We start from the raw sequence: 279,311 nt of genomic DNA, 5'->3' as shown, positions 1-279,311 counted from the left end.
CAGGCTCCTGAGGTGAGAGGAAGATGGGAAACCTAAGACTGACCTGTCCAGGTGAAGAGTGCATAACCCTTACATACGTTTTGGCAAAGTATATTCATTTAAATATGTTTGTGTTATTATTAAAAAGTGGGACTTTATCAAATAGGGAAGACCAGGGCTAGTTGTAACAATAACTCAGAATTGGTTAAATTTCTATTCATACACATACCTTAAACTCTTTTCTATACAAAAAAAAAAAAAAAAAATGCTATTGAACATTTCCACTGTTATTAGAAAGAAAGATGCGGGTTATTAAAACACGTTGGTCTTTTGTGACAACATGCCCCAGTAGCGGGACATGTTGTTAGGCTACATTACATGGGGCAAATTTGTACTTGCCATTATGAAGCCTATTACAGGCTTTTCAGCTAAATTTACACAGTAAAACGATCATGAAGCATAAAGCAATTCAACAAACAGTAAAATTATCAAACCACTGTTTTAGCAGACAAATTAATAAAATTGTGTAGCATTTAAAACTGCCCAGAAGTTCTAATTTAAGACCATTTACAAAAATATTTGAAACTAACATACAAAATCACTGCTGTTGAAAACACATCTAATCAAAATCTTATAGTTACAAATATACATTCTATGTGACAATTAGTCCTGGTTTGCACTGCAAGCTATTTATAGCTATTTTTTGAACAGACACATCATTGGATTTATTTATTAGATTCTTATGTTTATTGAAAGATTCCTATAATGATTTAACCATGTCTGATACACATGCCTTTTCCTTTAAAAACAAATAAAAAATGTGCTTTGAAGCCAACAGGGATCTGGGAGACTGTGCCACAGGCTCTGCTGTGAATCGTGGAAAATTACTTTACGAAAAATCGCATTTCTGTTCCCTTTGAGCATTTTGACTTTGCATATATTTGCACCCCATTACACAATTAAAGCCAATGTTTTCCGCTAGTTTGTAACACGACTATAACCACCATAGACAATGAGGAGCTTGAATATTTGGTTACACAAGAAAAATATTGCACAGACTCCTAAAGGTGTGTTCATTGTTTATGTGCATTTTAACATTTCTTTTCTTTTCTTATGCAAAGATGAAGGCTCGAAGAAGGATAGAATTCGACTGGCCAAAGAAAGAAGAGAGGAGAAAGATAAGAGCCAAGGTGAGCTGCAACGAAATGATATGTTCCTTTCAAAACTGTCTAAAACATTGGCCTGCTTTAGAACCATGTTTAATTCCTAAATGGATTTCATGACAATCTTGTTGATAAGTTAAAGCTGGGGGTTATTCCAGGGCAATAGACTACTTCTCCATTCATCACTGAATCCGATGGTGGAAGACTTCTGATAATGCCACTAAGTGCTTAGCACAAATGAATCAGTATTGTCAGCAGGTAGGGAGAGGCTTGGCCTTTCCTGTATCAGGGCAATCTATAGACTTACCCGTGTCCACCCCCACCGTGTGTCTAGCTGTGCGGGAGCGAGCTCTCTTGGAGAAGGAACAGCGTGCACAGCAGCAGTATAAGCGCTCACTGGTGGAGCGAGGGAGGCGTCTGGAGGAGCAGCGGCAAAAGGAGATGCTCCGTCGTTCTGCCGTGGAGGAGAAAAGGAAGCAGCGCATGGAGGAGGAAAAGGTAAGGGGTTACAGCCAAACTTTATTCTCTTTGGGGTATGCACTCATAAGACAGATATGACGTATTTTTTCTCATACACCTTCTTATCTGTGAATTCTTTTATTTTTGGATTTGTTTTGTGTGTAATATTATGATAAAATTCTATTTTTTTATTATGCATAGTTTATTGCTGTTGATTTTTCCCAGCTTGCTTAGTCCTTGATGTGGTGTGTAATTTTTAGCTATTAAAATACTTAAACATACATTTTTTGGAGTCAAAACAAATGCAGCAGATGGGGAAAAATATAAGTAATATGCAGTACTGTTGAAAGTTTGATGTCATTAAGATTTTTATTTTCTTTTTTTTTTAAAGAAATTAAAACACATGTATAGATATATTAATATAATTAATACAATTAATATATTTTTTTAGCAAGGTTGCATGAAACAGACAGTTGTCTTTACAAATTTAGCAATTTCTCTTCATCATAACCTTCTATTCACCTAAGATGCCTGATTGGCAGTTTACAAAAAAGTGAAGCTGTTTTCAACATTGCCAATAATAAGAAATGTTTCTTGAGCTGCAGATCAGCATATTAGAATTAATTCTCAAGCATCATGTGACACTAAAGACTGAAGTAATGATGCTGAAAAAATCAGCTTTGCCATAACAGGAATAAATGACATTTAAGGGTTAATTGAAAATATAATAATGTTACACAATATTCAAAACATTTTACTGTATTTAATATTGAATAAAAGCCACCTTGTTGACGTATTTAAAAAAATAAAAACATGTAATAATCTTACTGGCCCAAACTTTTGAACGGTATTGAATGTATATTGCTAGTATTTCATTATATTATAATCTATATCTATGCTAAACATTGACCCCTTTGATCTCAAGACAACAACAAACGCTCAACCAATTCATAGCTTTCAGTCACTTGACCGTCTCGAAGACCTGGAGGGCAAAACATCCATAGAACTGCAGGACAAGCCTGTCAATTTTCCATCTGTTTCACAGCCACAAATATTTAGATCACCTATCAAAAGAATAAAACAAAGGTATGTGAAAAAAATGCAAGTTTTGGTCATTTGCAATCCATATTAGACATCCGAAGCAATATTTCAATCATTAAACACTGCGACAATATGTTGTAAAAACACTTAAACATGCCTTAACATACAACACAAATTCCAGAAATGTTGGAACGTTTTCCCAACATTATTCACAATAGAACATGGATAACGTAACAAATGTTTAAATTAAAAAAAATAATAATTATTATTTTCAATTTATGTATATCAGAAATTTAATTAAATTAAAAAAAAATTTTTTTTTTTACAATTTTATGCACAAAATTAGCTAATTTCAAATTTGATGCCAAGTCGTCTGGGCATCGAGGTTATGAGTTTCTGGAGTTTTGGTGTCAGAACTTGGTCCCATTCTTGCTTGATGTAGGTTTCCAGCAGCTGAAGAGTTCGTGGTCTTCTTTGACGTATTTTTCGTTTAATGATGCGTCAAATGTTCTCTATAGGTGAAAGATCTGGACTGCAGGCAGGTCAATTCAGCACACGGACTATTCTACTACGAAGCCATGCTGTTGTAATAGCTGCAGTATGTGGTTTTGCATTTTCCTGCTGAAATACACGTCGTCTGGAGGGCAGCATGTGTTGCTCTAAATCCTTTATATACTTTTCAGCATTCATAGTGCCTTCCAAAACATGCAAGCTGCCCATACTGTATGTACATATGCATCCCCATATCATCAGAGATGCTGGCTTTTGACTGAACACTGATGACATGCTGGAAGGTCTCCCTCCTCTTTAGCCCAGAGGACACAGTGTCCGTGATTTCCAACAAGAATGTCAAATCTGGACTAGTCTGACCATAGAAGACTTTTCCACTTTGAAACAGTCCATTTTAAATGAGCCTTGGCCCACAGCACTTCTAGACCATGTTCACATATGGCTTCCTTTTTGCACGATAGAGCTTTAGTTGGCATCTGCAGATGGCACGGCAGATTGTGTTTACCGGCAGTGGTTTCTGGAAGTATTCCTGGGCCCATTTAGTAATGTCAATGAAAAAATCATGCCAAAGAGTGATACAGTGTCGTCTGAGGGCCCAAAGACCACAGGCATCCAACAAAGGTCTTCTCCAGTTTCTCAGAATCTTTTGATAATGTTATGCACTGTAGTTGATGAGATTCGCAAAGCCTTTGTAAATTGATGTTGAGGAATGTTGTTTTTAAAGTATTCCACAATCTTTTTACGCAGTCTTTCACAGATTGGAGAGCCTCTGCCCGTCTTTACTTCTGAGAGACTCTGCCTCTCTAAGACTTTATAGCTAATCATGTTACAGACCTGATGTCAATTAACTTAATTAGTTGCTAGATGTTCTCCCAGCTGAATCTTTTAAAAATTCTTGCTTTTTAAGCCAACTTTTTTTGAGACCTCTAGCAGGCATCAAATTTGAAATTAGCTCATTTAGTGGATAAAAATTGTAAAGTGTAAAATTTCTCCGTTTAGACATTTGTTATGTTCTCTATGTTCTATTGTGAATAAAATATCGGCTCATGTGATTTGAAAGTCATTTAGTTTTCATTTGATTAAAATGTAAAAAAAAGTCCCAACATTTCTGGAATTCAGGTTTGTATTTAAAACAGTAATATTAAAATGTCAAATTCAGTAATCTCTATAGTTAATGATGCATAGTTTACATAGGCAAGCAGATGAGACCGGAATTTGAACGCAATCCGCTTAATGGTTCAGTGTTTTCCTTCTAATGCTTTTCTATGGGAAAACATTTAACTTGAAACTTTGCACATTCTATTTATATTCTGGCTTCATCTGCTTCTCTAATATCTGCGTTTTACTACATTACTATTTAATGCAAACTGCGTACAAATAAATGGCAGTCAGCGGAGCAAAGCTTCGTTTTGCCCTCCAGGTGGGCGTTCCTATAATGGTGTGACGTCACGTGAAAACTATCAATAGTGTGAGTTTGGGGCAGGACTACCTTTTTGTCAATGGAAGATCTAGGGAACATTTGAGAAATCGGTTTGGAAACAGTTATTATCTTTGCAGTTTTGCTGATAGCACAAACATTACACACATCATCTTTAAGCCAGAGCAAAAATGTTATTTTTTGTATGAAGTGTGTGTATGATGTCATTCCACTATTTTTCATATTGTAATATGAAAGCCAATACATTGTAGTCAAACAGCTTGCAATGGTGGAAAGAAACAGATTTGAGTTGAAAATATGAAAATTGAGTTGACTTTTTTACTGGGCAACGGTTAGATTTTATAAAAAGAATAGTTTTTGTAACCTGTGTGTAATTAAGTCTTTATTCCTGTTGAATTTAACCTCCTAGAGTTCCCACCTTTTGTGACATTGAGCTTAGTCTTAGCAGGAGAGCGAAGTCTTTGTTTATATTGATTGAAAACTAGCCCCCCCAGTCAGATGCTGCAACGATTGGTGACGCTCTCTGGAGTGATCAAATGACCTCACTGTTCCCAATATTCATCTTAACTGACATGTACAAATCAAATTTCTCAAGAAAAACGTGGTGTGTCATAGTAAGGGTGTGTTTGAAGAAGATAAAAGGAAAATACTGTATGGTGTGATTAAGATGCCTACTAAAAGAGACTGCAGTTAGGCAGTGGATCATTGTGTGCAGGGTGTGGTGCTGTTTCTGTGTTCTGGTATGGTAGTGCTGTATAGTCTCAGACTACTCTGATCTTGGCCAGCGTTTGGATTTAAATTAATTCTTGCTCCTCTGTATCTGCAGTGGTATCAAATATTTTTGCAGTAGCCTGGCCTCCTTACGTCCACCTGCAGACAATATGCAGCATGAGCCACCTAGTTTGATGTTTGCTCAAAGCCATTCATCGCCTTTTTTCTTCATTACTATTCTTCATTAGATTAATCAAATGAAAAAATAATGAGATGTGAGAGGAGAATGCAAGATGCAAGAGGGGTTTTGTATCACACTAATGGGTTTATTTTGTGATAATGACTCGTTGTTGCTGATTACATGGCTAAATTATGTTGGGTCTGTCATTGTTTACTCACCTTCATGTTCACTTGTGTGACGTGGCTGACTTCTGAGGAAAACAAAAGGTGAATTTTTAAAAAATAGTTTGCCTTGTGCTTTTCCTTATAATTAAAGTGAATAGGGACTGGATCTGTTAAGCTACAACATGACAAAGAAGCACTATAACAGTATCATTAGTGTGATCCATACAAAATATGCACTAACAATGTATATTTGTGAGGAACAATGTTGTTTGAATTTCAATCGATTCATCACACAAAGCTACCGTACACCTTCAGAATACTTGGAATATCTCACAAGTCATGTGAACTGCTTTAATGATACTTTTATGGTGGTTGTTTGTGATTTTAAATCTTGACAGTTCTAGTCCATCTCATTTTGTTATATGGAAAAGAGCGACCAGGATGTTCTCTGAAAATTAACTTTTTTAAATCCACGGATGAAATAGCTTCATGGAGTCTGAGACGGCATGAATGTTAGTAAATGATGACAGAATGTTGATTTTGGTTGAACTGTCTCTTGTGAAAAAGAAGTAGGCCTACACTTTTAAACAGAGCACTTATTACAGAAGTAATATACTTTAAAATATATATATATATATATATATATAATTAAGTACAAATTGAATGTAATGTTTTCAGGCAATTAACTGCATATTTGCAATTAAATAAAATGTATTGTTTGTTTAATTTGATGCAGTTAGTTAAATTAGCACTTTTTTGACTCACTTACGTAGGACTTAAGTACATCTTTATATGTAATTTAATAATTGCTTTTACTATCTCTGAAATATGGTTAAACTGAATTGCTGAATATATGAACACGCATTTATGGTAATCCAAATTACACTTTAATGTCATTTCTATTGAAACTTTTATTGAATAAAGCATTACAGTTTAAAATAATCAAGTACTTTACATGTGCTTTGTTATATGCATTTAAGAACATGACAAAAGACTATTAAAACTGATTCAGTATGTATGTTGAAGTAAAACTTTTAATTTGACAAAAAGGTGTGCTTCATTTTGTTGGGAAGCAGACATTTTTTATGTAATTTCTTTAATATCATATTATTTGCAAGTACAGTTTTTTAAATATATACTAATATTTATTTTATATATTTGCAAGGAATCCATTTGTAAATACAAGTTTTTTTTATCATAAACAAAGAGGCTACAGAGTGATGAGATAAACTAGAACTATATATAGTATAGTGGTCAGTATACAAATATATTTGAATCCAATGTTGATCAGTCAGAATGAAGTTCTTAAGAGAGTCATGTTATTTCACTCTGACGATTTTATTGCTCATCTGACTAGGCTGTGTGTTGTTTCCTTGAATCTGGGGAGTTGTTTAAATGTGTAGTTTATATATGTAAACATCAGTGTTTTGGGAATGGTTTTGAGTATACAAAATCAATCAAAATGTTAAAATCAGAGGGAGAAACAAGGTTATACTGCTTAGAGAAAATGCAGATAGTGGAGTGGAACAGAGAGAGAGAAATCAGGAAAATACATATAGGCTTCCTTATTTTCACTGATGCAACCTGTGTCATTATAATACTCACTCTGTGTGCGTGTGCTCACCATTTATGTCAGCCGTTGAGGGGGGAGGGTGTGGGTGGAGTTATGGCCGTTCTCTCCTCCGTCTGGCTGTACGCTCTCTTAGACATACAGTCACCTGGAGGAGAGAGATACAAAGAGAGAGTCACTGAGTGCAAGAGAGAGAGAGAGAGAGAGGCAGAAACAGAAGGCAAGGCCCTCGTCATTTTGCACGCACGCACACGAGGAGGAAGAGAAGGAGAGTCAGAGACGGATCGGAGAGGTGGTCGCCATGGAGCAGCCAGCCTCATCCCCGTCCACTCGCCGCCGCAGCGAGAGCTCTGTCAGAGAGTCTCTTTTCTTTCCTGTTTTGGAACGCAACGAACAGGAGCGACTGGAGGCCCTGATGCGACGTTCTATCGAGCGGAACCTGCTGACGGACCAGAGGCTCAAACGCTGGACCTGGGGCGGACCTCCAGGAGTCTGCGAGGGTAAGTGTGTGTGTGCTTGCGAGGGTGCGGAGGGTCCCTTGTGTGAACTCCTCAGGGCCGTGGGGAGCGGGAATGGATGGAGAGATAGGAAAACAGGGTGTGGGAACTGCACTGCAGCCCTTTTGTTTCAAAACTGACTGGGATATTGACTAATACAGCAGCTGTGGGATGAAAATGCAGCTGTTTTATGAGGGAGCTGCAGTGTCACACTGAGACATCGAGCTGTTGCTGATCTCAAGGAGTCGCCCCAGTCGCATTAAAACACTCTGTCTCAAGGTTAGCACTGTCAGCGACTGATCACAGATTCATAGGCATTATAAATCATCCGTGCAATAGCTGCCTGGGGGCAAGGGCCAATTTGGGCTGTTTTAGCTAGAGAACAAACACTGTAAACTGTGCTGTCACTGTGACTACACAGGGTGTATTAGAATGCGCAGCCAAAGGCTTTTTGCTCTGTCACTGCCTCGTTCTGACTTTAAATAATGCCTTTTTTCCCTGAACATTTCAATTACACAAGCCTACACTAAAACTGTTTATTGGAGTATGTTTTACAAATGCTATTTCAGTCTTCAGTCTACTTTCAAAGTCTTATGCTCAGTTCAATTTTTCACTTACGTTTCTTTGATATGGTGAAATTTACTACTGATTTCTGAGTTTTAAATTGTTTTTACACCAACTCCTCAGTAGACCTGAGGCTCTGGTAAATCATATCAACACTGGAAAATAATGCTTTCAAGACAGATGTGAAAGCACCACCCTGAATCTGTGGTGCATTCATAACTACATCAATTATTTACACTGTCCAAGAGCAGAGCCTTAAGCCTGATCCTGAGTCAGTCTGATAATATATCTAGACAACGTGCATGTAACATCTGTTTTGCTTTGTGGATAAGGGCGAACGATTGAGAATGAGTTTATGGTCGCCCTTGGAAAACATTAGGCTCACTGATAACCTGATATCATCGCATCAGCTGCATGCTGTGCTCTGGGTTATTTTATATAGCTGTGGTTCATATTACCATCCTGCTTTTATTAGCGAAATTACTTTTTTTTTTAACAAAGAAAAATGCCCTGCTGGAAATTATGCAGCTTCCCATCAGAGGAAAAAACTGCTGACGGGGTATATCAGTATTTCACAGGGACACACTGTTATGACTTCTCATAATATTCACTGTGATCTTGTGAAATACTCTGTGCTCACGCACCTGTACTTTCTCTGCTTTGCATCACCTGCCGCACAGGTGATCCTAAGATTGCCCCGCCCTCACCTGCTGCTTCAGCCTCCTTAACCAATGACCCCGCTGCTCACACTCCTGCCAGCAAATCCAGGAACGGTACTGACTTCCTGCTGCTTTACATGTCATCCCCGTTCACTTCCCTAAAGATTCAGTCACAGTGATTCTGATGTTGTTGTTGTGATGGTTTGCATGTGCATGAGATTTTACATAGGTGTATGTTATATGTGTGCTAAGATTTATACTACCGTTCAAAAGTTTCGGGTTGGTCATATTTTTTTATGTTATTTTTAAGTTTAATGTGAAAGAAGTCTCTTTTACTCAACAAGGCAGCATTTCTTTTAATAAACAGTCATTTAATGGAATATTATTACAATTTAAGATGTTTTAATAGGCTATATTTTATTGACTAGAGTAATGGCTGCAAAAAAAAATCAGCTTTGCAATTACAGGAAGAAATGTTCAAAACAGTTATGCTGTGTAATATGTTTGTGGAAACATTTATTTCATTTAATGTGATACATTTCAGTAAATGTGATACAGTACATTTATTTCAGGGTTCTTTGATTAATAGAAAGTTGAATAGAAAGAACATAAAACATAAATATTTTACTGTCACTTTAGATCAATTTAATGTGTCCTTGCTGAATAAAAGTATTAATTTATTTAAAAATAAATCTTACTGACCCCAAACTTTTGAACGTTAGTATATATTGGTTTTATCCATAGGTGTTTTTGATGCTCTGTTGTCTGTTTTCTTGTTTATTTCAGTGGTGAGGTTTGTTAATAATGGTGCTTTCTAAGGCAAACATCACTATTTCTACTGTTAATCTATTACATTTTCCACTTAAATCATAATTTCTAAGTGAATGACTTAAAATATGTGCCTGACAGATGATAACCAGGAAAAAACATTTTGACTCGTTTTGAATTAGGGACGTTAGTGTATCTAGGGACCAGAATAACATAGTGGGTCAGCATTTTAGACTCTGGCCAGTAAGAAACCACTCAAAACAGTCTGCTGAAATCTACTTGAAACCCCTTAACATCCACATAGCAATATGCAAAAAAAATCACACAGAACACCTTAGCAAACTAATAGCAATATGCTAAAATATTTACATATAAATAACTGGCTTTCATATGGTTTTATATGATATACTGTGTGTGTGTGTGTGTGTGCATGCGTGTGTGTGTAGTACAAAAGCCAAGTCAAATAATTTAAATATTATCTGAAAAATACTACTTTAATATAAAAAGACATGTATATAGTTTTGTCCATAGACAAAAAAAAGGGAATCCATCATACATCAACAAAATGGAGGTGACCACTCACATTTTCTTCACAAAATGTACAAGTCTAGTTGTAATCATCATTATATTGTTTGAAGTGTATGTTTATATGCAATCGTAGGCTATATTTATGCTGCAGCGCCCTGGTAACACCCTATTATCAGGTTTGGCATGGACAAGCACCTCCTATCATTTTTGTCTTTGGAGTAGTTTTTATACTGTCAGTTTCTTTCTTTCCAAGGTGGATGTAAATATTGTAACAATGAGGAAATGAAACTGTCTGGAGAACCAATCAAGCTCCCATAACAGGACATAGAGATTACATCCATCAGATTTGGAGTCTGTCATATTGTTCCTCACCTAGTAAGGGATCCGGATGCACAAGAAAAAAAGTGTAATCTGGATCCGCCTACAGCTGCATTGCACACCCTAAAGAATGCACAGGGGGTCTCATCTGTCAGCTCATTTTAAATGCAGGCCAGCTTAGCAAACTCTCCTGCAACATCACACATGAGCTACATAAACACAGAAATCTACCTCATATGAAAATGAGCCTGCTGTTCATGAAAGTCTTTGATCAGTGTAAATATTCATACCCAAATGGCCACTAATTATTAATCAGAAAGAAAGCCCCTGGCATTTATCTTCAGAATTAACTTGTATCTGTTAAATCTCTGGGTGAATGCATATCATTATGATTTTGTCTGATCGGCTGTGCCTGTGTTTTCTTTCTCCCTGGAACCTTTCGTTATACATTTCACTGCAGTCCAAGATTTTATGATTCTGCCCGAGTCCCCAGACTCTGTCCTGAGCAGGCATCTCTCCTCCTCCTCCACTACTTTGCCCAATGTAACAGAGAAAGGCAAGTGTTTTTGTTTTTTGCATTAACCTTCACTATTTAATTGATTGCAATTTCTGCCCCACCCCTATTTGCTCCTTTGTCTTCCCGTGACCTCTGGCCCCTCAGTGTCTTGTCTTTGTTCCCGAATAGCCTCCTCCAGCCCTCACAGGTCTCCTTACAGGGCTTCACCTAGTAGAGCCGAGCGAAAGAAGGTTAGCACATCGTTCTACGGGCAGCTGGACGACTCCGGGGCGGCCACAACCCCGAAAAGCCCGCAGGTCTGATCTGCATGAATGTGATCAACATTTTGTCAGATATTTATATTTGGTGCAAAGCACAATGGGACACAACCCACAGAGGAGCTGGTCTCCTAGCAACTGCATTGCACAGATCTGTGCATGTCCAGTTTCAGTCGTGGATTTATAGCTGTAGATTTTTGAACAGGGGGTTGTGAATGTCCTGCAGGGGGTCTTTTGACAGATACAGTATGAGACATAATTTTTTTTGGTATACTTCAGAATGTATTTCTAAAATGAGTACATTATGTATCTTGAACATTCTAGAAGGTAAAAATGTTGATATTGGTGAAAATTCAAACCTAACATTATTGAAGGGATAATTCATCCTTCATCTTATTCCAAACCTGTGTGACTTTCTGTCCTCTGTGAAACAAAGAATTGGTAGATATTTGAGAAACATTTCCCAAAATATTATTTATGGTCCACAGAAGAACGAATGTCAAAAGGCCTGAGCAAATCAGTGTCATTATAGTTAAATAAAATTATATTTAAAACAATTAAAAAAAAATGTTCTTACTTGAAATAAACTTATAGTTAACTGAAATAAACTTACAGTTTTCTTTTGGCTAGTTCCCACGGCAGCATTTCTTATTTTCATTTAGTTTAACTTAATTTACTAAAATAGTTAAATTCAATTAATAAAAACTACAATACAGATGTCACGGTGCACACAGCAGGGAGGGTCAAGGACACGCAGACGAGGAAGTAACTCAAATAATAACCTTTACTGGAGACAGGGCAGGACGAGGCAAACTCACAGACATCAAACACCGGGGGTAACGAGTAGACCAGACCAAATAACACTGCACAGACAGGACTATAAATACACAGGTAAATTAACGTAAATTAACAAGGATACACTACTAATGACATGAAACGAGGACAGGAACACATGACACACACGACAGAGGTCTGACAACAGACATATTTGAAACAACAAAAACGTATAAAAAAATTACAAATACACGCAACAAAAAATTACTAAAACTTTAACTAAAATTAACTTGAAAGCAGAAAATATGAAAATCAAATCAAATTCAATATAACAAATAATAGTACCATAATAGTATCTCAATAATACTAATACACTGGAGCAAATTAATAAACGAGGACAGAATTTAATTCTTGGATATAACTTAATGCATTAGTCTTCAGGAATAACCAATACTGTCACGAATCTGCTTCGTGGTCTTCCGTCCATTCACCATCAGAGGTCGCTCTTCCATCATATTGACTCTCACACCACACAGACTGTTGCACCTCACACTGGACTGCATTTCCCATCATCCATTGCATTGATCACACAGCTGAATCCCATTAGACACGCTTTATAAGCCTTGGACTTCCTCTCTCATATTGCCGAGTACTGTAAGCACATATCGCTACCCTATCTGAAAGCTGCCTTACGGAGCCTTTCGTAGTTTTCATAGTCATAGTTTTGCCTTGCTGTTTCAGATTGTGTTTGCCCCGCCTGGATTATTGTTTGTGTACCTGGATTATCTCTCTTTGCCTTACCTTGTTGGATACTGTTTGCCGATCAAAGACTCACGCTTGTCCTAGGAATACTCTTTGTCTTGCCTCGTCTATGTCTCGACCAATGCTTGTTTCATGACCACGCCTTTTAATAAAGCTCTGCAGATGGATCCGCACACCTCACACTTCTGTCACTCCGTTACAAATACTTCTGATGCATTTATTAAAGTTAGTTTACATATACATATACTAATGCAAAGTATAAATTAATGTATTATGAACACAAATGATTCAACCATGAACGATAAATATACTGGCAAGTTAACATTAACATAATAATAAATGCTGAAGATTGTTGTTAAGAGTCAGAACAGGTTAACAAATTTTATGAAATTGATTTTTATTGGCAAGTGTTGCCAAGATAATTTTTTGTATAAATATATCTATATATGTTAAAGTTGTTTGGTTTTGCTGAGAGACTATTGTTCAGGTTTTTGTAGTTTTGTGGCTTTGTTAGAACTGTGAATTGGACAAATGTATAATTCTGGTGTCTGTTTTGGGTGTTTAGATTGAGAGACCCGAAAAGACTATTGCTCAAACCTTAGCTGACTCATCTACAAAAAAACTTGAGTCTCCAACAACACCCACCCAAAGTTCTTCTACCCGCAAGAACCCCAGCACACCGAAAAGGTTTTGTATTTTATCATATTATCATGTATTATTACTTTTTGTCATTTATTTATTTAAAGACTTTAGACTGAGTGTATATTTATTTTTTCATTTGACATTAGATCCAAGTCCTGACTTTAGACTGAGTGTATATTTGGGTTTTTCATTTGTAATTAGATCCAAGTCCTGTAAAAGCCGCATCCAGTCTCCAGCCTCCCCGGGTCAATACCCCCCTTCGCCGATGAGGCACAGAGCCACAACTCCAAGTTTAGAAAACAAGAGGTGGGAAGGAGAGGAGAAAGGGTCCGTGGAGAGTAAAGGCTGTAGCACTCTAGAGAGAAAGACCTCCAGAACAGAGAAAGTCACAAAATCTGCAAGCAAGGAATTTGGACATAATGCAGGTATTGTTTTTTTAAATGAAAAGTTCAATATACTGTCTAGTTTTATTTAGTATTATTTATATACTATTATAGTATTTATTATTATTTTGAATTTGCTTTTATTTTTAGATTTTCAGGTTTAATTTTAGATCAAGTTATAGTAATTTTGTCCTTTTTTATAAATTTATTTGTCAAGGCAACATTTCTAATTTTCATTTTCATCTAATTTTCAAGAGTAAGTCTTCTTATTTTTATATTTTATATTATTTTAGCTTTATTTCAGTTATGCAATTTTAATAGTTTTAGTCTTAATTCCAGTTAACATTAACAATACTCATTCTTTCATCATTTACTATGACTGACTTTCTTCTGATTTAAAAGCTGTGCCAATGGGATCTCAATCACGTGACGTGGACTAAGAACCTCCTGTCTTGTGTTTCAGAGTCTCCAGTAACTCCCACTGGGAAAGCAGGTACCACTGATGCCGAGGAGGCCTCCAGGCTGCTGGCGGAGAGACGACGCCTGGCAAGAGTACAGAAGGAGCAGGAAGAAAAGCAACGCCTCGAAGAGGAAAGGTAGAGATATTGTGGCTCTAAGGTCTGTGTGTCACATTTATGTGTTTGCTTCCGTATTATATATCATCTTCTTCATGAATCTCAGGCTCAGGGCTGAGGAGCTCCAGAGGCAGCAGGAAGAGGAGAGACAGCGGCAGGAACAGGCAGCTCGAGAGGCAGTGGAGAAAAGACAGAGGCAGGAGGAGGAACACTGTCAAAGAGAGCTGGAAGACAGGCACCAAAAGGAACAACGCTGGAAGGAGCTCCAGGATGATCTGGAGAGACAGGTCAGAGGGATAATACACTGAATTACATTAAAATACAATTAATTCAATTCACTTTTTTAAAATAGTCGAAACTCAAATCTGAGACTGATGAAAATGTTTTGATTTAATACATTTTTAAAATAAATTGCATTAATAATATAATGCAACATTATTTTAGATTTATTATATTATAATTATATTATTAAACAAATAACTAAAAATATAAAAGATCTATTGCATTTTCAGCAGTGGTCTCAGATGTTTGTACATCACTGTTTAAACAAACAAAATAAAAAAAATCTACATAATCATTACATAAATACAAATGAACAATGAAAATGCACAAAAATAAAACTGACTCATCAAACACATTCAGCATACTCATCTGTTAGGTCACAGAGTCAGACACGTGCAGCACCAATCTGTCCTAATTAATTATAATAATTGTTTAAACACTGGAGCTCATAAATCTGAGACCACTGCTGAAGTGATTTTTTTTACATTTATTATATTATAATATATTTTACATTTATTAGATGTTTTATTCTTTATTATAAATTATATTTATAATTAGAAATATATTATATTATATCTGCAGTGGTCTCAAGTTTTTTTGAACCCGCTATTTGAGCAAACACAAATTAATAATAATAAAAAATCAAAGTAGCATTACATAAAAACAGAAATAACAACTGACTCATCATGACACAATCAGCATACTCATCCATCCAGTCACATGCAGCACCAATCTGTCTTCTGTAGCTGTGAATATCTGTAGGGATGAATGTAATATAGTAGGAAATGTGATGTGTCATGGTGTTTGGCAGAGGGAGGAAGCAGTGCAGCGCGTTCATAGAGAGGCTGAACGGAAGAGACAGGAGCGAGAGCTACTGAAAATTCAAGAGGAGCAAGAAAGACTTCAAAGGAAGAAGGTTCTTATCTTTTCTGTGTATTTACGTTTAGAACCAAGCAATACATGGAAAATGGATTCACATTGACACAATTAAAATGATTATGCAATGTAAAGTGCATTATAATGAGAAAAGTTTAGTGCTAAGTAATTATGAAGTGGTAATCTCTAAGGGCTACTTATCTATGCATAGATTTATTTCTTAATTAAAACTTGATTCAAACTTTATTGGGTGTGCAACAGAGCAGGTGAATCTGGCTGCATGTAAAGTCAACAAGAAATGGTGTTTGCAACCCATTTTTGTAATTGAAATCTTTTCATGGCAAACAGGATATTCGAGATGTTTTTAAATAAAAACAAAGCATGACATGATATTATACATTAGGTGTATTTTACATTGTCTGGTTTGTGTTGAAAAATTTATCAAAACATAACATCAGAAACTACTTACTTTGTTGCTTTGATGTTGTTTTAATTAAAGCTTATGATGTATGATGTTTGCATCTTTGATTTTGGCAGCGTATTGAGGAGATTATGAAAAGGACAAGAAGACCAGATGGGGAAAAGGTAAATAAATTCTCTGCAGGCCAATTAAATTATCAGATGACAAAGACTGTAGCAAATAATATTGCATGTCACGTGTTTGGATAGAAAGAAGAGGTGCAGATGGAAGTCCCATCTTCCATTTCCCAGTCCATCTCACCGTCTGCCTTGGAAACTGAAGGTATTGATATAACCCGTATCACTATACAGTTCTATAGTGAGCATGTGTTTAACCCTCCCTTTCACTATGTAAATTCACTCAAACACACACACACTCATTATTATTAGTCTTTTTCTTGTTGCCGAGTGACTCAGCATGTGGAAATCTATTTTGTCTGTAGAAAAAAATGAAAGGGCACCATCAAGTGGTGTAATTATGAACTGAAATTAGTTTGTAATTTCTAAATAGAATGTTGATAATCTGGTAAAATAGCTCTGATTTTTTTTTATTTCGGATTAAACTACATTAATCTTGCACAACAGGTAACACAGCGATTATTAGTCCACCAAAGGCAAAATCTGAGTCTCCAATCATATGCCTTGAGCCACTGGAGGCAAAGAGCTGCGGGGCAGATGATCTCTCGGATGGAGTTCAGTCCATGGATGTCAGGTTAGCTCCAACATGCCACGTCATTTCAGAAAAAATAGGTCTGCAAACCACATTGATAAAATATTGCTAGTCCCTGTAATAAACCAAAATACTTGTCATTGCAGTCCAGTGTCCAGAGACGAGCTTGTTCCAGAATATTCCCTCGTCAGCGAGATCTCACAGAACAGCATGACTTCTGTGGCTTTGGGCGATATCCACATTCTGACGGGGCAGGTCTCGCATCCCAAAGTGTCTGCTGCTCCAGATTTTGGTGACTGCAACAAGAACCTGATCCAGGATTGCAGTAGCGCTGCTATTGACTCATCACTTTTCCAGAGTCTTAGACCCACCTCAGACAAGCTCAACATCTAATGCAAAGGTGATTTTGGATTTCTTTTCACTCCATGAATCAGAAATTTTGTCAACGGCCAGATGTTTTTGCTAGATTTTTGGGAATAGAATGTTTTATAAAATTACGCAATTTATATATGAACAAACCCCTCATAAAAACCTACAGAATAAAACTGTACAGTCTGGGGTGTGAGTGCTGCTGAAGTGGAGATTTCTGACTCGTTGCATGAGGGAAAAAAATCATTTTTAGAAAACAGCCGTTAAAATATATATTGTAATTGAAATCTTGAGACACAAATAAAGAGCATTAAAATTAATACTTGAAATGTTTTGGATGTTTTCTTTTCACTAATCTGAAACAACATGTTATGAAAAGCCAAATACCCCAAAATCTGACCAAATGTTTTTGCCTGTATTGTGATTGACAGTTGACCTAAAAATGGAAGTTCTGTCATCATTCACTCACCCTCATGTAATTTCAAACCTGTATGACTTTTTTATTATTCTGTGGAACACAAAATGACATGTTCATGAGATCAGTAGCGAAGTCTGATTCGTGAATGAATCATTCAGCCTGGTTTTGTGAACCTGAGCAACTGATTCATTCATTACTCAAAAGAACAACTCGTTCACTATTTGGCCATTTTCATTGTTTAAAGAAACTCAGGTTTGAACCAAAATGATAGTGAGCAAATGAGGACAGAATATTAATTTGTTGTCTTTTCTGTTTTAGACACTATTGAAGCATGGGGCTGGAGTGAATTTATGAATTGGAGTTGAGCTGAAAGATGAGACCAGCCCTTTGTGCCTCAGCAGCTTCCTGAATATCCTCTGAACAGAAGAACAAGGACTGAATGTCAAATCATGTGTTAATAGCAAAGAAGGGACAACCTGACAGTTGATTCCCCCACACATAAAATAAAGTTTGCCTGATCCTCATAGATATTATATTTCACACCATTTCTGCTTAGTATCACCAGACAAAGCAACTGTATTAGCGCAGTCCTAGTGGTCTTATTCTTGTTATACACCTGTAGCATTGATGAGTGATACACCGTGACAATTGTAGCAGCTCCATTGTGTATTTTGTTTTATTTTGGGTTGCATAAATGACCAGCAAACCGAGCAGTTATGTGCTGAGTCTGCTAATTGTGCTGTATTGTATGGCTGGGGTTTGCGAACAGTATATTGTGTAAATCCATAACTTCTCCGCGTCGTCTCTGCAATCCAAGCTTTGTAGTCTGAAAGTGGATATGAATAGATGTAAAGTGTGATATTATTCCACCATAACACTGTTATACTGGCATTAATGTATTATTAGTCAACAGCAGTTAGACGTTATGGGGACAGAAAAAAGGTGTACTTCTAATGTAATTTATTGTGTAAAAGTTTAAAAAGGGAATTAAAAGTGCACAATTTCATTGTGTTAAATAGCATAGTGCTTTTAATTAACTAATTCTTCATGGACTTTTTCTGTATTGTTTTGTTATATGTCATCATTGCATACAGCTCTATGCAGATCAAGAAAACCAAGCAACCATAAGAGTTACACAGATCAAGGTAATTCAGCATCCCTACAAATGTACAGCACTGACTCAAAAGATCTGTACTTCCTGAGTATGTTGCTTAAAATTCTCTGTTTACCATCTTGTATACTCAGGGTGCTAGTGAGTTTGCATGTGAGCTCAGTTCTTTTGACGTTTGGTGGTAATATCATGATGCTGTAGTGTAAAACTTCAGATGCGCTGGATTGCTGCAGGACCAATAAGAAACAGATTTCTTGAAAGATGGAAGGTTCTATCTATCACAGAACTTGGAATGTTGATTACATTTTTGATTAAACAGAGAGTGATGAGTTAATACTGTAATTCAGCACTTCAAAATGACATTTGAGAAAAGGTGCATGAATCAGCTGCTTTGAAGTTGCCGAACCTTGAGATAATGACATTACAATAAAACATGTATCACACAGTGATCTTTCCTTATTTACAATTTATATAGTTGTACTTGTTTACAGTATGTATTTGCTTACATTATTATATCGAGCACATGCAGCGACAATATATATGGGATACAGGGATATACTGTATGGATACAGTTTATTAAAAGCTTGATTACAAAAAGTGGGACGTGTTGTAACAGTGTATAATATAATATATAGCCAAATCAATGGTTTGATATTTTTTTGAATTACCTTTTACATTTTCTCTGTTTCATAAATCGTTTTGTTTCATGATAGATAGATAGATAGATACAGGTGCATCTAAAAAAATTAAATATGGTGAAAAAGTTCTTGTAACAAAAACAGAAAAGTTCAAGTTCTTTAAAGTATGTTCATTTATGCATTCAATACTTGGTCGGAGCTCCTTTAGCACAAATTCCAGCATCAGTGAGGAATGGCATGGAAGCGATCAGCCTGTGGCTCTGCTGAGGCAGTATTGAGCCTTCAGCTCGTCTGGATTATTGGATCGAATGTTTCTCATCTTTTGAAAATATCCCACAGATCCCATATAGGGTTCAGGTCAGGCATGTTGGCCGGCCAATCAAGCACAGTAATATCATGGTCAGGAAACTACTTGGAAGTGGTTTTGGCACTGTGGGCAGGTGCTAAAGTCCTGCTGGAAAAGGAAATCACCATCTCCATAAAGCTTGTCAGCAGATGGAAGCATAAAGTGCTCTAAAATCTCCTGGTAGTTGGCTGCATTGACTTTGGACTTGATAAAACACTATAGACCAACACCAGCAGATGTCACAGTACCCCAAATCATGACTGACTGTGGAAACTTCACACTGCTTACTTCAAGCAGCTTGGATTCTGTGCCTCTCTAGTCTTCCTCCAGACTCCAGACCTTGATTTCCAAATGAAAAGCAAAATTTACTTTTATCTGAAAAGAGGACTTTGGACCACTGAGCAACAGTCTAGTTATTTTTCTCCTTAAATGCTTCTGACGATGTTTCTGTTTCAGAAGTGGGTTGGTAGCCCTTTTCCTGAAGATGTCTGAGCGTGGTGACTCTTGATGCACTGACTCCAGCTTCAGTCTTCTCCTTGTGAAGCTCTCCCAAGTGTTTGAATCGGCTTTGCTTGACAGTATTCGCAAGCTTGCAGTCATCCCTGTTGCTTGTGCACCTTTTCCTACCCAATTTCTTCCTTCCAGTCAACTTTGCATTTAATATGCTTTGATACAGCACCCCTTGAACAGCCACCCCTTTCAGTAATGACCCTCTGTGACTTACCCTCTTCGTGGAGGGCGTCAGTGTTCGTCTTCTGGACCATTGCCAAGTCAGCAGTCTTCCCCATTATTGTGGTTTCAGAGAACAAGAGATACAGAATTTATACTGTAGGGATGGTCATTAATTGAAACTCAAATGTAAATATTCTAATATTTTGAGATACTGATTTTTGACTTACATTTAGCTGTAAGCTCTAATCATCAAAATTAAAACAAAAAAAAACTTTACATGTAATGAATCTAAAATATATGAAAGTTTTACTTTTTGAAATAACTTTTTCACCACATTCTAATTTTCTGAGATGCACATGTAGATAGATAGATGTGTTTACATTTTTATATACACATTTAATTAAATTACATATATATATATATATATATATATATATATATATATGCATATTTTAAATATATATATTTTTTAAATATATATATTTTAAAAATCATAAATTAAACATCTTAACATTTAAAAACACGTGCCAACTTAAAATGCGTTTTATTTTATTTTTATTTTACATGTGGGTGACGATCTACAGAGGTGTCTGTAGAGGTCAGTGTCGTGAGCTGCTGCTGAAAACGAGTCAGTCACTGATTCTCTTCCGGGTCAATCTTGTGTATGGATCGCTGGGTCAAGTTGGTCGTGTGAAAAAATACATATATCAACAATCCACCAATATTTGAGTCATCGTTCCGATTCTCATAGCTCTTTAATCTGTGATGTAATTCACTGTGCGACAGTTTGTTCCTTTCTTCTGCGAGAAACTGGTATTTTGGTGGACGCATCGTCTAGCTGTGTGTGGAAGCCGTTTCGCGGGGTATGTGAGGCTAATACTAACGTACTGTAACGTTATCTACTGTTATTTTATTCTACAAATTATTTTGTAGTAAAATGTGTTTGCCTAAAAATGTGCTTTAATTCATTTTTTATAGAGTTTCTATAGCTTAACCCTCAAGAAATTTAATTTATTTAATTTGAGATGTTTTTACTGTAGTAACGCCTGCTTCAGTCGATGGTGTTTTTATAAATGTATTTTATGCATTGAATTGTCCAGTAACGAAACGATGCGAAGTGTAAAGAAAAAATATTCGCATAAATCTTTGGGGAAAAAATGGGTGGGGGTTGGGGTTCCTGTCATGGAAACCTGGTAATATTTAAACTTGATTTCCAGGCTTTTGTTATACTGAAAGCATTATTTAAGTACTAATAAGTGAAATAATTTAAATAAACAAATTTACAGAAAAATTAAAAATGGCCTCATAAATATCTATAATAATAAAACAAAGTCTTAAAAGCAATCATGAGTGACCAGATAAATAATAGAAAATCAAGCAGATTCACTGGTCAAAATGTGTGGAAACCTCAAAATACTTTACAGATATGTTTGTTTAAATATATGATGACCGTATTGAGTGCCTATTTCAGGTTTATAATTAATATAATCTTGTGTTTTCTATTTAACATGCAAAAGAGGGATTTTAAAAGGGGGTATTATATATAATATGGCATTTTGTGCTGTTGTATTTTGATCAAAAACTACTATGTTAAAACGTTGGTAAATTTTCAGAATGGAGACCTCGGTTGCATAAATTTGGTCTCATGGCTAACAGTTTCTTGTTTTTCAAGGAAACAATGTCACGTCCGCGTTCGAGGTCTCCCTTGTATTCAAGGTATTTAATCTAAAGTCGGTGTTACAAAAAACATTTTGTTGTTGCATTGCTGGTTATTAACAGCTTCTTGAACATTAACAGAATCCCAACTCTTCATGGGAGGAGAGCGGAAGGATTATATGATAACCAGATACATTCATCGGTACAGTCTGATGCGTGGAGAAACCCTGAATATGTCAACAAAGTAGAAAGTAGCACACATTGGAACAAAGATTCCTATCAAGGAGAGCAACATGTTGACCACTGGGCCAATTTTATTGATGCGATAGAGCATGCTCAAAAAAGAGGGGCTTCACCTATGACCAGATACCACATGCAGGGTGATGAAGAAAGGCCACCCCATTCTCCAAGGAGACTGCCTAGGGAAAGGTTACCTTCCCCTGATCACACACATTTTGGTGTTGAAGAGCGCTACAGGATGCCATCACCAGGCTGGAACAAGAATGAAGGCGTTGATAAGGAGCTCAGTTCACAACATAACCACAGAGAATCGAGGGACAGGCCTTATCCAAGACATCCCGAAGGAAGAAGACAGGACAGGATGGATTATGGATATCATAATGAAGAATATGGCAGTCAATATCAAGAAAGGGGCTCCTTTTCAGAGAGGTACAAGAATGCATTTCTTTCCCCGCTTCATACGTCTGACGTGGATGGAGAGGAACGAAGAAAAGAAGAAAGGATTCAATCACTTTCTTTGGATAAATGTTTTTTTAATTACATCTGTTACATTCAATCTCTTTAATTTTACATTTTAATCAATAATGTATTTAATAAATTAAATCTTTATTGTTACCCCTTTTGTTTTTTGGAGATTAGTTTAACTGTCATTATCATCAATTGGAATATACAGATCCAGTTAATTGTACTGTTTGTTAAAACCTTGCTAGTAACTGTGTATTATTGTAATTTCATTCTAATCTTGGACAAATGTTACTTGCTTTCTTAATACAGGTCATCAAAGTCAAATTATAGGGAACATCACCCTACTTCTGAAGGACTTAGAGATTTCGGTCTTCAGGATGAGTTCGTTGAGCATCACAGGGGCTTTAGCCCACGTCACGCACCTGTCATTGTGGAACACGATCATGGAATTGCAAAACAAGATTCAAGGAACCGCGATCCCCCCAAAATGAGTGGCAATCTGAGGAACAGAGACCCACCTAGGACAAGTGAAACCCAGAGGAATCGAGATAGAAGAGACCAAGCCTATCATACGCGTACCTTACAAGATAGACATGGCGGACGACCAAATAATAACCCCCAAGAGGGATCAAGAAAGAACTTCTCTTCTTATGGAAGAGAAACTCAAGGAAGAGAGCGCTCAAGACACATGGATCAACCTAGAATGGAGTCACATTCAAGAGACTCAGAAGTAAGGAGGGAAATGGATTTAAGGGATGTGAGGGATGTTGATTTGAGGAACAGAGAAAGAGAACCTGTCCCCGATTGGGAGGAAGACAGATCGCAAATGAATCGTGGAAGGATGATGGGGCAAGGAGTAGTTCGCCAAAGAGCTCCGTATCAACGGAAGCCAAACACTAATGTTGGTCCTGCACCTAGAATGGATTTCGGTGAACAGGAGACCCTCAAGATCAAGGTGGACATGAGTCGTCCCGTTGGGCAAAACAGGTATAGTATCATTGTCGTACCACTTTTGGTTAGGGTCAAAAGTTCATGCCTCTTTTCTGTGTCCACTGTCGCCGCACCATGAAGACATGAAGAGCAACAGTCTACAGATTGTGAATGTCAGGAAAATTCAATGGGAAGTGTGGAGTCGCATCCCAAAAACCCATTAACCCATTTGTGTTCTATCATCGTGTATATGGGTATTGAAGATCATACCAAAATATGATCACTGCAAGAATAATCTTCATTCAAGGTTTCCAGGATATCCCGGACGGCTCTCTGAAGAGCTTTAAAAGGGCCAGGATTTTTAAGAATGTTTGGATGTATCCCCTGAAGTTCAGTCATATCTCTTGTGATTAAACCATCTTATTCAAACCAGGGAGTAATGAAATTAAGGATTGATCTAACATTTCTGAAGTATTCATCTTGTGCTGTTGCCGTTCAAGCAGATGTTTGGATGTGAAAGCTACCAATCGTTCAGTAATCAGGAACATGGACTACTTCAAGGCCCTGACGTGGCTGATGCATCCTAAAATTGGACCAGCAGGAGAAGGACACTACTGGTGATTCACAAGAAAAGTTTTACAGAAGGCATGTGGAGAAATTCCAAACTCTACAAATCTCAATTTGCATAAAAAGATGCAAGATGCTATATCCAAGATGCAGTGTGCTATTTCTTGACATAAATACCAAAATGCTTAAGTGTCTTAACATGTGAATGTTTGTCCTATGGAGAAGATGTGATTTGGATTGCCTTTCATCTTCACTCATTTAAATTGAAGTCAAAGGACCAAATTACCAGGTTGGGAGTAAATCCTGTTGAAAACGCACCTTTCTGCTGCTAATTCCTTCATATTAATGGTTCATCAGATGTCTGAAATACTAGACTGGAATTACATGGATCTCAGCTTCATTTGGTTAAGGACCATTGGTTAAGGATGATGTTCTACACCAGTTAACCCAGGCAAAAGAAAATCAGTCCCTCTTTTTTCATCCACATTTCGGCTATTCAAGATGATGTCTCCACCAAAATACCAGTGTCCCACAGGGTTTGAGCTCTTCTACTTTTAAAGCTGTATTGACTGCAGGTAAGTCAGCGACCATACAATCGAATTGAAGTTGAGTAGGTATGCGCAAGTTTTCCAGATGTCCACAGCATTCAGACTGTCACCCGCTTCAGATTGTTTTCCTTGTGGGTGAAGAAGTATGGCCTTGTTTGAGAGGAAGAAGATGAGGCTGAAAGGACTATTTAATCAATCGCTGAATCTGGCGCTGAAGCAAAAACCGTCACAACTTTCTGTCTTCAAGAAACGTCTCGAATGCGTTTGACTTTCGCCAAGCTGTTATTTGCTTGTACTATCCTAATATGTATTTGTTGATGTTTTTACCATGGGAAGAAACTGCATATGCAGAAAAATCTGAGGCAGATGCCGATAGACACAGATTTTGTGATCACTAACCTGCATTTAATGATGACAATCTCATTCTGCAATCACCCATTCTGCATTGAGTGAGTACTGGAACATGTGGATGGAGCAAAGATGCTTGGGTTGAAGAAGACACACCATTGTGATGTTACCATTGTGTAGAACCAACAGCTATCAATTCACAATGAAAGAAACCAAAGAAGCATAATTGAAATATTCTATTTAAATGGACATTGCAACAGCAACATTTTGAAGCATTTTTGTATTTACTCATTTGGAAGACACCTTTATCCAGAGATTTATGTATACAGTGCCTTCAAAATCGACAATTTGTGTTGCCTGCCAAACAAACCCATGACCTTGGTGTTGCTAGCTCCATACATTACCAGATGATCTACTGGGCCTCCTTCTGCATTTTGCTTCCATATTTGGACTTCGCATTAGAAAGTCATCCTGTTGTATCAGTAAGTGATGAGAACTCGGTAGACATGGCTATTTGCAAGATTCTTCAAGAAAGTTCTTCCAAGTTTCCTAAATATGCATCTGTTATGTTGAGGTATTTTTAACAAGGATTTGGCAATGAAGAAAATGGAAGACCCAAAGTGGCAAATGCAAATTCGACAATATTGCCTGTTTACAGAAACGTTTTTGAAGCAACAGCCAATAGACATTTGATTTCATCACCAAGACTGTCAAGCAGCAAGATTTGCTAAGAAATGATTTGCCATATGCCAAGGAAAAGTCTGAGATCAGTGCTGAAATTGGAGGGTATGTCATTTTATTCAGCAAGAAGAGGGATCTGTGAAGATACCAACCTAACCGGAGATCTTCAAAACTTCCAGCAATTATCTAAAGTTGATGCCATCGCTCCCATAATTGAGCTTATTATGAAGTTCAATGCATCTAATATTCGTCTAAGATTACTCAAACTCATCAATCAAGATCTTTCACTGCAAGAAAAACACATTGAGATGTTTTGACTGATTCTATTGGTCGCCATGTCTTGGCACTCTGGAACAAATGAATTTATAGAAGGATCCTCCCAATGGAAACACGCAATGACAGTGAGAGGAGAGGCATGAACTTGCCTTATTTATTATGACCTGACATTTTTATTGCATCATTAAATAATTATTTTTAGTGATATAGTATTTAAACGAAGGTTGAGCCAACCCAGATTTTAGGTTTGTCCCAAATCACGCACTTAATGCATTATTCCATGGCTTTTTGTAGTATAAATAGTGTGAGTTGCGTGTTCACACTGAAAATTCCAAAAAGAAAAATAGTCTGATGATGCACTTAAAAAAAAAAACACGAATCGTGGAATGTTGGACACTTCATGCACTCACTGTCTCAGCTTTAATTGCTTAGCAAAGGGGTTGGACTATCAGTCACCGATTATGAATGAAATACGAATTGTTAAAACAGCAATCTGAATAGTGTGCACCTATTCTTTATTTACTGGGTCACAGTGAATCAACTCACAGTGAATCGTTTCAGTTTTCCGAAGAAAGGAGACCACTTTTAATTTCATTGGACGAGATGTCTTAGATTAATAGAAGCTGTGCTGGTAAATTTGTAGATAAAAGGGATTAAATGACAGGTAAAGTGCCAATTGTTTAGCATTAAAATAAACATTGCAGTGTTTATGGTTAATCTTAAACTACTGAACATTTGTACCTGAACTTTGTACTTTGGTTATTCCAATTTATATTAATTCATAAGTGTTGTCATCTGGTTAATGTGTTGAAAGGAGCATATTAAAGCTGGAGGACCACAGCCCTGCAGAGTTTAGCTCCAACCCTAATTAAACACCTGATCCAACTAATAAAGTCCTTCAGGCTCAATTGAAAACTACATGGTTTGTGTGTTGGAGCAGGGTTGGAACAAAACTCTGCAGGGCTGCAGCCCTCCAGGAATTGAGTTTGACACCCCTGCTGTAATGGGACCTTATATCTCTGTATATCATGTGACCTCTTGTTCAGTCATTTAGGATATTCTTCAGATAGGCAGTTATCACTTGACTTAGTCAATGTGGGTCGACAACGCCTTGATTTCCTTCCCATGCTGGAGCATTCTGGAACTTACAGGGAATCAGCAGTGCATTCTGGGACATTTGCCCAAGAGATCATCACCCTTGTGCACCAAGTTAAAGGTCAGGAACCAATGGATTAGTTTGGCAGCATATTGTGTATCTTAAAAAGAGCTTATCTTGTGTAGCAAAGAGTTGATTTTGGTTAACTCTTTGCTTATTTGTTTTGCAGAAAATTATTTTAGGGGCCAAGGCATAACACTTAATGAACGTTTTGCAAATGAACAGTATTATTCACTCCAAGATGAGTTTAAGGAGGAAGAAGAAGAAGAAGAGGTGGAGGAGATGGGAAACATGAGACCAGTCATGAATAGGTACACTTGTCAGTTACTTTGTTTTTATTCATTAGTGAAGCTTGCAAAGTTAAGCATCACTATTGTTTTTATTTAGGGTTTAATTTATGAATAAAGATTTGATCACCCCAATCCTAAATTAGAAATTTTCTCCACACCATTTGTGATACAAGCATGAAAAGTCTGGTCTTTTATTATAGGCAACACCGAGTGCCTTCATCAGAAACTCAGATCTTCTGCAAGATAGGGCCGGATCCAGTAAGTTGATCTTTTTTAGGTCCATCAATATCAAGTAGAATATTTAATCTATGTTGGTTCAGATTTTAAATGTTTTGCTAGCTTCAGAGACGACAGCTTGTCCCCGACCCTGGTGACCTCAGGTATGACCTGGAGCGAAGAAGACAACAGCGAATGGAGGGTGTGAAGATCACCATTGCTGGAGGAAACTTTGCTCCAGCGGCTCCTGAAGGGTATGGACTGAAAAGTGTTCTTGTTAGCTGTCTTCAGAGCAACTTTTAATATTATTGCTATGCACTCAGGTGCTATGCCAATATTTGATATTTACAAAATTATGGCCTGGTTTCACATACAGGGCTTAGACTAAGCCAGGATTAGGCCATAGTTAAATTATCTATTGTCTTTCCAAAGTCAAGAGAGTGAGCCTCCCTATGTGAATGACGATCCCGAAGAAGCGGATGAGAACTTTAGGTGGTCGGAACAAGAACATGAGCGTCAAAGGCAGTGGGTGAGTTGTTGTTGTTGATATGAAACATGTCTGTTTTTAAGAGTATAATTGTTCATACCATGACTGATTTTGTCCTTCAGGATGGTCCCCGTCAAAGAATGCCAGTACCTAACAGACAGAACTTCAATCCGCGGGGGAATTTCAATCGGAATAGCAGACCACGGGGACGGAGGACTTGAAATAGTGGTGAGGAAAATGTGTGTGTATTTAATTATATTATGATTATGTTTGTTTAGATAAATATGTATTTATCTTTTTTTGACTAATCGGTATATATTTATACATTATTTCTCTGAATTTCAAACATAAGTATTTGGTGTAGTGTATATTGCTTCTTTATTTTTCTGTTCTCTCTATTTTATTTTGTTTTGTTTGTTACTTACAGGTGGCAGTGCGTGAGAAGAAAGTCAACCATTCAAATCTGAGGTCACTTGTGCGCAACTGTTTTTGTTGTTTCTGTTTTGATATTAGAATCACTAAGACCTTGGTTCAAGGTCCACTGCTTCTCCACATTTGGTGGATCTTTTTTTTTTTTTTTTTTTATTCACCCATTACCATTTGATTGATTCAAGGAAACAGCTTGTAAAGATTATTTGATTTGAAGATGGAAACACACAATAGGACACCTCACTGGGCAAGTTAAATTGATAAAGATTAAGTATCACCTTGCCCTGCTCTCGTCCTGAAATAATGCTAGTCTTCATTATCAGTGGAGTAACTACAGTTTAGTTTTTTGATAAGGCACAAATTAGGTTATACAATATATACATTTAATTGCTAATTAAATTTAGAAATTCAATTGTCATTTCATAGCAGTACACAACACATGGATAGTTTTGCTTTTATACTTAAATACAGACTTTTTGTCGTACCTACATATGACAAAATAATTTCATATTTGATGTATCCTGCTGTGTTAACTCAAAGTAAAAAATTTTGTAAATAAAATCTATTTGTGCCAAAATGTTCTCACAATGTGCTTCAATTGTTTTCAGTCCACTTTATTTCCATTTATTTTACAAAAGAATGCAAAAGCTGTACATGTAAAACATCTTTGCAGTAGAATATTTGGTTCATACATAACTACACAGAAATGATATAGATTGTTCTAACAGGAGTCAGAATTTAATATTGTAAAACTGCACTTTAATTCTGCCATCAACACTGGAATTTTATGCTAGTACAATCATTGTAGTAATCTCACAGAAAAGGCACTAAAAGTTTTTAACTGTTTAGACCCCTTGGAATGTCTGTTATAGTTCAGATAGGCGTTTCAATGTGATTTCCTACAGATGAGATTAATCACAGGCCAATGGTTTGAAAGACACCTCAGCATTCTCCTCCAAAATAATGTCATATCGACACATTAGTGGCCTGTTGGGGAAAGAAGCAGACACCATAATTAACAGCCTGTTTTTGTTGAGCATGCATTACAAATTTGTAATAATATTTCACTATATTTTACAGAATTTATGATCATATAAATGCAGCCTTGTTGAATGTAAAAGACTTCTTTCGAAATCATTTGATCCTAAACAGTAGTGTATTAATTCATTACTTTAGGAGAGTTTGGATGGGCAGTAACTCTTCACCTGTTTGGATTTTCCAGTGGGGTTATCCGAATACGAAGCAGCCTTATCTTGTATCGAGGTCCAATCACATTCCCAGTGACAATCCGTAAAGAGATTTTCTGAATTGGATATAGATCTTCATCAAACTGCGCCAATAGTCGAGTGGATGTATACTGCTCAAACCTGAACAGCTTACTAACAAAAACATACAAAACATCCATTACAATGATGACAAGTTAAATATACATGGATCTATATAAACTCATTGCAGTTTACTTACATATCTATCTGGGACTCTATTACATTTTTTCCATTATACAGTCGGAGTATGACCACCCCCCAGCGCAGAAACTGGTTCCAGGTAACTAGGTCCACTCTGTAACTTGTCTCTGTTCAAATGAGAAATCAGAGTATTGCACAAACCCCTTTTGAAAAAACTTTTGCAATGAGTTGTTATAGAGCTGCTAACTCACTGTTGTAGGGGAGCTCTGCCGTAGTTGAGAAATACGCTCGTGTTTGCCCCAACCTCAAGAGTGTATCCCTCCACTGGCTCATGTCATAACCTGAGGATGAAGATCATAGAAGTGAATCTTACATTATAAACAGCTAGTGCCAGTCCTAAACTTTTGATAGTCTAACAGCACTGTGACTTTTTTGTTTGTATCACTCCGCTAGCTTTGTCTGTGTTCGTTTGTGAGTGCTGGGTCAAAAAAATCACATCAGTTTTGTCACATGATCCTTAAAAAATGCTGATGCTGTTCTTATAGCCTACCGTAAAAATTATTTCTGTTTTAAAAGAAAATACTGTTTCAGTCCTTCTACTTCACATTTTCACATTTAATTCTGTTAATTGTGAAATTCACAAGCAATTTCTGAATCAAAAATGTTTCTACACCAAATTGTTTCAGTGTAGTTTGTTAGGAAATGTATGTTTTAATCGGCTGAGCAAAAGCAGGCTGGCGGTACCTGGCAATATTGTGTGTAAAATGTAAGTTACCTTGTATATTAATTTCTTTATTGAACTGTTGTTCATATCACACTTGCAGTGTGTACTCAGTATTCATATTTGCATTTATTGTGGTTAATTACTAGATGCATTGCTTTTACCCAGAACAGGACAGGAAGCAGGCTTGAAGGTCTCACACTGCAAACACTGACCACTGAGGAAGTCGCTGTATGAGGAGCACGGATATGCCGTAAGTTGACATGTGCGATTCAGAGCGCACAGGTACAGGAAAACAGACCTCTGATGATCACACACAAAATAAGATTTCCCTGTGAAGAAGAGAAGGAATGAGATTACATTTTAGCCCTCTTAACACAACTTGTAATTAACTCAATCCCATTGTGAGGATTGCGTTTTAACAGAATCTTAATTACACAGCCAGCTTTTTGCATATTTGGGAGTTTATCTGGAGAGCATTCTGTATGAGATATATCATTACATCAGATCTCAACCCTGACCTTTCCTAAAATGTTTTATCTTAACTTACTGACCTGAGAAGATGGTCTTGGGACATCCAGGCTGATCTAATCCTCCATTGGCATAGAAATCAATGTGGCCATGGGTTCCTCTAAGGCCAAAAGCTGCCACAGGAAACAGTGTTTGAGCGTGGGATTTTTAGGCTATGTTTGGCACACTATTTAATACTATTTTAGTAGAACATACTGTGCACAGTGTGCAAATTTTCAGTATGCATGGAATACTTGGATGACCTTCCACACTTGCCAAAAAAGTGAAATATACAACAAATATTCATCTTTTTTTAATTCTGTGATTTCAGTAGCATGTCCTTAAATTTATTATACTTACAATTCATATCTGTGTGCAGCACATCTACAAACTGGGCATCAGTTGGATCAAGGCGTTCCTCGGGGGGAGCATTGGCAAACATTGGCCCTGCTGGGTCCAGACCTAGAGTCGACCAGGTTAAACATTTAGTAAACAACATTTATTGGATAAGTTTAACTAACTGAAGATGTTACAACTGGTTTTGTTTCATTGGCTTTCCTGAATTTCACCTGTGATTCTGCCCACCCGTCCTCCCAGCATTGCGCCAATGAATCCGGCCACGTGTGCACCCAAGCTGACCCCAATCAGATGGATGGATTCTAGAGATGCTCCCTCTTTCTGAAAATAGCACCATATTGATTAAATTGGCACACATTACTGACTAAAGCTATTTCAGAGCTGAAAGGCTACTGACCCTACCTCCATACTCTCAATGAAGCCGGTGATGTTCACAGCCGTACCCCGTGTGTTGGCCACAGCCGTGAAATAATTGAGATTGGCAGCCCCTCTGTTCCAATCCACTACCAGGATGTTCATGTCCTTCTGTGCTGCTAACAAGTGCACAATGTGGTTGATCCAGATAGGCGGTGCCCCCGTGGGTCGGTACCCATGTATGACAAAGGTAGTGGTTCTGCTTACATTAAACAGGGGTTCCTGAGTGAAGTTGTGGTGCAGGAGCTCCTGACCGCACTCGAGGTTTGCACGGGTGTAGAGCAGCAGGCGTACGTACAGATAGGTCCCCATGAAAGACTCATGGAAATCCAGATCGGTGAAGTTGTCACAATCACTGTCTTCACCTATAACGACAGAAGACACTGGTTTACTGGTCTGTATTTTGTGTGTGAAAGATGAAGCTGTAAACTATTGAACTGAATAATTGTTATAGCTTGTTATACCTTTGTTTCTAGCTAGTTAGTTAGTTTTGTTTCAGATAAAAATGTACACTTAACTTAAATGAAAATTAGAAATGTTGCTGTGGCAAGTTTAAGTACAAAAATGGCTAAAAATGGAATTAAATCTATATAGGAATATTTGAAGAAAATAATGAAATTACAAAAGCACATAGAAAATTTACTGAAAATTAAACTACAATGAAAATTTTAAATCTAAAAATAAAAGATAATAGAAATATTAGGGAATATTATCATAGTATAAATAATGCTAAAATAACACTGCAGCATGGACAGATCTATACCAAGTGGCATTTATTTAAAATAGATATATATATATTGTAAAAACACTACTTATTAAGCAAAAATTTTGCACAAAAAGAAGCTGATGTTTCACGTTATTCAATATTAAGTTAATTTTATTCAAAATAAAGCCAAATAAAATTGTTTGGACACTTTAAGACAACACTGAAACATAATTAAATGGGTATTCAGTGCATGATTAGATATGTTTTTTTAGAACTTCCTTTTAGAAATATCGTATTATTATTTATTTAAAAAATTTAATCATGAAAATGTTAATGTTTGCATATCACAAAATATTACCAGAGCCAAAATGTTCAAATTAAACATTTTCCTATCTTTTGTGTTCCTCATTTAGCCTTCGGTTAGCAAGCTTAGCCACAGCTTAGCCATCTAGTTTAGCATAGTGCTAGTTGGCTCTTTTGATAAGTTAAAATAATATCAACATAACACTATTTTTTTTAACAGACATCAATGATATTTTTAAGATGTGAAGAAGTAAAGGTCAAAAATGGCTCAGAAAAGTGTATGTAGTTCTGAGAATAGCTCTGGCATCTCCATAGTGCAGTGAAATTCATACATGTGCTCTGTTTTGCGCTTCCTATAGTTTTAACGTAATGCCTTAGTTGATCATATAAAAATATTCCCAATTCTGATTTTCTGGAAACTGGTGATGATCATTTATTTTGTTCTGTACATTTTGGAAAAAACTCACAAAGGTTAATAATGTTTTCCCAAAATTGGCCCAGATTGATCCACAAGTAAGGCTGGATTTTAGCGACCCAGTTCCGTTCGTCATGCTGTGCGTCATCTCCACTACGCACATCAACATTTCATGCTTCCATTTCTCTGTGCCATCAACCTGCACAATATCCTTTTGATCATCCTGCAGATCCTTACACCATATGATGTGTCCACCTCATATTTAAGCCATGCAACCTCTCAGGTTTTACATGTAGATTTCCGAACCTAGAGGTCATCTGTGCTCTGTAATTAGCCTTCACGTAAGTCACAATTGGATCATGCTTCTATAAAAAAAGCAGATCATCCCACCTCTCCTTCCACATGTTTCCCTGCCCCCTCCTCTTCCCCCGGTAGAAAGATCTGAGATTATTACAGGTGTCAGTCACATGAGCTGCATGGGGGTTTGTTGTATTTAACCCTCTTTCACGCTGATCTCTTATGTCTGCCATGTGCAAGCATTACTCATTACACACGTCACTGAAATACCGTTGGTAAGTACAGGCTACAAATGAATCCTCAAGTGTTACTGTCCCAGAGATAAAAAAAAAAATCAAAGTTAACCTCTTATTTTCCTCAAATTATTCTTCTGACCTAATCAATATCCAGTTATACGTTTGTGTGTCTGTTTCACAACAAAATGAACATACACTTTTTGGAAACCATTCTAGTAATGTTTGGGTTCAAGCTGCAGTTAAATTCTATGCATATATTCACGTTTTGAGTCTTGGGACCTTGAGACCTCAAACATAAATACTGTAAAAAAATCTTGGGAGACACTTAAAGTGTCTTAAAATAGTTGCAATTTTGGATAAGACATCAACCTAAATGTTCTTTGAGATATTCAATAGGTCATTCGGTCTTTCAGACCCCAAACACAACATGAAAGTTAATGTTGTTGAAGCTCATCACATAGTTGAATATAATAAATACAAAATGTATAATAGAATAAAAACAAAATGTTGAATCAAAATTAAAAACATCCCAAGTTAAAAATGTCCATATAGTCATAACTAAATATTTCAAAATGAGAAGGATTCAGCCAAGTCCCTAGATAATAAGAGTCAAATGAGATCAAATGGTTAACCAAATTAAATCAGCAGTGTAATCTGCTGGATAGAGTCCTATCTCTTACCTTTACAAAGCATAAAGATGCTGAGCAAAATCAGGAAACGCCACAGTGACATCCTCACCACAAGATGTGACAGAGGTAGACACAAGCAATATCAAGAAAACTAAGAAACAACATTGGAGTATCTGTAGTAAAGGAAAGAGCCCATGGATGGGGGGGTTGTGGGCGGAGTGAAGGAGATTGAACAAGATCACACATGCTCACCAGGTGGTTAGTGGACAGTGTGATAAGTCAACAGGCCAGCTTAGGACTTCCAGAAGAGTACAGATCATGAAGAGAAGTATTTGATGACTAAAGGACTTTACAGTTACAGTTCATCCAAAAATGAAAATTCTGAATGAAAAAACATTCTTTCTTTGTTAGAATATAGAAGATATTTTTGAAAACTTTGAGTTTTGTTTTTTTGTCCATATATTGAAAGTCAATGGGGTCTAAAGTTCTTTAAAACTTAATGTTCTTCAAAATGCCTGTTATGTTCTGCAGAAGAAAGTCATCTAGATATTTGAAATGGCACAAGAGCAAATAAATGTGAACAAATGACAAAACTTTCATTTTTGAGTGATCAATTCCAACATTTTTTAGGCTGCTTCCAGTTGCTGCTTCTTCCAATGTCAAGGGTATTCTGACCTCCGATTGTTTTGTTCTGCATTAAAGGGCACAATGTCACAATGGAATGGTTCGCCTTCCAAACTCTAGTAAAAGAGCCACATCAGCACAGATATTCATAGTACATACCCTGTCAGCAAATACACACATGTGATTTTCATATTGCACCCATATAGAGCATTATTATTGTAATAGTATTGTATTACTGTAATAGTGCTTTCCTGTAGCTCAAATAGTAGAGCATGGCGCTAGCAACGCCAATGTCATGTGTTTGATTCCCAGGGAAAGCAAGAGTTGATAAAAAATGTAAAAACTGTAACTTGAATGCAATGTAAGTCGTCTGCTAAATGCGTAAATGTAAATGTAGTCTCCAGAGAGAAGCAGTGACCAAGAATACAATTGCATTGCTTCCCTGCTGAGTGCCTTAAAATCTTTCCTCTAAAACAAAGTTATGCGTGAAATTAGCACTACCCTATATCTTGTAGCCTCACCAGCTTACTTTACTGCATCTTTGCATTCCCTGCAGGTCCTGTTTATGTGAGTGTAGCAACAGCAACAGAAATGACTGCCGTACAGAGGTACGTTTCTTTTAAATTCTTCATCAGTATGTATATACATCAGCATAGATACTGGAGACAGCAGAAATGAGAGCATTATGACAGTGTGTCTTTGGGGTTCAGGGTCAGAACAGAAGCTGTTTTTGTTTGTGTGAGGTTGAAACAGATTAGATGGCAGATTACAGTAACTACTAAACTGTCCATCCATTCCTGCATCTGATGTAGTCAATCCTATTATGGGACTCACCGATCAGGGCTCATTGTACCCATTTTTTCTGCATCAGGCTGACAGATTAATCGTTAGTCTTTTCTTATGACTGCGTCAAGGGTTAAACAGTCATTCTGTCATATGATCATGTTATCTGTGTATATGTGTTGTTAACATAGGCTATAGGCATACACAATGAGATTTAAATCCATTTTATTCTTATGCTTAAAAGATTAGTTAAATGCATACAAAATAATTCAAGCAGATCAGATCAGAGTAGAATATAGCTTAGCCACATTATTCGATCATTTAATCGTGTAATACAAAAGAACATTTTGAACAATTCATTTTTAAATATGTAAGAAACAATGCAAAGTGCAAAATATCTGTAATATAACCAGAATATGTTTGCTTATATTGAAGTCAAAGAGAAACAATGTACTGTACAGTGATCTTTGAACATTGGATAATTCCTATATAAGGTCACCTTTTCATGAAATTAGAGATGAAGTCAATAGGAAGAGGAAAGACAATAGTTGAGTTCCTTTCTGAGGCAATCTCAGTCAGCGTCTGCATATAGCGCAGCTGAAGCGCAGACGGAGACTCTGACATCACGTTTGCTGCCTCCTTCAGCGCATGAGAGGCTTTCAGTTCTCCCTCTGCTGCGATCACCTGTTCATGATAGATTAGAACACACTTAAATATGTTCATTTTACAAAGGCAACACTTCAGTGGTCAAGCACTTTACCATGAATTCATTCTTCATATAAACACAATAGAAATAATGGCCTCTGGCATACACCTTTAATTACTCGGAAATTTCCATTGAACAAATCCAGTTTGTTTTTCTGCTGTACTGTGCCATAGTGTGAGGACATAAAGACTCAGGTTTCCAGTCAACAATATGACTCACATTATTGTAGTGTTTATTGAGAGAGATCCTGCTGTATTTTAAGGGGAGGTCAGGTTAGCATCACTGAACTATTGTGTATGGATGGATGTTTAAATTCATTTAAAAAAAAAAAAAAAACAGATGAATGGTGGATGAATAAACAATGTATGACACTTTTCTTTCATGTAGATTGATATATATAATTAAGTTCATATGTTTACATAACTAAAGATATAATGATAAATTAGAGATGATGATAACAAAAAAAGAGAATATAAGTATATTAGTGTCATGAAGAAGCTGCATAATAGATATTTTAATATATTTCCCAAAAATGAAAAATACTAATTATTTACAGTATATGTATACATATATGTATATGTACATGTATGTATATGTATATGTGTGTGTGTGTGTGTGTATGTATATTGATATATATATATATATATATATATATATATATATATATATATATATAATTATAGATATTAACATATATTTCTCAAGAAAGAAAAAAATTATTTACACGCACACACATATACATACACACACACACACATATATTAGTGCTGTCAATCGATTAAAAAAATTAACTAATTAATCACAATTTTTTCCTGAAATTAATCGCGATTAATCCCACCTAACATTAAACTTTTTAAATCTACTTTTATATTGCAATAACTTCACATTTAATCTTCAAATTAATGTAGAAACAACATAAAGACGGTATATTTTTAATATTTGATTAATGGCATCTTTTTAATGAATGAAGGCCAGTATCACTGACACCAATATTGATGTCTCTATAAAATAATTATTTTTTCCCTGATATTTAACCATTGACTATTGCCATTCAACATTACAGTATAATTGAGAGCCATCAATTTTAATATTTATTAGACTTTAATAAAAATAACTTCTAATTTAAGTGAACTTTAAACAATTTTCTCATAAACACAGTATAACCAATGTCATATTTAGCTACCTTTGCCCTTCAGCAAGTAGGAAATATACAGAAATTGAATAAAGTTATCAAACACTAAATTCTAAATTAAATACAGATGAGTCCTTAAAGCTATAAAGTTATTGATTTCCTTATTTTTTTTATTTTTTGTTCTTTGATGAACAGACATCACAGCAGCTGGGTTAATAGGTTATTTTGGCTGCTTTTTCTTTAAGAGCTGCCGAGGCGGATCTGACACGCATCGTGTTTTCTCTCTTTACACTCACTTTACATTTTCTGACCCACTTCAGGTCTTAAAGTCTCTATTAATGATCTGACGAGTGTGTTAGATGAGTGAGAAAGTGCAAGACAGTTTTGAAAACCATTTCAGAGGCATGTTCTTAAATGTGACTCATATATTTCACGCAAGCACAGTTTTAAGGCAGTTTTAATCACCTTCATGACTTAACTGACCACGACATTGCATGCACATCGTTTCTTTCGCGATATGAAATGATAAAGGCTACAGCGTGCGGCAGCGCCTTTGTTCAGTACCACTGCTCGAATTGAAGGGGGGCTGGGGGGATCCGGGACCCCCCATAAGGCATTAGGGACCCCCCATAAGAAGTAAAAAATAGACTTAGGGGGGTCCCTCAGACATTTTTACTTGGAGTAAGCCATTTAAAAGAAGAATAGTAGCTTATCTCTCTTTGTTATGCAACATTAAATAGTATATAGTTATGCATATTATGATCAAATATATTGTTTATTTTGTATAAATTGTATATTGCGAGACTAACCCCCACCAAAAAAAAAAAAAAGTCTGATGGTGGGGACCCCCCATAAGACTTGATTCAATTCGAGCACTGTTCAGTACAGTACAGTTTCCGCGCTCCTTTGACTCACGCCTGACGCTAAAGTGAAGTTGAAGCACGCGTCTGAAACATCTCCTATTTGAAATGCTCATAAAGACGTTCTGTGACTAAATTAGCAAGAAAAAAGAGACAGAGGCAGCAGTTGTGAGTGGGGTGGCCAACACTAGCCCCGCCCCTGTGTTAACGCCGTTAAATATTTTTAACGCGTTAAACTGAAAAAATTAATCACCTGCGTTAACGCGCTAATTTTGACAGCACTAATATATATATATATATATATATATATATATATATATATATATATATATATATATATATATATATATATGTTTTAATGAATTTAATGTAATTTACATTATATATAATTTAAATTACACAAATTAAATTAATGTAACTACTATATTACATTTAATTAATTTATGAATTCTAATTATATTTATATTACAATCATATAGAAATATAAATCAATTAATTATATGTAACCACACACACACACACACACACACAGAGATATATCCACAAGATAAAATGACTACATTTACAGTCACAAAATATATACATATATTGCTGATTCTGTAAGAGGTATCTAAATATATTGTAAGTGGTCAGTCATCACAAATAGCAATAAAATGAGGCTAATGTCTTGACCTACAAATGCTTTACTGGTCTGTAGGTCTTGTTTTGGAGATTGATTGGCTTAAGGGGGTTACAGTTCATTTACACTTCTGTCCGTATGTGAGGGGCTGCAGGTGTTCATCCACCAGTCAGAGCACAGAACACAAAGCTGCAAAGCTGATAAGACTAAACTTGGCAGGCTCGTATAGCACAGACAGTACAGCATGTGTTTGTGAAGCATGTAACAATCTTTCAGTGCTCAGACACCCACCTTGGCTCTGGCTTCTCTGGTGGCCTCGGCCTCAGCTGCCATGGCTCTCTGCAAAGTGGTGGGCAGTTTGACGTCTTTAAGCTCGACGCGTTCCACTTTGATACCCCAGTTCTTGGATGCAGCATACAGCACAGCCTGTCAGGCAAAAGATGAAACAATGAACAATTTGTATTTGAGGCATTTATGCTCCTATCCAGACGGAAATGTTGAAATACTCTTAAAAATAAAGATTCTAAAAATAAGGTTTTCACAGTGATGCTATAGATTAGAAGAACCATTTTGAGTTCTCCTAAGAACCTTCTGTGGAATGGAAATATGCCATGGATGTTAAAGGTTCTTCATTGAACAATACATGCCAATAAGGAGGGTTTTGTTTTTAGGAGCAAAACAACTTGAGATTTAGAGTTGTTTTCAGGAAGGGTTATCTTACCTCCATCTGTTCTGACATCTCCTCACGGTCTTTTAAGATGTCTGCCAGACTCTTAGTTCCCAGCATGTTTCGTAATGTAGTCTGTGCAAGCATCTGTGTGGCATGATTAGCATTCTCCACTTTGGTAATAGAGACAGTGGGGTTAAAGACACGATAATAGACCACTGCATCCACCATGATAGTCACGGAGTCTTTGGTCAGCACCTGAGGAGAAAATGCCATACATGTTACATTATAACACAATTTGATATTAAACTCATAATATGTATCAACTGAAAAAATACTACATTTCAAATTAATCACTCACCTCTTGTGGAGGGATGTCAAAAGACACTGTTCTTAAATCAACCTTCATAAATGTGTCCACACATGGAATAATCCAGAACAAACCTTTAAAAACAATCAATAAAAAGAACTGCTAGTTACAACTGAGCTAAGCAAACAATTTTTAACAAATTATTCATGATTTTAAGAATAGTAATTAATAACCTGGTCCTTTAGCACCACCTAGGAGTCGTCCCAATCGGAAAATAACTGCTCTTTCATATTCCTTGACAATCTTTTGACAAAAAGAAACATTCATTAATTTGATGATCTTAATGTTTGTCAAATTTTATTGTTCGATAATAATATTAATAAACTATTTTTTAAGTAGGTTTTACATTAGGTATTTTTTTTTTTACCTTCATGCAAAACCAGACTGAGACAGGAAAAGTAAGAAAGATGAGGAGGAAGGAGAAGAAGGTAAGGAGGTATCCACAGAACCCAGAGCTTCTGGATTGATCACCATCTGATTTAACCCAAAAGCAAGAGGTTAGTCGCAATGGCATCGAAATGATCTGAACAAATATATTATTAAAAAAAAGAAAGAAAGAAAGAAAGAAAGAAATAGAAGCCCGGCAAACCTGACTGGAGTGTGACTTTTGTGTCACTCTCTTCATTTGCTGCAGGTTCAATTTTGTTTCGGGACATCTCTCTCTGAGAAGACAGAGCTATAGACATGGTTAGCAGTTTTTGTTTTCTGCTGGACTGATGAAATATAGTTTCAGTGAGATATTTAAGGTGATTTAAATACATTCTCTTTTTCCATTACCGCCCATTTTCACACACAACACAACATGGAGCTTTGCATGGCATGTCTCTAAGCAACAAAACTGAGCTCATGTTAAACCTGAAAGTCAATTACTCGTTTACTCATTCTTTGAATGAGGCCTTATCATATATCATCATATTTTTGTTTACACATTCCATGAACAACTGTTTTTTTCTTCATGTTCAGATGCATAATATATATATAAATAAACATAATATGAGGCCTAAATTAAATCTTTTTCCTCTTATATCGTATTAATTAATAAAATAATTAGTCCAGTTAATATTCATTCTATGTTAGAACTAGAAAATTTACTTTAAACCTGAAAAAAATAGATTAAGATAAGAATAAGATAAGTATTTTAGTGCCCTGAAATAGCTGCATAATAGATATTTAAATAGATTTCCCAAAAATGAAAAATACAAGTTATATACAGTAATATATAATAAATTATACACACACACACATATATATATAAACCAAGTATATTAAATTAGAAAAAATGCACAACTGACTGGAAAAAGACTGAAAAGGTTTACTCAACAGAATGATTGACAGCTGGGAGACACGCCCACAGCTGACAGCGCTGCTCTCATTGGACATGTGCGCACGCTGCACGCTTCTCTGTTTATGTTCCAGACGCGGTTTAATTCCAGAAAGCGTCCTCTAACTATCCCAAAACATGCCAGAGGATTTTTAAACCTAAATATCATCGACAAGTGTAAATGACGAGAAATTTTGGGTGCTTTATGTGTTTTTCTGTAAGGTGCCTTTGTTCCAGCAGTAACGTTAGATGCAGTCATTTACACGCGGCAAGACATTATATTGTTTTCAGACGCTGCCACCGTTACTGAAATGAGGTAAGCACAACTTTTATTGATCTTTTATTTCACACTGCATGAACTGAATTTCTGTTATTTTTAGACTGTCAAGAGAGCGCCAGCAGTTGAGACTTTCACATAATTGTTTAGTAAAGAATTGATATTTCGCAGTTAAATAAGATTTTAGATACTGTTTTCCTTCAGAAATACACATTTGTTTTTTCTTTTGTATTTCCAAAACAATATTGTTCTGTTTAATCGTTTTTAAATGTATAAATCTATTGATTCACTGTGATATTTAATAAATTTGTGCTCACAGTCAAAAGGGAGTCTTATCCATATGAACCTCTTTTGGATGAACGGGTAAGCCTAAGCCTATAACTGGGGAGGTATTTCATAATGTTATCAACCACAGCAAGCTTTAACAGTTTTTTTTCTTTCTTCTGTTTTCAGGGTGGTTGTAATGGGCCCCAGGGGACCGCTGCAGTTGTCTGACCTTTGCAAGCTGTATAATGAGGAGTCTGTCCACACCTTATTCTCTGTGTTTGAGCACGAATGGGAAAAACAACAGAATTATAATGAGGTAACTGTGAAGGTACAGGGACAAACTCTACTATTGTACTTGTTTTCATTGTGAAAAGCATGCTTTGAATGAGATGTATTGTTAATATTTTATTCATACAGAGGTTGGACTTAGAAGAGGATTCTGGAAGAGAGTCACTGCTGGTCTCCAGAAAAACCAATACTAGTTACTCTCTCCTTTATACAATATGGGTGACATTCTGTCCAGCCTTAGTCAAAGTTGCGCTTCTGAGACTGTCAACTGATATTTTTAGCATTTTAGTTCCTTTGACACTCAGGTATGACTGTGATTCTTAGTTGTGATTTAGTTGTTCAAAAATACAGTTATATTGTCAAATATTATTACAATTTAAAAGAACCGTTTTCTATTTTAATATCACGTTCCAGAAAAATAATTTAAGCACCAATAATTGATAAAATCACCAAATCAGCATATTAGAATTATTTCTGAATGATCATGTGACATTGAAGACTGGAGTATTGGCTGCTGAAATTCTCTGATCTGTTTTTGTACATGTTTTTTAACCTCAGGTGGGTTATCCTGTTCTGTGAGAGGCAGGCTGTGTTTGACTGGGCAGGATACACACATTCTCTGGTGGTGTTGGGAGCAGTTTGCTGCTGTGCTGTTTCTCAGCATCACTTTGAGAAACATAATAGGATCAATGCACAAGCGATTCTAGCTGGCGTCCTCTACAGGAAGGTAAAGGTCTCATTATCTCAGTCAGTATGCTTTCAGTCCAAACAAAAAAAACAGTTTGCAATATTTTTTTTTTCACAAGCGTTTTGTCATGTCACACTGAAAGTATATCCATTTCTTTATATACTGAAAGGATTATTTTCTTTATTCCATGGTTCATGTTCCCTCCATTTCATCCCCCTCCTATACATTTAAGACATTGCCTTTTTCCCATAGTTCTCGACAGCTGTCCAACACCACTCAAGGGACAGATGTATTAAGGGAGTTTGAAAATGTGACACAGCTGGTGGTCACATTAGCTTGAGCATTAGCTGAGAGTCGCTCTCTGTCTGGGTTTACTGTGGATAGAATTGGGCCCAGGTGTTCTAGTGGGGGTGGCATTGCTACTAGTCCTCATCCCTATCAACTCTGCAGTAGAGCGCAAAGCCAAACAGCTTCAGGTTAGTAAGGCCAGGCTACTCAAGAATTCCTTGGGAGTTTGCATGTGTAAAATAAGGGATGAAGCATGTTCAGTGTATATGTTTTGTAAATGCTCTGATGCTGATATGTTTTACAGTCTTTGTTTGTTGTTCCTCAGAGAACTCGGCTGATCATCAGGGAAAGGAGTGAACAACTCATCAATGAAATGTTGCATAAATACCAGGGCCCGTATTCATGAAGAATTTTAATGCAAAAAGTAGCTCCTAGTGACAAAATTCTAAGAAAATTCTTAGAAATGTGAGCGTTTACTCTTAAAATTAAAGAAAAAATCCTAGTAAAGAAAAAAGTAATTCAGAAAGCATCTTAACCCTTAAAAGAGGTCTTAAGGTCAAACTTGTTAGGAGTACGGACGAGGACTTTTAAGGGGCTTAAGAGTTTCTTTAACAGCGGAGAAAATGGACGAAAATGAAGAGGGAGAAGAAATGTGTTGCACACAATGTATGACAGTGAGTTAATAAGACTACACATTAGTTCGTGCAGGGATCATGTTTGTGACTGATCTTATTAAAGACATGCTAACATCTCAGACACCGCGCCGCAGAATTGCCATAGCGCCAGAATTCACTACATTAACATATTTGGCAACTGGAAAAATGCAACTATGCAGCAGTGATGATTTGGGTCTGTTACAGCACTTATTAGGCTTATATGTCTCTGTTCATTTCCTATAAAACACAGTAAATATGCAGGGCCGGCGCCAAGGCGCCTAAACGAGTTACTGTGCCCCCCCACTTTCCATCCTCTCCCCTCCTTGCTGAACGCGATCGATTTTGAAAGCGAAAGTACCGATAAAACAGGGCACATAATGCGATTGCACGCTTTAGCGAGCGTCAGCAACTGCACGAGATCACAGATTGCAGCCCCCCCCCCTCCCCCGACACACACACACACACACACAACGTGATTTGTGCCCCCCCCTAGAAATTTAAATGCCCCCCGATGGAGGTGCCCTGGCGCTGGCTCTGTAAGTATGACAGCATGGTAAATAAAAAATAAAGAATATATATACATATATAATATGTGTGTGTGTGTGTGAGAAAGAGCGAGAGGAAAAATTCCGCCTGTAATTTCAAAGTTAAGGCTTATAATATACCCTACTCTTAAAATTACTCTTTTATTTCCTTCTTGACAACCAACCAATCACAGTCTTCAAAAGATTGTGTCATATATAGCAACGGGGTCAACCCCGCCTCCTCACTAAAATGAAAGTTTTTGTCTTTTCCTTACTCAGAGTTGCTCTCAGATCGGTCACAAATCGCTCTTAAACTAAGACTCCTACGTAAAAGTTTTTAAGCTAAATTAAGAGTTTTCTGAGAGGATTCTTAGAATCTTTATGAATACGGGCCCAGGTCTTTTCTGTTCCTAATCCTCACACGTGATCCTGACATTTATAGTCGTAACTCTCTTGAATTTGTTTCAATCCCAATCAGGGCTGATTCTAGGATTTTCATGAAATATTGCAAGGTTTATTTATGTATGGATATCATTGTTTATTTATTTATTTTTTTAATTCATGTGTCCTCGTAATCTTTAACCAAAAAAATTAACTTCTCCTTGCAACAACATCTGTCTGATGACATGCATCTGCATGAGGACAAAACAATAATTCCTGCCCTTCAGCAACCTGTCACTCACATGAGATAACAGCAATTATTAAACAACAGCAATCCAATCAATTCCCGATGGCCTTTTTTTTCTTGTTTGAGAAGCCATTGTGCTTGGATGTCAGTATAGGGTAGAAAAGGCCGTTTCTACTTGGGTTTTGTAGTGATTTAAAAAAAAAACACACACACACACACAATAGCATCTCTTTGACAGTAATGGTTTTTATTTGAGTAATTTCACATATTGGCTGTCCACATAGAAGGCATTGTTATGAATACTTTATTAAGTGCCTAATTAGAAATCTTAGAAAATTGCTTTATTTTGTATTTGTTCAATTATGAAAATGTTCATGTCTTTTAAATTCCATCATGTTATATTACAGCAAAAACAGAAGTGTCTCATTAAACCATTTGAAACAAATGAAACATTGTCGAAAAATGAAAAATGTAGGGTGTGGACTTGGTTCAGGCCATCAGTTTTTTATGTTTACAGTAAGATCAATAGCATGCATTTAGGTGAATTTCAAGGTGAACCATCCCGACTTTAATCTGTCTTTGTGTAGGCGCTGAAGTTTCTCACTTGGGAGTCTTGGTTCCATCAAAGAGTTACAGAGTCACGGGCCAGGGAGCTGGAGATGCTTAGAGTTCTGAGATATCTGACAGCATTCGCTATGCTCAACTCTATCTGTATGCCTTTCCTGGTGAGTGCTTGATATTCAGGACAAATACCTTTATGAAAAAATTGACACCACGTCACCAGGTTCATCAGCGAGATGGACTGATCACCAGGTTTTTTTTCTAGTGCTACTAGTTATTTTAATATATAATATATTGGTTAGTGTTTAGATATTCCACATCCTTACTAAAATTCAGTTTTTTACTTACTACTGCTAAACTACCCTCTGTGACTTTGACTTCAAATTACCTTGCCTCTTTTCTCCAGATGCACAGGGGCTTACTAAGTAAACAAATCCACAGAGATTAAAACCCAAATCAAAGTCTCGTAGATTGCAACCTGAGGTCAGAACATTTTGGTCCCCATCATTCCACGCTTTCATCAGAATGGACATGACCTGTCACTGGACAGATGAACTTAATATCTTCTTTGACCCATATTTCCCATGCTCTTTAACTTTCTGTGCAGGTTGGTTTCTCTAATATTGGTGTGTTTGTGCTGGTGGATGATGGGAATGTTCTCACTCCGTCTCAGATCTTTACATCCCTCTGTTTCTTCAGATTGCTCCGGCCACCTCTGCTGGAGCTCCCTGGGCTCTGGTGTGTCCTCAAGCAGGTAGCATGCATGTGACATAACATCAAAACAAACTTTATTGAAGATCTTAAATCTACAGTTTCTTAGTATTTTATTAGCATGTTTGTTCAAATGTTTCAGCATAATTTATGCAGGCACAGCAGTCTCTTTGCCATCTGGAGAAGATCTGTCTTACAAAGGACTTGGGCACCACTCAGTTTGTTACTACAAAAGGTAACATCACCATATATAACAGCTCACTGATGCATAGAGAAACAAGGTTTTTTTTTTGGCTGTAAAGTGTTACCTGGTCATGTGTTACAGAAGAGCTTCCATCTGATGGCTTCCAACAGCCATGTGACAGGTAAGTTTGTACTTGTTTATTTGTATTTTAGAACATATTTATTGTTTTATAATGTATTGTAATTAATCTATTGAACACCCTCATGTAAACACTTGGAGTCTGCTAAGACATTTTCATGTTTTAAAGAAGTCTCTTATGCTCAAAACAGTAAACCAATCATATTATGAAATAATATTATAATTTAAAATAACTGTTTTCAATTTCAGTATATTTTCAAAATATAATTTATTTCTGTGATGAAATGTGAAATTTCAGCCAATATAATAGAAATACAAATGTTTGTGTGCATGTTACGTTATCCTCTGACATTTGATTAGGCAGAGTCCAGAATATTGGGTAAAGCACAGTGCATGACCTGACCCGTCGGTCTTTTAAGAGGTGCATTTAAGAGCATTAGCGGTGCTTCTGATTTTAATATCTTTCTGATCCCCCTGAGAGAATGTATCATGCTTTTCTTACACTGTGTTCTATGTACTAGAGGGGCCTTTGTGGTTTAGTCATGAAGGTTAGTGCAGGTTAAGAAAGGATGATGCACAGAATCACAGGGATTGCTGGTCACAGGAAGTTGGGAACCTGTATAATCTCATGGGAAAGACCCAACAGGGCTGCCGACATTTTCTTTTTATCCCACATTAATGGGCTGTTGTTTCTCCAACCTGCTTGTTCTTCTGATGCTTACGCTGCAGTTTTACCTCAAGTACACTGTATCTTTATAGTCTAAATATTTTTGATGTATTGATTTTTACAGGTATAAAGATAAGCACTGTCATTCTGATGAGAAAAGTGATCACTACCCCAAAAAGTATGTACCAAAAATTATTTTAACTGATTTTAAATTATTATAACTTTAAAAATATATAAAAAATTTATTCATCTCCTTAAGTGTGTGTGTGTGTGTGTGTGTGTGTGTGTGTGTGTGTGTGTGAATGTATATGTGTATATATATATGCATACACACACACACACACATATATATTCAAAATTACAATTGTCATCATTTAATCACCCTTTTCTTTCAAAATCTTTAAGAATAATAAATGTCTGAGCTGCTCTTTCCTAAGAATAAATAACCTTTTGAAACAGTTTATTTTTAAGTGAACTACCCCTTTACCTAAAGAGGTTCTTTTTGCTGTGAATTGTGTAATGATGTGGTTTTGTAATTTTAGGGCAGTGGAAAGGCCTTCAGGCTGTATTTGAGGGCTTTCGGCTGACACTGGGTGTCAGTTTCCTAGCTTGTCTACCTGTGTGTGTGTGTGCTGTTAGTTTGGCAAAAGATGGCATCCTGAGTGTGTGGACGGTTGAAGCCAAGGAAGTTCATGGCCTGGAAGGGTGGGGAGAGCTCAGAAACTCTCGACTGTCTGCGTACGCACTGCTCGGACTCCTGCAAGGTTGTCAACCTGTGACTTCTTATTTGAGAATGTGTTTTTGTTTTTGTTAACTCGTATGCTTTTGTATTGCAGCCTTCCTTGTGTGCCGTGTCGCCTATTGTCTGACCTGCGCTGGGCTTCTCATACACTGCACTCAAATCTTCTTTCAGATGTTCTTCACATGCCTGTTCATTCCCAGAAAACTGACATGAGATGGCTACTGCAAGCATTCACTCAGGTGAGTTTTGTCCTCCAGGAGGCGGTGTGGAGCAGAGTTCAAAACAAGTGAACTGAAAAACGGCCTGTTTGACTCCCACACATCACTGTTGTGCCCTTGAGGAAGTATATATTATATAACCGATACAAGAAAATATGATAGGAAAACCAAGATAGATCTTCCTTAATCCCCTTTTAACAAAACCAAATATTGTAATCTCATGTTGGATTAGGATATGCAGGTGATTGATGAAGAACTGCCCAAACATTTGCAAAGCTGGTTAAAGAGTCTTTTGGACATATTGAGCACCATCACTCTGATCAGCTTCATCACGCCGCTTTTCAGCCTAGCTGTCTGCCCGCTGATAATACTCTTCCTCCGTATTCAGTTACGTCAGTTTTCCCAGAATATATTGACCTGAAGGTTTACACATATGCACATCACCATTTAACATCAAGAAGTATTTACAAATGGTTATTATGCAGGTATTAACATTTCTTTTTCTTCTTTCAGTCACACTTTTCATCAGCCCACAGTCATATCAGACACATGGAGGAAAACCCAGCTGCTTCTTTGGAGTGTGTGACACAGTGTGTTGAAGCTCCACTTTCTGGGCCAAAACATAGGGAGGTGTGTCTGACACACTGCCTCCAAGCCTAAAATCAAAACCTGCTGGTCAAGTACAACAAAATCCACACAGAAAGGTTAAAAAAGGTTTTTATATACATTTTGTTTATGCTTGTAGTCTATGAAAGATTCAGAGAGGTCCACTTGTTGTGAATTAGCTGATTAAAAAAAACATTAACTTTTTCAGTTGTTTCACTTCAGTATCGTAACTCCCAAAGTATTTGTGTGTGTGCGCGTGTGCTATATATATATATATATATATATATATATATATACACACACTGTATAGCTTTTGGAACGGTTCTGCAATCTGTCTTTAATGCAAAGTATCTTTATAAAAGGCTGATTTTCTGATTTCTGTTGGTTTGTACACAAATTTTTGGTAGCAAAAATTTGGTTGCTGAGAACAGGATAAGACATTTGGCTTTATAGGTGCCCTGCAAGTTTATTTTTGGCCTGCCACCTGAAAAAGCTTGAGAACTACAGTACCCTAGGGGGCGCCATTAGAGTGTAATACACATCTGTGACTTATTATAATATTGCTTTTGCAACTGTTTTTTATTGAGTTGTCTTGTATTTTCAAGCCAATAAAAATAATTTTAATTTTTTTTTTATAAAAAATATATTATATTATACTATAAACATACACCGTATAAGATATTATTTGATATTATATATTATAGGATATATTATATTATAAATATACACTGTAAACATCTACTAAACATGTCACATTTATTGCAACATATACAGCAGCTTTGATTAATGTCATTTATGACCTGTGTGCAGTCGGGCTGCGTTGTGGTTAGATGGCATTGTTGGGATTGTGCTGTTTCTGGTCAGTCTGATTCTGCTGGAGACCGAACCTGACTCTGGGCTTGTGGTTCTGGCATTGATCTGTGCCTTCAGTGTAAGTCCATCTGTTCTGATACCTAACCTAAGTTTTGTTTAATTAATTCATAATGATTATGAAAACATTTTGTTACAGATTAAAGAAGCTCTTCACAGTTACCCTCAGGCTGTCTCTGATATCAACATGGACATGCTGAGCATGCAAAACCTGTGTGAATTTGCCAAAGTGGAGAAGGAGGTACAGGGTAACATAATACTTACTTAACAAGTAAATACTTCTCTTTGTGCTTGCCGGCTCACATCACTCCACACCTAACCCTACATAGTCAAATTCATTGTGTACTAAATTCCAAAGAGGATGCCTTGTCACCTCTGAGTGTCACTGGATGTCATTTCCTCTCCATGGAAGTGGACTGAGCCAACTGCCCCATTTTACCTTAGGCAACATGGAGAAACTCCACCCAATGCCTGGCCCCAGCATGGAGAGGTGAAGTTCAGGAACTATGAGTCCGAAGCCTCCTCTAATGGCACACCAGCTCTTAGAGGAATTCATCTCACCATTCTAAAAGGGGAAAAGGTACTTTGAATATTAATTTGTTTGTTTGTTTTCTTGCCAAAGATTTACATACTGAAAATAATTAATGAATTAGTCATTTTATTTATTTATTTATTTATTTATTTATAAGCCTAAAACTTCCATACTGATAATAAATAAGTTAATGAATCTATTTATATTAATATTAAATTTCTTTGTTTATTTATTAATTTATAAGCCTAAGTAAATTAATTACTAATTAATATCAATATTAATTGTATTTATAAGCCTAAGATTTTTATACTGATAATAATCAGTATCAATATGTAATTTATTTATTTTTATTATTAATTATTAATGTTCATCTCAAATGTAAAAATAAATAAATCATACTATATTAATTATTCGTTTATAATTAACTTATTTAAAATACACTGATTATACTTAACGTATTTATTTTATTTTCCCACTGAATATATCAGTATTTAAATCTCAGGGTGGTTTTTGTTTGTTTGCCTGTGTATAGATTGGGGTCGTAAGCAGGGGGAAGACAGGCACCGATGGTTTGGTTAGCAGTCTGTTCCGGTCAGTGGAGGCCAGGAGCGGCGCTGTGCTGATTGACGATGTAAACATCGTCTGCATGGGTCTACATGACCTTCGTAGCCGTCTGTAAATAATTTCTCAGGTTAGTCAAACAATTTTATATATGCATACAAGAGAATGATGTTGATCTAGCTCGATCCAGCCACAGCAAAACCGACCAAAGACTGGAGGCGAAGGAGGGTTGACAGGTAACAGAACTATTTCACTGGGTGTGGTAGAAGGAACGCTCTCCAATATTGTGTGTAATGTAAAACTAGCTTTACCCAGGCTCCGCCAGTAACGAGCATTATCCAGTTATTGTAGTCACTAATGAGTTATGGTGTCCCGTGTGTTACAGGTTCCCGTGCTGTTCTATGGTCCCCTGAGGGCTAACCTGAACCCGTTCACTCAGCATACTGACGCACAGGTGTGGTTAGCTCTGGAGCTCTGCCATCTGAAGGAGCGTGTTCGACTATTGCCTGCTCAGCTGCTACACCCTGTACAGAGGACGTCCCTCACTTTCAGGTGTGTGGGAATCAAATCTTTGGATGCCTCGGGCCAGTTTTGCATGTTTATATTCAAAGTATTACATCGTACTAGAATATAGTTGATCTTCGTACAGTTATATAAATGGCTGATGTAGAAATTATAGTAGCGTATTGCAGAGATATTCAACTCCGGGTCTAGGCGGTCTTTTTTTTATATTTTTTTATTTACTTAATCATAACATAAATTTTATATAAAATTTCATGCAAACGTGCATTATAAATCGTATATAATGCAAACGTGCATTATAAATCGTATATAATGCAAACGTGCATTATAAATCGTCAAGTTGGGTACCATAATATTTTGTAAAAGTAAGAAATAATACAGCCCCAATAGCCAAAAAAATTATGCAAGACAGGAGCTTTGTCTAATATAAAGTCAATATAATAGAATACACAATATAAAATATAAAGTTGGGTCCCGCCTGTGTCATGCCCTCGTCGATTAGTATATAAAATACATAAAAATAAATATATTTATTTTTTAGAAAAAATTATACATTAAATAAAACATTTAATTAATACTTTCAAAAGACAGGATCACAAATAACTGAAAAAAAATTACAAGAAGTTTCTTATTTGATTATAAAATAAATCAAGTTCAATTAAGTGAAATTTGCAGACTGGACAAACAGATGTTCAGAGTTTCTTTATTTCATACCCGTAGGTAAAATAGGTTTCAATGAATAAGTTCAGGCACTTTCTCACAGATATAATAAATAATACAATACAGAAAACCACACTATAAGACATCGTTACACAATAAAACATAAATACCACCCCCTAGATCATCTTATTACTGTTTATGTGATTAATCACTGCTGGAACAAAGCTATTCTTGTATCGTTTTGTTGTGCAATGCGGTGCTCAGATGTACTTGAGCTGATTCATTGTTTCCCACTATTTGATTTTAAGGCTGCTTATTTTGTGTCAAGTCCTGGTCAATTAATAAACAAGTAAATAAAAATGTATTCAATTGGGAAAAAAAAGTGAAATATTAAATAATCTGTTAAATATACAATATTTTATTTACCACTTTTATACAAATAAAAATTAATAAAATATTTAATAAATTCAAAAAACTTGATTTGTTTCTCATTTGATTATTACAAATTGTATTTAAAAGTTCTAAGTAAATTTTGCAGACTGGACAAACATAAATAATTTAGCAAATTCATTGTTTCCCACAATTGGTTATGAAGGCTGCTTATTTTGCATGTAGGAAGAACTGCAGCGTGAAATGATTCACGTGCCGGCTGGAATCAATCATGAGTCCAGTTCTGGACCGTGGCTCTGTTTTATTACCTCATGAAACAATATGGCTTTCTCTATGGCAACCTTTATGTACTGACGCAACAAACAAGTGGTTGTTATGGGTTAAATATTTCTGTTTTTGTGTTGTGAAAGCTTTGGCCAGAGGAGGCTGCTCTGTTTGGCCAGAGCCCTGCTTGCAAGGGTCAGAATCCTGCTTGTGGAAGAGGCCCTTCCTTGTGTGGACCTAGAAACGGAGGACCTGGTCCGACAGTTGATCCACACAGAGTTTAAAGACAGCACTGTACTGTGGCTCACTCAGAACCCCCTCACTGTCATGCACACTAACAGGTCAGGAGCAACAATCCTTTATATAACAAGTGACTCATCCTGTCATTATATGTCAAGTATTCCAGTAAGGTATTTTATGACCTGTTGTTACTCCTTCAGGGTGCTGGTTTTGAATAAGGGACAAGCTGTGAACTTTGACGCCCCTTCCACTCTCCTCCAGCAGGGGTCTCTGTTCAGTCAATGAGACGGGACCTGCTCTTACATCTAATTATTATTCTATTATCATTTACTAATTTCTTGTTGAACAAATGTTTAAGATATTTATTTCACATCATACATTAGGTTCTCTAAAGCACAGTTTATTCACACATTAATTAATGAAGGTTTTGGACAGATTATACTGAATAAATGGTTAAATAAAAAAGTGAGAAGTGGAACACAAACAGATTTTGAAATATTCTAGCAAATTGTGGGGGTTATTTTAAATGTATTTTCCTTTTTATATTTTATAATTTATTAATAATTTAATTTGATGATATGATTTTAGTAAAATTTCTATTAATTTAATAATATTTTTGTCACTTAGTTAAAATAAGTAGTAATAAAAAATAGTTTGTCATGCATAAGCACACAAACATGCCAGTTTACAACCTTTACAAACTTGAGTTACAAGATACCTTATATATCTGTGCTGTTTAATTAGGGCTGTCTGTTTTGACTGAATCGCTTTTCTTTCAGATCAGAGTTTGATATGTTTGACACTTTTGATACTCTTTTGCTAGTGTTTTACAAGTAGAATATGCATATGGAAAGTACACCTGCAATATAATAAATAATAAGAAGCAAGCAGCAGGTCTTCCCTTCTAAGGGCTGTTGGTGGTTATGCACAGCGGCCGTTTGAGCTGTTTGTTGACACATTCTCATCTTCTCCAATTCCTTTGCTGTTATTGTCAGTTAATTACATGTTACATTGCAATAAGGAGCCGTTTTTTTCACAACAGTTTTCCACATTGTAACTGTCTCCACATCTTTCCTCAAGTCATTTCAGGATGTTTGGATGACAGATAAAAAAACACTTGTAAAATCTATCACCTTGACCATAGTTTTAGTTTTGTTGTTATATTTGTTTAAGGCATATTACAACTTGTATGGAAATTTCTGAATAAAAAAATATAAAAGGAATATATATTTGTTTTTTTAAAATATATTACATATGCTGCTCTCATTATAGCTACATTATAACTGGGTTTCCCTAGTATTACATTGTCTTTTGTTCACTTTTGTTTGATCTAAGTCTTTTCCAGTTTCTCTGCACATATAAAATATGTTTTTGGTTCTAGAAGTAAAAATAGAACAGCCCAAAGTCAGTTATTGCCTCAGCAGCCATATCTGAAGCAACTGCAAACTACATGCACTTGTGAAAAATTGGTTGCGACACAAACCTTTCATTTGACCTATATATAATCCCACTCCACAGCTTCCACCCTCCATCTGAACTCCTCTTCAGATAGCAGATATTGACTGATTTTCTGAGCAGCAGTGCAGATATGAAGGTGGCGATTGCAGTCTTGTGTCTGATGTGGCTGTGCTCGTGTGAGAGTGTAACACTGGGTCGCTGTGATGTTGTCCGTATCTTCAAGCAAGCGGGACTAGATGGCTTTGAGGGATTCTCGCTTGGCAACTGTGGGTACTTTATTTGTAATTTCAATACTGACTTGCAATGTTTAGCATATCTGAACTGGTCATAATATATTTTATTCCCTTTGGTTTTGAACTTAATTTCAACAGATGTGTGCACGGCCTACTGGGAAAGCAGGTATAAGACCCAAAGAGTGCGTTCAGCTGATACCGGGAAAGACTATGGGATCTTCCAGATAAACAGTTTCAAATGGTGCAATGACGGCACTCCAGGTGGAAAGAACAAGTGCAACATTCCCTGTTCAGGTACTTTATTACCTTTAAATGGATTTCATGTGACCAAAAAACATACTGAACTCTATTTGTATTAAAGTGGACTAGGCCTAGTAGTTAAAAATGGACAAAAATGATTTGGATGTTGCTGCCTATAATTTTTTAAAACATACAGTGGGGGTCTGAAAAATCTGATTCAAAATTGTATTTATAAATGTACATTTAAGTTTTAGAATAAAAAAAAAGTGAAAATAAATTGTATTGTATAAATATTTGTTTCAGATGTTATTCTCACCAAAAAATTGGTGTAGAAACTTCACTCAGAAATTGCTAGCAAATTTCACTAATAATTAAAAGGAACATAAAATATTTAAGCAGAAAGATTAAAATAGTTTTTTCTTGTAAAATAATTGTTGGTAATCCTTGAGAAATCTTTTTCTTTTTTTTCTACTAAATATTATTTACATATAGTAACTTTCACAAGTGTTATGCTGAGTATATAGTTTATAATGTGAAAAAATGTGCACAAAAAAATCAGGAACAAAGTAAATTGGACTTTTTGATTCCACTATCTGTGCTTTTAAAGTTTGATATTATATTTTTGTTTATACATGTTTCCCATCGATTCCCATAGATTTGCTTCAGGATGACCTGAAAGCTTCAGTTGAATGTGCAAAGCTCATTGTGAAAACCGAAGGACTGAAATCATGGCAAGTATTCATTGCATATATCCTTGGGCACAAATGACAAAGCTTATTTGTCACATTAACAAAGGTTGTTTGTCCCTTTAGAAATTTGGCCTCAAGCTATGTCTATCACTGCATTATATCTAGTGTTTTGATCTGTTGTGCATGTGCATTTTTGATGGTAATGTTGATTTTTGTGTCTGCAGGGACACCTGGGAAAGTTACTGTAATGGGCGTAAGATGGAACGCTGGGTGAAAGGTTGTGAGGGGCGCTAAATAGGCCTTGATTAACTGCAGGAGATTTAGTTATCTATAATGCCCTCAGATTATGTGCTAATGCATTTAAACTCTTGCTTGTTGTGACTTTAAAACTAAAAGACATTGTCATTATTAACGTTTGTAACTTGATCTTGAGATGTATATTAAAACATCTTCCCAAATTGTTAACCATTTGTGCTTTGCAGTGCTTTTCAATCTCACATTTGGCTAAAGCTTATGCAGCAGCAAATTGTGACAAACAGTTTGTTTGATACTACTAGATAGTAGCAGTGGGGTTTTATTTAAATTGCTTTTATCAAAAATTGAATAATCTGTCATTGAAAAGCCAAATTGATTGAACAGTACTCTGAATATGGACACGTCTCCCTCAATGTCTATGCTCATTATGTGTCTTGTATACAATTTCAGGTGAATTAAATAAAACTGTATGATCACTGTAAGAAAATAAATGTATGTGTGTGTGTGTATATATATATATATATATATATATATATATATATAAATATTAATCTGTGAAATTCATTATAAAAAAAATGCAGCAGTATTTCCCAGAACCTTACCATAAAAAAAATCGGTAGAATTGAGTTTTACAGATTGAACTGAGGCTAAATTTATGGTTAGAAAAACATATATAACCCATTTAATTAACTGATATAATATTTATATATTTTATATATATATATATATATATATATATATATACAGTATATATATATACACCTTTATAAAACTACCAAAAAAAAACACCCAAAAAACAGGTGGTAATTGAGAGACCTGAGTGCAGTTACAAACACTGATGATCATTGCCATAACCCAATTGATTAGTGTTTAATGTCTTTGACATTTAGAAGACAGCTGATGAGGGTGAACCTCCCCATTTCCATCATAATCGAACCGTATTCCAGTTCTAACAGAGCGATGAAGAGCTGTTTGTGGTATCTTGGTCGGGTGGAGAATGAGATGCTTGTGTTGTATCTCTAATAGACTAAAATCACCCCCCTCTCCAGATGGGAAAGGGTTTGTTTCTTTAATTCTACCCTGTGCCTCCAGAGTAGTGATTACAGTCATATCTATAATTACCAGATCCTGAGTGTGTGACGCGAGTTCTCCTGTCGAAGCAGAGGACTGATTAGTTTAATTGGCTCCGTAATTAGCAGTGTGCTTTAAAGTCTATGCTGTCACTAATTGCAGACCAGGGTAAATCGCATACAAAGTACCACATCTTTTTGGTGTTAATGCGGTCCAGTTCATTTGTCTTATGTCTGGCTCTAACTCTGCCTGCCAGCTGGACCTCCTGAAAGCTTTCTGATCTCTGCGTCTATTTAAATTCGTGGCCACAACCGTGTTACTTGTAAACAAATACAAATGGTATAATTGCCAGGAGGAAATCTGTAGAATTGAGCTTTGATCTGTGTAAAGTATTTTTTCTTGCGAAAGCAACTTGCAAAAGTGTTTGAGGAGCAGAGATAAGGATGTTAATTCTTTGTATGTGAATACAAGATAATGCTACTAATATTCAATATCTGCTAATCACATTAAGAGTTGTTTATCAATAAGAACCTATATACCGATTTTTTTTTTGTTCCGTGTTGAATCACAAAACAGATTTCAAAATAAATCCAGTAACTCAAAAGAGTTTTTTGTTTGTGATTAAGCATTGATGTGGCATGATTTTAGAGCCATAAAAACATACTGAAACATCTTCGCAATTAAATATTTTAATCCATTTGTGCACGTCCAATTCCTGTCTCAAAAATATAAAAAAGTATTAACAGCACATTTTAAATTCGAACACACAATATTACCCACGCTCACAGAAACACATATTCCTGTACAACCAGACATCTAACTGATTAATTTTGGTATCTGATACAATATCACTATGATGCAAACCAGTTTAATACTTTTAGCATTGATATTTTCTATATGCAGTATTGTAAAAGGGGATGATAAAATATTCACATGCAAAAAACTGCATATATAACCGTGGCAGCTTTGCAGTCACATCATACAAAAATATGTACATTTTTATGAATTCATCTTTTTTCTTTATGACAACATCCTCATAAGGTGCAGAGCAAAACAGTCAATATATAAGCCAATGATTCTGGTCATTTAAAGAATGATTGCATATGTTTCAAAATAAATCTTTACCAAATTAGTAATTGTATGCACATACATTGGCAATGCATGAGCAATTTTTGTGATTAAATAGGCCTCTCATTTCTTGAATGAGACACATTACTCTAATTCTCCAAAAACCTACGAGGCCGTCTTTTTATGCTCTTTTAGTGATTAATTTCTTTACTGTGTGACTATATTCGCTATCACAAGGAACTCTTAATTTCTCTTTTTATGTGGTTCCCACTTGTACTTGCTTTAATTACAGTAATTTAATTGCTCACTGTGTGCCAATTAGTATTCGCCCTCACTAAGCAGCCCTCAGTACCTTCAGGTCAGACTATCTGACAAGAAAAATGAAATGGAGAAGAAGGTCATGGGAGTGAGCAGGAAACTTGTAGACTTTTGAAGAAATTTGTGAGAGCACAACATTTGTACAGAAATGCGATATGAATGTAACTTGCAGCTAGTATTATTAAATCATACACTAAACCACCAGACGAGAATATTGCTGATCAAGCAACATAGATGACAGAGAAATGGAGCTGCTTGAATCTTTAAACCTCCATGCCACTGTCTATCTTTGGCGTCTTGGAGATCCAGAGAGTTGATTGGTTAACGCTCGTTTTAGTCCGTGGTTTACTGTTAAGAAAATAAAAATGTATTAAATAAAATTAATGTTGATGATGACAATTTTAATTTTTTTATGAAATATGCACCCTAACACGCACCCTCTATGGGTAGATGTGCTAATATATACTGTTATATTGTAATCTGTTAATATCTGACATAAGTATTGTTTGTCTGGGCATTGTGAATCAGGCCGATTTCCCCATGTGAATCTCCATGTCTCTAAAGTTTAATAGCACAATGCATGGAAGACCGGACATTTAAACCTTGTGCGACCTTTTGAACATTTTTGTCCTTTTCAGTTTAGTTTTTTTGATCATTTTGCCTGTGTTATTGGCCGCTGCATACATTTTGGCACAGGTGTGTATTTGTATTGGAATTTTACTATTTCACCCCCATTTCCTTTAATAAATCTGTTTTTTACTAGGTACAAAAAATATTTTCTCTCAGGAACTTTTGGACAAAAATGTCCCCATTGAAACCCATTAAAACGGCAATTTTTAATCGCAATGCCATTTAACTGTAAAATTATGCATTTTTTGTTAATAGGCTTTCATTCAGTTGGCAAGGCTATTCAATTTAATATATAATTTTTTTTTTTTGCCATTTTTTCAGGTTTGGTCTATAAAGGGTCTGTAAAGCAAATACTCGCTTTATTCCTGTTTTCTGTTTCTGCATATTATAGAGCCAGTTGAATAAATAATGCAGCTATAATTGTGTGGGTGTGTTGGTATGGATATTGGAGTGTGGTTTGTATGTGTCATAAAAAAAATTGTGTGTGTGCTTGTAATATTTGTGTGCACCAGCGGAGTTTTGCTGGCATCTAATAGGGAAAATTTAGTACTGTGCCCAAACAAAATTTGACTGAAAGGTAATTTTTTGCAATATCAACCTCAAATTTGGAACACAACTTGTTTAGATTTATTCAAGATTAAAATTTTCATGACCGTTTTTTGACACTATGGACCTATGTGTAGCTTTTTTTTTTTTATGATGCACAAGGGTTAAAGGTATACACAATAAGCAAACCGAAGCAAAGCAGCTGTTATGTGACTCCTCCTGGTCTTATGATGGTATTTAATCACAAGAACAAGTGGCAAACATCGTAAAACAAAGAGGCATCATCTGTTAAGGAGTTGAGACGTTCATCCAAAAGCTTTGAACTCACTCCAGAAAGCCTTTTACCGTATAGAGAGCACTCAGTCATTGCCAGTGATTAAATGCATTGTCTGAGGATCCCCTCGTCTGCCACAGTGATCGGAAATATGTTAAAAAGACATCACTCTGTGGGAGCGTCAGCCGTATAAACATAATAAATTACACAAATAAGCCACTATATAATGTCCTGTCAAGCACAGGCCGAGAGTTAAAGGGAGATGAACTGTGTTTCATGCTCTATGTTGAGGGTCGGGAGCAGAGGACGGGAACGGCTTGCTTCAGCAGTTCCCTACCGATCGGGATATTGATGGGAATAGAAGTCGAGTTGGACTCGGTCTCCTATGCAGTGTGACGTAATGTGTCAGGCAAACCCCTCCCCCCTTTAAATATGCCAAATGTGCACTATAATAACAGTGTTGATGGTGATTAGTTTGGGCTGAGCTGTTTTGCCAGGCACAGTTATAAAGAGCTGAATCTAATTAATCACGGTAAAACCTCTGGGTTCGAGAGAAAAACGGAGGATGGTGTCAGATCTCTGCTAGTAAGCTGAAAACCTGATTAATCAAGACGCAAAGCCTGTTAGTGAGACACTGACTTCCTGATGTGTCGCAGTATTTGGATGATACTGTGCATAATAGGACAGCGCATTAGCATTAGTCTGACAGCGTTTACAGTGATTTGATCTTAATGGCTCACCTCTTGCTCAACATCTGGAAACAGCACGTTCCTGAAGCCACCAGGATCAGCAAGAGGAGAGGGATGGTAGGTATAATCACGTAGATAAGCAGCATACCTGGGAAAGAAAAAAAACAAACACTTTGACTTCCATTCTCATACAGGCATTTATTTTGAGTTGAATTCTGGGTTCAATATAAGTGAAACTCAATAGAAAGCATTTGTGGTTTAATGTTGACTACTGCAAAAATATTTTCACTCACCTTTTTTTCTGAAAAATACAAAAAAATCAAGGGTTACAGTGAGGTAACAGAACTGAATGGGGACATTTTTTTTTAGAAGATTTAAAAGTAGAAATGTAAAGCTTATACTTATAAATGCACTTGCAAAAATTCAAACACACAATAGTTTGGAATCTGTAATTTTTTAGAATTTGAAAGAAGTCTCTTATGCTAACCATGGTAGTCTTTATTGATCAAATACAGTAAAAATAGTAATATTGTGAAATATTATTACAATTTAACATAACTTTTTTGCATTTTATTAGTTTAAAATGTAATTCATTCCTGTGATAGAATAAGTGAATTTTCAGCAGCCATTGCTCCAGTCTTCAGTCACATTATATATATTAAAATTGGAGAACAAAATAATATTTCTTCTTATGAATGTTTTTCATTATCAATATTTTGTGGAAACCGTGATGTATTTTTATGATTCTTTGATTATTAGAAAGTCCAAAAACAGCAATTATTTTAAATAGAAATCTTTTGTCACATTGTAACTTTTGATCAATTTAATGTGTCCTTGCTGAATAAAAAAGGTATTTATTTATATATTTTTAAAAGTCATTCTAAAAGTCATTTTTAAAAGTCAGTCCCAAACTTATGAATGGAACTATAAATAAATATTCTGTTAAAACTTGTTATAATAATTTGTTTAATGAAACGTTTTTATAGTTGATTTGATGATTAAGTGTGGCATTCTGCTCCCATGGCAATGAAGTAACTTTACACAGAAAAGCATTTTTGTCACACTAAAATCTAACCTCTAACATACATATAGTTTAAGTATTCTATTGTTAAAAGTATTTTAAAATTGAAACACTGGCTCATTCACCTATTTTATGCTATCCTGAGGCAATTTTTTTTTTTTTAATAAAGGAGAGAAAGAACAAATTGAACATTTTTGTGGTAATCAACATTATACCACAAATGCTGAGCTTAACTGAACTTTATTGAACTTTGCTGAATATTCATTTAAATAATTTAAAATCTAATGTTACTTGAGGGCCCTGGCATTATAAGTAGAGGGTTCTCATCCTGATCGACTGGAGATGTTCTCTTCTCCTCTTGTTCTTCTGAGGAAAGATCTGGAGGGCACATTAACAGATTAGTGTCGACACATCTGTAACTCAAGTCAAATAATGACAGATTTGACACCTGGCTGCTTACCAACATCAGAACCTCCAGGCGTGTCGCTCTGCACTTTTACCAGGTAACTTTCTGCTCAGAACAACAAAACAAACATTGTAAGCTAAATCATTTAGTAGGGTGAATTCAAGTTAATCAGGTCACTTTTGACAGTCATATAAAAAAGTTCACAATGCAAATCACCTACCTGGTTCATACTTGCAGATGAAATTGTGCTTCATATTGCACCTATCATCATTCCACTGGTAAAGATACAGCCCGCCAGGCCCAGCGAGAGCTGTAGGCTGGTGATACATCACCACGCAAGCTTCTCCTCCACAGGATGGTTCATCAGCATACCAGTTTCTGTAGAACAGAAGTGCTAGTTTTAATGACTGTTTACCTGAGGTAAATCTCTGCTTTGAAAAAACCCCAGAACAGTCACATCTCACCTAAACTGTGAGACACTTCCATCTGTCCACCTGTACAGGTTAGGACACGAGGCGAAGCTGCCAGGCTCCTGTGCGGTCTCATCCTCCACGCGTGTCAGCCCGATCCAGAAGTCTCCGTCTGTGATGCCCGACCCGCTGGAAGCACCGGTTGTGGAGACGCTGAGTTCCTGCAGAAGATGTTCAATGTGCTTCTGCTCTGCAGTGTTCTCAATGCTCAGCAACGAACCGCCATCCATGTCACACGCATGCTGAGCCTCCCAGAATGCAACACGACTCGACACGTCCCTGAAGTAAGCGATCTTATAGCACGGCTGCTCGGGACTGCCCTGACACACTGTCTGACCTGAAGACACAAAATTAATACAGTATATTTAGTGATTTCTTGTTCTGCATAACATTTGCTCCAGATAGATAGATAGATAGATAGATAGACAGACAAACAGACAGACAGACAGACAGACAGACAGACAGACAGACAGACAGACAGACAGACAGACAGACAGACAGACAGACAGATAGATAGATAGATAGATAGATAGATAGATAGATAGATAGATAGATAGATAGATAGATAGATAGATAGATAGATAGATAGATAGATAGATAGAGATTTGGATGTTTAAAGGATGCTCATTTAAAGGCTTGCAAGCTAAGAGGGGAAAGTGCATGGAATTATTATTAAATCATAAACAAAGCACTTCTATTATAGAAAACACTTAAGATACACTGATAGCCCCAGCGAAAAGAACTGTGATTAATACACAGACTGTTAAAAGTCTAATAATAACATTAGCTCTCTGCCCGGGAGGTACTTTAAATAATTGCCTGGTCCAGATCTGCTATATCATCAATCTGAGCCCAGTAATGGGCCGGGTTTAACTGGGGGAAAACTGGACTCAGCATTTTCTCTACCAATTTCCTTTGCTTTCTTCCTCAGTTCCTGTCTGTGTAGCACAGTTTTATTCCTTCCAGCATGGAACGTTCAAGCAGTTCCGTTCTTCAAAGCTGCCACTTTCTTTTCACCTTTGTTAAACCCTGATCTCATCTCATCTCAAAGATCTGCTCAACCGATTTCAATTCCCCTTGGTGCATCCTTTTAGTTCACACATGTACGACAAACCTATTTTTATGCTTAACAGTCTCTCTCATTTTTTCTTATTTTTGTTTTTTTCATCCCATCGCTTTATTAAGACAGGTTGGAGACAAGCTTCAAGAATGATCTTCAAGACAAATCATCTCTGGGGAAGAGGAAGCTATGAGCTGATCTGTAAGATTTTAAACTATGTTAATTATAAAATAAAGTAGTAGAAGTGAATAAGAATGAACATTTAAAAGCATTATGAAAAATTATGGAATTTTGAAGTTGCTGCACAGAAAATCAACTTCTTATACAGATGAAAAAATGCATAGATTTGATCAAAATTCCTGACAGTAAATATAACTTTTTTTTTTTTTTAAACACACTAATAATTCTAACACAGACTACTGGTGTGACAGTGGGTTTAAAATAATACTTAAAGGCACAGTTCATCCAAAATGAAAATATCATCATTTACTCATCCTGATCCTTGTTCCAAACATGTATGACTGTGAAGTTATGTTATGGAGAATGGCAGTTTTGGTCACCATCTTTACATAAATGTTCTATAGTGAAAGTGATGGTGACTGTGGATGTCATTATGCTTAACTTCAGCCTAACAAAGTCATTCAGGTTTGAGACAATCTGAGGATTATTAAATTATATTTTTGGATGAACTATCCCTTTAAACTTGACTAATAGCTGTCCTTCGAGCACAATTTTACCACAAGTAACTGAATTTTGATACATTTATCCTGTATCAATTTATCATTTACATTTATCCTGGTTTAAATTCAGAAATAAATTATATGAATGAAAATAGCATCATACTAAATAAACTGAAACTTACCACTCACAACTCTCGTGCCATGGCTGCACGAGACCAGTAAAGTCAAAGCACAAAGGATTATGACTGCCGCGCGCATCCTCGCGTGTTTCTCTTGAGTAGATGATGAAGGGAACTTCAAACAGACTTGTTCCAATCAGGCGCCTATTTTAACGTTTATTGGAAGAGTCTCTTCTTCATAGTGTTCAAAGACATGATTTCCAACGAGCTGGTCTGACACTTTGAAAAGCGCCTCTGAATTCTGGAGAGAGAGAGAGTGACACGCGCCTCCACTCGCGAGCGCGTGGCTGGCTGGGCTGTACTGCAGGTAATCGAACAGGGCGCAGATGTTCATCACCTCCTTTTTAAGTGAAACACGTCTCAGGGTCGACACGCGTTCTGTAGTTAGATGATGGGGCAGGTTACAAACACATAGTTAGTGTATAAAATGATTTAAGCGTGATTGGGTCAATGGTTGAGGTGAAAACACCCTTGAATAATATGCATCCAGTTTAGAGAACCAGAAAGACGCAGCCGAATTATTATGTCAATTGATGATATACAGATTTGGAGATTGTATGTCAAATTTGTCAGTATAGGCTATAATACAAACATGCTGCAGTATAAACAGATGGATTTGTATCAGTTTCATTTATGACCCATGGTATTTAGACATTTTAGACGGGAGACATTTTTATTTTTAAATCATTTTAATTGAATTTCTTCTGTTTGTAGTTTCAACAAATTCAACTAAAATTATTCTAGGTACCCAGGTGTCTCAACTGATCCTGATGTAATTTTAATGTAGGTCTGGATGGTCAACAACTTTCATAAAAATATCACATTTAAAGTGAAGGTAATTACATTTCATGTAAAGGATAATGCATGTTCAGCAGGTCACTAGATGTTCTTTGCATTGAGCCTTAATGACCCCTTTGGGGGTTTAGTTTGCGATAATAACCATCTTATTGTATCCTGCTTATTGCACTGCTATAAATAAAGACATAAATACTGATTTGATTTTTTTATTATGTGAAAACAGAAAGTCTGCAAGAGACGACTATTACAAAACAGTTTTGAAGTAATTATACAAAAATATTTGACCACAGAATGCTTCAACTGACCAATCAGACTTGAGGATTCTAGTTTATTTAAATCTAAAGTACCATAAAATAATACAATTACCGTTTTAGAAACGAAACAAAGTGATTTGGGATTGACAGCAAAATTATGTGAATACATGTATCCTGTTTCCTTTCTGACCTCCAATTAACAAAATCATCTCTTCTCAGCTGACATCCTTCATCTCAGTTATTCATTTCTCTTTATTTTAAAAAGTTGTTTTCCTCAGAGGATCACATGGTTTCCCTGACCGCCTCTTCATGGTTCTGATCCATGAGCTGAATATCCAAGGGAGGTTTTCATATTGTCCTCAAACACGTTTCTCTGTATGATAACTAATTATGTTGTCAAAGCGAGACGTCAGCTCTGTGTGCGGATTGATCCGTTCATCCAGCAGTGCGGAGCCTTGCTGATCCGAAGGCTGTTAACTGAGCTGTAATATGCATCGACGCAAAAATGCTATTACTTAATTTGCTGTTCCCTATCGATTACTTATTTCCCACTGAAAATGCCATTCTGCTCCTTGAGTATTCGATAACGACACCAAGATATTCTGTGACACATTATCAATAAAAAGGCAGCTGCGTTATTACTAGGACCCTTGTCAGCGGAGGTATTGAGGAGATCTGGCAGGAAGCACCGGCAGCAGAGAAGAGAAAAGAAATGTCAGGCAATCACGAAAAACGAGGAAGCTGAGTGCACTACCGGCCAGCTTTCTTGCAGAAAGAAAGTCTTAACTGGGCCAGAGGAATGGGGTAGTGCTGATTTTGCAAGCCCGGACAATGGGCCCAGTCTGCAAGCTCAGCCAGAACATCACATAACTCTCCGCTCTCATCATCTGCTGCTCACGGTTTCTCCCCCTCTCAGTCTTGTCTTCTTTTCAGATCAAGTATCCAAGTCACACTGAGTTCATTCTATCAGTGTGCTTAATTGCCCAGAAGTAATCATCAGCATCAGGTTTAGGGCATGCATGGTTCACATTAAAGGATTGAACTGTGCTTTCCTGTGAAAAGAGGTGGATCCAAAGGGATCTAATGTTATTGCTTTGTGTCAACAGATGCTGCGACCCTTTTTAAGAGATTGGCTTTAAATGTATTCACATTTTTTGTGACACTTTTACCACTCTGAGACGCCAGCCTGAGATGCTGATACAATTTTAAGATGATGCTGAGTTGGAACTCTATTGGAAATCTGACTAGCAGCCGAATGTTTCAATAGAACACTTGTACTGTTCATTTGTGCCACTTTAGGATGACCTGACCTATGAACTTTGACCCAATTAACATTTTCTTATTAGCATGTACTCTTATTGTCAAGAGCACAAGCTAGTTGAAAACGACGTGTCAATGGGCTATTAAATCTCAGAGCGCATTTGGTTCCACTGAGCATTACTGCACCTAAAAATAAGCTTGATTTTAATTGAATTAATCCTATGAGTGGATTATTTCTGCACAACCATAAAATGTAGATTGCTTTAGTGTCTTAAAACAGAAAAATCCATTGATAGCTGGTATTGACTTATTTCATCATCTTTCCTTCGAATGGAGGTCTCTAAAGAGGGCAAGAGGGAAAACTCAAGCTGTGAAAAATGACATGTATAGGGTGAAAGACACCATCCCGTCATGGCTCACCCTACCACAGATGTATGTTGAGCCCCTCAAGCCTTCTGGGTAAATGAGAACAAGCTCTTTGCTGATTGGATTAAAGCCTACGGTTTGGCAATGTGAGATTAAGGGAACATTAAAGAGAGGGAGTGACTGGGATCCATTTAAGAGTCTCTGTGTTCAAATCTATACGCATATACTTCCATCTCCAATAACTCATATATCCAACCCAACTTATAATTGACCCGTATCATCTTTTGCTATAATTCACTTCTGAGATATTGTAAGTGTGAGTTTGGCTAGGCTTGCATAAGTATTAGTGCTCTATTATGAACATTTCACATGGGTTGATTGGGATTGATCAGTGGTCCATACCGCTGCACAAGCCAATTAATGGCTGTCTCCTAGGGAGAGTCTGGTTGGTCGAGTCGCAATAGATGTAATTGCAATTAATTGTAAGAGTTAGTCTAAGTGATTTGGCCTTGTAAATCGGGCAAGCCGAGTGTCGGCTACATTTGAGAGGAGTCTTTCCCATCCGTCACAAGAAATTGTTTCTGTTCCTCCATCTTATAGGGTGTTTGTGTGCAAATTGAGGAAAGAACCAGAGTAGGAAGGGCTTGAGGAAAGTGTAAGTGCGGTAAAATCAGCCAGGGAAAAGTACTTCTTTAACAAGCAAATCTATTTACGACCCCTCTGAGACCCAAATGGACCGAGTTGCAATCTCATTCTGCTCCCTCTCATCACTTAGAGAGGTCATTGACTTCCCCAACAGGCATTGGCTCTTTGGGCTGACATCAGCTGGTGACTGGATGCTTGTACCAGAATTAATGTAATCAGTAATTACTGGATGAGCCGGAAGGGCAGTATGTCTGTAGGCTAACACATAAAAAAAAAAATAGCAGTGCAATAGCAGTTAAAATGTTCATACACTAGCGTTCAAAACTTTTTGTAAAAGATTTTTTGTTTTTGAAATAAAATTTTTTTATGCTAACCAAGGCTGCATTTTTGTGCATATTTGCTGCATATTGTGATATATTATTAGCATTTTATATAACTGTATTCTATTATATTTTAAAATGTAATTTATTTCTGTGATGGCAAAGCTGCATTTTCAACAGCCATTACTCCAGTCTTTAGTGTCACATTATTCTTCAGAAATTATTCTAATATGCAGATTTGGTGCTCAAGAAACAGCTGTTCATAACATTTTTGTGGAAACTTTGATACATTGATTCGTCAATGAATAGAAAGTTCAAAAGAACAGCAAATATTTTAGAAATCTTTTGTAACATTATAAATGTTTTTGCTGTCACTTTTGGTCAACTTTATGATTTTAAAAAATTACTGACCCAAACATTTTGAATGGTAGTCTATGTCCTGTTAAAATCATTTCTCGTCCTCATTTTTAATATGTTGTTTTCAGACACAGGAAAACAAATCTTCTTTTTAGTCGCAAAGGTAAAACTGCTTTTTAGAGAGGCTGTTGATGTCTACTGTTTTCTCTATTTATCCCTCTGTTTTATTTCCTAATTTAACTATGATTTTGGGGAAAAAAATTAAAGACCTACAGTATGGCAGCAGGGGCAAATGACTTCTGTTAGGACCAAGAACAGGGGGTGCATTTTCCCCTAAATTGCCCTATTTCCACAAATGGACTCTTATTGATTCTAAGAATGCATCCCCTCAAAACAGATAATCTGTTACTGCCATTTGCCTCCTCTAGTCACCACTTAAGTATAATTACCTAGAAGTCAATACAGCTGCCAGGCTGCTGCCACAGTTAACCTCTGAGTCACCACTCACCAGTCACAAGCATCCTGCTCAAATGTCCTCTCAGCCGGGCAGAATGACAGGGCTGTTGGTTTTTAATTAAACGATTGTCTTGTCAATTAGTAAAGATGTTCTTGGTGCTTAATGAGCTCAAGGCATCTTAAAGACAAGCTTTGGTCATCTGTAGATATGAGGCCGCAGAGGAACTGCATTAACTACAGCTAGATGCAGTTTAGCTATACATAAGGCAACTTTATTTACTGTAGCGTCTAATTTATGCCCTTTATGGACCATATTTTAATTAGTCATGGCAATATCTGGCTAAATAAATGTTATTCTGAACCATAGTGGTGGCCAAAATTGTTAGAACACCTGACAGATCTGAAAATATTGACCTTTTTTGCCTCCAAAACATTATTTCATTTCATAATGTTCATGAAACATGCAGATGGTTACTCTGCACAACAAATATCAGATGAAGTAAGTTGAATGTCAGAGAAATCAAGCAGTCATCAGCCACCACTTACACCAGATCGCACTCACCTGACTTTTGATCACCTGCACCTGCCGTTCCCAATCAAGTCGGATCCATTGGTGAGAAAGTGATGTAATGCTAAATTTCTCCAATGAACAAACAAACTCTTCAACGTTTGGGTGAACTATTTCTTTAATACCGTTTAAGAATATTTTTCTGGTGCCACGATGAAGGTTATTTCTGCTGTGATTTTACAAACTATGCCACAACCATTATAACTATCTGGTTAGTGATATACCTCCTCATCCACCGCCTCTAATAATAATATTGTATTAAAATATATAATTAATATACGCCTTTAGTGATATTGTGTGAGGCCATTTTGTTAAGCACTGACTCATTACCTGGAACAAAATGTGTTCTATTCAATATACTGAGGCCTTTCTGATTTGCTGATTATATTTTGTGATTACTATTTTAGGAACCTAAACCCTCGATTATGCTAACCACCACAATACATGCTCTGAATACACTGCCATATTGCAGCCAGCATTTAAGAAAATCAATTCACAGTTATGAATTGGCCTTGTCATAATCTCTCCAGGAGATAATGCATTTTCCAGCGCTGTCGGCTGATTTATACAGCAGATGACAAGCCATCCATGAAATATGTAACTCCCTGCATCTGACGGACTACTACAACCAGCACCATGATCAAACTGAGCTTGTGCCAAAAACCTGAGACATTAAGCTAAAGATGAATTTATCATACATGTTTTGCACTATATTGGTTTCTGTTTTAATCACCAGAGTTAATTAAAACTGTTTAGATTTTATTACAGATTTAAATTACATTGCTATAACGGATCGAGATAAGCATCACTCCATGACAAGATTTATAATTGCGGTGGCTGGATGTTTTGCCTGAAACAAACATCGCATCTTTATAGAACACAGTCCCCCCTGCCTACACAATAGAGTGGTTCATCACTTATATTTTATAAGTCAATATTATGTATGTGCATCTGCATAGCAAGGCCTTAAGCCAGTGGGGCTAATGAGTCTAATTGATGACCTCTAGTATTTCTACATAAAATAATTAGGAATCCGGCTCTGGGCCTATTAATCCTCGCAGAATAAACAGAATGCTTGACCAACAATCCCTCTTGATTATGGACAAGAAAAATTTTTTGATTAGAATTGATTTTCCCTTCCATTTTATTCAGCACTTATTCAATATTTTGCTTCTCAGTAAACCTCAGTTGCACTTTGACAGAGCGATTAAGGGAAATGTACAATTATTTTGTTGTTTTACTGCAATTTCCAGTCTTATTAATGCTAAGAATATTCAGGAGCATTTTTATTATTATTTTACCCTCAAAATGTTTAATAAGAGGTTTGATTGGATCCCAGATGCAGACACATTTGTTTACATGACTGTTATTTATGTGCTCCGTCCAATTCATGGGTGAATGGTTCTTTTAAGTCAGATCTTTTTTCCATTACTCATTTAAACTGGTTCTCATTTGCAAGTCAGCTCACGAATCAGACTGAATTGGTCCGAGCAGTTCGCTAGTCAACTCATTCACTGATCATTATTACCATTCGCAATAATAAGCCAAGCAGATTACACTTTTCCCCAGTTTCAAAAACAAAGCTTAATGCCAAGTCCCAGACTAAAATGTAAATCTGAGCTGTTTCGACTGAAAGAAACGGGCACTGATCTTAAAATATATCAATGCCTTTGTTTTGTCTCAAGGTGGACACCAACAATGTGTTTTTGCTAAGGCACGTTTATAAAAAATACTTAAATGTCCTAATTTAACTATGGCCTAGTCCTTATTCTAAGCCCTGTCTGTGAAACCAGGCCTTTAGGTTATTTGGACGGAACCTGATCGCTGATAGGGCCAAAAGTTAAATATCCTACAAGTTTAAGACCTGAGAAAGTTTTATTAACACACAAGATAGTCTGATTAAAATGAATAAAGTCCAGTGGTGTAAATGCATATAAGGTTAATGTTTAAATGCAAATTATGCCATTTAGGTTCTGACTTGGATGAATCATAAATGCAACAAACTGAATGAAGTAGAAACCAATCAACCATTATTAATAAAAAAGTAATAGCTATATGTGTGCACACATGGCTTTATTATAATGTTTGAGAGCATATAGCTGCAAGCAGCGATCTCGGGCCCAAGCCCCGGAGCCAACACCATCCCGGTGGCTTTAGGGAAACTGCACGGTGGGCTATATGCAGTTAAAGCAGGTAAATATCAGGACTAAGGTCTAAGTCAGAGTCATTTAAATAAGCCACATGCAGCCAGCTGATGCCAGTATGACGGATAACCACAACAGTCACATTCATGAAATGATGTAAATTCAGATGAATGTCATGTCACAGGATGCCATAGGTCAGTATAAGTGTCAAATTATTATTTGCAGCACAAAAAATATTTGCCACGCCGAAATGCCAGCAGTGACCACATGCTGACGCTGTTCTGTTATGACGTAAAGGAATCACTGAATCATTTTAACCGGTTCTTTAAAACGAATTGTTCTAAAGAATCGATTCGCGGAAATGACATGCACTATTGTTTATGACCCCACCTGTCGGATATTCATGGAAAAACACACGTAGCTTACTATTGTTCAGTTATCGCTTGTTTATCCTTTGGTTATCTGCCATCATAGATAAGTTTTTTAAATAGATATATGCATATATCTAACGAAACTCCTTTGGTCTCTTGAGTGGAAGTACAAAATCCGAAATATAACACGTGACACGATGCAGGAAATTAATCCATTTCCAATTATGTCAAGGTGTCTTATCGCTGTCTAGGTCCCATAAACTTGACAATTCAAAGTACGGTTTGTTGCTAAAACACAAGCCCACTCCGCACTTCCGTGGCTCTGCCCCCGATAACACGCCTCGGTGGGAAAGAAACATATGAAGGGTGGCGTCGGGTCTTACGGTTGTTGGTGTGGGTCTGCCTCACCGCGAGCGATTTTTGGGAATGTAACGTTACAGTCGTGACGCCTGTGAGGGTACTTAAGGGTACAGCTGATGCCCGGAGGGTATAAAGGGAGGTAAACTAGATGAGCCACACACATTCAGCCTATAATGTCAACACATGAAATGAAGTTGCAGCAGTCGAGTTGTCAAAGCGGAGTGAAAGCCAGCGTGACTTGCGTCGTCTCAGATCAGGAGGGATTGTACACACAAACTGATAAATCACGGTAGGCTACAAAGTTTCTGAAGTTTTCTTACTCATCTTCTCTCACACAATTACTGCTTTTCCTACTTTTCTCTGGCTCTTAAACTGACCCTCATCAACCTCCGCAGACAACATTATGGAAGTCTGTAGCTTTAAGCGGACAGGTTGAAGTTCTTACGTAATTAGAAGAGCTTGCGTAAAATTAGTTTGCTTAAAGATGTATCCAGTGTAGTTTTTCAACAGTTACAAATTATTTTACAGTCAAAGGATTCTAACAAGATGCCAATGGATTGAACATTGATTCAAGCATTGATCTCTTGTCTGGCACCACCCCAGTTATATAATACCTGTTGTTGCCTTGCACACACACAGAAATGCCTAGCTAAATAATCAATTTAAGACTTCAATTTAACTACATCTCAGTTTAATTGTTTCTGATGATTTTAAACACACCTCCACAATATCTAATGAGGTGTCTCTGGTGTTAATCTTTTGCTGAATGTTATCTCAACATGTCTCACCATGTTTATGGTAATACTTTAGCGCTTATGCAATTTGTTACACCCACATTGTCTCATTTTTTATATAATAATTTTAACAAATGGTAAATATTGCTATTAATTCAAATTAATGTTCAGCATTATTAGGAGAAATACAAGAAAGTCTTTTCTGTCTACTTGGCAACTACTGTAATCAAGTGAAATTTCACTCTCACTGCCATGTGTCGATATATTAAGAAAACATTAATGGGTGTTCCTATGAAGAATTTTTCTGAAGGGAGTGAACCTTTTGTGAACCTTAGTTTTTACTAAGTAACTGCAGACATGTGGTGTCTGTTGACACTCCAGCTCTCTGTAGACTGTATTGTAGCAGTATTGTAATGCTGAATCTTGATTAGTTTTCAGAATGCAAGTGAACATGAGAAGAAACATCATGGACCATTGGCTCAACACATCCACAACAAGAAAGATTTAGAAACTAGAACTACTGCTTCTTCACCATTGTTGCAGTTAACAGGTCAGCAGAAAAGCAGCAGAGGTGAGTTTGTATGACTGGATTATCAGATACATTTGTTTTCAGACACAAACTTTGGGTCATAACAGCTTATCATAAATTCATTTTTATGACATGCATTTAATGTAATATAAAGCGTGTGTGTGTGTGTGTGTGTGTGTGTGTGTGTGACACTCAACTGATCAGATTTGCAGATCAGGCAAATAATACTTCTCAGATCTAAGGAAGACCTCAATAGGACATCTGAGGAGCAAAGGAAATCTGCCAGATTCACTTCCACCATCTCTATCAGTCTTCCCAACAGAAGAAACAAAAAAGACACATCAGAGGAAAAAATACTGCAAGCTACAACTTACCTGTGAGTTTGATTTTTCTTTTTTTTTTCTTTTTTTACCTTGTCACACTGCTGTTGGGGGGGTCATGCTTCAGTGCTTCAAAAAGTTTAGTCTTCTCTTTTGTTTTTAACAAAATTGTATAGAATCAGCCATTTACCAGTTATCGGTTATAACATGAAAAAAAATTATCAGTTTATAGCATTGATCAAAATTCTAGTATTGCTTCTCTAGTTTAAAGTCCAATTTTATAATAACACCGGATCAACTGCTATAATAAACAAATTCAGTTAATGATAAAATTTGTAGCATTCACTTCAAAACTGTTATTCTTCCTATTAGTAAATATTTATGAAAATGTAATTCAACTTAATACAGACTGCACATAATAATATATTTTGTCTTGTAAATTATGCCATAGCACTTCGTGTTTTGTCATTTGCACAGTCCTAGCCAGAACAGCAAACGCCCTTTTGACCCATGACAGGCAGTAATAGTCCTTATATAGCAATAAGTCATGATTTAATGATGGTGAATGACAGTGTGAAAGTGTATAGGCAAAGATTTGCTGTTTGGCTGTACCGTATCTAGGTGTGTTCATGCTTTCAAATAGTGCTTACACCTTTATAAATTCTTTACACCTTGATCTTAAAAACAGTAAATAGACATTTATTGTGTAGTATTACAGAATCATGTTTAAAAGGTATGACATTATTGCTCTCTCATTTTTCAAAGTAGATATTAAACAGGGTTTTTTGTAAGTGGTATGTGTATCTGACATTATTGTGTGTGACACACTTTATACTCATTTTAAAACAGTTAAACCATGGACCCCTCCCTTCATGTCAGGCCAATGAATCGTTTACTCCTAAAATGCTTAAACTGAGAGAAAGGATGGAATGTCGTTGATCTTGTTTTCCAGCGTTGCCTTGCTGAATGTATAAAAGACATTGAACTAGAAGTATTTAGGGAGTAAGAGTAGTATGTGAAACATTGAATTAGACAAGAGATTTGTTTTCGTCATAGTTTTCACTGTTTGTTTGTTGCCTGAGGGAACTTATCTTTTGCTGGAATTTTGAAAAAATAAAAAAACAGTAATTTCTTTTTTTTTATCTACGTACTTTTATAATGTTTGCTCATTTAAAAAATCATATGCTAATTAAAAAGTATTTTCTCAAATTGACTGTTACAGCACACATGAAGCCGTCAAGAACACAGCTAATCAACACCACACAGAGGTAAGCATTCAAGCTAAGATGCAGACATAAGAGTTGGATTGTTTATCTTTTTAGTAAGAGAATGACTGATGTAAAGAGAAAATCTATGTCTTGCTAATCAATCATATCTTAAATATAATGAAATATCTTTATTGTACTGCCCTTTGAATACATTCCACTCCATGTTTGCATTTTTGACATGCAGAGTATTTTTCAGTGGAATGTAAAGCTCAAACAGGAAGTTAAAATGTCTGTTTAAACAGTTATGGAATGGGAGTGGCGATTTGTTCAAATACACGTGAGAAATATTTCTTGCAATTTTCCCAAGCAACTCTGAAATGCAATTTAGTAGTCTAAAATGTACAAATGCTACTGTGCTTGAATTAGTGCCTGTGTTTTGTACTATTTTTGGCACTAATCAAAAGCTTTGTTTCTTGTTCTGACAGCTAAGGGATGTGCTTTCACAAACTGACCAATGTAGCGAATCAACTGGTGAATTATTTAAGAATGGGGATGGCCCAAAAGCAAGCTTTGATGAAGACCGTTTTACCACTCTGCATCAACGTGGGACAAAGCAGGGACGAAATACAGGAATACAATACAACATAGGCCTTCATGAACAAACACAAATTGTCCACAACAACTCACAAAGACATTCTACTCATCCTGTTTGTGAGGTTCAAACAGAATTCAACAAGGAATCTGGAGCCAGCGACTGTGGAGAGAATGCTGCAACAACTCCACAATACCACAGTTATCTGACCTCCCTTGAAGTGGACAATGGTCTAAAAGCAAGCACTGATTCCCAGTTTTTTGCACACCATTCAGAAGTTGCAAACCAGGTCTTGTCATTAAACTCTTTACCTGTTCCTCATTCTGAAAATACCCCTGAGCCAGAACCTGGTTTTATTAATCCTACATCAGCTATGTTGTCATCAGCCCTGGCCTCAGTTCTTGCTCCACCTTGGAGTGGCCGCCTTCGAAGACCCAAGCAAGGCGGCAACGAAGTACAGCATGAACCCCAAGATTGTGGACAGAATGAGAACCCATATACCTTATTTCGCCAGAATCTGCAGCAACAACCGTTTCTTCCTTCCCAGAGGCGACCATCTGAACACATGTTGGCCAATGACAATGACATGCAGTTGACTGCAGGAACCAGCTATAACTCTCCTGACTGGCAAAAAGAGAACAATTCCCCGAACATTACAACTACAATACAGCCAAATAGACCTTTTACCAAGTCCTACTCTGTGGGCTTGATGTACAATAATACAGATTTGCACCCTTTTCCCACATCGCTGGACACTCGGCAGGTACCACATTTGGCCCATTCAGGGTACAGAATATCAAACACTGGAGATGAGCATGAGTCTTACAAATCATTGAGCTCTAAGCCAACAACAAGCAGCCTACTTCTTTCCTTGAGGAGGTCAAATTTGAAAAACTCCAGTGCTGAGCCCACACAATCAGAGACTCGGATGACTAGGTCTGATAGGTCCCTTACGTTGCCTAGCAGAGTTGTTCTGAAAACTCCATCATTTGCCCATCCTGTCTCTGCTGATGCCCAAATCCCTGAATACCCAGACACTCCTGCAAGAACAGAGGAAATAACAGTCAGTCAGTTCCCTTTCTCACCTAGAATTAGGAGTAGAGTGCCATTAAGGGCATCACTGTTTCTAAACAAACCAGAGACAGAAATTTCAAAGAGACTAGAAGCTTCTGTTGCCAAAGCAGAGGAGGAACATTTCCCACACTCCACAACCAAAACCAGCCAACTTGGGGTTCTCAGAGCCCAACAACGTTCTTATTCAGTTCTTTTGAGGGAATATTCCAGTACAGAGGACTTCGATGCAGTGCAACAAAATACTGCCAGCAACACCAACCTGCAAAACTCCAATATGACCAAACAACAAGTAACTCCAGAAAGCACAATTTCTCCCAAAGATTCAACAAATTGTAATGTTCAACAATCTGGCTTTAATGCCCAAAAATTAAAATCACAAAGCACACACAATATAATAACCAGCAGTTCTTCAGGCACAAGCACCTTCACAGACAGGCTTAACTACTCACCAAGGAAAGACTCTTCTGTAGATGGAACAAGTCCCACAAATGTATATCTGGACTCTAAGAAACATTCTCAGTCAAGTCAAAGCACGATGGATCTTTCAAGCCCTCTTTCTCCAAGCAGACCTCTTAGAAGTGTAAGAGGACAGAGCATTTATTCATACCTACGGGAGTACAGCCCGGCAGTGTCCACCCCTTCCCCTTCCACCCCTTCTTCCCACATACAGAGAGGTGAAACATCACCTCCTAAACAAGAGAGAGGCGTAACACTGCAGTGTGACCGTAAAACACTTCCCTCAAAATTTTCATTTGACTTCAACCCTTTTGTGCCACAGGTACAACCATTACAAAGAAGCTCTTATGAGTCTCATATAGCACCAGCTCAATCTCTGCCTCCTGATTTTGGACGAAGATCAGCACCTCGTCTCAGTACATCTCCATATTCTAGCCTCATCTCCTCACGACCTACACTCAACAACACTTTACAAGAACTACCCTCTCCGCCTGTGCCCAAAACTAATTCCCGATCTACATCTTATGATATTGTAACCACTCCTGTAGACTTCATAAAAAGTCATCCAAGCTCTTCACTGTCCACATACACAAGCATAATAAGAAGACCAAAGGAACAGTTAGCTTCTACTAACAGGGAACAGAGGACAGCAGTTCAAGCTTACACAAGCGCCCTAGATAATCACAAACCTGCCCAGCCATGCCTCTTACAAGTTGCACCAGATGCAAGTTTTGTCATGGAAAGCCAAAGCGCTAATATAAGCCCACACCCAAGGCAGCCCAACACAGGCTCTAACAACTTCTTTCATCAGGAGCATGGTGGCCTGATGGAACTTCAGCTTGATGAGTGTAATGCATTCCCCAAGCACAGGCTGAGTGAGAAAGGGAAGTATTTATTAACTGATGAGCTCAAAGTAGAAAGTGAGACTCCACTGACAGCTGAGAAAGAGATTCCTGCTGTGCATATGCATGAGAAATTGCAGGAAATGCAAAGTTCCAATTCAAAAAAAGGTCTCTTTAGTTCAAGAGTTAAGAAAGACAAAGAAACTGTCTTTTCTTCAGCTTCTTTGACAGACAAAGAGGATGTTAGTCCCCAGTATTTAAAAACCAAAAGGCATTTGCCAGTGTTTAGAACGAACAGCAGGATTGACCAGGTGTTAAATCGTTTGAAACTGACATTTGGTGTCAAACGTTCAGACAGCTCACTTGACACACTACCAAAAAAGAACAAGAGTCCCACTCAACAGCCCTCAGATACTGAGACTTTTGAAAGTCCCAAGACAGAGGAGAAAACATGTTCTGAGAGCCACCTGGTACCCTCTAACTCCTCTTTAACAACTGATAAAACCTCTTTAGGTTCATTGTCACTACAAACATTAAAGAAATCTGAGAATGCATTAAGTATGGGTGGGCAAAATAAGTCTAAGGCTGAAATAAATTATTATGGGTGCACACGGGAGGCCCCCAACTCGTCCTTGACCACCGATAAAGCATCTTTTGCCTCTTTTGGGTCCTTGTCGCCACTTACATTAAAGAAATCTGAGAATACTTTACATATGGATTGGCAAAATAGATCTACAACTGAACAAAAGGGTTCTGAGTGCACATGGGAGGACCCCAACTCATCTTTGACCACGGATAAAACCTCTTTTGCTGCTTATGGGTCTTTGTCACCACTTACATTAAGGGAATCTGAGAATACTTTAAATATGGACTGGCACAACAGATCTACAACTGAACAAAAGGGTTCTGGGTGCACATGGGAGGACCCCAACTCATCTTTGACCACCAATAAAGCCTCTTTTGAGTCCTTGTCACCCTTAACGTTAAATAAATCATCTGAGAATAAATTAAATGTTGATCAGCAAAAGAGGCATAGCGATGAAACTGGAATATCTTATGGTAGAAGCTTTAGTCCACAGAGGCAAAAGGCCCAAAGTATGAATCGTTCTGCCACCTTGCCACATTACAGAAAATCTTCTGTCGGTCCCCCATCGCCCTTTTATTTGTTTGATGTTGATTCAGAAGACATTCAGAATAACCATGTGTTTTATAGTCCATTGAGCAAAAAAACAAATTCACTTTGTGAGTCTGATGACCTCTCTCCTCAGAGCGCCACCAAGAGTCCTGTGCAGCAAAACCTTGTGAGGTCTCGCTTGTCCTCATCATGTGCTGATTTAAAGTATGGTCTACACAGTGGACGATCTTTCTCAGTAAGCAGTGTGGTTTCAAGCCGCCCATCAGGTCCTGGAAGAATCTCAACAAGCAGCATCGGCGACCTCTCAAGTTTGGATGACTTTGTGCCGAAGAGGAATTATACAGTAGTTGACTCTGAAATGAGTAGTAGCCATTCCCCAATCTATGATGCCAAATCTATCACTGGTAAACAGTCTCAATCTGGATATACAGATGATCTTGATCTTGATCATGATGATGCAGACCCAACCCCACCTCCATCACCAACTATGTCCTCTTCACCTCGTCGGATATCCCAGGCTCCTTCTGTGTCTTCCCCCATATGGACAACTCCAGAAAATCTGTCTCCTCCTCGTGGAATCCTGTCATCAAGGAGCTACACCACCAACATGACTGTTTTTGAGGAGTCTGATTCTGATACCACAACTGATGATGAATACTATCTTGATAATGCTGATGCTGTAGAAACAGAACTTTAGAGGAGAGAATGATGTGTTGTTTAATTCCATCATGTTACATATACTGGGGGGGTTCTATGCATAGGCTCTTCTATGACAAAGCTGCAGCAAAGTTAGGCCTCTGTCAAACCAATCTAAATTGTAAAAACAACTAGAAATCCAGATTGTATATGAATAGAGGGAATTATAATTATATCAGAACTATAAGACCATGTTGATTTCATATGTCTTGTTAAATGAAATATAATGGGTTTTTGAATACTTTAGTGCTTGAGGATAACAATGTTTGATTTCATTATGAATGTATTTACAATACAGTACAATGCACTGTTTTATATATATATATATATATATATATTCTGGCTCTTGAGGCTTTGAAATGCTGAATTCTCACGTCGTTCTTTTTATTGAGGCTTGCCTCCTGTAAGTTATTGGCTGTTTCATTCACTGTGGCATTTGAAAGCACAGCATATCAGTCACAATACAGGATTTTCCTGACAGACATTCTATATAATCAGAAGCTGCCAACCAAGAAACTGAACCCCAACTATGTTTAACAAATGTATTTGATTTTTTTTTCAATGCTGCTCCTTTAACAGAAAAAATATAGAATAGAAAAGAGAAAAATGTTATATTGGTGCCCGCAACACTGATGATTCTACATTAATTATGGCTAAGTCTGTAAAGAAGATGATAGATGTCTGCTATCCGTTTGATATTATTGTTAAAAGTATGAAAGTGTTATTGAAAACTGGCTGATCCTCATCCACGACTTGTTAATTTGAGGTTAAAACACAGGACCTCTCAAAATCTATGCAAAAGACGTACCACAGATGAACTAAGCATTCTTAAATAAGACCTCACGGTTGATTTTATTTGCTGTATAATTTAATTTTGCTGTTTGTGTGTGGCTTTCAGTGTAATTTTAATTGATCATTTATTGTGCAGGGCAGGGGGTTGGGGCATCATTTCTCCCCTAAAGCCTTAGGAACCTTCATAATGAGATGTCAATTGCAGCACTGACCTACATATGTAAGGTCCTTTTTGTATGGTCATTTCTTGAATGTCTTCATTAAAACAGTTATATTTATGAACATTTAATATATTAACTAAATTGTATTTTTCCTAACACAGAAGTAGAAGAATATTGATCACTTGTAATTAGACGGTAAATGACTAACTTTGCACAAGATGGTTAACTGCTATGCAAACATTTGATTAGCAAGTACACTCTAGTCTTAGGTAACTTGTTCTCTAATAACACAGAAACTCTTTAATTACAGCTCATTAGGGAAACTACTTGTCATGTCACAACCTGCCATAATTGTACAATAAACAGTTATGACTATGAGTGATGCAAAATTGACAAATTTTATCAAAGTTTCAGTAATGGCTGGCAGGTTTGCGCAACAAGCAAGAGGCCCGTTTTGTTAAAAGAAAAAAAAAAACAGTATTATTTTTTGACGAATTAGTGAACGATTCAATGATGCAATTCAATAAAACTGAACTTTTCGCCACCTAGTCGTAACGAGTCGTAATCTTCAAGTTTTCCATTAAAAAAAATGTTTTTGGATAGAATCTTGTATTTCTAGATTTGTAGCATTGAGTTAATGAGTCTGTTTTCACGTTGCTTTGGTAACGGCTGTTGTAGGAGTGCAGTCACCCGTCCCAATAAACGAAGCAAGTCATACTGTATGTCTGTACTTTATTTTTTAACTCCCTCAATGTTAAGTTTAGTCTTTGGTTGCAGTTTTAGCTGCCTTTACGGTTTTTACTTCAGCTTGTCGATGTCGTTGTGAAAATCCAGTTCACGCTTTTGTTTACTTTTCGATAATAACCGGATGGGTTTGATTTGAATATTATATACCATACGCATAAAACGCTTTATTTTCAATACATTGCCTATTTTAAGCACCTTCTACCTATTAAAATATTTTAATTCAGGTATTTTAAGCATATTGGCTAATCTGTTTCTTGAGAATGTAGAGGACTCCAGAGATCAAGTAAGTAACTTTTTGTGGGCAGAGTGGTTTATTAAAAGCAACTGTCTTAATTTTGAATTGAGTATATGGATGGAGTTAAATGTAGCCTAATAATCCAATAAAATAATCATAATCCTAGCTGAATAAACCCATTTCCTTTTCCTTGACATGGCAAAGGTTTATAATCAGGGTGCAGAGCTTTAGCCTCAGTTAAACAGTATCCTTTTTCTCTCTCTCTCAGAATTGTGCCTTTTCGGCTAATTGAAATGTAAATCTATGTTAATGTTTCACAGGAGAAACTTTTTTCTCTCTCTCTTTTTATCCTTCAGCAGCATGTGCTAGCATGAACAAGAAAATGACTGAACACACATACTCTTTTGACAGGTATGAAATACAGCAAAACATACAGACTCATTTCTAAATGAGTGAAGCAAGCAATAGAAAAAAACTGTCAATCATTTTTTTCCCCTTTAGGCATCACTCAACAACTCCAGCTGGGGAAACTACATCAGACACTAATGTCATACTTGTCCCACAGCTGGAAACAGTTTTCAGCAGAGCAGCCAGGATCATCCAGCGAGCATGGAGGAAACATGTTGTTAGTGATCACACTCAACTTTAATGTTACATTTTCTCCAACATGATTGAATGCATGAATAAAAAGTAGTGCATACTATGCTTGTAGGATACTGCTGTTTTCAAGCACCTCAAGAAACTAGTCAGCTTTCATAATCAAGGGGATCCACGCCTCCTTCTTAAATTTATTAACCCTGCAGAGGTAAGTTTGTTACAATGCATGTGTGAAGCTTAATTGAGATGTTTTACCAATTTTTTTTTTAAAAAGCATATGCTTCAATGTTTTGTTGTAGGCTAATATTCTGGATGCTGCTTCAGGGGCGCTTATCCGATTCAGACTGGGTGGGGTGAGTTCTGATGTTATTCATCTTTCCATGATTAGATGGTTATTTGTACTCAAGAACATGCTGTCATGTGTTATTGTGTTCTGCTCTAGAAAGTTACGTTATTGAAAATCTAATTATAAGCAAACAGACACGTTACAACAAATTGCAAATTACTTACTAATGTTTATAAAATTCCAGCCAACCTATCCTCCAAATATCTACTTTAAAATATACACTCGTGCACCCATTGTGGACATGTGTGCCTCCAGTCCTAAAGATTACACACAGCTAAAGAAACCTGCTCCATGCCAGATTCATAATGGCCGACTGATGATCAATGGCAGGGATGATCACTCTGGGTGGTACCAGCGGGTAGAGAACAATGGCTGGAGGATTTTGTCTTGCAAGGTGACATTTCCAGTTTTAATACTTTCATTTTCATTTAACCTTTTGTATATCAATGCAACTCAGTAAATAAAACATATCCAACCAAACATTCAGCAGCCATTACTGCACTCCATAATTACATTTTAAAATATATTACAACTGAAAAGTTATTTTAAATTGTAATAAATAATATGACTGTTTTTACTGTATTTTTGATTAAATAAATGCAGCCTTGATCAGCATAAGAGACTAATTTCTACTGTTTCATGTACAATTTCATGTACAACAGTCAGAAAAAATATACAAATGTTGCCTAAGCATTATATGTCTTATCATTGCCTTTTTGATTAAAGATTTCAGTGTTTGAAGACCCAATAACTCAAGATACCAATGTTAAGAAGATGCAATTCCATCACTGCAAAATCCATCGGCGCCAAGATGTTGCAAGAAAAAGGAAGATTCGGAAAATTGAATGGATGAGAAAAATGTAATGTATTTTTAAAATGTTAAAGTAGCTGTTTGATTGTTTGTGGTAGGTGATAAGATGTGTTCTGCAGAGCTAATCATACAGAAAATTTGAAATATGTTATGGATGACGGCATAATAGTAAACACAGATCTTGTGCACAGGTATTCTGAGGGTCTCCTGCATGCTGATACAGAACACAGCGAAACAGCTCTGCTGGGGCAAAACTCCACAGAGCTGATGGATTCCTTTGAACAGATTGGACCAGATTCAGTTTCTGAGCAGGAAGTGGATGAGCTGCTCACATGGACCAAAGCTCTCAATTTTGATGAGTAATTGAGCTAATATCACATTAGATGTGATATACTGTACTTGGCATCATCAAGTTTTCATCATCATGGTAGTCATAAAATATCCCATTTAGAATATTTGCTTGTCTCTCAGGTATATCAATGAATGGAGGAATATGGGTACCAGTAAATGCTGCATATTTATCAAAGGTAAGACTTTTGGGGTTTCCCTCATTCAGCTTTATGTATGAAATAAACACTTTTGTTGCATTGTAGCTCTCTCTACTGGTCAAAATGGGTATCCACACTTCTACTTTTCTCGCCATAGATAGGCTGTCGGATAGTGACCAGAAGGACCTTGCTTGTGTATCTGTGCGTGATATTTGTGAGATTCCTCAGATCAGTCAGGATCCAGTGGTGAGCCAACATCTGGATCACATCTGAGGCTGGAATGTATCGTGCAGCTCTAGTACTATTTTGCAGAATATGATTTATTAATTTGAATAAATAAAGCAGGTCTTGTGTTTCGACTGGTTTTGTGTGGTCACTGTTCAAATATATTTTAAATATATGATTAATCCTCTCCTCAAAAGTATTTTACAGCGGTATACAGGGTTGTTAACTAAAAACACAAATTTCCATTACTTATATAAATAATCAATTAACTGAAATGTATATATTATTACAATCAACATTTCAGCAAGTTGACAAGTTTTTCGTTTGAATTTGAAGTACTACAATAACTAAAATAAAGGCCTGTAGCCAATTTAAACCAATTAAATTATTTAAATATGAACAAAAAAAATATATAAAAATAAAATATAATTCAAAATATTAACAAAAACTATAATGGTATATTAATGTCTAAACTAAAACACCGATTTACTCGAAATTAGATGCGGTATCATAGAAATAGGATGACCCAGGGCCAGCAAACCTCTGGCGAGACATTCTGAATTACCGCGAGACTCGCGAAGGTGGCGCGCAGCCAATCGGATTTCTCTTTTTCGTCGGGGGCGTGTTTTGCGCTGTTCGCAGTAATGGCGACCTACAAAGAGGCTCCTTTGGCCACTCGGCCAAAAACATTAGATCCAGCCGAATATTTCAATCTTTCACCTGAATACCGGCGGGCTGAGGAGAAGAGAGCGGCTCTGCGAGCACAACTGAAGAGGCAGTATCTGCAGCAGCTCAACAATCCTCACAGGAAAGAGCTGATTGTAAGACGAACCAAATATCACAATCTGCAAACAGGTGCAATTAAGCTATAGACAGCTTTTATTTCATATTGTACTAGTTTATAATTTTATGATGTTTTAGCAACTAATTATTTAGTGTAGTACATTCATGTTTCAGAAATCTAGGATGTTTTATATTGAATCCGCAGTGAGTGACCTTCACTGATCGCTGGCTAGCAGCTACTGCCTGGCCGGTTGTTTTGATCCCCATGTCTTTATTTGAAAATATTTGATTTAAGTTTCTAATAGACCACACTCTTATTCAGAATGCATCCTCCTGGGTGTGATGTTTGCTACATTATTGTTTACAATCCTGACAAATGCATTATTGAAACTTCCAGAAGGTAACCTGACACATGTAACAGTTTGATCAAGTCATCAACCTCCATGTGTTTGTATTCGTAGGAGGATCCTGCTCTTACACGGTGGACGTATGCACGCACCAATAACAACTACTTCAGACCAACTGCTAAAACTTCATTGATTGGTGGCTTGTTTGGAGTTCTACCCCTTTTCGTCTTGTATGTGGTGTTTAAAACAGACCGGGTGAGTTGAAGCTGTATGAATTCACTTCCTATTCGGTATTTATGTCAAAGTTGCAGTGGTTATATCATTTTAACCCTGTTTTTCCCCATTTTTCCAGGACAAAAGGGAGGCCAAGATTAAGGCAGGGACCTATGAGCGCCCCTATAAACTGTCAACCTAAATTTTTTTATTTAATTGTTTATTGTAACACGGAGTGCTTGTTATTATATGCTAAATAAAATACTTTATTGTTGAAAGTTTCTTTATCACTGTTATTGAAGAAAAATAAGAAATCACACAGTATTTCTTTTTTAATTCATAACAGGGTTTCTGCAGGGCTTAAAGTCTTAATTAGCCCTTCCACAAATTAAGGCTTTAAAAAGGTCATTGCAGAACGCCCTAAAAATCTGTAAAGGTACCATGATGTATAAATCATGGCATTAAATGTTGCATGCATTGCAAAAAAATAAACATCTTCCTCTGTATTGTCTAAATGTATATCTAATATCTATATATTAACATCCTTCAATGCAAGATGCAACTTAAGATGCGAAATGTATATAAGAAAACTTGTTTTCTGAAAGAATTAAAGTTATGTGAGCTTAAGTTTCTTAGACCATTGGCAGATATTTATTTTTGGTTTAATCATAAACATTTTGATCCGTTACAGAATACAAAACTTATTGTCTTAGGTCATTTTTAAGAATCATTAGACATTTGCACTGAAAAAGAAAAGACAAACATACTAAGGAAGAGCATTACTTTTTTTTGCACAGGTATAGTAAAAGTTATTTCCATATTTTACTGGTTCGGGCAGAGCTAGCAATCTTGCTTTTTTTTTTTGTAAATTAAAAATTAATGGAGACCTATTGAATGTTGTGGGGTTTTTTTTTTTTTCCAACTTTAAAGTGTGGTTAATACAACTCATGGTGTGCCTTATACTTTGTCTTAAAAAAGGTCTTTAAATGTCTTAAATGCATCTTTATAAAACCTGCAGAAACCCTCCGTTTTGTTTTATTGGTTATATTCTAACAGCAGCCAACATCTCTGGTTAACTCTCAATTCTAGAGTTAAAACCATTGTGAATCATTGATCCACATATCAGACAAATATTATGACTGCTGAGGTGTAACCATGCACTTCATGTTCTACTTGCTGCTGGGCTTCCAGTTTGGATTGAAGTGACTTTTTAAAGCCTCCCAGCATTTATAGTAGCTCTTATCGAGACGGTGACAGGTGTCCAATCCCCACTTGGTCACAGCCATGCTGAAGGATGACTCAAACATGAATGCCTGTTGGATACAGCATTATTTAGAACGTCATCTAGCCTTTTACATGATGTATTTCAAAATGAAACATTAAAACATTACCATAGTGCCTTCAGCAACTCTCTCTGGTTTCAGAAGAGCTGTGCTGTTCTTCTCAAAACAGTCGAAGTCAGGGCCATGTGGTGTCATGATGCTGTGGAGACTGGCTCCTCCAGACTGGAAACCTTCTTCCTTTGCTTCATAGTGGCCTTTGATTAATCCCATAAACTCGCTCATGCAGTTCCCTGTTAGAATAGACAGAGGGCGCTCTTTAACCGCATGAAATTTCATTTGGTTTTGGTACAAGTAAGCTATGTAGTCAACAACTCAGACTTACTGTGGTAGTAAGGAGGCCGAAAGGTGTGATCAGCTACACCCCAACGAGGAGGAAAGATGACAAAATCTGCAATGGCCACACCTGGACGTGTGGATTTGGCTGTCAAAACGGTGAAAATCGACGGATCCTGGAAATAAAGATTCAGGTAATTTGATTGACAGCTCAAATGTAGTGATTTTGAGACGTCAGATGAAGCAAATTACTCACCGCGTGATCAAACGCCACACAGTTGATGACCATGAAGCGTTCCAGGTTGTATTTGTAGGGTGTGTAGTTTCCGTGCCACGCCACCACATTAAATGGCGAAAAGTCCTATTTGAACACATTTAAAACGACAAAAACATACTGTAATAATACACCACGTAATGAAGTTTTGTAGGCCTTGAGTAAATAATCAATAGTAATGTCAAACGCGAAACACTAAGACGTCCGATCAATGCTCTAAACGGCATCGTTTTGTTTTGACGCTCTAAGTTACTCCTGCACTTGAAATATATTACAGGGCGAAGAAATGTCTTCGTTAAAAACCGCAATTTTATACACCATTCGCTTGATAATGTTGCAGCAGACAGATTTTGAATGCTGCCTGCAAAATCAATATAAATAATTACAGCAGAGACTGCCTGCTGTCCTGACCCTCATGCGCCCTCCTGTTGTTTCAACCCACCCACATGTACACACACACACACACACACACACACACACCTGGTAAAACACCAGTCACAACTGTACACACAAACACAAATCCAACGACTCAAACAAGAACATGACTGTTTTTACAGTTACATTCATTCAGTCACACAAAGACGCTCTCCGTGCACCCTGGGGTTTCTGGGACCCCGAGGTTTGTAATCTCACAGGCATAACAGACTCTATTAAAATGAAGAAAAAGAACTCATACACACAAAACACAAAAATCTTTTCCCAGTCAAGCAAATAATAAGCTAATTTAAGCAATTTTAGCACTCAGTTGGAGGACAAAACAACAGGATAAGGCTGTACCTTCTCCTTCAAGACAGACTGTAAACCATTTAAGAGAGTACCGGTGAGACCTGTGTCCTCAACTATAGATGTGCTCTCTCTGCAGTTTTTTTCTCATTACAATAAGTGATGCTGCCTTGTAATGCTACTTTTGCTGTCTCTAATTTGCTCTTGACAGCCATAACAAGTCAATTATTCACTCGACAAGACAGGGAAATAAATTCAGTGCAGAATGATGCTTGAAATCTTGGTCTTATTGAAGATGTATCCTGCATGGACCAATTGTACATTTTGTGTGTAATCTAACATTCAGTGCCTCATTGATGTCAGCAGTGTTAGGAATGGGAATTACTAATGACGCAATCATTTCACGGCACCTGTTGACATGAGAAGAGCTTTCCCTGGTACTTGTTGACAACGGTGTAACCTGTGGCTACAGTACGGTCCTCGTACCAAGCCACAGGTGTTTGGAAGTCCCTAGGGTTAGCCAGTCCATTAGCCCCTGCAATGCACAACCAAATTAATAGACTTTTCCCAGCAGCTTATAGAAAGCTTATGTTATTCAAAGGCATTAAAAATAAATTATGTTGTACATACCTATAGGACCCAGGTCAGGCAGCTCAAAGTGGGCCCCAAACACCTCTAGAATGTACCCCCTGGTTTCTCCAAACACATCAACTTTAAAACGCATCCCTTGCTGGGAAACATAAAAGAGTACGTAAAATATAAAAAGAAAATATTTTTAAAATGATGTTCCTGTCTTGTTTATTGGAATATTGAACGCTAGCTTGAATGTAGAATACCATTCAAAAGTTTGGGATCAGTAAGATATATATTTTTTCCGAGGTAAATTAATACTTTTATTCAGCAAGGATGCATTAAATTGATCAAAAGTGACAATAAAGCCATTTATAGTGTTACAAGAGATTTCTGTTTCAAATAAATGTTCTTTTGAGCTTTCTATTCATCAGAGAATTCTGGGGGGGAAAAAATGTATAACGGTTTCCACAAAAAAAATATTAAGCAGCTCAGCTGTTGTCAACATTGAAAATAATTTAATTGGATTACGTGACACTGAGGACTCAAGTATTTGCTGCTGAAAATTCAGCTTTGCCATCACATTAATAAATTACATTTAAAAAAATATTAAAATAACAGTTATTTTATTATTTATTATAGTAATATTTTGCAGTATTTGCAGTATATTTTATTGTATTTTTGATCAAATAAATGCAGCCTTGGTGAGCACAAGAAACTTCTTTCTTTCAAAAAAAAAAAAAATGTACCAACAACTTTTTCTTATAGATATTAGAGTGACACCTGAATGACACAAATCTCATTGGGCTCCACCATCATCTTTCCAAATTCTGTGGTAATCAGGATTTCACCTTGTTGGGGCACTGAAACACAAATTGCAATCCTAATCAAAAGTACTACTACTACAAAAATCCAAATCACATATTAATCCTGAAAAATAAAAAATTGAAAAATCTTAAAAAATATATATGGCATGAACAACAAGACCACAAAGCTTACCAATAAGGAAATCACCATCTGCATTTTGGAAACATCTATGAAAAGAAAAAATACCATCTTAAAAAAAAAAAACTGTACAGAGAAGGGAAATAAAATTATTGGTGAGCTGAATCCAATTCAAACGGACTTGTCAATCATTGAAGTGTTACAGGTATACATGTGGATGGCGATTCCATTTCGAGATTTTGAATCTCCAGCTCCACAGACTGTATGTAGACCCTGAAAATATCAAACCGTATATTGGCATCACTGAGAATTATTTAAATATGAAGGCCATATGAGCAGTGTGGACAAGGATGAAATCTTTTACCGATATGAAATCCACTTTTTTCTCAGAAGATTTGGGGATGTTAAACGGCTTCCATCGTAGCTGGTTGGGGTCAGGCTCCACTTCATTCCAGTTCTCTGTGAGATCTCCACAGGTCATCGGAGTGAAGGGCTTGTGGCGCACAGAGGGTAAAATGCGGTACAGCCAGCTATAAACATAAACGTTTGCTGTGCTCATTTCTTACAAATCGTAAGGCTTTAGGTTTGACTGGTATGTTACATACTGTTTTTTTGCAAATCTATATATACCTTCTCTTATTGGCCGAGCGTGGGCAAGTGAAGGCAGAGCCAGAGAGTTGCTCAGCATATAGGCCATATGGACACACTTGTGGGTTGTTCTAAAAAACAATAAACTAAACTGAGTGTTTAATGTGTACTGTTAATTGGTCAGGTAGGTGATAAAATTCTGGTATTACCTGTCCCTCAGGTAGAGATCCTGGACAGCGAGGGTCCTCAGATGCAAACTCATTTCCAAAACCGCTCATGTACTACAACAGTTATTTCAACAGTATTGATTACTAAGTGGCAAAATGTGATAAATGAGAGTAGAAAACACAAAAGAAGCTTTGTAGGGCCATCTGAGTATTTCCCCCTTTACGAGTGAGCGGCAACAAATGTGCTTAGTCATGGTGCATCTGCAGAGCAGCTCTTATACATCTCAAATATGTATAGCTGAAAACATATGGAGGAGTTAAATATGACAATAAACTCATAGGAATTAAGATTTCACTTTCAAATTTAACCTAAAAACACTGACAAAACATTCTACTTCTCTAAAGGTAGACAGTTGAGATCAGCAAGGAGTCTGTTTTAGTAGACTGCCAGATTTCCTTTTGGTTTTGTTTTATAAAACAAGAGCATTCTGTTGAAAACGCATTTTGTGGAGCCTACAGTTTATGTAGCCTAGAGCCGAGATTAACCTCATCTGGGCAGCTGCAGATTCCAGTGATCTGATTGGCCAAGTTGGAACGCCCCCCCAAATCCTCCTCATGTAACCATGACATGTAAAACTCATTTTCAGGAATCGGTTCTTTCAATCAGTTCGCTTTAAAGAATCGATTCAGACAATCAATTGATCGATGTCCCTGGCATTGTTCTGAAACAATCCAATAAAGTCATACTTACTGTTTAGGTTTTTGGTGATTGCTGTAATGTCATGTATCCCAGTTAAATGTGTTGTTCAGTTATAAATATAACTATAAAGTCTCATTTTACATTCGTGAACTGCTCTTAAAGATAGATCGTCTCGTGAGTCCTGAATAAATCTTTCAGCGCTGCTTTTCCCAAAAGCATCTTCAAGCGTTTGTTTAGGTTTAGTTGTTTAGCTGAAGATGGTTTTTCGAAACGCAGCCCAGACCGGTTTTATGCATCGCCTCTAACTATTCAATAAAAAGATCCGACTCAAAAGAGAGATTCGGACCTCACACTTTGGATGTACCGGTGAGTTTACAGCGCTGTTGCAAACATAATAAACAAGCATCGTTTTTGCAGCTGGTTTATGTCTAAATAAAAATGAAGAAAAAAATATTTTACGAAAACGAGATATAACCTGGAAAAGATTGTGAATAAAACTTTATTACGATTTAATTACGATAATTTTGAACTTATTATATTTTATTTTAAACAAGCATTCGTCCATGCAGTCCAAAGTGCACTTACCTTCAAACCAGCCATTGTTGCGTTTTTACTAATGCAGTCTAGTAGCCTAATATATAAACTTTTCAAAATGAGCTGCAACTTTCCTCAGAAGAACTTCGGGCAGCACTGGTCCCTTGAAACCGCTCGTACCGAGTCTCTCTTGCAGCAGAAGACCGAGGGAGGAACTTGGGTCGTATTTACGTTTTTGTCAATGTGGTTTTAATTAGACTCAGACACGGCTCGTGACGCAACCGGAGATTTGGGCAACGTTTAGGAGGGGAGGAGAGCTTTGATGTTCACAGATCGTGCAAAGAATGACCCCTGGCACAGGTACAGCAAATGTCAGTTAAGGCAAGATGGTAAAGTCCAGTTCTCAGGCCTTTAACAAATGCACGTAGGCTTATTTCTTGTTCAATATAGAGGAAACCAAGGAATGTTTAAGCTTTTTATTCGTAACCATCTGTGTTTGGGTTCTTAATCCCCAAGTTTAACTATGCATCTCAGGTTTTATTATATTGTTACCATAGATGTGGAAAATTATAACAAAAGTTAAAATGCATTAAAAATGTAAAACAAAATAAAATGGGAAGGAAATATGGATACAAAGGTTATGTTAATTGCATTGTGGTAAATATAGGCCTATACACTGTCTTTTTGCAATTTGTGTGTGTGTGTGTGTGTGTCCAGAAGTAGAGCCTACATCAAACAGTAGTGTCACAGCTAGTTGTAAGTTTAATGCTTCACTATAATTATTGTAATTTAATTACTTTTACCTTGAAAAACTCTTGTTTGTCTGTAATTTAATTACAGTTAATTCTGATGCAATGGTATTAAATAGGCTATTGTACAACAATTCTATATAAAACAATAGTGGATTGACCATCAAATCATTTTACATCTGTTAAAAGGTATATTTTTTTTATGTAACCTTCTCCCTGTTAACATAGATGTTGTGTGGATGTAATATTCTGATATGCTGATTCATGATTCCAATTCTGTCCTTTAACGTCCATTTAGATGATCACAAATCAGAATGCAAGTGATCAAATAACATTAATTGATGTTACAAGTCTTAAAGGAAATCTGTAGCTTGTACATGCTTCATCCTGCACTGCACTTAGAGAAGGCCAGAGCTGTTCAAATGCTGTAGTTGTTTCCATAATTTAAACATAGCCAACAGGGGCCATTATGTAGGTTTGTGTCTAAGGTTCCACAGTATGACACTGAACTCGGGCACCGGTCCAATTGTGCATTTCTTTCTGAGAAAATGAATAGGCGTAATAAAAACAGAAAACAATATCACGTCGAATCAATTTGCCTCTTTCATTCCACACACTATTCCCTTTCTCTCATCTTTTGGGAAGGTGATGTGTTGGTGGGGTAAATTATGGCAATTCTCACGGTGAGGCGCAAATAAACTTACAGCGGCAGAAGTAACTGTTCTCTACTGAAGCGTGCAGCTGTGCCGAGACTCCCGCTGGCAGGCCGTTTAGGTGCTGTGCTCAAGTCGAGAAAGACTAATGCCGGAAAATATCTCAAGCCAGTCTCCGGAAATTGATCTGCTCCTCAGGGAAAAAATGACTGATTTTAATTTTGTCACGCCTCTCTCTCTCCCTCGCCTTTCTTAAAGTAAGCCGCTTTCTTCCACAGGCAATAGAGTGACAAAAATGGCTCATGATAGGTGCACAGATGAGCAAGAGTATTTTCTACAATATAGCCTTGATGTTCTCCCCCCCTGGATAAACTACATGTTGATGGACTTGAAATCAGTCCCCCACACATTCCGTTCAGTGCAATTCACAATCACAGGATGCAAGGCGATCCGTAAATCCTGGAAATTCAGGATAGATGGTAGAGCTACGGTGTATGGATTTTTGGAGGCACCCCAAACCCAGCCTGATGCATGAGCAAGTGTATGATAAATGTGCTTCCAAATGCTGCGTCCTGATCCCTCTCACCTCGCGCTGCATTTGCACCGGCAGTAGTTCCACTTACCGCTGAATAGATCTGCTGAGACACCCACTGTCCTCTTTTAAAATGAAGAGCAACTGGCCTTGTTAAGGGAGTCTCTCCAGTGGCTGTAATGTTATGCAAATGGTTTAATATGAAGATAAAGACTGTAGCGGCATGCCACGCTCTACCAGTTCAAGCCCCGGTGGATCCTCAGAGCCTTCACTAATGAGAGAGGGATTATTCTGGAGTCATTAAATGGTGCCCTCCCTGACATCTCTCCCCTCTTCCCCTGGTTATGCCCATTAATGCACTGTACACAGACTTTAGAGATACCTTTTACCATCGGCTTCTGGTTTTTTACACATCAGAATGTCACTGAATAGCAAATTACATTCTCTTCCCACGGAGAAAATTGCTTTTGAATTGCTTAGTTATAAGGATTTTTTTTTAGGAAGGAGGGGGGAAACATGCAAAAACATAATTACTTGTGTTGAAAATCTCATTGGCAGTTGTTGCTGCTGGTTGCTCTGGAAATTTATTTGAGGAATTATGCGGAAATGCATCTGTGTGTGTTTTTGTTTTAATATTCACAAGAACGTACAAAAACTGCACTCTTATTGACCAATACTGAATTAAGTATAAAGTAACTGACATAACATCGCACAAGCTAGACAATCTAGCTAATAGATTGAGATTTGGTGAGATAGCTTAAGCACTAATATCGAAGAACAGCAGGTAATATCTGATTGGTTCTCAATTGCGGATACTGAACAACACCAGTCACACTCTTAGAAATAAAGTTTCTTTATTAGCATTTTCATGAAGAACCTCTTCTATAAAACCTTCACATTGAGCAAAAAGGTTCTTCAGATTAATTTGTTCTTCACAGAAAAAAATGTTTCTTTAAAGATCGGTTCACTGAAAGGTTCTTTGGGGAACCAAAAATTGCACTGTTGTGAAAAGGTTCTTGAAAGTGGAAATAGGTTTTTCAGATTATTAAAATGTTCTTCGCTGGAAAAAAATTTTTTTTGTTCTCTGAAAGGTTCTTTGAGGAACCAAAAATGGTTCTTCTACCCTCTTGAAGGCTCTAAAAGAGGATTTCCGCATAGATATGTATAGATGCCACATTTGACCGCTCCAGATACATGTCTGCCATCTTGGAAGGTCTATGTCGTCACTCGCAATAACAATGAGTTTCAAAATGCAGCAACATTGTGCTGTATCTGATTGTAAAAACTGCCTATATTTAAATTCCCGAAGAAACTGGATAACCTTCCACAGGTAAGAATGTGTTTTTTTTCTGTTTTTACTATGTATTAACTGAGTATTACAGGTTTTTAACTAAAGTACCTTTTAAATGCCTTGTTAGCAAATGGCTTTGTCTTGTGTTAGTTTAGCAAAAGCAACGTCAGAAGTCTACTGAAGATATAGATTTTCATGCACCAGCAACTTGTTCTCGAGTGTTTACGGACATTCCAATATGGCAAATGGCTTATGTATAGCAGCCTATAGAAACAGCCACTAATAGGGCATCTGCCTGAGTTTTCGTAGCGTTGCCACAGAAGGACCATTTTGGTTCCCCAAAGAACCTTTCGTTTTTTTATAGAACCATTTTTTTCTTATTGTGAGGATCACATAGTCTGAAGAACCTTTTTCCACTTTAATCAGATAGATTCTATGGATGTTAAATGCTCTTCATGGAATCAAAATGCCTTCAAAAGGCTTCTTGTAACCTTTATTTTTAAGAGTGACATGTTGCATCAAACTCATTCAAAGCTCAAGGAGGAGTGAAAAAAAAAAACTGAATTGAGAAGAGAATGACAGACAAAATATTGGATGACCCTTAAGTGTCTACTGTAGCTTTCTGACCCTGTTAAATTCCTGTTGTTGAAAACAGAGGTGAGACCACCATGACCCTGAGGGACAGACCAAATTTACTGTTACTACTTCCTAACCACAGGGACTCCAAGCACCAAGAAATGGAGAAGTAAGAAATCCAATATAGATTGCATGGCTTCACTTGGCTCCCCATTGTGCAGTTCAGACCAGCTACCCAGGAAAAAACGTTTTTGTCTCTCCCACTAAATTGGTCTGGAGGACTTTGAGAGCAGTCAGCTTCTACTAATGATGCCCTCTGATACATTCACATAAAATTCTTGGCCTTTTCACACACACATATCTCAAACACACAAACAAAGCTAAATATCCCCTTTTATCACTGTCAGCCACCCCTGACCACTTCCAATCTGCCAGCGACAGGGAAGCAAAACAAATATAACTATGGGAGCAAGAGTCCTGAAGGAGAAAAAGAAAGAGGGGAATAGAATAACTGGCCTCGTGTGGAGGCAGAGACTGGAGACAGGGACGGAGCTGGATTGAGCCCGAGGAGAGCTGTCACAGCAGCCATTACCATCGCAGCTGAACTCCAGAGAAGCCATCTCAGCACCACGCGGGAAGCTAATTTCATTTGAGATGAAGTCTCTGATGAACTGCTGGGGATTATCCCCTATAAGTATCCACAGACCTCATTAACAATACCCCAAGACATCATGTTTGGTGCTTTATCAACATCTCCTGGGCCTCGCTGAAGTACTCATATAAGCAAGCAAATTTTTGTGCTAAGTTTTGGCCAATTTGGAGTTTTTCCAGTTTTCTTCTGATGCCTTACAGCTCCACTAGATGTCAGTAGAACCAATATAACATATTTCGGAATGGTCACTGGCCATTTATCAAAATAGTTTGATGGCTTACCACAATATTAGGTCTACTCTACATAAAATGTGGATTGAATAACCCTAAAAATGTCATGTGGTGTAACCTATCAAAAAAGAACAAAACTACTTTTTAAGCTTCCTTAATTACAAGCCTTATTCTTTTAATACACATGAGTGTACACAATTTAATATTTTCCACTAAACAAAAATCAAAGATATGATTAAAAAATATAGGCCTTTTTACATTAGCCTATTTCGGAATTCATGTTCATGAATAGGCCTATCAATAACATGCATTTTTTATTTTAAAAATAAAAACGAGACTTTGTGACAACAAACGGGCTTCTTGCATATTACTGCACTAACTGGCAGACGAAAGGTTTTCAAAATTACATATCTAAATAAATAATAAATCCACCTACTACATCTGCCAACATTTCCTTTATCAAGAATTTCTACGTTTTAACGAGACAGAACCTCATACATTTTTTATACTTCAATACTTAATATTTCTTATTCAGACACTGAAAAGATGTTCAGTGTAATTTCTGCATGACATAGCCTAAAAAATAGCGTCTCATCATTGACCCATAGCCTCCTATGCTCAAGATGGTAAAATATTATTCCATAATACACGACCTCCTGTGATGCTCTCCGACTCTTGATAAAGCCCAGCGAAATACACCAAATTATTTTCCTGTCGTTGAAAACCTCTTGATTACTTCTTTTATACGAACGTCTAAATGCCATTCATTTCCTTGTGTCGTTTTTACTAAATTTACATAAAACTCAGACAAGGTCAGATAGCAGCTAAGTCCCTAATTTACTCTAATCAACTTTCATTTGCATGGCGATATTTGCACGCGTTATTGACGCTAACTGAATAAATGGACTTCTTCAAACTCAAGGGGAGAGGTTTTGATAAGCTCATGGGAGAAGAAGAATAATTTGCATGTATTACTTTGATTAACTTAATAAAGGATTGTCATTCTTGAATTTAGACATTCATATTCTTTCCAAGAAGCAATCAATAAAGGGCAAGAGCACCTCTTTAGATCATCAGCGCACATGAACCCTCTTTACAGGCAAGAAGAAAAGAAATAAAATGAATATATGCTAAATCCAGAAGCCCCTGTAAACTTCTTCATGCCTAAACGATAATAAGATCGGAGACGCAAAATCGTTCCAACTCATATTTGTGACCTTTCACCCAAATGCATTATTAAAGAAGCCATTCCACGCTTCGCGTCCCCTCTAATCTACCAAAAATGACATTCAGACTTATATGAAATGATGCGCAAAAAAATATAGAAACTTGAAAAACTTCCAAATGATTTCTAGGCTACTGCACCGTAATATAAATGGGGGTTGGTGTGTCTAACAAATCCAAATAAGACCAGAAAGCAAGCTATGCATTGTTTTAACATAAGTAGCATATATGCCCAAACCACTGTTCCAAAAACTGTTTCGTTACCACAAAAACTAGCTACACGAGCGCGCGAAATAACTGCTACAAAAGTAGCATTTGCTTGAGGAAGTTACCATAGCAACAGTTCGCCGCTGTGCCGCTTACAGGTAGAATCTTGCAGACAAAACACAGTTGGCCTACCGTCTTTATTTATAGACTAGTTTAATTTAAATATTACAAATATATTTAGAACGTCTTTAATATTTACGTCATTCATTTCCTACATAAATTTGCAATTTAAGAGCAAGTGCACGCCGTTCTTATTCGAGACTAGGCTATATCATAAAAAATATTTGCATAACAATTACTTTGTTAGAAGACAGGTTTCTGTTTAATGGTCTTAAGAATATAGGAAGCACTGAGGTAAAGTTGAAGTGATATTAAAAATTTTTTTTGACAATGATCCCTCTCGACCGGAAGAGCAAATTGGCACCTCATTTATTTAGCCTCACTATTGACTTACCCATGTGAACAATGCAATGCCCAACAATTAAAGAAGTAGTTTACTTAAAAATTTAAATTATTTCATTTATTCGCTCATATGTCAGCATTTCTTCTGAGAAACAAATCAAAATTTGGGCCTGCTGTGATTGTTAGTAAACTCAATATTTCACAAAATACAATTTTGCTAATTAACTCATTAAAACATTAAATGATTGCTGGTCATGTGGTTGTGAACTTGGATGGCCAATGCAAGTCATGCATCTGTAGACAACACGTGAGCTGCAGACTTTTGATTTCTTATGGGTGCCAGAAAGCATTTAGGGATGAAAATGGAGAAAAATTAAGTGTTATCACTCAGTCTGCACAGAAGAATCTTGCTCAAAGCTTACTAATAAACAATAATTTGGCATGTAACCAATAAAACAATTGTAATCCCATTTACTTGTGTCTCCAACGACAGGATAATCTTTGGTTAAAATGTTTGAGTTGTCTTTCCTCTTCCTTCTTCTCTCCCTCTTTTTAAATAAATTCAAATTATCGAGTCAGTTGAACAAAATTAGAGTCCTTTTGTTTTTATTAGTGCGTATTACTGTTGAAAATTACAGATGATCACTGCGTTCTAGATTGCTATTGTTGTTCCGATCATCGACTGTCATTCTAAACTTAAGCTAACAAAGTCATTAAATTGACTCCCTCGCGCTTTCATTATGCGTGGTGTTAATAACCACTAATTAACTTTGCTTACGCGCGCGTCTGAGAGCACGTCTTTTTGTTCGCCCTTTCAAGCAGAGCAGCATCCAATTAAGTCACAGCAACAGGAATGAAGACACACCACCTCTGGAGCACAACTGTCATCAGCGTGGCTCCTAAATTCAGCAGTGAGCCACTAACCACACAGTAACCTCTACCACCAACTAATTAATAATCTGAACTTCCAGCTCATAGATAGATAGATAGATAGATAGATAGATAGATAGATAGATAGATAGATAGATAGATAGAATAAAAACACAAAATGTTTTAAATTAATATGCAATTATCCGTGATTATCCATCATCAAAACGAAATGTGGCGGAAACTTTCCACATGAATTACAACTGATTATTTAAAATTGCGTCAATCATGGTGCAGTTTTCGTTTAGTTTTTTTGCTCAATCGACTGGATTTATCCCTGAGCGCTTTTGTTAACACCAGGAGATGGCGCTGCTTGAAAACGTGGGAGTGATGGAGTCTATATTAGGGATTTAGACACAGATGTTGAGCTGTTGGTATAACATCATCGAAACGATGTAAAGTGTCACCTACTGTTATTTACAGTTTGAGGAAAGCTTCTTGTTATCGGAACAGGGGGTGGTTTGTATAAACTTAGCCAAAACCCAACGGATTATGGGCCATGTAAACCCTGCAAAACAGAAGACGATTGTAGAAATTATCAAGTTAGGCTGTTGTGAAAATATGACACACTGTGGTATCGGGTAATAGAGGAGCGTGAAACTGACTGGCACCCACTAACAGCTTGCCTGCCCGCACGTAGAGCGCTAAATAGACTCAGGACTGAATATGGGAAAATTGCGCATTTTTTCCCCCAAATGCGTGCGTGTAATTAGTGCATTTAAACAAAGCGCGGATGTCCTGCTGGCGGTAATAGTCCCTGACATTTCTTTTCTTGGGTTAATAACAGAGCGCGTATAAATGAATCAAATTGTGCCACTAAATTACATAGCGACTCTAAATACCCGTCTGCATTACGCGCCTGTTTGGGAACGAGAAAAATGTCTTATATTGTTATTATTGTCATTACTCTCTTCTGTTGATCTGCTTGGTGCTTAAGTTTCTTTAAGGTGGAATTCGTCGTAGTGTACGTTCAGTGTTGTTTATGAAGCTGATATCTCAAAGTCCAATATTAAGGCCAAACATCAAAACTTTCACAAATGTTTTTAAGATCGAGCATTCTTCACATACAGTATTTTCACGACCCTAATCTCAGTCAGCACCAGAGCAGAATCATATAACCTATGAAGAGGAGAGAGAAAATTGCAGCTTCGTTGCAACTTTGGGATTGAATTGTGAAAATGATCCTTTTAACATTGATAGGTCTGAGCGGCGGATAGGGTCATGCCATCCGCAGCAGGTTAAATAGACTTTCATTTAAAATTACATTCTCAATCTGTCTCTCCAGTCTTCTGGAGTCTAGTTGCCTGCAGTACGCTCTCACCGGCCTATTATCACCACCCTCACTTTTTAAGTCAATCATCTATGGCTATCTGATCGCTTCACTCTGAGAGGACAGGCAATTAGGCTAGGTGTGTATACGCACACGAGGACCAAGTGAACGATTCACCCGGTCAGGCCTTGCCTCTACTAAATGGGCTTGGGTCTCCTTTTGAAGTGGCTATGGCACAGAGTGTGTAAAATAACATCAAAGTATCACAACTATACAGACAGATATCCAGAACAACTGAAATTAGAAAAAATAGCTAAAATAAGTGCATGGCACGAACAGTAGCCTATCAAATAATATTAACAAAATCAATAATAATAGTAAAAAAGCAAGATGCTTTTTCAGCATTCTTCTCAATAAAATAAATAGATGTGTATTTTGTGTAATGCTAGTGTATTTGAATACCTTCTTATTTTTATTAATTTGAATTTATTTATGTATGCATTTGGAATTTTAAAAAGCCACGATACAGTAATAATAATAATAATAATAATAATAATAATAATAATACATTTTAGTTATGACTAAAAATAAAGCATCCAACATCTTGGTAAATAAAGCATGTTTCTGAATGTGTTTTCCCACTTGTTTAGATAAATCATTTGATTTCAATTCAGAGTTTTTACTACACACTGACTAAAAGTGAAAAAGCATAATAGGACCCCTTTAAACTAAAACAGCTTGCCATGCCATATTGAATCTAATATGAAAACGAGGACTGTGAGGGATAGATTTAGTCTTTAGAATGGCACGCACTGATAGAGCCGTGCATTTCGACTTTTTTAGGCCTCTAGGGCCGGGCTTCAGGCCAATTTTCACGTCATAGTTCAGATGCTGGCCGGGCCTCGGGCCTGTTTTGGGTTTTTCCTTATTTTTATATTATAGACATCCATCGATTAGTGATGGATCGATTAGAGAACAGCTCGATGGTGTTTAGTGTCCTGCAGCAGCTGCAGCGGAAGAGTTCTGCGTTAGACTAAAGCTTGCTGCAAACCCCAGCAAACATAACCATGAATGTGTCTGCAGGAAACAGTAAAGAGATATTTGAATTATTTAATAAACTAATGTTTATGTCGGTGTCGCAAGGATGAAGTTGCTGATCACGCGCCTTTAGAGAGAAATGCATCTTTATTGATTATGATTAAGATTATAATAAGAGTTTTTGTTTTCGGTGTTTTTATTTCGTTAAGTGATCATTTAAAGCTTTCTATAGATATATTTATCATGTCTGTGAGGCATGTATTCGCTCAGCTTCGGTTCTATCTGCAAAGTCTTTCTTCATTAATCTAATTTCAGTCTAAATGTGGAGGTGCTTATCAGTAAATTCAGTAATCCATCACAACATTCGCTGAGTTCATACCGTTTAACTTTAATAGAAAAATATATAAAGATCCCCCTTGTTCCCTTGGGAGCCAATCAGATTTGCGTTACACGTCAATGCAACAGAATGGAGAGCGGAGCTACTGCGGATCAGTGCATATGGCATTAGCGGCCAGGGTGGGATAGGCAAGAGACACGTTTCAGATACAGTGTGAGAGAGAGTAACAGTCACCCCCTCGAGCACAACCTCGGACGATACAAATATGACTAGTCAGTACGACGACGATAGCCGCGACCGAAGAGAATGTAAAAGCAAGTCGCCCACCGTGCTTTCGTCCTACTGCATAGACAGTATACTGGGCAGAAGAAGCCCGTGTAAAGTCAGACAACTGGGAGCGCAAAGTTTGCCAGCACCCGTCAGACCGGACCACGACCAGTCAGCTGAAGGTAAGCGCCTGAACGCTTTGACGTTATTTATTTTATGCTGTTTTACGTTGTCACAAACATGGCATACAGTTAATTGATTTCACTAGCATTTAACATCATAGTTGAAGAAATATGTACAAAAATAGTGTCCTGGTCAAAAGCAACACCTCTGGGTGTGAAAACAAAGTCCTGAAAGTTTTGAGAACCTCTCAAATTAAAATAAAAAGTTTAAAAAATTAAATGAGCAGCATTGAAATGTTTCACTTGTTAAATGCTTTACAACTTTATGGATATTTGTTTTAAGTTCCTCCGAAAACTGTGAAAGAACCCATATGGGTTCTTATGGACCAATACTTTGATCAGGCTGAGAAAAATGAATTAAATCATAAATCCATGTTTTCGAGCATGGTTCAGTACCATGGTATAGGCTATATCAAATTACCATCTGATAGCCATGACTATACAGTATTGAAGAACCTGTAAAAATTACTTTTTATTTTTAACTGACAGTATAAAAAAAAAAAAAAAAACTATATGCAACAAAAATGGTTCTTGATATGTTCTTGGCTAAACCATCAAAAACATTTTTAAGAGTGCGTAATATTTACAATATCCCTCAAGCTGAATAAGTGAAAATGCGTATATAATGCTGTCTTAATTCACAGTGCTTGGTGCATTTAAAAATATTATATTCTTTAATTTTTCTAGTCACCTCGAAAGAGAACTCGTTTGACTCGGACATGCACCTGCCGCCCAAACTGCGCCGGCTCTACGGCCCTGGGGGGAAGTACCTGGACTCCGGGAGGGGGTTTCACGAGCATCTAGAGAAGGGTGAGAGGGAGAGACTGCTGGACCAAGCCTGTGAGAGTCTCAAAATCAGCCAGGCGCCACAAGTCAGCATCAGCCGTAGCAAGTCGTACAGGGAGAACGCGCCGTTCAGCCAGAGTGATGAAGGCCAGAGCCCCGAGCCCACGGCCCAGGAGCTGGTGGAGCTCAGCACGCTGAAGTTTGAAGAGGACGTTGTCAAAGAGGAGGCGTGCGGAGATGCCAGTCTGTCTCCCAAGGATGAAGAGAGCATGCACAACGATGGGGATGTAAAAGATGGAGAGGACAGTGTGTGTCTGTCGGCCGGCAGCGATTCGGAGGAGGGGATGCTTAAACGGAAGCAGAGAAGATACAGGACTACCTTCACCAGCTATCAGCTGGAGGAACTGGAGAGGGCCTTCCAGAAAACACACTACCCTGATGTGTTCACCAGGTACATATTATGTTTTATAGATTATGACAACAACGATGACAGAAAAAAATAAAATAAAAGTCATAGTATGAACAGAACGCATACCTTAAAATGAACGAAAAATAGAATTCCTAAATATACAAAAAAAATAAATAATGTATATTGTTAAATACAGATCTGTATATATTTTAACTATCATCGAAATAACAGCACTAATCCATAACTTACTTTAAATTACAACATTCGAAGAAATAAACAATTTAAGATTTATTTAAATTATATATATATTTTAAAAATATTTCAAATATTTGTAAAAAAAATACAAAGCCCCAGATTAATATTTTTAAGAAAACATATCATGTAAACATCAATCAATTAAAAAAAGTGTAGATTCATGATATAAAACCTTCATGGCCAACACTTCTGTTGTGGATATTCCGTTTAGAAGTTAAATGTTATTCTATTTTGCTTTCCTTGAAAAAAATAAATACACCGGTTGATCGTTCTGTATATTAAATAGATAGATAGATAGATAGATAGATAGATAGATAGATAGATAGATAGATAATCTGCGTGACATTCTGTATTAGATATCAGAGAAATAATCACTGAAATGTGTGCACACTCGTTTATGTCCTGTCATGTACAATTTATTCTTATACGACTGATACTCACATTATTCTGTACTATACTGCTAGTATCACTGTGAACATTCGTGACCGTCAAAATAAATATATGTGGGCCTTAAAACATCTCAAGGCCAGCAGCAGCCTACTTCAAACTCTAATGTATAAATTAATAGTTTTATTTAAGAGGTTTATTTAAGTTTGACTGTTCTCAAGGGGTTTTAGGCACATTTTTGTAGTGTCAGTGAAAAAATGCTAATTTTAGGGTTCATGTTATTTTGGAACAGCACTAGAAAAGTAAGCCATAAAAATGCCGACACGACAAACTGAAATATAGGCTACGTTAAGCATTATAAACAAATAAAAATGTTATGCGTTAAATAAAATGGCATAATAAAATTAGCCCTATTTTTTTAGACGGATGTGATGTATTTTGTCCTTTGAGTTATACTATTTTGTTTATTAAAATGTTGCTATACAATTTATGTTCTTTATTTTATAAGGGAAATCACAGTTTCAATTTGAACATTCATAAGAATTTTGTTTATTTTGAAAATATTGCCCCACATTTATTCGTTATTCGTATAGTCACGTTGCATAAAATAAAAATAATCAATATGCCACAAACATAAGCCTATCAAATAAAAACCATCAGTCTGTCTAATGGCAAATTTTTCTTTAACCAAAATGTTCGTTGTTGATCATGAAATATCGATGTTTATATTGACGTGCTAGATAATTGTCATAAATTTAGCCAGGTATATTTTCAGTAAATGCTCAATTGTCATATAATAGTCTAGATGCCATTATTTCCATCATTATGCTGTTACAGTCAGTGCACTAAAGCCTCGCCCAACGAAACGACCCATTATAAGTTATCCGTTCGATTCTCATCAGCCCCAAATTGCTTTCATAGGTTTCTGACAATTTAGGCAAAATCTGTTTTCTTGCGGTGTTTGTGGATTTAAAAAAAAAATCCCTGCACATTTTGATGATCTATATTTTCTATTCCAGAGAGGAGCTCGCGATGAGGCTGGATCTAACAGAAGCGCGCGTGCAAGTGAGTGCTACTTTTCTTCCTTTCGAGCACAAAAATAAAACATAAAATAATTGAAATGCATAATAATATTAACGAGTACTGTATAAAACACAATCGAGAACCTTGACTCCATTCAGATGTTAAAAGCATTTAAATTGCAGCGAATTGAGAGAAATTGCCTATAATATGACAACTTGTCGACATTTTGAAGGTAAAGATTAACTAAATGATGTGAGCCTGCGAATTCTTGCAATTTGCTTACTTATAGACGTTAAGACAATACACCTATTGGTCTATATTTAATTTCATTTTAAAGTGACAATCGTAAACTTGGTTAAATGACCCTGTACGTCATGGCAAGGTCTTTCCTGTTATCGAAAGTTATTATACACAATAGAGCGAACATTTTAGCGGCAATTACACAGACGCCCCTGATTCATAAAAGCGCACTTAGCGAGAGAGCAAACACTGCTATTCCAGGGAGAAAATGGTGTTTGAATTCTCATCGCCGGCGCGGGGGAGAGGGAGGGGTAGGGGGATAATGCTATTTGATTTCCCATTTTGTGATTGCAATAGACCGGCATTGATCCGATGCTTTGCACTTGGAACGAGTGAGAGACTATTAAGGGTGTTTGCCACCCCTCCTTTCTCTATTCAAAGCGTGGCTGGCATGTTCAAGCCCAACTCTCATAACCAAAGAGACAGTGCAAACATGAGGAAGCTACCAGGGTTATTGGCCATGTAAAACAACAGATGTCAATTTGGAGATGTGGGAGGACAAATCACTTAACAGGCTCGATCAGGAGGTGATAAAGCTAATAAATGCCCGAGGGGCCACGTAATGCAAAACGGTTTGGAGCATGTGTGAGGGGGGCCGAGGTTCCTGTTGGTTTGTCTGTTGACACTTTCCTTCATTATGAAGTCCCTGTCTGCAGGTCGTGTTCTTGCTGCACAACCTGGTGGGGTTTAGTAAGACAGGAGGGGGATCGTGGGAAAGTTAAATAGCCTTTTCAAGCAACTTACATTTGGAGGAATTTAATTTAAAGTGCATTAATTGTTATTGGATGCAGTTCAGCTGTTACTCCGACATCTTTTGTTAACATGGCTCTTAATTACCACGCTCCACCCCGTTTTTTGCTCTGCCCGAACCAGATTTTAATTAGCAAAGTTAGGGTAACAGACCGTAAGTTTGGGGCCATGTAATTACCCTTGACTTCCAGCCTATTTGTCACCTCATTAAAGCGAACCAAATATTGCACATGAACAAGAGCGACAAGCTCATGCTTAAACGACCATGCAGGCTGTCAGGTGGAATAGTAATGGCTCTGGATCAGAAACGGGAAGGGACAACTTCTCAAGGCCAGCTATTTAAGCGTGTTCCTCACTCCAAACTTAATCGCATAGATGCATTCATCTGAACGCTAGCAGTTATTAGTAAAGTTTGGGCTTTAATGAGGCTTCTCTCCCCACTCTTAGGTTTGGTTTCAAAACCGAAGAGCGAAGTGGAGGAAACGTGAAAAGGCAGGTGTCCAGGCTCACCCCACGGGCTTGCCCTTTCCCGGGCCGCTGGCAGCCGCTCACCCCCTGAGTCACTACCTGGAAGGAGGACCCTTCCCACCTCACCCCCACCCAGCTCTGGAGTCAGCGTGGACCGCCGCAGCGGCAGCTGCTGCTGCATTCCCAGGCCTGGCACCACCTCCAAACAGCTCCGCCCTCCCTCCTGCCACACCCCTCGGCCTAGGAACCTTCCTGGGCACAGCGATGTTCAGGCATCCGGCCTTCATTGGACCTACTTTTGGCAGGTAAAGACCATTTGCGATAACATGGTTCCAAAAGATTTTGCAGTGACGCCATAGAAGAACCATTTAGGGTTCTCCAAAGAACCTAACAGTAAACAGTTCTTAAAAGAACCATTTTTCTTAGTGTGAAGAACATTTTAAAGATCTACAGAACCTTTTTCCAATCTAAAGATCCTTTTGGAACCATAAATGTGAATAAAGAACCTTTATTTCTAAGAGTAATTATCACATCTAATAAATGCCCATGGCTCTTCTGTTGTACCCTGGACTCATCAGACTGCTGCTAAACCTACAAATTAGCTGGTGTGATCATGAGTGCAGTACATTGTATCACAGGAACGGTCTCTTCTGTTTAGACTCTTCTCAAGTATGGGTCCTCTGACCAGTGCTTCCACGGCCGCCGCTCTCTTGCGCCAAACTGCACCGCCAGTGGAGGGTCCAGTGCAGCCGCCGACAACCCTACCAGAACCTCCTTCTTCCTCATCCTCTACAGCCGCCGACCGCAGGGCATCCAGCATCGCAGCTCTACGTCTCAAAGCAAAGGAACATTCGGCCCAGTTGACTCAACTGAACATCCTGCCGTCCGGCACAGCGGGGAAGGAAGTGTGCTGATCCTTCTCATTAAAAACAAAACAAAATATTAAAGAAACCATCTCAACAAAAAGCACGACCAAATCCATATAGCACTAGCACACCGGAGACCCGTTTGACACTGGAGTCGTCACCAAGTCACTGCGCCTCCCACTGGACATCATCACTATAATTTACACCATGCACCAAACATGTTTCAAAACCCTGAACATAAAGATTCTGAGTGTAATATAGGCATCTCAGAGGGTAAGTTAGGGAGGCTGTGCTTGGTAAAGTCATTGAATCAGTCGGGTCTTTGGGTCAGGAGCAAATGTGGTAAAAGACACATTTACCCCCACACAGAGAAGAATCACTGGAACCACACTGCAATACACACAGAACTCAACATTTCTTCCTAGTCTTCTCTCAGTGCTGAAGCAGAGATGGGTCAATATGCCAAAGGGAACTGCCACAACCTGCTACCCATCCTGAAACATATCCATTCATGTTTGGCCTCAGTATTGGCAAAACAAATCAAATTTCTGAAAACGAATACTCAGCTTTACTTTCTGTTCGTTTCCAACTCTTGTTAAATATGATATTTAGGAGAGAGAAAAAAAATGAACAATGTGAAAATCTAAACTTTAGCCTGTTTACTGATCTGTTAAGGGTATCCTGTATATATAGCTCTGTTTAAAAAAGGAATGAAAATGGGGGCAAAATGACAAGAAAAAAAAAAGTTTATTTCAAAAGATGTTTTGAGAATATGCTCTCGGTGTAGTACTGTAGGAATGGTTTCACGTAGATTCATCCTTTGTTCGTTTGATTCAAATTTGAGATTTTTAGATGATTATTTATGTCTGCCCGGTATAGAGAGCTTGACATCCAGACCGGGAAGTTTTGCTATTCAGTGGGAATTTTCCCTGTCGCGCGCAGGGACCAAGTCGGAATAAAAGAAACTGGTGAAACAGAGACCCTTCTGTATTATTTACAACTGATAATGCGAATTGAATTTACTGAAATAATAAGTTTACACTTTTTAAAGGTTATCAATCATTTTGTTTTTATATTTTAATAAATAGGAACAAGTTAAACAAAACCATTACTTCTACTTGGAAATATTTCTGCAGTTCTAAAATAAAGCAAATAAAACTTAACTACATCATTATATAGCCTATATTTAATAATATATAGTCTATTTGGTGAAATTAAATGTGTTGATCACAAAAAAATCTGTTAGCCTACTAAATGTAACTAGGCCTATATATATATATATATATATATATATATATATATATATATATATATATAAATATAACAATAAATGCTTGAATAGCAGCGACATTTTTTATTCTTTTACTATCTAATGATCATACACATATATATATGCTTTTATAGTGCCGATTTTATAGCCATAAGAGTTTATTTCTAGAAGTAAATGGATAATTATTCGGTGGGGAGCCTTGAGTCGCTAATAAGAGAAAACAATTTAAGTGGTCACTTAAAACATGAATCAATTAACTTACCACAGCAGTTCAGTGGCTAACTGCAATCATAAACATTCATTCTTTTCGGTTTACTTCAGTTTGCTATAAATGATTGAGAATCATTTCTGTCGAGCATAACCAAATGAACGTATTAATTTGTATTTAATCAGATGATGATATTCATGACGGCTCTATTCTTCAAGCCTTGACAAAAAGCGGCTTGTCTCATCGGCTGTAGGCCTTACAACTTGTAGAGGCGCTAAATTGGACCCAACATCTGTAAATGCCCAACTCCGTTAAATCCTTTTCTCATTAATGAAGTAACAAGCAGTTTATCAAAAAGTCTTTCTTTCGAATTCCTTATTTAATTCCCCAAATCCCTCTCCGTTGGATCTCACGCGCGAAGCGATGCCATTACTGCAATCAATGCGCTCTATTCAAACGAAGTCATTTTCGCTCATTTGACCCGTCTATGGTGTTGAACCAAATTGCGTGAAATTACCTCAAGGATTAATTTTCTTCTTTATCGCGCGCGCCGCTGAAAAGACTTCTCCTTTCCTTGTTTTACCCGCGCTAATCCGTTTCATTATGACGCCACAAACAAGCAGGATCAGTGAAGATGGAAACGAACGAAATGAAGACGGGTTGGGAGGCGTGGGGATCTGTGCTCTTATAACGCCCAACAAATTCTTCTCCTAAATATCGCGCGTTAAGGACCCCCCCTTTCTCCTCTCTCTCTCAGAAAGTCCGTATTAAACATGTTGGCATGCGAGAATATGTTCAAAGGAGCATTAAGAAAAGGAAACCAATTTTCTCTCCAAGCGAGGTGCATAGACTTTTCCCCCCCTCTATTTGTGGAAGGGACCACTGGAGCGTACAGCCCACTTCTGTTGGGATTTTTATGAGATTTTCCAGAATGCCTTAATCTTATTGTGAACATTATTAATGAATCGCAAACCAATTTGCTCGTAATATCTGGGGAATGCTTGGCACAATTGTAGAGGCATTGACCTGAAGTGCTTAGGGCGACTTTCTCTTTAACGCTTTTCTCACAATGCATGAATGAATGAAGAAACAGGCTTTGTGGAGACTAAATTTGCTTCTCTATTTGTGGAGAGTGTGTAGATGATTCATTGCCAACGTAATTCTGACCACAAAGTACCCTCAAGAGTGCCAAAACACCTGTTTGGGAACCACCAATAAAAATCAAAGGCACCAAGTCATTCCTGCAAAATGTTTCAAACTCAAAAAGCAATTCAAAACCAAATGTAAACATTATATCAGACAAAAATGGCTTTAAGTGTTAATAAATTATACATACATATATATATATATCCGTCTTCAAAAAAGTTAATTGTATAGCTATTTTAGTCTTGTGCTCAAGGTCCTGACAATGCCTTTATTATAAAAAAAAAAGGTTTCTATAAATATCAAGTTTTTAATCTGTAAATATAGTTTACTGTACAAACTCTTGGTAGCAGCATTCCATTTTTTAAAATCATCTTATACTGACAAACACTTGTCCTTTAGAGTTCATTATGAAATTTTTTTATTTATGGAATTGTGCATCATTTTAGTAATCCTTATGATGGTAGCAGGGTGGAAACCTTACGTCTCTATAGTCAAAGTAAAACAAAAGAAACGGAGAGAGAATTATTTTCCCCCTCAAAGTCAAAATGGCATCTTTGCAGAAAAAAAATACTGGATTTAATTTTTGTTCTTGCGTCAATGGTAACTTTTAAAAGTCATTGTTTATATGTTCCCAAGAAACACTAAAACATGAAATATCAAAATACGTGTACATTGACAGTTCATAAATGCATGGTAAAATTTCACATGCATTCCCTTGATTTTAGCTCACTGGGCTGTGCTTCAACAACCAGCGAATAATCATGCTTTTCCATCCCGACACAGCTCGAGACACCGGGGGTAGGTGAAAGCACTAAAGGCGCTTTGATGAGCCTTTCGTCTCCTATTGGAGCAGTAGAGTAAGAAATCACGGTGAAAAGGGCTGAATGGCGGGCCACTGGAACCCTGTCCCCTTTTGGTGTGCCTTAATTCCTTCGTCTCTTTTACCCTCATCCAATTAGTCCAGTGTATTAAGCGGTTTATCATCTCATAGCCTGCTATTCAGAGAAACAAGAGGAGCACTTTGCAATAGGGCCGGCTTTCCTTTTGACACCCACGGGTACTTACATATTCTGCGATGCCATGAATAATAGAGAAAGAATAGGGCACTAATTCCCTCATCAAAGAGAACCTTGTCCACCGCTTTGCTCAACACCACCATTCTGGTCAAAAAGACAGGCAATAAAGCTTAGCATAACAAAAATGAATCATTCTTATTAGCTTAGTGGGGTAAATTAATGCAAAGCCTCGTCTGCATTGAGTGGCCCAGTTTGAAAACAGCCTCCGCGGGCACGACAAAAGCGCGTTCGCGTTTAAAGGAATGTCCTGTTGAAAGCCCCACATCATGCGATGACTTAATCTCGTAAAAGTGCGACATAACAGATGCAGGTAGTTCCCGAATGTTAAGTTTCGTTCCGGAGTGCACATTAAGATAAATGTATATATAGGCCAATATGTGTTTAATACATCAGCAGCAAAGGCCTACAACGCGCAAAATGCCTTCTGTCAAGCTGCGGACAGAAAGTAGCTCTTAAGTGTTGCTGCACTCTCCAAGGTCAGTGCCATTAGATGCAGCCGTTTAAGGCGATATTTTTTTTCAAGCATGGCATTTATGGAAATTGACATCTGATGAAATGGTTTAAGACATTGTTTAACTGTCATTATAAACACATGGAATGAGCGAGTGAAGCACCACATTCTTAAAACAGACTCTATTTAAGTGGACTAATCTCGCTTTCACACACTCTTGGCTTGCCATTCTCCAGGTCTTGAAAATGGAGCCTTCCATTTGGAGAAGTTAACTCGCCCTCTTCAAATGTGTAAATGTCATCACTCCCTGCAGCATGGTAAAATAAAATAATCAAACAGGGTGGGGAAGGGAAATGTGAACATTTTATGAAATACTTTTATTGATGTTTCAGTATCAAAAACTATTAAGAATCTTGAGACACTTTTATAAGCAATAAACATTCAAAATATGCAACACAAGCTGCCACAACGATGCAATCTGTCTAATATATTTGCAACATACCAGCTGAGAGCATTTGAAACACGAGTTCAATCGTTCAAAACTCCACAAATCACTGGCTACCTCTGTATCATTGGCTAATTGCTATGCTGTTAAAGATGAAGGGAGTAGTAGAGAAGTCATTACTGAACTAAGACCCCTTCAAACCGCTACAAGCCCCCCCATGAACTTGCCTGTCATTACCCCTGATTGTTATCTCTAAAAACCCAGTGTGTGTGTGGTGCTACCGGGGGAGTGGGGGGCTGGGTTTATGTTGAGAGCGTCTTTAGCCCCTTATCATGGCCATTTTACCACAGATTCATCATCGATTAGACCTGGACAAAGGCTAAATGGGATGGGACACAAGAACACAGATTAGAGCGAGAGACAGGTGCTCAAACATGGAAAGGTTTGGCGATTACATGCAGATTGACTGTGAGATCGTCACCTTTGACCTTAATTCACGTCCAAGCCGTCAGGCACAAAAACGCTGTCAGGGATTACAAATGCAAAGCGAGTGAGCTAGAAAATAGCATAGTTTACAGAATCACAAGGTGTATTTACAGCAGACAGGAATTAAAAGATGAAAACACAACATTGTACAGTTTCTCTTGGTGGGAGGATAGGCATAAATATTATACCATATCTGATTACCCAGGTTCACTTCAGGACAGTTGGTCAATACTTGAGAGCTGTAAAGGCCTGGAAAAGTTTGGCGAGGTTGACCTCAGAGTATCCGCTTGTGGAGAGGACATTGTCTGTTACATCCTTCAGCATTTTGTACACATCCTTTTCTTCTTTCCCGGCATTCTTGAATTTCTCTGAGAAGAGAATGAGACAAAATTTAAAAATCACCTCTAAACTTCTAAAACCTTTTGATGCCATTATGATCCCCTTGTTCTTTCCTAAAACAAAAAAAGAGGCTATATATTTATTTTCAATATATAAACAGCCATTTATACTGTATCAAAAATAAATCAAAAGCATTATATTATAAAAGACAATATTACATTACTAACACAGTTCTGTGATTTTGCTAAGACCAAACTATTGAAATAAAATTATGGAAAAAACATTAATATCAAATTCACTAGTAAGGCTCTACTGAAAAGTACAAGTAGTGTATACCAAAAAGTTTTGATTATACTAAACTTAATATATTAAAACAGTATTTTATGAAAGTACATCACCATATGACATTTGTCCAGCCATACATTTGGTTACAAATATATTTTAATCATATTGATTTACTTCCACATACATTCAATTCCAAAACACACAAGCCCGGTAGCAGGCAGGGCTGGAGTGGATCCATAACGAGTCAAAACTGATACGAAAAGAAAAATATCAGTCATAATATCGAACTATGCTCACGGACTTGAGGAGGTCTATCAAGTATCATTTCAAATGAAAGTCTTTGAGAATCGATAAGGAACCAGCAATCCAGGCAGTTTGAGGCTAGAGCGCTGGCGAGATGGGCTAGGTGTCTGCAAAAGCTAAATAGACTCTTCTTCCAGTGGGCCACGGGGTCATGCAATCGGGTCAATATCCAAGGTCATTTATCCCATCAGGAGGGCCTTCAATACCATAGAGACGATAGAGGAGTCACCGGCAGGCTAGCAGGACTGAATGAGAATTACAGACTGAATCAAAAGCCTTTAACCAAAGACTTTTGTTAAAAGCAAGTCTTTGCTTTGAGAAGAAAGAGCCAAGAGGAGTATTTACATGAATGTACCTTGAGAATATGTAAATGCCCAGGCTGAAAAATGACCCTGCACCTTTTATTAACACAAAACGTTTTTTATACTTGAAAGATGACTGAATCTGTGCCTCCTAAATGTTGCTGAGCACCCAACTGGTGGTCTAGGACTCAATCACAGTCCATCTCCATTAGCAGGTGTAGTAGAAACAGAGTTGCAGAGTTGCCCCATGGGGGAAGAAAGGTCAATCGTAGAAAGTGGTCAAACACGAACATCAAAAAAGGGGGATAGCATTCCAAACGCACCATCTGCAGAGCCGCTTACCATTATCGTGCACACATTTTTACCTCTAGAAGAAGAAAGAGACGTGAAAGAAAACAGAATGCTGGCACATGGAATAGGGAGAGGGGGACCATTTACCTGAGGAAAGAAAGAAAAGGGGGGCTGAAGAAAGAAGATGATGCATAATCAAGGGAAAGCAATCATGTCATCATTTTTGAAAGGTGGGAGAAAATAATTTTTTTCTCTTTCCCTCTTTCACCTCTTCTCTTCTTCATTCTTTTCCCTCAATCACTGTGTGCAGAATGTATAAAAGAAACCTAAAAGCCACAGAGGTTGTCAGAGACCTTGCGTTCCCTCTCAGCCCGGCAGGGGTCGCGTTTAAAATAAATAGCATTTTTAAGAGGGAGAAAAGCTGTGAAGAGATAGTGAGGGATGACGTGAGAAAAAGAGTGGAGCAGACAGCATAAGAAAGAGGAATACGGAGCGAAAGAACGGACGAAAAAAAGAGAAGGCAGCGGGTGCGACAGGACAGCGAAGACAGTCCGGAGAGAGAGAGTGTATCAGCTTCCATGTGCTCTAACAAGGTGTAAATACAATAACAAGCATGTAATTAAGTGAGCATGATGAAGTTAATGGGGATCATACATTCCATTTGGGCTGCTTATGAATATTCTATTAGATGTTATCAGGCAGCTGGAATAGCTTTTAATTTAATCATCATTCCGAGCAGAGAAAAGTTCTTTGTGCGAGTGTAATTGCACAGAATGAATAATTGATTTGACAATCGCACCCGCGGATTTCCAGCAGCTCAAGGCAGGCAGAGCGTGGGGGAGGAGGGCTGGGGGAGGGCACGCGCGTCGTGCCCTGAAGAGGTTGCCGAGGAGCTCGCCTGCAAATTGAGCACTATCAGTACACAGATAAAGGACAATTTCTATTTTATCAATGCAGTGAAATTACATTACTGCCTGAACATAATCACACTGCCCACACTTAAGAGGAGACCAGGCAGAGAGGGAGAGCGAATTAGAAAGAGCAAGAGATACAGAGAGCGACAGATGCAGTGAGCAGGAGAGAGAGGAGGAAATGGAACGGAGGGAGCAAAAGGGCTTGCCTAAAAGACGTTATGAATTGCTCTTCATGAAAAGAATGAAATCAGAGTTCAACATGATTTGAAAGTCATTGATATGGGATATCTAATTTTTTCGAAACTGCAGAAAAAAACTGTTTTATTATGGAAGGACTCCCGCCGTGCATAAAATTGCCTCCACATTTAACTCAGTAGCTGCAATCAGGCGGAGGACTGTGGTTTACATGTAGATCAGACTCGGAGTCTGCATCTAAATGTCTCTCATTTCTCACACGCGTATGCGCCGATATACACAAAGAAAAAGCACCCCACGCACGCTGCGTGCAGACACAATGCGTGTGTGCGATATAATCCGATCACGGAGCCGCTGAGAACGTTGGCGAAGGAGGTTGGACAGGAGGATCATGGGAGTCAAACGGGACATTTTGATTAATTTTTACTGTCAGAAGGCCAGAGACTGCAGTGGGTCTGTAGATGTATGTTACAGTACAATTTGCCCAAAAAGTGAGGTATAGAGGTGCCTTCAAATTTAATGCATTTAATGTCATAATTGAATAAAAATCAGTTGAATGTAATATGTTAAATTTACTTAACTGGTTGGCATGTCAAATTTGATATTGCATTTTGTTTGGTCGGATCTCTAAATGGCTATTCTGAATATGAACAGTAGCACAAATGACTGTTCAATACACACAAAAATATTATTTTGGAAAAAGAAATTAGACAAAGTTCATAGGTATAAAATATATCTATAAGCAAACATACCATCACAATTTATTTAATATTATATATTATAAAAAAAATAAAAACTAAGTGTTAGAAATATACAAATCAATTCAAAGACAATATGTACTATAAAAATATAAAAGTGATGGAAATTACACTATAAAATATTCTTATATAATACATAAAATACATAAATATTATTTTATGCAGATATATGTAATAGTATATTATAGGGATGCAATGGTATCAAAATCTCACGGTACTATAATAGCTCGTTATGAAGTCCACGGTACAATATTTATTGCGATATAAAAAAAATAAAAAAAAGACAAATGAAGACTTAAAAAAATAATAATAATAAATTTGTACATTTTAAAGTTAAATCATTATTTAAGAGCTCCAACCCATGTTCTTAACTAAGAAAACTGAAGTCAGAAAAAAGTCACTAAATTGACTTGTACCTGAACTTTAAAGGGGACTCAACCCTCTTTTCAGTTGTTGTATAGGCTTCTGTCTCAGTCTAAAAAACATTCACACTGGTGTTTTAGGAAACCATTAGAATATAACAACAATTTTAAATTAGTTTTAATATAAAACAATTTTATATTAACAACAATATTATATTTATATTCCGATGACAGCCATATGTTGTAAATCAATTACACTGTAAAATAAATGAAAATTAATATTTCATAGCTATATTATTTTTGCTTTACATCAGAGTAGGGAAATTACAATACTTCTTTCCTAATTTCTGCACTTGAAAGATGTTAAAACCGTTAACTGTCAGCAATTCATACTGCACTTTTAAGGGGGTTTTTTTGGAAGGAAAACTCCAGCTTCAGTGAGAACAAGCTTACGTGTCTCAATACAAATCTAGTGAAATGCTGTAATCTTCTGCTGCGAGAAAGCATAACTGGTGGCCGCTGCTTTCCCAAACGCGTGCTAAACTCACAGCACATGCAATAACGGGTTCACTGCATTCATTGTGAACTGAGCCATTCTGAGGCGCAGAAAACACCAGATCACGATCGCCTGAACGAAGTGTGCTCTCCGCTTTGAAATGCACAGCGAAAACTTGAAGAAGGGTTTAAGCCATATTGTGATCGATTTTACTTCGTTAGAACAAGTAGTTTAAATATACTTACAGGGGTCATCGGATGGAAAATTCACTATACAAGTTGTTTGAACATAAATGTGTGTTGGAAGTGTGTGTATACATCCATCCTATCATGATAAAAAAAAACACCCAGTGTTTTTTTTTTTAAATCCCTATTTTTTAAATCCCTATTCAGGCTGTTTTGAGAGCCCTGTCAGAATGACGTAGTTCTGTACAGGCTGCTGCCACGATAGTTGATTGACAAGCCGTCTTACCTTAGACCCGCCCTGAGCGAGCTGTAAACAGTCTGACTGACTCCGGTGCAGGGGAAGACAAGATGTCTCCGATTAAGCGATTGAAGTGTTTAGATGTTGCTGTAATAATGAATAAAGCAGTCGTCATTTACTCCAACATCTGAGCCGCTGAAGAGGCAGAGGATTAACGTTACTTTCGCTTTGAAGTGAATGCGCCGATCCCCGATCTACATAAATGGATCTATGTTTGCCCGAATCATTCGTGATCCAGCTTTATCTACAGAAGAAGTGAGTATAAGGGTTTTTATGAAACTCTGAAAATTCGCCTTTCCTAATAATGTGCTAATTAGCCAGTTTCACGGCTGACGTTTAGTATGCTCCATAGATGTATAAACCTAGATTCCTCATTATCGACTGTTTCTATGGGCCAAGATATGTAAGCCATCCGCCATTTTTGAAACCGTCTGCGAATCTTTGAGCGCATTGACTGTGTGCGTCTACAACAGCAAGTTATACGCTTGTATATCTTTGAATATTCATTGATTATTATGGTGAATGCGAGATGGCTGACGCGTCAACGTAGCTGGAGCGGTCGAATAGGGAATGACATATCTATGTTCTGCTCGTCACTCCACTGAAGAGAGGGCGGAGTCAGCAGAGCTCACTAGTATTTAAAGCAACATGGACTAGATCAGCATGCTGAAAACAGAGCTGATTTTGACAGGGTAAAGAATGTGTTTTTTACGCTACCATTGAGAAATTTTAACCCAAGTATGTTATAGACTTTTCATTAAGACCCTAATGAATCATATCAACTTGTGTAAAATGGGCATCCGATGACCCCTTTAAGAAACTTCACTTTTTGCCCGGAAGACCTATTGTTTAATACAGCCATGTGACCACGATGATATAGAGACAGTTTTGCTATCGTGATATCCTAGTATATTACATTTATAACAGGGGTGTTTCCTCCGAGGAGGCAAGGGAGGCAGTGTCTCCTCAAAAAATTAGATGAGAAAATAATCAATATTATTAAACATAAATTGCAAATATTACTAAATATGGCATTAAAAGTATAAAAGTCACTCGTTTTTTATAAAGTAACGCTGTCAAACAGCGACACCCACAGGTAAAGTTACAGCGGAGGCTTGCCTCCCTTCGGTCCATAGACTTAAAGTAGAGACGCTAAAGCATGCGGTGACTTTTCTGGAGGCTCAGTGAAATGAATGGGGGAAAGTTATGCGAGAGGAGGCAATGCCTCCATCGCGCTATAACTGGATATGACCGGTTATGATTGGATGTGATTGGTTCCTGCGATAAATCTCGCCTCTTGTATTCGTGCAAGCTCTTGGCATGAATGAAGGAAATGATGGCGTTATTGACTAATTATAAAGTAAACAAACAACTCTCCTGCTTAGATATCACTGCTTTGTCACATCAAAATAAAACCGGAAATGGTCTGAAAACATGATGACTGCATCAGTTTTGAGTGAGCATTCAGTGTGATGAAATGAAAGATATATCTTCGTGTCTGTGGCAGTGTTTACATTGCTTTTATGACGATGATGACCCGAAAATAAGTTGACTATTAAAAAGAACAGCTGAACATCAGTTCACAAATAAAAGATATTGGTAACATTTTACAATAAGGTGTCATTTAATATAACATGAACAAACAATGAACATTTATTACAGTATTTTGCCTATTAATCTTTGTTTACATTAGTTAATACAAATACAGTTCATTGTTAGTTCACAGTGCATAAACTAATGTTAACAAACACAACTTTTGATTTTAATAATGCATTACTGGGGTCGACAATATAATTGGCCCGGTGGCCCGGACGTACTTTTAAAACCTTTTAAAACCGTCAGGGCCACCAGATCGCTCCAACCACTAGCCCGGTGGGGCCAGTAAAAATAATGCCTCGATTAAAAAAAAAGTCTAATTTCACATTAATTACCTGTGGTTCTGTGTTTTGATTTCTGTTAAATCGTCTCGGTAACCACCGCTAGCAGGTTACGTGATCCCGACAGCCTTACAGATGCAGCGGGTTTATGCTCGCTCCCGCGGTTACGCGCGCAAACTGCACACTGCTGCTCAGCACCTACCTATAGCTACTATTAAGCTAGGCTACATGTTTCTGAAACCCCCATCACCCGGCCAAACGCCGGGTAAAAAAGAGAAGGCAAGGAAGAGAAAATCACCAGAGGAATTGAGGGAAAGCGAAAGGGAATACGAAAAGAAAAGGCAGAGAAAGTTTCAGCCCCAGTGGCAAGACCGCTGGAATTGGCTGGGCTTAGGGGTGGACGATAAAAATGTCTCCACGATCTGCTTTTGAAGAAATATGGTAGTATCGTGCTACAGCACACATTATGTCAAATACAGTTCTGGCGCCGCGGTCTCTATATACTGTACAACACGACATACAGCAGTAGAGTTACTCTGACAGGACACTGCACTTATTCGCGATCGCAAAAGTACATTATTTGCACACAAGCCTTGCTGGTTAAATGTTTAATTCACGCGCTGGTCTGACGTGCGCTCATACACCTGAAGCACGCGCGCTAAAAAGCCTGTCTAACAGCGCCTGATTACTCAACTAACTTATCTTCTGCGCTAATACTGTCAAAACACACAAGGTTTACATACAGACTCAGTTGGTTATGTCTAAAATGAAAGTAAATAGTTAAGAGAGAAATGGATGCGTGCCTGTATATTAGATGCGTGCAGCTCTTAAAGGGACAGGACACTAAACATGCTGCCGCTTGTCATTAAAGGGATAGTTCACCCTAAAATTTAATTTCTGTCATCATTTACTCACTCACATGTTGTCCCAAACCTCTATTAATTTCTTGTGCTGAACCCAAAAGAAGATATTTTGAAGAATGAGGGTAACCAAACAGTTGCTGGTCCACATTGACTTTGATATGAAAGAACAATCCTATGGAAGTCACTGAGGACCAGCAACTGTTTGGTTTTCCACCTTCTTCAAAATAGCATTTATGTTCAGCAGAAGAAAGAAACTCATTCAGGTTTAAAACAACTTTTGAGTAAATGATGGTATAAAAATAAAACATTATGACAGAATTGACAGACAGATGACAGAATATTTATTTTTGGGGGAACTAGTCATGTAACGTTAACAAAACAACAAAACACAAAGAGAAAAATCACTCTATTCTTGACTGAAAAACTTTAATACAGTTGCTTTAGGAATCAGTCTATGTAGAGTTTTATTTTTATATTTGTTCATTCAATTTCATTGAATGCTCTGCTAAATACACCTATTGTACCTGAAAATGAAGAAGTTTGTTTTATTTGTATATTATGTGTATTTGTAATGTGTATCTTTGTTCTTATTTTTTAATAAGAAAGATAGAATGATGACAAAGATTTTTATCTTCGCCCACTTTGACCTAAATATCTGCCATGTCTTTTTTTTTGTTTTTTGTTACCTTGAAAGGCTTTGTCTTTCTAGTTTGGCTGTAATGCTCAGACAGCTTGTAAAACCAACATGACAAAGAATCGTGATAAAATCGTGAATCGTGATATTTCTAAAAAAAAATCGTGATATGATATTTTTCCCATATCGCCCACCCCTAGCTGGGCTACGATCAAGAAAAAAAGAGGTTTACTGTGAGCTCTGCAGATCAATGCCCACATATGCAGACAAGTAAGTTAGAGAAAAGTTAACGTGTATGAAACCTATGGTATGAACATAATATAATGAATTGCTGTGTGACTACGGAGAATGAATCCTATGCAATAGGTTTATTTGCACTTGTTTCATGTTTTTGCACAGTTTTGCTGCACTTTGCACTAAACCTACCTTAAAAAAAATTAATGTTATTCATGTTGTTCAAGCAAACTGTTCTTTTTCGTGATTATTGGGATCAATACCCGACGCGTTGACCTGGGCCAGTGAACTTCAAAAGACACTGGCCCGGAGGGCCAGTGGCAAATTTCCCTTATTGTCTACCCCTGCATTAGTAAATGTTGAAATTCATATTAACTAAGATTAATAAATCCTGTAGAAGTTGGCTATTGTTTATTCTTAGTTCATGCTAACTAAAGTAGTTAACTAATGAAACCTTATTGTTTCCAGAATATTGTTCAAATTGTTACTGCCTTTAGTTATTATTCTGGAATAAATATAAAAATGCATAAAAACACTATGAAATGTATAATTCGTATTAAAAAGATGAAATAAAATACAAAATAATATTAATAAAATACAAAATAATTATATTTGTTCTCTTTTTCATGTAATATTTATTTACCCAGGAAAATGTGACATCAAGTGTAACACACACAAACATATATATAAAACTTCCTCATTTTAAAACACCACCGCACGCCACTTATATAATATATACTACATATGTATATATTCATTCAAAATTTATTAAAACACAAAAAAATAAAACTGCATTTTGAAAGAGAAAAAAGTATAAAATACCGAACTTGAGATTAATTGCATTAACTATAAAGTAAAGCAAAAATAACTGAGATTAACGACAACCCAACTTTAAACATTACCGAGATGAAAATCAACTGGATCAGGCATTAGAGCATGTTAAGTGGTTTGAATCTGGCATTGTGAGTCGAGGTGAGAGGTGAGAGGACAGGTTACAGACAGTGATTTCCTTGGAAATAGATACTTGAGAAGGCATTTTCTTTCTTTTAACTTACTCTCTGTGTGCATGTGTTTGTGTGTGAGTGAGTGAGAGTGTGTGAGTGTGCATTTGTGTGAAGGGGGGTTGGGAGGCCAATTTCCATCAGTCTTTTCTCTTTGAAGGAATCAGGTAATCTAGTGAGGAAAAGACTGCAAATGGATAAAGCACTGACCAGCAATTTCACCATCAAGCAACAGAGGGATGAATTCACCATGGCCCTCCTTCCATCACAGCCCTGCAATGCATCCCAGCAGAACCAAACCACAGCACCACCCCTGGCCAAGACGACACACTGCAGCCCATCCAAACAAACTCCTTCAAGGAAGCGTGTAACTTTAACTCCTCTTTGGGCTTAACTTCCCAGACTGACCAAAAGGTTCATTCACCCCTTCTCATTGTTCAGACGCCTTCCAGCGACCACTGCCAAAGACAGCTGGAGACTTCTAACCTCCAGCCTCGGAGTCCAGCAGAAACGGCTCTCTCTTGCTCAATCTACCAGCAACATACATCTCCAGTTATCTAAAGCTCCACAATAACAGCGGAGCAGACAGAATAGGGGGAAGATTGGTTTTTCTATTGTGCTGCTGGTCTGGCATAATGCCCACTTTAAAAGCAATTCCTTCGTCATCAGAGACAGACAGAAAATCTGGCAGATACGACACTAAATGTCTCATGGTGTGAGGGGGAGGTGGTTGGTAAATTACGAGAAGGCGTGCGTGTATGTGTGTGTGAGGGAAGAGGACAGCTAAAAGTTTTCTGAACTGTACTTTATTCCACTATCGCTCCCGAGCGTTTCCATCGCCGTCAACAGCGGCGGACCACAGCTCAACCCTCTACCTTTGTTCGATGCGCTCTTGTAATCGGTGCAAATGCATTGAAGAAAACACACTTTGGTGGAGCAGCGTAACACGCTTCTAGAAAGATCTACAAACACAACCTTCTAAGCCCTTGTGTGGTTTATTGTCAAGTTATGATTATTTTAATTTGACCATCCAATGACACAAATGATTTGACTGGCATTACTAACTTGCTTTTAGTCTCACGCATGTATGAGCAAATAGATGAGACCACCAAAAGATTATAAATAAGAACAGACTGTAAACATTACTAACCTGTGACCACTGTAACTAATCAGCATTTACACTAGCTCTTCACTGACTGGTTTATGTGAAAGTCTCAATGGTGAAACCATTAAAAGTGTTTAAAGTCACAGCTGGCAGAGCCCCTATAACGGCAGAGTTACATCCCAGGGTCAAAATAAGAAACTGGACCAGGTAAAAGGAAGTACAAGCCATGCAGCCCTATAATTTCACCCCTAGACCCCTGTAAACCCTGCGGTCTATAATACAGTAATGTGTAGTATTATAGTGAGAGGGGAGATAACCGTTCCAAGGCTATACTTCAAAGCCTTGTGTGATGTCCTCTACTAATCCTACAATATACATGTGTACGTGCTGGAGCTACATGTACATACGGCACAGCGATAACAAAAGATGCGCGTGACACTAAATGCAAGTAGAAAGTGAAAAAGTCCAAATAATAAATGGAACAAACAAGTGGTTTCTGAGAACAATTGCGAAGAAAAAAAAAAGAAGAGGAGGAGGACAGGCGGAGTAGCGTCACCTCTCATTCCGCCTGGTGAAAATCAGGGCTAGAGGGTTAAAATCACTCCTTCAGGAATTAGAGCCCCGGCTGCAGTGATGGGCAGTGTGGCTGACAGAATGCCGCAGATTGGCCACAATTACTCGCAGAAACAACAGTCGGGAAAAAGTAAAGAAATAAAATTCCCTGGAGAAGCCAAGTCTATAATCATGTTAGGCCCCCGCCCCCCGATACACTCGGCCTGCTCCACATTCTGAGTGGTCATCTATTGATTACACATTATATTTATCTACGGCTCTCGCGCCCAGCTCGGAACCTCATCGGCACATGTAAAAATAAATAAATAAATGTATAAGTCTATTCCAAGAGGTCCTTTTTAATCAAGTGACATCAATCAAAAAGGATTGTGGGTAAGTAGCCACGGCTTGGCTAGCGGCGGCCGTGAGCGGTCTGGATCCTCCAACGACCCGCTGAAAACATATGCTCCATGTCCCATTATTTATGAAGGGCTATCCTTTAGCCTTCTCTCCAATTACTCGCCCTATCATTTTCCAAAATCTAAAAACTGTTTTCAATCAACATAGCCAGCGCTATTACCGAGGGCCTACGGGATGAGAGGAGGCTCTCTCTCACTCACTCCCCTCTTCCTTCCAACTGATTGGACCGCTTTGCATTCCGCACCGCGCCGTTCCGTGATTGAATCCGTCGCCTGAATTACGGCTGTCGACTCGAGGAGCTGAGGATTCTTAACCCAACCTAGTGGCCGCCTCCAGCCGCTGTGAGGTGTGTGTGTTCGTAAGTGTGCGCAGAGTCGGAAAAAAGTGCTGGACGAGCATTTACGGGTGATGTTTGCGAGCAAATTTCCAAGATAATTAGTGATAAAAGTCTTACGTCTATCCTCTGTCGACAGGATCTTTTTGAAGGCGTATTCCCAGTCGAAGATGAATCTGTAGAAGCACAGTTGGTTGTAGAGGGCTTTCTCTGAATACTACAATAAAAAACAAAAAAAGAAAACATTAGACAAAATATTACAACTTATAGGGTGATGAGACATACACAAAACTCCAAAGTAATGCTTCTGGGGAACAAAACAAGGTAAAAAAGACAGGTTAACATGATTTGCCTGAAGTTGGTCCAAGAACCAGGCTAAATAAAGGCCAAAATTAATAGCTTTCACCTATTGGTTCCAGACAAAATTCTCAGTAAAACTGTGCATCACCATTACAGGTATAACATACAGAACATTTAACTGCATTCAGCCATTTACTCCGGCTCTTGACTGATTTCTTGTGGACTTCCACTTCTGGTGGACTTTCACCTCAGTGCAAATTCCATTGCACTGAGGTTGAAAAGAATCACAAACCAAACCAATGCTTCAACAAAATAAGTGTAAGAATACTGGGTGACCAGACTAAATTCAGTACGTCCATGCAAACCAGCCACAACGGAACTAATAATGTTTAATACAAAAATTATTCTCCAAGAAGAGGACAAAGACTATGGTTTTTGACTGATTTTACATTGAAGTTGTCCAGTTTTTAAGGCTTTACATGGCCTTCCACCCACCAACATCACATAATATAATACATAATATGTCAAATTTACACTGTATTGAACATTACAAACTTGGTTAATGGTTGCAAAACGTACTTGTGACCAGTTTACTGGGCAATAAGGCATTTTTATAAAACTGGATTTAAATATTTCTATATGTAAGTAGTGGTGATGATATCTGTTCATCGTTTGTATGTTTGTTGTGGTTTATTTTTGCTTCAGTTTTTTGAAAAATTAATCAAATTAAAAATATATATTTTGTAATGTTTAAAATATATATATATATATATATATATATATATATATATATATATATATTCATATTATAAAAGACAAGGTATGTATTTGATTGCAGTTTTCACAAAAAACTTTTTTTTGGTAAAAAAAACCAATAAAAAACTAGTGCTGAGGGCCCTTTGGCACCATTTTAAAAACACTGTACTGTATCAGCGGTAGACTTCAACAAAATGAATTTAAGACCTGTTCATTATAAAAAGTAAAAGTATTACTTTAACATTCAAAGCTCTTTACCAATTCTTTAGTGACACTGTGGTTGCTGATTATTCCTTTGCATATTCAATATAACTAAAAAAAGAAAAGGGAAAAACCAATTAGCTAAAATCATACCGATGCAGTTTAGTACTACGTGTTATTGTCCCGGAGAAAATGAAAGGCTGAGGCGTAATGAGATTGGTGCGGCTCAATCAGAGAAAGCTGGAGAATCACCTGTGTTAATTACAGCTGTGGAGACAGGTAGTGTTTGTCATATATTCTCCACTTTCACAGACAAAGACAAACACACGCGCTCAGTCAAACCCCGAGTTTGGAGTCACAGAACCTGTGAAACTGTCTGATTGGCCGAAAACAGCCAGTGTACTCCCCACCTTCTCTCCTGACAAAAGCAGGAAACGGTGTTTGGTTTGTAAGTTCGGCTGTAATTACCGTTAGCCATGTGTCTAACTGCCAGAGGCGCACAGGTCGAGCGAGAGAATAAAAGAGAATGGGGAGGGAGAGAAAAAGAGAGAGAGAGAGAGAGACGTTCAGCTCTGAAATTACCTCTTTCATAATAGTTTGTTTTGATAAGGCAGCGTGTGTGGATCTGATGAACAACTGTTGCTGTCAATTTGATTAGCCATTATACTTTTATGTTAATTGCTGTTATTGGGTCACAGTCTTTCTGTGTCACCATAGAATCAGAGCGATGTGGGTGCCGGAGGAGTTTAGCAAGGGCTCTCTCCTCAGCACAACGGCTTTTAATTGCCCTCTACAGCTTCCGATGAGCCCAGCAGCTGTTGACCCATAATGCACTGGCTGGTCAACAGCCGTGCCTGTCGATTCAGCAATGTGGCCATAATGGAGCTCCTATAATCAGTGCCAGGTCGCCATGTGCGCGCGAAGGGGATCGTGAACTAAAAACGCAGTCCAAGAAATAAGTGGACGGACACGCGAGGCAGGGCCAGAACGAGCTTCACAGCTGTGCTGACAGGTGTCAAAAGGGGTGTGACCAAAGCACCGTCAAACGTTATTGAATTTAAACCCCCCCCCACCCCGCAAACAGAGGCCCCTCCCTTATGCAGCTTTGCTCGGCTCAATGCTTTGTTCCTGTACTGACACCATTTCAATTTTCTCCACAAATCTGCAGCATTTTCGGCCCGAGTGACTGAGGAGCAAACCAGCTGTGAAATTGCCTCTCTCCTGAGACCCCCCGTCTTATCTCCACCCCCTCCTTGATAGAGACGTGGCAGCCAGTGCTGTACCACCGAACCTTTGGTACAGCCCAAACGCAGCCTGCCGGAAGAGCTGGATGGAGGGGAAAAGAGAAAGTGTCAAGCGTGAGGCCTTATACTACGACCAAAGGGGTGTAAAAATAAAGTAGCTACGCTTAAAGACACTCAATGAAGATCACTGGCCAAACTTACGATGCGGATCGTTTAACGACTCCTTGCGGTCATGGTGCTTATATGTAAAGGATGTATAATATCCTCTTTGAGCCGAGAAGCAGAGAAAATGGCTACTCTTTCATAGATCTGTGCAGCTGCAAAAGAGAGGACGTGGAAAAAAAAAAAAGAAAAAAAAGAAAGACAAATCTCCAAACAGTTTTAATGAGGCTTAACAAAAAAAAAAACCCCAAAAAAACCTTCCAATCTGAGTTAATTTTATCGGGCTGAGCTGGAAAAGGAAGGCGATCGGCATCACAAGGTTTCATAACGAGTCAATATATGTAAATCTTTACAAGGCAAACACAGTGGGAAACAAAGACATTTAACTGAAGCGCCAGTTGATGTCTCCACTTTTTGTGCACATAATTTCTCCCCATTGAAAGGTATAATTGCCTGCTATTTGAAGATATTCATGCTCAATTTTTGAAATTAATTTCAATTGGGGGGAAATGTAGAAATGTCAGCTCCCGTGAAAGGGATTTGATTTCAATTATCCTTGCTCAAAGGACTGTGATTTCCAAATACACTTAAGCAAAATTATGACAAGAATTTTTGTTCCCAGAAATTCAGTGTTTAAAGAGCGATTAGACGATAAATGGACTGGCTTTGAATTGAAGTGAATGCGCCGGTTACCATCTGAAAGGCACTCAATTATCCCTGATTGCTCCTGTTATAATGTATCAAATAGAGATACCTGCTATTGCTGTAATTTGTGTGAAAATTAACATGCTGCAATTTCCACTAGAGGGAAAAAAAGGAAGCCCTAATGGGTGCCTGAACGTACATCAATAAAATGGAGAGGGAGAGAGAGAGAGAGAGACAGCGGGTGGGGGTGGTTGGAGAGATCTACGAGCAAGGGAAAGCAGCTGAAAAAGACAAACTGAGAGAGAGCGCCAGTGAAAGAAAGCAAGGGAGAGAGAGAGAGAAAAAATTTAATTTACTGAAAATATTACAAATTGCACCTGTGTACAACTCCTTCAAATTACCGGCCAATCAGCCGAGGGTGCCTATTACGCTTCCATTTAATCTGGATACAATGGTAGTCAATGTCTCTGTGTCCGTGGAGACGCATTGCTGTCAGCCAAGCTGTAAAGCCCAGAACGACAGAGGGACGGTAGAAGGGGTGAGGAAGTTAATGTTTTATTCAGCCGGCAGTTTAAACTGCCATCTCACCAGGCAGAGCGGAGGACAGCTAAGTGGCTATGGTGACAAGAGAAATTGTCCTTTTGGGTTTCAACCTGTCGCCACAAAACTAGACGCAGAAATAAAGCATGAGGAGGAAGAAGGAATTGATTGGTGGGGGAGATGTGCTGGTACTGGACGAAAATGATAAAGACGACAGACAGGGACAAAGACAGACACTAATTTTTGGAAGGGACATCCCTTACGGTGTCTCAAAACTGGGTTGAAGATGCTTGAAGTGATCACAGGATGAAGTAAGAGTGAAACACACCACATACAGGTTTTCAAGCAGTGAGTCCAAGGCCGAGTCCAACTGGAGCCTGGTTCTTATCAGAGGAAGTTTGTTAAGGCAGGAAGCGAACCCACATTGTGTCATACGGGTCAGACAGGCCCGGTAATATATAATGGGTAGAAACATGGGTGAAGGATGGGGGAAGAAAAAAACAAACAAAAAAACTGCACAGACAAAGCCCTGGGCCTAGGCATGGAGAACTTTCACAGGGTCCACAGCACCACCATCTGGACAAAGTGACTGTTTCTGTATACAAAAAAGTGTGCAGTACCTCAGGCCTCAGCGTGGATCTGAGACAGGCTGGACAGATCGGTCCGGACCTCGAGAACGCGATGGGTAGCCGGCGGGTTCGGTTCTGGCAGGCCTGATCCTCACACAGCAGCCAACCCTGTATAGAGAGAGAGGGAAAAAAAAAAAAAGATTCAAAAAGCTGATCGGCAGTGATGCATGTGTTCCTACATGGCTGCGGCCCCCAGGAGACAGGTCGCTGGTGCTTTTGCCCGTGTGAGGCCTCAGCCTGCAGCAGATGCAGCTGCCCCCTGCTGACACTGCCTTTCCTGCCCCTGTTATTACAGCGGGAGCCAGGGGGTAATGTGGGTAATGCCCTGCTAATGACGGAGCACTAAATAAACCCCTAGTGTCAGAGGAACACCTGTCCCTGAAGCATTACCACCACCTAGCCTACTATAGACTGGAGAAGGCTGAAAAAGAGAGAGAAAGGGGAGATAGAAATAGAGACAGGAAAATAGGGCCTGGTGAAAGATGCTAAAATAGATACAATATTAGATGAAAAGATGCAATATAGATATAAAACAAACTTCATTACTGTTCAAAAGGTTTTTTTGTATGTGTGTGTGTTGAAATAACACTTTTATTCAGAGAGAACACATTAAAGATTTATAATGTTACAAAGAATTCTATTTAAAATAAATGCTGCTCTTTTGAATTTATTCATCAAAAAATCCTGAGGGAGGGGGAAAAAAAATCAGTTTCCAGAAAATTATTAAGCAGCACAACTTTTTTCAATTGCACCAAAACAGCATATTAGAATGATGTTGAAAATCAGCTTTGAAGAATAAATGACATTTTAAAAGATATTAAAATGGAAACAAAGTGTTTAAACTAATATTTTAACAATATTACTGTTTTTGATCAAATAACTGCAACCCTCGTGAGCACTATAATCATGAGCACTAATTTTAAAAACACTTTTAAAGTCTGTTTTTTATTTCCTGAAGTTGTCAGTTTTTACATACAGATTTTATTATTTGTTATTTATTATTATTATTAATTCATCTATCTATCACCTCCTTCACTTACAAGGACATTAGAGAAATGACAGGAAATTATATGAAGAGGGTGGAACTGGGTCAAGAAAATGTTGCAAGCAAGGTTTGAACCTGTACGACCCACATGATCACCATGACTCTACGTTATTACATATTCCAGGTGTTAATTCAAATAACTTCACATCTTTTCCACAACTTTCCCTTTTTAGATCACAGAATATTGAGCAATGTTAACAATGTTTTGTTTTTGGTTTTCAAAGGTTTGACTTAATTCTGGTATGAAATGCTAGATTTATGCTACAATTAATTCCTGAGGGATATAATAAAGTTTGCTCAAGTTTCACTCAGAAATATGGCACATAAAGGTAAACTGGTTTCATTTGTCTCTATTGCCTGATCTACAAGCATCTGTGGATAAACTGGTCAGCTTATCGCTCCTGCTGAATCCAGAGATGAGTCTTGTCATCCCACCTGTACTGTCAAACCTGTTCAGCCAACATGGGTTATTGTTCAGACCTCACAGTATTATCGGAATCAACGACTTGTTTTAATTTCTCAATTAATCTCATCTGGGTGGCGTTTTGTGCGGATGTTATTTGCGTAATTAGCAGTAAGCCCAGGGGCTAAGGGAAACCCAGAGTGTGTAATTGAATCTGAACATATGTGAGCTGTTTGGCTTTCATTTTGAAGGGAGCGCCGGTGTTATCACCCCTCTGTTTGCCTTAACAGATCTTTTGTGTCTCTTGAGGCCCAAGACTAAACCAACAGTTCAGTTCCCATGGGCTTAGCAAAAGACTGCGACTACAGGAACACACAAGCCAGCTGAAAAACACACAAATATGTCAGTTTTCAAACAAAAAATTTAGCAGGGATGGCCATTAGAGACTTTGTCCTATGTACAGTGGTCAGATTTGATGAAAAGGGGAGGGATGGTGACTTTTGGCCATTTCACCGGTTTGCTGACCCACATTTTTTCATTCTAAATTAGTGACCCTCAAAGAGGCATTGGGCTTGCATACATGCAGACTTCTGAAGTCTTTTATTCTCCTCCTTGGGCACAAGAAGAAAAACAGAGTGGCAGTGAAAAAGATGGCATTAGCGTCAATGCACACCATAAAAAGTAGGCCAGAAACACACTCTTCGCAATCACATTAAATAGAGGTGTACTGATGCACTTTTCCCTGAATCAGGCTGATCCATATAAATCCTAAAATAAGACTTTTAATATATATCGGCCAGCATCGGTCTCTTATGCTCACCAATAACTATGTTATGTTATAATACATTTCAAAATGGAATTTATTCTCATGATATCAAAGATGCATTTTCATAGGACCCTATTATTTTTTCCCCAAACTCCTTTTTTACCCCTATTTAAATTTTTCTGGATTCCATTATTTAAGGTTTTAATATTTCTAGAATCTGTTTTAATGGTTAAATGAAATTTCATTATTCAAAAAGCATGTCTAATTAATTGAAATCCTGAAACTTACACAATTTAACAGCAACTTATTTAACAGCAATTTATTAAAAGTTTAACAAATTTTTTTTTTTAAAAGGTCCTATGAAACGTTTAATTTTTTTAAAATTCAGTTTTACTTTTCTTTAAACAAATTCTGTGTTTTCCATTAATTTTCTGGATTCCATTTGAATGGTTTCATTAAATTTTAGTAATAAAAAGCAACTTTATAAAAAAATATTCATTATTATTATTATTATTATTATTATTTAGTTTTTTACTGTGTTGTGTATTTACATTTTTCTGGTAAATATTCCTTAAAAATTATGGTTTAATAAAAATTGTATTATTAGTAGCAATACTATTACTACATTTAGTAATATATTTCTGTCACAGTTTCTTCAAGTTAAACCAAACTTTTATTTTGATGTGAAAACCTGTGTTTGATTGTGACAATAGTTTTACTCAAAATAAATTGTAAAATGCTTATGAAGTGACTCTCAGAGCTGTTCTAGAGATTGTTTGTGTTCATGCACTCATATATTGAGGCAGTAAAGGCTGAAAACACCGCAAGGATCACACACACTTCAGTAATGTGTTTAGTAAACCAAACCGCGCATCTGCGCTATTCATTCACAGAGACATGCAGAATATGCAGGATTCATATTTAGATAGTATATTTGTGGTTTATTATTCACAGACATTAGTCAATATCGCGTTTGCATTAAAGTGTACCGACCTATTTTTGATTTTTTTTCACCCAAAATTTGGCAAATTCCACGTTATACAGTAAATTACGATTTTATGACCTGATTCCACAATTCCGCCTGCATTTCCTGCATTACGGAAATCACAGGTCCTATTTTCAGCAGCCATTATTCAATTCACATGTTCATACAGAAACCATTCAAATATACTAATATGGTGCTTAAGAACAGTTTCTTTTTTTTTAATCAGTGTGGAAAAGAGTTGCTGCTTAATATTTTTGTGGAAACCATGACAAACTCTTGGCATCTTCCATTTTCTTTGGAAATGTATGCCTGCCCTGCTCACCTATGGATGCTCAGAATATTCTAAGAATCTTCTAAAAACACAGGAGGAAATATTCACTCTATAAACTAGAGACTACACACCCAGACAAAATACTCTAAACCAGGTGACAAAAACACAACCTGCTTATTTTATAGGCAGACTCCGTTTGCATCTTCATTGTAACCAAGAAATGGAGGATGGGCAGAAAAAAGAAGAAAATCAGGGAGCAAAAGAGAGAAAAAACATCTAATTGAAACACTAAGAGCTCGCTCTGTGAGAGAGAGAGGCAGGATAAAGCTTCATAATTGCATAATTATACCAGTCGATACCTGACACTGCGAATACAGCCACTTCTGCAGCCGTCAAATGAGTTCCACATAATTTAACCAAACACTGGGCAAAGACTGGGGCCCACAGATCAGTGCAAGCTACCGGAAAAACGTTCTCACTCTACTCCTTTCTTTCTCGCTTTCTCCATTTCACAATTTCGCTGTCGCATCTATACCTGCAGGTCTTTTTCTAGAGAGGTTTCACCCAGAGTATTTCGGTTCACCTCTGACAACAATCAGAACTTAGCACTTAAGGTTTCATATCTGTGTCAGGTTTGTAAGGAGATGTGTGCTTTCTTAACCATTTTGAATGAGAAATACAACTTGTGCTCTCTCTTCAACACCTGATGCGGGAAAGATTTTTACAGTTTCCAAAGAAAATGTTGCAAAAACATGGCATGCCACGTTGATAGGGTAGTTGCTAGGGAGTTGCTATGCAGCTACAAAGGCGTTCCAAGTCTTTATGATATTCTGGTTTAAAGGGCTGCACAATGAATCAAAATAAAACCAAAATCGCATCATGGCTCAGTGCAATTAACAAATACCGAAGGTTGTGATTTAATGAAATATATATATGCACTGTGTGTTTCAGAGTGTTGTGCAAGATGTTCTTTTACACAGTCACAAGTATCCTCTCATGGCAAAAACAGAATAAATATTACAAGTCGTAAAATTAACAAGAAACAATATAAGACATTCAAGGTTATTACTAGACAAAAAAAGAAAAGAAAATCAAAAATATATTCAGGTGATACTTTTTTTTAAATATTTAATATTAGTAATAATGGTGCAATTAAAAAATGTAAATGTTAAATAATTTAAAATCACAATTTTATCCATATTAATAAAAAAAATAAAATAAATAAAAATATCAATTTAAAAATCATTTAGCCTTACTGACCCCTAGAGACGCCAAATGCGAGCCTCCTGGATTTTTTCGTCTGTTTAAACGCAAAAATTATAAAAGTAAAAAGTACATAAAAATACGATCGAAAAACATGTCAACTGCACAATTTGAATTATTTCCATTTATAACTCAAACCACGCTTGATGAATTGCATGCTGAAGAAACAGCAACAGCGATGTGTGCCTTAGCAAGCACCGCTAAATGAAGGAATTTTGCCATCTAAACACCCATAAATCCACCAGCCCCACCGAACACGCACACAACACCTCTCTGATGCCCTTAATCCAGAGCTGCTCCTTTTAGTCGAGAAAAAAAGATGCGATTACAGGCAGCTTGGTGCAAAAAAGCCCCCAAGACAACAGCCTCTCACAGGCTTTGTGCCTTGGTAATCAACAGCTGTACATTCACACAGCAGCTGCGAAGCCCGAGAGTGGCTGAATGGACGCAAATGCGTCCACTTTGTACATCTCTGCTTTAATCAAGCCTTTTCTATTCAGCAATCTGACCTTTTGTTCAAAACAGGATTATCACCTTTTTTTATTTATTTATTTCGGTTACCCCCCCACAACCACCACAACCACCACCATCACATCCCGAAGCCAGTTACCTCGGGCGAAGCACATGACGAACATAATTGCAATAATTTGTTAAACGCCATGGCAACCCACATTAGAATGGGGTAAATACGGGGGGTGCCACTTCTTGCCACGCTCTCATTTTGCAGAAGACTCCAGGAGTCAGAACGGATGACAAGGAAGGAGAGTAGTGGGGGGGGGGGGGGGGGGGGGGGGGGCAAAGGGGGAAGGGAGGGAGACGAGAGGAAAGCATATTTGCTTTGTCTCTAAAGGTTGGTTTTATTGGTAATGGTGGTGGGCTGAAGGTGGAGGTGGCAGTGATTTCTTTCATGATTAATGCCTCGCCGGTGTTCCGTAGGAAACTCAACAAACACCGCTGACTTCCAATCTGTAACCATGTAAGCTGCAAGTCCTCCCTCATGCAGCCAGGCTTTCTCCCTCTATCTGTGCGAACAAACAACTCTATTTGAGCTCTCCCCTTGGCTGAAAGGAATCCTTAATTACACAATATCAGCCTCTTCATTGCTCCTAGTGTGGGAGGGGACGGCTGAGCTGTGTCCACTGAAGCCAGGCCTAAGCGAGGAGGGGGGCCGCATTCACTACCAGCAGCTGTTTCACACATACTGACAAAAGAGCCTACAGGCACCATCCCAGCGAGGGAGGTGGCTACATTCAGGCCGCTAATTGATTTTTCTGCACGGCACTGTGGGAGAATATACCCCCACGACTTTCAAGTCAGATTCGTGAGTTTCCGGCATTCCAGAACTTCCCAGCTCAGCTAGAGAGTTCCAGAACCTGGCTCGCTTGTCCCGACTGGACACGGCGTGCAGTGATTACGGTTGTCGATCAAAACCCTCAGCTGGGAAATTAGACACACAGACGTATGCGAGTTCTTAATGTAGGCCCAATATCTGCACACTTGTCACATCGCCAGGGCCTGTATTTCTGCAAAGACACTGCGACTGCGCATAAAATTAAACCCATTTGTGACGCAGCAGGAGGGGGGGGCGGTAGCTGTTTGGAGCAATGCTCAAAGGCGAAAGAGCGCATCTGAAATTCAATAAAGACAGGAAATAAACAAACAGCATGAGGAAGGTGAGCTCAAATTAACCCATGTTAGGATGTTTACAGAGTGGCCGGATGGTGAAATGTGAATGTAGCAATGATTATTGCCATCAGATAATTTAAGACCAACTCATTAGGCAGGGAGCTAATTAAAGTAGAGGATGAAGACTCTTGGACAATAAACTTGATAAAATGTACCTGTAGTGTTACTGTATAAAACACATTTGAAGGAAGGCACGTGAACACAGAGCTTCGGCAAAAGCATACATAAACGATTATTTTGTATTTTACAGAATATAAGTTCTGTGACCTTTGACCTGTCAAGTTTTTTTTTTTTGGCTGCATGATTGCAGTGTTTTGGGAAACAGGAGAAGTTGGTTTGACATTTGAATTAGTTATTATAGGTATGCTGGTATTTGAGTACTGGGTCTACTGATAGACTGGTTTCAAAACAATAATATTAATAATAAATATTATTAATATAATTTTTGTCCACGTAAATACTACTATATTACATACCTTAAAATATCATTGCAATACATTTTTATAATAATATTTGTATTTTTAACAATAAAAGTAGTATATTGGCCATAAAAAATATATAAAATTATATAATATATTTCAACCATATTTAAATTTTTTAACATTGTAGTCTAGTGATCATGCAGTTCTCATATATATATATATATATATATATATATATATATATATATATATATATATACATATATATATATATATATATATATATATATATATATATATATATATATATATATATATATATATATATAGTTTTGGAAAGGTTACTTTCCATGTAAATGTAATGGGGTACAGATTACAAGTTACCCTATTTAAAATGTAATAGTAGTAGTGCTGTCAATCGATTAAAAAATGTAATCGCATAATCCTGGACTGTGATTAATCACAAATTTCAAATACTAAGATTTACCTGTAAATGTGTTGAAATAAAGGAATGCATGACAAACTAGTTTAAGGAAACTGAACCTCACACATCTCCGCCAGTTATGAGACATAATCCTTATTATTCTTTTGCTTTTTTTTCTTCAGCCATTATCAGACTTTATTCTGGCAATAAAATGTTTACCAAGCCACATCGCTTCAATCCCAGTACACATTTACCCAACTATAATCAAAAGTATTTCTAAATAAATACAACAAAACATTTACTTGCGACCTCACATGAAGTATTATGATATAATGCATTATGAAGAAGAACTGGAGCTGTTCTGCAGGTGCATTAGACCTAACATTAGCATCATGCTACATAAGACAATTTATGAGATTAATAGTACACTTTTACTCAGAACTCACTTTAAACCACCATCGAGTGTTTGTAATAACTTCCTTTTGCGATCACATGTGTATACACTTTGGGCGGCCGCGGTACATTATAAAAGTAGCCCAAAAAACCGCAACCCTCGGCTCTGTAATTTTTCCCGCAACTGTATTTTCAAAATAGCCCAATTGTGCAGGAAAACCGCGACCCTGGCAACACTGGTTCGCTGTTACCCTTATCACATATGAGTATACATATCTCGCGCACTCTCTCTCTCTCTCTCTCTCTCTCGGACACACTCGCTCTCTCGGGCCGCGTTCGGACTGTTGTTGAGCCCGGCGCCTCATAACCACACAATCCCTGCATCCCAATGTGTATACTATCCACCCTATCTGCCCTAAATAGTATACAAATTACTAATATCACATAGAATTTAGGATGGATAGTGTGCATATTGGGACGTAGGCAATGATTACCTTCCGCGCTGCAATGACGGCAAGAATTTGGGATCAAACCTTATCAAACGATTAATTTGCGTAAAAAAAATACCTCGTTCAAATTTTTAGATTAATCGCATGCGTTAACGCTGACAGCCCTAAATAGTAATGTAACTTTTTCAATTAAAGTAATTTAACTGATTAATTTTGATTACTTTTTTAAATTTCTAATGTATGCTTTCAACTGTTAATCATTTTCAAACATTTACACCATGCAGGGTTAACCTTACAGTATTATTCAACACTGATTACTGCCAGACTTTCAAAAACCTTCATCACTTGAATTATGATAATAATTGAACACATCCACCACAAAATCAGATTTTTGCACCACCTTCTACTTTGAGATTGATATGAAGTTCAATGCAGATTTAAAATAATAAGAACTTGTTTACTGATACAGTTTTTGAAACCAAATCTTCGCAATGCTTTGGAGGAAAAAAAAAAAAAAACAAGTATATACATCAAACCAAATATGGTTCTCTAATAAGAATGTGTACTATTCTGTGTACTAAACTCCTGAAACATTGGTGTCTGTTTGTATATGACGATAGTTTTCTCAAAAGAAATGGTGAAATGTTAATGAAGTGACTCAGCAGTTCTAGAGATTGTTTGTGTTCATGTACTCATATAGAGGCGGCAGAGGCTGAAAACACTGCGAGTGATACACATGCACGCTTCAGTATGTGTGTAGTAAATGAAACCGCGCATCTGCGCCATTCATTTCCACAGAGACACACAGAATGTGCAGGATTCATATATTGTCTTTTTGCAGCTTAATATTCACAGACACTAGTCCACATTGCGTTTTGATTTAAGTGTACTGACCTATTTTTGATTAAATCATCCAAAATGTGGCATATTCCGTGACATTCCGCGTTACAGGATTTCCTTTTTTATGACTGGATTCTACGGACCAGTCCCTGTTTTCCGCATCGTGTCTCAGTGTAGTCAGGGTAATTTGGGAAAGAAATCAATTAAATCCGTATGTGGATGTGAGTAAATAGTCAAAATGTAACCCCCTTTGTAATCATTAACATTTTCATAAGTACCTGTAATTTATTTCAGTGGTCTAATGGTTAATTCTATGGTCAGATGTCTGAACACATTTGGTGAAAATTTTCTCCAGCGATTTGCAAAACTCTTGGTGCAAATAGGTATTTATTAGTTACATGGCTCTTTATTATGCAACACCTTGTCCACTACACCTGCAGTGTCCAATCTGGAACACATAGTTGGTGCATTTCGAGAAGCATTTGTTCATACTCACACTGTAGTATCTCCTGATGTGACGGCGAATGTCCAGTTGCAGTTTGTTGCTAATTTGAATAGGATGCTCAATCGGGCTGCCCCGACATGGGATATGGCAGCAATTCTTCAGGCTGGGTTGTAAGGTGCTCCCCTGGAAACAAATAAATTAACTTTTAACACAGCATTGATCACGACACACAAGCCCACACACACACACACAAAAACATAATCAGGGCATTTTTCCTGTTGACTGGCATTGCCCAAAAAAGCTTTTAAAGGCTATTAGACCTGACCTATTATACATTTAAACATACTAAAAATATAATGTCAGTGCCCTCAGACCAAGGCTCTAGGGTATCCAGGTTCGGAAGAGAAACACACAGGAGCAAAAATGGCATTCCATTAAGCTTTCAGCTGTGTATCTGGGTGACAGCAAGTAACAAATGCCATACTGCGCTGATGACTTGCAAGCTTTGCCAGCTTTTCTACATCTAAAAGGCCCCAGACCTCCCATTGAGAAACAGTGGCAATGATTGTAGTTAAACAGTGGATAAAAACTACTGTAGCCTGATATCCCTTCAATCTAACCTCACATGGGCACTAGCAGAGCTGTTTATGGTGCTCATTATGCCTCAAATAAGCTGTGTGTGTGTGTGCGGCTAATGCGTCAGCACACTTGCTCAAGCTCACTGTCTCACACAAACACATCACTCTTGCTTTTATGGTACGGCGGTGGTGAAGCGCCGCTCAATTCACTCTCCGGTAGTCGCTGCAAGCCATTAGCGTTTTTATGATCTTTACATCTCTCACGGAGCGCCACTTTAAGGGGGAACCATGTGTCTATGAAAATACTGTCTAGTATCGTCTGTTTGCATTCCTGTTGTCCTCCTCCCTCTCTCCACGGCTGGCTCTGATAAGAGAACGATCTGCAGTGACTGAGTCAAGGCTGTTCTTTCAAGCCTTCCTTTCATCAGTGCACTCCCTTTAACCAGAGCTCCGCTATAACCCTGTACTCCTAATTATTAGATACCTTATCGGGAGTACATGTAACAAGCTTGTTTATTCACCAACATAAAATACATGTGGTACCACATGCTTTAAAGTGTACACTGGATATGGATATTTATAAAAACACCAATAGAGCTTAGTCAGGGTAGACGCCATGCTGAATATGAAAACAAGGCAGTGAAAGATATAGGCTAAATATAGTCTGTTCAATGGCTTCAATGACTCCTGCACTGCTATTCAGAAGTGCCCTCGTTTCACAGATAAATCTGCAGTACTATGGTTAAATATTTTTAAGTGAGCACACAGGGCTGCCCAATTTGTGAACAAACCACTCAGTTGTGGTTTCTTAATGACTCAGTTGAACTGCCTGGTGAATCAGACAACTCAATTTCTTACTGAATCAGCCTAGATGATGTATTTAGACACTGAACCACTGGATATGATCCAATTGAACCAAACAGAGAAATGTTAAAATACTGTAATAAACTAAAAAAACAACAACTTAAATTGCAATAGTAGTTAAAGATACATAACTGTAAGAGTTTCAAAGTTTTGTTGTAATGGTAAAATAAATGGTTTATAAATTTAAAAAAGTTAGTTAAAATGTGTCTGTTTTCAGTGAAGCAGAAAGCAATTAATCCAACGCTATTTCACAGCCAATTCGTACATATTTTACGAGGTGGCTAATTCATACAACTTCACTCGTACGATTTCTGTGACGGTTAAGTTTAGGGGCGGGGTTACATGTGGTCCTTTGTACGAATTCCTACGAATTTGCCACCCGTAAAATACGTACGATTTTTCACAAATTGTATGAATTCGCACAAGTGCAGTATTACGAATTTGTACAAATTAGCCACCTTGTCAAAAATGTATGAATTGCCATGAGATAGGGATGATTAATCTAAGATCCGTACTGGAGTCACTCTTCATGACAAAAGAAATTGGGAAAAAGGGGGGACTGAACCTAATTCAAGAGTCATTTTTGGCATTAAAAAAACAACAACAAAGTTGTTTAGTTGGGTACTGTGGGTCAGTGCCATCTGTTCCAAAATCAACACACACACTCACAATAAAACCCATGTTTCCTAAAAACGTGTAAAATAGAACCAAATAAAAAACAGTAACAATCTATTGATTGGTCTGTACTACATTCATAGCCTTATTTTCATTTACGTCAGTTTAAATATGGTGTTTACCTGATTAAAGTCCATTAGGGCTTGTAACGCATTTCTAAGTTATAGTCCGCATAAATGCCAACCAGTTTTTCCCAGAATTCCAAGCCTTCCCTGGCCTGGAGCGTGCAAAATCTCTAAACAGCTAGGAGGACAGAGATCAGCCCAGTGGAGAGGGGGGTCAATGTCACTTTTTATGAGTCTTGGACAAGAGAAAGCTGTGCATGAGCATGTGCGTGTGTGCGGACCCTTAATTAGAGGCAGATTACACATGCTCCTCTAGCCCCCGCTGACCTCGGCCTGGAGTATGACGGACATCCTGTGTACTGAAGAGCTCCAGGAATATACCCCGGCAAAACCTCTCTCCCCCCTGCCCAGCTCTGCCAAGCCTCTATAAATAAAGTGTGTGGCTCTGAAATTAATAGGCCGGTAAAAGCCTGAAGCGGAGGAAGTAATCACCTGCGCTGCTTAAATTTATTGTTACCTGTCATTACACAATATTTAACAGGAAGTTAAGGTAGGACGCAATTGAACGGTGAGAAATGCATGAATCAGGATGGACTGCTTGGCATTTTGCTGACCGATAAGATCAGGTCTGCTAATGGATGTGAATATGAGTGCTGATAACTCACCGCCCCTTCAAACACGTTGTCGTACATGTTTTCGGTACCACAGTCAGGGCAAGTGAAAGTAAACCTCTCGCAATCACGGTAGCGCTCTTCGTCAGTAAGCTGGGCTGATGCACCCAGAAAATTGTCCACTTCGTCCTCACGTTGCTGCTGCTGTTGAGCTCGGAAGTGACTTGGGTCGAGCCCTGGACAAGTAGGTAAAGAAAAGTTCAAGTTGTGAATCTCTTAAAAAAACACTCAAACCACAAGCTCCATATTTAGCATCAGATAGCAAAGGAAACAGCTATGTAAATAAACACAAAAAAGTCAGCAGTTCAAGTTTGTGACATTCTAGGTTGAAATGTAATTCCGGTGTGTTGGCAATAATACCGTGCAGGCTCAGACTTCCCCATGGATGTATTTATGGACAGTGACGGAAAGAGGGGCAAAGGGAAAAGCTGAAAGAGGATAAAGGGACAGAAAGAAAGAGAAGGTGGCATGGCTACAGGAGGCAAGAAGAGGGAGACTAGCGAACGATAAGAATAAACTGGAAACATAATAAGGGGAAAGAGGAGGGGTAGAGAAAGCGCAGCTATCTGATTTTTCCCAGGCAGCTGAGATCATCAAATCATTAAGAGACAGCAGCTGAATCTCCATTTAATCCCCCCAGGTGACACCGAACACTACTAGAGCACGGAAAAACAGCCTACGTCCCCCTGGGTAATTTGGCTAAGTGAATAAATGAGCACATAAGTAAGTGTTGACTATGAGACTTCGGGGATTAACCGCCGTCTCTGAGGATCCAAACCCACTGACACCCGAGTGCTGCTGCCATCTACAGGTACACATGCAGCATGTCTCACACACACACACACACACAGACACACATCTGCGGTCAAGGGAACAGGGTGGTGCATGAACTGTAGTTAGGATTGAACACAGAATATTGTGTGTATTGTGAGACTGTTTTACATGACTACTTGAGAAGCAGTTGATCGGGATATTCTGGAAGCAAATGTGGCGTAAATGTGTTGCTAACCGTTAAGTAATTAAGGAAACCAGCTACTTGGTTCTGGTGACACAGTGGGGAGATCGAATTAGTGTCTGAGTTTTGGACCCAATGGCAGGATACCAAACCACCAGGGTCTGTTGTCATGGAGACAGAATGGCAAGGGTTCAGGCACTTTTTAAAGAAACTGATTTTCCATCTGGGGGTAAATGGGATCTCAGCTGCTAGGGAAAAGAAAACAACATATATACTTGATATGTTTAATGCTCTGAAATTAACATGTTTACAAACCAACTAACATATAACCTTACTCTTAAAATTTTTTAAATAATAAAAACAAATACGTAAACAAAATCTATTCATTAATGATTTGTTAACTTACATCAGTTAAAATATGTTTATTTAATGAATAAAAACAAATACATAAAATTAAAATAATTTAAATAACTAAAGCTTCACTAATTTTACAACGGCAGTTAAAACGTCCAGAGATTACAGTGAGGTTAAAAAAAACAATTCAATATCTATACTATAATACATGCTGCTCATCATGAGCAAAATGAAATGAGCAAAAAATGGAAACTGATCCTAATTCAGATGTCCTTTCTGGCAAAATATAACCAATACTGAGCCAGACAGACTGTCTCACCAAGCCATGTAGCAATAAGCACTGCATCAATGCCTTCGATAGGCTCACAGATTCGGCCCACCACAGGGTGCACCTGCTGGGATAGGTAGTACTGTGTGTCCAGGCTGAGTCCTGGCTGCTTCTGTAGCTGTTCCAGGGCATACGCCCTCTGACTGGCTGCCAGGTTTGAACCGTCCTAACAGAGGAATGCACAGGCAGTGGGGGAAGGTTAGTGTGGGTTTACTGCCAAATTTTAGAGTCAGAAGTACAAATACACTGGTCACTCACCTGACAGATGACATAAGAAACGGTGTCACCCGCTTTAACCTTCTTCCCACCCTGGGAGTTGATCCAGAGGGCAACATGGACATGGGGGAGACTCTTCTTGTCAGGGTAGTCCTGAGGATCCTTTGTAAGGGACTGAAAAGAAAAGAAAAGAAAAAAAACTCCCTTGAATGCACTTCATGAGACAGCCATGAAATTGTTCCCATGACCTTAAAAAACTCAAGTTATTAAAATGTTTTAAATGGTTTGAACTCTCCTCATTTTAAATGAGTTTTGTTCCAATCTTTACACAACTACATAAATAAACATATGAAATATATATTACTTTATGAAGTTAGAGTAATAGATTATTTTTGCTTTACATAAAAGCTGCTCATTTAAACTTCATATTCATAGAATGATGAAAAAAAGTATAATTTAAAATAAAATTAAGGAACAACCATTTTTCAAAATTAATAATAATAATAGTATATTAGAATGATTTCTAAAGGATCATGTGACACTGAAGAATGGAGTAATGACTGATGAAAATTCAGCTTTGCCATCACATGAATAAATTAAATTCAGTTGTAATATTTCGCAATATTGTTTAACTTTTTTTTTTTTTTAAAAAGCCTAAACTTCTGAATAGTATTTTAAGCGATTCCAGTCACTACATAATTACCACACTATTTGTTGTTTTTTTTTTATTTTGAGCGGTTAAGGTTCTCCAATCTTTTAACTAGTAGTGTAGATCAGTGGCGTAGCCCTCATTTACATGTCCGGCCCCCTCAGATTTCTGATTGCTTAAACTTTGAAGTCTTTATCACACTTCTGCGTTCGAAAAGCGGAGGATTCAAATAGTAGCGCGGGGCCATTCATATGCCGCGCCTAAAAACACGATGAAAACGCTAGGCGTGTCGCTTTCTCCTCCTTTCAAAGCATTCTGTAGCTCGCGCGATATGCTTGCGCTCCCGTGGCATCTGCCTTTTCTAAGCAACCTAGACCCGTGCTCTCCATGAAGATGCGGAAGTTTCAGCAAAGGATAAATAGGTTTCCAGCACTAAAAATCACTCAAATCAGTCCGAGTATTCCTCTGGCAGTGCGAGTATAAACCAGGCTTTAACTGTCATGCAGTATAGGCTAAGCGAGCTGCTATTCAGCTTCCACACGCCGCACAAACACTTGAAAATGTGCACATTTAATATTGACATTATAGCCTACATGTAATATAGAGCGGCACCCTCATTTTAAGATGCCCCCCCCCCCCCCCCCTCCCCAAATGAAAATTCTGGCTACACCACTGGTGTAGATATTTTCCTTTTTCATAGCTGAACCAATCTGCAAAAAGCCTGTTTCTAATTCAGTCCTTTACCTTGTGTATCTCAAACTTATTGAGTGGAATACTGCCATTGGCCACCTTCTCTCCAACCTCAATCAGATGTTTCTGAATGTTCTCTACGATGGTGTCACGGTTCTGGTCTGACAGAATCTGACCAATCACATAACTAGATGAAAGGGAAAAGGATCATAAAATCACAACAGTATTACAAAAGACTATATACAGAATCAGTATCAGAAAGAGCTTTGTTGGCATGTGTGTTTTCACATACAAGGAATTTGTCTTGGTGTCAGGAGCTTCAAGAAGATCAAGAAAGATTACTACTACATTACTGTCTTTATAAAGGACAGATAGGGCTAATGATCTGTATTTCAGTGCACTGACTTGCCACACTCTTTGGCCAGGTCACACCAGTCTCTGCGCACAATGTCCAGGCCTTTGAGCTCTTGTTTTGTGGTGTATTTGCCATCTCCCTGAGGCTCAACCATCAGTGCTGCGTATTTCTTCTTCTTCAGCAGCAGAAGAGACTTAAACACGCCGTCAATGTCAATCTCCAGAAGCTTATAGAGTTTATTCACCTCGCTTTTCACCTACACGCACATACACACACACACACACGCACAGAGACACATTTATTCAATTGCTGAATGGTTGGTTGAATTTTCTCCTGACTGTCAGTGATGTCTCAATCATTAATGTCAGACTCATTCAAGCTTTAAAAATCCAATAATGCATTTTTCTGTGAGACGTGCATAACTCCCCCTCCCTTTCCCCCAAAAACCTTACCTTGTTTCCCAGTTTGAAGACCTCCTCCAGATTGGTGCTGTTGGTGTTGATCATGATGGAGTCGGTATCCCCGTATATGACCTCCAGATTCATCTGAGGAAGAACCGTAAACCGTCAAACCCACGCACGGCTTACAAATAACAAACACGGCAAGTGCCGCTTAATTATTACTGTAACATACACCAATCATGACTCACCCTCTGCACCATTTCTTTGGTGTGCATCAAAATCTGCGGGAGACAAAAGACTGCATGTCACTCGGGAAACACAAACACTAAACACAGAAAGTAGAGAACAATATCAATTTCAAATCGGTCAAACTGGAACGTCAAACAAACCCACTCACTTCGGCAAATATACATTTATCAGCAAGAAATACTACGGGGGGAAAAAGCGGACATTCGTAAACTCAAACACACGAACATGAGGACTCGCACATGCAAAACACAAAGAATTTAATTAGCAAATCTATTCAGTAATTCAACATTTATCAAAGGGGGAGAGAAAAAGCCTCTGTGATTTGCTTCTAAATGGAGGATAATTGGCTAAGAGGTCTATTAGCTGCACTGAAATGGGGCTCCAAACCCACACACTAGCAGAGTCATTATAAGGCCTAATAGTCTTAATCACCACTGGACTGCATGACGAGAAAAAGAGAGAGAGTGAGAGAAGGGGAGGGTTGTCCAGCTGCAGAGGGAGACCCATGCAAACCACAGCTGTCAGAGAAAATGAGAGAGACAAAAGGAAAAAATGAAGGGCAGACAGAGGGAGGTAAAAGTGTAGCACAAGAAGAAAAAAAGAATACATAAGAGGCAAAAGAAAAAATAAACGGAGGCTAAAAAAAATGGAGGAAAAAAAGGCTTAGTGGTCAGAGTCATGGTGCTCATTTGGGGAAAAAAGTTTCAAATCACAGCTCCCAGCTGACTGTATTTACATGTCACTTTCTGATTACAATCAATATTGAAGTCAAAAAAAGGTTTAAAAGAAAATGAAATCTTCTTGTAATTACAAAAAGAAAAAAAAGAAAACAGTAATATTGTGAAATATCATTACAATTTTAAAAAACTGATCCTTAAGAAAATTCCACATTTCTTATCACTGCTGAAAACAGTTGTGCAGTTTAATATTTCGCAGATATCGTGGTACATTTTTTTTTTAGATTATTTAATGAATAGCACATTCAAATGCATTAAATGTTCTTTGTGCTAAAAAAAATAAATAATAATAATAATATTATATATATATATATATATATATATATATATATATATATATATATATATATATATATATATATATATATATTTATTTATATTTCAAATAAATCTCATGGACAACACATACAACAGCATTTATTTGAAATAGATTTGTCGTTAATGTCACTTTTGATCGATTTAAGAAATCCTTACTGAATATATAAGTATTCATTTAAAAAAAAAAAAATTAATCTTAAAAAGGTAGTTTATTAATTTTATTATAGAATAAAACTTAGAATAAAACAGATAAAAATTAGTATTCCATCAGTGTGTATATTCCAAATAAAGATTTAACATGACAAAAAAAGCGAATACTGCCTGTATTCCTTCTTTTTGTCATATTAAATCCTTATTTGGAATATAACGGTCATATTTGGAATTCTCAAAACTGGAATTTTGCCTTACATGAGACATTTATAATTGGAATATGACCAAATTCTGATTTTAAAAAAAGAATATTTCTTTTCATTAAATAATTTTTTTCGTCATTTTTCCTGTCAATCCTTTATTTTAGAACTCTTTGCAAGTGGCCTCAAAAATGAAAAGAAAGGTGACAAATCTGTCCCACAAACCCACTGCAGACAGTAACAGGTAGACAGAGAGACTGTACATATCTGAAGTGTCATGATAACAGTGAATGTTTACTCAGGGTGTCCAGCTTTAAACATAACACCCCACAGCCACTGTGCCGGCATGCAGGGTGACCTCTATGGGAGAGGGACTCGGACAGGTGGGGGTTTCGCCAGGGGAATAAGGGGCGCTAATCTGAGGCCTCAAAGAGACAGGGACACACTGCAGCCTGTCAACAGCAATCGAGCAAGACACCAGGATTCATGCCCCCCAGCACACACACCATAGCCAAACCCAAGCCCTCAGAGGGACAAGGACGAGGCTATTTCAGAGCACGGGAAGCTCCACTCCTTGAAACTGGAGCAGGACTTAAGCATGCTTTATGAGGTGTAACATGCCTCCCAGAGGGAAGGAGGAGGTCAGGTCTGAGTAATAACAAAATAGCTGTCGGCATTAACCAACATAGCCAAGGTCACCCCAAAACACACAGAAACACACAACTAATTAAGCAGGATTAAACATCTGTTATGTGTGGTTTGCTGCTGGTGTGCCTTCCATTTTTGCATTTTCAAAACTGGATCACGATATAGATTAGACTTGTAGAAGAATATGTAAGTACTTGCCAGTACAAAAGTCGCTGCCAAAGTGTTGCGACATGTTCTGTTCTTAGTCTTTAAGGGTGACCTGAGTAGCTGCTTACTTTGCCCAATTCAAAAGAGCCCATAATGTACCTGAAGTGAAGTGAAGTGAAGTGAAGTGACATTCAGCCAAGTATGGTGACCCATACTCGGAATTCGTGCTCTGCATTTAACCCATCCAACGTGCACACACACAGCAGTGAACACACACCGTGAACATACACCCGGAGCAGTGGGCAGCCATTTTATGCTGCAGCGCCCGGGGAGCCGTTGGAGGTTCGGTGCCTTCGTCAAGGGCACCTCAGTCGTGGTATTGAGGGTGGAGAGAGCGCTGGACATTCACTCCCCCCACCTACAATTCCTGCCGGCCCGAGACTCGAACCCGCAACCTTTGGATCACGAGTCCAACTCTCTAACCATTAGGCCACGACTTCCCTTTGTCGACCTCCCTGACCTGAAGGTACAGTCACAATAGCAACATTTCTGTGAAACTTTGCAGCCAAAAAGGCCCAACATCAAGTTGCTCTTGGTGAGCAACTTTTTCCCCCAACTTTTGACTGTGGGGATTCCCATGTAAACGCCTGCCAAATTTTGTCAAACAACAAGTGTGACTGCAATAGTAGTAATACGTGGCATATCAAGCACCACTAAATGTAATGCATAATTCACCTAGGTGAACGCTAGGTGGGATCACAGAGACTTCACAGAAGGCTGGGATGGCTCTTGTCCCCTGCCTGTGCTTCGCACCCGGCTCTCCAGCGGTACCCTTAGAGCCCACACTTAAATTCATACACCATCTGTCTGTGTGAGTGTTTCTGACCTTGTGCAGGTGCGAGTTTACTTCAGAGGGAGCCATAAAGTTACAGCTACTTAGCAACGCAACTGTATACTGTATTACACAGTTCATTTAGCTGCACCTGTAAAGCTGACGCAGACAGATATTAAACGAGTTGGGAAAAGGAGAATTGGAGGGATAGAGGCACCAGTAAAAAAAGAAAAGCGCTTAAAAGAGGCTACAGTGATGAGTTAGATTATGTTTGTATATGTTTCCATCGCCACAGTACTGTATGTTGGTGTATTATGACAACAGAAAAAGATTGGGTGGAGGGGGGCCCCTAGAGCTGAAAGACAAGTCATTTGACTATGGCTCAGAAATGAGTGGAGACGGCTCGTCTTAAAACACATGCCGACCAACACATCTGAGAGTAAACATACAGAAGGCACAGAGCCTCTGCAATGAAGCGTCATTTATTGGACTCCGATGTCATAGTATATTAAAACAATATTTAGAGAGCGACTGATATATCGATTTACCAATATTTTTCCGATGTTTAGGCATTTTACCATAATCGGACATCAATTTTGTAATATCGGATTCACCGATAAATGCCGCCATCTTGTGGTCGTTTTGAGAATTGCGCGCAGGTTCGCCATTACCAGCATGTCTGAGGGGAGACGAGACAACAACAACAGCATGCACAGGTACTTCATTTGCTGTAGTTAGTAAACTTTATTTAACATAAGCAATTAGATGTATTACACAAATGCCTGATATGCAGTTTATGCAGCTTGGCTCTAAAAAATAGAGACAAACTCACAGAGTCACGTAAAATAATCCGTCAAGTCCTCTCCCAATAAAGACGTAACTTTACCTGAATTAAATAATATGCAGCCAAGAATGAGTGCATGTTGGAAATAAAAGCGTCTCGTGAAGACGAGTCACGTCGGCTAATCCGTCAAGTCCTCTCCCAATAAAGACGTAGCTTTGCATGAATTAAATACAGCCATGAATGAGCACATGTTGGAAATAAAAGCGCTGAATTTAATTCTCTCTCTGTTGTACATGCTCATCATTAGTCTCGTAAAGCCACTTTCATATTGCTGCTCACTCAGCGGGTTGATGCTCAGGAAATGCTCCAGCACGGCCACCGCATGTAACGTTTAACAAGATTCACTTGTTTGAAACACGCTAAATTATATTAACATTTACTATATAACCATTATTTCACCAATAAACATCTAAATAAATACATCTCTATGGAAATTAATTATTTATTATCCCCGCGAGCGATCGCAGTTTGAGTATAGTTCTGTGTAAATTCATAGACAAACCGCGCTGTCGGCAGGCTTTTCATAATCTAGAACGAGAAAAACATTTGAATAATTCTGATATAACATACCAGTTGAGAAATGCATTAAAATACGATGCTTTGTTTGTTATAGCCTATTTCAGTATTCTAGAGAATATTATCCAGTGAATTATTCTTCACTCTTTATCCTATTAAACCGCTTATAAACCTAAAACTGTAGTTTAAAATGAAGTTCATATGACTCCTGTCCTTTATTTTCTCCATTTGAAAACATTAGACATTCTTTTGCTCATTGTTAATATCAGTGTTGCTGATGATGCTTTTTATAAAATAAAAAGGTTTTATTGGTTTGTAATATGAAGATTAAATTTAACATGAAAAACTGTTAATTCTCAACCTTTTTTGTTGTTGTTAAGATAACTGAAAGGAGGAAAACCCTAAGTGAAGTATGGACTTCCTTAACTCAGTTATTTATTTACTTTATAACAGTAAATCAATATCGGTTCTGCATATCGGTTATCGGACACATAAACATGCAAATAAATAGTATCGGGTATAAAAACCAATATCAGTCGATCACTAACAATATTATCTTTTAAAATCTTTTAAGGGAGAAAATCTGTGAATGTGCCAATTTAACTAGGCCTCGAAATTCAGTAACAAATGTCTAACAAACGAAATGTTATAATGTGGTCCATATAGTTTAGCATACAGTAACAACGATTCATTTTAAGAGACACGTGAAAAAGCATAGTAAGTGAGTCACACATTAATTCAGTAAACCAATAACTGATTCCACCAAAGATTAATTAGAATTAGAATCACTTTGACAGATTTAATAAAAGAACTAGCTTATAAGAGTCTTTTGGTAGTGAATCGGACGTTCAAAAGCTGGGGCTCAGTTAAAAATGCTAATTTGGTGATAAAGTTGTTTGAAAAAATGTCTTTATCTAAATTATGAATAAAAGTATCAATTTATATATATGTAAATATCAAAGAACCTTTGAACAATAGTGTGTGTTTGTTTTTAATATGCCAGCAAAGATGCAAAATAAAGGCTTATTTATTTCTTGACCCAAGATTTGTTTTGGGGGGGGGGGGGGGGGGGGGGGGGGTCCCCATCCCATTTAGCTCATTACATTCAATTTACACTGCAAGCAAAAGTAAATGTCACTTTTTTAGCTATGGCGCTGTCTCTAAATAGCAGTGCAGGAAACATTAAACACACAGACAGCACTAAGTCTTCTGTAAATATTTTCGACATTCTGTATTTTGTCCGGCAGGCCAACAGTGCCCCATTTAGCCTTTTCTCAGCTCCCTGTCTGACTGCGGGCAGAAGTGACGAAAGTGGACTGTAATTACAAGGCTCAGTGAATTAGCGGCTGTGTCGGAGCAAAAGCCGCCCGTTAGTAAGACGGAAAAGGGGACCGGACCCTCTCCGTCACATGCCTGGGGATGCATCTGGAGCGTGACATGATAAAGAGTCAGCAGAGGAACCTACCTTCAGGTTCCTCTGCTGATGGTAGGTTCATTATGGAACCTACCATCAGATCACTAATGCCTCTGTCACACACACATCTGAGCAAAAACACCTGACTAATTGTTCTTCCTTGACGCATCAGTAAACAATCTTTATTTTTTCATTTAGTTGCTTTTTTAATGTTACTAATGAATGCATTCATTCTCCATTTAAATTTGCAGTAATGTAAAGTGAAAGACAACATGACATTAATAAATGAGAATAAATAAGATAATATTAAAACCAACTTTTCATAACCTAATTACATACTGATGGATTCAATTAAGTCTCAGAGTATTTTAATATTCAATTTAACAGTTTAATTTGGAAATGCTTCACTTTATAGAAGCCATTGCAAATGCATATTACTCCAAATTGACTCCAATAAGCACTTAATGGAAGGCGATACCAAGCAGTGCATCCTAAAGTTAAAATGGTGTTAAAATACCACCCATAAACTGAAGCAACTGGCTCGGATCGCAGTGACTAACAGGACAGGCGCGTTTGGCCCCATCTACCCATAAGGCCATAATCTTTTTCACCCCAATCGACAGGTCTGTCATTAACACGTTCATTTATCTCTTCCCAACCATTTCAAACGGGCGGCGGAATGGTTAAAGAGAAAAAACGAAGTCTACGGCTGCTCTCGTAAACAGTTCATTCCTTCTGCCCCGTGGTGCCATTTGCTCGTCGGGGGCATCTGGTCTTCTGTTGGCTTCGGTGCACATCATAGCAGGCATTTTAAGTCCTGGAGCAGTACAGAAACCTTGTAAAAGAAAGTATCTGGTGACGATTGTTTTGAAAAGCGTCCTACTGAAAAGCATTTTGAGGATGACAGTCCTCTGCCTCAAATAGCAACAGCAACACTGCACGGTCAGGGTGAAATATGTCTGCTGTCATCTCTCTATCCTCTGACCAGAGGATCTAAAACATACACACACACACAGGCAGATTTAAACCACAGTGGGACACGCAAAAATTAATTGCCCTCGTAGCATGCAAACATATTTTTTTAGGTAGATTACTGCATAAAGTCATCTCTCTGCCAATGTGCAAATCATTATCTAAAGGATGTAACAACAGCAAACGCACAAAGACAACAGTACAATGGCAGTCAATAAAGACACATTTATGCAACACATTCTGTATAGGCCTTGTGGAAGCAAACGGGGCAGATCACATGGGGTCTGAGCTCTGAGGGGTAAAATATCACTGCAAATCCTCTCTCTGATTTAATATGACCGCCTAAAATCACTTCAGCGGCTAGCCTGGCATTTAGAACTGGAGGTAAAAATATCCCACTAAAAAGAGCACAGCATACCCTTCCCAAACCCTAACATAATACCTCTGATCAATATTTCCCAACAAAATTTATTAGATCTTGTTTCTGAATTATGAGCTTGAGCTGACACATACATTTACACACCAATGCACTCTATTTTCTCATACGGCACAAATAAACTCGACACGGGCTACAAGACCTTTACATCAGCGGGGGGCCAGAGTGAGAACATTTTGGGCTGGTTGACAGCAAGGTTATTATAGTTAACTAAAACTGAAAGCTTTACTTTTTTATTTAAAATAAAATTCAAGTTAACTAAAATAAAATCTATAACAAAATTAAACAAAGATAAGGTTAAACGTATTTGAATTTAATTTCAGCAAATTGCCAAGGGAACATTCCATTTTCATTTAGTTTAACTTGTACTCAAATTGATAAAACAAATAAAATCAATAAATTATATACACAAATAAGTGTTAAGTTATAGTTTTTAAAAAACCTGTTAAATGTAATTTTTTAGAAAATCTTAAAATGAAAACTATACATTCAAATGTTAAGATGCATAAATTCACCTATAGCATTTAAAATTTAGTTTGTAGTGTTTAATTTATATAGACAAAACTATTTTAATATCAGCAATTTATGGGTTAAAAGCCATAATATTAATATAATTATTGACCAGAAATATAACTGTATTGGCCAGAATTTTATGAATTGAGAATTTTGATATACATAAATATATATTAAAATACCATACTACTGTCTAAATAAATTAAAAACAATAATAATTGCTACAGACATTTTCCCCTTAAATAGGCACAAAATAAAGGATGATGGATCATGTTTTTTTAATTAATTGTCTTTGCTCTAATTGACTTCAGAATCAACAAGCGGTTCTGTTTTATTCCCAAAGGAGGCTGTGGTGTAACGTAACACTATGTTCTACAGTTTACTGAACTACATCATTGGAAAATTGAGTGGCACCTCAACACATGCAGGGTGACATGATTCTTTCCACCTATTCATTATCAACAGTAAAACCAGTATCTCAATGAAAGATGAATATTACATTAGAGCTAAACTGAAGCATTTTGAGTAAGCCGAATGGGGAAACAGGCAGCAAACGTGCGTCGTTAAATCAAACACAAAATTAAAAGAGTCTGCAGAAGGCATTAGTTAAGAATAACACCTCACTCACGATGCCGGCCTAAATTAAAAGGTGCAAAGCTCTTGAAGGAACTTGTGTGGGGAACGTGAAGCTACGTGAAGCTGACTGCATCTCGCGCCCAAATCCAAAAATATGCTTTGGGCCCTGTGACTATTTGTTAAGTCCAGTGATATCAGGAGCAAATCCCCAACTAAAAGACCACAGGGTCAAACGGTGCGTGCAACAATGCCTACAACGGGGGAGGAGGGCACTTACATCTTATTCTAGGAAGGTTAAAAATGACCTTTGTAATTCGGACAACTGGACGTGTCGTCTGAGAGAGCAGCAAGGAAACAATGTTTACTCAGATGACACCTAACTCATAACGACAGCCCATCTCATCTCACCAACAGCCGCTCGAGATCTGAAGAATTCATGGCTCAAGGACATGGCATCCATGACAGCATAATTTGTTTTGTTTTACCTTTTTGATCTCGTCTACACTAGGTAAAGAGGGGTCCGGAGCTTGGCGGCAAGGCGGGGTGAGAGGTCTGGCTAACTAACGTTCCAGAACCGTCAGCAGTCAGTAGCGACAGAAGTTGTAAACATCACTTGATTAACCCCGGACCCAAACCCCCAGCTCCACAGCTGAAGCTCCGCTTTTCACATTGGCCGCCGCACAAAGAGCTGAAAATAAAATTTAGGCACATCAATCAGGACGGACCCCTCGGCATGAAACCCTAAACGCCTATTCCATGGCATGCATCTCATACCAGGGGAGTACAGGGTTCGCACCAGAACAAATGTTTCCCTGGAAAGGTCAAGGGCCACATAACGTCACTTCACAAGCACTAGTAAAGGCTAAAGGCGCACGGCTCTTACTAACTGGTCTGCAGGGGGGATTTCCCAAATTGTCAGAGCAAAATTAGCTAAATCACAACAGCTTAAGGTAGTTTTAATAAATTCCAAACTGCACTCAAAATTAATCTGAAGTCATGTTTTACAGCAGAAATATAAAATCACTTTAATGACCCTGATTGTGTCTATAGATTACAAATAAAAATGAAAACCAAACAATAACTTTAAAACACTTCTCTTTTTCACAAACTAGTGAGGTGGTGTTGAGGCTCACAAATAAAGGGTGCTAGGGGAACCGAATAATTGTTTTTAGGAGAGAGAGCGATCAAAATATATATATGAAGAGTTAATTTGCAAAAACCGATAACTCCAAGTTGGGTTGTTTTGATTAAGTAATAACTTAAACACGTACAGGTAATTTACAAAATTAAAGTTAATTGAAAGTATGTTTTTTTTTTACATATTAAAAGTTTGTTTTATAGCAAAAGCAGATAACTCCACATTTCATATTTTAGAGTTTAAAAAAAACACTTGTTTAATCTTTGTAATCTCCTCAAATGACAATCTAGATGCCTGGCAAACTTGGTTGTGATCATAGACTGTATGGATGTGATTACACGCAATACATGGAGCCTTTCCCTCACCATTGTAACGCACTGCTTTTGCAAGGCTCCGTGAAAACGTTTCAGCTTTTATTTTCCCTTTTCACCCTGAAGATAACACAGGTTCATGAAGTTCATCGAAATTATCCATCCTCGATCACTTCTGGGATCCTCACACACGATCAAAGTCAGCTTTGACTAAACTCCTCGCAGCTAGCACGTCTTTTCAAAGTGAAAGTAGCCTTGTCACCTGACCAGAATACAGCGCGCTGATTCACTAAAATGGACTTATCGGCTTGTGTTCAAAAACAACAAGACAGCTTGTCGGCTTCTGTAGTAAAACGTGAACTCGTGATGTCTTGAAAGTGGACAATACCGTATTTTTGGACAATGAATTTAGGCTTCAGATCGCGCTATATGTGGAGAATAATGCACGGCAATCAGCTCTTTTTCTTTTTTTTTTTAAGTGGCGTTTATCGGTTTTGCAAATTAAGTCTTCACATACATACATATATACTTATATATATATATATATAAACACACACACATAATATATTTAAGGGATGTAACAGTATATGTACCGAACCATTTTGGTACGGGTCTTTCAGTTCGGTATGCATGTGTACCGAACGAATACAGTATTTTTTTTTCCTGCAGGAAATTCAAATAATGGCATCAGTCTTTGATGTGGCATGACAGATCTCTGTATAAACGCCTTGGAGAGCCGCTTCTGGGACGGTTCAGAAACGTGCTGGTATAAACCCAACACAAGCACTGACTTGAGCGGCCGCGATCAATTCCGGTTCCCTTGTTTGAGCCATGACGTGCCGCAGACTTGTGTAGAGCGGAGCGCGAGTGAACACGATTATTCCTTCCTCGGTTCTAGTTCTAACTGCATTATGTGCAATTTACATGTTTGCATACTTTTTTTTTTTTTTTTTTTAATTGAGTGTTGATCATCTATTTAAAAATAAACAGTAAATAAATTTAAGTTTGGGTTAAGTTGTTAGGCTTAATTGTAACATTATAATGTTAAAGGGCTCCCTTTAGTTTTAAGCATAAGCTGAGGTAGATTTTTATCACTAAGAAAACGTAAACTGAATGTACAGTTGTGGTCAGAATTATTGAAACCCTTGGTAAATATGATCAAAGAAGACTGTGAAAATTAACCTGCTTTGTTAATCCTTTTGATCTTTTATTAAAAAAAATTCACAAAAAGCTAACCTTTCATTGGATAATAAGAATTTAAAATGGGGGGAAATATCATTATGAAATAAATGTTTTTCTCAAACACACGTTGGACACAATTATTGCACCCCTAGAAATTCTTAAGAGTAAAATATCTCTGAAGTATACTCCCATTCATATTCACAATTTTGAGCACTCTAGGGTGATTATGAACATGAAATTATCCAGCCATGGCTTCCTGTTTCACAGAAATATAAATAGGAGGGAAAACAAAGCCCAAATTCCCTTAATCATCCATCACAATGAGAAAAAACAAAGAATATATTTCTGATGTGCAGCAAAAGATAATTGAGCTTCACAAATTAGTGAAGTGGCTTTAAGAAAAGAGCTAGAGCAGTGAAAATCCCCATTTCCACCATCAGGGCAATAATTAAGAATTTCCAATCAACAGAAAATGTAATGAAACTGCCTGGAAGAGGACGTGTGTCTATATCGTCCTAATGCACGGTGAGAAGGAGCGTTTGAGTGGCTAAAGACTCTTCAAGGATCACAGCTGGAGAATTGCAGAAAATAGTTGAGTCTCGGGGTCAGAAAACCTTAAAAAAAAAATTGTCAAACAGCCCCTACATCACCACATGTTGTTTGGGAGGATTTCAAGAAAAATTCTCCTCACTCATCCAAAAACAATCTCCAGCATATTCAGTTATCAGACAGGACTGGCACTTCAAATGGGACTGGCTTCTATGGTCAGATTAAACTAAAAAATGAGCTTTTTAGCAGCAAACACTCAAGATGGGTTTGGTGAACACAGGGATAAAAAGTACCCCATGTGTACAATGAAATATACTGCTGTATTTGTGATGTTGTGGACCTATATTTCTGCTGGAGGTCCTGGACATCTTGTTCAGACACATGGCATCATGGATTCTATCAAATACCAACAGATAAAAAATCAATAAGTGACTGATTCTATCAGAAATCTTATAATGGCCATGTTTGGATCTTCCAACCGTACAATAATCCAAACACAAACCTCAAAAACAACACAAAAATGGGTCACTGAGCACACAACCAAGCTTCTGCTGGCCATTCCAGTCCTCTGACCTGAACCCTGTAGAAAATGAGTGAGGTGAACTGAAGAGAAGAAGCACCAACATGGAGCTGTGAATCTAAAGGATCTGGAGTGATTCTGGATGAAGGAATGGTCTCTGATCTCTTGTCAGGTGTTCTCTAACCTCATCAGGCATTATAGGAGAAGATTTAGAGCTGTTAAACTGACAAATGGAGGTTTCAAAAAGTATTGAATAAAAAGGTGTCGTTAATTGTGACCAATGTGTATCAGAGAAAAACATTTATTTCATAATGATATTTCCCCCCATTTTAAATTCTTATTATCCAATGAAAGGTTAGCTTTTTGTGAATTTTTTAAATAAAAGATCAAAAGGATTAACAAAGCAGGTTAATTTTCACAGTCTTCTTTGATCATATTTACCAAGGGTTTCAATAATTCTGACCACAACTGTATTTAAAGAAAGAGCAAATTGTTCAGTAAACCACTGTTTATAAAAAAAAAAAATAAAAAAAAAAGTTTTTCCCCCTGCTGTACCGAAAACATACCGAACTATGACGTTAAAACCGAGGTCCGAACCGTCATATTTGTGTACCTAAAAAAATAAATATATATATATATATATATATATATATATATATATATATACATACATACATATATACACACGCATATATACAGTGGTGTGAAAAAGTGTTGGCCCCCTTCCTGATGTTTTTTATTTTTTTGCATGTTTGTCACACTTTAAGGTTTCATATCATCAAACAAATTTAAATATTAATCAAAGATAACAAGTAAACACAACATGCAGTTTTTGAATTAAGTTTTTTATTATGAAGGGAAAACAAAATAATCAGGCCTGGGTGTGGCTAGAGAAACTGAACTCAGGTGTGATAAACCAGTTATGTTTTAACAGGGGGGGTGGGGGGCAAGCACTTTTTCACACAGGGCCATATGGGTTTGGATTTTGTTTTCCCTTCATAAAAAAAAACCTTCATTTAAAAACTGCATGTTGTGTTTACTCGTGTTATCTTTGATTAATATTTAAATTTGTTTGATGATCTGAAACATTAAAGTGTGAAAAACATGCAATAAAATAAAAAAAATCAGGAAGGGGGCCAACAATTTTTCACACCACTGCGAGTATATATATATATATATATATATATATATATATATATATATATATATATATATATATATATATATATATATATATATATATATATACACACATATATATACATACATACATACATACATACACACACACACACTATATAAACAAATATACACATTTTCATTCTTATTTCTAAAGACTGGCCCAAAATCAAGAGATTAGTCATTTTATGTGTGTGTGTGTGTGTAGATATAAATATTATATCTATATATTTTTTTTATCTGAAAAAAGCCTTATGATCATCAAGGCTGCATTTATTTGATCAAATACAGTAAAACAGTTGGAGTAAAACATTATTCCCATAAAAAAAAAAAAAATAATAAAAAAAAAAAAAACAATTTAGAACTTATTTTAATATGAAGATTTGGAGCTAAAAAAAAAAAAAAAAAAGCATTCATACAAAACTTTTCTAATACAGTATAGAAGGAAATGTGCATACTTGCTTTTCCCTCGCAGGGGGATCATCAAATTTAAAAGGGATGATACCCCTGCTTTAAAGTAACCAACCCTATTCCTTCACTCAAAGCAACCAGCAAATAAAGCTCAAAACTTTCTCCCTTGCAGCACCTCTAGACTTCAACCTACTTTACAACACCTGCTGGCTGAATTTATACCCATGTGGCAGGTTAGCACTAAGCTAGCTTCTCAGAAAGTATTAGTTAACTCTATTAAAAGCAGAGCGCCTGTAATTCTTATCCCAAAACAATGATGGTGCAGACAGCAGACCATCCATCAGAAGATGAGACCGACACACCATCTGACTGACAGGATTTAGTGTTTAACGATCGTAAAACCCAATTGTCAAATTAGACAACAGTTACGATGCACGTTCTGCGTGTCTGGCACCAATGGAAGACACGAAAAGAAAATTGCCTCTTTGACTTCTTGCCCTCTTAAAAGTTTGAAACGGCACATCGTGCAGTGAATCCCTCAGATGCTAGAGCCAAACAGTCGTCATCTCCATCACGGCTGTGAGAACCTGCATATTTCAACAAGCTGAGAATCACCGGGGGCTTGTCCAGATCCCCTTACCGTAGGCCAATCAAGAAAGATGAGAAGCTCAGGAGGGCATTTGAACAGGGGCCAAATCAAGCATCTTTATCGCCATGGAAAAAATTACATCCGCAACACCAAAGCCTATAGCCAGCACTGTTCTCAACAGATAAAGAAGGCCCTCATTCAAAATACAAATGGCAAATGAATACAGGAGCATTCAAATCACTCCACTAATGTCAGGGTCAACGTAACGCAAGTACGTGTGAGTATTTGTTGCTATCGTCCCCCTTCCATTTCCCATTGATCTCTACCAAAACATCTTGTCGTTTAGTTCAGCATCATGCTGGTTGACAGTGGAGAATATATATCACAATAAGACTAATCAATTATAAGTAATTAATGTTGTTTTATCAAGCTGGGCTCGAAGAAATTAAGACTTCCATATTAATATCGTCGGACTCCAGTGAAGTGGTTTAAATACTGTAAAACTGAATTTTCAAATGCAAAAATCAACATTGCAAGCATTCTTTTTTTCTCCTCACCAAATGTATTGTTTTTTTGTAGCTCTTCTTGTAACAAATGAGGCAGTGAAAACCTGTGTTGAATGCTGGGGCTAATGCAAAGAGATTGTAATTATTGCCCCCCCCCCACATTTCAAACAATGCCCCACAAAGCCCAGCGGCACTGTGGAAGAAGGGAGAGTGGTATGAGCATGAATGTGTCGCCGTTTGTATAGTTACACCCTGGTGGGCTTTCAAATTCTGGTCTCATTAAAGTCAAGAGCAGGTAGCCAGCAATCATGCCAAGGAGGTGGCATAAAAGGAACAAGAGATCAAGTCAAATTGGTTAAAGCACAAAAGAGAACAGAGGCTCATGAGGAAGCGAGTGAAATCAGAGCCAGAGGCCTGAGGAGCAGCTCACATGAACACATGGTTATGGATGGGTTTAGACTGCCCTCTAGTGGCATTAACTGTAGATGGCACCTGTGGTTAATGATATGTAAAATAACAAGGACAGCCAACTTTATGTAAATCTATTTCAAACATTTTTTTTATTTAAACTAACTAAACACTGCATATTTATTTTACATCTGGTTGGAGAAAAAAAAAAAGTGTCATACCACAGCAGTGTTGTTATTGTTGACTAAAACAAACTATTACAATTCATTTTTAATTAAAATAAGGCTAAATTAATTATTATATTTAGACAAATTGGAAATGAAATAAGATGAAAGTTGAGTTTAGGTGAAGAGCGGAAGTACTAAATTACAAAAGAATTTAAAAGAAATATAGAAATATAAAAGACAAAAAGCACAAAAAAAAAAACTAACACTAAAATTAGCTAAAAAAACTACTGTTTGTAAAAAAAAAAAAAAAAACAATAGATAAAAGCTAATTGAAAATATTGATATATACAATAGTTTTTACTGGTATATAAATAATACTAAAATACCATTGCACCATAAGAGATAAAGGTACAAAAATAACCCAAAATAATACACAGTGGTCAGTAACAAGAATTAAAAATCACCTTACCCTTATTAAATGTTAAAGAAATTTGGGGGGGCATTTGCAATTTACAGCAATATGGACCCAGAAAAAAAACAAACAAACTAAAAACAATGTTTTTTGTAAAGTAAATAATATAAGATACTAAAAAAGGGACTGGACTCGAGGTCTTTGTTACATTCCATTTAAATAGAGCAGATCTAAACTGAATGTTGTATACCCATTAAATACAGGATTGTGTACGGTTACATACCTCTCTTCCTTTATGAGTGACCAATGCAGCCAAAGGCTTGGCGTAAAAGCGACTGAAGGAAAAGCCAAGGCATCCGTACATGCTGTTAGCTGTCAGCTTCAGGGCCTTCTGCCTGATATCATACTATGAGAGAAGATTCATCAAGGCTTGCATGCAGTGTTTTAAAACAAAAATATGATATTGGCAGAGCTAGAAAAAAAAAATTCCCAAACTGACAGCCTGTTATCAATACAGAAAGGTACTGAAGTCTTGCCTGGGACTGTACTTACTTGCATGTACACGTCAGGGTTGAGGTCTGCTTGCTTCATTAGCTGTTTGACCTGTCGTCGACGCTCCACCAGTTTTCGAATTTCTTTGGGTAGAATGCCCATCTCCAGACTCTGATCTGGCAACTCGGGAATCTCATCGTCATCCTCCTGTAATCATGGAAGTAGTTTAGGGCATGCTCAAAATACATAATCATAAACATCCAGGCAAAGCCGACCACCCCAACGCACCTCAGATTTCTTGTGTGCGTTGGTTGCTCCTCTCTCAACAGTAGTAAAGCAGATGTTGAACTCCTGGATGATGGAGGGGTACAAACTGTTGAAGTCCAACAGGAGAATGAACTTATCATAGAAACCTGATGGAAGAAGATAAAATAGATAATTTGGGAGGCACAAACATAAAATGCAACCAGTGAGCTGCACAAGAATATTGTAACTCACCAACTTTTGGGTCCAGCACCAGACCTCCAGCATATGCTGCCTTCTTCCTTGTTTTGTTGGACTTGCCCTTCCCCGAGTCAATATCCTCATCCTCACCCTGAGAACAGAATTAAAATAAGGAAAAGTTCAGGAGTAGTATCAATTAAGTTTAAATGGTGTGATAGCTGCAATAATGGAGGGAGGAATCTGATACCAGATCTTGCTGTGGCTTCTTGAAGAATTGTTTGTCTGGAACAATGAAGTTCTTCTCATGGAAAGCATGGAGCAGTAGGTACTCATTTCTCTCAGAGCGCCCTCCCATCAGAGTACGAGACTGTGAGAGAGCAAGCATTAAGAGAGAAAAGCATGACATGCATGCATCATTAACAAATGAATTATGTGTTTTCTCATTTATGTGTTTTATACTAACTGTAATACAAGGGCTAAGCTAGGATGTGGTTTGTATGGGTGTAGTTTGTCGAGGTATCTTACCATGACGTTACCGGCAATGTTAGTGATCTGCAATGCTAGTGGCAACACATTCAGCTCGCACATGATTTGCAGAATTAGCTTGGCATCCATCCAGGTAAGCTCCAAAAGGTACAGTAAGTGTGGGGAATCACTATTGGAAAAGGAGAGAAAGGAACCGATAGAAAAATTAAAATACTGGATGACACATTCTGGATGAGGAGCTGAAGTGCAACCACACAGGTGGCAACTAACCTGTAGAAGTTCCTGATGTTCTCTGGTGGCACCACCACCCTCTCTGTCTTTAGGATCTGGGCAGCCAGCTCAGTCAAGTGATAACTCTTACAGCGGATCAGTTCTTTGGCAGAGATCTCAACATCACAAACCAGGCGTCCACAAGTGGCACTCTTCTCAGCAAAGCCACTGCGACCCTGAAATAAAAAAAGATGCACAAATAGATTAAAACATGATAAAAAAATCTAAATCTCATATTACTTCCAGTCCTCATAGAATTCTTCGCACCCCCAGTTTGGGCATGTTGGCTCTCCTTAGACGGCCTATCTTTGACCAGTGAGGCACTTTGCACACACTGATTCTCTGCAGGAGCACTTCAAGGTCAAATCCAAAGATGTCATGGCCCTAAAGCATCAAAAGGAAGATGTGGTCGAATTAGAAAAAATAAATGAAATGCACCAGCAACACAACAGGTGAAGCCCAGGTGAATGCAGGCATTTTAACTCACCACTAAAACATCTGGATCAATCTTGTGCATCTTGGCCAAGAAGAACCCCAGAAGTGCACGCTCTGTACCAGCAATCTCCACTATACCGTTCTGAGTCAAATCAACAGGCAAAAACAGCAGGGGTTTATTAAACACATTATGTCATTCATAATTCCAAAACAAAGCAAGCTTCATCTGATAGATAAGAAATACCTTTTTTCTAACCGCATCTTTGAAGTCATATGGAAAGATACAGTCGTTGGGCTTGCTCACCACTGTAACAGAAAATAATTAATTATACAAGCCAAAAACAAGCTGTGATATTAATAAAATTACTCTGTTTTAATTTAACCCTTATAATGCACGAAAAACTATATATTTTTATATTCTGGGTCAGTCAATTTTGACCTTGGTCATAACAGTCATAATAAAAAAATGCATATGATGAACGTCTCTTTGAATATGCAAACATTTCAAAGTTTGTTACCATATTATTACTAGAAATTCTTAAAAAATTTCAAACCATACATGAAGTATAGCAAAGCCAGTGTAATGCAAGAAATAACTATCAATATTTGAGAAATCTAATTTAAATAACTAGTTATATTTAATCTATAAGAACATGTGAGAGTCTAGATATTTTTTTCTAATAAAACTTCAAAACAAATATTACTCTACAATGTTTTCAAACATAGTGTATTCATTTTACTTGCATAGACGTTTGAAAAATTATCAATTTTTCATGCTGCAATGGTTCAATAACAAAGTGAAATATCCACTTTTTCAAACCCCCGTTAATTTTCAAATTTAGACTATTTGGTCTTTTTTCATCCCTTTCAACTGTTGTTTTTTTTTATGAGGTTTGTTTGTACATTTGCTGTCTGTTTATAGTATGTTTGCACACACACAGAGATGGGCACAAGTACATCAAAATGTATTTAAAATAAAAAATAGAAAATACTGTGTGGAAAAATTTATTTAAATACAAATACAGTATTTTGTATTTTGAAAATACACAAAATACATTTGACATTGGCCATCCAGTGAAGTAACACTCTTAAGGCCTGTTTAAACCAAGAACGATAAATATAAAAGGTAATTATGTTAGTGTATTCTAAGTATACAATGTAGTTGTGTCATCTGTCACTAAATGCTCAAGCTCTTTAAAGCAGAAATTATTCCAATTGGCTGTCAATGTTTTTATCATTCATCATTTTTTGTGATGTTAATGGTTATAGTTGTGGTGTGCTATCTTTTATTCACTTAGATTTAGCATTTACTCACACTAGGGGATCTGATCCGTGCTTGAACACAATTGACCCCCAAAGTCCAGTTCATTTCACTAGTGTGTCTGCTCTGTACGGTGTCCAGTGCGGTTCGTTTAACTATGCCCTGGCCCGCTTGAAGAGGTGGCTTGGGTGCGGTACGCATAGTGTGACCACTAACCGTGCTGGAGCATGGAGCAGTTAAAGGAGGGGTATGTGATTTTTCAAAAATGCATTACAAAACTGAGTCGGGGCCGAGTACCAAAACAAACTTGTAGTAAGGGGCGTGTAGTAAGTGGCGTGTCTACTCATGATGTGGAGGAGAGAGCGTTCAGTGAACAGCCGAGCCGAGTGACAGAAAGAGATGGCAGATAAAAAACAAAAGTTGAAAACGTCTATGGAATGATAAGTTAAGAAGTGGGACCCGTGTAAATATCAGATCAGTTTTCCACCGCTGGAGAGAACTCAAGGAGCAGAGGGCCTGCGATCGGACACCAAGGTTGCTTTGTTTCTTCTCGATAGGTGAGTAACACCATGCCTACACCGGACACGCCGTGTCGCAACAGCTAAAGTCTGCCTACACTGGACGCGATCTGTCTGTTAGCGAAAGGACAATCACGCTTGGGCTTTATTACAAGGCAGCTGTGCCTAGTGCGAGTATGCCCTTAGAACAATTTTAAAAAAAAATGTTTTCTTTATTATCAGCATTATAGTTATCTTTGTCTTGGGATAGACACACAGAGAAAGCTGCTTATTACTCATTTATCCGTGTTTATTTATCGCTCTGACGTGTCAATAGCTCCTGCCCACTAAAAGCTCCACAGATATATTTGCATACCACGACGATATATAAACGATATAGAAAAAAGTTAAATCGATCACTTTATATCAGCGCCGACATTTATATTGTCATATCGCCATAGCAAGCAGTAATGATTAAAGTTTAATGAACACATTTAACTAGCTAGTTGATAAAATCAAAATCTGACCAAAAAAAAAACCTACACGTCACTCAAATGGCCAGGTTAAAATAAGACAGTTTTGGACTATGTTGTGGGTATTAGTCTCACATGCATATTAAAATGCAGCGTGATGGAACTCACCACAGAAATGGGTCTGGAAAGGTGGCCGTGGTGGAGCTTTGTCCAGAGGAAATTTATGATGAATGAGGGCAGCGAGGGAAACAATCTGCTCAAGGCAAGACACAAGCAAAGGAAGTGATAATGAACTCCTTTAAAGCCATACTGCAGCTGAGCTACAACTTAATGGGGAATGATTCAATAATCAGTCATCAGAGACCTGCAGACAGGTCAGAGGTATCAGGCCCAGATTTTACCTCATTCTGGTGGGTCTTTGGGTTCTGCACAGTCTTGAGGCTTATAGACATGACAACCAGAGGAGGAGGTGGCAGGTCTTTAACTACTGAGATCAGGTCAGTCTTCTGAGCAATAGCCTCCACCTTAGACCAGCTAATAGGCTGACTGCTCAACTCTAGAGGGCACAGTGAGAGTGGACACAGTTAATGATTAAAGTATCTGGGCAATTATCAAGTTTTACCTAGCGCAGTTGTACAGGAAAGACAGAGCAATGGTATGTTTGTATATTTTTAAAGAAAGACTCACGAGGGGTCTTCACATCAAGCCAGCAAGGCCCCCGCATCTTCCTGTTAAGGAGGAAGTGTTCTAAACTAGAGATTTTGGTTCCAAACACATGGGAAAATGTAGAACCCTTCAGCTCAGATGGTAAAGGAGGAAGTTCAGCCTACAGAAACGCAATATACACATCACAAAAAATGTCTCAGACTCCAAGATTCCAGGAAGTTTCTCTAAAATAGACATGACTGTTTTGAGTGTATAAATGAGAGACGGCTACTCACAGAGTATTTGACTTCAAGGTACTCGCACTGTGAGGGTATATCTGGGATTTCAAAGGCATAGTTCTTTGTCACTGGCTGTTGGAACAGGGGAAGCACAGTTTATAACTTTAGATTTGTAGCACCAAAGGCACAGAAAACAGAAATGATGGGTATTAGCAATTACCTTGGACTTAAACTTCATGATTTTGAATTTCTCAGACAGACTGTTGAACTCCTGATACACATCCATCATTCCAACTGGACTGTCTGTCTTCTCGCCAGTTGCCAGATTCACTTTCTAAAATCACAGCAACACAATTTTAAAAAATGTGAATTAAAGGTGCATGTTTTGTATATGCATGTCAAGTACAAGGTGGTCTTACATGTTCTCTGGGAAGGAGATACATCGTCCTCTCAATGTTTTTTACAGCAACACAACAGCTGACATGTGCTTTAGCTGACTCAATCCAGACTTTTCCAAACAGGTACACCACACCTGCACAGGAAATCACAAATAAACTGTACAACACAACTTTCATGTTTATCAAACTGCAATTATGTAGAAGTCAAAGCATTTGATGTGATTATATAACCATCAATTATGGGTCACAGAAAAGAGCTAAAACTATTAGAAAGGATTTGTATGCACATGTATAATGCAAAATCATGGAGGAGGAGATGCTCACCAGGTTGGTTGTACTGGTCTTCAAAAGCATCCAACCAGTAGAAGCGGAAGACCATATCTCCGTCAGGTCCCTCCACCAGCGGGAGTTGGCTGGAGTCCACCTGCACTTCTACAGAAGCCTCGATGGGTTCCCCCTCCTCAATCTTCTCCCAGCACATGCCACCACCCAGTCCAGATCTGAGGATCGCAAACTAGATGGTTATGGCAGAAAATGGCCTTCTCTGTAGGAGGACTGTCACATCAATGCATATATAGACAATTCTTTATTCAAAGCCTGTATGTTGCAGACATACATTAACATCTCATCCTGTGGCTCAGTCTTGGGCTCCACTTTAACAGTGGATGTGGTCTCAAGCTCCACCTTCACTTTCACTGGCTCCTCCTCAACATTCTCTGCCTCCATGGGCTCATCAAAATCCATCTCATCAAAATCAATCGCCTCTTCTAAATACAAATTTAATTTACAATTAAAAGCAATACATTTTTTAAGAAATTGCCCCCAAAGTCTGTAGGAAGGAAGAAGGGCAGATATACCTTCAGGCTCCTCTTCCTGGGGCTTCTTTATCTGTGTAGCAGCTGATTTACTAGGTTGAATGTGAGCAGAAGACCTGGGTGAATGGTCAGCTGGAGGAACCCGCGTCACCACAGGTCTGGGCTTTGACATTTGGACTCCAGGTGATTCCTGAGAGATAAACAAAGTGTTTTAATAGTGACAGTTTTATGTGAGACCCTGGACCACAAAACCAGTCATAAGTGCCAATTTTTCAAAATTGATATTTATACATCAACTGAAAGCTGAATGAATAAGCTTTCCATTGGCGTATTGTTATGATAGGACAATATTTGGCTGAGATACAACTATTTGAAAATCTGGAATCTGAGGTGCAAAAAACTCTAAATATTGAGAAAATGGCCATTAAAGTTGTCCAAATTAAGTTCTTAGCAATGCGTATTACTAATCAAAAATTAAGTTTTGATATATTTACAGTAGAAAAATTACAAAATATCTTCATGGAACATGATCTTTACTTAATGTCCTAATGATTTTTGGCATAAAACAAAAATTGACCCATACAATATATTTTTGGCTATTGCTACAAATATGCCCCAGCGACTTAAGACTGGTTTTGTGGTCCAGGGTCACATATGCTAATCCAACACCACGTAAAGAATCTAAATTAATGTATCTTGCTATGTATACTACTAATCAAATGATTTAAAAAAAGTCTCTGATTCTCACTAAGGTTGGATTTATTTGATGATAAATACAGTAAAAATAGTAATTGTGAAATATTATTGCAATTTATAATGACTACCTTTGGCAACTGTGGTTTGACTGAAAATGGATTCATAGGCGATCCAAGTGTTTTCTTCTTCTTCAAAGTAATGACTGGTGGTGGAGTGAGCAAAACTGGTTTCTGTGAAACATTCAAATGATCATGAGGTCATATACCTGCAATGACTGACATACAAACACTGTAGATAGAAAGCACCTACAAGATGCCTGTATTAAAAGTAGACAGCTATTGATTTAACATTCACCTCAGAGTGTAGGTCCTGCAGAATATCTCCCAGCAGATCATCTTGTGACAAATCCACATGTTTCTATAATGCAAACATTGTAAAGATAATCCTATTATGCCTCTCTGACCTTCATAACAGATGCCAAATAATGACAGAACATTCCTTCATATTTAAGTGCAGGTTCATTTATTTAATCTTTGAAATAAACATTTACATACAGGTCTACTTTATGCAAAAATACCAAACTGGGAACAAAGTAGCAAAGCGACTCATACCTCAGTAGGTTTCTTCACATTGCTGTTCATGAACATGCTTTTAATGCTGTTGGGTTTACTGACAGACACTTTTTTCATATTCTTTTTTGAATCCCCACCCTTTCCACATTGTTTACCTGTTTACAGTTAAATTGAGAGTGAAAATAACTGGTAAGGACAATTCTGGAAAAAATGCTTAAAACTGCAAACTGACAGAAAATAAAAATAACTTACTTTTAGAATCTTTCTCCAATGCGTCATCATCCAAATCTTCATCAAAGATTTCTCTTCCATCCTCCACATACCCTGTCCCATCTGTCAAAGACAACAGGCATTCAGCTGGTGCCCATTTAAGAACTGAGGTCAGCAGAAGTATGAAAATTTGTCTGACCATCATCAATGATCCAATCATCATCCTGTCTCTCCCGCACCATTTTCGAATACTGCTCTTCATCCACCTCCTCATAGACGCTGGTGAACTCCTCCACCTGATCACAGCACAATGTCAAAACACTGAAGACTTATACATCGAGAAAACTCCAAAAGCTGGCACGCAACTCACCTCGTATTTAACCTTCTCTCCCTTCTTGGCTCGTTTAAGTTGTTCTAAAGCCGACTTGCGCCCCACTTTCTCTTTTTTCTCCCGCCTGGAACGTGAAGTGGCAATGCCACATGTGTCGGACGTGTCTATAGGAAAAAAAAATTCAAGTTTAAACATACTATATAGAAAAAAACTAAAATGACAAGAGTGACACATGAAATTAAAATGGATGGAAGATTACAAACAAATCATTGTTATACTTTTCCAGCAAAAGCTATCATGGAGTTACATTACATATGCTGCATAACTGTATTATTATTAAAAATAAACAAAATTATATATTGTAATAAACACTAATTATTGCTTTAAATTCTCTAAGAGGCATAATAGAAAATATTATTATAATTAAAATAATGATAATGCTTTTACTGGCATATCTACAAATATATTTCTAAAAATACAACTATTTGTGCAGATTTCAAATATGAAACCAAAACAATTAACTACTGATTCTACGGTTGTTATTATTATTATTATAACAATAACTAAGAAGGCTAACGCAATGTTTAAAGATTCTTTAGGTCATAGTCTATTACATATAGGAAATAGTTAAAAAGCATTATTTACAAAGTATTTATGTGTCAAATATGAAAGCGTAACTTTTATAAAGTGAAACATTTTGACGTCATTGTTGACACTTCATGTTCAATTTATATTCAAAAACTGAAACATCAAAATTACTCAACTAAAGCATATTACATTACACGTATTTGCATAAACTCATATTTTAGCGATTGGTGCAGGTATATCAGTTCATTATGTTTCATATTATATTAGCGCCGTCAGTACAGGCATCCGATAAGCTGCCTGTCTGAATTAACGTTAATTGCATTAATATTCTGTAAGATAATAAACACTGAGCACTGTAAACACGCTCACCACAATCTCCACCGTCCATGTCTTTATCAGGATTTGAGACAGGAGCCATTCAGATAAATTAGTGCCTGATATGAGGTAAAATTTCAGTCGTCTTCAGAAGCAGATTCCGCGCCAAAGTGTCTTCCCGGGGAAACTCGAGAAGCGGATATGACGACATCAGCAGCCGTCCAATCTGAACCAGTTCAATGATCCGAGCTGTTTAGACAAACCGGATTGAGTTTGTTTTTAGACCACATATAACTTTAAGAAGGTTTGAGACTTTGTTTTTTTTAGTTATTACAGTTAGAAATCACTTTAGTTGTATAATTGGAAAAATAATTCAGCATTTGTCATTTGCCAAGATTTATATTTTTGTATGCAGTAGCCAAAAACATTTTTTTACACAAAGTGGCACTAAAAACTAATGGTTGTAACGCACAAATACAAAAACAGAATCAGTTTAATACGTGACAGTAAAACAAATGTTAATATTAACTAAATAACATGAAATAATAACACTAAATAACATGAAACAATTTTACATTCCTCTCCATTTAAAAATGACATTTTTACAATATATATTTGTTGTTAATCTGTATAAATGTAACCATATTTGTCGATCTATTACCTCTGTGTATGTTATTGTTCTTCAAAAAAAGGTTAAATAATCCTAACATATTCACATAGTGATAAATATTAATATATAATAAGATAAGATTCACACCTTCTCGGAGTGAATCACTGAACCGTGTTTGGTTGAATCGTATCTCCAAACACTCAAGGTAACTTCCGGCATATGACCATTTTTATCGTTTCTGAAAACAAAAGCTTCGACTCTGGTGGGACTCGAACCCACAACCTTTGAATGACCTCACTCATCAATCTAGAAGTCCAATGCGCTATCCATTGCGCCACAGAGCCGATGGGACATCCCGCAACTGTGTCTGTACTCCTTCCTACCTCCGAAGTTTTAGTAAACTAATTTATCTTGTCATATTAATACATAAACACTATTATATTAGATATCATTGTTTTTCAAAAACTTTATGCTTAAAAACATTTTTATTTGCTTACACATTTTCGCCTTTTTTCCTTTTCTAAGTAAGTTGGCAGGTCTTTTATTTTGAAGTAAAGTACTTCCGCTTTCAGCAGCACATGTGGTGAAACCACGTTGTGACATTAAAACCAAAATGGCTTCGTGCAGCATAGAAGACGTGCTCGCTAAAGCCGAAAGAGATGAGGCTGAAAAGCTAAAAGGTATTACAGTAAGCAAAGAGTTAGATCTTGAATTTGACCCGGGTAATTTGCTTGCGTTTGATAAGAACCGAATAGATGCTCGGGAATTTAAAGAAAGCAAACGGGAAGACTTTCTCCGCTCGTTGGCGAGAGATAACACTCAACTCCTCATCAACGAGATATGGAAACTTCCAACAGAAAGAGTTGAAGAAGTCATCGTCGCCAAGCTACCAGATCCAACCACTCTGTTACCCAGGGAAAAGCCTGCTCCAAAACCAAAGCCTCCTACAAAATGGGAACAGTTTGCCAAGCTGAAAGGCATACAGAAGAAAAAGAAGACCAACTTGGTCTGGGATGAAGTCCATAAGGAATGGAAGAGGCGATGGGGATACAAACGTGCCAAAGATGACACCAAGGAATGGTTGATAGAGGTCCCAGAGAATGCAAATCCCAACGAGGACCAGTTTGCTAAAAGGAATAAAGCCAAGAAGGAGCGAGTGGCCAGGAATGAGTTTAACAGACTCAAGAACATCGCCAGAGCTCAGAAGATCAAGGTGCCAGGCATGGGACTCGCACCCACCTCTCAGCAGTCCAAAGCAGAGCTGGCACAAGCTGTCAGTATCGCCAAGAGATCCACAGCCTCTGTTGGTAAATTCCAGGATAACCTGCCCAAGGAGAAAACGCCTAAAAATACTGGGAAAAAGAGAAAGTTCCAGCCTCTTATTGGTGACTTTAGCAGTGAGAAACAAAAACAGCTGGATTTACTGAAAGTGATGGACAGTAAGAAGCCACGACTTGACATCACCAAAGCTGTGAATAAACAAATGCGGGAAGAGGACATGGAATCAAGGCAAAAGAATAAGAAAGACTTTGGAAAGAAGGGACGGAGGGGAAAGATGTCTGGGAAAGGAAAAGGAAATGCTGGTGGAAAGGGAAAGGGTCCCAAAGGCAAAGGACGGAAACCTCAAATGAAGCAAGGAAAGCGATAAAATCTACAGCAGTGTGGGCTTCCTGTATATTAGTAAAATCCTATGTATATTGTATACATATGACCTGTCGTGTCTCATACAGCCATAACTTTCAGTGCTTTGGTGCTGGTTTGATTCTATACAATGTGGTTGCACTCTGGTGTTCAGACTTCCAGTGTTTATAAATAACATGGATGCAGCGCTGGACTGAAAATAATTGGGACTCTGTTTTCTACACAAATGTTTGATTCTATCTTGCCACCTGTTATTCATATTAGTGGTTTCACAATAAATTCAAATCATCTGATATGTTGTCTGTTCTTGGTTAAATTAAAAACATACTTTACATGATATATAAGCTGTTATACAATAATAATAATAACTTGCTTGAATACAATATATATATAAAAAAAGAAATAATCTTAAATAACATACTATATTATACCATCTAACATTAGCTACCTTTATGTATAAATCATTTATTTTATTTTAAGAAATATGTTAATATAAAAAGTGCAAAATAATCTATATATTCATATGATGCATTTGATCTCTTATTTATTGCATTTGTTCATTTCTAGCCAGTTTTACATTATTTGTTCCATGCGGAATAAATGGAATTGGTCACACTTTATATTAGGTGGCCTTAACTACTATGCACTTACATAAAAAAAAGTACAGTGTTCTTACTGTGTTCATATTGTATTTCAAGACACTTTTGCTACTATTGAGGTGGGATATGGTTAAGGTTAGGGACTGGTTTGGTGGTATGGGTAGGTGGGGGTGGGGGTGGGGTTAAGGTGTAAGTGATGGGTCAACAGTGTAATTACAGATGTAATTACATATAGGTATTTTTAAAAAATATAAGTACAATGTAAAAACGTGTGTACACAATATGTGCATTGTATCAAATGATTAATTTAAATGTAAGTACATAGTTAAGGCCAGCTAATATATAGTGGGACCATGGAATTAATTTCAGACAGTATTGAGCAAAGCATCTGGAGGTACATTTATGTAATACATCTAAATGTATGTTTATTAATTGATCTAGTTAAACTTTTTTAATGTACTAAAAAGGTTAAAAATTATAAAATACTAATAAACGATATAATACCCATAATTGTACTACGGTGATGTTGCATATAACCATGCATGATTTGACCATGCTAAACTAAAACCCCCCCTTAGACATTTGTGTTTGGATTTATCATTCTTGATAGCTTATAGTCAAGTGTGTTACTACATTTATGTAGTAATTTAATGTGAATTAAATGACCTTAAATACCCTCACCCATCCACTGAGTGAGAAACAAGACACCATATGTTCACAATATTGATGCGCCTGCAGAGTTGGTGGCTCTTTCTAAACAAATTAATAACCAGTTCTTGAGCTGATGGATGGTGTTTGACCACCAACACCATCTCAGATCAGCTGGGGGGCCTTGGGAGGGGAAGTGCCCATCTGTTGACTGCTGTCAGGTTTGTTAAGCATCATTAATCAAACAATCACAATACAAATACCCCACGCCAATGGACAGAAATATAGGGCACACTTTATGCCAAAATCAGTTAGCAGTGCTGTGCTGAGAATGCAGGGTGTTTACTGATACACTATGTGAGATTAAGAAGATGCAAATAACTGTGCTCAAAACCACCAGTTGATGTTATATATTGGATCTATCTATTTAGTACTCTGTACTCAAAATATAAGCCTAGTGTTTCTCAGAAACATGCTGAATGCAACAGCACATTTATATGGACAGTTTGAAGTTTAGTTTAGTATTTTTGTTTTTGTCTTATTACAAAGTAATCTTTTAAATTGAATATTAATTTATTTCTGAGATCACATATGTAATTCATAATCTGTCCACTAGATGGTAGTAACACAGCGACGAGCAAGGCATGACAAACATAATTTGTGAGTGACCCTGGACCACAAACCAGTCATAAGGGTCAGTTTTTTTATTTATACATCATCTGAAAGCTGAATAATTAAGCTTTCTATTGCTGTATGGTTTGTTAGGATAGGACAATATTTGCTGAGATACCACTATTTGAAAATCTGGAAAAAAAAAAAAATATTGAGAAAATTGCCTATAAAGTTGTCTAAATGAAGTTCTAATATCTATATAAAATTAAGTTTTGATATATTTACGGTAGGAAATTTACAAAATATCTTCATGGAACATGATCTTTACTTAAAATCCTAATGATTTTTGGAAAAATCAATAATTTTGACCCACACAATGTATTGTTGGCTATTTCTACAAATATGCCTGTGCTACTTATGGCTGTTTTTGTGGTCTAGGGTCATATATAAGCTCAGACAATGACACAAAATCAACATTAAATGTTGATATAGTGTATGAAATTTTCATACACTATATTCTTTCTGCAGCACATTTATTATACAAAGTGGAGCATTTTAGGACAGCACGAAAATAATCTGATTGTCTTTGTGATTTAGCTTTTGTTTATATTTCTAGAGTTTTTGGCTGAGGCTTACGACAGCTTAGTTCAAACCAGGCCGGGACTATAGTGATCCTTGGGGAGGGCATGGGGTGAGTTTGCCATCATACATAATGAGTCTGCAAATTACAGATCTTTACGCCCATCGACCCCCACCGACACACACGGGCAGCTGCTCCCCCTCCCAGCATCACACTCCCTAAACAGGTGGCTCATTGCTCATTAGCTAACAATGCACACAGATAGAACACCAGGCCTGATCAATTCTTACACAATGAACTCTCCCTGATGGCTTGTATGAATTTTATATAACCTGCCAGTCAAAAGTTTGAAATAATGAATTTTTTGGAATGTTTTGTTGAAAAAAGTGTCTTATTCACACCAAGGCTGCATTTATTTGATGAAAATGCAGTATAAAAATAGTATCATGAAATAGTATTACTATTTAAAAGACCTGTTTTCTATTTTAATTTATTTTAAAATGAAATGCATTCCTGTGATGGCAAAGCTGTATTTTCTGCAGCCATATCTCAGTGTCATATAAACATGATTGCTGAATTGGTGCACAATTATTATCAATTATTGGTGCTGAATTATTAATAATAGTTTCTCTAATATCAATATTACAAACAGTTGTAAATTATATAATTTTTTTTTTCTGGATTCTTTAATGAATAGAAAAATGTAAAAGAACAGCATTTATTTGTAAGCATATATTCATATGCGATATATGTATATATATACATATATATATATATATATATATATATATATATATATATATATATATAAATATTAAATATATATATATGTGTGTGTGTGTGTATGTATATATATATATATATATATATGAACAAATATTTAGATATTTATAGATATTTACATTTACATTTATGCATTTAGATATTTAGCAGCAAAAACTGTTTTCAACATCGATCATAATAAGAAATGTTTAAAATAAGCATATTATAAGGATTTGTAAAGGATCATGTGACACTGAAGACTGGAGTAATGGTTTAGCCAGCTTTACCTTACAGGAATACATTTTCTTTTTTTTTTAATCTAAAAAAGTATTAAAATATATTCAAACATAAAATACATTATAACAGAAAACAGTTATTTTAAGAATACTGTTTTACTGTAAGTTACTGTATTTTATTATGTATTTAATCAAATAAATGCAGCTTTAGAAGAGACTTTTCCCAAAAACATTAAAAAATCTTAATTATTCCAAACTTTTAAACGGTAGTGAGCAGGAAACATGTTTATATACAGTTCTTCATTCAATAGAAAGCCTTTTCATGCCATTTCTCAACCAATGAAACCACGCTGCCAGTGCAATTTCACACTTTTCACCAGTGTGAATTCCAATGTGGTGACTCTCTGGGTTCGAGGGGCTTGTGGAGACCATGTTTTGAGCGGTCAAGGTGTGGTAGATTAAACCTCGCTGTGGTCCTTTTATTGGTGATGGTCCCGGACCAGTGCTGAACAGCCTGTCACTTGTCTCCCCTCGTCAAAGCGCTGGAATTTGGGTCATCGGGAATAAACAGGGCCTTTGTGCTTGTTGTTTCCTCTTTGTGTTCCCCAGCAGAGGCAGGCTACAAGTCCCCTGGGGGGTACGATAGGGAGGAGGGCGCTTTCCTGGCGCTCAGACGTGAGGCCCTGGCACACAGCTCTCCCAAGCACCGAAGAAATAGCCACTGCCAGAGGGCCACCAATGGGGCTTTTGAGGCTGAATGAATGACTCTTCCTTTACAGAAGGCATAGGAGAAGCAGTACAGTAGCTGTTTTAGATTGGCTATGCGTATTCTTGACTAATTATCAACCCCGTGATACTATATTAGGGGAGACTGGAGGCAAGTATTTTCCTTCAGAATTCAAAGACTACATGTCATCTTTTGGTATAAGGAGTATGTATTTGCCAAATGTATAACAGCACTATATTCATTTTGCATTTAGACGGAATCATAATATTTCATATTTAATTAAGCAGTCATAATGTTACAATTTGTAACACTAGAAGAAAAAAAAACTTTACCACACTGTATCTTAATAAAGGCACAGCTCAAAATAGTCAGTTCATTGTTCAATAATATTTGCATTAATACTGTCAGATTAGTTATGTCATAATATACATTTTTAAAACAAAGTCTAAGGGGCACAAGCAAAGTCTTGAACTAAATATTTAAATAATATTGCAATAATGTTCATTAGATATTTAAGGATTTAGTCTTTCAATTCAGGCAGACATTTTTCATTGCATAAATATAATTGCTCTTGACGTCTCATGGTTTTTATATACAATAGCTTCAATAACGTAATTCTAATAAACTATTTCGATGCATTGGTTAATTTGTATATTTTGTGTGTTATATATTGGCACATTTTTATTGTTTTTAGTAAAATTTAAGAACTAAAACAAAAATATATATTTTTCTTCCCTTGTTGCTGTTCAGTGGCACAGAAAAAGTCTGATCAATAAACATGTCTAATTTGTCAACCACCAACATGTATTTAATGTAACAACAATAATTATCTTCCCATGGACCAGTCTGGCTGCTTTTCTAGAACAGACGCCAAATCCAATCCCTGTACTATAGTTTGAAATTAAGTGCTCATCATACAAGCCATATATAATAAGATTAACTTTTTGCTACTGTTTCCTTTGAGTCAGCCCCAGTAACTGACTTCTCTCACTTTTTAGCTTAATAAGATGCCTTGGCCATCTGCTACGCTTGGCTTACTGGTCACAATGACTTCAGCTTTCTCCTGGACCCTTATGCAGGGCTCTTACAGAACCTTATTAACCCTAATCCACTAATGCAGTGACTGTTGATGTCATATTGATGTGCTACTGCACTTCAGAACCTGAAGAATTGCAACACAAAAAAGCATGCGCAGTCAGTCAGTCTGTACACTGTTCATCTTGGAGCATATGTGGCCTGCAGCTCACCTGAGGACAGCTGTTAGCCTGGACTTAATGCCCCACCCATAGAACAGTGTCAACCACCATCCCATTCACCAGGTGCCTCCTCACCAGGACAGCCCATTCAAACAAGAAAAATCTGTCTTAGACCAGTTTTTGAGTTGCATCTTGTTTCATTATTGTTTTTTTATCATTTTATTTTGTGACAGAAACAGGATTCCATACTAAACTGTGTGTGCAGCAGAATCATTCATACTTACACTGTATATGAAGCGCAGCACACTATAGGTCTCTGTTTGAGTTTGGTGGCAGGGCCGCTTTTGCTCTCGAAACTCAAAAATCACCCATCTAAATAAGCTTATTTATAGCTCAAGCTTCTAGAGTATAACTATGTGCCTGGCCAGCTCAGAGTCCAAACTCTCAGCAGTCAGCCTGTCATAACCAGTGGAAAGACTGACCTATATTAATAGGCACCTTTGGCAGTGGAGCACCACGCCTGGGTTTCCCGCCTGAACTGTGGGTGCCTGCCAGATGACTGGGTCTGTCACTGCTGTGATAGCCTACCATCTGCTGTCTACTGCACACAATGGCAGGCAGTGTGCACACAGACCCAAGGGAGGGGCTTCATGGGATGGCTCTGTACCACATGCTGCACTGGGACACCTCTAAACACACACACACATGCAACGTGTTCATGGTGCTATTCCCACTTATGAGATTATATCAAATCATTTGAAATTTTCTCAAATGAAGTGAAATTTTAGGAAAATTTAAAGAGTGACCAATATTCATTCAGGATGGTGTGTCCTACAGTTTTTCAGAGAATACTTTGTCATATCAGTCAGTAAGTTTGATGGACCTAGTTTACCCAAATTTCTTTCATCATTTACTCACCTTCATGTGGTTTCAAACCTGTATGGCTTTCTTTCCTCTGTGGAGCATAAAAGTATTTTAAGAAATGTCTCTGTTCTTTCGTCCATAAAATGGATAACCAAATCGATTTGGTTAGCAACATTATTCAGTAGAAAGTCAGGCAACAGTTTTGTAAAATGTTTGAATTTTCACTTTTGGGTGAACCATCCCTTTAAGTACACAAAAACTGTTTAATTTTGTGCAGGACATCACTAAAAATCGCAAAACAGCCAGTGAGTCAGATGTTAATTCGCCAAGCGGGAACTGTACGTTTGCCAGTCTTTTCGAGTGATTCATTATAAGAACCGACTCAAAAGAGTTATTTGTTTATGATTCGAACGGGATTGATTTAGCTGTTTTATTGATTCACCAAAAATAACCAGTTCATAAGAGTTGTTTACCTGTAAATCGGAACATTTTTGTTTTCTTGTCATTGTTTATACAGTATAGTCTATTTATTGTACACTCATTAACAAAGACTGAAAATTCACATTGACTCTAGTTAGCTATTGAATTTCCATGACTTTTTCACTTTTTGTTATTACTGGATACGGATTTTTAAAGGTCATTATTTTTATTTAAATTAATAAAATATTATTATGCATTTACAATAAATATTTTAGACCCGTGTTTAGACATCACAAAAAGCACACACATAACTATTACAGTAATTTTATAAGCTGGCCAGTAAATTCAGAGTATTTTTTTCTACTCATAGACCAATAATCACATCAATCAAGGTCAAGGCTTAGATTTCAAGCTAAAGATTAAAGTTCTTTCTAAATTTAAACATCACTGTCAAAGAATACAACAGGTGTTTGTTTTGCGTTGAGCCAAAATGTCTTCAGTAGCCATCAAGCACTGAGTGCACTGTACAAAAGCCCAAACCAGCCAACCAATTTATCCCCAATGGGCCTTTGACATCTCTCAAGCCTGCATTGGCCATCTGAAAAATACAATAGCAAAGTATTCTCTAAATTTGAAAGAAACATATAAGAGCACATGTGTTATAGGCTTGTAATGGCCATCAGCAGCAGAAGGCATGTCAGTGGGGCCTTGCACCCCTCTATTCAGGGGAAATTGAGTGAATGGGCCTGCAAAACCAACAGACATGCAGAACAATAGCGCCAAAAGACATTATTTCATGGGCGAGTGGGCCTCTTTAGAGAGAGCAGCTGACCTGTGGAGAGCTGTGTTGTTCAGGGAGGGTGTAAGTCCACAGACCTCAAAGGCAGAGATTGCAGCACCCCCCCGGCCCAGTGACAGCAGATAACTGTCAACTCAAGAGACCTCAACTTCCATTACCGCTGTAAACACCTGGCTTTCAGAAGAGAACAGGACTCCTGAGGTCTTTCGCAGTGTGACATGAGCGAGAAGGTGATTATTAGCCAAAAAATTAGGTCCTACGAAGGATGGAAGAGCTGTCAGTCAAATACTGTTTGAATCAGTTTCAGAGAATAACCCCCAACCTCTAAAGAAAAATACACAAGTGGCACATTTTGCAGAGCATATTTTTTATTTTTAGGTATGTGAATGACAACATGGCTATTGGTGAGTTGGTTGTAATATCAAAGAAGCAGGTTATAATTCTTCAGCGGAAAATAATGTCAAATATGTAACATTGCATGAGAAATGAGTACGTCAGTTGAAGTGTGCTGCTTGTTTTCATGCTTGTCAGTTTGCTACATTTTCTTGCTTCCCTCAAGTCTACAGCAAAAAGGAAATACCAACAAGACAAACATTTTGACAGTAAAATTTAGACAAAGACATTTTAAACAGTTATCGACAATGTTATATGAGCCAAACTAAATGAATCTCAGTAACACAGATACGGTGAGGGACACAATGTGTAGTGTTTCTTTGAATACAGATGGTGTTTCTGCATTACAACATCTGCAAAAATAAACTTTTTACAAAACAAATGTCCTCAATTTGAAAAAGACAAGTGTGATAAAACCCAATATGGAACGCTAATACTGCCGAATCCTTCAACATCAGGGTTATTTCTTTTGCTCAGTCTAACTTGTCATTGTGAACCTGAAACTATTTTACATGGGTTCTTCTCATGTTAAAAAAGTAATGAAACAAGACATTTAATTCAACATTTCACCTCATATGAGAGCAAAGCAATTGTCCCACACTTCCTTCAACCGATTGTGCTTTTGTCCATTCCTGCTGTAACTCTCAGTAGCAGCGAGCAAATCCTTACAAACATTTGTTCCAGAGCAAGAAAGTGGGAGAGAGAAACTACGTTTACACCATTTTCCCCTTCGGATGACGTCCTGACATGTCAGTGTTAATGATATGTTTAAATACATTCAGTCACCAATAAAAATCCCCACATACAACAAAATGTAAACACTACAGAGGGCATAAAACAATAGATATCAATGACAAACCAACATTAATACAATATTTGAAAAAAAGTGCAATTTCCCCACATTTTGGAGGCTAAATGCTGCTTGCTGCTACTTTTACGGTCAACCAATTGGTGTAAAAAGGACGGAACCTTTAAAAGGATGTTAAACTTACTGTACAGGCCAAGAAATTAGTGGCAGTGTTATTGAAATCAGAAATATGTAATGGAAGGTAGTCAAATCTTTAACAGAAAGAAATATAATTCGATTTTCTTTATATCTTTGAAATAAATAAATTAGTAAAGATTTAATAAATATAACCTACAGCTCTAAACGAACAAATCTCACCTACGTATCTGTTCTTGGAACGTTTTATTTATAATGCAACATGTGCATTAATATCAGTACCAAACATGATTTTGGCTAAACTGAGAACATTTTCATAAGCAGCGAAGATGCTGGATTTAGACTTCAGTTGCAAACATGCAAGTCAGCGATTTTACGCCTCTCCAAGTACATATCATTTTAACAACCTTCACTTTAGAGCAAAAAAACAAAAAGAAAATGTTTGAGGTACCTTCCAGTAGACGTTAACTTAGCAGATTCATGCTATACAATACATTCAGTGAGTGTCCTACTCTTAAAAAAAATAATAATAATAATCGGGGAGGAACCTTTGTTACGTTTGGAGCGGAAACGATTACGTTGCAAGTGCTATCCAGTTACTCCTCAACACGGTCTCTGCTCCTCACCCTAACAAACAACCACAGTAGTGCAACACTGCCAGTTCTCCCAAATCCTTAACACCAGTCTCTAAAATCCTCTAAAAACAGCTTAAAACTATCTGAAAATGTCATTTATATGATTTTTTTTCCTTCTTAAAAAAAGCAGTCCTTAAGAATCAGCACACTGTCTACAGCTAAAAATGGATAAAAATAACTATGTTAAAAACCATTAGCTAAATTCTGCAAATCTAGTGCTATTTGTATTTTGACTACATATGACTACAATTCCATACATGTTTTTTTTTTTTTATCCTTAGCGGTACATTGTTATAATCAGAAGGTGTTTAGCAAACAATATAGTAAGCGTTTCTGTTTCCTACACCAGATTGTCTAAGAGATTAAATGTCGGTGTGATAGAGGAAAAGAGGAGGGTTGCTGTAGTGCAGTCGTGACGTTTAAAGGACGAGAGCTCTGGAAATGCAGGTGGTAGGGTTGGTGTTTAAGTAACGCCTGGCATGCTCAGTCATGATCAGTTGATCCTCCGTTTTCCCAAAAACCACCGCCTCCCACTCGCTGTTGACCTGTTGGTTATGAAAATAGACATGAGTTGATGACCAAGTGTTTTTATTTGTAACTAAAACTGTGAAAAACAGATTTCATTATAATGAAACATTCAGTTATAAAAATTTAAAATCTAAGCATTTTTATTTCCATTAACAACAGCCAATTATGTGTTTCTGCAAGCACAATGGATATTAATAAGATAATGTCACATCAGATTCTTTGCTTTGATGCTAACAGAATAAATTGGTAAATTACCGGAGCGGGTGTTTGGTATGGTGGGCTCCTTTGGGTCATGTTTTCTCTCTTGTCCTGTGGGCTAAGGGAGCGGACTATTGAAAAAGATTCCTTCAGCGATCCAGGAGAGCAACGGTTCTCCTCTTTCTCTGCCAATGGCATCATGAGCATGGATCTGGTCAGTAGGTCGTTACTGTGAGACTAAAACCGGGAGGAAGATGGTGCGTGAAGAGGAGAAATAAAAGCATTGCAAACTCAAAAAGTTAAAAACACTAATGATGCATCATAAGTTTGTAGAGTAGGATAATGGTCTTACCGCTCCATTGTTATTAATCTGCTGTTGGGGAAATAGCTGTACATTTAAACAGTCTTTTCCCCAGCTATCCAATACCAAAGACTTCCTCACTTTCCTTGCAGGAGCTTCCATCTGCTGTGAACCCCAAATGACACAGTTTAAAAATAAAAACTAGCGATCAATTTAAGACTTAACATTAGATAAAAGCTTTTAAACTAAACCTATTAGCATGATTACGAGAACAAATATATGTAAGAAAGTTGCCAGTACCTCATAAGATCTGAACTGAGGTTGGTTCTGGACTTGTGTGAAGATGTCAGCCCCGGTTTCCTCTTTCAAAACCTCTCTGATGTCCTCCTCAAGAAGTGCCAGTGGTTGGGGCTGAACACACCATCATAATATATCAAAAGGAAAATTAATGAGTGAAGCATCAGGCACCAGATAAATGTATGAATAGCCTTTTATAGGTGAATCTTATGTAACCTGTCAAGTCAATATTTAACCTCAAAATTCAAAGAAAATTAAGGCTGTTTTTGGGACTGTTTAGTTTTGTTCTGACTTTGGGAGTGTAAAGTTCTTTGTTCACGATATATATATATATATATATATATATATAGTAAGAGTACTCAGATCATGATTTCTGGAGCCGATCATCAATCACAGGAAACAGTATCTGCTGTTTCGCGACTATCCTCGTGACAATTTCCGTCATCAGAAGTGTGTGCACACTATCTGTGTGCAGCCCAATTTTTGTGACCGCGCGGATGGTCCAAGAACAGCACAGGCTGTTACATATATACATATATATATATATATATATATAAATACATACAGTTGAAACCAGATATTTACATACACTTCAGAAAAAAAACAAAAACTTTTTTTTCTTTTACTGTCAAACATTAAATCAGAGTAAATTTTTCTGTTTTATATCAATAAATATTAACATTTTTAGCATTTGTTAAATGTCAGAATCGAGCGAGGGAGAATTTTATATATATTTTTTTTATCACTTTCATCAAAGTCAGAAGTATACATACACTTCCTTAGTATTTGGTAGAATTGCCCCGAAACTGTTTCACTTGGGCCAAACGTTTTGGGTATCCTTCCACAAGCTTTCTACAATAGTTTGCTGGAATTTTGGCCCACTCCTCTTGACAGAACTGGTGTAACTGGGTTAGGTTTGTAGGCCTTCTTGCTCGCACTCGCCTTTTCAGTGCCGCCCACAAATTTTCTATGGGATTGAGATCAGGGCTTTGTGATGGCCACTCCAATACCTTGACTTTGTTGTCCTTAAGCCACTTTGTAACTAATTTGGAGGTATGCTTGGAGTCATTGTCCATTTGGAAGACCCATTTGCGCCAAAGCTTTAACTTCCTGGCTGATGTCTTCAGATGTTGCTTCAATAGATCCACAAAATTTTCTTTTCTCATGATGCCATCTATTTTGTGAAGTGCACCAGTCCCTTCTGCAGCAAAGCAGCCCCACAATATTATACTACCACCCCCATACTTCACAGTTGGGATGGTGTTCTGAGGCTTCAAAGCTTCGCCCTTTTTCCTCCAAATATACCGTTTATCATTATGGCCGAACAGTTAAATTTTTGTTTCGTCAGACCACAGGACATGTCTCCAGAAATTAAGATTTTTGTCCCCATATGCAGTTGCAAACTGTAGTCTAGCTTTTTTATGGTGGTTTTGAAGTAATGGCTTTCTCCTCCCAGAGTAACCTTTCAGCTCATGGTGGTACAGGACTCGTTTTACTGTGGATAAGGACACTGTCTTACCAGTTTCAGCCAGCATCTTCACAAGGTCTTTTGCTGTTGTCCTGGGGCTGATTCGCACATTTCGCACCAAAAAAACGTTCCTCTCTGAGACTCAGAATCCGTCTCCTTCCTGAGCGGTATGATGGTTGTACATTCCCATGTTTTTTATACTTGCATATTATTGTCTGAACGGATGAACGTGGGACCTTCAGGCATCTGGAAATTGCACCTAAGGATGAGCCACACTTGTGGAGGTCCACAATTCTTTTCCTGATGTCTTGGTTGATTTCTCTTGATTTTCCCATGATGTCAAAGAAAGAGGCTCTGTGTTTAAGGTGTGCCTTTATATGCATCCACAGGTGTGCCACCAATGAACTCAAATTGAATCAATTAACCTATCAGAAGCTTCTTAAGCTCAGAATGGAATCATCTGGAGTTTTCTTTTTGTTTAAAGACACAATAAACTTAGTGTATGTATACTTCTGACTTTGATGAAAGTGATAAAAAAATACATACAAATTCTCCCTTGCTCGATTCTGACATTTAACAAATGCAGAAAATATGTTAATATTTATTGATCTAAAACAGAAAAAGTTTACTCTGATTTAATGTTTGACAGTAAAGAAAAAAAAGTTTTTGTGTTTTTTTCTGAAGTGTATGTAAATATCTGGTTTCAACTGTATATATATATATTTTGTTGTAGGCCTCTTACTAATGACACAGCATCAAGGGTTTTTCCATTTGAACTTACCACCATTCTTAACGGGCCATGCATCTTTTCTTGGGCAGCCAGGGCGTTTTTGAAAGGAGTGGGGGTTCTTGGAGTGTGGACTATAATATTCTTATGGAGTTTTGGGGTCCTAAAACTGTATAGACAAAAATAGTATTAGTCATTTATGGATTCTAAGATCGTCAGCTCAATATTTTCAAACAGCAGAGGCAAAGAATAATGCCTGACCCTGCATTCTCCTTCTGGTGTTTTGGTGTGGTCTCTCTCTGGTGGGGTGTGTTGAGAAGGTATTTCTGTCCACACACTGGAGTGGATGTAAGAGCAGGATTGTCGAGGCTCAAGGGCTCACCACCAGACACATTGAAGAACTAAACAGGAAAAAAAGTTTTGAATGCATCCACACAATTTTATGGTCTAAAAGGTGTTTTGTGTTATAAATCTAGCCATACCTGAGAGGGCGAGAATGGCAGGCCTTTGACAGGGGTGTTTTTTGGGGAGTTCCCACTGTTGTCTATGTAAGCACAGCTCCTTTCATCTGCAGGTGACTGATCTCCCCTCTCTCTCCTCTTCTTTCTCATGATGGACGGTGGTGGAGAGCTGAATCTGTTCATGCAGGTGTTAGAGGGAGGCACAGACTTGCCCTGGTTCACCGCGGCACACTGCCTGCTCATCGCTGCGACAGTGGGAGCATTTATTGGATAGGCCAGGCTTTCTGTGCCCCTCTCCAGGGTCGTACAAACATCAGCGGGGTTAGTGGCCTTCAGAGAGGGGCCTCCCTCAGTGAGATCAAAGCTGGTCACATCACTCCAGGCCAAAGGATCCTGAAGCATCAAAACATTTACCTTACTTTTCATTAGGTGGCAAGTAAAAATATGCACCTTTGATATAATTTTACTAAACTGAATTAAATAAATAAATTTATGATGCAGAGTAAATTATACTCGGCATATAAGCAAGTATTCAAGTAAATTATATGTAAGCAATATTGAGGCATTTAATCAGAAATATGGTAAAAAGGGAACTGAGAAAACATGAAATTACAACATGAATTATAACTTCATACCTAACCTAAATAAATACCGCCTTAATATACTTTAAGGGTGTGCCACTTTCAAGACCAAATGCAATAAATAAAAAAAAACATGAATTTACCTATTGTTTTATGGATGCACAATATAGGAACAGTCTTATATTATTTATTGGCTAAAATTACTTTTCTTTTTTAAATTGATCAGTATAGGTCTATATACACATTTAAATTGTGCATGCGTATTTCCCTATTTTTTATCATCTAATGCTCAGCTAAAGTTTTTTTAAATAATTCAACTTGTAGACTTTTTAGACAAAATAGAATAGTATTTTAATATAATCCATTTCTCGGTTTTTAGTAATCAATAATTGTCAACTTACTGGTATTGGAAAGAACTGTTATATTGTATGTGTTATATATTGTATGGGCCAGAATTTTAATATCAACCAGAATTAACCGTTTTGATCAAAATATTAATGCAACATCAATATTCATCATGTATACATTACAGAAATATTATATTTTTTATAAAATAATAAAAATATTCTATAACATTATCCATAATATACTATCTATTCTATATTATACATAGATAATACATTATTTATATAATAGATAATACACTATCCATATTATATTAGATTTTTTTAATTCTCTGCTTACAGAGTCAATAAGCTCCATGGTCTCTGCAAACTCTGGGATGGTCTCTAGAGTGGACAGCACAGCACTGGCCTCAGCAGCCAGGAACTTGCTGGGAGAGACAGGCAGAGGCATCGCAGCAGGCTGGCCCTCCTCTAAACAACACAGCTCGCCCCCTCTGTCCTCCACACTCTCTGCGGTGGTGACCGCATCATCGGGAAGGCTGTCCGACCAACTGGAGTAGCTCTCTGGATTCTGTATTGAACCAAACCATGGTCATGTCAGTGAGAAGAAATTATGATTATTAAAAAAAAAACAAAGATAAAACTACAGTGATGTGAACGGGAATTAAGACACATCTGAGCCAATAAACCTACACTACTTCACTTATAATATGTGAAATGTGAATTTCATATTACTTTGTGACCATAAACATTAATATGATATTAACTGAAAAAAGAATAAAAGCAACCTATTCATTATGGTAATGATGCACTGCATTCTTGCTGAAAACTGACAAGGAAATGGTGAATAATTATTTAAAGCCATTCATTTTCAACTAACCTAATAAATGTATTTAGAACAGGGCTGTCCAAACTCAGTCCTGGAGGGCCGGTGTCCTGCAGAGTTTAGCTCCAACCCTAATTAAACACACCTGAAGCAGCTAATCAAGCTCTTACTAGGCATACTAGAAACTTCCATGCAGGTGTGTTGAGGCAAGTTGGAGCTAAACTCTGCAGGACCGAATTTGGACAGCCCTGGTTTACAACACATTTATAAAATGCTAATATATAATAATTCAATACATACTACTCTCCAAGGTGAATAATATAATTTATCATGATAAGATAAATTATAATTCACAGAAAAGAATACAATATGTATCGTGCATATCATTTTCAGATAATATGATGAATATATTACAATAAATAAATGCAAAAAATAAAATAAAAATTAGTGCTGTCAAACAATTAATTGCGATTAATCGCATCCAAAATAAAAGTTTTTGTTTACATTATATATGTACATGTACTGTGTATATTTATGTATATGTAAATACCCACACATACAGTATATATTTTGAAAATATTTGTGTTTATACATTTATATATTCATATTCTTATATTTTACATTATATATAAATATATTTAATATATAAACATAACATTTTTCTAAAATATATACATGCATGTGTTTGTATTTATATATACATAATAAATATACACAGTATATGCACATATATTATTTAAACAAAAACTTTTATTTTGGATGCGATTGAATAATCGTTTGACAGCACTAAAAAATATTTAAAAATAAAACATGCTTTCATGTCTGAAAGCGGTCACTAGCTGTAGTTTTAGTTAATAAAACCAAAGCTGGGTGTGAGGCAGGGAGGCAGTGAAGGCAGGTAGGATTTACTAAGCAGCATAGCTAGAAATGAGGGTGTGGGGGATTAAGATGGGAATGAAGGAAGCCGATGGGACCTAAAGCGCACTATTCTACGCGCACACAGTGTTTCTTACACGAGGGCCCGACTGTCTTCTGACTTCACTCTCAGCTGACATTAGCAACAGCTCTAGCTCCTTAATTCTTTTCTCTTTGTCTGGGTCGTCATGGCATGGCTGTGAGGAAGAAGAACCAGGGGGAAGAGGCGGAAAGAGAGACCGAGACACAAACTTTACTGACAATTTCACAAGACGTTTATGAGGTCCTGAATTTCACCAAGCAAAACCACTCAGGATTCAGATGCTTTTTAGGACTCTGATATTACATTACAATAATGCCTGTATGCTCTAAAAGCTATTTTCTAATCCATACAAATTCATAAAACTGCATTGGTGAAATTCATATAAGGAGCAGTTTAACACCACACCACACACATGCAGATTAAACAATTAAACACAAACATATGAGATTGATTTTTTTTAATTAATAGAGAGGACAAACAGACTTCAGAGAGCAGGAAGTTCAGAGATATAGAGGAGATTGAAGCATGCCGTGAGAACTGCACCATGGGACTTACCGACATAAAGCTAGAGATTTCGACACTAATGTTTTCCATGCACTGGCCACTTTGTGATCCATATGGATATCTGGGTGGCTGCCAATCAAAAACAATATGAAAGCTTGTATGTTAAATACTTCACATGTGGTATGTATTATATTAATAAGTTACATACACACACCAATAACTAAAATTATCACCTGTGATTGGCCACTCATGATCATTTGATTCTGGTCATGTTGATATTCCAAAGATGAACTGGATTTGGGGCGTTTCTTCTGGCCAGGGTCACTGCTGTAGCTCTTGCTGCCATCCTGCAAGTAACCCTCATGTTCCACCTTCCTGCGCATGGTGGAGTTCCAATGATTCTTAATGGAGTTATCTGTCCTATAAGAGTCAAGTAAGGTAAAGGTCATTCTCTTGCCTACACACACACACACACACACACACACACACAAACAAACAAACAAACAAACAAACACACATGTTGGTTTTTGTGGTTTATGGGGACTCTCCATAGGCGTAATGGTTTTTATACTGAACAAACTGTGTGCTATTGCCCTACACCAACCCTACACCTAAACTTAGCCCTCACAGGAGACTTTGTGCATTTTTAGATTTTCAAAAAAACACCATTTAGTATGTTTTTAAAGCCTTTTGAATTACGGGGACATAGGCAGTGTCCTCATAAACCACCTTCATATTGTAATACCTCTGTCATTATACAAATTTGTGTCCTCATAAACCACATAAACATGCACACACACACACACACACACACACACACACACAGGTATTCTTCAATATTCTGCATAGGTTTTGAGATAAAATAAAGCTTTTTACCGTCCAGGAAGCAGCTTTGAGATCTCAGCCCATCGGTTGCCCAGACGTTTATGCGCTTCATAGATAATATGATCCTCTTCCTGGGTCCAGGAGGATTTCTTCACTTCTGGGTTGAGGTGGTTGTGCCATCGCTCTCGGCACTGTTTGCCTATGCGGCCCTGTAAGTGCTTGGCAATCACTGACCAACGTTTGGGCCCATACTTGTGAACCAGTTCAATCACCTGTTGAGATGTAAAACATGATCTGAACATAAGTGACACTGAAGACTGGAGTAATGGATGCTAAATGCTTTTTGGTGAGCATAAGAGACTTCTTTTAAAAACATTTAAAAAGTCATACTGACCCATAAAACTATATTTTATGTACAACTTCTAGATTTATATCTAGAATAATAAAATAAATAGATATAAATCATAATTTATATCTATGTATATAAGCTGAATAATGCAGAAAGTGACTTATTGTGTTTAGAACAGTGTCAGTTCTTCTGGAATGTTGTCATGCAACTTCAGTGTGCTGTAGGATACTGCAACAAAAGATTTCAGTTCTTTTGGTGGTAGAGGAGGAGGACAATGACTTTTGCACTCTAAAACTCAGAATCAGGACTAAGATCATCACACCCCACTCAAATCCTTCATCTTTCGCCATTTATTCATCCATCTCTGTCTTCCTCTGAGGACACAGAACACCCGGCTCGTCTTACCCTCTGATCCTCCTCTTTTGTCCAGGGTCCTTTCACCAGCTCTGGGTTGAGCACCTTTTGCCAACGGTGCTGACATTGACCATCTGTCCTTGTCTGTCAAAGTGCAAGAAAATCCCGCAGCTAGTACACATACACCTATAATAACATCTTTATGAACACACAGGCCTGTCACTAATAATACAACATACATTTAACAATAGATCTGCTGAAATTCTAACAAGTCTTTCCTTTGCAACAGTATTTTTCAATCTAAAGATAGAATTTAAAGTGCTCCTTTTATGGATTTTTGAAAATTACCTTTCATACAGTGTGTAACACAGCTCTAAGTGAATGAAAACATCCTGCAGAGTTTTAAATCTGAAAGTGCACCATGTATAAAGATATTGTCTCTCAAAATAAAGAGTCGACTTTGAATCATTGTAACGAGTCGTTTTTAAAAACGAATCCCAAGCCGTTTCATGTTGACGTCAACATGAAACATTAGCATATTGCCCACCCACTTGTTGGTCTTTTTGCATTGGTCTGAATGAAAATGCAAATTAATTCTTTGCCACTAGGTGCTGCTTCTGCAGCGGTAAAAATAGCGGTTTCCCGGTAATGCTGCACACAAAGCAGCACTGCGATCACAAAAGCTGCTTTATCGGACCAATCACCACAGATTAGCGTCATGCAAAAGAGGGGTTTGGAAAAATGAATCGTTGAGCAAATCGTTTGGGAGTCATTAAGCAAGCAAGGTAAAAACTAAATGCATATTATAAGACAATGAAAGTGTTTTTTGACCTTGCATGCATGTCAACCTGTTGTTGGGGACTCCCAAAAACAAAATTTTAACTTTTCATAACCCATAATAGGGGCACTTTAATATGATGCTTTATAGTATAATAGTATAGTATGGTACAGTATAGTAACATTTCATTGAATTTTATATCCTTTAATATAAACTTTTGAAAACTGGCTCCTCTAGAAAGATTAATATGTATGTGAAATAATAAAAAAACACTTCACAGCTGCACTAAAATATTCCAGCCACATTTTAAAAATGCATTTAAAGTAATGATTACAGCAAGTTTGATTACAGCAAAGTAATTTGATTCAGCAAGTTACTTACAGGGAAATAATTGGCGATTGATTTCCAAGCATCGGTTCCGTGTTGCTCAACAAGCTTCTTTAGCTTCTCATCCTGCGCATGAAAGAGATATCATGAGATTTTCAACCTCAGACACAACTAGCAGACTGTGAGTAGAAATATCAGCACTTTGCAATTCCCCACCCTTTCCTGTTTCATCACAGAAACCTAAAGCTTTCCCAAGTATTGTCCCATTTGAAACTTAAAATATCATAGACTGCCGTTGAAAGGTTTGCAGTCAGTAACATTTTTTTTAAACGTTTTTGAAAGAAGTCGCTAATGCTCAACCAAGGCCGCATTTATTTGATCAAAAATACAGTAATATTTTTGTGGAAACCATTATACATGTTTTATTCAGGATTCTTTGATAAAAGGAAAGTTCAAAAGAACAACATTTATTTAAAATAGTAATATTTTGTAACAAAATAAATGTCTTTACTGTCACTTTTGAGCTATTTAATGCATCCTAGCTGAACAGAAGTACTCATTTCTTAATATATAAATATTACTATTTTATGTGAAAGAATTAGAAATAAAACAGAAATGGATGGTTATAATACCTCATCCCGAGACCATTTAATTTTGCACAGGGTCTTTTTGGAATTCTTGGGGTCTCTGCTGTCAGGGTCCGTAGAATGATGTTCAGCATCCTCATCTTCACTGCAGCCATAAAACACAAAGAATACAGAAAAGGAAGAGTCAAACACAGTTTTCTGTTTGGTCTAATTGGACAAACATTGTCTCACAGAAGCCATTACTCTCAAACTGTCTGTCTGACACAAACCGTTGAGCAGACAAGCATGATCACTCATCTGTAGATACAAGATGCAAACAGTTTAGAAAAGCAGCCAGCTTGTTAAACAGGACATGCCTGAGTGTAATTACCCTGCAAGCTGGCAATGGAAACTACAAAAGTGAATTCAAGCATTATTCAAATTATTCCAGTGCATTAGTTTGCATTTTTAATTTATTTGAACATCATTTTTCCATTATCCAAAAACACACACAAAAAACACATTCAAGTCATGTCCACACAAGTAAATCAAAGTGACAATCACTTTGCCCAAGACTTCAGTCTTTAGGAATGCCTTGTTGCCTGGTAACATTTCACCAATGCAGTGAGGTAGACAGTATTTAATCAACACCATGCACTGGGTAGTTAAGTCTCCCTGGGATACCGGAGCACAAACTTAATGGAAAACTATTTATCCGATGCTAATAGTGACCAACAACATAAACCAAGCTCAGGCCTTATTTGCTGTAGAGCTGAAAGATTTTCTAAAAGGAAGGAAGTCCAATCATTAAAGAAATATGCAACAGCACATTCTACCAGAATGCCTTGCTGCAAAGTCTAAAGTTATGAGTAAATGTGTTTAGGTGTATTTTTAGGCCGAAGTCCAACTTTGACTAAAGCAGTACAAATATGGAAGTCCAAAATCCTTCTTGCTGCCAGTCTGCATGTTTATCATTGAAACATTGGCTCTCAGTATTACAAGCCACCCGATGAAAGAAGTGTTTCATTTAAGAAACCTGCTTTAGTATGATCTCCACCCTCCAGGAAGTGGTGAGGTGATGAACAAGCCTGTTTTGCTTCAGAGGTGATTTGCTTGGATCATTCAGTCAGGAGGCAGGCCAAAGTAAGTGGAAGCACGCAAACAGGATCTGGACAAACTACAACCCTAGACTGTCAGATTAAGGCCTGCAGCTGGTCTCCCTTTTGGAATTACATTCAGATATCTACCACCAATAAGTGACACATACATTTACCAACCCCCAATTTAAAAGCAACAAAGAGAGGGCAAGGGAGAGCACACACACAAACATGTTGGGTTTCCATGTTTTACAGGGTCTTTCCATAGACATAATTATTTTTATACTGTAAAAACTGCATACACTATCCCCTAAGTCTAAGACTACCCCTAAACATAATTCCCACAGAAAACTCAGCATTAAAATCTCCAGTCATCCATAAATAACATCAAGGCTTTTTTTTTAGGTACAACAACTAAGCTGTAGGTTACCTTCCTTTAAAAATATCATAATTTGGAAAATCTGACTAGATGTGAATAAATGCTTGTGTGCCAAACATTACGCACAAGATGAATATACTTACTCCTTTACTCTTAACTCTAATACTCATTAATATATAGGCTAATAATTGTTTACCTCTAAATATGCAAATCTGTTTGATCAATTTTTAACTTATTAATAATATATTATTTTCTAGTGATTATATTATATAGGAAATGCTTCCCCTCCTTAATTCCTCCTAATCAGGTTCTATTATAGGCTTTATACCTAGATATTTATTTGAGAGTAAATGTATAACAAACATGTGTAAATTTATACAAAGAGTAAGATGATACAACTGATTAAATATTCACGATCTGCTTTAATATCTTATGTTATACATAAATGTTGATGGTCTAATAATATAGTTATTATGTATAAAGGCAGCAGGACGCTAATACCATATAATTCACTTGTACCTTCTCTTATTTCGGTTTAGTGATCACGCTCACATGTAGATGAATTTAAAACTTTTTTTATAATTTTTTTTTTATTTTATTAATTAACTTTCGGACCAATTTTACTTCAGATATTATAAAATAGCCGGTTAGCATGCTAGTTCACTCCAGCTGTACTGTTCGATAGGGGACAGCTAGGCTAATCGCTAGCATTCAGGCTAACACAATAAACTAGACTTAAACATTTGAAACTGTTTGATAAATGACATTTGGCATGAGGAAACATGATTGTAGATACAGCAATTCAAAATATATGTTTTTTAGTCAGTCTTTGGATCATGATCAACCTTGCAGATAAGCAGGTGCAACATGTGATGCGTCACAGGGCTCGGACTGTCATATCATGATAAATATCATCATTTATGAACATTTTAGATGATATTGTATAATTAAATATTAAAGTAATATAATTTTGAGCTTTACTGTTGCCATAGCGATTTCTGTTGCGACACAAATAACTCATCTTGATATAAACAATCTTTACGATCTCCCGAAGATTTGTAAGTTGCCCATCAACATAAGTTATGTACATTTATGTTACACACAATCCATAACATAACAGTTATTATGCCTATTTAAATGAATTCTGATTAAGTTTACAAGGCACTGAATAAGATCCATCATCTCACCTGCGAGACTTCATATTGGCCATGACAACTGTGTTAAGTCCAGTTCTTTTAAAAGGTAAATGTCTTTAAAACATCCAATGTTGCAATTCTTCTTGAAATCAAAACACACAGCTGACATTTATCCACACATGCTACTGTCACACATGTAAGTTATCTGTTTTCCGTGAAAAGCTTCAGATCCATAAAGTCACATCCCCGAGAGCAATTATGCAATAAATATGACAACGAAAAACGTTCCAAAATGCTTGTTATCAAGTAATAAAAGTCTTCCAATGCGATCTCAAAATGGTGAAGGTAATACATCCATCAATACAACTCTGTGTTAGCCTCGCGCGCCTTGAACGCGCGCACACCCCTCTGTACTGTCACTCAGTACTGTGTTCTCAGCGTGTGTGCTTTTTCCATTTCATTTTTTTGTCCATCCCGCCGAATCTCGCGCCCAGCCTTCTTCCGGAAACGGGTTTGAATCTGCGCACGCGGCCTCACCGCTGATTGGTGGAAAAAGGTGGGCGGAGCAGTGCGCTTGGCCTGTCACTCACTGACGCCCTTTTTATTTGCATGCAGCTAGTGAGATTACTTTACCGCTAAACCTTTTTATGTTTAAATAAATCAATGAAAGGTATTTTTAGTGAAGAATACTATTTATTGGCAGGTTTTGAATATTGTAATTTACAGCACTGCGAATTAAAAACATTCTTGTTGAACGTGTCACAGAGCTGTCTAATTATGTAAGTCCATGCTGCCCTCTTGCGGATATTTTGTGATTTTCTTTTTGTCTTTGGAAAATTAAACATGAGAATGTCTGCTTTGCTTGACATAAAATTAATTACTTACAATTTAACAAATTTTAATCAAATTAAATTTGCCTTTCAGTGTTACATATTTCCTACATGCTTTGCAATTTTAGTCATGATGAATTGCACTTTCAACAGACATTCCCTTAAAAAAAAAAAAAAAAAAAAAAAAAATATATATATATATATATATATATAAACAAATCCGAGACAATATATATATATATATATATATATATATATATATATATATATATATATATATATATATATATATATATATATATACACACACACATATGTGTGTGTGTGTGTGTATGTGTGTGTGTGTATGTGTGTGTGACCCTGGTCCACAAAACCAGTCATATGGGTCAATTTTTTAAAATTGAGATTTATACATCATCTGAAAGCTTTGTTAGGACAGGACAATATTTGGCTGATATACAGCTATTTGAAAATCTGGAATCTGAGAGTGCAAAACAATCAAAATATTGAGAAAATTGCCTTTAAAGTTGTCCAAATGAAGTCCTTAGCAATGCATATTACTAATCAAAAATTAAGTTTTGGTATATTAACGGTAGGAAATTTACAAAATATCATATCATATATTATATATCATATATATATATATATATATATATAAATGAATATATCTAATATACTATATTAATATACTATCCTACATGCCTTTCTATTTTAGTCATGATGAATTGCACTCCATCATATTATATAAACATTTAGAATATAATATTATATATAGTTGTCACAACAGAACCTAAAAAGTAAAACATATGAAACAAATATAAATTGTGACGGACAGTATTCGTGACAGTTCTGCCGCTAGATGGTGCTGTTTATGTTCTTTTACGACATTATTATTCTTCGTCCCCCGCGTTTAGTCGCGTGACTGATTGTTTCTGAACTTCGGAATAAACGTCAATGTGTCTTTATTTCACGGGCGGCTCATTGGTAGCATGATGAATGTTGTCTTTTCAGATAAGCTGGGTCAATATTTAGTTCTCAGACACGCCGAGTTTGATTTTTGAGTCGTTGCACTTCCTTTGCCTCCCGACACGTCACTGGAGCCAGTTGGATGGAAAGAGTGAAAAAATAATAAGGCAAGTTACGTCTTTACTCTCTTTGAACAATTTGAAGCACACGAGTGTCTCTAGAAGTACGTCCGTGGTTGTAGTAAGTTGTGGCTGTAACAGGTCCATTCTCTGCAATAGTACACAATGTACATTACGTAATAAAATTATTTATTTATTTAAAACAGCCTAGCCCTATGCCAGAAATGCATGGCTCTACAAAAAAGAAACGCATATCAGCCACAGTCAAAAGGAATTTGCTTTGAAGCTTTGCTTGGCTTCAATTTACAGTACTGTTTCTTACCTTCAGAAAATGTTGTTCTTATTTAACGTTACACCATATGGCCATCAGGATTCAGACAATTCAGTGTAATGTTTTCAGTCATTTGAATGTCTTGTGCAACAGCAGTGCTTGTATTTTTTAGCTAAATTAAAATATATATATACTATTTTATGTAAAAAGTTAATATCACTAGAGTATATTGTTCTTGTTAATAGAGATATAGACCAGAAATCCATTTGATTAGCACAATTTTGCTTAATCGGTTATTGGTTTTTCAGTATCAGCTGCTAATATTAAGCACCCAACAACCATTATGTTATTCTTTGTAGTCACATTATTTAGTTACAGTATTTTGTAAAATTGAAACAACATTGATACAGTAAATGAAAACAATCCTGCATTATCGGACACTTAAAATAATATGTACTGGTAACAAAAAACATGTTGTTCAATATGTAATTATGTATTATTATTATGTTAGATTGAATTGATTTGCATATATGTTTTACACCATTTTAACAAAAAAGCATTCAGATTTAAATTAGAGAAATGTGATGGAATAGTTGCTTATTGGGAAATGAAACTATGAATCTTACTTTGGCTAATCTGTGTCATTTAGTGTCCATGAGCAATAGTCTACGCAATGTTGAGAGTTGAACTAAAAATGATAGGACCAACAAGTGAAATATTCACCAAGCTTTTCGTTAGAATTTTTATTGGAAGTTAAAGTGCTATAAAGAGAAACATTTACAGTTGGTTTCTTTGACACACGTTTCACTTGTGGGTTCCAATGCACTGTTGTTTTAGATTTATCTCTTTCTAATAGTGTAGGATTACTCTAAATGCGAGTTGAAACACGAGAATTTCAAAGGCAAACCTGTACTGATACAGTTTTGCACAGCATGAATCTAGATTTTAATGTGTGACGTGCCTGTGCAAGTTTATACCTGTTCCTTTGTACTTTCTTTTTGCTGCTCAAACCTGTTTGAGTTCTTGTTATAGGATGAGGTCATATTTAATAACAGTATGCTTTTGACAGCTCCAATGTAGTGATGACATTAACTAAGTTTCTTAAAATTGCATAATAATGAGCTTGGATCTGTTGTATCCTTTTTCCATATTTTTTGTTCATTTGAAATATGCCCTTTAGAGTGATGTTTCATTTCTCAGGTCATGCATAAGGAACCCGGCTTCTAGTTTCAGTTTAAAGGTGAAGTGACTCTGTTACTTGGCTCAGACACTGGAACAGACATATACAGTAAATTAATGTGTGCTATGCTTTCTGGTGGCTGTTTTTAGATGACAAAACATGAGACATCTTGTCTGCAGTTAAATCATTAGGGCTGGGCAGAACAGTGAATTAATTTACATATTTAAACCAATACCTACGTATGCATGCACACACATGCACATTTAAATATGCATGTGTGCTTTCAGAAGTAGTCCATTGAATCATTAAACTATCCAAGTTTTTGAATAGTTGACCATGCAGGCAAATAAACCTGTAACATTCCTCCAAGTTAGCAGGAATGTAGAAAAATACAAATCGTAGTGATATGGTAAAGGGTGTCTGCAACTGCTGCAGTCTGATATCTCATCTGCACACATTTAGTTTGTATTTCATGTCACTCAATACAATAGTAACACCGGAGGGTTTAGAATAATCTCTGCTTGTTTTAAAAATTTAGTATTGTATTATGTATAAAAACGTCTATTATTCTATAAAATTGTCTGTTTTTATTTCTGTATTGTTTTGGCGCTCACTATTTTAATGAGGTTGGTGCATTTAAAGTAGCCACTAAATCCAGCATTTCTTTACATTCTAAATTATTATTTATTATTTATTAATCATTAATCACATAAATTTGGAACATAAATCTTTTTATTGTTATATTTTTAATATAACAGAATTTCTGTTATTTTTATGTAATTGTGTGACAGTTAGATGGCATTTGAGGTTTCTGCAAGGCCAAGTCAGTATACTTTTGAAAGTTTTATATATATATATATATAAGTTAATATTAAATACTATATGTAATTTCAGAATTATTTACTTAAATACTATTTCAGTTAATTACACACAACATTATCCATTAATTTGACAGACATTTCTCTTAACTCTAAAACAGAATGCAATGAAATGTAAAATTCAAAATACTGGTAAAACACCTGTAAAAAATTAATACGGAAAAATTCCTTCAAATTATAAAGTATATTGTGCCCTATTTTTCCAGATTTTTTTAGAGTGTAGTTTTATATCATAAGCTGGTCTTGAGAGGTTCCTCCTGGCCTTTAAATCTGCATCTTGTAGGTCCAGTGCAGCGTTATCTAAAAATACCTCTTGTACTTTAGAGGGGAAGGGGAATGTCGTCCACCCATTGAGCATTCGTGTGTTGTGCTTGACAGAGGGAGTATGTGGAAGTGGCATATGAAAGAAAAACGTCCCCATTTGCTCCCTCCCAGCTGGAGAGAAGCAGAGGGGAGGATGAAAGAGAGTGAGGAAAAGAGAGGTGGAGACTCATTGCTTCGCCGCCCAGACTGAGGCTCCTCTCTGTGTTCATGCCATAGTTGATTAGTGACTCTGAGTGGCCTTCATGTCCTGTCATGCAAGGCCCAAAGAGCCCTCTGGAGCTAAAGTGGACGCTGCACACTGTTGAAAAGAGCGCTTGGCTGTGGTAGAACATCTCGCTTATGTTTTAGTACGTTTGTGTTCTGCACAGGACCGAAATGGAGAGTTCCGATCAGAATCAGGTGTGCCAGAGAGGCAGGGAAGCCATCTGAGGACCTATTGCATCTATGAGCTTTTGCTTGTGAGATTCTGAGAGGTCTCAGGATGGAACCAAGCTGCCCCAATGTCAGCATTCCCTGCTCCAATGAGCAGAGAGACAAGAAGAAACGCTATACTGTGAGTGACCTCTGATGCTCTTATCTACATTTTGAGAGCTCTGGCTCGCTAAGTTGTAGCACTGGATATGTGACTGTCTTAATCCTTGTCTTGTTAGGTTTACAAAGTAATTGTCAGTGTTGGAAGGCATGAGTGGTTTGTGTTCCGGAGATATGCAGAATTCGACAGACTGTACAACACCGTAAGTAAACTTAGTTGTAGTCAATGTGAAAAGACAGGCAGACTCCACTGTAACTATTATTTGTTTACAGCTATTTTAACTGACATTGATTTTGGTTTGGAGGTTTTAATATTCACATATGACCAATTAATGTAAAGTATAAAACTGATAATCTTTTTGAAATGTATATTCAAAAAGGAATATGCTTTTATGCTCACCAAGGCTGCATTTATTTAATCGGAAATACAGTAATATTGTGAAATATGAAAATTTTAAATTATTTTAAAAAATCAATTTGAATATATTTAAAAATGTAATTTATTCCTTTGATGGCAAAACTGAATTTTCAGCAGCCATTACTCCAATTTTCAGTGTCACATGATATTTTGGATATCATCCTAACATGCTGATTTGCTGCTAATTTGTCTTTTCGCAGTTAAAAAAACAGTTTCCTTCTATGAATTTGAAGATTCCTGCTAAGAGAATATTTGGAGACAACTTTGACCCAGGTATTTTACAGTTCCTTGATTTCTCATATAAAATAAAATGCATCTAATAAAATGCATATTGTTCAGAGCTCACTGGAACTTGTCATCTCGTGCACATACATTAGTGACTTCGCTTCATTTAGCTTAACAGAGATCATGTGTATTTGCCGAATTAGATTATCCAACAGTGTTCCATACAGAAAATCAACCATGCTAAATCCGCCTTGCCTCGAGCCCATAAAATCTTTGTCCTTGTTTAATCTCATGTTATGCTCTCAGACAATGTGGCAGCAAAATGTGTGCATAAATAACTGAATGAGAATGCGCGCCCAAGAACCAATTGTATTTAGCTCATGTGCGACCAATTATGTGGCCAGTATGTGGTCAGGATCTTTTTCATGGAGAAACCATGAGTCTGGTCATTGGAAGCACATGCAAAATTTGTGCCCATGTTGTAAAGTCTTCTCTACCATTGGTAAGATTCACTCTCTCTGCTTTTCTCTCTCCCCCTCATTCTCTCTAGATAATTGCTGTCTCGCTGGACAATAGCAATCCAATTAGTTGGTGCACATTTTTACAGTAGTGTCCAGTGCTGCACTGAGAGACTTAGGCCATTGGTTTTGATAAGTGACTGATAAAGTAGTTATTTCCCATAAGAGGTGATGGTTATCATGAGTAGTTCTCAAAAATGGCTCTCAGGTCTGTTCTGGTCATGGGCAGCATGATATATCAGACAAATCATATGCTTACATAAGCACTTTGGATGAACCACAATCCTACTCTCCTGTATATTTGCGTAAATCTCACTTGCTGGAAGTTAGGCAAATTAGGCAAATGACAGTTTGGACAGGTTGCTTGACATCTGAAGAAACTGCATAGTTAAAAAAAAAAAAACATCCAGACTACATCAAATATGAGTTTGCTTGCAATGAGGATAAACATGGTTTGTGGTTACCACAAAGTGTTTAGTGCAGTGAATTATTGGCTACCAAAAGCATGAAACCAAAATTGTCATGGTAACAATTTTGGCCTGTGCAGTTCATAATAATATTAAATTAAAAGTGTAGTGTTGTCTCACTACTTGATGAACTTAAAATCATTCAAAATCAGCTGAGAACCACTACTATGCAAATTTTCATAATTTCTTTTTGCTAATTTGCACCTATATATTTTTTTGTAATTCTTAGAGTTCATAAAACACAGAAGAGCGGGGTTACATGAGTTTATTCAGAAGATCGTGTGCAATGCACAGCTCAGCAACCAGTGAGTATATCAGCCAGTTACTGTTGCTTCAGTTTTTATCACCACTCACAGTATCAGTGCATCTAAATGTATGTAAAATTTGAGTGGGCTTTAAAATGGACACGTGCCAAAACCAGCCACAACCAGATATCTCTCTGAACTTTGAGTACAAAGCGGTTCGATTATACCTTGTGAACCCGTGCCAAAGAAAAGATGCTTCTTTTTAATTCTCTGTAAAATTTGCCATGGTTACGGTTCTTGTTACAGCGAGTTGTTGATGTTAGCTCATATTCCTCCTCACAGCTGTGGCTTTGTATCGCCTCAGTCAGACCTCTAACATGTGAATGTTCATTTCAAATGCGCAGTCCGGATGTCAAAGACTTTCTGCAGATGGACAAATCTAAAAACTTCTCTGATGCCTCAGAAGATGAAGATGATAAGGTTGGTATATTATGGTTTTAATATATAGCATACTGAGAAAGTGGTCTTCGTTCTTTTCTTTTTGTCTTGCTTGTTAGCTGTATTCACAGGCATTACGTGTTATATAGTTATATTTTAAGCATTTTAACATGCTACAGTTATTGATATATTCACTGAATTATGTACGTTTTTTTAGACCCAATATGCAAAATAGCTTGTGCTATAATCTCTATTATGCATCTTTTTTTCTGTTGTTCTGTATGCAATTATGTTTTTGTACTGTCCATGTTTTACTACTGCTTTTAAATTAGTATTATCTAGTTTTGCCATATCTCTTACAGAGTACCTCTACCTCTAGAAATATAAACCTAGGGCCATCTGGAAATCCACAGTAAGTATCATAGAATTATTTAAATAATTTATTGCTTTTGTATAGTGACAAATATTGTAATTTACAGTATGTCATAATTTGGATGCAAAATATCCAACTGGTATGCTTTAATTTCAGCCTTAATCACTGTATGTTTTCCAAAATAGTGCAAAGCCCACTGACTTTGACTTTCTTAAAGTCATAGGAAAGGGAAGCTTTGGGAAGGTAAGTTTTCTTTTTAAATATAATGCCTAATGATGGAAATGATCTGACATGTGTGACTTCCACAGTTTGTGAGAGAAAGTGGCTCAATCCCTTGTGTGTTCATTTTGAATCAATTACTGAAAGCTCTGAATGTCACTGAGCCTTAATATATTCAGTTTTCTTTGCTGTACGGTTAGCCATAGTGTTTGTTTCTGAGCCACAGACTCTCCATTTAGGAAGTGAAAGTTTCTCAGTTTTGAAGTCATAGCTTGTCTTTTTTTATGCCCATGGGCTGCTGCATTGGAAGGTGAAACTGTTGCTAACCCTCCGTGTTCTCTTCCACATAAAGGTTCTTCTTGCAAAGAGGAAACGGGATGGGAAGTGTTACGCCATTAAAGTCTTGCAAAAAAAGGTCATTTTAAACAGGAGAGAGGTAATGATTTTCTTTGTTTTAATACCTACTCTTTCTTTATTCGCTCTGTTATGTTCTTTGACATTTGATTAACGAATTCCCTTGCAATTTTTTTCACACCAGCAAAAGCACATTATGGCTGAACGTAATGTGTTGCTAAAGAATGTTAAACACCCCTTCCTGGTTGGACTGCACTATTCCTTTCAGACAAAAGACAAGTTATACTTTGTTCTGGATTTTGTCAATGGTGGAGAAGTGAGTATTTGTGGTTGAGAAGTTCAAGGCTGACATCTGCCTTATCGCATCTCAAAAGCCACTATTTGGCAGATTAAACCAATGTGTTATAAATACAGCTATTGCTGATGTTGACAGTGATGTTTGTCATTGTATGATTTAAAGGGACAGTGTACATTTCTGCCATCATTTACTCATCCTCATTTCGTTCCAAACCTGTATGACTACCCTTTTTTGTGGAACAGAGAAGAAAAATATTTTGAAGAATGTTTTTATTTGTACAGTGAAGATCAGTGGGGACCTCATTGATTACATGTTGTATACCACCCAAAACATAAAGTCATAGAGTTTTAACAGACATAAAAATGAGTAAACGATGACAGAATGATAGACTTTTTTTTTTAGTGAACTATTCCTTTAACAAGGAAATGCAGGGGAGTGTCATGTGACATTAAGATCAGATGATGAAGCCATTGCATGACTGTTCCTAATTTATGGTCATTTTATTGGTATTTGTCAGGGTTCCTATTCACAAGCTCAATTAGACCATTGGTCTGACTTCCTGTTTTTAGCTAAAAGTCTGCTGACGATATTTTAAACATCAGCTAATGAAACACCACACCAACAATTGTGAGGCAGGCTACAAAATTAGACATGATGTAATGGGTAACCTGACTCTTTTCTGCATTTATTCATTGAATATTACAACTTTTGATTCTTTCCATTACAGCTTTTCTTTCACCTCCAAAAAGAGCGGACCTTTCCTGAACCCAGAGCGAAGTTTTACATTGCTGAGATGGCAAGTGCTCTGGGTTACTTGCACTCTCTTAACATTGTTTACAGGTAAATGCAGCTTTAGGAAAGGATCCCTTGTGTTATAAATGCGCCTGTTTGGTGATTCCAGGATGATGTTTAACTGTTAAAGTGTGTGAGAATTCCCAGAAGAAGTGGAATGTTTAACAGACACATTCTACACCTCCTCCCTCATATAGTTTTCCCAGTTGCTACCCAGAACGTATTTGAAAAATTTTGATTAGTGAACTGGCTTAACTGTAGTCATTTAAAATTATACTCACGTGTGAATTGGCCATCATGAGAGCATAGTTTGCATTCATAGGGTGTGACGCTATATGACCGCAAGGTATTGCTCTTCATATGAATTAAATGCATTATGAATAGCTTGTCTTGTCATATTATAATACCTATAATTCATTGTTACGATTTTTCTGTGTAAAGTTTTTTAATGGAATTGTTCCTGGAAACATATGTCAAAATGCTAACAAATTAAGTGTTCTTGTGTTCCCAGGGATTTGAAACCAGAAAATATCCTGCTGGACTCTCAAGTAAGTGCCCCTCTTTTTTTTCCCGCACTGTTATCATTGCCAAAGCGTAGCTGATCAACGTTGAGAGAGTTCCAGGGGAAACAGAGTAATCTACCCTTGCTGTGAAGTATAACAAACTCTTCTGATTTCCCGAGACGAGGTTTACAGAGTGTAGCTTTGGCCAGCCAAATTAAATATTGCAAAGAAACTGAAGATTTTTTTTTTTATTATTTGTAACAATTCTTGAGATTAGTTTACATTTTATTTGTGCATTTCCTTTCGAATCTGATGAAACTGTGAGGTTACAAGGCCCTGGCAAATATTCCAGTCAGACACAAGATTCTTTGGCTCTGTGAAGAATAGGCCTTTTGTGTAGTGACATGCTTCCTGAAAATGTTCCTGTTGGCATCTTTTGTCTGTTAAGGGACATATAGTCTTGACTGACTTTGGACTGTGTAAGGAGGGCATCTCTCAAGCAGACACAACGACCACATTTTGTGGGACACCTGAGGTATTATATAATATAAATATGATGGATGAATGATGCTTACATTATAGTTCAAAAGTCTGGAGTCAGTAGGATTTTTTAAATAGGAAATCAATACTGTTATTCAATAAGGACACGTTAAATTGATCTTTAAAGACTTGCTATTTTGTTCTGGAAAAATAGATCACAGTTACCACAAACATTTTAAGCAGTACAAACAGTACAAGTTTTCAACAATAATAATAATAAGAAGATGAAATCTTTCTTGAGCACCAAATCAGCATATTAGAATGATTTTTGAAGGATCATGTGGCACTGAAGACTGGAGTAATGATGCTGAAAATTCAGCTTTGCCATCACAGAAATAAATTACATTTTAAAACTGTAGTAATACTTCACAATATTGCAGTTTTACTGTATTTTTTTAATCAAATAAATGCAGCCTTCATGAACATAAGAGGCATTGAAAAACTAAATTGTACAAACCCCAAACTTTTGTGTTTTACATGGTTTCAATTTTATGTTTGAAAAATGTTTAACATTACTGTGAAATGTTATAGTAAAAATACCTACTTATGGTTATTCTTCTTATTAAATTGTTACTGATTTACTCATTACGCTTTCCTAGATTAATCTTATTACATTTTCAGCAAATTAACTGCAAATAAACGTTAAGCTTCTGGAGGCTAGAATAACACAATGACTTTAACGCAATAATTGCTGTCTCTTGTTGTCACGATAGTATCTAGCTCCAGAGGTACTCAGGAAACAACCCTATGACAACACTGTGGACTGGTGGTGTCTGGGTTCTGTGCTGTATGAAATGCTTTATGGACTGGTAAGTTACAAATAAACCGTAAATTTGGGTAGTTGTCTTTGAAAATCTAGGCAATGGAGCTTAAATCTCATTTTGGCTCTATGTCAACAGCCTCCGTTCTACAGCAGGGACACACATGAGATGTATGACAACATTCTTCACAAGGAACTTGTCATGCGCCCCGGGGCATCCACAGCTGCCTGGTCTATCCTTCAGGCCCTGCTGGAGAAAGACCACACCAGGAGGCTTGGCTACAGAGATGACTTTGTGAGCTATTTAGTACTGATATATCACCCCCTGGTGGATGATTTTGTGGAATATTTCAGTAGCATCTCAATGCGATTTCTGCAGTTTAGATTCCTATAATATATTTCATTCTAGCAGGGAGTGTTGAATTGATATCTTGGAGTATTAAAAAGTCCTTGTATATTATATCCCATTTGTTGCAGAATGAAGTCAAAGGACATGATTTTTTTTCATCTATTAACTGGGATGACCTTGAACAGAAAAAGCTTCCTCCTCCATTCAACCCTAGTGTGGTAAGACCTAGTTCAACCATAAATGAAACGTTGCTGAAAATGTACTCGCCCTCAGGCTATCCAAGATGTAGATTAGTTTGTTTCTTCACTGGAACAGATTTAGCATTTAGAGAAATTTAGCATTACATTACTTGATCACCAGTGGATCCTCTGAATGCGTGCCATCAGAATGAGAGTTCAAACAGCTGACAAAAACATCACAATGATCTAAAAGTGATCCACATGACTCCAGTCCATCAGTTAATGTCTTGTGAAGAGAAAAGCTGTGCATTTGTAAGAAAGAAACTTCCACTTCAAACCTAAAAATATGAGTCTGTCCATAATATTATTTTCTCCAGAGAAGATGTCGTCTCTTTTAAATTAGGGGAGAAATATACGCAGATCATGTACCATTTATTAAATGAAAATAGCCCAAAACCGTTCTAAATGTCACTATATTTTGATTTGAGAGGACAACAGTGGATGTATTTTTTTTTAAATGTGTATTTATCTCATATTTTAGCCGGAAGTGTCAGTTCAATGTTAAAATGCCTTAATGATGGATTTGTTTCTTAGAAACATGCAGCTTTCATTTCACAAGACATTAAGTAATGGACTCAAGACATTTATTTGTGGATTAATATGCTGTTTTTATCAGCTGTTTGGATTCTCATTCTGACAGCACCCATTCAGAGAATCCATTGGTGAGGAAGTGATATAATGCTAAATTTCTCCAAATCTGTTCCGATTAAAAAACAAACTCATTTTTGATGGCCAAAGGGTAAGTAAATTTTCAGCAAATTTTCATTTTTGGTTAAACTATCCCTTTAACGATATAACTTTTGCTAAAGTTTCAAAACACCTATACATGTGTATTCAAACGGTTATCTCTCTTATGTTGTAGGAATCCCAGTATGACATCTCAAACTTTGATCCCGAGTTCACAGAGGAAACCGTGCCAAACTCTGTGTGCTTCTCTTCAGGGCAGTCAATCGTCAATGCTAGTGTTATGGAAGCTGATGATGCCTTCCTGGGATTTTCTTATGCTCCGCCGTCAGAAGACTCTTTCCTGTAAGGGTGGCGCTGCTAATGGCGATCCACAGAGAGTTGAATGAAACGTCTGTGATCGCTCTCTCTGATGAAAGGGAAGAATTTACTGAGCGCGATGTCACGATCAGAGGATGGACCTTTGTGTTTCCTAACATAAGTTTTGGGATGCAGGGTGTTTCAAACTTTATTTTTATGCATAAATAACATTATATATTTTGTGTAACATTGAACGTATTCCCTGAGAGTTTAGCTCAGGATCTGAAGTATTGATGTTTTTTTTTTTATGATGAATTATTTTCAAGGGCTGATGATATTTTTAGACAAAATATCTACTTTGACACATTCCTTGTTTTGCCCCAACTCTTACACTTGATTGCTTAAATACTGTGCAGTATATGACCAATTATGTTCATGAAGTTTAGTCTCTTATCAGAAATTTGCTATGGAGAAACTGTTCATATAATGTCAACGTAAGCAATTAAACAATTGCTGATTGACAAATTAATAGATATTCCATTTATACTGTTTAATATGCGAGTTAAAATATAGGCAGAAGCTGTTTTGAAATCAAAATTAATTTTGATAAACCCTGTAAGGGCTTGGGTCATCAACAGCCATAGTACAGTGTGAATTGAACATTTGTGACTATTTTCGTGTTAGATTTTAATGAGTTAATAGCACTTAAATACTAACAATGACCCTGTAATAAACCACTGTTTAATTTCTCTCCCTTTAATTATGAGATGAGACACCACAGTGCCTACTGATTTATGATACTGTACTGTACAAGTAAACCTTCTTGAATTACCTGCCTGTCTCGTGATGCCTCTCATTTGCATATATTTGCATGTGTTATGCTACTGGGCCAGAGCTTCGCATGTTACCAAGCCGTAACAGTACATTTTATAGAATAATATGATAATAATGTTTTTAAATAGATGTGGTGCGTTACCAAACTCAATGAATGCAACGTCTTAAAATGTTGCTCACAGGACACATCTCATTTGCATAAATAATGAAAAAGTCCGTTTTTTTTAAACAAAGAGATAATAAAATATGTAAATATTTGTCATGTGTGTTACCTAAACTCTTTGAATTCTGCACCGCCTTAAAGTTTTTATTTACAGGTTTTATGCGCCTTGTTAACATTACTCCATTGACACGTGATACATCTCATTTGCATATTGTGTATCTCGAGCTTCCCGCCCAGCTACAGACCTAGCGGTGCATTTCGGAGATATGGATGGGCTAGATTCTCTAAAAGAAGCAATAATCATATATTTAGACAGAAGTGGTGGATTAAGTAAACTCATTGAAGACTGTAAAGTCTTTAGAGGTTTGTTTATGAAGTTGGATGCATTATTATTTAAAATACCTCAGTGAACAGGAGCTCGTGAGGACGTGACTGTCCACATCCGTTTTAATCTGAACTTTTAATTATTACATTTAAATTAAAATAACAAGATGACTTAATGACTGTTTACACACTGAAAAAGGGAAACATGTCTTTCAGGTGGACAGCAGACGGAGGCCGTGTATCGGTTCAGTTTTGATGTAAACCCCTCAGATGTGCTTGAACTGGACGCCGCACTGGGAGACTGTATACTGCACGACCCTGTCAAAGCCGTCTCACTCTTTCAGGCAGTGAGTTTCACAAATAAAATACACAAATACACAACTTATTAGTCCGTTACACCACGACTGGTTATCTAAAATGGCTTAGAGTGGGCTACATATCAACCACAGTTTATTGCTGGTGAAATGTGTGGAAAAGTTAAAAAAGTAATATATTTTATTGTGCTTAATATATTTACATCTCTGTATTGAAACAAGCAACTAAGAGTGCAGTGGTTATTTTTCAGGTTTGTTATCTGTCTATAAAAACACTGTCACTTATTGACCAAATAGAAACAGAAAACCAGGTAAGGAGCAGCTTAATTAAATTCAGATTTCACTTATATTTATTTTTTCATATTTGTGTGTGTGTGAGAGAGAGAATATATTTGGGTATACATGAAATTCACTTTGATAAAACATCAGAGTATTAAAATAGTAAGAACATAAGTTGTATTTCTTTTGTATAGGTTAATGTTGTTTTAAAGCCAACCCACTTGCCACCTTTTCCCAACTATTGTTTGGATCTCTCCGAGTTTCCCCGTGGGTATGGTCCAATGAGACCTTTAGCATTGGAGGGCCTTGTAATTGCCATGACACGTGTCACCAAATACACACAAGGAGCCAGATTTCTCTGCTCAGACGAGAAATGCCCTTGCTCTAGAGGTATGTAATGTTATTAACTTTATGGGCTGTTTTTGTAATTGTTGTCCTACACAATTTGTCAATTTGTCCAAAGGGTTTCATCATATCAGAGTTCATGCACCAGGCGCCACAGAGTCTGCCACAGTTAGGAGGGATTTTACCTGCTTTCTCTGCTCTTCTCCACTGAAAGAGGATGTGAAGTCTCGGGTTTTAGGGGGTGAGACAACAACATTAGTTAAAACATATTAATGAAATATTATATGGAGTATAAACTTGAATCATGAAACGATTAAAAAAGTTAGATTTTTTTTTTTACTTAATACTTTTATTCAGCAAGGATGCCTTAAATTGATCAAAGGTGACTATCAACATATATGATGTCATTATAATGTCAAAAATTACAAATATTTCTATTTCAAATAAATGCTGATCTTTTGAACGTATCAAAAAGTCTTTAAAAAGCCAACAGTTTCCACCAAAAAAAAAGATTACACAGAAATAAATTTCATATAATATTCAATTACATTAAATGTTTTTGAATAGGAAACATTTTAATTGTAATAATAGTTTTTGTATTTTGGTCAAATAAGTCTTCTTTCAAAGACAATGAAAAAAAATTACTGACCCGAAACCTTTGCTTAGTATTGTAGTTGCACACTTACTAAAAGACAGGATTTTTTTTTTAAATCCACAGATAAACAGCTAGTTGAGCTCATTCATGTGAGAGCAGTGGATGTTTTGGGAGTTCATGATGCTGCTTCCTTAAGATATCAGTCTGTCACCCTTTTTCTAAGAGGTAAATGCTTTTTGCATCTTAAATTACCCTTTTTTCTTTCTTGTGGTATTGCAAATAATCTTTACTTTAACCATCTTTAACCATTAGGAAATAATCCAGTTAGTTTGACTCGTCATGCCTGATTAACATGTTTTTCATCATGTTGAAGCAAAGCTCTCAAATAAATAAACTGCTGAAACACATCCACTCACAGTGTCTTTCAGTATTAGATTGGGTGTCCCTGTCTCCTTCAATAATATTTCTCAGTTAGCCAACTAGAGAGACCACAGATTCTCTGGACGGTATTAGCATATTGTGTTGACCTAGTATTAGTCTGGAATTCAATACGTCAGGCTCCAGTTACTGAACATACATGTTAATAAATGTAAGGTACACTCATTAGTTGCTACAACCCATAGTGGAATCATTGTTTAAAAGAGCCTGCAGTGTTTCTCTTGGCAGATGTGTAGGTGGTGAACATGTTTCTCAAATAATAAGTGAAGACCAGCTCTCAGCTATCATTGTTTTGTTTCTCTTAACGTAATTAGATGAACTGTGCAACTCCATGAGAATCGGCCATCTGTACCAAGTTGTGGGGATTCCAGCTCATGTGCACCAGTGGCCCAATGTAACCTGGAGCGTAGAGGCTTGCAGCGTCCGACCATGTACCCCCAAATGTAAAGCCTTGTTTTGACTTTGATGGTATAAAAACAACCAGACTTATGCACAGCATGTCAAAGTCATTTGCTCCTGACTGCCTTTCACAGGCCCCTGTCTGGTTAGCAACAACTTCCAGAACCTTCAGACAGCCATGGCCTGTTCCCCATGGAGGTTTGCTGCCATTGTAGCCAACTCATTTGGTTCCCCGGTGATCCCACCTGGACTCTACAACACATTAAAACTGGGGCTACTTCTTAGTTTGGTGCAAACTGAAGATAGTCCAGACTGTCCCAACCACCTGGATGTGCTTGCTCTCACCAGTGAGACTCTAATCATTGACAGGTCTGGGTTTTTCAAATGCACGTTTCTTTAGATAATGGTCATCAAAACATGATGCATATTATGTGCATATTTATTCACAGGTTGATGAGATACAGCCTGCCGTTGGCCTCACGTGGCATTCATCATACACTGACAGGAGATCTGTTGGCATCTCTGTCTAGAGATGAACATGGAGCCGGTACCGCTAACATCCATGCAGGTTCAGCTTTGCTGGCATCTGGAGGTGTCTGTCTGTTGGGAGATCTCACAACCTACAAGAAAGACAAGATGGACATGCTTCAGTCTGGTGCCAGTTGTTTAAATTATAATAATTAAGGCACAAGATCGAATACATTATACATGCATTTTAAGCAATCAAGGAAAGCAAACCTATTTTTTCCCCTCAGCTCTCGAAAGCAGAACTGTGTCGGTTTTCATTCCTGCCAAGAAATATGGTCATGATATGGATCAGCAGCTCTCTTTCCCAATCCAGTGTAACTTTTGGGCCCTTGCTGATTCTGCTTCCCCCTCTAAGAGGACAGCCAGATGTGATAATGTGGTGCTGGGTTCTGTGGTGGGTTCATATCCAACTGTATTTATAGTCAAATGGAGATTTTCCTCAGGAAATGAGATGGGAATGTTATTCTGGTAATTTTATAAGCTTATGGTACATACCACAGGACTGATCAGATGTAGAAAGAATGCAGGAATGCTTCATAGACGACCCCACCTCTGTCTGTATTTGGGAACAGGAACCAGAGACAATGCCATCTATTTTAGGAGAGTTCCTCATTGTACTCATTTGTGTCAGTAGCCAAATCGCACCAGTTACGCCAAATTGTCTAAACAATGACCTAGTGTTATTTTATAGTACCATGTCAGTGATTCAATATAGAAGTCATGGTTTTGCAGCATCTGCTTATCTTACAGTGATTAAGACTTTTATATAAATGCAGGAAATGGGCTCAGTTCCTCTTCAACTTGCTGAGTCGTTTGGTCTCATAGTCCAGTGTCGAGAGACAAGCAGCAATCATCCACTCCTGTCTATGACAGTGCATACTCTGAGACAGGCCATGTCCCCAGGAGAGCCCCTATATCCAGCATGCATGCAGTTTACAACACAAGACTATAAAGAGGTCAGTCAATGCACACTACAGGTCTAAACTGCTTTCATTCAGCTCAAATGATTCTGACTCATTTTGAAACATTTCATCTTACAATATTGACTTCCTTTCTGAAAGATCATGTCACAACTCTTAAACTGTAACCATATTTCACAATACTACTGTTTTTACTGTATTTGTCAAATTAACAGCCTTTGTGAGCATAACAGACTTTTGTAAAACAAGCTTTATTCCAAACTTTTTACCAGTAGTATATAATAAACTGTAATTGGGGTGCTGTTTCTTTGGTTGTTTGAAACGTCTAGAGATCTTGAGTAACTTACACAATGTGGTTAGAAATGAAAATGGCCCGGTTTTGTTTTTTTGCCCCAGCTCTTGGCTCATGCAAGGCAACTGAAAGTGGACATCAGTCCTGAGGCTGAAAGGATGATCCACAGCTATTACATGGCCAGTCGCAGGGTTCGCTCCGACTCAACACAGAGATCCACCGTTTCGGTCACTTCTGTCAAACTGCTGTAAGCGCTACAAAAAACAAAATACTGACAGATACACGCGGCTGCCTTATTATACCACTAGGTGGAGCAGTTATATAACAAGTTTACTATTCAGAGTTTCTAAAGGACTGTGAACAAACTTTGCGTGACGTTTACAATAGCATGTCAGTTTAGAGATACACCGTCTCTTCCAAGACTGTAATATTTAGCCAATGAACAGCAAACAACTGGTAGAGTTAATAAATATTACAAAAAATAATAATAGCATTACCCAAGCCTCTTCATTTATGCAGAAAGCACGCCATACAAGTAGAAATGATAATTTCACACCCATTACATTTTCTGGTTTTGGCAGGATTGCTCTGGCCCAGGCTCATGCTAAACTCAGTCTAAGAACACAAGTTCTAGAGGAAGATGCAGTCATTGCAGTTCTGCTGTGCGAAAGTTCAGTCACCCTAAAGCATGGTTAGTTAACCATATTTCTAAATTCTGAAGAAATTAATTCCAAAAGTGTAAAGGTTTCAATGAGAATTTATTTCAATATGTACATTATCATAACCCATTCACATTTTAGCATTTCATTACTAGTTATAGTTAGGATCAAGCTCCTGTTACAGTGAGAGCATGTTCCTGAGTTTGGGAATGAGAAAGTTTGTCTTGGGAATGCAGGGGCCTCTGCGCTTGTTTTTCCACCTGATGCAGTGTTTCCCTGTGCTCTCCATGACCTGGACTCCTTGCACCAGAGGGACCTTACACTGGAAGAATCCCGCACGCAGATCTTGCATTTTGTGCAAACCTACGCAAGCTGCACAGTGGAGGAATAAACCAAGGTATTACACAGGAAAAAACATTTATGGCCAAAAAAAAAAAAAAAAAAAAAAAAAAAAAAAAAAAAAAAAAACCACAAACGTGACAATTTTGGTCATCACCTGTGCGTTTGTTTCAAATCTTCAGTGTCAGCAACCCAATCTGGTCTGTTGGGTAGGCAGCAAAAACGTGATATTCATCATGGCAACAAACATTCTGTCTCCAAAACACAATTAACAAGGAAAAATTAGATGAAATTCATTGAAGAAAAAAGCAACTACAATGAATACTTGAAATAAATTAAAAATAGTTACCATTCTTAATTCGTCTGCACTTTTCAGGTCACCGTTTTCTAAGTGGTGATCCTTGTACCTGGTGGGATGAAAAAAAAAAAAAAAAGAAATTTAATGCTGGGGAAATCTCAAAAGGGATACGGAGTAATCAACTATGCATTTGCTTCAGATAGTCACAATGTCAGCAATCCAATTTGGTCTGATGGGTAAACGGCATAAATGACAAGTCATCACTGCAACAAGCATTGTGTCTTTAAAACAAAAATGTTAAAAAAAAACACCATTTAAACGCAACTACAATAAAGTACACAAAATTACCAGTTATTTTTCATTTGCACTTCTCATGTCACCGTGGTCCAGTGGCAATTATTCCACCTGGTGGAAGAATGAAAAGTAGGATCAATTTAATGCTGGTGAAACCTCAAAAGGGATACGGAGTAATCAACTATGCAGTTGCTTCAGATAGTCACAATGTCAGCAATCCAATTTGGTCTGATGGGTAAACGGCATAAATGACAAGTCATCACTGCAACAAGCATTGTGTCTTTAAAACAAAAATGTTAAAAAAAACACCATTTAAACGCAACTACAATAAAGTACACAAAATTACCAGTTATTTTTCATTTGCACTTCTCATGTCACCGTGGTCCAGTGGCAATTATTCCACCTGGTGGAAGAATGAAAAGTAGGATCAATTTAATGCTGGTGAAACCTCAAAAGGGATACGGAGTAATCAACTATGCAGTTGCTTCAGATAGTCACAATTTCAGCAAACCAATTTGGTCTGATGGGTAAACGGCAAAAATGTCAAGTCATCACTGCAACAAGCATATAGTCTTAAAAAAAAAAAAAAAAAAAAAAAAAAAAAATCTAGTCTACCTAAAAGAATTAAAACCTCACATTTAAAGCAACTACAATAAAGTACACAAAATTACCAGTTATCTTTCATTTGCACTTCTCATGTCACCGTTGTCCAGTGGCAATCATTCCACCTGGAAGAATGAAAAGTAGGATCAATTTAATGCTGGTGAAACCTCAAAAGGGATACGGAGTAATCAACTATGCAGTTGTTTCAGATAGTCACAATTTCAGCAAACCAATTTGGTCTGATGGGTAAACGGCATAAATGACAAGTCATCATTGCAACAAATATGGTCTTTAAAAAAAAAAAAAAAAAAATCTAGTCTGCCCCCAAAATTAAAACCTCACATTTAAAGCAACTACAATAAAGTACACAAAGTTACCGGTTATTTTTCATTTGCACTTCATGTCATCCATTTCCAGTGGCAAACGCCATGATCCCTTCCATTGGCTGCAGCAATCTTCATCTGGCTCCTTTGTGATTCAACAACAAAAAGGATTGATTTCATTTATAATTCAAGCTTCAGCTCTACAGGTAAATTCTTCCAAGAAAAAAAAAAAAAAAAGACAAAAAGGAGTGGACCATTATAAAAATGACCACCAATTACCCATGCTGTTTCAGCTATTGATTTTGTGCTCCAAATAAGCAGTGCTGAGGGAAGAGCCAGTATATATATAAAAAACAAAATTCCACCCCAAATGATGACTGATGAACTAGAGGTCAAAAGGCACATGTAACACAGCTTGAGAGTAGACCCTCCCACAGCAGCACAAAGGACTGGGCAGTGATAGTTCAACTCAAGGTCAGGACCTTTACCAAGACCACAGCACCTCCAAGTGAATCAAAGCCCTGATTACCCAATCCAGGTCATAGAAGACCATTCCCAAACCAGCCAGGCCACACAGGGGACGGCAGACCTATGCCGTACAGAGCACAGTCCTGCCGACAGCAGAGCAAATGGCAAAGGAGCAATTTATCACCAGATCTGGGACACACCTGCCAAAATGATTTATAACAGTCCTCATGGGACACTTAAATCCCTTTTTAGGATAGGTCATATGATTACAACATGATTTGGCAAAATCATGTCAATGTGTGTAGAAACGGCTACCTTTACAATATTGATTGTGTGCTTCCAGAAGGAATCTAATGCACCTTTCAAAACTTCTGCATCCGCTTTGAGCTCAAGATGAGTCATTGCGTAAAAAAAAAAAAAAAAAAAAAAAAAAGAAAAAAACTATACTAGTATCAACTAAAACTAGTAGCCACTACAACTATAGTTTCTGAAGTCAATGTAAAACCAGCATAACATTATCCCATTGCGAAAAGGAGAACTTGACTGTAAAATTATATTTGGGCTGACCTGGTGACTTATTATTATACTTTTTTTTTCTCCAGGTAACGTTAACCTTACATCAAGGATCCTCATTAGGTCACTCATGAGATATACAGCGATTCGCGCCTTACGATCCTTTGATAAAATGCAATGCGGTTGTAAATTGCAATTAGGGGCAAATGCTTCAAATTATAGTTAATAAAGACTAATTGTGCTTCTACGGAACGACGTAGCAAGTAAGGGTTATATAAATTGTTCTCTATGTAACGCACGTGCTGACTAACCACGTGGCAAAGCCAGGATGCAAAAACCTCTACACGAGCCTATAATCTCATGAACAGTTATACAAATAGCTGCAATAATACTTTAACTTATGTTAAAATGCATCAACACAGTAATTATTTGAAGTACATTTACCTCAAGTTACACTGCAACGTGTACGATGTGTGACCAGCTCCTTTCACTCTTGGGAAAAAAGGATGTGACGCATGCGTACTTCGCGTTTTAAAGGAGAACTTCCTAGTACGAGCAGCACATGCGTGTTAGGTATTACTGAAGTATGACGTGCTACAGTGTGTTAAAATGCAATCGGATTGATGTGTTTAACTCTTGCATACGTTTATGATACGTTTATATATAAAGCACTACCAAGAGAGTACTTTGTTTGTTGTTTATATTTAGAGCGCTCCCAACAAAGTTTTCGTTTGATGAAAATCCTTATGAAATTACAAAACTTGAGCACACCCGCACACACACACACACACACACACATATATATGTCCAAATTTAATAATATCCAAATAGTTTGCCTTTCTTATGCATAAGATTAGAGTAAATAGATAATCCATTTAGTCCCATATTATATCTATCTATCTATCTATGTATCTATCTATCTATCTATCTATCTATCTATCTATCTATAAACATATATATATATATATATATAGTAGAGATATGTCCAAAGCCATGCATTTAATAATCATATCCAAATAGGTTTCCTCTCTCAGGCATAAGAGTAAACAGTGTAAACATTTAAATAAATAGATAAAGACATTTAGTCCCATATTATATCAATAGTATACGCTCTGGTATAAACTTTAAATCTGAAGCCCAAACTTTAAGCATAAAATGTTAAAATCTCTTTAGAGGGTTACAGTTTTAACATTATTCAGCCTTTAACAAACTTTCAGTGACTTCTTGATTAAGAAGTTTAAAGATGTTTAAAAGTTGTTTCCATGAGCATGTTGCCATAACATGAGATATATTAGAACTGTAAATGAAGACAATAATTAAAAAAAAATATTTAAATCTTCGATATTTATAATGTTCAGTGCATGACAAATATTTTAAACCATGAAAGTTCTTGTTGGGAACACATTATTTTGCACATTGTGAAAGGCTTATATTAGAAAACATCGATAAAAATAACATTAATAATAAACCTGAGATCAGTGTAATGTTTAAGAATGACTTTATTCACTATTCCTCATGTGCTATTCACATGAAAAAGAGGAAGGAGGGAAGGGAGGAGAAAAGGGGATGATGATGCTATTGTTGCGATTCTGACAGACCACTTCACATGACAAATGCTAGGTTATTCACACATGCATTCAGTGCAAATGTTGTAACAGAAAGTGCATAGCCGACAGCTCAAGCGAAACAGCTCATTTACCCCACACACGAATTTCAGACAGAGTACAAGTACAGAACTGCAGAAACAGAATTCTGAGCAGAGACCCACAGTTAATGAGAACACAATTTGTTTAATATTTTAATCTTATTTACATATTTGAAACAATTAGGATATATTAATATGCACAATACTCAGTTGTCTCTGTATGGCACAATAATAATCATTTCAATGAATTTGGTTCATTTGTCGCGTAAAACAACCATGCAACATTTTTACAGACTGCAACAAAATTACAAAAACAATAACTTAAATTTTTTAACCTTCATTTTTCATCATTACCTCCAAAAGTCTTATGTGCAAACGCACTATGTTTGAGATGATGACGAAGATGCCCCTTGATTTTCATTTGAGTTACCCAGGAACTGTCCAGTGGCACCGACATATAACCTTGAACGCATCGGCCATTTCTAAAAGGGGGGGGAAAAAGTGACAAATAGAAACATTTAGTCGACTGTTTTTAAAATATGAATTGCCATGCGTAAAGTGGATACTTTCAGCTTAACCTTAATCTTAGTCTCTTTTTCAAAACTTTTAAGACTAAACACAAAGGTGTTGTAAATTAATTAAAATGTATAAAATCTCACAATATTTTCGGCTTTACAGTTCACTTTAAAATACAATTCGACTTACTTTTACAGGATGTAAGAGGCCATCTCCCTTAAGTGAGTTCAAAGCTTCAGTTTGTTTTGTGTTGTCCTCTTCCATCCCTTCTTGTTGCAAGGTTCTTGTTAAATGCGCTATGTATGTGGTTGCCAATATCAAGACGTCGAGTTTGGAGAGCTTGGTGTCCGGTGGCACCGACGGCAGTGTTCTCTGTAGCTCGAGGAACGCATGTCTGAGCGTCTGGACGCGACCCCTTTCGCGCGCTGCGTTGGCTGCCGCGGGTCTCCCTCTGCCACCGAGGCCACTAGACGGGACCACCCTGGAGCGGGACAGGGCCTCTGCGCGCCGGCTGTCCGCTGAGAGCGTGTCAGGACTGGGGCTCGAGTTAGGGCTTGATGCGGGACTGTCATCCATAACTGTCACAGAACCGATGCCATCCATACGGATCGACTGTCTTCCAACCATTGAAATCACTTTTTAACCTGGTTAAAATAATACATTTTCAAAAAAAACTAAACAAAAAAAAACTTAAATAAATAGCCAAACAGGCACTTTTATTCAAATATGCGAGAATAATGTCAAAAACAGGTTTAAGCTATAAGGCACTCATTAAAATCTTTTGTAAAAATATTTTTCCTCAAGTGAGCCAGAAATCTCATGGCCAGTACGAGCGAGTCATTCAATGTCAAAGAAAGAAATATTAGACTAATAGACGCCTTCAGTGTTAATGTTTTTCATTAAATCATTTCAGCCAAGAACATGCAGTTTTAATATATAAACAATTTTAAGAAGAATTGTAGGTTACATTGTAGGTCATGAGAAGTTATTACAATGTAAATAACATACCTGTATTATTGTTTAAAATGCTGTCCTATAAAACACACATTAAGGCATGAAAACCTCCACAGCTCTGCAAAAAAAAAAAAATCCTGTTTAAAATAATCCCTTTCTCGTTGCAAAAATATATATAACCAGTCGTGGTGCTGCGCGTGAAAGGTACGGATATATGTCCGCGCACACGCACTGTCCTCACCTGTATGGCTGCGTAAAGTCTCCTGAGCCTCTAATTTATCGGGGAACACAAAGAGCTGACAAGTGTTTCACTCTGGTGCAATTAATCAAAAGCCTTTAAAACTCTGGCAACTCGAGCCGTTCTCCACTGTTTTCCCTTCGCATCGGTCGGTAGGAGGGCACAGTCCATTTTTCGACGCCAGAGGCAGCATTTTTCGGTCCACCCAGAGTTGCTTTGCAAACCACAACTTCTGAATATTATATGAAATGCTGTTTATTCAATAAATAAATAACCATTTCCTCTTGATTGGCTTTATTTAGTGAAAACGTATGTGGTTTGTGAGACCCAAGCATTCTATTTTTAATTTGCCAAACAGATTCTATCACATCATCTGCACGGTGCTCTTAACTCCTCTTTAACATTTTCAAAGGGATATTGATATTATAATTTTTAGCCGTAGACATCAGCTTCATTTCCTGGGACAAAGCCAATAAATAAACTCTAAACACTGCAATCAAGTGGCATGCTTGAGGAAATTCTTGTGAGACTCCTAAATTAATCATTCTGTTTTCCGCAAACGGAGATGTGGGAGAATTAATGAATGGAATTATTCATAACATGTATATCTGAGACTGTTCTTAATAAACATTGTTTTTGTAAGGATGAAGTAACAGTATTGCCCCAGGCCAATAATTATGAAGCAGAGCAAACGAGGTTAAGTAAGCTTCTCTGTCTAATTACTCTACATCTTTCAGAGGTTATACCTGGTGTAGATATTAGTAGATATATATGATACGCAGGAATTACATTCATGCATTACTGTACTCAGCGTGTATATGTCTAAACGTTTTTATAGAATCAGTTTCATATATATGCAAGTTGAAATGAAGCCTCAGTAAAAAGAAAAAAAGTATGAATCTAAATGATAAATGTGCAATTATAATGTAAACTACTTTTTTAAAAACTTAGTTTATTAGTAATTTCATGCTTTAAATTAGATAATTTCATTAGCTAATTTAAAGCATGATGCAGTGAAACTGGAGCGTTAATTTGTTGAAGCACTCCATACATTAACAGAGAAATATAATAAATATTTATAAAATAAAAACATGAAAAATACCCAAAACAATCAAAAAGTATGTTTGATGTTATTACCAAATAGCCTAACTAAAAAACGTATCTAACCTAAAACAGAGAAAATTAAACTACATATGTAGTATGCAATACCTATAATGTAACTGGGAAAAAAATGAATTTACTCCATATTTTTATTATATTAAATGAATAATATTATCTAATGTATATATCTTTACATCCTAAAGAATAATGTACAAAACATGATGGTATTTAAAAATACTTTTCAGCATCTTGCCAAGTAAATTTATTAAAAACAAACACACAGACAAATATTTAAGAAATACAGTTTCAGAATTTCAAACAGAATATGAAAATGCAAAATAGGCAATATAAAAGAGTGTGTATTCTTACAACAATGGAGAAGCTGCTCAGAAATTCACATTTTATAAAAGTGTCAAGAGCTTTACTGGATGTTTTCCAGAAAAGTCCTATACACAGATGACAAGATAAGTGTGTATGTGAGTGACTGACTTTTGAGTCAAATTTATAAAGCCAAAAGGACACTGATAAAAGGTTTTTAATCAGTAGTTTCAGATTTTCAGAGTCTCCCAGTCCTCACTGGAATATATATCCCTCTTGACCTGTAAACACACCAGAACAATCATGAATTAAATTAAATAAATTAAATGAACTGCTGTAAATTACCACAAAAGTACAGCACAATATTTGTTGACTTTCACGCTTTTGTGTTTTGTACTAATAGTAATAAAAACAGCCAAGAACATAATAAAATGCTGGCACACATGCTTTGAAACATGCTTTTGTAAATTATGTGTAAAAATCCTTCTGTTACTGGACCCCTATAATAACATAGTAAACAGATAATTCGAGCTTTAAACAACTGTCATTCAGTATTATCATTCCTATTACTCACATTAGTGCTCATGCTCATTGCAGTTTTTTCTTAGAAGTACAGAAACATTCAGTTCATATTTATTGTAGTTACATCAACAAATCATTTCTGCATTTCAGAGGCACACTGGTAAATCAACTGAAATGATAACTAGGATAACGTTTAGGATGTCAGACATTAAAAGGGTATGATTTGTGCAGTACAACTGTAGATGATGTCACATTGCACAGCGCAGCACAGAACTATGGTTAACCTCAAGCCCGTCTAAAGTAGAAAGCTGTTTATTTGCATGGGTGGAAAAAATAAGGCTCATACAACTTGACAAATAGCAGGCATTTATCCATCATGTCTAAAAGCAACATGCAACCTTACTTTGATAGCATTTATCTCATAATTTATTTCCTTTTTTTAATATAAGATGAGTTGTAAGTATTTGATAAAAATAATGAAAAATAGAATATAAAAATATAAATAAAATGTAATTTTTTTTGTTATGTAAAGAATAAGGGAGTCTTGTTAATAGCACAGTACACATTTTTGATTGTTCATACCTTCTTCCTCTGCTGTCTCCTTGTATTGTATTGGTCTGTCCGAAATGTAACGCCAGGCTTCCCATATTCTGACGGCTTACTCAGAGAGCTGCTGCGGTCATGGGCAAAGGTTTGTTGGGGGCCCACGCGAAAATCAGCTACAGCAAAACACGGGTTAGTCACACATTGTCATAGAACTGACACTGAGAAGGAATATACAAAACTTAACCACATACTGATGATATACAGTGGCAGAATCGAGAAATGTGTTAAAAGAAATAAAATCTTGTGGATACTGTAAATGGCTGGAAAATTTGAGAAAAAAATGAAAGTGTGACTGCAATGCACTCAGCACAGAAATTTAGTAAATTAAATAACAGTGACATGTTGGCGCAATATTGTAAAGTTAAGCATGTAAAGTTATATACTTATGCACCATTTATTTTGAGTCTCTTTAATTCATTAATGGAAATAATTGTAAACAACTGAGTTAAAAATGTAAAGAAAAAAAAACATTGCAGCAAATATTCATACTTGTAAGTGGATTTGAGATTTGTTCTTTGATGTCTTTTTCATCATCTAGTTTCTTCTTTGCGTCTTTTGAGGCTTTCCAGTTGATTAGAAACGGCCTAGACAGCTCATTTATTTGTTTTCCATCAAGATCCTCTAAATACCAAGAAAATCATACAGTTTCTGTGTATCTTTTCACTAAATAATTTGATAAAATTCATAAACACAGTACAAAAATAACTGTTATTGAAATAACTGTAATTAAAATGCCAAATATCATTAAAATGTTATTAAAATGATAAATAAAAAATAATGAAATTACATAATGAAGGACAAAAATGACATTCAGAGTTATTCAGAAAGTCAGTGATTATTTCAGCAAAAATAATAATAACATTTTAAAAGACTCCATACTAGGGCTGTCAAATCGATTAATCGATATGTAAGTTTGTTTACATAATGTGTTTACACAATATTTATATGTATATATAAATACACACATATATTTAAGAAATATTTATATATGAGCATGTTTGTGTATTTATATATACACATACATTATGTAAACACAAACTTTTATTTTGGATGCGATTAATCGCAATTGATAGATTTGACAGCCCTACTCATCACAAGTTAGTAATGCTATTTCTCACCTAGAATTTTGCAGGCAGTTATTAGTCTGACCCTGTATTTAGGTTTGTGACACGCAGGATAACTATTCAGATCCAGATGAGACCACTGGCTGAACACTTGTCTCTAATTCCTGAAAGCATGAATAAAGGCATTACATTTTACTTTTAATCAGTATAAAATAAACTAATTAGTAGACAGAGTAAATAGCTATCATCTTCTCCAAATTTTCCAAAAAAGTATTTGCATGCTGGAAAAATCCTGCAACACTAAAAAGATTTGGCAGATTTAACAGAAGATGTGCATGGTTAAAAATAATCAGGGCATTATATTTAAGACTAAGAAGCCACAAGCATAAAAAACTAAAAAATTCAGAGGGTAAAAATTATAAACAAGACATCAGCTTGTTTTAATAAATACTGTCACTTGGTCTGCGTGACTAACAAGTTCCCCTGGGCAGTAGTCCTCAAGCATGTTGCCTGAAGTGTATGTTTATCTAAGGACACATTAATCCAGGCTGGAAATATGAATACTCTCTGGACACGCTCTGATTGTTCATTGCCTTCCTGTCTCAACTAAAATGCTTCCACTTTTCAGTCCGCGTGCAATCAGCTCTAGCGGGACCCCAGCGAGCCGCGCTCTCAGGCTTTGATAAATGATCGTGTCAGGTCTGTCACTCTGAGGGCTTGGCTGGGAACTGCCCAGCGCCAAATTGCCCTCGCATGCGCGGGAGTGCTGAATGCACTCCTGACTGGGATCTTTCCAGCCCCACACTGGGTTAATGATGGCCAGTTATGAACCTGTATTTGACCAGCGCTTCGATCCCTATCTGCACTGTCTGGCCGTGCACCACTAACAGCCTCTGCAGTACCCATTTGTCACTCGGCTGACTGCCTGTCATAATCTATTTTAAAAATCCATAATGTTTCCTCTGGAATTGGACCAAACTGTGTAAGGGAGGAATTGATCCTTTGGGTGCTGTCGTCGCTGAATCAATAGTGGCAAAGGGGTTGTATAAATTAAAGGAGATATCTGCTAAACATGAAAGCTTACTCTGACACATGGATCACTATTATCGGTGGCAGTTGCTGAGAGAATTGTCTTTTGAGCTGTTGGACAAAGTTACCAAGCTGCTTTTCTACAGAGACATTCAGAAAGTGTTCCTTCACCATTTTTTTAGTCACTGAATGTGTGATATCAATAGGCTGGAAAATCCCTTTTCCAGAAAAGGTTACTTTTCAGCTTTGGTTTCACTAAATGTTTGGCTCAAATGGGTTTTTAATACAAGGCTGAAGTTATAAGGGGCACTCAGTGTATTTCAGAGGAAAATCAGTTCACTACGGAAGGAGGAAAACTTGTGCTTGTTTAAATTGTCAGCAGAAGCTGTCCCTGGAGACCGGCCCGCTGATTTGTTGAATAATTCTGACCCTGTGCAAGTCTGGAGACTGCTGGAAGGATTTGTAGGATTAGGTTTTTCACTGCTCTGCCTCTATCATTTCACACTTCATAGGAACATACAACTTTGTCATGTCTAAACAGAACTAAAATTATTTATATGTATCTTTTTTTATGGAAAAAAAATCATGTTTAGCTTTATGTCCTGTAGCTGGTGATCGGTAGCATAAAGATGGGTCAGTTTTCGGAGAGGGGCCAAGTCCCATATTTCATCAATGTTATTTTTGCTGATATTTAGAATACACAGAGTTTCCTAAAATAATTAAATATTAATATAATTAAAAATGCACTTTAACTTTTAAACCAGTCCCACTTCTGGTGAGCCGATGAAGATTTCACTGTGCTCGTAAAAGGAGAGCATTTAGGAATCTTTTGGCAGAGAAAAAATTGGGTGCACTTACACTTGCAATTTCATTAATTATCAAAATAAACAAAATTCACAACTTTTCGGTTTGTTTTCCCATAGCCTAGGTGGTAAACACTCCCTGTTGATCTGTCAGACAAGGAGGCAGCTACAGAGACCTCTTTTACCCTCATCAAATTTTGCACAGAACTGCTTTGATACACATCTTGGTCCACGAGTCCTGCGTCTCTCATCTGATTCTGACAGCAAACTTACAGGACACAGTGATATATCAATCTTAATATAAAGTGCACTAGATTGTAGATACCATGAAACCCCCTCTGTAAGGCTTTTCACTGAGGTGAATGTTAAAGCAATAAGCTACTCACAGAGAGGCTACAAATGGAACAGGGGTCAAAGACCAGCTTTTCTCCACAGGGTAGTTTCTGACCTTCCACATGCAGCTCCTTCAGGCTTTTCAGCTCATCTAATCCCTCCACCACAGTGATGCTGTTTCCTCCCAAGAACCTCAAATATAGAAACATTAGTAGTTAACGGTAACATTCGTGGCCTTTTGCTGTATGTATATTTTATGTAGAGCTTATGTAGAGATGAGAGGTTCTCTATGCAAGAGATATTGTTATTTTGCATATATAAGTGTGTAAGGTTTGAGGCAAATCCCAAATTGCAGATTTGTGATATTTGGTTGTCATATAGATACAGGACTGTGAGGTTTCTGCTCATTGATAGATCATCCTACAAGTTAAAAAGGGGGAAAATAATCAGTAAAAAAACTGATTTTTTTTTAATGTTTTTAAAACAAGTCTCTTATGCTCACCAAGGCTGCATTTTTTTTAAATAAAACATAGAGTAAAAATTTAATATTGTGACATATTATTAAAATTTAAAACAACTGTTTTCTGTTTTAATACATTTTCAAATGTAATTTATTCCTGTGATGGTAAAGCTGAATTTTCAGCAGCCATTTCCCTAGTCTTCAGTGTGACATGATCTTTTAGAAATCATTCTTATTCATTAGAAGTCCTTTAGAATTCATTCTTAATCAGATTCTTTTTATTATCAATGTTGAAAACAGTTGTGCTGCTTAATATTTTTTTCTGGAAACTGTGATACATTTTCAAGAGTCTTTGATGAATATAATTTTTTACCATAACTATTGATCAATTTAATGCATCTTTGCTGAATAACAGCATTAAATTCTTTAAAAAAACATTTTAATTGTACTGTAATATTTAATGGAAACTAGAACATTAAATAGAATTTAAATAAGTTTGAACTAAAAACTTACAATGTCTTCTATACTTTTGTTTGAGAAGTTGAGATGGGTCAGTTTCTTCAGATACTGATGGAGAGATTCACTTCTGCAGGCTTTTGAGTAATTGCTTGATTTTGAGATCAGATGCACTGTTAGATGGACCATGATGTCTCAGTGCGCAAAAATATCACAGGATAGATTTCTCTTCTGCAGCACAGCATGTCAAGGGCAGAGGAAGATTTATGAGAAAGCACTAAAAACAACGCAAGAACATAATCGAATACAAAGCACTGACCTCTAAATATGTTTCTATATAGATTCTAATCAGAATGTCTTTAAATGGGGTTTAAAGGTATAATTGATGGGGTGACCATTATTTCTTTGATGATATGTACTTTAAAGACAGCATAGTCAATTGACCCTTAAACCTTTGTCAAAATACATATTATTTTTGAATAGTGGGAACGAGGCCAAAGGTGAAATAGACATGTGACCTGACCTGAGATTATCATAAAGAGAGCTCTCTTCTCCAAAGAACAAAAACAGCAACAACAACGCCCCAATACTCTTGAGATATGTATTGTCTGTAAGCTTGACCCTGCACATCTGCAATTTATATAAAACCAGTAAAGCCAGACCAACAGTAACACCTTACCAGAAAGACCTCCTTGGAAAGATGATATTTTGCTCCATATGCTTTCTATATTATCTTGTCAACCACAGGCATTGAACACTAGGACAGAAGTAAAGGGAATACATACATCAACACATGACAGTAGGTCGGTTTTACACTTGATCTCAGAGCAGCAGACTATGGGGAGATGACATGGAGAGCCTCTTAAAATCAATAACTTTCGGTGGTTATACTCTAGGGAACTGGATGGAGACAGCGGTTTGCCAATCATTATAATATATTGCAGTATATTTAACAATATATTGAAAATTTACACTCTTATTACTAATAAACAAAGACAAGCAAATTAGACTACAATTGGCATTCAATTATAACCGCAAACAGAAAAGGCACCTATGAACAGCTGATACAGTAGAAACAAAATGAAACAGTACTGCATCTTACCCTAATCCACAAATGTTATACATTAACCGTCGTCTGCTGCTGTAACGTAAAGTCTTTCTTTTGTCTCGGCTTTGTTTAGGAAGTGAGAGCTGATGTTGCCATGGCGACGAGACGCGAGCTCAAGGTCAGCTTGCACGCGCCAGAGTTGTTTAGAAGCGCAGTTCAAAATGCGGCGTGACGCATTCTCAACACAAATGGTAAAAAAGTTTTTAATTGTTTTAAATTCCGTGTGAATTTTACAACAAGCTGTTCATCGCATGTACTGTTGTGTAAAAAATGTGAAAGAATGTTTTTACTGATGTTGTTAAAAGTCATTTGTTGTGCAGGTGTTTGTTACCAATAATTTAAAGAATTAAAGTTTTTTTTTACATGCTTATAGTTGTTATTTATATAGAGAAGCCAAACATATATATATTTTTAAATATATTATTATTTTAATAATAATAATTTATTATTATGAATTCATTTATAATTTTTTTAATTTAAAGGAATAGCTCATGCAAAAAAGAACATTTTCTTCTAAACATGTACTTGTTCTCAGGCCACCGAATATGTGGATTTTGGCCTGAAGTTGTAGCGAGAGAGCGTTTTTGCTCTTGTGATGACGACCAGGGTTTTATTCCATACACTGTAAAAAAAATAAAAAAAAATAAGTTGAGCCAATTTAAAATTTGAAGGCAACCAGCTTCAGCAGATTTTTGAGTTCTCTCAACTTATTTTTTGTAGGAGATTCTCAACTTTTACAACTTAAAACAACAAGTTGAGAAAACTAAAAAATCTGCTGAAGTTGGCTCAATTTTTTTTGTAGAGGATTAAATTAAATTATTCAAAAATTCAGCCAAAAATTTAATTCACCATCAGGCCATCCAAAATGTGGATGAGCTTTTTTCTTAATCAGAACAGATTTGGAGAAATTTAGCATTACATCACTTGCTCACCAATAGATCCTCTGCAGTGAATGGGTGCCATCAGAATTAAAGTCCAAACAGCTGATAAAACATCACAATAATCCACATGACTCCAGTCCATCAATTAATATTTTGTGGAAAGCTGCATGTTTTTAACAAACAAGTCCATCTTTTTTTTTTTTTGCTTTTATTAGGACAGGATGTATGTAGACAGGAAGCGAAGTGGGAGAGAGAAAGAGGGGGTCGGGATCGGGAAGGTCCGCGAGCTGAGACTCAAACTCGGGACGCCCGAAGCGCAATGGCGCTATATGTTGGCACACTACCCACAAGGTTACTGGCTCTGACTTTAAATTATCAAATGAAGAGATTAAATTACACACATAAAACTACATGTGTGCAGAGGATTGAAGAGAGAAAGACAATTGTTGGAAAGAAAAACTAGGTTTAAACCAAAACCTCGGGCCACCCTTGAGGTTTAAAGTAGACAAGACCCTTAAGCATTTACATGTTGAAATCAGAAACCATGTTTATCAACTTCAGCTTGTAGAACCACACATTTTCCTAAATTTGCAAGCTCAAACTGCTGCCCCTAATAATGCATATCAGTTCTAGAGAAGTGCGGTGGGCTTCGGTGGACTGAGTCACTGCGGTGACCCGTGCATTGTTATATACGGTGGAGGAATGTTGCTTCCTGAGACTGAGTGACTTGCCTCTATTTATGCAGAATACTTGGCAGAAAGGAAATGTTGCTTTGGTTGGTTTAGGGACACAGAGGGGGAGTTCTGCCCTTTTCAAACTCTCCTCTGGGGCATTGAACACGTTTCACCTCCTCACTACCATGCTTGTTGAGATTATTATTATATGGTCCAAAGAAAACATCAGTGCTACCAAATATCTTGAGGTCATTGGTCCCAAAGGCTAGTTTAACATTGATCAATAGCCACTGCTCATTATTTGTGTTCATCACTCAGATATATTCTCTTAATCACATATCTATCATAGTTCATAATACTTATTATTTTAAAAGATTTTCTCTGGATTCAGCAAATTAAGTGGAATTCCAAGTAATTTTAAAAGACTCATGCTAATAGAAAACATACCTTAAAACGGAGTTAATGGATTTCGATGATGTTAGTTCACTCATGGAAAACATAATATACTTAGGCTTGTTATGTCTCATCTCATTGTACACTTCTGCTATTTCTTCTTTACTGCAAGTATTAAAAAAATGCTCATCTGGTGATGATTATAAACTTCATTTGTAATTCCAATGGGTAAAACACAGCATAGGATTTTTTTGATGACTATGATTTTAAAGGAATGGTTCATGCAAAAATGAAAAGTTTCTAAAAATGTACTCGCTCTCAGCCAGGACCTCAAATTTGTGGATTTTGGCCTGAAGTTGTTGCGAGAATGTTTTTATTCCGTAGAGGATTAAATTAATTAAAGGAATAGTTCAGCCAGAAATTTAGCATAACATCACTTGCTCACCAATAGATCCTCTGCAGTGAATGGGTGCCGTCAGAATTAAAGTCCAAACAGCTGATAAAAATATCACAATAATCAACAAATAATCCACACGACTCCAGTCCATCAATTTGTGGAAATATGCATGTTTTTAACAAACAAATCCATCAAGACTTTTTAACCGTTTCTTCTTTCCACATTATTAATTTTTAGTCTGGAGTGGATTACTTTATGTTTTTTTCAACTCTCATTCTGACGACATGCATTCACTTAAGATGATCCACTGGTAAACACTGGTTTCTTATGAACAAACTACATTTTGGATGGCCTGATGATGAATACATTTTCAATAAATACAATTTTTGGCTGAACTATTCCTTTAATTAATTAAATACTCTACAGAATAAAACATTGGACGTCATCACAAGAGCAAAAAACACACTCCTCCCTACAACTTCAGGCCAAAATCCACAAATTGCACCGAAATATAACAGCAAATCTTAAAATTAGCACAATGATGTGGGGTACAAAAACGTCCATGAATACGAAGTCAGCACTGTTGTCTGTAAGAAAACGCAGGCACGTGTGTGTGCATGAAACCACACGGGCGTTGAGTGTCTGCAGCGATAAAGAGCAGACACGCAGGGCTGAATAGACTCCACTGTATTGAGCTCCTGTTTCTGTGATGTATCAGTGACAGGCCACAGCAGAACGCTCAGAATTCTGAAGGATTGTGAACAACGCAGAGACAACCTGCACAGGGTCGTCCTGACAGATGCGCTGCGGCCATGCCAAGCTGTGTTTATCTTTGGGCCGTTGAGTTTGTTATTCCATTATGTAATGCTATGACTGGCAAATATGAAAATGACCTCTTGTGGAGCACTGTGGTTTTTGTTAAATATAATGTCGAATACTGCTGTTACAGCTCCCGACACAAGCTGTGGGAAATGGGAATGGTGCAGTACCGTGTTACACACTGTGAACCCAGAGGAGAATATATTTCAAATGTCTAAGCACTAAGGAAAACTCATTTGTCTTGATCTAAAGGACAGCTTTGACGATGAGCTGGGCGAGTTATAATTTCAGATGAGACTTTAGCAGTAAATGTGATAAAATACATTTTTAAAATATGTCTTAAAAATATTGTAAGTAACTTAAGATGAAGCAAAAAACACCTAATGTCTGTCAACGAATCAACCCGAACAGCATTTATTTCTTTGTTTAAACAAACGATAAATGACGCAAACATTCCTACAGGAGAATTCCTTTGAATCTTTCAAAGCAGAATCGTAATGAAAGAACACATAACTAAGCAAACACTGCATGTGAAGTCATATAACTTCAGTTCTTTCCAAGTTTAGTTGGAAGATGTGTTCACTTGATTGAAGAGTTTATCTTTGATAACCTGGGACATCAAACCATGAATTGCTTCAATGGTTGTCTTGCAGCTGAAAAGCAAAGAAAGATGTTTTTACAAAAATGTGATAACATTTATTTTTAAAAAATTATGTCATTAGTTGCAATACAGTACAAGTCAAACGTTGGGGACTCTTGCACCTAAACAGACACTCAAGTCACCTATAAGCTCACATAAAATAAATATAAATAAATGTGAAATAAAAAAATAAATAAAATAATAAGTAAATAAATAATCCTTTATAAAGAAAAAGAATAATAACAAAATAAGAATAAATGTGAAGTCAGTATTCTATTCTCAATACCCAAAAAACTAATTTAACCCCAATCAATCAAATAAACAAAAATAAATACATAAATAATCTTTTATAAAATAAAAATAAAGATGGGAAAAGCAAAAAAGCAAATAAGTTTATTTATTTTTATCCAGGTTTATACATTTGTTATACATTATAGATTTTATTCATTCCAAAAATCTAAAACAACAACTTTTTTTTATTTTAAAAAGCAAAAAAGGAAAACAACATATGACCTCACACAAAATAAATATGAATAAATGTTAAATCAATATTATATTTTCAATACTCAAATGATACAAATTTACCCTCCTGCCCCATAAGTAAATATATATTTTAAAAAAAATGACTTACAGCTTTATTTAGAACTGTGATTGTGTCTAAAGCACTTTACATTTTTAGTGTGCATGACATTTGAAAATAAATAAACTTGCCTTGGCTTGGCTTGTTGGTTTATTTCCACTTATTTATACTATCATAATTGACAATATATTATGAAAGGAAAAATTTAATACTGAATTGATAGGGATTGTATTACCTGTCACGTGTTGCCTTTGCAAGTTTGTCCTCAGATTTCCTATCATGTGTGTCTAAGCCCAACATGAAACTGCCTCGTCCCAGCTGAGCTTCTGCCTGCTCGATCTTCTCAGATAAGTCAAACACCTGTCCAGTGGTGTAGTCTGCATTCTGAAGGAACAAGAGCCATTAACACCACCGTTCCACTTGCTCTAGGTTAATGCACAATCTCACAACAATACTTAAACCTTCACAACATGCATTCCACTGGTGGTCAGTTAAGCAGTTTGTTGAATTGTTTGCTGAAGCCTCCTGAATGAGGTCTCAAACGTTTGCAGAAGGTGAGGTTGTACACTGCCCAGACGAGGATTCATAATAAAGACAGACTCAGTGACTTAAGGTCTCGGTCTGTGGTGACAACGTAATCACTGACAACACTTCTTCCTTGGCGAAGCAAGTCGCTTTTGACAAGCAGTCAATTTATCTAACACAGAGCTCTGAGGCTGCTGTTTAGATAGTCTACACAGCCCATTGAAAGTGTTAAACAAAGCTCATGACAGAATGCTTTCAAAACAAATAGGTAGGGAAACAAAAGCAGCATCTACAAATATTAATCATGCGCACAAGTTATCAACAAACCCCTGTCATATTATTAATCTCCAGCACATAAAATACTTGTACCCTTCAGAATCCAAAACATTTTCAGGATGATAAAGATAACAATTATTTTAATATTTTAGTATGAACAAGAGAAAAGATATAGAGATAACAATAAAATGACAAACAAAATAACAACAATAAAATGACAAAAAGCAAAAATAAGGTTATACTCTTTTAATAGCCCTCATGCTGTGTTCTGGTTATTTCCCAAAAATGCTAGTTAATGTTATCGCATTGGACTAGAATTTACTTATTTTGGCTCATTTTTGCATAATATTTAGCACATTTTTTTCACCACACTTGTCTTACACTTGTGATGTCCCCAGTCAAAAATGACAGGCCTATATAAAATTGCTTATAAATATCTCATCATGCTATATTATGACCAAATATTGATTTCAATCTTTTTATCAGCTTGTTTTCTTTTGATTATAAATAACAGTTTTGTATTTCTTTTCAGAACTGACTGATTGTAGGTTTCTTTGATCTTGAAGCATACAGAATGAGTGAATAATCTCAGAAAGATCCATAAATAATGCTTTTTTCACTTTTTAAAAGTGCAAATATTACGTCATCTCTCAATTAATGTAAGAACATAAAACCTGAATGCACTATATTTATAAAACAATTAGTAAAATATTTTTAGATGAGTATAGCACAGAAAATACCTAAACTCAGATCAATGAGGCCTATGATTAGTCAGTTCTGAATAATAAATAAAAAATCCAGTGCTAACTGCATAAAGAGAGATTTACAAGCAATTTTTTTTTTTTAAAAAGGTTGGTCACTTTTGTCCGGGAACACCAAATTAGGTAAAAGTATTTTCAGCACAGCACAAGGGTTAAATAAATCTAAAATTACTGAAGATTTCTGCACATAATGCACAATAATTGATCATGCCAATAAAAGACAGTACTTACTGTCAGAAGACTGGAGGAGCTCAAAGTGTTGACCCAATACTTATTCCACAAGAGCTCTAGAAGTTTGCGGTCCAGGGAAGATTTAAAATAAGACACTTCTAAAGCATAGTACCTAAAATCACAACACAGCTTAGGGTAAATTTCCAATATTTTCAAGCCATGTCAATAAAGTTTCCAGGTATAAATATGTGCGTAAAAAAGCTTACTGTTTGCAGTGCACTCCAAAGTCCTCAATCTTGTTAAGTGGTATTGTTTGGTATTCAGATGGACCCTCATCTGGAGGCTTGTAACCCTAGTGTTAAAATTTAAATATGTGATGAAAAATCTTATCAAGCTCATATAAATGAATAGACAAATAAATATGAAATACCAGACTGTTACAAAAAACATTTTACTAAAAACCTTCGGATATGTCCTGAACGCTCCAAGATTGACCTTCCCTGCGGATATAGTCCTTGTGGGATCAATCTGAGGAGGATGAAAAATTACAAGGACTGTAATAAGCAAAACAGTTCAGTCAAATAGAACAAATAAAAACACTGAGCTGCCAGTTTAGCAAGTGAAAGTTATGAGCACCAGCTCGCTATTTGCCCTCAGCACAAAATAAGCAATAGCAGCGAAGGGTAAACTGTATAATGTATTCAGTTACAAAGCCAACAGCCATTAATCAGACACCACTACAAATGTCACCAAACTCATTTGTATTTTGGGGGTCAATTATGGATCACTGATATTACTGAATTTAAACTGATACTTTAACAATTTCATAGCTGAGCTATTTTCCCCCTCTGTCTTTAGAGATTGATGGTAATGGGGTTTAGAGAGGACTTTGCAAAATCAGCCCTAATGCAAAATAAGCAACCAGTTTAACATTTTCAACAGCTCTTACCACTACTGCGACGAAGGGCTCTTGAAACTGCTGGTTAAGCATCTGAGTGCTGACATCTATGCCTGAAAGCCAGCAGCCGTATCCAGGATGACTGTGGTACCATCCAATGGCATTCTCCAACCGCCCCACCTAAATCGATTCAGAAATGATGAGCCTCAGAATTACTAATATTTCATCATATTCTGGTCATGACATTCATAGGGAGTTAATGTATAATTTGTCTATGAATGTATAAAGTGTATATTTTGGTTCATGTGACTGTATTTGCTTTTAAATGACCTTTTTTGCCTTCATTCATCCATTTTATGTGATAAATAAATTTTTAAAAGTGCAAAAGTTTCATGTAGTCTCTCAATTAATATTACATTATGAAAACTGAATGCATAATAACTCTAAAAGTATTAGTAAAATATTTTTAGATGAGTATAGCATATCACACCAAGATGCAGCATACACAATACTTGTTTATTTTAGTTCCTATGACTGTTTATCGCTTACTTTACGATTTTTTTTACTATTTTTAAATCACCTTTTTGCCTTCAATAATGAATTTTAAATGGTCTTATTACGTGATAAATATCTTTAAAGTACAAATATCCCATATAATCTCTCATTTAATATTAGATCTTAAAAACTTAATGTGTAGTAATTATAGAAGTATTAGAAAAATATTTTTATACATTACATATAGCATAACACAAAGATGCAGCATACATACTTTGTGTATATTTTAATTTCTGTGTCTAGTCAACATTTATTAATACTTTTAAATCACATTTGCGCTTTTATTAATTTATTTTGAACGGTACTGTGATGTTTTACAATTTTAGAAGTGCATATTCCATGTAGTCTCTCAATTAACATTACATTATGCATATTAATTAATTACATAATGGGTATAGCATATCATATACATAATACATGTATATTTTAGTAGCATACTGCACCACAGAAAAACTCAAGATTTAGCATATGCAATGTACCTGCTGTATAAAGCAGTGTTCTTATTATTTATAATTTTAGACAATGCATATGGGTTAGTGTACCTGTTTAGCATTCTCTATATAGGCAGCCATGTATTCATAGGCTGCAGCCTGAGCGTTGACTCGCGTTTCAGTGCCCTCCACGGGTAGAGCAAAACTGTCCATGATGTTCATGGTCTCTCCATCCACCTTCCCCAGCATTAGTCCCATCACCTCTAGGTTTCCACCAGATCGGGCATGCATCACCATCTTCAACAGTGCCAAAGCTGATATCTTGCAGTATTTAAAATAATGATGGCTGTAAACAACAAAAGCAGCATGGAGAACTGTTATTCATCATTCGAAAGCACTTCAGGCCTCTTGAAGAGGAATGAATTCCTATGGTATGGTAAACTCACTCTTTAGTCCACGGTTTGGCTGCCAGAATCTCTTGTTGTTGTTTTTTATCATACTTGTATATTTCATCAATACTTTGAACTTCCTGCATGCTGTTTGACAGCTCCCATGTTTTCATCGCTATGTTACTTCCAGCCATAGCTAGAGTCGGGTTTTACGTCCGGATTAACTATAACGAAGTAACTTATGTTCAGCACTACTCGCAATTTACGAGATTTAAAATACTTGATAATATCGCGAAGCGTTTAGTTTATCTAAAATTTTAAACGCAGCATTTAGCAGTCATTCACAAAGCTCTTCTGTATCCCTTTACTGACCAGCTCTCAGATCTGAGTGAAGCTAGCGACCAAACGCGTGAACTGAGGAATTATAATAGTGTCAAAATAAAAGTCTCACTGCACTTATTGCTGTTAAATTCTGCTTATTAAGGATTATTTTTATTCATCAATTAATTGTTTATTATGTCTGTTTTTAAATCGTAGTTATTTTATTTATTTTTAGTTTCTTTAGGTTTACCTTTTACGTTTATTTTTTATTTTTTATCTCTCGTTTGTTACATTTGAACTACTCAGTTGATGCGCTTTAGTGTTCTCCTGAAGGTGTTTGTACAGTATAATTTTTGTCTTTTGAATTATTTCTTAATTTTTTTCATCATTTTAATAAAAGTATTTAATGTACTATTTACTGTTATGGGACAAATAAAATATGCAAATGTGAAAAAAAGGCCAAAATGAGTATATCATTATAGCATATCAAAATTCAAAGTGCAATTTGGATTTGTTATTGTATGCTACTGTAAAAATAGGGAGATATTAGTGTTTTTATGTTACTTACATAAAAAGGTATAATACAATTTTAAATTCATGTCATAGTCGTAATATCACTGACATTATTTAAACTAATTAAACTTGATTTTCTATCATTTAAAAAACACTATTAAAATTGTATATGTTTTCCTGAAGGAAAAAAAAAAACTCACAGGGAGTAAACTACATTTCCCAAAATGCATAGCATGACTTCCAGTTGGGGTAGATTGGGGTGCAAGTCGACAATCATTAAAAAGGATTTATTGTGCAATGATCAGACCAGTAATAGATTATGGATGCATAATATATAGCTCAGCATCAGTATCCGAGTTAAAGAAAATAAATGTTATTCAGTCGCAAGCATTACGAATAAGTAGTGGGGCATTCAGAACATCCCCTATCCCAGCAATGCAGGTAGAAATGGCAGAAATGCCTCTGGACGTAAGGAGGCTACAATTAAAAATGTCATATTGGTGTACACTAAAGGGACATGATGAGAATCACCCAGTGAAAAAGATCCTAGAAAAATGCTGGGAGTATGGAAAAAGAGAAATTAATAGTTTTGGATGGAATGTAGGAAAAGAAGCCCAGAACATAGGAATAAATAATATAAATATTAGTCCCACAGTGGTAATGCCATCAATACCTCCATGGCTTTTCCCTAAACCAGATGTAGATCTAACATTGCAAGACAAGATGAAAAAAAAGGAAATAATCATAACAAAGGATACAGTTGTGAAGCAGCATCTAAGTCAAGAATATTACAATAGTATTCAAATATTCACGGATGGATCTAAGAGTCCAGATACTGGACAGCGGCAGCAGTTTTCATTCCTCACTTTAAATATAGTATTGAAAAAAGAATTACAGATCATGTTTCAGTGTACACCGCAGAAATGATTGGTATTTTAATGGCACTTCAGTGGGTGGAAGACGTTCATCCTATGGATGTAGTGATATGCTCAGATGCATATTCAGCTTTAATGAGTATAAACAGTGGAAAGTCTACATCCAGGCAGGATATTTTGTATGAAATACTTCAAAATCTGTACAGAATATACAGAATAGGAGTAAACATTTCATTTTTATGGGTTCCAGCACATGTGGGGGTAGAGGGTAATGAGGAGGTTGATCAGATGGCAAAGAGATCTCTGAAACGTAATGTAATAGATATTAATGTATCACTGAGCAAAACTGAAGTTAAAGCAATAATAAAATCTGCTCTAAACAAAATGTGGCAACAGAAATGGGACAAGGAGACAAAAGGTAGACATCTGTATAAAATTCAAAATAAAGTTGGGGTTGAGAGAAGTAAATACGGAAGCAGAAAAGAAGATGCCATAATATCTAGGCTTCGAATAGGGCACACATGCCTTAATTATTCACTGTTTATCATAGGAAAAAGAGTTTCTGAGAATTGTGATAAATGTGGCTTGCCAGAAACAGTTGAACACGTGTTGATTCATTGCATAGAATACAACAGAGAAAGAATCAACTTTATAGAATCATTAAGATACATAGGTATTAATACACTGTCAGTAAATAGCATATTTCAAAACGCACAGAAAGAGACAAGGGTTTATAGTGCTCTAATGAGGTATCTAAGAGAAACAGAATTGGTTAACAGAATATGGTTTATGTATATAGATAGACTATTTTTTTTTTTTTTTTTTTTTAATATATAATTAGTTGACTTTTGCTTCACTCGGTTAACGCTTCACACTCCTGTCCAGTTGGTGGCGGTAAATGCACCATTTAGCTGGTTTGCCAACCGCCATAAAACTCCGAAAGAAGAAGAAGAAGAATGACTTCCAGTTCAAAGGTTACCAATACAAGGAAGTGGAGCAAAGTTCTAATCTGCTTACAAACTATTTGGTTTAGTAGGTCAAAACCCAAGTTGTTCTCCAGACATATAACAGTACGCTAAAACAGACGAAAAGCCTGTGTGAAAGACGCGTTTTTTTTAGAAGCTGTGTCTCGTGGACTCACGGCTCTGCCAAGTGCTTTCAGCTTCTGACAGTACTGATGGACTGATACACATTTATTTATCTTAATTTTAAGCGACTTTTAAGCGAAAAGGGTAAGATTTTTATTTTTATTCACTTATACTATTGTTAAAAATATTTGCAAATGTTACTTCTGTGATGGTTATGGATTATTTAGTCCTTTTTTGAATGTATTGTCATGTTAATATGTAACAATCCCTTTAAGGCGAAATTCAAAATACTTTTAAGTATAACTGAATGCATTTCAAATGTCCAGCTTTTCTCTTGTCTTTACTTTTTCTAAATCAGTGCCACAGGTCTGACAGCAGACAAGATGAACATGGTGACATTCTTCATCGTGGGACTGATTGTCCATGTAGTCTTCTTTCTCTCAATATTTGACATATATTTCACGTCCCCTCTCGTCCATGGAATGACACCACAGCGTGTCCCTCTGGCCCCTCCGGCCAAGCGCCTGGTGCTCTTTGTGGCAGATGGTCTGAGAGCCGACAGTCTCTTTAAGCCAGACAACAATGGGACAGTCAGGGCTCCTTACCTAAGGTGATGAGCGTGGAATCATGCATGTGCTTGTCCTGTTTACGAATGTGGTCCAGAAAAGAAGACTTTCATGCTTTTAGATGGTCTCCATAAAATGCATTGAAATTCAAACTATGGAGACAAAATCACTGACATTATTTCAATCTAATGGAATTTTGATCTATCATTTAAAACATTTTTGGAAAACTTTTTATAGAGGTTTATGAAAAAAGATATTCCTAAAAAATACAGGGCATAAACTGTATTTCCTAAAATGCATTCTATGCAGATTAAATGAGAAAATATTACACTTATAAGCACTGAAATTATTCTTATCTGCGATGAATGTCTGTTTATTGTTTTCTTTATAGTGTATAAATACATTTAACTTGTGCTTATTGTTTTCTGTCATAAGGAGTGTGATTGAGGAGAGCGGCACATGGGGAGTGTCTCACACACGAGTCCCTACGGAATCACGCCCAGGTCATGTGGCTCTAATAGCGGGTTTTTATGAGGATGTTAGTGCTGTTGCCAAGGGTAAGCAGCAGTCGCATGTGTGTTTCTGTATAACCTTTATGTGTGTAAATTTATTGCATCACTTATTTCCGTGCTTACAGGCTGGAAGGAGAATCCAGTGGAGTTTGATTCTGTTTTTAATGAGAGCAGACATGCCTGGTGTTGGGGAAGCCCTGATATATTACCCATGTTTGCTAAAGGTATAACCACACACCTGTGAATAAACAGTATAGTGACATTATTTGGTAGCTTTACCAGCATGTGTTTTATAGGAGCCACTGGAGACCATGTATACACTCACACTTACCCTCCAGATCAGGAGGACTTTGCCTCCACTGATGCTTCCAGACTTGATACATGGGTATTTGATGAAGTGAAGGTAGGACACTTTTATGTAGGGCCTTTTAATTAATTACTTTTTATGAACTAAACGTTCAAAAAACACAACTGTTATTCCGGCTGGATACATATTAAAGCATGGTCAAGCATTTAGAGGTCTACTATTCAAAAAAATCATAAGCAATTGTTTAAACTTGAATTGTACAACATGTTTTGTCTAAAATTATTTAGAATAAAATTTCTAAATCATCTCCTAAATCTTGGATAATAATTATTTTATATATAGAAATATTAGTTAAAAATATATTTGTTGAATGTTCATTAGCCATTACCCCAGTCTTCAGTGGCACGAGATCCACATGTATAATTTAAATGTTTCATTTTTGTATCAGTGCTGTTGTTGTGCTGCTTAATATTTTTGTGGAAACAATGATACACTTTTTCAGGATTCTTTGATGAATAGAAATTTCAAACGAACAGTTTTTATTTGAAATATAAATCTTTTGGCACATTATATATGTCATTTTTAATCAATTTAATGCATCAATGCTTAAAAAATTAACTTGATTAAAAAAAATTATTTTACTTTGCCCTATACTTTTGATAGGTCTGAAACCCTGAAAAGATCTTGTAATTAATAATGTGAGGAAATGATTGAACAGCTTGGCTAAATTATCTCATTTCTTTTTTTCTTCAATTAAGAATTTTCTCAGCGGTGCCAAAAGCAACAAAACTCAACTGAATATGTTACATGAAGGACAGAATGTGTTTTTCCTTCATCTTTTGGGGTTAGACACCAATGGCCATGCCCACCGACCCATGTCAAAGTAAGTAAAAAACATCACCACATTAGACATTGTAATGTGATTAACAACACATTTTCCCTTTTATCTTTTTATTTTACTGTTTTTCTAAAGACAATTTGGAATAATGTTTGTTGTAAAAAGTGAAAGATAAATTGAATTGTATTGTAGGATAGTGTGTTGAGATATCTTAAACTGGTAGTTTGTATTTATTCACTAAATGCATATATTCAGAACACTTTAGATAATATGTACCACTAGGTGGCGCTACTGCCATTGTCAGATTCTCAAATGTAATATTTTCTGCACTTACAGGGAATATCTAGAGAACATTGGTCTGGTTGATGCTGGTGTAGCTGAACTCGTCACTATGATGGACGACTTTTATGGGCATGATGGAAAAACAGCTTATGTTTTTACGTCTGACCATGGCATGACAAATTGGGGTAAAACATCTCTGTGACCTAGTCTTTATAACTTTAAAACTTAAGAAATCTGTGACAGAAAACTTTGTTAAAAAGGTTAATAAATTACATTTATCTCTCCGAATGAAGTCAACCTTTTAAGAATAAAATAACGTTCACTTGATTTATATTCCGGTTCAAGTTCAAGTCAGCATTTCAAAATAACATTTTGTGTAGAAGAATAGGTAATTTATCACTTATGAATCTGTTCAATGCAGTATACGAGCATATGTTTTATAGGATCTCACGGTGCGGGACATCTGTCAGAAACGTTGACCCCACTAGTAGCTTGGGGTGCTGGGGTTCAGACAGCGCAACGGGAGACCTCTCACAAATATGATGATAATTATTTAAAAGGTTTGTTTAATGTCTCTTATTGGTCTCACACCACTTTATATCCATATTCAAACATGGAATTGATTTTGTCAATATTTCTTTTACCCTTCTTACATTTTAGAATGGGGGTTGGAAACATACAGGAGAGTCGATGTCAATCAGGTGAGATTTTCTGTCTCGTTTATTTACAAAATGTTTATAAATGACAGGAACACAGCTGAGTTGATCTGGCCTTTTTATGCTATTGCAGGCTGATATTGCTCCGCTAATGTCATCACTTATAGGAGTTCCCTTTCCTTTGAACTCTGTGGTGAGCATGATTTTCAGAGCTTTCCGATCATGAGTTGATATCAAAAAGCAGCGCATTTCTATTTAGGCATGCGTGCACTTCTTATATTATTGTATTAACGCATTTCTTGCATCACAGGGTGTCTTACCTCTGAATTACCTGAACAACAGCCAGCACTTTAAGGCTGAGAGCATATATGCAAATGCAATTCAGATCTTGGAGCAGTTCAGGGTAAAGTACAGTACATTTTGGTCCATTCTGTCCATTGTAATTACAAATAAGCAGCTGTCTTGTGTTCATTAAATCAACAGGTGAAAATGGCACAGAAGAAAGAAACAACAATATCTTTTCTGTTTACACCCTACCAGTGAGTAAAAGTCAATGCTTAAAAGCATACTTAAAATACCTAAAAATAAACATTCAGTCATAATTTGCTCACTCTCACATCTTTTCAAACCTATATGACTTACTTTCTTCCTTGGAACATAAAAGATTTTTGAATTTGCCAGTGCAAATTAAATGTTCAAGTCCTCAAATTTGATTGGTCAGGCAGTCTTCTAAAGGTGTTGGTATATAGCTACTAAGGTCAGATCACGTTCTGAGATGTCTTTTTTACTTCTAGGCCTCTGACTGACTCTAAACAGATGGATTTTGTGCGTAATGCAAGAAATTTGATCCAGAAAGGACAGTTTGATGAAGCAGTGAGTGTTGATTAGTTGTTGTCATGTCCAAACTGACTTGTTGATTATCTTTATCTTGTCTTGTCGTATCTTTCTCTGTCTTTTTCTCCAGATACATTATTGTGAAGATCTGATTGTCCAGACCATGGAGGGCTTGTCATATTATCACACATATGACCGGGTCTTTCTTGGCAGCAGTGTAGTTCTGGGCTTTATTGGTTGGACCTCTTATGTGGTTTTGTTCATCCTGAAGACGCATGCTAGCCTACGCAAACCTCCAACTAACATGCACATGGTAAGCGAGAGAAGTTGTAGTCCAGAGTGCAGCATGTTTGTGGTCATGGTACTTGCCAGTCATATTGAGGTTAGGGGTTTATTGAGAAAAAAAAAAAAAAAAAAAGTTGTATATATGTAATTTCCTGTTTGTTTGTATCTGTGGTATTCAAGGTAACAGAAAGGAGTCTGGGACAGATGTTTCTGTGTATAGGTCTGCTTGTGGCTCTGTTCTTGTTGGTCCAGTCCAGTCCTTGGACCTACTACATCTACTGCTTGCTCCCTGTGCCTGTGTGGTTCTCTGTCATTAGGGAGTAAGTTACTCATCCCTGTTTTTATTAAAATATTATTTTGAGATTTTCTATAGATTATATTTAACAGTTTTATTAAATTATTACTTAAATGTAACAATATAGGATTGAGCATGCACAAAGGAATAGTTCCCCCCAAAATAAAAATGTATTAATTACTCACCCTCATGTTGTTCCAAACCTGCAAGACTGCTGCTGTTCATTTTCAGGACAGATAATAAAATATTTGTGATGAAATCCAAGACCTTTCTGACCCTCCATAAACAGCAAGGGTCCTACCATGGTCAAGGCACAGAAATATAGTTAGGACATAATTAAAATGGTCCATGTGACATCAGTGGTTCTACCATAATTTTACAAAGCTACAAGAATACTTTTTGTGCGCAAAGAAAACCAAAAAAATTATGACTTTATTGGAACGATATGAGGGTGAGTAATTAATGACAGAATTTTCATTATTGCATGAACTATCCGTTTAAATATCAATACTCATCAATATATGTATGCAATATTGATAGATACCAATAAATTCAAAATTTTGTCCCAAAACCATTGTCATTCTGATATATTGTGAATCTATAATGTTCATTAATAAATATAAATTAACGACACAGGCCCAACAATGTGCAAAATTATTCACATGACCAAGGATGAATAGGAAAATAGATGCATTTCATAAAAATGCTTAGAAAATATGTATTTATTAATCAAATTCAAATGTATTAATAAATATTATACCAAGTTAGTTTTTCTCCTTATTTGATTTTTGGATTTTGTGTGTTTTCTCTCTGTCGCAGATTTGAAACTCTTGCTGGACTGGTTCGAGCAATCCCCTCATTACCACTCAGCAAATGCTTTGGATATTTTTTGCTGGTTACTTTTGGAATTGAATTACTAGTAAGTGTTCGATTAGCTGTGTGCTAGACATGGTGAATTCTGTTGTCTGTGTTTGAGTGTTAGCACTCTTTTGCACCCTAGTAATTAGATGTGTTAACTGTTTCACTTCTTTCATTTCCTTTATGCTGGTGGTTTTTAGGTTGTGAGTTTTTTCTATCGGGCCATGTTGACCTTGGGGCTGTTTGTGCTGGCACTGTGGCCTGTGGTTTCTGGCCTTTACACAAAAGCAAAGGTAAGGTGACCTTCTCAAGACCTGGTCAGATCTGATCTGAAAGGAGTGTTTTTTTAATACTTGTTTTTGTCTTTTGTTGTACTGTAGCTTAGGTCATTGAGCTGGATTTTGAGCTGTCTCTTTCTGGCTGTGTTTCCACTGTTGCCTGTGGTGGGACGGGAACCAGACCTCAACTATGTGTGAGCACTCTTTGTTCACTTACTGTTGCCAAAACCTGTCATACACAATAATTTGTGTTCATTCCCCTCATTTAAACTGTTAAACACATTCATACTCTCTGATCTTTGTTTAGAAGGTTTATCTTTTAAATTTAATGTTTTACTGTAGAATTTGCGCAGGAGTGCTGACCCTCTTCAACTCGTCTTCATACCTCTGGTCATCATGGAGACGCTCTCCCCTGATCCGAAGGGATCGTCAGCTGTTCATCTGCCAGGTCATTTTTGACTCTTTCTTTGTGTCCTTTTTCACTCTAGGACATTTTGGTGCAGACATTTGAGGTCAAGATATTGTTCTGAACAGCATCTGGATATGAGATTCCCAAATGTTTTTTTCAACCAAATCCTTTTTGTCTAAAATATTTCCTTGACATATCCCCTGAGATTTTGTTGAAACATAAAATATTTGAATATTTTAACAGCATGTTTGCATTTTCTTCATGAATTGCCGCTTTAGTAAGGGTTTCATTTTGATTGTTTTTAAATTATTTACTCCTTTTTATGATTTTTATTTATTTGTTTATTATGGGCCTTTTATGCAGTTTTTATAGATGGGACAGTACAGAGAGACGGGAGGAGGGAGAGAGGGATTGGTAAAGGACCTCGAGAAGTCGTGCCGCCGTGAGTGCAGTTGCGCTGTACGTCGACGCACTAACCACGAGGCTATTGGCGCCGACTTATTTTTAGGATTTAATTTATTATAAGCCTGCAGTTTCCTCAACACCCCCCCTCCCCTCTACAAAGAGGTCCGCAAATTCCAGTTGAGAAGCCCTGTATTTAAAAATAGTGATCCAGGGAACCGTTCTGTAAAGAGTAGGTTCAGGCGAGCTAGAGAATCCAGTATGACATGAAAATCATTTAAATAAGGAACATGTTTCAATAAAGAAACTAGGAGCACGGAACAAAAGACAGGGAGAAAAGAAGGGGCTATTTGGTAAATACACTAGGAAGTAATGACCAAAATGCAAATGGGAAATACATATGGTAATAGGGTAACTGCTATTGATTGATTGTATTTTGTCGTTTGATAGTATATATTGCATTTCCTGCTGCTGACTATCTCTGGTGAAATTATGAAATCTCTTTTTATGTTGTACATAAGACACATTACTGTTACTCTACTGTAAACGATTTCAGAATCTAATTATTTTAACATTTTAAATAGTAGATACAAAATCAAAAAAGATTTGATGAAATGTCTAAATGTGACCCTGGACAACAAAACCAGTCATAAGGGCCAATTTTTTTGAAATTGAGATTTATACATCATCTGAAAGCTGAATAAATAAGCTTTCCATTGATGTATGGTTGTACTGTTAGGATAGGACAATATTTGGCTGAGATACAACTATTTGAAAAAAAATGTAAATATTGAGAAAATCGCCTTTAAAGTTGTCCAAATGAAGTTATTAGCAATGCATATTGCTAATCGAAAATTTAGTTTTGATATATTTACAGTAGGAAATTTACCAAATATATTCATGGAACATGGTCTTTACTTAATATCCTAATGATTTTTGGCATAAAAGATAAATTGATCATTTTGACCCATACAATGTATTGTTGGCTATTGCTACAAATATACCCGTGCTACTTATGACTGCTTTTTTGTGCTCCAGGGTCACAAATGTAGCCTATATATTTTTTGACCTATTTATTTATTTATTTACTTACTTGCTTAATTGGGATTACATCTAAATTGAACCTACTTTAAACTCCTCTGAGAATCTTATTTGTGTACATTTGTTTCCAGATGATGCAGGTGGTGCTGTGTGCTTACACCCTGATCAGCACACACTCCAGTCTGCAACTGAAGCAAGGCTTGCCTCTCTTCAACCAGCTTGTTAGCTGGCTCACACTAGGTTTGCCATCTCCATTCCCATGATGCTCTTTTATAGACAGAATTAAAGGGATAGATAGTTCAACCAAAAATTAAACTTCTCTCATTGTTTACTCACCCTCATGTCATTCCAAATCTGTATGATTTTCTGCCTTCTGTGGTACACTCAGGAAGATATTTAGAGGAATCTTTTTCCCCAAAATATTTTCTTTTGTGCAGAAAAAAGAAAGTCATATAGATTTGAAATGACATGAGGGTGACTAAATGGTGTGATGAACCCTTGATGCATGACTGTTAACCAATGAATTGCACTTCTTCTTTTCTTCCATCCTGTTCATACTTTATCCCCTTTTCTCTCACACTTTGTTTTTTAGTTTCCTCATTTTTAATACCGTTGTTGAGTTCCACCAGGCTCTTTCACAGACTTCTGAGTATCCTGATGTCCTTAGTTTGTGTCTACCTTCTCCTGAGCACAGGGTAAAAGCCACTGACCATCAATCTAACGCCATCTAATCATTAATTTGTATGTGTCTGTGCTAAGTTTAAGAGTAATTCAGCATGCAAGATTTAGTCAAATTCTCCTCTTGAGGTTGCCTGTCTAAGGAAATGGAATTAAAAAAAGAACCACATAGTGCTTATAGTAAGCAGTTAAGTTGCAGAAGTTTTTAGTTTAGCCACTGACTGGTTTGAGACAGTTTCAGTTCATTTTCAGTACATTTTTTTCAGGTTACTTTGATGAATAGAAAGTAAAAAAACAAAAACGGCATTAATTTGAACCCTAAACTATTGAACCATAGTTTATATTATAAAGCTATTAATCAAATGACATGATGTTCTAATTAATAAATCAAATGAATTGAAAATAACTTTTTAAAGATGGTATTCTGTTCATTTTGTGTTATTTTATTATAATTTATTCTAAATGTGAATGTAATTTATTCAAAATTCATATTTTAAAATGAAAGCCCTTATTCTAATAGCTGCTTTGTTTGTAAATTGTAAAGGTATGAGGCTCTTTTTCCTCCGGTGCTGTCATGGCTCATGTTTGCATGGGTCAACATTGAGCAGGAAGCCATGAACACACAAGGGAGTTCAAATCGGACTGAGGTACCGTCCCCTCCTCCTCTAGGCTTCTTCGTGCTTACCTTCAGCCTCTAAAATAGTCTCAAAATGTGGTTGAAGCTTATTGCATTGTGTAAAGTTTATGTCTCACAGTAAGAGTAGACAGACCATTGATTGTACCGTCTCCTGTTTTCTCAGCTCTCCAGCATTGATTTTGCTGAAAACATTGACATTACCAAGATCAGGCAGCTGAGGCTGGATGACATTCGGAGATCTTACTTCTTTGCATCCTTTTGGACTACAAACTATTATTTGTGTCTTTTGGTTATTACATTTTTTTTATACTATTATATAAATAATATAGTTCCTTAACTGTTGTAATAGGTGTTTTTCATTATAATTGCATTCTTTGGCTGCGGGAACATTGCCTCTATTAATAGGTAAGCTGCTCATTTTAAAGTAAAACAGTGCTATAAAATAAACTTAAATTAATTAATTGTCTTCCCTCACAGTTTTGATCCAGCCTCAGTTTATTGCTTTCTGACCATCTTCAATCCTTTCATCATGGGCGCCCTGCTGATGTGGAAGGTATAGCACTTCCTTAACATAAAGTTTCAGACACTTTTTTTTTTTTAATGCCACATGCACCACAGCTATTTGTGCTATTATGCTTCGTTAACTGTTACATCTTCTTCTAGGTATTAATTCCATTTGTAATTGTGATGTGCACATTCGAAAGCATTCAAGTGTCAACACAGCTCTCATCACGAAGGTACTTACCAGAATAATTAAAACAGCAGGAAACCAACAGGTCTTTCTCTTTTTGCCCATATTGTCTGCAGACTGACCACTTCTTCAAGCATTTACTATATTTGGGCTCAAGTCTTTTCCAGACACTTCCTTGTTGACTGCAGACAACTGGGCTTTGGTATCTAGGGTACTTGATTTAAAAACAAAAAAAAACAAGTCCAACAAGGATATGTTCCTGGTCAGGCAGAACAAAATATTGTTTGTATATGTAGATAGCTTTATGGCATTATTTAGCATAAATTTACATCAAATCTGCATTTATTTTCCAGCCTTTTCCTCGTTGTACTTGTCATCTCAGACTTGATGGCACTGGTAAGCTTAGCATAGAGAACATGACAAATAATGGCAAAATTAAATTGCATAAAAGTTGCATTTTTATTAATCATCTCTATTCTTGTTCACCAGCACTTCTTTTTCTTAGTACAAGATTACGGAAGCTGGCTTGATATAGGCACCAGGTGGGTTAACTGTGTTGTACATCTTGTTTTAGCTTCCATCCTGTTAACCATGGGGAAACACAAGCTCAGTTTGGTTTGCCTCTGTCATTGTACATATGTAAATGCCCATATTACACAAATATGATAAAATGTTTATTTTGTGTTGCAGTATTAGTCACTATGTCATTGTGATGTCCATGACCATCTTCCTGATGTTGTTGAGCATCATGACACACATCTTAACCTCCAAGAGGATCCTCATTGGACGGAACCAAAAGATGCACTTTAGGTGAAAACCTAGTACCAGGACTTCTTTCCTGAAGTTTACAAGGTGCAAAAAATGTTCAGTGTGGGGTCTTCCTGTTTATGGGTATTTCTTAACATCATTGTTACTTAAGACTTATGACTCTGCATCTTACAATAGGAAGACTCTGTATGGTATAACTAATTAAAGAAAAGTGATCTGCTGTTAATACATCCAGTGGACTTGCAGGTATTTTAGTGCTGGGGCTTAAAGGGGAACAAATGCCATAGGACTGATTTAAATTAAAGGGAAAGGACTTGATTATGTCTCTGTATATGGACTGTATGATTTATGCCAAAGGTGAAGAATGTTACTGTACTTTATTTAACTGGGATCTAATTCTCAGATGGTATTATGGTAAATGTGTAGTTTTATAACACTGTATTTTAATATTGTAAATATGCAAAATTATTCATTTACAATAAACCTTCACGCTAATAAATTACATTTTAAAATGTATTAAAGTTATTTTGTAATAACTCTAGAATTATCAATAATATTTCACAATATTACGGTTTAAATAAATGCAGCCTTGGTGAGCATAAGTGACTTCTTTCAAAAACATAAAAAAAATATTATTGACTAAACTTTTTAAATGGAATTGTAGCTCAAACTCATTAATCGCATTAATGTATGCATTAAATGATGTAATGAAACATTATATCCCAACATTTTATATATATATATATATATATATATATATATATATATATATTTGCTTATATGTAAATATTATAGTCTGTTCAGAAACACATTAGTTTTATTCACATCATCAATGTCCATTAATAACTTAAGCACATCCCCCTCTGCAGCTGTGACAAGATCACAGGGGAAAACCGAAAACCACAGACCCTGTCATCTTAAGACTAGACACCAAGGTTATTTTCGTAAATGAAAACTAAGACGAAAACGATTGATGAAAAAACTATTTCGTAAACTGAAATAAAATAAAAATGTGAAAATATTTGAAAAACTAAAACGAAACGAAACTAACAACAGTTATTGAAAAACTAACTGAAATAAAATAATTAACAAAAATTAATAATCGTTTTCGTAATCATTACGTCACAGGAAGGCAAACTTAATTATTTTCTCATCTAATACAAGCAATCAAACCAACATTAGGCAAGTTGGTGCTTTGAAGAAAAACAGACAGGCAACATGATAATTAACAGAAGAAAAAAAAAAAACTGATGAGAACGCACCTTTCTGTAAACAATACAAAACTTGCCCTAGCATCTTGTGATCACTGCCAAACTTTCGAACAAATAAATATGCATAGGCTAAATCACATCATACACATGCTTATAATTCTTCATAAATAAAGAAAATAACATATTCAAATGTGAGCCTTTAAATAGGCCTACGATTGCCGTTATTATTGAATTTCATTAGTCCCAGTTATGATTTATGCGCAATGTTCACGGAAAAGTGCACAAGACAAGACAGTTACAATATCATGATTATGGTTAAATAAGAAACAAAGACATAACCAAATTAGGCTACGTGTATTTTAATAATAAATATCTCAACACACCATTAGATATGACATTATGTGCAACTTGTGTGGATTTATGTAGTAAATTTCCTTTGGTGTATATTTGTATACTTTTACCGTCTATCAATCTCAGCATGGGTTCATTTAGTCGCTAAACGTTTTCCTCACTAAGGTTAAATTATGCTAAGTCTTTCTTTGGCCTTCCTCTGGAAGTGATCTGCTGATTCTGCTAAACTTTCATCAAAACTGAAACTAAAACGGAAACTAAACTATATAAAAACAAAATAAAAATGTTCACAAAATAAAAACTAAACTAAAACTAACAAAAATATTAATGAAACGAATAAAAACTAAACTGAATATCTTAGCAAATTTGAAAACGATATAAAAATAAAACAAATTCAAAAATTCAAAACTATAATAACCTTGCTAGACACTAGTACTGAGTACATTAAGATTTTAATACACTGCAATACATTGAGACTCCTCCATATAGAGAACTGTGATCTTGCAGTATTTTTTTTTTTTTTAATCATAACTGGAATCTCAAGGTTTGTTTGAGGTTGTTTGGCAATGTGACTCTTATTGTTTTTGAGGTTGGCCACCTAAACTGCAATGTCAAATGTACAACAGTGTGAACCATAAAAACAAACAGCAGCTTGGCACCCGCAGCGAGAGAATGTGTTAAAATAGTGGTTTGTGAATGGGTGAGGAGCAGATGCAACAAACACAGTAACTTACTTCCTCATCTGCTCTACTTCTGCGTTGCTGTTCAGAGGGTATGTATCTTGCTTCATTGTCTCAATAGACTATTACATTTTAAGTAAACTAATTTTAACATTTTTAAATACACTGTTGTAAAAGATGTCTTTCATCTGGTTTTCTGAAAAGAATCATTATACATGTACACATACAGAAGTTTGTGGATTGTTAGCTACTTTCAAAAGAGCTACAAAGATGTACATAAAGTTAGAGATACATAAAGTTTAAACTTTAAAGGAGTGCAAAGAGGATTTACAAAATACATTTACTTATACATTGACTTTTTATTGGTCTGTTTCTACAGTACACTATAATAAAACTGTTACCTACTCAAACTGCAAACTTATGTAGCTGTTTACAGTATAGGTTCCATTAGTTAACATCAGTTAATGCATTAACACATCAATGAGCAATGCATTTGTTATATTTAATCTTTGTTAACTTTAAGTAATACATATATAAGGGTTCACTATTGGTGTATGTTAGCTCAGGGCAGTTACATAATATAAACAGATACAACTTTGATTTCAATAATATATTAGTAAATGTTGACATTAACATTAACCAGGATTAATAAATGGTTTATAAGTATTTTTCATTGTTATCTAATGAAGGTAACTACTGTTAACAAATGGAACCTTACTGTATACAAAATTCTGTCGATATTTACTCACCCTAATGTCGTTCCAAACCTGTAAAACTTTTTTTCCCTTAGAAAAAAAAACATTTTAAGTATTTTTGTCTTCATTCGGTGGAAGTCAATGGAAACTAAAACTCTTTGGTTAACAACATTCTTCAAGATATCTTTTGTTATGTTCCACAGAAAGAAAGCTCTACGGGTTTAGAATATTTAGAACATGAGGGTGAGTAAAAGATTAGATTTCTAAACTTTTTTTTTTAATAATTACTCATGAATAATACAGAGTTAAATCGCTGAAAATGATTTTTGTGACAAGTAAAATCAATGTAAACAAACATGCTCTTATAATGATTCAAACATTCTTTAAAATGTAGTAGTGCGTTTAACTAGGACTAAAACAATGCAGATGCTTTTGCATCTATTCAACAACTTTCTCACATTTGTGTTCCTGTATGTTTTCTCACTAGGAACCATGACGATGAACACCACAGTCGACAACATCACCAGCCCCCCAGTGACAACCAACCAAACTTCAGGAGCCTCCTCGGCCCTGGCACACTTCACCGAGCCTTTCAATGTCGCCCTGATCATCATTTACACTGCAGTCCTTCTGGTTGGCATCACAGGCTTAACCGTCATGATCAGCTTGTTAAAAACCAACATTCGCTCGTTAACCACCATCGCCTTCCTGAACTTGATGGTCGCACACTTTCTTTTTCTGCTCACCGTGCCGTTCAGAATCTACTACTATGTGTCCTCCCAAACGTGGGAGCTGGGTCAGGGATTCTGTAAACTGGTCAGCGCAATGGTGCATATCCACATATACATGGTGTTTACCATCTACTCCATCCTCCTCACGGTTCGTTTCCTGCATTTTTACAAGAAAACGCAGCGGACTGAGTTCTACAGGAGGCTGCATGGGCTGGGGGCGAGCGCTCTAGTGTGGTTCATCCTGTTGATCATCATGCTACCCCTCGTGCTGCTACAATACGGACAGAAAAACACACCAGAAAACCAGTGCTTCAAATTTGGAGATGAACTACTTGATCACTATGTCTACTGCATGAACATGGTTCTATCCATCTTTATTATCTCGGTGTCGTGTCTTCAGACCTGCATCCAGGTGATCATCCTGCACTCGATGATCCTCAAGTATGGCCCCTCCAGCCGCTCCCAGCAGGAGTTTTGGGTCCAAATACAAAACCTCAGCTTTGTATTCATCATGCTCACCTGCCTGGTACCGTACCACCTTTTTAGGTTACAATACCTGAATAACCCTGGAGTCCTTGATCAGATAAATGAAGTGTTTCTGGCCATCACTGGGCTTACGTGTTTCGACATGCTGACGTTCACTGGGAAGAACATATGTAAAGTGTGCTGGACAAGATAAATAAAGCGGATAAATACTGAACATAGACGTTATTTTCCGCATCACTACCCATAAATCAGGGTCTGCAGATGGAAACTGGAAACAGTTTGGACAGAAAACGAGTGTTATAATTATAAGGTGAAGGTAAATGAGCATCAGGTTTGGCAAAATGTTAGCTGTTTTTCGCCAAAATACCATAGAAATTACTGCAAATATGGTTAACCGTGGTAGCTGTGATTCTGAAAGCTTTTTACATTTTTGAATGCTCTTAAAAAAAAAAAAAAAAAAAAAAACAGGCCTGTGTTTTGTTTTGTTTTTGATCATGTAAATTCCAGTAGGCCTATCATGATAAATACCACGGTAGCCTATATATTAAAGCAACAGTATTACTACAGTAGGCTATCATAAGATGTTTATGTGTTTATAATGACTGTAGTGATAATGGTTATCATGGTATTCAAATCTTTCGGATGATTTGAAATTGTTTTGATATGCTTTTTTGGAGATAGAAAAGCACATACGTTTTATTTAAAGGGTTAATTTTACTCAATACACATATGCAGCTGACAGAATTGAAGGCCTACGTTCTCAGAACTTTGGTTAGTCTTTTGGCAAGAGTATCTCAAATTTATGAATAAACGTTCTTTCAATAACAGACCGTTGATTCAATGTTGTGCGCTTTCAGCGTCAGCACAAAATATAGCCTACATCGGTTTTCTTTTCTTCTAACGTTTTTGAAACGTTATACTTATTAGGCTACATGTTTCAGAACGATTAGGGAACTTTCAAAAGTAGGCCTAATCCAGAACGTTCCCATAGTAATAAAATTGAACGTTCACAATTTTTTCCTCGAGTAATGAAGAAAAAATGTTTTTTAACATTCAGAGACCATTCCAAAATGTTCATGACATAATTGGAAATTGCGAACGTTCTTAACACATATTTTTGTGGGGTGTGGTGGCATTCTTATCATGGAGAGCATTCTAACTGGATAAACATCTATGTATTGCAAAATGAGTCATGATGAACATGAAAATCACAAAACTCTCCTTTAAGAGATCTTTTTTTTCGATGGTTTAAATATGTGAGTTTTAAATATGGATTTATGTTCAGTTATGTGAGATTCGACTTCCTTGAGAGAGAGGAAAATAGAGATTTGGCGCCCTCTTCTGATAAAATTAGAGAACGTCAAAGATTGAAAGGTAAAATACTATTTCTGTAAGACTAGGAGTTGAGCCATCAGGGTTCAACCCGTGTTTATAAGTAGGCCTTTTAGTTGTTTTCTGAAAATACAAAAATATCTGTTTCATATTTATGATGTCTTTATGATTGTCCTTTACGGCGTGAACCCACGCACAGGCAAAACGATTCATGTCTTGTGTTTTATTGGGGCTTGTTACTGTTTAACATCTCCACCCAACTTTCAGTTTGTTTAGTAAATCGATTTAATGAGGCTCCCCCAACACCACCAAATGCATTGTCCAATGTGAGGCTTTTGACATGTTAAACACTTCATTTGCTCTCTATATCAGCCTAAATATCATATTTATTAGCATAAAATTTTGACATTTTCGTTTGGGTTTTGGTGGATTAATGCAAATCGTTGTTGGACGTGGAGAAGGTAAGACCAGCTAATTTTAAGTTGCGGTTATTGAATTGTGGGCCAGTTAAAGAAAAATCCGTTAAAACGTTTATTCCTACCTTTTATGTAGTCTTAAACAAGTCCTTGCTACTACATTTTGACGGTAAAGAAATGATCGCTCGTGCACTTGTGACGTCAGCATTTAGGTTAGTCTTTAGTCGTGTTGTATTATAATTTTTCGTATTGATAAATAGAAATGTATAGGTGTTTCATAAAGAAAAAGTAGAGGATTTTTATGTTTTCTGAAATTTTATGTTGTGAAAACAAATAAGCAGTGCTTATTAAATTATTCTATATGTCAAATATTGCTGAAAATATTTTTGTATTTTACACTGTCACAATTATATTTTCTTATATTTTCTAATTTAATACTTTAAAAGGACACCTTCTACATTAAATATGTGCCTTAATATCATTTAGGTCAAATTGTAATTATTTCAGTTGCCTGTATAGAAGTGACACTAAAGGGCTCTTTTATACAAAACTGAATGTACTGCCTTGATGTACTGTACTGTGAGTTTTTCACAGTCCTGGAGTGATATTTTACTTCCAAGTAATTCTAGTTTGACCTTGAATTGATTTAACTGTTGAAGTGGTATGACAGGTCAACTAGTAATGTGGAGAGTATTTTGCAATATAATTTATAAAGTACAGTATTCATATCTCTGCATCGGAGCTGATAGTGAGGTGTAATGCAGTCTATTGAAAATAGATGGCATGAAATACATGGCCTCACCAAACTCTTATCACGTGAACATTTGAGCACTTCCTCATTTAAAACATTGTTTGTTAGATTGAAGTTAAAATGTATCTTGTGTGATGTGTATCCGTATAACTGTGCATACCGAATCTAACCTCAAGTACTTCCATTTATTTAATATTTGTTTTCTTTTATTTGAATATTTTGTTGTCTTTTTGTTTTTGTTATGACCTCTACTTGTACAGCAATGTTTCTATTTAGATTGACTTTCTATAGCTGATTAAATTGTACCACAAGGTAATTTAATGTACAGAAAAACACAGTACTTGTAAAACCACAGATATTCTAAAATCTCTCTTAAATTCTTTAAGAAACCAAATAGCAAAGTATTTCATTAAAGTTGAATGTTTGCGTTTACACATGCATTGTACAGGCCTGATGATACTGCACTAATGTTTATTTTTTATAATAATTATTATTAATCAGTTTTATTTTTAAAACTATTAAAAGGATAGTTTACCCTCATGTCATTCCAAGTATGCATTTGTTTCTTCTGCGGAACACAAAATTAAATATTTTAAAGAATGTTGGGGTAAAAAATAAATAATTAAATTTGGACTCCATTGATTTCATTGCATGGGCAAAAAAAAAAAAAAAACAACAACACTTGATTGATTTTTCTTTCTTTGTTCCCCCCAAAAAAGTAATATACTTAAAAAAAATCGGTAAAAGATTTACTTTGAAACAATGATCACCAAGAAATTGATAGTAAATTTCACAATTAATTAAAAAGAAATGGCAAGCGACACATTTAATTAAATGTGAAATGTAAAAGTAGAAAGACCATTTTTAAAAGTTTTATTTACATCAAATCATTTTTACAGTGTAGGTTTGGAAAGAAATGAGAATAATGTGAATAAATAACAGAAATAAAATTTTTGGGTGAACTATTTCTTTAAGAAGAATGGCTCATCAATGACTCAGAGTTTCAAAATATTACATTCAAATAATTCTTCAGTGTCTCTTAATCTAATTTAAATAAATGTTAACATGCAAAACAGAATTTGTGTCAGACGAATGCAAGTTATGCCTATGATTAGATTAGAATTCAGGAAATGCTAATATACCTCATTTTTAAATATTCATTTAAATATATCTCAAGCTTGGAAACTCCACTGAAGTTCAGATCTCACCTTCAGTTTGAAGTTTTTGTTTACAAATGGAAGTTCAATGGTGCTGCAGTCTTTGCCAGTTTTTGGTTTTGGGATGGTGCATTATTATGTAAGAGTGTAATTTTGCCTGAGGTCTTTTTGGTTGTGCTGCACCAATATAACCTTCGTGTTCCTTTGTGGAACAAATGGGGAATACTGCTATCTCTTCATCCTTCTGATAAGTATAGGATAAGGTGAGAAGATAAGTTCTGTTCAAGGAGGTGAGGAGTCTTGGCCAAGGCTCCTCCCTTGTCTTAGAAGACGACAAATCAGCATTCTGAAGAGATGGTCAACCTAAGGCTGCCCACAGTTCTCTCTCCAAGAGACACTGTCCTGGGACGACTTTAAGTAGAGATAGCCAGGCAGGGATGAAGTTTTCACCAACTCCTCTTCCTAAATCCTTGTTGGACATGGATGTAGCCAATTACTGCGAGGGCCTGGACCCGACCTTTAGCACATTGGGCTTTGAGAATGCAGAAGTGCTTTATTGTGGTGGTGAGTGCTGTGTATTTTGTCCAAAATACGTGTTTTTTAAGTACTTTCGAAGCTGCAGATGCGGTTGATGCTGCTTGGACTAGTAAACAAATGATCATTATGGTTAAAGTTTGTGTTTGTTATAGTGTTGTTATTAAAATATGAATTAAAGTCATGTCAGTTCACAGATTCTAACTGATGTGGGTGTTAATTTGGCTTAGCATGACTGACTCAGATGTGTCTGGAGGGGATGGACGCCATGCCATGGCTGGTTTAATAGCTGTCTGAACTGTCTGGAATGATTCGTCCCAGCAGAATCATTTACCTCAGCCTAAAGGAGATAATTGTTAGCTAACTATTTTGAAAGTCTTTCCATTCGGTTTAAAATTCAACAGAGGTTTCACTCAAATCCTGAGAAAAGACTTCTGAGTCTCAGGATTAGAGACTGGGATCTCCATGGGTTCATATGTTGGGAAAATAGGACCAAATGGTGTACATTTAGATGTAAAGTCAATATGTTTGGATACAAGTGCAAAGTTAATTTAAAGCAATACAAGAGCAACAGTGAACTCAGTCTACCTGGGGCATTGTGGGAAATGTTTTGCTCAAAGGTACATTTTGGATAGGGCAATTCTTTTAGACTCCTTAGGTTACTGGCACGATTACGTCACCACAATCTGATGGGATTTATCCACTTTGGTTCTCCATTAAGCTAATGCTAAAATTGCTGAAGAGATTTCCCAGTTATCTTTACAGTTCTTTACAATACATCGGAACAGAGATAGAGAAAGGCCATAAAATAACTGGAATACAAACTATTTAAAGGCAAACGCACAATCTCTGGCATGCAGATGGACAGCTAGACAAAAGTTCTTTGGCTGAACTTAATTCAGTTGGATTTTCTTAAAATAATCAGTAAACTTTACCCAAATATCTTATATAATGGGAATGTAATGGAGTAAACCCAATCAAATTAGATCTGTCATACTGACTAGACTGAATCTGCTGCAGTTAAATGCTAACTAGCAGTTGCACTAAAAAAAGTGAACCTAAAAATATGCTTTGCATGGTAACATCTACAATAATTAATTCCAAAATATATCATGCACATTATTTTACACCACATATCAGCCCAAATGCATTAGGTTACTTAGGCTTTTTTGTACTCAAACCATCCATGCTGGGAACTGGATAAAAGAAAGATAAATGCAAATGGATCAAATAAAATAGTTTACAAATTTAAATGGATTACACACAGTGAAACTGAAAAAAAGCAAGCATTTTGTTGCATTGGCTAATTTTAATAATTTTAATTTGTTTATAAATCTTGGCATTCTTCAGCTTTCTTTAATGTGCTGGGGTTGTGCACCCAAAAAGGACATCATTTACTCACCCTCATATCATTCCAAAATGTATGAATTTCTTTCATTTGTGAAACACGTGAGAAGATATTTTGAGAAATGTCTCAGATGTTTGCTTGTCCATATTGCCAATGGTATTTTTCCAAACATCTGCAGAATTTTTATTTTTGGGTCAACTATTTCTTAATTAAGCCCTTAAAGCTGTGAATGTATTGAAATTGTTTGCCAACTGATTTCTATGTCGATTTTCAAGTTCTGTATCACCTTACTCTGAAACGAAATACTTCAAAACACTCTCTGCAAATATACGAAAGCCAACGAGATAAATTGGCTCTCTATGACCACATGTGCCCTTTGCGTTCAAATGATGTTTTATTCCGAAATGAGAAGGAATCACTTTGGGAATATATGGAATCAGAAGAGATTGCTTTCAACTCACATTAACATTTATCCACGAGATGTCAATCTCTATTAAATATCTATCTATGCGATAAAACAGAGGCTAATCCTAATTAAGTCTGTCCTACAACAGCGGGAGGCTCCAATCAGTCTCAGAGCATAAAAGGCTAACGTCCCCTGCTGCATTTCTTTTGTTGAAATGTTATGATTTTGGATGCACAAAGGAATGATTGATTTTTGATCATTGTCTATATGAACAGAAGGGTGCCTCTCTCTGTTGCATTAGAAGGTCTTTTAGGATGAGCATCCTTTGTTCACTTATGCAGAACTCTTCCTCATTCTCCTCGTTATAGCCGTTATGATTGAGAGACTGATTTTATGCATCGTCCCGTAGCCTTATGAGACTCACTAGGCCTCTTTGGTTGTTAGCTAACTTGGATTAGCATAGCATCTAGAAGCTTAGCAGCAGTAGATTTCCACTATTTTACGTTCTGGATGTACAATGGACATGATTCTCTGTTTTAAATGATCTAAAGCCTTTTATGAATGAGCCATCCAAGTGAATCATCAAGCCTTCACTTGACTGAACTTTTGTTGCAACTCAAACCAAAGTGTTCAGGTGGCAGCCAGTTACATTATGTGTGATGATTCCAGTTTTGACTGTCCATGTTGTTTTTCACAGAAAACATGCCGACAGAGCCCAACATCAGTCAAGGAGAAAATGGCGTCAGCTCCAACTGCGCAATCTGTGGTGATAAAGCCACAGGTAAACATTATGGCGCCTCCAGCTGTGATGGCTGCAAAGGCTTCTTCCGCAGGAGCATCAGGAAGAGTCATGTCTACTCCTGCAGGTACATCGCACTCATCCAACTGAGATGTTTACGTTATAAAATAAATATTGTGTAGTGAAAATCATTTTTATGTGGTAAAAAATATGTTCAGTGTTTATTGTAGTATTATTTATGTACTATTATGGTATTTATTAGTAGTTAGAATTTTTTATTTTCTGTTTTCATTTTAATTTTAATTTAGTTTTAGTATTAGTTTTTAATTTATGTACTTTATTAGTTTATTTTTTATTCATTTTAGTAATTTTAGTGAGTAAACTTATTTTTTCTCACTTTTCTCACATTTTTGTCATTTTTTTCATTTTCTTTTTTAAAACTGACTGTCATATTTTTATTTAATCTTTATTACAATTTTTAAAATATTTTTCAATAGTTTTAGCTTTAGTTAACTATAACATCACTATAGGATGAGAATCAAGAGCTGTTTTTTAATTTAAGAAAAATAAATTTTAAAATAAAACAGATTTTTTAAAAACATTTTGTTCAAACATAAGTATACATCAAGCATGAGTTTGATTCATAATTGAGTGACCAAATTCTTTTTGATAAATCATTCAATATGACTCAGGAATCAGTCTTGAACTTGTGAGTTATCAGTAGTTTCACGGTTGAGTGCCTCAGTTCTTTTTAATGAATCAGTCTCGAATTTGTGAGTTATCGGTTTGAATTGGTCTAAAGAATCATTATTTGACCAATTCGCTGGACCATAAGCCACTACTTCTGTCATGTCCATATAAAAATTAACAAAAAGAATCAATAAAGATTCAATCAAGGAACTGGATTTGTTGAGTTAAAATCATAACTGGATACATTATAAACCAGATCAAGTTTTTCCCTTAAGAGATCGTCTTTATTTATTTATCTGTTTTACTTTCGGGCAGGTTTAATCGTCAGTGTGTTGTTGATAAAGACAAAAGGAACCAGTGCCGTTTCTGCAGACTTCACAAATGCTTTCGAGCTGGAATGAAGAAAGAAGGTAAACATTTTATATGTATACTCTTTCCTCACAAATACTTCCTTTTCCCACAGTTTCGAACAGATATGGAGTAACAAGGAAGAGGGAACTCGAGAGCAAAATGGATGATGCCATAAAACTTGCCCTGATTACACAAGGATGTTTAGTTTATTGGATGTATAACCTTGGCTTAGACTTTTATGATGGGTGATCATGTGCTCTCCACCTCACTTTCCGTGCGTACACGTTGTTCAGGACTGCGGTCAGTTAAAGTTTTACCTCTAGCTTAGGCAGGGTTTTGCACGGCAGTCATGTATTATTTTAAATTTGCTCACCATTGTTTCCTATTCCTTCTGAAAGAGAAACAATGCTTAATCCAGCCTTAGATGGTTTACTGGTCTTTGCTGGTTTAAGATGGTTTACCTTGGTGATGCAGCTGGTGTCCAGCAAAAAAGCCTTTTAACCAGACCAGGCTAGGAGACTGGTTAAGAGCAACAAACAAAAAAGAAATCTTGTTCAGTAGACATCTTCTCCAGTTTGAACCAATGACAAAAGTGTATACATAAGAAAAATGACGCATCAGCAATTTAATTTATAAAAAGGTTACAAAAGTTCCATTTTCATAAAGAAAAGTATTTAAAAAAAAATACTCAAAAATAAAAATTGCATTCTATAAAAATATTTTAAAATAATGTAAAATACAGTAACATGGCCAGTAGGAATTATTTATGGTTTGTAAAATTTCCCAGTGTGTTCATCATCGGAAGGTGTGGCAAAAAGGGCATTTTAGTCTGTGCTTTACATTTAATGATGTTAAAATACATCACAATGAATGTAGCAATGTCTTGGCAATGTGTGAGATTTTCTGTAAATAAGCTTGCGAAACACACCCATCATCTTGGCTAATCAGTAATATCTCAACTGCTATTAGCTCACTAATCAGCAAAATTGTTTGTGCTTGTTTTCAGCCGTTCAAAATGAGCGGGACCGTATCAGTTCAAGGAGGACCATACAAGACTCACATGACCTGCCGCCAATCACAGCCCTGGCTCACGCTGAAGCTCTGTCGCAGCAGGTAAACTGTCCTATCAAGGTTAATCGAAAGACTCTCTCTCTCTCTCTCTCTCTCTCTCTCTCTCTCTCTCTCACACACACACACACACACACACACACACACACACACACACACACAAAGAAAGAGAAAGAATATCAGTAGAGAAGGGCAGAGATACAGAAAATAAAAACATGCATATAGTTATGGTATCTGCGGCAGTAACATTTATTGCTTTTGAGCAATACATTATTGCTGTGATTGTCAATTAAACAAAGGTCTATGGTTTTAATGCATTATGCTAGAGATAAATAATCACCAAAGACAAAAATTAACCAACAGGGCTGATTAAAGAAGGAAGAGAGGTTTCATTACAGTAACTTTGATGAAGTTCTGCTCAGTAGTTATTAATGACAAAGAGAGATAAATAACAACTGAGCGCTGCTTTCTTTAAGCATCAGTCTGTGTCATCAACATTTCTAATTATCTGCATGAGTACCTGCGTGAATTTACTCTGAGAGCGAGGTAACAGCCTGTGCAAAAGCATTTTTAGAGGACATGGTAAATTCGGTTCTTCTCTCGTTTGTCTCCCAGCAGATCAACGCCGCCAGCCCAGTGGGCCCTGCTGATGTTTCAGAGAAAAAATCAGCCACTATCAGTGATGTCTGTGAATCTATGAAGCAACAGCTGCTTGTTCTGGTAGAGTGGGCTAAATACATCCCAGCCTTCGGCGAATTGCCACTTGATGACCAGGTAATGGCCGTTGGAAAGCAACACTGGCTGTGCTAATTGGGGAGGCCCTTAGGTTAAATTGCAGGGCCGTTCAGTGAAGCTCAATATTTGCCATGCAATATTTGATTTTTTCCCTTGCATTTATTGTTATTGAACATGCAGACCCTTCCCATATTTAAAAAATTACCTTAAAGAATGAAAAAAATATCCTTTACTCCATGTCTGTTAGTTTATAGGTCTTTTACTATATAGAGAATGCTAGTGTATTACTAAAAGTTGGCAAAATAATTTTTTGCATTGTTTTTTTTTATGCATTTAAAATTTGCTGTATTTTTCTTCCAGACCAAAAGTAATTACTCATTTTGTATTATACTGAATGAAATTTTTTGGACACATGCAGTCAACTAGTAAGCAGGGCACCTGCTGTTAGAGACTGTAACTACATCATGTTTCTACTTTTTTCTAATTCCATTTAAAATGTTCTGAGAAAATAATATTCATTTATTAACACTGAAGACTGGAGTAAAGGCTGCTGAAAATTCAGCTTTGCCTTCACAGGAAAAAAATGCATTTTTAAAATATATTAAAATACTATTTTAAAATGTAATAACATTTACAATATTACTGTTTTTACTGTATTTTTGATCAAATAAATGCTGCTTTGTTGAGCATTAGAGACTTCTTTTGAAAACATAAAAAAACATACCAACCCTAAATTTATTTATTTTTAAAATATTTTACTGTAATACAGCAGATATTCATTTCATTGTGGTTTACAGAAACATGTTAAACCAGGCCTTGTTTTTCTTCCAGGTTTGTTTATTACGAGCTCATGCCGGAGAGCATCTTCTGCTTGGTGTGGCTAAAAGGTCAATGCCATACAAAGATCTCTTGCTTTTAGGTAACTTCTAGTAGTTGTTTTCACCTTTCAACATAATTAAACTGTAGATAGACAGATTTCCATTTTCCATGCAGGAAATGGCTGTGTTGTCCATCGAAACTGCCCTGAGCTGGAAATAGTTCGCGTATCTAACCGAGTCCTGGATGAACTGGTTCTTCCCTTCCAGGACATTCAAATTGACGACAATGAATACGCAGCTCTAAAGGCCATTGTGTTCTTCGACCCTGGTATAACTAATGAAACAGAGCATTTATTTAACACCCAGTATTAATCCTGAAATACAGCCATACATGTTACTATCTCTGTTTTTAACATCTAGACGCCAAAAGCTTAAGAGATCCCTCTAAGATCAAGGCGATGCGCTATCAGGTTCAAATGAGTCTAGAAGACTACATTAATGACCGGCAGTATGACTCACGTGGGCGATTCGGGGAGCTTTTGCTGCTGCTTCCTACTCTGCAAAGCATCACATGGCAGATGATTGAGCAGCTACAGTTTATCAAGCTTTTCGGTCTTGCCAAGATAGATAACCTGCTGCAGGAGATGCTTCTTGGGGGTGAGTATGAGGTGAAGCATTCAATTGCAGGGGATTTTGGAGCGGGAAAATGCTTCATGATCATTTTTTTTAAACTAGGTGAAAGCAAGTACTTTATTCGGAAGCAAGTCTGCTTAATATTTTTCTTATAATGCTGTGTATTGTACAGCAAAATGATGAGGCAAAATGATGCATTTGCTGTATTAGTATGCCATATTAAGACATATATTCTGGAGCGGTTTGACTTGACTTGACCTGACCTATTAGTTTTCACTTGTTATTGCTAAGGCTAACATCACTATTATCTACCTCAAACTAATCAACAATCAGTGGATAGAACCAAGTGATGACATATTTTTGTAGGCCAAGCCAAAAGTTCACATCACCCTGGTTCCCTCAACAAAAATCAATTGGATTTTACCACTGGCTTTTGGATTGTTACAGAAAATTGAAGTTGACGATTTTTTTTTTGCAAGAGCGCGTAATGGTATAATGACATTTAACCTCTGTAGTCATTTTTCCAGAAAATTAAAAGATGTATTTTATGTTGTTGAACAAAATGTGAAAATACTGTGAGCTCGTCTTAAACTTATTTCAGGCATTTAACCATTTAAGCCATTCAGAAAAACCCATTAACTTCAGGACAGTGAAACCGAAAGTGCTAAAATGTTAATTTACGGGTTTTGACCTGCAAAAATATCAGCATTCTATTTACATTACATTGAGACTATAAAGAGAGGTGTAATATTACTTGCACTTTGTACCCTTATGTAACTTTGGTGTCTCTATCACCATCTGTGGTTGAACTTTTGGACATTTAAGCAGGTACAGATGAATTAGGTGAGCATGGAATTTCCCAAACAAATCTGACCTAACTGCTCAAAATATAAATCATTATTGTGGCTTTTTATTTTTTTTTTACATTTTTAAATTTTTTTTTAGATATTGGAATTGTGTTTAGGCAAATGCCACATTACCACCTCTGTGATTTAGTTATTAATTTACTTTTGCAGGTCTAACCACAGAGCAACCTCATTTACATCACAATGGTCACCCTCAGATTCCAATAATGGGACAGACCATAGTCATTAGCTCCATCCCAGGACCTGCACGCTCACAGCAGTTGGGTAAGACATAGCCTTTTATTTATCTGTTCCTAAATAAAGTAAGTGGAACTTTCCTGTAGCTCAAATAGTAGAGCATGGCGCTAGCAACGCCATGGGTTCGATTCCCAGGGAAAGCAAGCGCTGATAAAATGTAAAAACTGTAACTTGAATGCAATGTAAGTCGCTTTGGATAAAAGCGTCTGCTAAATGCATAAATGTAAATGTAAGTGGTTTAAATACCAGACATCGGACATTAGGGAGAAATAAGAATGAATCAGTGAAGTGGTTTAGGTTTAGTTTTAGTTAATGATAATATAACCCTGATTTGAATAATTTAATTAAAGTGCATTTTATAGCTTTTTATAGTTTTTTTTTTTACGTTTCTGTTTCTTCAGCATCCCCAGATACCCCCATTCCATCTCCCACTTCAGTACAGAATCAGGAGGCCTAAAAGCCCCCCGGCAGCCCGACTCTCCTGCTCCCGCCACAGCCCATGCCAAACAGACCCTCTCCCGAGCCTCCCCTATGAGTCTCCTCTCTGCCGCAGGCCCTGTGTATTTGTATATTTGTAAACTGTGTGAATTACGCCCTTCCCCACATCCAGCGCAACATATTTATCTGATCGAAAGGGAACTTTACAAAAAATTCCAAATTTATTGTCGAAGTGGATCACCACTAATTGAAAAAGGTATTTCATCAAAATATGTATTTCTCCTTGTATCAGCCTACCGCTGGTGACCTAGTAAATGTAGACTATATTCATTTTAAATAACAAATTATTGTTATTTACAAGAGACTTATCAACATTTTTTGTATTAATAAAAAGTCAAGATTTAATTTATTAACAAAATTATACTATTCAACTCTAAAGAAATGTACATTTGTGCTTGAAAATGTGCCCTTAAACACAATAAATGCTCTTAGTGCCTGAGTTTTGTATGTTGTGTTGTATATTTAATAACTTTTTATGACTTAAGCATTTTTTATATACTGCGAGATAAATGTAGGTCATGCTATAAAAGTGCTACTGAAAGTTCATTGTCACTCTGACATTACATTTTAATTCAAGAGTGCATTTATACAGTAAAAACAATAATACTGTAAAATATTGTTCTACAATATTAATACTTGTGCTGCTTAATATTTGTTGTGGAAACTGTGATACTTTTGCTTTTCTTTTTTCTTTCTTTTCTAGGATTCTTTGATGAATAGAAAGTTCAAAAGAACAGCATTTATTTGAAATAGAAATCTTTTGAAAGTGTATAAATGTTTTTACTTTCAAGTCTGAAAATAATTAAAACAAACTTCACATTTTTAACTATTATTTTAGTTTACAAATTAATCAAGGTTGCCCTGGCAAATGTAGGATAAAAGCATCTGCTAAATGGCTACTTAAAATCAGAATGTTGTAACTTTTTAACAGTAAAAAGTGTTTCTTGTTGTATTTCATACTATTCTGACACATTGCATTTTAAAAGTTTTTTTCTCCATATACACATCAAAATGTCACTTGCATTACAATCAGAAGGTCATACATATCCTGGCAAATGTTGATGGACCCTGCATGCTAAGGGCAACAGTACATTAACACAGGTGATTCATGTGGCAGCCGTATAAATATGAAGCATAAAAAGACAGATGAGACCTAATGCATATACAGTACATCCCTTTTTTCAACTTTTGTCAGTTTTCTAAAGCAAACCCTGAAAGTGAAAAGCCACTGTGAGCTATATATGGAACGTATGCAATTACAACAAAACGAAGAAGCTGAGACGAGAAAGCAGATGATCATAACATCTCATCTGAGCTGGGTGAAACTGTGCTGCTCTCTGACACATCGTGAATCTCTGCCTCCAAAAGAGAGCCAGACAGACGGAAAAAGAGCAAGAACAGTAGGCTCATTCGAAAACACATCAAATCAGGCTATTTTCTGCATCTAAACAACAGCATTTGGTGCAGGTGAAGTCCACGTTGTCAATACCACGGCGTTCATGGGAAGCCGTAATAAGTTTTGGAGTGTGCCCTGTTCGGATGGTTTTCCAGAAAGCAATCTGATATCACTAGGTGTAAGTGCACAAGGCCTGGGGGCAGATGAATCGGATGATGCCATCAATAGTAGCTGTCTATTATACTGCGGGAGAGCTTGGAGGAAGTGGAAATGGAGAGCAAGCAAGGTAAGATAAACATTGCAAACCCTCCAATCAACTCCATAATGGAGTGGCAGCTCGCGTGGGGTTAAACGGCAAGCTTGACGGGAGAAGGCTGAGCATCCAGTGATCCTTAATGAACAAGCACACAAGGCTGAATGCACTTATTTGTATACAAAACATTATCTTGGTATTCAAGGCACACATCTCATCTGAGGCGTTCAGCTTTGTGTGACGGTGTGGTATTAAGGCTCGGTAAGCCTCCTCTGAGCAATGTGGAGTGGATGGAATAAGCATATCTGTTCTTCACCTTTGTGGTGAAGGAAACTCACACACACTACACCTTGACATTCATGACAGCGAGGATACTCAAAGTGATTGTAATCCACATCACCGACAAGCTGAATAGGAGGAATTTTCCTCTGTTTTCTCGTGTAGAACCGTCATTTGTTTGCATAATGACACTTCCAGACTAGAGACTGCTTCTGTTGCAGTGCTGCACTTTAAACCCCTGCTTTGACTTAGCAAGGTCTATAGCTCTTCTAAATCTTTTATATGAGAGAAAATTTAGATTTGGGGATGGTTCCATGTACATTTTTTGTGTCATATTTTCAGAATTAGTAGATTTTTGTAATTATACGATTTGGAAAAATAATTAGGGTAGTGATTTCCAACAAGGACAACAAAAAACATCAAATTAATTTAATAATTAATCCTAAGATTTTTTTTTTGTATGTTAATTTAAAAAAACTAAATATATGTTTTATGGATTTGTTTGGATAAATCTCAGGGCAGAGTACATTTCTTTTTTTAGTGTAATAATGTGGATGCATTTAATAATAGATATATTAATGTTGATACTGATTTAACCTATATAATATAATTTTAAATTAGCCTAAATGATAGAGTAGTATAATTATAAAAAAGTTTGTGAAACACGGTATAGTGAACCAAATAGAAATACGGTGACTGCTCAGGTGTTAGTTGTGGGCGGGGCCTCAGACGACAGCTTGGTCAAGCAATTCATTTTATTTTCTTAAACAAACAAACAAAAAAATATAGAAATTTGGTAAATATAGCATAAAAATATGAATTGATTAAAAATTATGTATGTTTTATAACTTAACTTCGCTGGCACATGGCAGTACATTTTACGCGTGAAGTAAAATCGATTATTTAGTTAGCAGGCACAAAGACGCAAAATTACATGATAGTCGGATAAATATTGAAAAAAATTACGCTTTCTTCAGTTTCACTGTGGAAAGACCACGAAGGTGAGTTACTGTTTGTTATTGTATGTTTGTGTTTTCCTTAACGCTTTGTTTTGGTCATATAGGTACGTCAGTAAACATGTCTGAAGTTATAGCTATAATATGTTTCTATAGTTTCTAAAAGTTTTAAGATTTGTTCCTTTAGCTAGTGTCTATTAGTGTTGTTTGTCTAATTGCTGACAATCAAACGAATATAAGGAATTGAATCTTTTTCAGTGTATCTTTTCCAATTGCTTTTTATACTCTACTAGTAACTTGGAAATATTAAGTAGGCTATATTTATTAAATACTATTATTTTGCAGCTAATAGTCACTATCCTAACTATTTAATTGGTGGTTACAAATAGCATTTCACCCCTCATTGAATCCTGTGGTAATCTGTGGTTCCAGTTTTACTCATAAACTATTTTACTTTTGTCAAAGCTATTAGAATCATTGCAGTTTTCTACTAGCAACTAAATGGACACTAATGTGCTTTAGTTTCACTATTACTATTTATTTTTTTTTTTTACTGGTATTTTTTTTATTGCTGTATAAAGTAATCATTCTGGCCAGTCATTACATATGACAAGTTAAAAGGCAGTTGTGCACATCTGAAGCACCAATCCCCATTAAATTAAATTACAAACATTGGCCACTAGGTGTCAATAAAGGCGCATTGTAAGTACAGCTACTGTAGTGATGGTTCTTATTGTGAGGAATTTCTAGCAAGAGTCTCCACAAATCTCACTTGATCTTTTATTTTATAACGTATGCAAACGTGGATCAGAATCGCAGCTGCCTTCAAGACTCTTAGCTTTAGTGTTCCACGCTGGGTTATTTTATAAAGCATTTGTTGATTGCGTGTTCATTTATTTGTGCCATCAGGGAATATTTTTTGATTAACTCCGCTCGCCATTTAAAATGAATGAGTGGTGGTCTATTAGGGCTTGAATTCAGGGTAGGCTGACATTGCACCCTTTTCAGGATCAGGGTTCAAGCAAAGGAATGAGAGAGAGAAAAAAATCACCACACGCATGCACTTGGTAGTGTAAGTACAGTTTAAAATTAATGGCTTGCCACTCAATGAGAGATTAAGGGTAAAGATTGTGCCCCATCATTTTTCAGCCACACATTTTACCCATAATTCCCCTCCAGATCAACAGAATTTTTTGCTGAAAGCAAGCAAAGGTGTAGAAACCCTGTGGCTCCCAGCATTGAAGGGACTCATTCGGAGCAGACTCATTTTCATCGCCTGCATGTCTTACCTGATTAAACCGCAGTATTTCTTTGGAAAAAGGAAGTGGTAAAGCCATTTAGGACGGGCTGAAATGCTGGTTTCTCTCATCAGAGCGGCGCCCTCCCTTTGAGGACTTTCATAAATGTGGGTTTAGTCTGAGAATGGCCGACTGTTCCTGGCCTTCTCTGACACCTTGCGTTCTTGCATTATGTCTGGGCGGCACAGCAGAAAATGCTCGTGAAATGTATTCAATTCAAATCAAATTGATGTAGCGCAGAGTAATCTTTCTCTATTAGATGTGTCACTTTTGGCAATTGTTCCCTAATATCCTTTACTGTGACTATATAAGATTAGTGCTCTCCATGCCGCCAGAGTTTTCGTGCCTTACTGAATTATTCACCGAGGCGTAACCTTCAGTTATCAGGTTAGAAAGACCTTGATTATAACAGGAAGTCAAGTGTAGAAAATCACTCTCTCCACTAAAGGAAGTGTTTCAGCCCTTTTGGAAATTTGAATAATTATGAAATGTACTCACAAATAGTATAAGAAATTAATTACACAGGCACAATGGCTTTCTCTGTACTTGCAAAGCCTAATTTATGAGCAAAATAATTAGAGTTTATCTTTAGGCTTTTTTATTTTATTTTAATGCGTAGCAAATGAAATGTGGCCTTTGTTATCTGGAACTTCCTCCTATTAATAATTGACACAAAAATAAACTCTTTGTTTGATGTTTGTCTCTTAAGTGACAACACTCAAGCGCAGCCAAACTTTTGTAAGTTATTTAATTTCGAATAATGTGCTTCCCATCTTATTCTATCATATTTAGTTGGGGAATCGTTAATCAAAAAGAAAATGATGATGACTCCCTGCTGACTAGACTGATGTGTTGCTCTCTGTGGGGCACCGCGGCAAACTGCTCCACAGGCGTCTTCTGGAAATAAGGGAAACTGATAGCCGATCGTTCCGCACACCTTGAAATCATAGCCTTCCTTGCATTTTTTTTTCCCTCCCTTGAATAGTCACTGTAAATGAATTTAAGTTCATTACCTTCCACCCTACTGGAATAATGCAACTCTCATTACATCCCTGATAGACAACATTTGACGAGGACATTTCTATTAGCATTATTCCATGCAGAATAATATACCCTTCATTATTTACTTAGTGAACAAGGAGATTCCTGGAACAAACGGAGATGTGGTCCAACTCGTTGATTATGTCCTTTATATCACCTTTATTGTGTCATTAGCTCATGTGGTTTAGATACTGCACTTAGTAGTTATGTCGTGTTTGATTTTGAGGGTCAGTGACATATAAGAGTTCCTAATATAGGAATAATCTAGTTTAAGATATGTGCCGAGTTCTCAGAAATGTGCTCTTTGTATGATGGTTTCTTATAGTTTTGAAAACTTTCTGGGATTTGAAAGAAAAATGTTTACATTTATTGTCATGTGGTGTAACCTTAAAGTAAAATTATTATTATTATTATTTTTACACCTTTTATACATGTGAGTGTACATAGTCATTATTTTTAACTATTATTTTTTTAAAATGTATCTTACTGTTCAGAAGTTCGGTAATATTTGTGTATTTAATTTGTTGGTTAGTTAGTTAGTTAGTTAATTTATTCATTTAATCAAATGTTGAAGTCTCTTTAGCGCACCAAGGCTGCATTTATTGATCAAAAATACAGTAAAACAATTATACTGTAAAATATTACAAGTTAAAATAATTTTATATTTGAATTTTTTAATATGCTGAATTTTTAGTAGCAAGACTTATAAGTCTACTTTCACATTTGAACATCTTATTATATAAAGTATTAATTAAAAAAAAATCTTACTGACTCCAAACCTTTCGATGGTAGTGATGTATTTCATAAGGTAAAAACTGTTTTTAATTGTTAACTGCATTTTCCTCTGTGCGATCTGTCAGACTATGCTTGCCACATCATCAGGTGTTTTTTTTTAACCTGTTCATTGAAATTGAGCTGCAACACAGTCCCAGACTAATACAATATTCAGATGCATGCTGCATTTCGCCCCTTTAGAACCCTCATGCATGCGTGTGTCTGGAGTAAAAATGCAAGCTGCATTTTAAATGCATTTGTGCATTCAACACGGTGCTCTGTCAGGCATGTGTCTGGGACAGATAGTCCTGACTGCTTCAATACTGCAGAGTGTGCTCTGGAGGTAAATGACCTGCCTGGCAGAGAGAGATTGGTGCCCAGCATGTCTCCTGATAAAGTCAAGCGCTTCTGCGACTTTGCCTCACCGCATCTATTTGCACTCCTTATTTCAACACTGCGCAGATGTAACAACTTAATTTGCCACCAGTCATAATTCTGCCCACCTACGGCATAATGATGTGATACTGGTTATTTTAGATTTAGCTGCATGGACGCCTGCGGTAATTCGAGTTCTGAGGTGCTTGCAGTTCCCATCTTGAATCGGCACGTAAACAGAGGTCCAACATATGCGGGGATGTTTCTCCGCTCAACGCGAATGAGTTTAAGGAAAGTTCCTGGCCATAAAATTTGATTAATGTTTTTAAAATACAACCCCGATCCCACAATTCATCTTGGCACGTTCTGGAGAAATCCCACCACATTCTTCACTGTATTTGCAGGTCACCTCTGCGGAAAGCATTTTTGGGGCTTTTTTCCTCGTCTTTCTTTCGCAGATGTACGTTTCTTTGGCCCGAGCTGTAAATTGAAAACACAGGTTGTGTTGCTCTCTCATCGCACACCTCGGAAATGGACTTCATTCGTGTGAACTTCTCGTAACCCCTCATGTGTGAGACACTCATCATCTAGCGAAGGCCTCGTAGTGAAGGCCGGTCCATCACGACAATAGCGGGAAGAACCCGGCGAATGACACCGGCATCCTTCTACCCTCTGAGATCTGATTAGTTGCCTCCATACAATCTAGCACGACACAATGCGCTTTCATTACCTCATAGATGTTGTCATCTCTTTCTGTCTCTCTCTCTTTCTATTTTTCCATCAGGCTCTTTTTTGAACAAGTGTTCATCTCAGAACTCTGATCAGCGGCCTCACTTTCATCAGTTTAATGCAGGTGTCTATCCCCGGGCCCAATCTTGTGGTGGTGCAGCATGGGGCCTGGTCCTTAATCTCATTTCTTTAACCTCCTTCAATATTGGTTCCCCCCTGTGAGAGGCATCATGAAGATCCGGAACAATTCGTTTCCATATTGTAAATCACCTGCTCTTACGGTTATGAGGAAAGGCGTGCAGGAGCTGCAGGGGGGATTGCAGCGTCTGATTGGGCCGCCGTTGCCCTCTGTCCGACTGACATCATCGTTCCCGGTCAACTCGGTGGGTTTGAAAACCAACAAATGCGTAAATATATAAACATGTCAGCCGGCTTTGATCAAATATGTGTGTAAAAATACCAAAATAATGGTTTTATTTGGTGTCCGGGTGCACTGTAATCATGCAATTACAATAAGAGCCCTGTTAATATTCCGAGCTTCTCGCCTTCAGAGTACTCAGGTGAATTAATTTGCTCAAGCAAACTCTGCTGATTCTTCTGCCCCCTCTGCCCCCGCCCGGGTATTCATGCTTTTCAACTGCCACACTCTCTCCACAATATCCTTTATAGTACAGAAACCCAGACTCTCCCTCCAAAATCAAATGCTTCATTCATTATTCATTTTCTGTGGATGACTTCCCCGTCATTAAAATTCCCACAAAAGCAGTTTTATGGCAAAGACTTGGGTTCTTAGTTATGGTGGAACAATAAGCTGTCATGTTTTGTGTGTTTTTACTCTGTGGGTCAGCACATATTCTGTTGTGGAGCAGCCTTTTGTTGCCATGTCATCATGAGTTGAAGTAGATGGGTGTGTTTTACTGCTGGTAATAATAATATATATAATATATATATGTGTATATATATATATTTTTTTTTTTTTTTTTTTAGACAAGATTGATATTGTATATACAGGTGTGATTAGTTTAAGCATGGGAGTATGAATCGGTTTAATTTTTATTCAGTTCCATAGTGCTTCAGGAGAGTTAGTTAACATTTTGTTCATTAAGGTTTTTTCTTTTCTTTTTTTTTAAATCTCTTAATTTATTTTATTAAATTTATATTTAAATATTTTCTTATCATTTTTTGCATAAATTTGTCACTTTTGAGTGAAAAGCATACAGCATTGTCACCACAGTTTTTTTGTAAAATTTTGAAAATTACAATTGAAAATAACTTTAGCTGTAATATATTCCTGTGATGGCAAAGCTGATTTTTCAGCAGTCATTAGTTTACTCTAGTTTTCAGTGTCACGTGATCCTTCAGAAATCATTCTAATATTCTGATTTGGTGATCAAGAAACTTTTGTGACAAAAACTTAATTAGTTTTAAATAGAAAATTACTAGTACTATTATGATATTTCATATAAATATTTATTGTAACAATTTGAATGAAAAGTTTATTTGACAAATAACATGAATTTCTCAGTATTTGGTTTGTCCCTTAACAACAGCACTAAAGTTACATAAGTTTGTATAAAAGTTTCTGTAAAACCTGTTCATCGTGATCTTCAGCATGATCCAAATAACATCTAGTGCTTAAACAGAACATTTGACCATCTGTACAAAGTGTTACATGATCAATGTCAAATTTTCGTATTAGATTAATAGTGACCTTGAAGTAGGGAATATTAAATATTTCTTTGTGTTAGATTCTTCAAAATGCTATGTTTTTATCTTTTTTTTGTTTGTTTTTGGTCTCATGCAGTGGGGTCCAATAATCTGTATTATGTATAAATTTCCACTTTTGCCACAGACTTCTAAGGCAGATTGAGGCACACCTTACCTCACACGGGTCATCCTGTACAATAACATTTATGAAGTTCGTTTGGTCATGTGTCCACACAGCCCAGATTCATGACCTTTATAAGAATGTGCTCTGTCTGTCTCGGGCTAACAGCTTCTGATAGCCTTGGTCAACTTTGTTGCGCTCATGTTTGCTCAACGAATCCCAGGGCTATTTGGCTATTTCTTCCCAGAGCGGGGTGGATTTCCACCCTAAAACCCACTTGAAACCCATTTTTCTTTCTGAAAATGTATGCATGAATACCCAAACTGATTAAAAGATTCACAATTCATTATTCCCCACCCAATCTGCATCCCTTTCCTACATTAAACATGAACAAATACCAGTGTTTCCCAGTGAATGGAATCAAACCCAAGTTCATTAATCAGTGTGGGCCCGAGGGGGCGCATTAAAATGTTTGTTAAACAGAGCGTCAGCCGGGCACGTTTGACCGAGAGCTAATATAAACAATGGAAGCAGTGAAAATGGGTGTGTAGGACGGGTTAGCGCAATCTACATAACCGTTCCAGCGGTTAAATCACTCCTTGTTGGTCTTCCTTACGCGATCTGCGGTGCTCAAAACGCGTGACTTTAAATTACAGTGAGATTCTCGCCACTGTAAGCCACCTCCATTGTGGTGGCCCTCTCCCTGTCTTCATCAGAGCCGGCTGTCCAATGGGATTACTGTAAGCCTGCGGTAGGAGCAGTCGACCCGCCACTGATCAGAAATTCATATCCCTGGATGCTAGATTGCTCCTCTCCCCACTTTGCCCTTGTGACGGCAGAGACTGCTGTCATGGTGTCAGACGAGAGGGGGGAAGAAAAAAAATTTGCATTCGCAGCCCCCCAAATTTCGCTGTCCAGCACATAATCAGAAAAGAAAGTGAATGAATAGTAATTCAGTCTGTCAGAAAATGAGAATCGCCTTGCCGCGGAGGAGAAGAATCTCTGGTTGGAGAAAAAAAGATAATTTTCGTAATGGCTCCCCTTCTGCAAACCTCCATTTTGACTGACTGACTGCTTTGTCTTCCTTTTAGATTTTTCAATTTCTGTTCCCTTCCCAACTATAAATGCACAACAAATCAACATGTACGCATTTGAGAGTGTTTATTATTTGAAAGGGACTGAATTGGCAAAAAACTAAACCTCAGATGTGACCATTTTTGGGGACAATTTTGTGGGCCAGCCAAGCACAAGGCAGAGGGAATTAATCACAGAAAGAGCACAAGGTCACTGACTGGCTCCCGAAACATCACGGTGGGTCATGCGTCTCGGGGCCATGGCTTCATACACACACCACACTTGTCTTATCCCCCGTCTGCTTTTTCCCTGGTCCAAGAAGAGGCTAGCTCAACCCCAGACACACGCACGCGCTCGCACACACTCGTTCAAACACAGTGAAATAGGGCGGTTCAGAGGACGGAAACGTTCTGGTAAATATTTTTAAATATGTCATCTCTCTCTCTCTCTGTCATATTTCAATCAGCGAGTTGGCAAAATATTGCATGAACCCTCGTGCCGTGTGGTTGTTTTACTATCTCGTCTCCGTAGTTGCTTGCAGTGTGCGTGTAATTTGGGTTAAATGGTGGTTGCTGTCGGTTACTGCTGTGTCAGAGTTTGGAGTGCTGCTTTAGTAATTCCATGTGCTTGTAATTCTGCGCCGTTCCTGATGAGGGATGTATTGTTCTTGCTCAGCTTTCAGCTCTCAGGGGGCACTGACTGCCCATTGTAATATACAGGAGGCGCCCTGTTATTTCCTTCAACTTAATCTCCCTGCGTTAATTCTCCTTTTATAAGTGCGAGCGAGTCATGCCGGCTGACGTTTAGGGCGAGTAGATTTACGGTGGGCAGTCTTTCTGTTTTTTTGGTGGTGGTGGTAATCAACCAGGGAGATCCATCATCTCTAATCACGCGTGGGGCGGTATTAGTATCTGCCATTGGCCAGTCAGGAGTGCACATTTGCATGAGCACAGAGTGATGCGTGTGACAATCGCAGTCAAACGATCATTAAGGAATGTAATTTGCTGGCAGAGGCGTCATTGGGTTGCTGATGCTCGTTCGGGGCAGTGATGTGTATAAGCCGAAATGTTCGGCTGAGGGGGTCTTGCGCCTGTTAGAGTGCACTTTCCCCAAGCCGAGTCTTATTGTTGGATGCTACATGGTAATAAGCCGGGCTTGCTCTCACCGCTCACAGGGCTTTAACAAACACAATGTCAGTCAGCTGCTCGTAGCGGCTTGATCGACATGCACATTTCCTGTGCTCTGATTCTCTTCATCTTTACTCCGCCGTTTCTGTTTGCATACTGATGAGGGCACTTGCTAGGAATGTAGTCATTTGTAATTTGTGATGTTTATTTGCCTTTTTAGTGGGCAATGCTTTTTATATACAGTAGATATTTTTTAAATCTTTAATGCTGCATGATTTTGTACAAAAATATTGTATTTACAAGTTACTGTATAAAAGAATAGCTATAATGTAACAGCCATGAGTGAGTGACACAGTCCTTCCATATTCATATGCATGCACACCTACTAAAGTACTATGATATATATTTTATTGAAATGTGTAAATTTTATTCTGTTCCACTCCTTCTCACAGAAACATCTGGTTTTGTTTTCACAAGCACCACAAATTCAAAAAATATATTTTGTTTAGTCATTTTCAGAGACGTTTTGCACATATGTTAAGTGAAAACAGATGGAATAAGAGATCATGACATAACTGTTAATTATGGATGGGGAAAATGCAGTTTTGTGCTTGAACTTGTTCTTTTTTTGTGTATGATTTCAAATTTGAATTTACATTTATGCAATTAGCAATAATGTTAATTAATAATGGTTTATTTCAATTTATAATTGTACCCGCACCTCATCATAAAATGTGTATAGGCTAATATAATATTTTTAAAATGTATTCATTTTTTATTAGAACCAGAACTAGGTACCCAAATGCGCTTCTTTTTTTTGCAAGTTTTTAAAATATTTTTAAATGAAAACACTTTTTCCCTAAGAAGAAAACAAAACATAAAAAGGTCCATTCTGGCTTTGGTTCCCAGCTGCATGCTGTAATATGAGGCATATAGGTAAAAAGGAAAGAAAATGCATCCTCTCTCTGTCTCTCTCCCTCTCCCTTTTTCTCTGTGGTTGACATGAGGCTAATGAAAACAGGGTGTGGGTTTCCTTTAGCTCCTTTCATACGCTTCAATAAAAGGTGCGGCAGACATTTTGGCTACTACCTCCACGCTGTCACCCTCCTCTTCTTCTTTTACCTTTGTCTCGGAACGTGTGTGTGAATATGGAAATTCAAAACACCTAACTGCAGGGCTTAAGTATAATCACGCTGCCAGGGTGGAGAGATTTATTTTACAGTTAACTGCTCATTTTTGCAGTAATCCTTTGATTATTCTTACAGTATTACTACACCCTTCATTTGTAGACTACTTCCATATGATGTGGCCTGCGACATATGTTTATTTACATAGTGACTTTTAAACTAACTTACTGTAGTGTGGCTTATTGAGATTAACCATCACTGCTAATTTCAAACACTTGAAGCTCCTGCATTTCTTTTATAAAGGGTTTAAAAAGCGGTACAATTGTGGCTGTTTGGGTCTGTGTATTTAAAACTGTCATTGGTTCCACCGTGCCATGCAGCAAGACCTGCGCTGAGCTGTTTTTAAGACTGAAATGTGCATGCAATATGTGTTGCACACACCCCAAGGAGCTCTGTTACTTAAGATGTAGGCTATTTGCATGTTTTCCTGTGCATTTTGAATAGTTAATCCTCTGACCTATTGTTTTTTGCATGGCCAATAGATGGCAGTGTTTCCCCAAGCATTACTGTTGTAGGCGTGAGGCAAGAAATGAACTTCTTGAACCTTTTTTTCCTAATGGGAAATTGTAAACAAGGCATTCTTTAAGCACGATTTCTTCAGATCATGAAAGTGACGAGCGCGACTGTTTGAACTATTTGCGTCGTCGAGAGAGCATTTGTGAATTTAAGATTATAAGTGTATTTTATGATTAATGAAACAGAAATGTAAATGACTCTGAAAATGATGTTCAGTTGGTTGCTATTTATTTCCTCACTAAATCTGCTTTTTGAGTAACATGATTCAGAACAAATTAGGACGTCACGATAATAATTTGAAAATTCTGAGAAAAGGCTCACTTGTAGTTTCCAAACCAGGCTTTGATGATGATGATGATGATGATGATAATGCTGTTTTTTCCTCCCCTTTTTATAGTTCTTAAATCTACAGTTTGCCCTAATCAAATCCATTTCT

At 36.9% G+C, this 279,311-nt stretch overlaps 20 protein-coding genes, 1 long non-coding RNA gene and 2 pseudogenes across 36 annotated transcripts; 13 read left to right on the top strand and 10 right to left on the bottom strand.

Annotated features, from left to right (window-relative positions):
- Positions 1-7,225: 7,225 nt before the first annotated feature.
- LOC306864773 (uncharacterized protein) lies at positions 7,226-19,090 on the top strand. Of its 2 annotated transcripts, XM_079408991.1 has the most exons (14): positions 7,369-7,716; positions 8,958-9,050; positions 11,011-11,106; positions 11,236-11,363; positions 13,426-13,547; positions 13,704-13,927; positions 14,349-14,481; positions 14,567-14,747; positions 15,554-15,658; positions 16,156-16,203; positions 16,288-16,360; positions 16,663-16,789; positions 16,894-17,147; positions 17,853-19,090. In XM_079408991.1, exons 1-13 carry the CDS (start codon positions 7,518-7,520, stop codon positions 17,138-17,140), a joined length of 1,776 nt encoding a protein of 591 aa, XP_079265117.1. In that variant the 5' UTR covers positions 7,369-7,517; the 3' UTR covers positions 17,141-17,147; positions 17,853-19,090. The 2 variants fall into 2 exon arrangements, with proteins under 2 accessions (XP_079265116.1, XP_079265117.1); XM_079408990.1 differs by lacking the exon at positions 11,011-11,106 and having other exon boundaries at positions 7,226-7,716; positions 11,212-11,363; positions 17,853-19,089.
- A 1,855-nt stretch (positions 19,091-20,945) lies between these two features.
- Positions 20,946-29,171, top strand: LOC306865101 (uncharacterized protein). Of its 2 annotated transcripts, none has more exons than XM_079409474.1 (11): positions 20,946-21,164; positions 21,974-22,017; positions 22,099-22,626; positions 22,972-23,649; positions 27,059-27,228; positions 27,338-27,479; positions 27,659-27,716; positions 27,798-27,928; positions 28,107-28,203; positions 28,284-28,389; positions 28,589-29,171. In XM_079409474.1, exons 2-10 carry the CDS (start codon positions 21,980-21,982, stop codon positions 28,380-28,382), a joined length of 1,941 nt encoding a protein of 646 aa, XP_079265600.1. In that variant the 5' UTR covers positions 20,946-21,164; positions 21,974-21,979; the 3' UTR covers positions 28,383-28,389; positions 28,589-29,171. The 2 variants fall into 2 exon arrangements, with proteins under 2 accessions (XP_079265600.1, XP_079265601.1); XM_079409475.1 differs by having other exon boundaries at positions 28,284-28,400.
- Positions 29,159-34,778, bottom strand: LOC306865102 (lipase member H-like). 2 transcript variants are annotated; one of them, XM_079409476.1, is made up of 10 exons: positions 34,636-34,778; positions 31,987-32,363; positions 31,797-31,905; positions 31,588-31,689; positions 31,272-31,361; positions 30,882-31,049; positions 30,248-30,337; positions 30,055-30,163; positions 29,796-29,969; positions 29,186-29,577 (listed from the first exon to the last, which is right to left on the bottom strand). In XM_079409476.1, the coding sequence occupies exons 1-10, from the start codon at positions 34,685-34,687 to the stop codon at positions 29,502-29,504; spliced, it is 1,347 nt and encodes a 448-aa protein (XP_079265602.1). In that variant the 5' UTR covers positions 34,688-34,778; the 3' UTR covers positions 29,186-29,501. The 2 variants fall into 2 exon arrangements, with proteins under 2 accessions (XP_079265603.1, XP_079265602.1); XM_079409477.1 differs by lacking the exon at positions 30,248-30,337 and having other exon boundaries at positions 29,159-29,577.
- A 1,708-nt stretch (positions 34,779-36,486) lies between these two features.
- LOC306865309 (stomatin-like) lies at positions 36,487-41,031 on the bottom strand (the record flags this gene model as incomplete). Its single annotated transcript, XM_079409858.1, has 7 exons — positions 36,487-36,675; positions 39,600-39,734; positions 40,030-40,233; positions 40,337-40,419; positions 40,519-40,588; positions 40,713-40,819; positions 40,935-41,031. 7 exons carry the CDS (start codon positions 41,029-41,031, stop codon positions 36,487-36,489), a joined length of 885 nt encoding a protein of 294 aa, XP_079265984.1.
- Positions 41,032-43,373: 2,342 nt separating this feature from the next.
- Positions 43,374-54,718, top strand: LOC306865024 (multidrug resistance-associated protein 1-like; annotated as a pseudogene). Its single transcript has 18 exons — positions 43,374-43,662; positions 43,800-43,865; positions 45,870-46,007; positions 46,451-46,597; positions 46,711-46,789; positions 46,880-46,919; positions 47,668-47,702; positions 48,086-48,307; positions 48,380-48,524; positions 48,736-48,891; positions 49,017-49,207; positions 49,920-50,040; positions 50,119-50,227; positions 50,435-50,559; positions 51,044-51,202; positions 51,458-51,624; positions 53,055-53,249; positions 53,349-54,718. The product of its transcript is annotated as a multidrug resistance-associated protein 1-like (transcript).
- Positions 54,719-57,767: 3,049 nt separating this feature from the next.
- Positions 57,768-64,752, bottom strand: LOC306864760 (chondrolectin-like). Of its 2 annotated transcripts, XR_013783809.1 has the most exons (8): positions 64,439-64,752; positions 62,511-62,853; positions 62,267-62,424; positions 62,101-62,151; positions 61,932-62,018; positions 60,671-60,767; positions 58,165-58,828; positions 57,768-58,112 (listed from the first exon to the last, which is right to left on the bottom strand). XR_013783809.1 is itself a non-coding variant. In XM_079408975.1 (7 exons), the coding sequence occupies exons 1-7, from the start codon at positions 64,512-64,514 to the stop codon at positions 58,744-58,746; spliced, it is 897 nt and encodes a 298-aa protein (XP_079265101.1). In that variant the 5' UTR covers positions 64,515-64,738; the 3' UTR covers positions 57,768-58,743. The 2 variants fall into 2 exon arrangements, 1 of the variants encoding a protein (XP_079265101.1); XM_079408975.1 differs by having other exon boundaries at positions 57,768-58,828; positions 64,439-64,738.
- A 7,579-nt stretch (positions 64,753-72,331) lies between these two features.
- On the top strand, positions 72,332-80,028 carry LOC306864675 (uncharacterized protein). Its single transcript, XM_079408830.1, has 5 exons — positions 72,332-72,623; positions 73,500-73,639; positions 73,802-73,973; positions 75,140-75,185; positions 75,611-80,028. The coding sequence occupies exons 1-5, from the start codon at positions 72,508-72,510 to the stop codon at positions 79,919-79,921; spliced, it is 4,785 nt and encodes a 1,594-aa protein (XP_079264956.1). The 5' UTR covers positions 72,332-72,507; the 3' UTR covers positions 79,922-80,028.
- An 832-nt stretch (positions 80,029-80,860) lies between these two features.
- LOC306864676 (protein MFI-like) lies at positions 80,861-84,454 on the top strand. 4 transcript variants are annotated; one of them, XM_079408833.1, is made up of 11 exons: positions 81,535-81,592; positions 81,845-81,903; positions 82,212-82,266; positions 82,357-82,480; positions 82,568-82,660; positions 82,752-82,805; positions 82,983-83,192; positions 83,525-83,658; positions 83,801-83,968; positions 84,081-84,136; positions 84,255-84,454. In XM_079408833.1, the coding sequence occupies exons 3-11, from the start codon at positions 82,226-82,228 to the stop codon at positions 84,368-84,370; spliced, it is 996 nt and encodes a 331-aa protein (XP_079264959.1). In that variant the 5' UTR covers positions 81,535-81,592; positions 81,845-81,903; positions 82,212-82,225; the 3' UTR covers positions 84,371-84,454. The 4 variants fall into 4 exon arrangements, with proteins under 4 accessions (XP_079264957.1, XP_079264959.1, XP_079264958.1 ...); XM_079408831.1 differs by lacking the exons at positions 81,535-81,592; positions 81,845-81,903 and adding an exon at positions 80,861-80,932; XM_079408832.1 differs by having other exon boundaries at positions 81,556-81,903.
- Positions 84,455-84,944: 490 nt separating this feature from the next.
- Positions 84,945-85,946, top strand: LOC306865203 (NADH dehydrogenase [ubiquinone] 1 beta subcomplex subunit 4-like). The gene is made up of 3 exons (XM_079409670.1): positions 84,945-85,143; positions 85,567-85,707; positions 85,805-85,946. Exons 1-3 carry the CDS (start codon positions 84,967-84,969, stop codon positions 85,865-85,867), a joined length of 381 nt encoding a protein of 126 aa, XP_079265796.1. The 5' UTR covers positions 84,945-84,966; the 3' UTR covers positions 85,868-85,946.
- A 43-nt stretch (positions 85,947-85,989) lies between these two features.
- On the bottom strand, positions 85,990-91,993 carry LOC306865202 (homogentisate 1,2-dioxygenase-like). Its single transcript, XM_079409669.1, has 13 exons — positions 91,834-91,993; positions 90,591-90,662; positions 90,424-90,512; positions 90,158-90,323; positions 89,975-90,066; positions 89,848-89,882; positions 89,632-89,711; positions 88,909-89,008; positions 88,689-88,813; positions 87,538-87,642; positions 87,331-87,457; positions 87,057-87,238; positions 85,990-86,978 (listed from the first exon to the last, which is right to left on the bottom strand). Exons 1-13 carry the CDS (start codon positions 91,846-91,848, stop codon positions 86,835-86,837), a joined length of 1,332 nt encoding a protein of 443 aa, XP_079265795.1. The 5' UTR covers positions 91,849-91,993; the 3' UTR covers positions 85,990-86,834.
- Positions 91,994-102,026: 10,033 nt separating this feature from the next.
- Positions 102,027-108,602, top strand: LOC306864604 (aristaless-related homeobox protein). Its single transcript, XM_079408718.1, has 5 exons — positions 102,027-102,379; positions 103,067-103,616; positions 105,236-105,281; positions 106,737-107,062; positions 107,416-108,602. Exons 1-5 carry the CDS (start codon positions 102,196-102,198, stop codon positions 107,669-107,671), a joined length of 1,362 nt encoding a protein of 453 aa, XP_079264844.1. The 5' UTR covers positions 102,027-102,195; the 3' UTR covers positions 107,672-108,602.
- Positions 108,603-112,119: 3,517 nt separating this feature from the next.
- LOC306864663 (DNA polymerase alpha catalytic subunit-like) lies at positions 112,120-170,404 on the bottom strand. Its single transcript, XM_079408807.1, has 37 exons — positions 170,269-170,404; positions 169,351-169,475; positions 169,180-169,276; positions 169,023-169,103; positions 168,810-168,925; positions 168,553-168,615; positions 168,327-168,428; positions 167,545-167,692; positions 167,304-167,454; positions 167,012-167,187; positions 166,709-166,821; positions 166,510-166,623; positions 166,347-166,421; positions 166,093-166,231; positions 165,807-165,961; positions 165,574-165,658; positions 163,419-163,480; positions 163,227-163,316; positions 163,007-163,123; positions 162,740-162,915; positions 162,509-162,638; positions 162,231-162,350; positions 162,038-162,134; positions 161,828-161,952; positions 161,600-161,746; positions 161,331-161,453; positions 145,372-145,404; positions 145,175-145,267; positions 144,773-144,978; positions 144,422-144,554; positions 143,071-143,202; positions 142,804-142,978; positions 141,170-141,351; positions 138,374-138,505; positions 128,922-129,038; positions 124,574-124,670; positions 112,120-113,073 (listed from the first exon to the last, which is right to left on the bottom strand). The coding sequence occupies exons 1-37, from the start codon at positions 170,315-170,317 to the stop codon at positions 112,931-112,933; spliced, it is 4,419 nt and encodes a 1,472-aa protein (XP_079264933.1). The 5' UTR covers positions 170,318-170,404; the 3' UTR covers positions 112,120-112,930.
- A 996-nt stretch (positions 170,405-171,400) lies between these two features.
- LOC306864662 (ribosome biogenesis regulatory protein homolog) lies at positions 171,401-172,758 on the top strand. Its single transcript, XM_079408806.1, has one exon. The coding sequence runs from the start codon at positions 171,438-171,440 to the stop codon at positions 172,470-172,472; it is 1,035 nt and encodes a 344-aa protein (XP_079264932.1). The 5' UTR covers positions 171,401-171,437; the 3' UTR covers positions 172,473-172,758.
- Positions 172,759-180,254: 7,496 nt separating this feature from the next.
- Positions 180,255-195,369, bottom strand: LOC306865302 (myb-related protein A-like). 3 transcript variants are annotated; one of them, XM_079409847.1, is made up of 16 exons: positions 194,935-195,358; positions 192,338-192,437; positions 191,760-191,831; positions 190,652-190,744; positions 189,949-190,169; positions 189,306-189,492; positions 189,124-189,201; positions 188,624-188,722; positions 187,125-187,355; positions 185,881-186,252; positions 185,660-185,799; positions 185,453-185,567; positions 183,207-183,317; positions 182,958-183,071; positions 182,663-182,842; positions 180,263-182,424 (listed from the first exon to the last, which is right to left on the bottom strand). In XM_079409847.1, exons 1-16 carry the CDS (start codon positions 194,955-194,957, stop codon positions 182,299-182,301), a joined length of 2,262 nt encoding a protein of 753 aa, XP_079265973.1. In that variant the 5' UTR covers positions 194,958-195,358; the 3' UTR covers positions 180,263-182,298. The 3 variants fall into 3 exon arrangements, with proteins under 3 accessions (XP_079265975.1, XP_079265973.1, XP_079265974.1); XM_079409848.1 differs by lacking the exon at positions 188,624-188,722 and having other exon boundaries at positions 194,935-195,369; XM_079409849.1 differs by lacking the exons at positions 188,624-188,722; positions 190,652-190,744; positions 191,760-191,831 and having other exon boundaries at positions 180,255-182,424; positions 194,935-195,313.
- A 1,215-nt stretch (positions 195,370-196,584) lies between these two features.
- On the top strand, positions 196,585-208,795 carry LOC306865292 (serine/threonine-protein kinase Sgk3-like). The gene is made up of 17 exons (XM_079409827.1): positions 196,585-196,846; positions 199,820-200,004; positions 200,102-200,185; positions 200,601-200,673; positions 201,840-201,915; positions 202,260-202,335; positions 202,656-202,705; positions 202,852-202,909; positions 203,238-203,321; positions 203,424-203,555; positions 204,265-204,377; positions 204,841-204,877; positions 205,281-205,367; positions 206,086-206,181; positions 206,272-206,427; positions 206,610-206,699; positions 207,583-208,795. Exons 2-17 carry the CDS (start codon positions 199,933-199,935, stop codon positions 207,751-207,753), a joined length of 1,455 nt encoding a protein of 484 aa, XP_079265953.1. The 5' UTR covers positions 196,585-196,846; positions 199,820-199,932; the 3' UTR covers positions 207,754-208,795.
- Positions 208,796-208,920: 125 nt separating this feature from the next.
- Positions 208,921-228,152, top strand: LOC306865290 (minichromosome maintenance domain-containing protein 2-like). The gene is made up of 15 exons (XM_079409826.1): positions 208,921-209,064; positions 209,242-209,372; positions 209,591-209,650; positions 209,813-210,008; positions 210,082-210,204; positions 210,682-210,783; positions 211,311-211,439; positions 211,530-211,764; positions 211,845-212,050; positions 212,151-212,317; positions 212,700-212,879; positions 213,240-213,382; positions 213,717-213,826; positions 214,031-214,191; positions 227,859-228,152. The coding sequence occupies exons 1-14, from the start codon at positions 208,968-208,970 to the stop codon at positions 214,183-214,185; spliced, it is 2,034 nt and encodes a 677-aa protein (XP_079265952.1). The 5' UTR covers positions 208,921-208,967; the 3' UTR covers positions 214,186-214,191; positions 227,859-228,152.
- On the bottom strand, positions 213,876-217,143 carry LOC306865291. Of its 3 annotated transcripts, none has more exons than XR_013783855.1 (8): positions 217,077-217,143; positions 215,706-215,796; positions 215,397-215,453; positions 215,072-215,128; positions 214,780-214,836; positions 214,483-214,540; positions 214,291-214,388; positions 213,876-214,166 (listed from the first exon to the last, which is right to left on the bottom strand). It is a non-coding gene; the product is annotated as an uncharacterized lncRNA (long non-coding RNA). The 3 variants fall into 3 exon arrangements; XR_013783856.1 differs by having other exon boundaries at positions 214,291-214,384; positions 217,077-217,142; XR_013783857.1 differs by lacking the exon at positions 215,072-215,128 and having other exon boundaries at positions 217,077-217,142.
- On the bottom strand, positions 218,658-219,420 carry LOC306864881 (transcription factor 24-like; the record flags this gene model as incomplete). The annotated part of the gene is made up of 2 exons (XM_079409156.1): positions 218,658-218,759; positions 218,983-219,420. The coding sequence occupies 2 exons, from the start codon at positions 219,418-219,420 to the stop codon at positions 218,658-218,660; spliced, it is 540 nt and encodes a 179-aa protein (XP_079265282.1).
- LOC306865023 (protein phosphatase 1 regulatory subunit 42-like) lies at positions 221,508-226,866 on the bottom strand (annotated as a pseudogene). The gene is made up of 8 exons: positions 226,735-226,866; positions 225,997-226,181; positions 225,815-225,953; positions 225,213-225,335; positions 223,651-223,753; positions 223,022-223,153; positions 222,509-222,645; positions 221,508-221,532 (listed from the first exon to the last, which is right to left on the bottom strand). The product of its transcript is annotated as a protein phosphatase 1 regulatory subunit 42-like (transcript).
- A 2,366-nt stretch (positions 228,153-230,518) lies between the features above and the next one.
- On the bottom strand, positions 230,519-236,607 carry LOC306864691 (COP9 signalosome complex subunit 5). The gene is made up of 8 exons (XM_079408853.1): positions 236,233-236,607; positions 235,898-236,132; positions 234,852-234,980; positions 234,365-234,430; positions 234,169-234,254; positions 233,963-234,074; positions 232,405-232,553; positions 230,519-231,602 (listed from the first exon to the last, which is right to left on the bottom strand). The coding sequence occupies exons 1-8, from the start codon at positions 236,367-236,369 to the stop codon at positions 231,512-231,514; spliced, it is 1,005 nt and encodes a 334-aa protein (XP_079264979.1). The 5' UTR covers positions 236,370-236,607; the 3' UTR covers positions 230,519-231,511.
- Positions 236,608-238,824: 2,217 nt separating this feature from the next.
- Positions 238,825-249,904, top strand: LOC306864750 (GPI ethanolamine phosphate transferase 1-like). The gene is made up of 29 exons (XM_079408958.1): positions 238,825-239,116; positions 239,331-239,582; positions 239,974-240,095; positions 240,176-240,274; positions 240,347-240,453; positions 241,116-241,240; positions 241,532-241,662; positions 241,921-242,037; positions 242,138-242,178; positions 242,267-242,326; positions 242,444-242,536; positions 242,617-242,672; positions 242,928-243,006; positions 243,098-243,280; positions 243,433-243,572; positions 244,367-244,466; positions 244,606-244,698; positions 244,786-244,877; positions 245,026-245,131; positions 246,667-246,775; positions 247,128-247,230; positions 247,758-247,860; positions 248,014-248,100; positions 248,200-248,255; positions 248,328-248,403; positions 248,514-248,587; positions 248,895-248,937; positions 249,031-249,083; positions 249,232-249,904. The coding sequence occupies exons 2-29, from the start codon at positions 239,356-239,358 to the stop codon at positions 249,353-249,355; spliced, it is 2,799 nt and encodes a 932-aa protein (XP_079265084.1). The 5' UTR covers positions 238,825-239,116; positions 239,331-239,355; the 3' UTR covers positions 249,356-249,904.
- Positions 249,905-252,341: 2,437 nt separating this feature from the next.
- On the top strand, positions 252,342-254,283 carry gpr141 (G protein-coupled receptor 141). Its single transcript, XM_079408986.1, has 2 exons — positions 252,342-252,489; positions 252,734-254,283. The coding sequence occupies exon 2, from the start codon at positions 252,739-252,741 to the stop codon at positions 253,654-253,656; it is 918 nt and encodes a 305-aa protein (XP_079265112.1). The 5' UTR covers positions 252,342-252,489; positions 252,734-252,738; the 3' UTR covers positions 253,657-254,283.
- An 833-nt stretch (positions 254,284-255,116) lies between these two features.
- Positions 255,117-266,481, top strand: LOC306864767 (hepatocyte nuclear factor 4-gamma-like). Of its 3 annotated transcripts, none has more exons than XM_079408983.1 (10): positions 255,117-255,256; positions 260,105-260,273; positions 261,152-261,246; positions 262,194-262,300; positions 262,871-263,029; positions 263,822-263,909; positions 263,984-264,136; positions 264,229-264,465; positions 265,458-265,571; positions 265,946-266,481. In XM_079408983.1, exons 1-10 carry the CDS (start codon positions 255,229-255,231, stop codon positions 265,999-266,001), a joined length of 1,206 nt encoding a protein of 401 aa, XP_079265109.1. In that variant the 5' UTR covers positions 255,117-255,228; the 3' UTR covers positions 266,002-266,481. The 3 variants fall into 3 exon arrangements, with proteins under 3 accessions (XP_079265109.1, XP_079265110.1, XP_079265111.1); XM_079408984.1 differs by having other exon boundaries at positions 262,874-263,029; positions 265,946-266,154; XM_079408985.1 differs by lacking the exons at positions 265,458-265,571; positions 265,946-266,481 and having other exon boundaries at positions 264,229-264,707.
- The last annotated feature ends 12,830 nt before the right edge of the window (positions 266,482-279,311 follow it).

This window comes from Barbus barbus (assembly GCF_936440315.1).
Source record: "Barbus barbus genome assembly, chromosome: 46".
NCBI classification, from domain to species: Eukaryota; Metazoa; Chordata; class Actinopteri; order Cypriniformes; family Cyprinidae; genus Barbus; species Barbus barbus.
The sequence above is the reverse complement of the archived record's forward strand: the minus strand, read 5'-3'. Positions and strand labels throughout refer to the sequence as shown.

Bases quoted from the DNA above. Each gene is read 5' to 3' on its own strand.
- LOC306865101 (XM_079409474.1), top strand. From the start codon at position 21,980: ATGTCACGTCCGCGTTCGAGGTCTCCCTTGTATTCAAG. The intron at 22,627-22,971 runs GTACAAGAATGC...TTCTTAATACAG, and splicing joins AGGGGCTCCTTTTCAGAGAG to GTCATCAAAGTCAAATTATA. The intron at 27,480-27,658 runs GTACACTTGTCA...CTTTTATTATAG, and splicing joins ATGAGACCAGTCATGAATAG to GCAACACCGAGTGCCTTCAT.
- LOC306865102 (XM_079409476.1), bottom strand. From the start codon at position 34,687: ATGTCACTGTGGCGTTTCCTGATTTTGCTCAGCATCTTTATGCTTTGT. The intron at 31,906-31,986 runs GTAGGGTCAGTA...TGCTATTTTCAG, and splicing joins GCTTCATTGAGAGTATGGAG to AAAGAGGGAGCATCTCTAGA. The intron at 29,970-30,054 runs GTAAGTAAACTG...TGTTTTTGTTAG, and splicing joins ATAGAGTCCCAGATAGATAT to TAAGCTGTTCAGGTTTGAGC.
- LOC306864663 (XM_079408807.1), bottom strand. From the start codon at position 170,317: ATGGCTCCTGTCTCAAATCCTGATAAAGACATGGACGGTGGAGATTGT. The intron at 161,454-161,599 runs GTAAGTACAGTC...CTTCTCTCATAG, and splicing joins ACCCTGACGTGTACATGCAA to TATGATATCAGGCAGAAGGC. The intron at 138,506-141,169 runs GTGAGTTATCAG...ATTTGTTTCCAG, and splicing joins ACAACGTGTTTGAAGGGGCG to GGGAGCACCTTACAACCCAG.
- LOC306865292 (XM_079409827.1), top strand. From the start codon at position 199,933: ATGGAACCAAGCTGCCCCAATGTCAGCATTCCCTGCTCCAATGAGCAG. The intron at 201,916-202,259 runs GTGAGTATATCA...TCAAATGCGCAG, and splicing joins AATGCACAGCTCAGCAACCA to TCCGGATGTCAAAGACTTTC. The intron at 203,556-204,264 runs GTGAGTATTTGT...TTTCCATTACAG, and splicing joins ATTTTGTCAATGGTGGAGAA to CTTTTCTTTCACCTCCAAAA.
- LOC306865203 (XM_079409670.1), top strand. From the start codon at position 84,967: ATGGCGACCTACAAAGAGGCTCCTTTGGCCACTCGGCCAAAAACATTA. The intron at 85,144-85,566 runs GTAAGACGAACC...TTGTATTCGTAG, and splicing joins CTCACAGGAAAGAGCTGATT to GAGGATCCTGCTCTTACACG. The intron at 85,708-85,804 runs GTGAGTTGAAGC...CCATTTTTCCAG, and splicing joins TGGTGTTTAAAACAGACCGG to GACAAAAGGGAGGCCAAGAT.
- LOC306864691 (XM_079408853.1), bottom strand. From the start codon at position 236,369: ATGGCTGGAAGTAACATAGCGATGAAAACATGGGAGCTGTCAAACAGC. The intron at 234,431-234,851 runs GTAAGAGCTGTT...CATCCTCCTCAG, and splicing joins AGCCCTTCGTCGCAGTAGTG to ATTGATCCCACAAGGACTAT. The intron at 232,554-233,962 runs GTAAGTACTGTC...TTGTTCCTTCAG, and splicing joins GCTCCTCCAGTCTTCTGACA to AATGCAGACTACACCACTGG.
- LOC306864773 (XM_079408991.1), top strand. From the start codon at position 7,518: ATGGAGCAGCCAGCCTCATCCCCGTCCACTCGCCGCCGCAGCGAGAGC. The intron at 13,928-14,348 runs GTATTGTTTTTT...CTTGTGTTTCAG, and splicing joins GGAATTTGGACATAATGCAG to AGTCTCCAGTAACTCCCACT. The intron at 16,790-16,893 runs GTTAGCTCCAAC...TTGTCATTGCAG, and splicing joins GTTCAGTCCATGGATGTCAG to TCCAGTGTCCAGAGACGAGC.
- LOC306864662 (XM_079408806.1), top strand. From the start codon at position 171,438: ATGGCTTCGTGCAGCATAGAAGACGTGCTCGCTAAAGCCGAAAGAGAT.
- LOC306865290 (XM_079409826.1), top strand. From the start codon at position 208,968: ATGGATGGGCTAGATTCTCTAAAAGAAGCAATAATCATATATTTAGAC. The intron at 209,651-209,812 runs GTAAGGAGCAGC...TCTTTTGTATAG, and splicing joins AAATAGAAACAGAAAACCAG to GTTAATGTTGTTTTAAAGCC. The intron at 213,827-214,030 runs GTTAGTTAACCA...TTGGGAATGCAG, and splicing joins TTCAGTCACCCTAAAGCATG to GGGCCTCTGCGCTTGTTTTT.
- LOC306864676 (XM_079408831.1), top strand. From the start codon at position 80,905: ATGTCAATTGCAGCACTGACCTACATAT. The intron at 83,193-83,524 runs GTGACATTTCCA...TTTTGATTAAAG, and splicing joins GGAGGATTTTGTCTTGCAAG to ATTTCAGTGTTTGAAGACCC. The intron at 84,137-84,254 runs GTAAGACTTTTG...TTCTCGCCATAG, and splicing joins ATGCTGCATATTTATCAAAG to ATAGGCTGTCGGATAGTGAC.
- LOC306865302 (XM_079409847.1), bottom strand. From the start codon at position 194,957: ATGGCCAATATGAAGTCTCGCAG. The intron at 189,202-189,305 runs GTGATAATTTTA...TTTGATTGGCAG, and splicing joins TCATGAGTGGCCAATCACAG to CCACCCAGATATCCATATGG. The intron at 182,843-182,957 runs GTAAGACCATTA...TCCCGGTTTTAG, and splicing joins AGATTAATAACAATGGAGCG to TCTCACAGTAACGACCTACT.
- LOC306864767 (XM_079408983.1), top strand. From the start codon at position 255,229: ATGCAAATCGTTGTTGGACGTGGAGAAG. The intron at 262,301-262,870 runs GTAAACTGTCCT...TTTGTCTCCCAG, and splicing joins CTGAAGCTCTGTCGCAGCAG to CAGATCAACGCCGCCAGCCC. The intron at 265,572-265,945 runs GTAAGACATAGC...CTGTTTCTTCAG, and splicing joins TGCACGCTCACAGCAGTTGG to CATCCCCAGATACCCCCATT.
- LOC306864604 (XM_079408718.1), top strand. From the start codon at position 102,196: ATGACTAGTCAGTACGACGACGATAGCCGCGACCGAAGAGAATGTAAA. The intron at 102,380-103,066 runs GTAAGCGCCTGA...TAATTTTTCTAG, and splicing joins CCACGACCAGTCAGCTGAAG to TCACCTCGAAAGAGAACTCG. The intron at 107,063-107,415 runs GTAAAGACCATT...TCTTCTGTTTAG, and splicing joins ATTGGACCTACTTTTGGCAG to ACTCTTCTCAAGTATGGGTC.
- LOC306864675 (XM_079408830.1), top strand. From the start codon at position 72,508: ATGTCAACACATGAAATGAAGTTGCAGCAGTCGAGTTGTCAAAGCGGA. The intron at 73,640-73,801 runs GTGAGTTTGTAT...TCAACTGATCAG, and splicing joins TCAGCAGAAAAGCAGCAGAG to ATTTGCAGATCAGGCAAATA. The intron at 73,974-75,139 runs GTGAGTTTGATT...TGACTGTTACAG, and splicing joins CTGCAAGCTACAACTTACCT to CACACATGAAGCCGTCAAGA.
- LOC306864750 (XM_079408958.1), top strand. From the start codon at position 239,356: ATGAACATGGTGACATTCTTCATCGTGGGACTGATTGTCCATGTAGTC. The intron at 242,179-242,266 runs GTGAGATTTTCT...ATGCTATTGCAG, and splicing joins GGAGAGTCGATGTCAATCAG to GCTGATATTGCTCCGCTAAT. The intron at 248,938-249,030 runs GTAAGCTTAGCA...CTTGTTCACCAG, and splicing joins TCTCAGACTTGATGGCACTG to CACTTCTTTTTCTTAGTACA.
- LOC306865202 (XM_079409669.1), bottom strand. The intron at 90,513-90,590 runs GTAATACCAGAA...ATTGTTTTTTAG, and splicing joins GATCTCTACCTGAGGGACAG to AACAACCCACAAGTGTGTCC. The intron at 89,712-89,847 runs GTAAGCTTTGTG...TTTGTGTTTCAG, and splicing joins AGATGGTGATTTCCTTATTG to TGCCCCAACAAGGTGAAATC.
- LOC306864760 (XM_079408975.1), bottom strand. From the start codon at position 64,514: ATGCGCGCGGCAGTCATAATCCTTTGTGCTTTGACTTTACTGGTCTCG. The intron at 60,768-61,931 runs GTAACATTAGAT...TTTCTTTCCCAG, and splicing joins TATAATGCCAGGGCCCTCAA to GTATGCTGCTTATCTACGTG. The intron at 58,829-60,670 runs GTGAGCCATTAA...TTTTCTTAACAG, and splicing joins TTCCAGATGTTGAGCAAGAG to TAAACCACGGACTAAAACGA.
- gpr141 (XM_079408986.1), top strand. From the start codon at position 252,739: ATGACGATGAACACCACAGTCGACAACATCACCAGCCCCCCAGTGACA.